We start from the raw sequence: 286,981 nt of genomic DNA on the forward strand, positions 1-286,981 counted from the left end.
GTATTCTCAGAATTATACCTAAGTGATTTGTTTGAGGGCTTAGTCTTGATTTAATATCAATTCTATTCAAACCTCCATCTGCATGATTTTTTTTTTTTTTTTTTTTTTGCCATATCTACTTGGTCTCTTTTCAAATGTGAAAAGGAAAATGACCTGGGTAGAAGGAGACAGCCATATATTTCACATACTTTCACCCCATCCTCCTTAATGATAGGTTTACCAAGGTCAAATAGAAAATAAACCACAGTTGAGAGTTTGAAGCTAACAGGCATGTACGAGGCACATGTTCTCATTCATCGCTTTATTTTGGATTCAATATTAACTTCTCTTGGATGACAATGCTGCCTCCATTATTTCCCCATTAACACGGTGCACCCAAGGGGAACATCTGCCCAACACTAATGAGCTATTCACAGGAGCAACAAGAACAGAGTACGCTGGAGCCAAGGTAAAACAATTAGAGGGAAAGGAAGACTGTTGGCTCCTGACCTAAATTGAATTGCTTTTAAGAAACAGAAGCAGATTTTTAATTATGTAATCCCTTTGTTTCTCATTTCCTTTCAAACTTAAAGGTCAAATTCCCCTTTCAAATGCTCAGGGCCAGATCTGATATTATTGTGTCTGAGACGGGCTGCACTGAAGCCACAAGAGGTGCCCTGTTTAACCCAGATGGAGGCAAAGTGCTTTTGTTTTCTCTTTGCTATCGTCTGAACTACTCTTTGGAAGAATTAGTAACTGCTGTCTTTCTCCCTTTGCATTTCATTTTTCTCTCCAAAGAGTATTCTAAGAGAAATCGAACCTACCTTTACCAAGAAAAAGAACCGAAGACATGAAGATCTAGGATTAAGAGGAAGTCTAGTTAACTTCCACTTTTGCAAGACTTGACTTGACTTTGAAATTGCTTTAATCTATGCCTCCGTTGCTCACATCTGATTGTTTGCATTTCAAAAATGGAAGAGACTTTTCTTCTCTCACTCTTTCCCTGGGCCCTTCTTACTCTCCCTTCGCCAGGGCCTCTCCTCCTCCATCCTCCTAAGCCCAGGTAGGTCCATCACATCCACATCTTCCAGTTGCATCAACTATCTCTAATCTTGCTGTTCTCCAACTTCCTGCATCTTACTGTCTGTCCACCACCCTGGCCTACATCAGCTTGTCTTTCACTGGCAAGAAATCTAATAAGTGGGTAGCACTGGTTCCTGTGAAAGGAAAAAGAAGGAATTGAGGGCCAGCTGTGTCCAGAGGTTCAGTGTCATCAGGATCTCTGCATCTCTCCATCTCTTGGGCTCTGCTGTCCCTCTGTGCAGTTTCTTTCCCTGGCAAAAAAAAAAAAATTGTTTAAAGATAAAAAGGAAATTTGGCGATTTTAACATTTTCACTTGAAGATTGACTTTTTAAGAGGTATAACCAGTTGAGGTTACAATGTTATGGTACTTGAGTGTACTAAAGTCTTTCAAATCTGTTCTCTCTGGGGTGCCTGGGTGGCTCATTGGGTTAAGCATCTGACTCTTGGTGTCAGCTCAGGTCATGATCTCAGGGTTGTGGGATCAAGCCCCACCTTGGGCTCTGCACTCAGTGCAGAGTCTGCTTCAGATTCTCTCTCCCTCTGTGTCCCACTCATTCTCTTTGTCTCCCTCCCTTTCTTTATTTATTTATAAATAAATAAAATCTTTTTTTAAAAATCTGTTCTCTCAATTTGAGGGCTTACAAAAACCGTTTAACGATGTTTACTGGAGCTTTCTATAATTGTAGCCATGGAGGCTCCATACCAGCAAACAACCTTCTACAGATTTAAAAGCCATGTCTCTAAGCATACTGTCAAGTTACTAATGAACATATGGTTAATTTAGCTAACAGTCACATTACCATGTATTCAGCCTCAAATTGATAAATATGCAGTTAACCCAGGGGGGCTTTTCTAAATCATGTATTAATTCAGTCAACGTTTGAGTATTTACTATGTTCAACTTTGGATAACAATAACAATGAATATTTTACTTATTCCACAAAGGAATTAAAGTAGCTTAAAAAAATTATATGATATTCTAAAATGCTTATTTTGTTTTAAGAATGGTCATTTTTGTGTCATTAGGTCATTTAATTCTCCCAACTTGGTGAGTTAGTTAGGAAAATTTTTATTATTGTGGAAACTTCACTACAAGGAAACAGAGAGGTTTGAAGAATCAGAACTTAAATCTAAATCCTTTGGCTCTAATTGCTTGTTTTCTTTCCAGGACACTTACTCAAAGACAGAGTACCAGATATCTAATGATATGCCTGACATTTTTAAACACATACGAAGACAATTATAGAATAGTGAGACTATCGATAGCTTGGCAAGAACAGAATTTTAACCTGAAAATCCTATCTGGTGAGGATTTTAAGAAGAGAAGATGACCTTAGTTGCTATGCCTTTGGCAAACACCAATAACAGAAATGCAGGCATCAGCCCTGCAGAAGATACAAATGCATGTACCCTAAAGGCAGACCAGTCCTAAGGTAACACATTGTCTTATCTCTGCTCTGTTTGCCTAGCTTTGTCCTCTTTGCTCTTGCTGTACATGTCCATGTTTCTTTTCCTCCTGAGCCTAACAAACCATAAAGTATCTGAGGAATGGTGGTATCCTAGAAAGATTCTAAAGTGAAGTACTCATTCAGAAAGGACATCAAATATCCTAGGTGTGGAGTATGAGCCATCACAGAGTTTAATGACTGTTGAAACACACAGCCCACCATGTTGCTTCTAGGGAAACTTTTACCCATCTCTCAAGAATCCACCTCATTCACCATGCATCCATAACTTTGCCTCAGCACTCTATCCCCACATAGAATTCTCTTAGCACAGATTTAACAATTATATAAGGACCTAATATCTGTAATTCAGTGTTATTTATCAGTAATTGTATATTAACCCTATCTCCAACTAGAATGTAACCACCTTTTTTAAGATTTATTATTGAGGCAAGGAGGGATAAAGGGAGAGAGTCTTCAAGCTCACTCCCCATTGAGTGCAGACTCCTATGCCAGGCTTCATTTCATGACCCATGAGATCATGACCTGAGCTGAAACCAACAGTAAGATGCTTAACCAAGTGAGCCACCTGGGTGTCCTAGAATGTAACATTTTGACATCATTTGCTTCCTTGAAACCTGGCCCCTTTGTCAATATCTACCACAGCAATAGTCATAGTGACAGTCTATTACATCAGTGGTTTACAGTGAACCACAACATCCAATATTCAGACATTTGTGTGCTTCCCTCCCCACTTAGGGTATACTATGTGACTGATTTTAATCATAGAATCAGAAGACTGTCAATCCGCAGTCTAAGCCTTGACAAGATCTGAAACTTCTGCTTTTGAACCTGTGGGAGTTCTAAGTTACTGTATAAGAAGTTGGGGGATCCCTGGGTGGCGCAGTGGTTTGGCGCCTGCCTTTGGCCCGGGGCGCGATCCTGAAGACCCGGGATCGAATCCCACGTCAGGCTCCCTGCATGGAGCCAGCTTCTCCCTCTGCCTGTGTCTCTGCCTCTCTGTCTCTCTCTCTGTGTGACTATCATGAATAAATAAATAAAATCTTAAAAAAAAAAAAAAAAAAAGAAGTTGGGCTGCTCTGCTGAAGGGAAGAAGGCCCTGTCATTCCAGTGTCCCAATTTAGTTCAGCTCCCAGCTGCTCCAAAGGTTGAATGAGCCACAGGAGTGACTATCAGCAAAATCAACAGAACTTTACAGCTGAGCCCACAACACAGAACTATAAGAAAATTAAGGTGATTTTTTTAAGCCACTATGTTTTGGGATTTATTATGCTATAATGGATAACTAACACAGGAATTTGTAAAATATTTGTTGAATGAATGAATTGAACTCATTATTTTTTATTGCTTTTGCTAAAAAGCTGCCATAGCAACAAATGTGACATTAAAAACTCATAAAGAAACAAAATAAATGAAAAAAAAATACTCATGGATACAGAGAACAGATTGGTGGTTGCCAGAGAGGAGGGGGGGTTAAGGGTAAAATGGGTGAAGAAGGTCAAGAGGCACATACATTTGTTACAAAATAAAGAAGTCACAGTAATGTAATGTACACCATTGTGACTATAGTTAACAATATTGTATTTCATATTTGAAAGTTGCCAAGAGAGTAAATCTTAGAAATTCTCATCACAACAAAAACATTTAAATTTAAATTTTATAAATTTTATGGGGACTGATGGTAACAAATTATTGTGGTGATCATTTCACAGCATGTACAAATACTGAGTCATTATGTTGTGCACTTGAAACTAATGTTATATGTCAATTATACCTCAATTAAAAATTTTTTTAAATACTATTCAGTCCATCTGAAAAAAGTTTTAAAAACAATAATGAGTGGATTGAAAAGAAGAATGCATGGAGAAAGAGAAAAAAACAACATTTCTTAAGAACATTCTATGTCCCAGGCCCTGTACCAAGGCATTTTCACATTCACATGTCATTTTCTCAACAACAAACCAATGAGGTAGATATTATTTTCCTGTGTTTTCTACTGATGAGAAAACTGAAGCTTTGACAAGTAGATCAACTTGGTCAAACACTTATAAAGTATAAAAACTTGGATTCAAATACTAAACTTTGTGCTGACAATGACCTTGTTGTTCCCACTCCATCATACTGCCCTCTTAGACACTGGTAGCCAGGGAGGTGTAATCATCAGCCCCAGTTTCAACAGCAGTTTTCCACGGCATCTTGAGCTGCTTTCATGACCCCATACACTCAAATTTCAGCTCCCTATGCATGATACCCTGAACTGACACTGCCTCCTCTTTCCTAAAATCCATCCCAACTCCCAGAATCATTACAAAGTTTCAACAACTCCTTAAAAGACAGCTGATTTCCCTTCAGGACACTCTGGATCACACTTGGGACCAGGAGACCAGACCCAATGATCTCTCTGGGCCAGATGTAGCTGTAAGGACAATATCTCCAAATCTTAGAAAAACAAGAAGAGAAACTATATGCCCCAGTTCAATGCATTAAAATGTATATCATTTCCTGGCACACCCATGGATACACAGGCTCGGTTAAGTCTGGGTGTGACAGTGAATAAGCATGCATTTTTTACAAGCTCTCCAAATAACTTTGGTACACAATCATATTTGAAAATCACTGTCCTGATCCATTTAAAAATATAACTAATTCAGGAAAAACTGGTAGTTTTTACTCTTCAAGACACATGTCATATAATAGTATGTGATAAATGATACATTTTTAATTATGTGGACTGTCTATCTTGACATCTTTAATTCACTAGATGTCATCAACTATCTTCTTTAATGTTGAGGCATAAAACCAGTTTAATATCCCAAAAGGTGAGTTTTAATAATCTCAGTAGTCATCCTAAAAATGGTACTGTTACCCCATAAAATGACAAGGTAGGCTTAGATTTGATTCTTTGAACACGTATTATTGCATCCTCACTATGTTTCCAGCTGATACAGTTAAGTAGGTTTAAGAATTTACATCTTGCCCTCATATTTCTCTAGTTTGCTAATTAAATGTAATGTTATGGCTTCCAGGTCAAAGTGGAATCTAGTTAACATTTTCCCATAAAGCTGCTCCTATGTTTGCACTGAAATAGCCATGAAAATATAAGACAAAACCTACCACACATATAACTTAGTGATCAATAACCTCATGGCTGGATCTTAGTGGGATCAAACAAAGCCCAAGGCATGTGAAAATGCACAAATAGAAAAATCTATTTGTTGTTCATCACGCCACATACTCTTTGCATCATAAGAAAGAAGCTGCTTGAGGAGAAAAACAATACAGATTTTTTACTGAAACAAACAAGACTTTTTATTGACTTATAATATAATACAAAAAATCTCATGATCATAAGTGATACATCGGATTTTCACAAACTAAACTCATCTGTGTAACTAGCAGCCAGATCAACAGATTACTGGATGCCCAAAGGGTCCCTCAGGCTCTTTCCCATTACTACCCCAAACCCCCAACACCAGCATTTGAGCTTCACCTAAAAATCAAAAAAGATATTTCTATTCCCACCACCTTCAGTTCACTGACTCAGAGTCCACAAGAATGTAATAACCACTTTCCCATCTTCCCTTCTTGCTCTTGCTGTGAGTGTCTCCCCTGGAAGTGCCGGCTGCTTCCTTCCCTATGCCCACCACCATCCTTCCACTCCCCCCCCATCTCCCCTCCCCCCACCCCTGTAGCCACGCCTTGCAAAATTGAAGAAATCAAGGACTCTCTGCTCACAGCCAGGCAAAAGGATGCCGAATACATCAAGATCAAGAAAAATAGGGATAATGTGAAGTTTAAAGTTCAATGCAGCAGATACCTTTATACCATAGTCATCATATACAAGGAGAAGGCAGAGAAACTGAAACAGTCCTTGTCCCCAAGTGAAGGAGCTGAAATGAACCTGGCACAATAATTTGAACTGTATTAAAAATTTTTTAATTCTTTTTTTAAAAAATGTAACAACCAGAGAAAAATGCAGCTGCCCTTTATGCTCCCTTGGGAACTTCTCTATGTGCCAAACACATTATCACACAAGACTCCCCTTCCAGTCCCCCAAAGCTCTGTACCCAGGCAGAGACTACAAATGCCCGAAAGAGGTGGGTGATAAGTATGTGTACAGAGCTGCAAGAAGATGCAGTGAGGAACTGGTGACAGCTGGTGGCTTCTGCTGTAGAACCTTGACTGCTGGGGACTGTAGTTTTTTGTATTATGATGCTTCATACATCACAGAATCAAGCATTAGAGATAGATGGCGTGTCAGTTAAACAAAAGCCTACTTAGAAATGGGAAGTTAGGTTGAAGGCTCAGTGCATTAACCCACCCTTCTCTGAAAAGAGACCATAAAAAACATTAATCGCCTCTGAAAAGAGACCATATCAAAACACCTTTGGACCATATCAATACATCAGTACATTTTTGTGGAACATGTGCATGAGACAGAAATAACAAAAGGCTTCCTCACCTTTCCTCATGACAAATACATAGTCTGGATTCATCTCCCCTTGTTCAAGGAAAAGAAGGAAAACCAACATGAGTCTATGGGAAGAAAGTAGGATAAGGAAGAGAACAGTCTGGGAGAAACCAGGAACAAAAGACCTAACCTCTGAAAATAAACATTTTTATACTCCAGAAGAAAATTTCCAAACTCTAGCCTTTTAAGGACAATATAAAAAGACACAGGATTTAACAAAGAAAAGTGGGACAAGGAAGGAGCAGGTTGAAATGAGATGGCAAATGGTGAAATGATTTCAAGGTGATTGAAAGAAAGCACTCTAGCACACAGAGGTGTTTTGGTGAACAGTTTAATAATATCTACTAGGCTGATTATATGCATGCCCTATTACCCAACAAACCATCTCACTGATATAATATTTACCCAGGGAAATGTCACAGAGGTTCCAGGATACACATTTCAAGTTAATAGTACTGTATTGAATACTGGACAATTGCTAAGAGAGTAGATTTTAGCTGCTATAATCATATATAAAAAATGGTAAGTCTGTGAGAAGAAGATATATTAATTATGGGTACCTGGGTGGCTCAGTCAGTTGGGCATCCAACTCAGATTAGGATCGTGGGGTCATGGATCAAGCTCATGGGGGCTCTGTGCTCAGCGGGGAGTCTGCTGCTTTCTCCTCCCTTGGTCCCTCTTCCCACTCATTCTCTCTCTCTCTCCTTCAAATAAGTAAATAAATCTTTTTTAAAAAAAGATATGTTAATTAGCTTGACTATAGTAATCGTTTCACTACGTATATGTATAGCCAATCACCATGTTGTACAACTTAAATATATACAGCTTTATTTTTAAAAAGCTTTCAAAGAATGTTTATAGCAGCATTGCTTGTAGTAGCAAAACCAGACAACCCAACTGTCCAACTGTAGATAGGATAACATGGTAGTATTCACAAACAATAGAATACTCTTCAGAAATAAAAATGAGTAACCTAAAATTATTCACAACATACATGTATGTCACAAATATCATGCCTTGTGGAAGAAGTCAGACAAAACATTCATATTGATTGATTTCATATAAAGTTCAAAAGCTAAACTACAATATTTAGGAATGCATACATAGGTAGTCAAACTATTTTTAAAAAATGAAAAAAAAAGAAAATAAAAGAAAATGAAGAAGTAAGGCAGTGTTTACCATCAAAGTCAGAAATGCATGACCTCTGAGAGGAGCACAGCTTTCATGCTTGGAATGAGGCATGTGAGGAGCCCCTGGCATGCTGCAGTGTACCTGAGCTGGTACACAGTTTGTTTTCTTTTATAATTTCTCAAGCTGTACATTCAGAATCTAGACACTTTTCTGTATGTGTCTCATATTCCACAACTTTAACAAGTATTAGAAACATATTAGCAGAGTTAAATCTAGTTGAGGAAAAAGGTAGGCTTGATAAAAGAAAGAAATGAAGACACACTTGTATACTTATAAAATACAGAGGTAGAGACCAAAGATGAAGGCAATGAGAGGGGAGATGATGACCATGGAGATAAAAGAAAGGGGAGGTTGAAGTTTAGACAACTGATATCCCTAGGGAAAAAAGTCCAAAATAAAACAGAAGGGGAAATCCAATAAATGATAACTGAGTAACACAACAGGTACTAGGCCAAGTACTTTATGAGTTAACCCACTGAATCCTTTTAATAATTCTAGCAGGTAAAATATCAACATCAGTTTCCTTCTTTACTCTGGTGAGAAAACCAAGACCTAAATTACCCAAAATTTTATGATTGTTAGGCAATAGGAAGGTAAGTAGTATGTAGAAGCCTAGAATCCCCATCTGTGAGGTACTAGTCAGTCTTCTGAACCATTACACCATGCTACCACTTATTTTTCCCTGCTCTGGATTAAAACACAATGTACAGTAACATTCAAGGCCCAAGTTCTGTGGAGAAAATCTTCTAAAGATTTAAGGAGAAACTTGTCTTGATCCAAGAATTTTATTTACTTTTTAAGAAAGAGCATGTGCATGTTTGTACAAGTAGGGGAAGGGATGGGGGGACAGAGGAAGAGAATCTCAAACAGACTCTTTGCTGAGCACGGAGCCCATGGGGCTTCCTCTGAGGATGGGAGATCATGACTTGAGTCAAAATCAAGAGTCACATTCTTAACAGACTGAGCCACCCAGGTGGCTCAAGAATTTTATATGCAACCAGGTTCTCTCACACTTGCGAAAGTAATAAGACAAAATTAGATATTTCAGAAAATACTCCCACTCATATATAATTCTTTTTAAAAAATATATGTTTGAAGACAAATTTCAATTGACAAGAGAAGAGGCCTAGAAGGAGGTAAAAATGAGGGAATCATAAAACAGAAGACTTTTTCCAGAGATCTAAAAATAACTGAAACAAACAAATTTAAGCTTCGCAGAAATAGATTTAAAAAGAAAAACTAATGTCACACATATTTTGGGGGCACCTGAGTGGCTCAGTCGGCCTCTGCCTTCAGCTTTGCAGAGGGGATCAAGCCCTGTTTTGGACTCCCTGCTCAGCAGGCAGTCTGCTTCTCCCTCTCCTTCTGCTACTCCTCTTGCATGTGCTCTTGCACTCAGTATCTCTCCCTGTCAAATACACAAATAAAATCTTTTAAAAAAAAAAACATATTTTTAAAATGTTTACAATAATCTATATTTAAAAACCCAGATTCCATTAACAAAGACTGTGTGGGTGAGGGACAATAAGCAATGATAAGGTGGAAAGTACGTGAATCTGCCCTGCCATGATCAAAGCTGTGGTCTTACTCTCTTATGGTAGAGAAATGTAAGTTAAAGAACGCTTTTGAAAGACTTGGAAAACTAAGTACCACGAGCAGAATTTAAATATGTGTGTGTCTCCAAAGGAAGATAAAAGTAAAGAAAATGAGATCCATGGTTCAAAGCAATGAAAATAAAGGGGGAAAAAGGGAAAATAAAACACGAAACAAGATGAAAAGTAAAACCAAATGTCTTATAGTCAATTGGGTTGCAGATTGTGTTTAAGAGCCCCATCTAATATAAAGTGACATAAAGGGATAAAAGTTAGAGGGAAGGAAAATGTATGAAAGACAAAGGCAAGTATAAAAGAAGGAGCAATGAAAATACTAATATCAAGTTAAGAGAGGAAGTTAAGACCAAAAGCCTTACATAGGGTTTAATAGGATTATTTTGTATCAATAAGTGATATGGTCCTTAGTACCCTTATAGCAGTCAAATGTTTATATGCTGCCTAGGATTGTATTGAAACACATACAGAAAATGTGTTCAGAAATAGAAGACATTTTCAGCAACTCAATAGTAGCAGGAGACTTTGATACAATCTCCAGCTTGACAAATCAAGAAGGTAAAAAATAAACAAGGATGATATTTCATGAAATACATAATTAGATCAAGTGAAGGGATACGTCTATCAAATTACATATCCCACCAACCAAACACCACCTCCTAAAAATCCAGAAAAAAAATTGGCAGTATAATTAGAATCAACTTTTAGATAACCAAAATGAGAACAGTACATATAAAAGGATATGATATCACCAATGAGACACTCAGATGAAAATATTAATAAACACTTTAAATAGTAAGCAATAAAAAAATAAATAAATAAATAGTAAGCAAGAAAGCATTAAAATAAATGAGCTGCACACTTATAAGAAAGCAATAAAGCAAGTCAAGGATAAACACAAAGAAGTAATTAATAGAAGAAAGTAATGAATAAGAAAATGGAATTGATAAATAACCCCAAAGATGGTTCTTTTTTTTTTTTTTTAAGATGTATTTACTTATTTGAGACGGAAAGGGTGTGAGTGGGAGAAGGGCAGAGGAAGAGAGTCTTGAGCAGACTCCCCACTGAGCAAGGAGTCCTATGCAGGGCTTGATCTCACACCCCTGAGATCAGGACCTGAACCAAAACAAAGAGTCAGACCTTTAACCTACTGAGCCACCCAGGTATCCCCCAAAGACAGTTCTTTGAAAAAAAGAAATGGACATAAAATGAAAAAAATAAATGTCCATAAAATGGACAAAATTCTGTTGTCTCTAATCAGCAAGCAAAGACAGAAAGTAGTTACAAAGGATCAGGAATTGAGATACGAGAACGTCTTTAAAATACAAGGTTAAAAGTTTTGAAAATCTGAATCAAACAATAAAACACAGTTTCATACTAGTTAGTTTGGCTAAAATCATAAAAATCAAGGTGCCTGGGTGGCTCAGTCAGTTAAGCATCTGCCTTGGGCTCAATGATCTCAGGGTCCTGGGATGGAGCCCCACAGGGGGCTCTCTGGTCAGCGGGGAGCCTGCTTCTCCCTCTGCCTATGTCTCTGCCTTTGTCTCTGTGTCTCTCACGGATAAATAAAATCTTAAAAAAAATAAATAAATAAAAGTCTAATAGCCAATGCTGCTCATGTGATGTGTGGTGGATGCACCAGGCTGGACTACTGACAGCTGCTTTCATTTTGAGGTTAAACAAAACTGAAGACTTCAGGTAGTTTAAGTTACTTTTCTTTTGGTCTAGTCCTGTCAGGGCAAAAGCATACAGGGTATCTATCTAAGATACAGGTGGCTAGATGCAGCTCCACATTACATCCCTTGCTTCTCATGGTGGCACACTAGAATTTTAGCTACCAGGTCAGAGAAGCATAGAATGGAAGGCTCCCTGATTTGTTAATATCCCAGATACATTAAAATCCAGAAACAGCTTTTGCTACTCAGGAAGCCAAGTTGCCTGTCCCTAATGGTTAGGTTCCATTCCTTGGCATTCTTGTTGTGCCAGCTCTAGAGCAAACCCTGTCTGCACTGCAGGATCCAGGGGTTTTTCATTTATGTGTTTCGGGGAATTTGTGTGCCAAGTGTAGGCCATAGTCTTTTACAATGTAATACCTACTACCCTGACAAATCTATTCATTTGTTCATGCATTCATTCAACAAATATTTGATAACCATGTTTGAGCCAAGCAATCTAATAAGCTCTGGGAATACAGAAACTGGGCAAAAATAACTGCTTTCAATAGGGACAGTGTGTTCTAGTGGGAAAGACAGAGTAAAAAAAAAAAAAAGTATAGTATCAACGGTGTACTGGTACAAGCCATGGGAAGTCAGGGAAGACTTCACTGGGAAAGTATCTTTAAGTATAAGTATGCAGGAGCGTCCGGGTGGCTCAGTGGTTGAGCATCTGCCTTTGGCTCAGGGTGTGATTCCAGAGTCCTGAGATCAAGTCCCATGTTGGGCTCCCTACAGGGAGCCTGCTTCTCCCTCTGTTTATGTCTCTGCCTCTCTCTCTGTATCTCTCATGAATAAATAAAATATTTTTTAAAAAAAGAATAAGTATGCAGTATCTGTCTTTCTGGCTCTAGCTTATTTCACTTAAAGAAATATCTTCTAGGTTCATCTATGTTGTTGAAAATGGCAGGATTTCCTTGTTTTTTAAGGCTGAATAATAGTTCATTTTGTGTGTGTGTGTGCATATAATATATATAACATTGAACTATTATTCATCCTTAAAAAAGAAGGAAATTGCAACAATACTGCATTGCATACATGAAATTCACCAAGATGGTAGATCTCAATTTAAATCTTTTACCACACGGGGATCCCTGGGTGGCTCAGTGGTTTGGCACCTGCCTTTGGCCCAGGGCGCGATCCTGAAGTCCCGGGATCGAGTCCCGCATCGGGCTCCCTGCATGGAGCCTGCTTCTCCCTCTGCCTGTGTCTCTGCCTCTCTCTCTCTCTCTCTCTCTCTGTCTATCATAAGTAAATAAATAAATCTTTTAAAAAAAATAAATCTTTTACCACACACGCAGATACAAAATGGTAACTATCTAGAGATGGTGGATAAATTACTTAGCTAGATGGTGATGATCTTTTCACAATGTATACAGATATCAAAACATGTTGCACACCTCAAAAACATTCAATTTTTATATATCAAACACACTCAATAAAGTTCTTAAAAAATAAAGAATGCGAATTTCCTAGCTACAGTAAGATACCTCTGAGCACAGGCCACTTGTCTCCTGTCCCTCCCACAAGCAATCTCCAGGTAGTCCCACCACTTCCACTACCCTCCTCCAAGCATCAGTCGTCTTGCCTGAATGAGCACAAGTCCTTCCCATCTATCCTTCCCCATTGATTACATCCAGCCTTACCACCCTTCAGACTTTTCTGCTCAGATCAAAACGTGCCCTTCAAAATCTGACCCATCCATCTTACTAGCTTTATCTACTGTATTTTCCCAGTGTATTAATTGGAAGAAGAAATTACCCAATTGAAATGACCCCCCCCCTACACTCTTGCCAGAGAATTTCTCATAAGAGTTTCTTGCAGGTCCCAATGTTCTCTTTGCTACACATGTCTGACATAGTACCAGAGCCTGGGAATGTGATGTACACTCTCAGTGGTCATGACAGTGCTGATGGCAACAATAGTGGGGGAAATGGACTATATCTCCATTAAAAAATAAGGAAATCAGGAGCCTGGGAAGAGAGGAAAGTAGGGGATGGGTAGTAGTAAAAGAGGGAGATTTAGGACATGAGTGTGAGGCCTTGTGTCTCAACCCAGCATCATCAAAGTGCTTAGTGAGGGGATAAGTCATAGAGATCCAAGTAAGTGTAAATGCCCAGCCAAAAGAGGCTTGTTTGGGGGCGCCTGGGTGGCTCAGTCAGTTAAGCATCTGACTCAGCTCAGGTCATGATCTCAGGGTCCTGGGATTGAGCCCCATGTCTGGCTCTGTACTCAGCAGGGAATCCACTCATCTCTCTCCCTCTGTCTCCCTCACCCATTCTCTTTCTCTCTCTCAAATAAAAACTTTTTTTAAACCCTCAAAAAAATAAAATAAATAAAAAACAAAAGAGGCTTGATGGAGTCTTTGTTCCTGCCTGGAGTTCTGTTCTACAGATGACTACAGTAAAGTAGATAGTGGTGTGGAGAAGGCCTGAGAGAACAGAGCCTCACCCCAGCTCAGGTGTACCTGGATACAGGGAGGGAGCTGGAAAGAGTCACAAGAGGTTTCAAACTCCTTAAAGGTGCAGAAGGTACTTGAAAATTGGCACACTGAGCAAGAGGTCATCTCAGTTTAGAGAGGTCATGGCCCAAAGCCAGTGGTCAGTGGGGACAAGCTGACTTTGGGAAGGTCAGGAGGACCAGGGTGAGCACATGTGGGAGCCTGATCAGCAAGGGATCATAGCTGGGCTCTCCCGGAGCATCACCAAGAGAAACAGCCCAGAAGTTACAGAAGTGATGCACAGTGAGGAGAGACCAAGTGGGATTGCCTTCCAGCCAGAAGTCAGTGATGACCAAATGACCCTTTGCGGATTTTTTTTGTATATTTTTTTATTGGAGTTCAATTTGCCAACATATAGCATAACACCCGGTGCTCATCCCATCCAGTGCCCCCCTCAGTGCCCATCACCCAGTCACCCCAACCCCCCACCCACCTCCCTTTCCACCACCCCTTGTTCGTTTCCCAGAGTTAGGAGTCTCTCATGTTCTGTCTCCCTCACTGATATTTCCCATTCATTTTCCTCCTTTCCCCTTTAATCCCTTTCACTATTTTTTACATTCCCCGAATGAATGAAACCATATAATGTTTGTCCTTCTCCGATTGACTTACTTCACTCAGCATAATACCCTCCAGTTCTATCCACGTTGAAGCAAATGGTGGGTATTTGTCGTTTCTAATGGCTGAGTAATATTCCATTGTATACATAAACCACATCTTCTTTATCCATTCATCTTTCGATGGACACCAAGGCTCCCTCCACAGTTCGGCTATTGTGGACATTGCTGCTATAAACATTGGGGTGCAGGTGTCCTGGCATTTCACTGCATCTGTAGCTTTGAAAGAAATCCCAGCAGTGCAATTCCTGGGTCATAGGGTAGCTCTATTTTTAACTCTTTGAGGAACCTCCACATAGTTTCCCAGAGTGGCTGCACCAGTTCACATTCCCATCAACAGTGCAAGAGGGTTCCCCTTTCTCCACATTTGTTGTTTCCTGTCTTGTTAATTTTCCCCATTCTCACTGGTGTAAGGTGATACCTCATTGTAAGCTGGCTCCCATACATAGAGGGTGAGGAGAGACTGAAAACTGAGGCAGACCACTCCAGATTGGGAGGTGGCCATTATAATAAGCAAGGGAACTTACAAAGCTTGTCTTGGGTGGCCACAGGTGGATGAGAGCTCTGCACCCACTCACCAGAATCTTAAAAGTGGGAGAAGATATTTGCAAATGACCTATTAGACAAAGGGCTAGTGTCCAAGATCTATAAAGTACGTATCAAACTCAACACCCAAGAAACAAAAAATCCAATCATGAAATGGGCAGAAGACATGAACAGAAATCTCACCAAAGAAGACATACACATGGCCAACAAGCACATGAGAAAAAGCTCCGCATCACTTGCCATCAGGGAAATACAAATCAAAACCACAAAGAGATACCACCTCACACCAGTGAGAATGGGGAAAATTAACAAGGCAGGAAACAAATGTGGAGAAAGGGGAACCCTCTCAAGCTGTTGGTGGGAATGCGAACTGGTACAGCCACCCTGGAAAACAGTGTGGAGGTTCCTCAAGAAGTTAATTGAGCTACCTGATGACCCAGGAATTGCACTGCTAGGGATTTACCCCAAAGACACAGATGCAGTGAAACACCGGGACTCCTACACCCCGATGTTCATAGCAGCAATGTCCACAATAGCCAAACTGTGGAAGGAACCATGATGTCCTTCGACAGATGAATGGGTAAAGATGTGGTCTATGTATACAATGGAATATTACTCAGCCATCAGAAAGGATGAATACCCACCATTTGCTTCAAAGTGGATGGAACTAGAGGGTATTATGCTGAGTGAAGTAAGTCAATTGGAGAAGGACAAGGATCATATGGTTTCACTCATATGGGGAGTATAAGAAATAATGAGAGGAATTACAAGGGAAAGGAGGGGAACTGAGTGGGAAAAATTAGGGAAGGAAATAAACCATGAGAGACTCCTAACTCTGGGAAACAAACAAAGGGTAGCGGAAGGGGAGGTGGGCAGGGGGATGGGGTGACTGGGTGATGGGTACTGAGGGGGGCACTTGATGGGATGAGCACTGGGTGTTACACTATATGCTAGCAAATTGAACTTTAAGACAAATGTAAAAAATAAAAGTTTCTGCACGGCCTTAACTGGGTTCAGTTAGCACCTACTGCCACTGTGTTACAGAAACAGGTCCTCAAGAGGAAATGATGGGTGAAATCTACATAGAAAGACAAGGAGGGGTGAGGAGCCTCCAACTGCTTGGGGCCCTCTCACGGGTCAACTGGAGGTCACGTCCTCTCAGTGACCTCCACCAGCTCACTTCCCTGATCTGGACCACTAAAAGCTCCACAGGAATTTTAATCACCCTCAGGGAAAGGAGCACAAAGAAAGCAGGGATTCTGGAAGCAAACCACCTGGACTTAACATCTCTTGTCTAGCACTAAGTAGCTGTGTGATCTTGAGTAGGTTGTTTAACCACCTGTGCCTTAGTTTCCTCATTGGCAAACTGGGAATGATAATAGTGCCTCTCTTAGAGGTTATTCTTAGCACTTAGAGCGCTGCCTGGGGGGCTTAGTCCGTTAAGTGCTGGACTTCCTTTGGGTCTGGTCATGATCTCAGGGTCCTGGGATGGAGACCCACAGAGCTCTGAGCTTAGTGGGAAGTCTGTTTCTTCCTCTGCTTTTGTCCCTCCCCAGGCTCATGTTATCACACATGCAGTTTCTCTCTCTCTCTCTCTCTCATAAATAAATAAATAAATAAATAAATAAATAAATAAATAAATAAAATCTTTCAAAAAAAATGCCTGGCACTTATTAAATGTCCTGCAAGTGTTGGCTGTCATGCTTGTCATGGAAGGCCTGACCCTGCATATTAGAAGCACTCAATCATTTCATACCCATATAACCCTAGAGGTGGTTATTATGATTGTTTCCATCTTACAATTGAGGAAGCAGGCCCAGAGAGGTTGAACAATGTGCCCAAAGTGTTTCAGCTAGAGAATGACAAAACTGGGACTTAAACCCATGCAGTGTCCATGCCCCCTAAATACCTTATTCTGACACCCTTGCTGTCTACATTTGTGCTTAAAGTCAACATCAGTGGGGGAAAAAATGTCATCAGTGGATTTTTTTTCCTTAAAAGATATGAACTACATCTGTTTTCTTCTCCTTGCTAGATGAAAATCTATTTGACTACTATTTCTAAAAAATAATACAAGAAAAAAATCTCTGAATCTAAATTCTCTGGGATTACCCCACCTGGATATAATAGCAAATACTCAAACCTAGATACTTTAAAATAGCTGAACCACCCACTATTTGTAACATTTACCAAAGCTGTTTCTCCTCATGAAAGATGATCACCACTCACATGATGAGTAATTCATAATTCACTCAAGTGCAGAAATGAACAAGAGTGAGAGAGTTCTTAACTTTTTAGGATCTTCTACTAAATTTAACTTTCTGTTACCAATTCCCCTGATTATGGTTGTTGTGCTTTTGCTGAAGAAAAGGTATCATCATACTTAAATCCATATTCAGGTTGTGACCAAGATGGAAATACAGACAAAATATTAAGTATTCTACAAGAAATTATAGATCAAAAATATGGTCATATCTAGGAGTACCTGGGTGGCATAGTTGGTTAAGTGCCCAACTCTTGGTTTCAGCTTAGGTCATGATCTTAGGATTGTGAGACTGAGTCCTGCACTGGGCTCTGCACTCAGTATGGAGTCTGCTTAAGACTCTCTCTTCCTCTCCCTCTGCCCCTCCCCAGGCTCCCCTCTGAGTGCTTTCTCTCTCTAAAATAAATCTTTTCCAAAAAACGTGGTCACATCTGGAGATGCTAGGATGATATGTGACCTCAAAATCCCAATCCACCTCTCTTATTGTGCCACAATTGCTGCTTTTAAAAGAATTGATTTACAGAACAAATAAAAATTTTCATGTATTTATAATTTTCTTCTGGGAATTCAGATTTTGAAAGCTTGTCATGCATGATGTGGAACTAAACTCATACTCTCCAATTTTGTACCCTTTCAACAACTACTTTTTACTTTTGGGGTCCAATTATTTCAGATAGGTATAGGGATTAGTTTTCAAAAAACAAACACTAAAATATGAGTTTTGATAGAAAAAAATCACATAAAAAATTAGAGAAGTTCAGAATTTAAATTGGAGGAGAAAGATCTTAAAACATCATTTGAAGTTTCCAGTTTTGTAGTAGCTACTGCCCCCCTGAGGTGAAAAAGTGTTAGGGCCTTCGGGCTGTAGTCCCCTGGATTGAAATTTATCCTACACATTTTCTAATCTGTTTCTCTGAAATGCTCTCCTTGCAATTTTTATTATATTATTTATTTCTTCCTTTAGTGATTCTCTCCCTCGTTCACTGAAGGCTTAGCATAAAAACTCAGAGTGAATTCAAATGTTCACTCAATTCAAGAGCTAGTTCAGCAATTCCATAAATAAGTAGAAAGTGAAAATAATAGTGAAATGTAATGACACATTCCTCAACAGAAAAAAAAAAGAGGGGATACCTGGGTGGCTCAGTGGTTGAGCATCTGCCTTCAGCTCAGGTTGTGATCCCAGGGGGTCCTGGGATCGAGTCCCACATCAGGCTCTGACCGGGAACCTGCTTCTCCCTCTGCCTATGTCTCTGCCTCTCTCTGTCTCTCATGAATAAACAAATAAAATCTTTAAAAAATATTATAGGATAATTGTCTCTTGACAAGTTTTTTTAAAGAATTTATTTATTTATTTATTTATTTATTTATTTATTTATTTATTTATTATAGAGATAGATGGAGAAAGAGATAGTACAAACAGGGGAAGGAGCAGAGGGAGAGAGAGACTCTCACAAGTAGACTTCCCACTGAGGGCAGAGCCCAACACAGGGCTCGATCTGAGAACCCCAAGATCATGACCTGAGCCAAAACCAAGAGGTGGACACTAAACCAACTGAGCCACCCAGGTGGCCCATCTCTTCACAAGTTTTGTTTCACATCCTTCTAAAATGTAGTAATAAAGAATTGGATAGAAATAGAAGTTTATTAATTTTGTGAAATCATGAGATTCAGAAATAATGAGAAATACACGCAGTTGTGTGAGTCATCTAACACACAGCAAATCTTTCAGATAGGATAAATGATTAAATATGCCTCCTTCCCTGCAGATATGTGACTGGTAGGTGAGTTCTATTTCTAACTTTCTAGAATCATCAGCAACCGATATTTTTAGCACAAAGCACTGCTCTATAAATCATTTTTATCTCTAGTGTCTGAAAACTTAGGTAACCTACATACTATTGCATAAAAGTGATTGAATAGTAATATCGCTGAGCTATTTTTTTAGCTACAACTACAAAGAAACACTTACTGGTACTACACAAGGTGTCATCGAGTTGTGAAAAGGAGTGTCCATGTTTAGCCCTGACTCCAGGCAGGAAAGGTCTCTCATCACCAAACACACTTCCCATGCCTATAGCCCACAGAGAATGCCCACCGAGCAGAACTGACCCAGCAGCAGAGAAGAACATAACCACACAACGTTCTGCAGAAAGCTGCTGCATCGTGTCACCACCATTCTCATTAATAAGAAAAGCAGACAAATGGCCTTGTCCAGTGTTTTAGAGGCAAGCATAGCTTTTTATTAGAATTGATTGATGAAGATTCAGTTCTTAAGGTTTACTTCAAACAGTTTACAAGAAAATCTTGTAAACAAGGAATAAAGGTCCTACAATATGAACTATACATCACAAACAGACTGTGGAGAAGGATTTGAGTGGGTGGGACCCCAGAGAAAGTCTGAGCAAAGAAAAAGAACAGCACTTTTCCCAAGATATGCTGATTAAGAAGTATCTGTGAGAGAACTGGAGACTAACAATGGGATTGTCTGTGTGTATACCATTCATACTCTTCCTATGGATAAGTGTGCAACAAGTGGCTTGGACTAAGATGTCAAGATAACATAGATAGCAGGTTCCAAAGTGAGCTCTAAGCTAGGCCATCAGGCAGAAATATAAATGAGGTGGTGCATATTTCCCACCTAGCACAGTGGGGCTATGTCCGTGATTTGGAGTGATCTTCAAATCGATTTGGTTAAGAGTCACCCAAAAATGATCAGCCTGCTACCGTCTCCATCAAGTGGCTGAGGGGTGGGAAAGTACACACATGGAACAAGTTTCAAGGGACAGAGACAAAATACAATAGCTTTCATAATTATGGCTCACAATCCTACTCATTCAATATACGATTTACAAAGATGTGGAGTGAATCATAAGTAACTGCCATTAAGACTTTTGTTGTCTTCAGAAAGCTGTAAGTTAGTAATCCTGATGGATACTGTTAGAAAGACACCTAAACCAGATGGACAGATAAAATACTGCATCTTCTGGGACTAGGTCCCAATGTGCCATGCTTTTGCTTCATCTGATTAGTTTTGTGAGTACTGAATCCCTATTCTTTGCAATATCAGGTCAAAAGGTAAATCATCATGGTCACTGTGATCTTTGTTTCACCAATAAGTTTAATTCTTCTTGAGAGGTGTTGTAAGGGCACATTTGGGAATCAGAGTGAAAGGATTCCAGAAATAGCTGTTTTACAAAATTCAAGGCAATATGGGAACCATTTCCCTGCCAGAGTTCATGAATCTTCGCCCTAATGTTCCACCAATAGGCCTCTTCCACTTCTTGTTTCTTCTCTGTCATTTTTCGACTGTTTACAGAATGGCTGCTGCTCTCTGGATTATCCTATTCAACTTTTAAAGGACGAGAGGATAATTGGTCTTGTTAGTTACCATTATCCTTACAAGGGTAAGTTTTTCATGCCAACTTATTTTGTAGCTCACCAGCCAGTCTGTGGATTAGGTGCCTTTAGAAAATGTGACCCCAATCTCTTTGCTTAGGAAAGAGACTGGGCTGGCTGCTTAGCTCAGCAGAGGGTGGCGAGCAGGAGGAATGTAGCAGGTGCAATGATTGACAGGTCTCATATACTACGGTAAGAATTTGGTTTTCTTCCTCTGTAGTGGTAATGTTAGGTTTTATTTATAAATGAGTTTTACCTATGACAAAAACAGAGCCTTATATGACACATATCACAGCTACATCATTGTTAAACACATTTTGTGATTATATCCGTAATAAAAGTATTCTTTGGGCATGTTTAAATGTATCTGTTGGAAAATCATAGCTTCATAATCTACTTAATCATAAGAAATCCCCACATCATTCCACAGAACTATTATTTTGTGGCAGGTCCTGCAGAAAGGTGGAGATTTTTTTCAACCCAGTTAGTCCTCCTTCTTTAGATACAGCCAGATTCTTCAGTTTTACAGACAGCTAATGATAGCGACTTCAAACTGCAAGGTGCAGATGGAGAAGCAGATGTAGCTGTCACAGGTATAGGCTGAGTAAGCACAGTGGGCGCCATGAATGTTCCTGCCAGAGAATCTGCAATAATAAAACATTAGTTCCCTGAAAACATGCTGGACTTTAGACTCCAAATGGAAGGTAATCATTAGAGTCATTTATAACATGCCATGTCAAAAGTGTATATGAAACTCAATAAGTAAACAATTGAAAAGTTTCACTGTAAATATATGAGCAGATGAGAAGGCACAACACACACAAATCAGAAGTCTGTTGGTCTAAAGTCTGCTCAGACTGTCAAATTTATTTTTCTAACCCCAGGAAGATCCATGTCTACCCCAGTCCATAATGCTTACCTAAGCAGCTAATAAACATACCTAATTAAGAACATTTAACAACATGCCTTGGCAGGCAGCCCCGATAGGCCAGCGGTTTGATGCCACCTTCAGCCCGGAGTGTGATCCTGGAGACCAGGGATCAAGTCCCACATCAGGCTCCCTGCATGGAGCCTGCTTCTCCCTCTGCTTGTGTCTCTGCCTCCTCTCTCTCTCTCTCTTTCTCTCTCTCTCTCTCCTCTCATGAATAAATAAAATCTTTAAAAAAAAAAACATGCCTTGGAAACATATTTCATGGTCTTAAGAAAATGGGACATGTCTTCTTAAAATAATTAAAGGCAGTTGTTAATTAAGCCATTTCATAGTTTATTAGTTAGGATCTTATTTTTTTAAAACCCCTATTAAAATACAAAACCTAATTCTGAGTATTATGAAAACCCAAGATTCAATGAAAACATTCTCTTTTGTCACATGATATTGTACTACTATTAATATTTCAATAACTTGATAGCCTTTTTAATAGAAATACTTCCTTGCTGAAAAAGATATATTTGATAAATCAGTTGGCTTAACGTTCTCATTAAAAATAGAAGTTTAGAATTAAACACAAGAAACCATACATGATGGCCTAATCTGTGCTCAACAGAGGAAGACCGTCTGTGCTTCCTACATGTCTTGTTAGCACTTAGTAAATAATTAATAAAAGCAACTTCATCTAATCTCATAGATTTAGCTATCAATTCTAGGCTTATTGTTCCCAAACCTGAGACTCCTGATTCCAGATTGCACATTTCCAACTGGCTGTTGGACTTCTTTGTGTGGAAGTCCCAACACATAGTGAAAATGTTGCTTTTAGCAGAATTTGCTATTAAAATTGTGGTCCAGAAAGCAGCACTGGTATCACCTGGGGAACTTGTTAGAAATGCAAAATATCAGACTCAGTTTCAGACCTACTTCAACACCTGCATTTAATGATTATCTGTAGGTGATTCCTATGCATGTTCAAGTTTGAGAAGTACTGCTCTATGATTCATCTCTGTTGAATTTTACTTCTTCACCAGTGTTTTCAAACATGCAAAATATTTGACCTATCAGCATCTCACAAGGATTTTATGAAGATTAATTTTTAAACCTTTGCAGATTAAGTTATTTTTAAATTGCCTTGAAGACAGGAACTATCTGCTCTAACACATTAGATAAAGTGAGATGTGATCCTTCAGTTTTGGAGGCTCTTTAATCAGTATACTTATCACTTCAAAATGATATCCTTACTGTAACTCTAAAGTAATCTCCAGATTTGTTTCTCTTAGAGAAATCTCTAACCCCTACAAAAATTGTTGATTTTATGGATCTCCCTACTTTGCCAAAACAAATAGTGCAGTCCCCAGAACAGGTTAAACACATACCTACAGATCATTCTGTGGCTGCTTCACCCTGTTAGAGCAGCTGAGCAAGATCTTGACACAGATCAGAAAACAGCATTTTCTCCAGCAGAGCAAGCCACATTTCTCATAGGAAATAGATTCACACCACTTGGCTCTGCGATGCACTTTACTCTACATAAATACTCTGGTTATTGCAGTTGGAAAATACACAGTGCTCTGTTAGAAAAGTGGGTGCATGATGTCCTGCTTAGAAACGTTTTTCTAAATTGGCAAACACCTGCATTATGGGCTGCCCTGCTCTCTTTTAATGACAATATCCGAGTGCCAGATGGCTTTGTAGGGCAATGATTATCGTCCCTCAGAAAGTGTTGTGTAAAACAGATTTAAATTTTCTCCATAAAATTCTGGTCAAGACTTATTTTGGTATGTGGCATTGTAATTCCTTCCCAATTCACTATCTTTTCTCTAGAAGTGTCGTCATCTGTCGCATTCAGTAATTTACAGTTATCTTGTCTCTGAAAGTGCTCTGTATACAGAAGTCAGATGACCAACATCTGAGATACTGACAAGGAATTCCTGAATTGGACAGATAGGGCTTGACCTCAATGGACTCTTTGAACTTCAAAACTACACAAATTCTGAAGTTTGAAACTACTTCTACACTCTTCAGTGGTAAATGTATAACATCTAATCTTCTCTGAAATTCATTGGAGGAAAAATTTTAGATGGTTGATCATTAAACAATTATGCTTCTTAATTGACCTGAACAAAAATTTTAAATTACTCATTTAAGACTTCCATTTGAAAAAACACCATTTTACTATTCAGAAGATGAGCTGATACTCAATTTCCTTCTTAGCTTTAAAAATGGCTTTAAGACTTTCAAGTTCTTTTTTGTTTTATGGAACATCTCCATTGATTCTTATTTTGTTTTCTCATTAAAAATCTGATTTTAGGGATGCCTGCGTGGGTAAGTGGTTGGGCGTCTGCCTTTGGCTCAGGGCATGATCCCAGGGTCCCAGGATTATGTCCCAGGGTCCCAGGATCATGTCTCACAACATGCTCCCTGCATGGAGCCTGCTTCTCCCTCTGCCTGTGTCTCTGCCTCTCTCTGTGTGTCTCTCATGAATAAATAAAATCTTTTTTCAAAAATCTGATTTTATTATTATTATTTCCTTTCTTTAGATTTTTTTTTTCTTGACTTGAATGCAAAGTTTATTTCTAATCCTTTTTCTCCGGCTGCATTTAAAATAACACATATCCCTCTAGTAACCCTTTTTCCCATACCACAACTTTTGATACATAGCACTTTCTCTGTTCAGTACTAAATATTTTATAATCTTCACTGAAATTTATTTAATTCATGAGTAAATCAAACCTTACAGTTTAGTTTCCAAACAATGGTGTAACAAAGAGCAGTTTTATCACTCTATGCCAGCAATTACAAATAATGTCAGTGACAAAATACTTCAAACTGAAAAACAAGACTTTCATTGGTCTAACCCCTAAAAACATGAAAGAAAAAAAAATAATAATCTATACAATAGCTATGGCTACTAAGTTTTAATATGTTTAGTACATTTTTATTACTTATCCTTTAATAAACATTCCATTCTGTATAGAACTTAATTCAGAGAACTCCCAGTTAGAGTCCAGTCCCAACATACAGAGACACCTTTCAATTTGGAGGGTAAGTTAGTAACACATTTTGAATCATTTCAGCTCCCTTGGTGGAGTGGGGAGAGCTTGTTTCTTCAATATCCCTGGTACTAAATATCCTGCTCTTTAAACAGTAGGTTCAAGTAAATCACACTAGGCTAGTAATCACAAAGATGAAGAAACAATTCTCTCAATCTAAACTTGGGAGTTTTTGTTGGTGGATAATGTTAAAACAGCAAAACAGAGTGTGAACTTTTAAGTGTAATTTTCCCAAGTGCACATTTTAGTGCCTAAATGGAACCTTTCACTGAATTTGAATATCTTTATGAATAAAATTTGTCTTTAACTGCTGTTTGTTTTAAAACTAAAAGACTCACCAAGAAAATAAATCATTACATCAGTGGCAAAATTTCAGGGGTTTTTTTTGGTGTAAAGTTTTAGATGAGGTTAATCAAAACTCAAAGTAGCTGTAGTCTAAATCAGGCTTGAACAATGTACATTATTAAGACAGTAAGCTTTAGATCAGCACACAGAAACTGCAGAGAAGGCAATTAAATATGCAATAACAAAATCTAAGAAAATAGAATTTACACTGAAGAATCAAATTTCAAAGAACACCCATAATGTAACAGATGTTCTACTTACATGGCCAGAAAAAATTAAAACACCAATATCCAAACACCTTGATCTGTAACTGGACATTTGTTTGAAACCAATGGATCAAATAATGTCAGTGTGCACCATCATTCAGCCATTTGTGCTCATTTTTACAAAAGAACTTTGGAGGGTTTTATCAAATGTAATAGGAATTTATCTTGAATTTTCTAGTTTATGTATTACAGTGGAAATCTTTATACCAAGAAGCTTTTTGAAAGCCGTTAGCATCAATCCTGAAGAAACAGTTTTAAGAATTTAGGAATTTATGAAATTTGTAAAATGGATTTTTTTATTAATCTCTATCAAACTTACCTTTGAGTTTTCCTATTTGTGTCTCTTTTGCTTCAAATAAAAAAAACACTTTTGAAATTAATGTCTCTTCACAATCAACTATGAAAAAGATTGATGAGTCTGACTATACTCAGTAAAGCATGGATACATGAAAAGATTTTTATGAAGTCTTAAGACAAATTTACAGAAGGTTCAAAATACTACATATGATTTTGTTCATTACAACAGAAGCCCATTAAGTATTTTTAATTTTCATAAAATACATGAAAAAGTACTGATCGTTATTTTTTCTTTTGTCTCTTATTTACCATACTTTCCCCCTTTGCTGCCTTTTTCATCTTTGTTGCCTTCCCTTTCATCAGATTGCTTTTATTGCTTCTTTTCCTCCACTGGTTTGGAAGTTACATATTCTGGTTTGAAATTTTTATATCCTGGTTTGAACTTTGTTATCCTTAACTTTTAAAAATACATAGCGAAGTCTATGTTTATTTAACAAACCCTAAAATTAGCATTTCTATCTGCCAAATGTTTAGACATTTTACTGTTTTGGGTTTTTTTAAATGTTTCTTTAGGGGGAAAAATCCCCAATTTCCCAGTTATCACATCCTCAACCCAAATAATTGGGCTTTATGTCAGTACAATCCATAGATGGGGAAGAAAAAAAAATCTGAATTTATTTAGTAATGCAACTTCATTATTCCATATCTAGTATTGCATACAATACTAGATTATTATTATTACATTGACCAGATAATAATACACTAAACCTAGACCAGTATTTGTTTCTCTATTTTTTTTCAAGATTTTATTTATTTATTTGAGAGAGAGGGAGAAAGCACCCAAACGGGGAGGGGGAGGAGCAGACTACCAGCTGAGCAGGGAGCCCAACACTGGGCTCAATCCCAGAACCCTGGGCAGATGCTTAACCGACTGAGCCACCCAGGCACCTGTTTCTCTATTAAAGAAAGGAAGAATGAACATAAGGAAAATGTTTTAATTTCATAAGGTAAACTATTAAAAAGCAAACAAGAGGGGATCCCTGGGTGGCACAGCGGTTTAGCGCCTGCCTTTGGCCCAGGGCTCGACCCTGGAGACCCGGGATCGAATCCCACGTCGGGCTTCCAGTGCATGGAGTCTGCCTCTCGCTCTCTCTCTTTCTGTGTGTCTATCATAAATAAATAAAAATTAAAAAAGAAAAAAAATAAAATAAAAAAATAAAAAGCAAACAAGAGAAACATCTGATACTTGACAAAATGCTCAAGATGAATATAAATCAAACACATAAAAGCACAAAAAGTATGCATGCATGGATATTGGAAAAATGGAAAATGAAAAAAATGTAAATTATAGGCATTAGAAAGCAAATAATCCTAATTTGTTGGTAGTGTTTGGAAAATAACTGATTATTTTCATTTGAAATAAAACCAAATGCAGTAAGCCACTTACTTTGTAACAGCCAGTGAAGAATGCATCTGCTTTGTCACTATATAAGTCCCAAATAGCACATCTAAGACTGATGCTTAGGTAGAACTAGGGACCTCTCTCCAATAGTACACCTTTCCAACTGTGTTCTTTGTGCTATTTTTCAAAGGAGATCTAAGATCTGATTGTTGTGCAATATCCAATGTTACCAGGTCAAAGTGTTTGGATTATATTATGAGGGCAAAGAGAATGACATAATCAGATTTGTATTTTAGTGAATTGAAGAATGGAGGAGACTGGGGAAAGCAGACAGGTTAGGAGGCTGCTGCACCAACCACATGAGACATGATGAAGGCAGAACAACAGTAAAATGGAAAACAGTAAAGAGACTAGGGAGATATTAGAAAGGCAGAAATGGTAGAAATGGTTACTAAATGGTTCTACTAAATGGTAGAAGTGGTTACTAATGTTGTGGAGAGTAAGAATCAAAAAATGCTTCTTCACTGGTTTCTGGCCTGGATTGGACAACAAGCACATTCATCACATGCAGGCCACGGGCTAGGAAATATAGAGGTAAGTTTATCAAGTGGGGAACTGGATGGAGAAAATGTCAGCTCACTTTTCGAATCAGCCCATAAAAGAATAAATGTATCTTCTTACAACAAAATAAAAATGCACAGAAATGAGGTCTAAAGCTGTTTTTAGAGATAAAGGCACTAGGGGTAGTGGATTCTACAGTAAATTTCAAATAGTTCTGGACATATCAAAGCTTCTCAATGCTGCTAACAATTTAGCAGATACACTATCTGCTCTGAATTTTATTAAAAGGGTTAAACATTTCTTTCTTCAACAATCTATTTAAATATCTAGCAATTGAGTAACAGCTAAATTAGACACAAACAGATCCCAGGTGCTTTCTTTCAAATGGTAAGTTAAAAAAGTATGATGATATATTTGTTCCTCCGTATGCCTTACTTTAGCACCTTCAGCTGTAATTGATTTAGAAAAGTAAAGGACAGTTGGGGGTAAGTACTGACTTACCACTCAAGAACAACAATGCACTCTTAAAGAGTGTAAGTTAAGGGCCCATGCAAATTAAATATGTATCATCACAGGGGCTTAACTCAATTCAAAATATGTTAATCCAAAACTCAATTTCCTTATGGCAAAAACGACTACTTTGGGGAGGATGTAAGTGCTCTAAAATTGATTGTGGTGATGATTACACAACTCTGAATATTCTAAAAACCACTGAGCTGTACACTTTAAATGGGTGAACTGTGTGGTATGTGAATTATATCCAATAAAGCTGCCATTTAAAAAAATGAACACTTTTTAATCTACTCATAGCAGATTTTATAATTGCTCAAATTTTATATGAGGCTTCTCAGGCTTTATCAGACTTCGAAACAAGCAGGAAAACACAGAAAAAGTATATTTTATTGGTATTTAGGCCTAGCACAGTTCAATTCAAATAAAATGGAACAGAGCAATTTATTTAATTGAATATAACATATAAACAATTTTTTTAAGTTTGTTTTATCATATGATTGTGTTCATGCAAGTACAATCATCAAACTGTCCTTCTAAGCATTTATCATAGCACCACCTTTTTATTTGCAGTACTCGATATAAATTTCATTGTCAAACATCTGGCTTTAGCAATGTAAACATTTGCTACAAGTAAACTTTAAAAGGTGAATGATACTAATGAATAAATCAAAATAAAACTGAGCATCACCACATGATATCATTCAACAAAATATTATATAATACTGTTTGAATAAGAACTTAATACATTTCATAAAATGGAAGCAAAAATAAAAAGCAATATGTAAACTCCCAAAATAGTGTTAAAATACTGAAGGACATAAAGTAAAATTTACCTCTGAAAAATAAGGGGAAAAAACATAACCATGCAGTAAAAAACAATTTTGGTTTAGTAGTGATGACAGTTACTTTACTGCAGACTTCCTAAAATGCACTATAACAAAATGGCTTATTTTCTATCACTCTTTTAAAAAAAAAATTATCCTGTTTAATCATGTAAGTTGGGTACTTTATGGGAATTTCACATTTTTTTGTCAGTTGTGGAACTGTTACCCCAAAAACTTTTCATCTCTAAACTATTTTTCCAAATGACCAAAACCATTAAGTTATCTTTGTGAAAATTACCTTATATAAAGCCAACTAATTCCTAAACAAATCATCATAAAAATAAATCTTCCTTAACAGAATAAGTACAGAAAAAGTATATGCATAAGTGCTTGAAAATCACAGATATATTTTAATGAACAGGCAAAAATGTTCACATTTATCATTACTGTTGACGATTTTGTTTACTTTCTGGCTAAAATCAAGTTTTCAAAAAGTCAGCAAGGACATATTCAGTGCCACTTTAGATTTTTCTACAATATACAAATGAGTTATATCTCTGTAGTACAAGGCCAACTCTATTTTTTACTCTTTAACATAATTAAGTTATAAAGGCCTCAGGTTTCTAAAACCAGTCATAATACTGTGGGAAGCAAAATAAATTTGTTCTTATTGCTCTCATATTCCAGCTTAATCTACAAATGTGAACATTTTTCGACATGTTATCTCAAACCATACTAATACAAAGCCTAGAGAGATACTTCTGTTGATTTCCACAGATAAAATGAAAAAAATGAAATTGAAATATTATTTCCTCTTAAGTGTCCTTAATATGTTTAGCTCTTCAAGCAGCACTTGACACAGCAAGTTTCTTCAAGTGATCCATAAACACTTGTAAACTAACATCATCTGTGAGAATAGGTGCTCCAGACTCCTAGAAGAAAGATGTTTGCTATGATTAAAACAGAGTAATACCTTAAAATGTATAAGCAAATGTTTAAAACAGACAAGGAATCATTGTAAGCAGAATAACACCGATATTCCTGTTGTAGAATAAAGAATCTGACTGGCCCTTGTCCCAGGTTCCTCAGAGGGAGACTCTATACCCTTGAAATTTCCTAATAGTAATGTCTTTGTTATTCATAAGCCCCTCCACTTACAACTGAATTCATGAGCTCAACTGAGATGAGATGACTCAGGATGGGGGCCAGTCATCAGAAAGATCAACATGTGATTAGAGGGCTGGATATTTCAGACAACCTGACCTCTAGGGAAGGGAAGTGAGGAAAAGGGAGGGAAAAAGGGGAGCTGGAGATTCAATAAATCAGGCCTGGTAGTAAAGAAACAAATCTTGATACCAAAGCTCAGTGGAGCTTCCTGTCTAAAAAATTTATCAATATGCTAGGAGGTAACACATCCTGATTCTATGGGGAAAGAGCACAGTCTGGAACCCTCCCAAACCTCACTCTGAGGGGGTCTCTTCGCTGGTCCTTATTTGTATTCTTTATAATAAAACTGTAATCATAAATATAGTGCTTTTCTGAGTTGTGTGTGTTCTTCTAGAGTAATCAAACTGAGAGGGGGAAGCACCACCACCACCAACTCCCCTAGCCTCTCACCCCTACAGATTGGAAGTACAGGAATCCCACTAGCAGCTGGCACCTGAAGTTGGGGGCAGGCCTGCTGTGAACTACGTCATTTAACTTGCCGAGTCTGCACTGCCCCCAAGTGGTCGGCATCAGATTTGCACTGCAGAATCCGGGCAACTACATACCCAACCTAATCTCTACAGTAGTAAAGTGTTCATTTGTCTTTTATGTATTGGTGCTTTATCACTACCAATCACAGTGATAGCATCAAGAGTACTGATCACAGTAAAGCATCAAGAGAACTAATTAATATACCCTGCTAATAATTAGTCATATTCAACTGAATTCTCATTATTTTTAGTTCTCAGTTTAGCCCTTAGAGAGAAGTTATATGTACCTATCCATATCTCCCTCTATGGATAGACATATATAACTTATGAAGAGATAAGTTACATTTATCTCCGTATCTCCACATAGATGTAGAGATAGATGTGGAGGAGGGCTAAGAATCTAGCCCTGAATCTATTGTACATTCAGTTAACAGGAATAAATCTGCCTTGGTAATATTACTGCTGCCTGTCTACTAAATAAAATTGAAATTGCACATATTTTGGGGCACCTGGGTGGCTTAGTTGATTGAGCATTTGACTCCTGGTTTCTACTCAGGTCATGGTCTTGGGGTCCTGGCATTAAGCCCCATGTTGGGGTCTGTGTTCAGTGAGAAATCTGCTTTAGAGATTCTTTCTCCCCCTCTCCCCCAATGCACCTCCTACTGCTCGTGCTCTCCTCTCTCTCAAATAAACACATAAAATCTGGGGGGTGGGGGGGAAGAATGAAAGAAATTGTACATATTTTAACAGACACGCCAGCTGGAAGGAGGTATATTTACAATTTTTTTAAAGATTTTATTTATTTATTTATTCATGAGAAACATAGAGAGAGAGGCAGAGACATAGGCAGAGGGAGAAGCAGGCTCCCCACGGAGAGCCTGATATGGGACTGGATGCAAGGACCCCAGGTTCACAACCTGAGCCAAAGGCAAACACTCAATCACTGAGCCACCCAGGTGTCCCTACAATATTTTTAAAATAAACCATGCTTATCATTTTCATTCAAGTCATTTTAATTGATCTCTGTGGGTCCTAAGTAATTATCAAGAGTTAAGGAAAATCCCTAACTTCAATTTTAATAAAAACTGTGTTGACAGAATGACTTTGGTAATCCAAACCACTAACAGTGAAATTCTATTGTAGCAAGAAAAAGGTTTCCTGAAAGATTTTATATCTTGATTTTTACATTTTTCACCTGATACTCAAGTTCTCATTTATAAGTAAATATAAAAAATCTAAACCAAGTAATTTTCAGAGATCAGCAAGTGAATAACAAATAGGAGATGGGCATTTTTAGCTCTTGCAAATTCCAGTCTGGCATAGCCACAGACATGCCATGACCTCTCCTCAATAAAGGACAATCAATTTTACTATGTGTTTTCATACATTAATCATAAAAACTTGATAATGGAGACAATAGCACTGAGAATAAGAGTTTGGAGTCTGAAGCCAGACAGCATGGACTCGATTCCTCCTCAGCCACTTGCCTGCATGACTTTGAGGAAGAGAAATTACTTAACCTCTCTGTGTCTTAGTTTCCTCATCTGTAAAATAAAGGTAACAAAAGGACCTATTTCATATGGTTGTTATGATTAAATGAGTTCAACTGTGTAAAGAAACAGAACAATACCTGACACACACAGCAGGAATACAACATGTCTGAGCTATTATTAGCTCTTTTGAAAAATCTACTCTTATAACACCAAAAATATTTTTCCTTATTGTACATTCAGTTAACAGAGAAGCAAAGGTCTCAAAACTATGACTTAGACTAATAATAATCTGGTAGCTCTTGCTTTTTTTGTTTTCTGTGAATATTCCTGATTTACACATTTTCCACTTCAATTCACCCAATCCCAGATGTATTTCACCCGGTCAAGACAAAAATATACATCAATTTTCTAATTTATATATGTAAAGATTTTATTTGAAATTATAAATACTAATGCTCAATGCAAACATCAAAAATTTGCAGCTGATTGACCTTAATTTTTCAACTGTGCCTGTTTTCTCCTTAAAATATATCCAGGATTAGGCAGAAAGATCCAAGCTATTACTTAGTATATGAAACTACAGCAGTGGGGAAGCAGTGTTGCAGTGGTGCCCTCTTCAGGCCATCTGTGGATAAAACTTATCACTGGTACTTGATTTCTGACAAAAAGAAAACTAAATTGTAAGATTGTATAATTTTTAGTAAAGTACTTGGCTACCAAGTTAACTCTCTAAACTGCAATCATTGATTTAGCTTAATGATTAAACATTTGGATTCTCCAGTCAGAGTAGCACAGGGTCAAATCCAGACCCTAACACAAGTTAGCTATGTGATCTTAGATAGGTTACTTAAGCTATTTAAGCCTAATTTCCTCTTCTGCAAAATAGAGTTAATAGTAAGTACCTCATAAGAATGTTTTAATAATTAAGTATTAGTGCATAAGAAGCTTAGCACAGGAACTAAAACAGTATAGATTCAGCTTATTAGTTATTATTATGATTATTATCTATAAAAATATTAACAATTTTTCTTACAAAAAAGCACAGGTCAAGAAAGACCTTAGGGCTCTCGTTTATGCCTCTACTTCCAGGTCATAATAAACTTCAAAGTTTATTTATTTATAAGATTTTATCTATTTATTCATGAGAGACACAAAGACAAAGACAGAGACATAGGCAGAGGGAAAAGCAGGCTTCCTCTGGGAAGCCTGATGCAGGACTCGATCTCAGGACCCCAGGATCACACCCTGAGTCAAAAGCAGATGCTCAACCACTGAGCCACCCAGGCATCCCTAAACTTCAAAGTTTAAAACAGATTTTCTTTCCTATTTAAAGTATCTTTGGGGCACGTGGGTGGCTCAGTCAGTTAGGCATCTGACTTTTGATTTCAGCTCAGGTTGTGACCTCAGTGGTCATGGAATCAAGCCCTGTATCAGGCTCCACACTCAGTGGGGAGTCTGCTTGAGATTCATTTTCCTTCTACCCCTCCCCCTGCTCAGGAACAGGCATGCTCTTTCTCTCTCTCTCAAATAAATAAATAAATCTTTAAAAATAAAATAAAATAGGGGAACCTGGGTAGCTCAGCCAGTTAAGCATTTGCCTTCAGCTCAGGTCATCATCCCAGGGTCGTAAGATCAAGCACTGTAGTGGGCACCCTGCTCAGTGAGGAGTCTGTTTCTCCTTCTCCCCCCTGCCCCTCTACCAGCTTATACACTCTCTCTCAAATAAATAAAATCTTTTATAAATAAATAAATAAATCATTAACGAGACTTATTATTTCCCCACTGAGAACAAGGAAGACTAATGACTAATATTTACTGAGTCTTACTGTGCATATCAAGTACATATTCTTAAACTTTGTTAACAAAGTCAAAGATAAGTAACACAGTTTTCAACTACCAGCCCAGAATGATGCCTTTCCATGCTTAACAGCTCAACACGTTCTTTATAAGCCTACTACTAACTACATCTCCATGTTGTAACTTATTATTTTTTTTAAGTAGATTTCACGCACAATGTGGGGCTTGAATTCACAACCCTGAGATCAAGAGTCTCATGCTCTACTGACTGAGCCAACCAGGTGCCCCCATATTGTAATTTAAATCCAGAAAAGCAAGAAGCAAGTTATTATTTCCATGAACTAAACCATACTTTTTTTTTTTAAGGTTTTTTATTTATTCATGAGACACAGAGAGAGAGAGAGAGAGAGAGTGAACATGAGCAGAGACATAGGCAGAGGGAGAAGCAGGCTCCATGCAGGGAACTTGATGTGGGACTCGATCCCGGGACTCCAGGATCATGCCCAGGGCCGAAGGCAGGGGGCTAAACCACTGAGCCACCCAGGGACCCCCAACCATACTTTTTAATGTGGAAATTCAGCCACGAAGATTTATTTTATTTAGTCTGCATTAATGTAGGCTCACAACATTTTGTTAAATAAATTATATAAATGGCAACAATCAGCTAGAGGGGAAGAACAGCTACCCTCTTTAGAAAAGGACTTCTGTATTCTTCCCACAAACCCTAGTTCACCAGAGCCCCTTGCCCACAGGTATTGCCCCTTCACTCAGAGAGTATCAGATTTTCTCGTAAGAGCTTCATTCATTTGTTACTTACCTGCCCCTAAGGGCATTTGCTAGGGGACCCCTGACAAATACTATTTTAAGGTATCCATTAACCTCTCCTTCTCCATGAGTAATCACCATTTCCATGAACTTTATTAATTGGTACTACTTTCTTATCCTCTTGCAATTTTCTTAAGTTTCTCTGAAGTTGTGAGATCCAGACTAGATCCAATACTCAGATGACTCAAGCATAATGGAAAGGCTGATTTATGGTACATTCTGTATTCCAAACTTCCACGTCATAGTAGTATACTTAGCTTTTTGTTCCACAGCAAGTGAAATGGTGAGGGTGATATTGATAATCATATGTATATGCATTATACAGGCATAAATTTTTTTCTTTCATGTGCTATATACCCCTTCCACACTTTCCAAGAGTAAGCTCCTTTCCTTGCTCTAAAAAATCTTACCTTTCAGAACTTTTAGACCATGGATTCAATTTATTTATCTATATCATAAAGTCTCTAACTCTTAAATACCTCCACAAAGCTCTCATACTCTAATCTCTGTTCTTCTGCCCAAATCTATTATACTCAATACATGCTATGTTTAAGGTACTGTGGACAGTCAAAAATTAAAATAACATAGTTATTATTCTCAAGTAATTTATAACCTAACACGAGAGATAAGAGCCATCAGAAATGGATGAAAAAAAGGAATGAAGGGGGAAAAACATATTAAACAAGTCATGCAATCATAGAAAAATTTTCATGGAGTCCATAAACTTCGAACTCAGCCTTGAGGGATGGCTTCATGTGTACAAGTGGTAATAGGGACAAGTTACAAAGATGGTAACATGCTTAATGTAGTCAAAGTAGAATAAGAAATCCAGTTGGCTAAAAAAACAGTAGCTGAAAGTGGGAAAACTTTGGATTATGCAATAAAGGACCCTCAAAAGCAATATAAAGAGTTTATTTATAATTCTATAGGGCATTATTAAAGATTTTTTTAAAAACTTATTTATTTGAGAGAGAGAGCATGTGGGCTAGGGGAGGGAAGAGGAAGAGAGCAAATCTCCAGCAGACTTTGCACAGAGCCCAATGCAGGGCTTAATCTCATGACCTGAGCCGAAACCAAGAGTCCCTTAACTGACTGAGCCACCCAGGTACCCCAAAGATTAAAGATTTCTAGCAGTGCTCTTAACTTAAAACTGCTTCAGGGAGACCACTCTGGCCACTGTCAAAATGGAAGAAAAAGGTCTGAAGCACTGACACTCTATATGAATAGTAACAAGGGCCTGACCTCAGTTAGTGACGTGGAAAGGAGGGAATGGATAGGGGAAAGTGATCAAACCATTTATGAATAATTAGGGGCAGAACGGAAAAATAAAATGCAAATGACTAAAGTTCCAAGCCTTGGGAACTGAGAAAATGGTGGGGTCCTCTGTAAAAATAGGAGAGTCAAACAGAACAAGATAGTAAAAAAGAGGTAATTTCAAGTTGGGACATGTTGCTTATGCAATGTCTACAGGAAGCTCCTCCAGTGACGTATATATAACAGGCAGTTATGGAAATTCCAGTCTACAGCTCAATGTGAAGTCAAACTAAAGGTAGAGACTTGCCAGTTAGCCTCAGATGAAAGCTGAAGCCTTATGGGTGCATGCAATCACCCGTATGCAAAAAATAAACAGTGTATGCCGGGAAATCAGGGAAAAATTTTGAGGTACCTCTAAATTTAAAGAGAAGAGGCTTTAATCCTAATACTACTTCTTCTACCCAGCCTGGACCTCACATAGAAATTACTGTACTCCCTTTAATGTGTCCATCTTTCTTATTTCCAGTGCTAATATCACCCCCAAAATCTGTCATCTTTGATGTAATGCCTGAACTACAAAGCATGGTTAAAAAACATAATGGAAGCAAGCTCTAGAAATTGTTAGTAAATAAAATGAGCGTTCCAATATGAGCGTTCTGTCCTCAACATCTTTCTCTCTCATTATCCTTCCTACCAATTTGCTTTTGCAGAAGGAAATGTCCTGCCTCCTTAGCAATGCATCAGCTGCATATCGTGCTTGTGATCACACTTTCTGCTTTTGAGGATCTTAAACATCTGTAAGCTTTTTTCAGCATCTTACAGTTGATCTACAAATAAGTTCTATGCCCTTACCCTAATAAGTATCATCCTTTTATCCTACTATTCAAAATCAGATTAAATTTGCAGAAAAACCATTTACACTTAACAATCTCCACTTCTTTACCACCCTAGTACTAACTCCTTACAATCTATCTTGTATTCAATCAATATTTAAAACTGCTTACCAAGGCCACAAATGACCTACCTCCTAGTCTTCAAATTCCACCTTTTTGTAGTCTTTACCCCCCTTCAAATGTCTACAGCATCTCATATTTTGAGATGCTCAGAACCCCCTTCCTTCTTTCTATAAAGCCCTCCTTCACCTATTATAACATGGTACAATATTCTTTTCATTTTCCTCTCACCTCTCTATTTGTAAACTACTCCTACCAATTGTACTTCCTCAAGAGTTTATCTCATCCTTCTTTTGCTTCTCTACTCTCTCCTTGGACAAGTATCCACTGTGATGACTTTAAATATCACTTGTCCATGATCAACTTTCACATCATTGCCCTGATCATCAACCCAAATTTCTAAAAGCCTGCTAGATGTTATCTGGCCATCTAGATGTTATCTCAAATTCAGTGTGCCTAAAATCAAACGTTTTCTCTCTGCCTCCCACTTGCTGGTACATGTTCTCCTAGTTATACTAGCTGAAAACCCTCCTTACCTTGTTTTCCCTCAGCTATTTATTTTTTAAAAACTCAAACCTATAGAAAAGTTGAGAAAAAAGTACAATGAACACCCACATACTCTATACGTAAATTCATTAACATTTTGCCACATTTGCTTTATGTTTCTTTATGTTTCCTTTTTTCCTTTTCTTTCTTTTGTGAATCACTTCTGTAAATTGAAGATATCATGATGTTTTACCCCCAAATGCTTTAGGACGTATCTCCCAGGGTCACGGACAATATCCTATATAACCACAACAGTAGTATCACCATCAAGAAATTTAGTAATATTATACTAGTAGCTGATAAATAGTACATATTCAAATTTCGCAAATATCCGAATTATGTTCTTTATACTTCTTTCCTCTGTAAAATCCAGAGTTCAATCAGAATTCAGATTTTGCATTTAGCTGTCTTGCCCTAGAATAACTTTTACTTTTCTGGAACATCTAATCAAATCTCATGGGTTCCACTTTTAAAATATCACTAAAATCTATTCCTTTTCACCATCTTGCCTTCATTCTCCCTCACTTGGATTACTTCAAAACATAGTTTCAACCTGCAGAATGTTCTCAATTTTAAGATTCAACTTTACTTTCTAAGACCCAAATTTACCCTGTTCAAAAACCTTCAGTAACATTTTATTACTTACTAAATAAAGACTCAGCTCCTCAGAACTCAACCTGGCATTTAAGATCCTCCACAATTTAGTCACACAATACACTTCCAATTTTTTGTTCTATTCATCCTATGTGTGCTCTGTACCTTACTTAGTCCATACTGTCCTCTACTTGGAAGTCCTTTCCGCATACAATTTCTACTTCTTAAAAACTGTGACCATTCTAAAAGGAAATGTTCCGTTTTGTGAGCTCTTTTCTATTCACACAGTCTCCTACTGCTATCATGTGCTGTTTCCCCCCTTCCTCTTCTAACCCCTATAATATTTTATACTTTTCTAAAAGAACATATCTCATACTGACTTATATTTTAATTAGATATGTATTGTATCTCCAGTACTAGATTACAAGCTCTTTAAAAGCAGGGACGATCAAAGTGATGAATCACTAAATCCTATTCCTGAAAATATTATACTATATGTTAACAAACTAGAATTTAAATAAAAACTTGAAACATTAAAAAAAAAAAAGCAAGGATGATCACTATGTATCCTAAAGTGCCAATACAAAGTCCTATACATTGGATACTTGATAAATGTTGTACCAATAGGTAGGACTTCTTACAAATCAAAATATATTAACAATGATTTCCAGGCTCCTGCCTATCTTGTTCAACTACAATCCCTGATCTCTTTCAACTTATTATGTGTGGCCTTTTGTAGTTCATGTCCTAGCATTAAGCTTAAATCATCACTTCCTATCTTATATTATACACTATATTGCTTTTTTGTCTCAAGGGTGTAGTATTAACCTTGGAATATGAAGGAATTCTACCTATTTGATACGATCACTTTTTATTTTCTATGGTGCCACCAAATGCGAATTCTATTTTCTACTCATTTTTTCATTAATTTTACAACAGAAATCACTAGCAAATACACAGGAAAAAATGTAGTTCTCACTAAAATAACAAACTATAAATACACTAAAGAAATAATTCCAAGTTCCACTATTTACACTTACCTGTCCCCAGGCATACATATTGTTATGAGTCTGGGAAGGGTTGACTTTTGAAAGCAGGAAACGAGCCTTACAAGGGGAGAAGAAATAACATTATCCATTAAAAACAGATTTAGTCAATATGAGCTGAACAAACACAGTATGTAACTTAAAATCAACTTTATTTAATATGTTTTAATAAAACTAATTTTATTAAAAAGCAACTTTTAAAAAATAAACTAATTTTGGAAATATGTGGGCCACAGCATGTTACAAATAAATGTACCCTCTTCTCTCCAAGCTAAACACTCATAACAAATAATAAACTGCTGAATCCAAAATTCAGCATATAAAATTTATGTGTGCAACAAGTATAAGAGTTGTGTGAAATTTACTAAACACTTGGTCTGAAACCTCAGAGATTAGAAGTACCAAAAAGTGACCTATATATTCTTTTACTTTAAACAATGACTCTCAGGGATCCCTGGGTGGCGCAGCGATTTGGCGCCTGCCTTTGGCCCAGGGCGCGATCCTGAAGACCTGGGATTGAATCCCACATGGTGCTCCCGGTGCATGGAGCCTGCTTCTACCTCTGCCTATGTCTCTGCCTCTCTCTCTCTCTCTCTCTCTCTCTCTCTGTGACTATCATAAATAAATAAAAATTTAAAAAAATAAAATAAAAATAAACAATGACTCTCAAAAAAAAATAAATAAATAAATAAAAAATAAACGATGACTCTCAAACTTTCTTAAACTGTAGGTTTTTCCATAAGACAATTTACTCAACACTTTAACCATCTATCCACTAAATCTAATCAACAGAAAAACCAGAATAAAAGGAAAATAGCACTACACATGACAACACATCAATGAGAAAACTAGGCATAAATTATCATGTCATATAGGCAGTCAATCTTTTGAAATTTAGTACCACACAAAATCTTTTTCTACTCTATGAGTAAGCATTTTAATACAAGAGCACTGGCTCTAGAGTCAGAACACCCAGATCTGAATCTCAGTTTCTCCCCTACTGTGTTTCCTTGGCCACAATAACCTAAGTTTCACTTTTATTATCTGTAAAATGGAGATAACAATATGACTGTTTTGAGGATCAAATGAGATAAGGTGTGTAAAGTACTATCAGCTTTACAAATTCTCCATACATGGTAGCTCTTATTACAAATATAATAAAACCCGAAAAATAACCGCTATCATTTCTGAGTAACAGTTGCTGATATTTATCACATAATTTATAACACTGTGCTAGGCACTAGAGATATAATAATGAATGAAGCAAGGTCCCTGCCTTTAGCAAGTGAAACAAACTTGTAATAACCTATAGTTAATTTATTATAACTCTAACAAAATTACAAGGGAGAAGTAAGAAGTATTTTAAGAGTATATGTTAAGGGATCTTAAACCCAGCTTTCTGAAAGGTCCTGAAGAGCCATGTATATTTGTAACGTAGTTAATCCTTATAATTCTAAAAACCACAAAGCCTTTTGTAATACAATGCTTTGTAATACATGACATTTTCTAAAAACTGAACTGACAGAATGAGGAAAACAGAAAAAATTATGTTACCACAAACTTCATATTCATTGACTTTTTCATTAAATAAGCAGATTTAAAACAATTATGCCAAAAAAGGTACACTAAATTATTTTCCAAATTGTTCTTCTTGCTCAACTAAAGCTGACATAGCACCATAACATCATTCTGGCTCTGTTACTAAATCTGGGTTGGTGGCAGAAGGTGGGAGAAACTGCTAGCTTTAGGCAACTGGCCCATAATCACTACTTTGCTCTCAGTGCTGAGGCAAAAACAAGCATATTTTCCCTTGTAAACTTTCTTTCTACCTATCTCCTTTCTCTTTTACTTGCCTTATGAAGTAGTCTTTTCATATTAAAGTCAGAAGCAAGTGAGAACAACTCATTACAAGACTAACAACAAACAAATTAACTGTACTTACCTGGCTACCTCCATGTTCAGTGTCAATGTACCTTGGCATTGGAAATCTGGAATGAAGAATCTCTTGTGCATCATCCACTGGGGCTTGTAGAAGATGGCGGAAATTTTCATATTCTGGCATGTCCTGGTATCCTGACTTGCGCCACTGTGCGATGGTCTAATTTTAAAACAATGAAAGGAATTATTACTTTCAATTTCTTGCCTTTCCAAAAACTTTAAGAGGTTTTTTTTTTTTTTTTCAAAAGAATTGATCCTCAGAAAATAAGAAAATTATAAATTATTATTTCATTTATCAGTTTTTAAATCAAGACATTTGGGATGCCTGGGTGGCTCAGCAGTTGAGGATCTGCCTTTGGCTCAGGGCATGATCCCAGAGTCCCAGGATGAGGCCCACATTGGGCTCCTTGCATGGAACCTGTTTCTCCTGTCTATGCCTCTCTCTCTGTGTCTCTCATGAATAAATAAATAAAATCTTTAAAAAAAAATAAAAATAAATCAAGACATTGATTTTGGTATTCTTGTGTACATAGATGCAAAAGTAGAATATTTCTTCTCCTTTAAAAGTAAAAAGAAATAATAAACCAGAAATAATTTTAAACACTATGTTTATATTATTAGCTGAAAGCTATCTACTTAAGTTTATGATAAACAAGGGGGATTTTTGTCAACAGAAGATTTCCCAGAGACTTGAAAATTAACTGCCTACTATATAAAATCTTTATCAATGGAGTAACATTCTGGCAAGATATATAACATATAAACTTGAGGAATGATAGCAGTAACATTATAAAGATAATATATGTGTAGAAGAGCATCTGAATCAATTCTTTTATTAAAGGAAATGGCTCCAAAAGCCATGTAATTAAATCATCCAAAAATTTAAACTTGGCTTGGTTTCTAACTTAATTGCATCAGTCAAAATATATACTCTATATAGCTTTATATTCTGTATTTAACAGAGAAACAGTCATGTGCATTTCCAATTTCTCTGTTAAGTACATTAACAAGCTATTTTTTTTTAATTACAAAAAAAAGCAGCAAACTACCTTACTGTCATTAGGATAGAATAGACATTATTCTTAAAAATTAAAGGACATTAGTATTGGTAGCAATTAAAAATAATAATCAATATATCTTTTAAAAGGCCTAGATAATGTTACTTAAAAGGATATTTTGAGTAACACCTCTACTATTATAGTGCAAATCTTTTTTTTTATAGTGCAAATCTAAAATCATTTACAATTAAAACAATTTGAAAAATAAATCTGCATGTTACTAGACTAACTAGAATATAAATTTGAGTGTGGGTCTGTGAAAAAAGAAACTCAGTATTTCTCAAGGCATCCAGAATATAATGCTTTCTTATACAGAGGAAGCATTTAATTATTGGCTAAATGAATAAATGCAGGAATGGAGAAAGTTCTGCTAAATACCTGGATTAAAGCTTAATGGCGGGGCACCTGGGTGGCTCAGTGGTTGAGCGTCTGCCTTTGGCTCAGGTCATGATCCCAGAGTTTGGGGATCGAATCCCATATCAGGATCCCCATAAGGAGCCTGCTTCTCCCTCTGCCTATATCTCTGCCACTGTCTCCGTGTTTCTCATGAATAAATAAAAATCTTTAAGTAAGTAAGTAAATAAATAAATAAATAAATAAATAAATCTTAATAGCTACTCAAATATTCTGCTCTTTTCAAGTATGTACCATTCCAATCAAATAAAGGTATAAGTTTTAACTCACTTATGCTTTAAATAAGTTTTCAGCTCATGTGGAATATTTTTTTAAATACTTTAAATACATTAAATGGAATACTTTTTAAATGACTAACATGAAACAATGAGAGAACCTGCCTACTAACAAAGGCTTTTCTCTTCTCAATATCTCAGGTAAAACCCCAAAGTATGGTACACCTATGTATACATCAATGCTCTTACTTTCACAACACTATGCTTTATGTAAAATGCATTTATCCAATAGTACGTGGACAAATGGACAAAATAATCACAGGTAGATCAACTCCAAGTGCCATCTAAAAACCTGTGGTAGAAAGAATTGTATTTTATACCTATTTTATAAAAATAGAAATAAAAGTTTATCCTGAAGGAAGCACTAGCTATATAGTAAGGAGGGGAAAGCTTCCATGAATAAAAACTTTATGACACATATATGCATAGCTTTAAATGCTATGGAATCTTACCTCACCATGATAGATCAAAATCTGGAAGAACGTGTCCATGAGAAGAATGCGATCTGCAAGAATGCTGCTGCTATCAAGAAGAACCGGCTAACAGCAGAAAACAGAGAGAGAAGAAGAAGATGGAAAAATAAATTACTTAAAGTTACAAAATCGATCTTTCCAGAATATTTTAAAAATTTTAAGTTTATATCTTATAACTTAAAAACATCTTGCTATCATGAATTCTTGCAGTATATTTTTTCTGAGAAATCACAAAAAATGGAGGTAACAATGGAAAAAGTAGAGCCAAGAGGAAATCAGTGTTAACTCCTAAGGCTGATGATGGCTCCATTTAGTGAGAGTGGAAAGGCTTGGGAAAGAGCAAATTTGGAGACGGAATAGTTCTGAATAGGAAATGTAATGAGCTAATATACATTAATAGGAAATATAATGAAGCCCGAGCTAATGACATAAATTTGGGTATCACACACATTAAGATGGTATATGCATCACAGTATATGTCTACACTACAGAGAGAGAGGACAGAGCAAAAGCCAGAGATGGAGCCCTGGAACCTGCCAACACTTAGGAGATCTGAAAGGGAGAAGTCAGCAAAAGGAGACTGAAAAGGAACAAGTGGTGATTAGGTGGAAAACCAGTAGGTACTGCAGGTGTAAGAGAAATTAAAAAAAAAAAAAAAAAGGTTTTCAAGGAGAATCCTCATTAGGTAAATGCTACTGAGAGTTCTGGCAAGATGTAGGACATTGGTGGCCTGGTAAGAGTTGTTTCAATGTAATGTCAAGGACAAGAATCTGAATAATGTTGGTTGAGGAGAAAATGTGAGGTGAGATCATCATACAGACAAGTAACTTTCTGAGTTTAGCTACAACTGAGACCAGAGAAATGGGTGCTAATTAGAGAAAATGTGAAGTCAAGGGTGGTTTTGTCTGTTGGTTTTTAATGTAAATATTACTCAGGTTTCTGTGTTAATGAAAATGATCCAGAAGAAGAATAAGTCATGATTGAGGAAAGAGGACTCCAAAAGCAAATTAAGTAAATGAAGCTAATGGGATTCATGAATGAAATGGAAAGACTGGAATTTAAAAGAGGCAGACAGGAGGGATTGTGGGATTCCAAACTTCTTCTAAACACTAATCTACATTTTCCAGACACCTACAATTTACATGTATTACTCTGAAATCAGAAAAATCTCTAAAACTTTCTTTCCTGATTCAAAGAAAGAAAGACCAAAACTATACGACCAAAATACATAGCTAGATCATCACATTAACAATATATATTTTCTAGAAAAGCAGACACTATGACAAACTACTAAAAACAATTATAGTAACAAAATGTTTTATACACTATTTTTTACAAAACAATAAATAAAGGCATCATGAGAGATCATTCATCAAGAGATATTATATTCTCTTTATGCTGACCATCCTTAAATATTATTTTCAAATATAGTCACTAATACTTTTAAGTGGCCAGACAATTTGAAGCACAAAATAGAAAAACTGTTTGACAACTGGTTAAAGTGGGACAGTTTGCTAAGAAATCTAAATGGATGACATTAGATTTCTAACCTTTCTAACTATACATCTTTATAATCAACTGTATCCTATGTTCAAAAGGGTTATAAGAGAATGAGATTATATTTAAGCAAGAAGCTTTGTTTAGACAGAATGTCCTAATTATCAGACAATATACTCTGAATAAGTTACAGGTTCTAGATTCATCATTACATCTGGACCCTGTTAAAGACATAATAATTACAAGCCCTAGAGGATTTGATCAACCAAATAACTAGATGATTTGATCTTAAGTCTCTTCCACCTCACTTTTTATGTTTTTTAAACGATTTTCTAGTGCAACCTGGCATATAGTAAGCACTCATAAATTTTTTAAGTGAATATATAACAACTTCTTGAACTAAATTCTTATATTTAGTAACCATCTTCCAAGAAAAATTTGTTTTCACTTTTTAATGACACACATCACAGCAACAAAACAAATTGTTGTCTTCTGTCTCTCTTACCTCTGGGGGTCCACTAAAAGAATATGCATACAGAATGGGCTGAATCATGATTAAGGACTGGGTCAAATCTTGACGCATAAAATGGTGACGATAATATGAACTCTCATCGGGACTATTGTTAAAAACTTGTAAGAAAGGAGATCTTCTTAAATGAAACATAAACTACAAGAAAAAAATGTGAGATAGCTTTTACTTATTTTATTGCAAAAAAAGTTTACTATTATAAAAGCATTTGATTAGAACTATTAAGATAATAAAAACAAGTTATAAGGACATTCTAAATTGTATTCTTAAGAATCTCATTAATGGTCTTTATCAGTTACTTAAAAATATAATTCAACAACAATTACAAAAATGAAAGTAAAAGAGATGACTCAAAAGGAAAACAAGACTAGGAACAAAAAACTCCTTGCTTGGAACTAAGTTATTCAGATGCTGATGCTACATGGTACATTATCAGCATTCTTTGTTTTTATTCCTCATCTCTCTGGCCACTATCTCTGAATCTTTTTTATTACTATTCCTTACCACCATCAAAAGAGTCTAAAAGAACGTAAAAATAGATTAATAGATTTTCTATTTTATGAGAGTTCCCAAAAAATGCATGGGGAAGGGTCTGCATTGATTTAAAAAAAAGAAAAAAAAAAGCACCTACATACATTCACTTGTTTCTCAATATTTAAGTTCTTTCTCATTCCTAAGAAACATTCTTTAGACTTTGTTTCATTACTTCTTTCTCTTTTCAATTTCCTTCTATCCACTCCTCAATATGAAAGAGATCAAAAAGGGGAAGAGTTTGGCCTAAACAAAGGACAGCTACATTGTGCTTTGATACAATCAAAGGGTCTCAGATACAATCAATAGAATCAGCTTTCCAAAGAACTCTCATTTGTCTTTCAGTTACTTTTCTACACTTCCCTCAGCACTCAGGGCTCAAGTGCTTACATGATGCTCCTGTCTGGGACTCATCCACAGGTCTCTCCCAGCACATGTCACTCAATGACATTATCATTCCTTTTCTTTCTTCTGTGATCAGAATTCATGGAGAGGCTGTCTCATCCCTTACCACTTTAGCTATTCCTGTTTATTCACAGCAATATGTAATTGGTAAATTTGGGGGTAAATATTTTAGAAATAAAAACCTTCCTTAAATTTAGTCTATGTTACCTTTTATAAGAGTGTTTAGAAACCACAAAGAAAAAAAATTTTTGTGGGTCCTCTGCTATTTCCAATAGAGGGGGAAAGATGAAAAGCCCCAATCTCTTGGGAGATCTATTAACTATTAAAAGCCTAAAAAGAAGGCATAGAGTTGGAAGAGAAAAGAAAGAAAGGAAAGTGTTCAGCATTCAGTCAAATACTAAGGCTAATGCCCTCAATCTCTTTCCTTTAAGTTTCTGCTACTAATATGAGTCCTAAGAAACGTTTTTGCTTGACTTAAGGCAAATAGACTTTGCTCTTTCCTACTTCTCCAAAATTGTAACCAGAGATTTAGGGACATCTCCCTGTATAAACATGAAGTTTCTACAATACAGATCACTGAAAGATTTTCAAAAAAAATAATAGTAGTCCTGAAAAGAGAGTTAAAGCCTTAAGCAAAGTGTTCACGGGCAAAAATTTGAATTTCCATGTCTCAATATAATCCTCCTTCCAGACTAAGCTAAAATGCCCTCTTCTAAAAAGATGTATCACACCACTTACTTGGAAGGATTCCTGTAAGTTTGCCTTAAATTTTGTGTATATTTTACAGCATTTCTCCCCTTCTGTTCTGTTAGGTATATTTCAGTTCTCACCCTTCAGACTGAAAGCTCCTTGAAAATGAGATCCGTGCCAGTCATCTTTATTCTCTTAAAGTTCCCTGCATATATACCTCAGCTGAATAAATGTTCTGTTAGTCATCACATAAATAACCTAAGCTTTTAAAAATATCAACTAAAATAAGACAGGTAGATTCCACTGCCCAAGAGGCAAAAGTTCTCTAAGATAAATCAAATTAGCTTCTTTTCTATTTATTTGGTATATCCCCATAAAATTGTTCTCAGGTAATGGTACCATGCTGTAAAAATAGCTGGTTGGTCAAGTTACTTCCTTTCAGTACTACTGTAATTAGATTCCTTATATCAAATGGAAAGCTAATCGGCCTCACACCTACTTCTACCCCAGAGTAGGGTTCCAATGTAAATTTCTTTCACCAGAAATAAATGATTCTTTTGAAGGCAATCATAAAAATACTATACACCTTTCAATGACTACTCAAGCACAGTATCAATTTCTTAGCTATCCCAAAACTTAAAACATTACCAAAAAAATAACCTAATATAACAGGTCCTATATTCTTATACAACAGGAAAAGTGAGACTCAATACTATTGTCAACACTAAGAAAAGAACATGGACCTTTTACCTACTCACCTGTGGATAAAGGGAGAAAGTTTCTGAAAATCTGAAGGAACTTGGATCATCTTTGTGATACTCTCCAAATTTCTGACACTAAATAAAATAAAATGTGTTAGTAATATATTCCCTGGCATACTACTAACCCTCCTACCTATACATATTCTATTTTTTAAAAGTTATTATTCTTGGGGTGCCTGGGTGGCTCAGATGGTTAAAGCATCTGCCTTCAGCTCTGCTCATGATCCCAGAGTCCTGGGATTCTCCCTCTCCCTCTGCCCCCTTCACACTCATGCACATGTGCTCCCTCTCTGTCTCTCTCTCTCTCAAATAAATTTTTTAAAAATGTTTTAAGATTTTATTTATTTATTAATGAGAGACACACAGAGAGACTCAGAGAGAGAAGCAGGCTCCATGCAGGGAGCCTGACGCGGGACTCGGTCCCGGGTCTCCAGGATCATGCCCTTGGCTGAAGGCGGCACTAAACCGCTGGGCCACTGGGGCTGCCCATCTCAAATAAATAAAAAATATTTTTTAAAAAAGTTATTACTCTTTAGAAAGTAGATACTTGATATGGGATAAAACTGGAATTTATTTATATACTTATCGAGAAGAATTACACCCAACAAAATACACTTGAATTTAGAAACAAACAATACATTGGCTCCAATGCAGTAATAACTCATTTTCAAATATTTGGATTTTTTAAAACTGTCTCTGATAGCAAACAGAGTTCTTAGATAATGGCCAGAGAGTTCAACATGTGCCCTTTAAGACTCTGCCTGAAAAGGACAACAGCCTACTAACTGGAAGATGCAACTATCAAACTACCATAGTGGTTACAAAAGCAAGCTGATGGTATAAAACTCTACAACAGAAACAATGCAAAGAAAAAAAAAAAAAAAAAGCTGAGGAAAAGAAAGTATGAGACCAACAGGTAAACTGGTAAACAAAGAATAAACACCACGGCAGAAATTAGAAGGATATTAAGGTAAATGGAGGCACATACACTGGTGAACGAGAAATAAGCCCTCCACAATAATGTGACAAAATGCAACTAAATAACTGAGATAAAACTTAGGAGAAAGTGCTTAGCACAATGACTAACAGTAAGCATTCAACAAACATTAGCTTTCTCACCTTGTTCTTGAGCAGAGTCTCGAATATGAAAAAATTTTTATAGTACTTATGCAATTGGTCTATATCCTGGCAATGTTCAGCTTAGTACTCACATATGGTCAAGGGTACAAAAAACAAGTTAAAAATAGCAAAGGATTCACTGCTATACTTAGTGCAGTTGCATTTGCTTCCTAAAATGTTTAACTATATGATTTATGTAATTATCTGTGCTGTATAGAGCACATAAAAAGGCATAATTGGCTTGATCACGTTTTTGGCTTCCAAGAAAAATCGTATCAGAACCACTGTCATGCAAAGAATAGCAAAGCTATTGTTGTAGAGCTAATCCTCAGAAAACAGATCTTGGTATTTGGAAATAAGAGTATTGTTGTCCTTAATGCCCTCTAATAATACTTCACTGATGAACTTTGATTAAGAGAGTAATCTTGGGCAGCCTGGGTGGCTCCGCGGTTTAGCACCGCCTTCAGTCCAGGGAGTGACCCGGAGACCCAGGATCAGGTCCCACATCCGGCTCCCTGCATGGAGCCTGCTTCTTCCTCCGCCTGTGTCTCTGCCTCTCTCTCTCTCCCTCTGTCTCTCATGAGTAAATAAATAAAATCTTTAAAAAAAAAATAAGAGAGTAATCTTCATTGGACAATATAACCACTAGCTTTATGTGGCAATTTAAATAAATTGAAATTAAATAGAAATCCAGTTCCTCAATTGCACTAGCCGTATTTCAAGTGCTCAACAGCTATATATGAGTAGTAAGTACTTCCATAACAGTGCAGATTATACAACATTTCCATCATTGCAGAAAATTCTCCTGAATTGTTGATCTGAATAGCAAATACACCTGAAATCTAAAATGTCAAATACACTGAAAAGACTCTGTGAGCAAAACCAGTAGTCATACATTATTCAGAACTATTGATCACATAACATTAAATATACACATTTTAAATTGTGCCTGGAATTCTGTTAAAATAAAGCATTAGGAAAATCTTACGTTATGGTTAATGAGGGTAATGAAAACATTGTTCACTTTTATGCTTGGCTAACCAGGGATGTCCAAAAGGCTAATAATTTTTAGAGTGAGATGTATTCAAACTTATGTCCAAAACTTTTGCTTGTATAATGAACATTTATTTTCATATCACTATCTAATCCCTCATTATTAGCATTTATCCTGTTATAACCTTAGATTAAATTCTTAGAGAGAGAATTTCTAGGTAAAAGGCAGTTTTTAAGCTTCTGATATATATCATCAACTGCCTTCTCAATATAAGGTAATATAGATGTTTATAGAACTTGTACAGTTCATACTCCAAACCTTCAAGCTATAAAGCTGTCCATTTCCCTGAATACTAACCAACTCTTAAGCATTATTATGTTTTTCTAATTCTTACCCATTTGATAAATAAAAATTATCTTGCTCTATTTTCTAACTTTGATTATAAATAAGATTGTTAATTTTTTCATATGTTTACTGGTTTCTTGGATTCCTTCTTTGGCTAATACCTTGTTCAAGACATTTGCTCATTTTTCCCCAAATCTTACTCATTTGTGAAAGCACATATATATAAAAATTTCCATATTCCATTATATGTATAAAAATATACATATATTAGTCATACATACAAGTTGACATTAAATTTTTGTAATGGTACTTTTGCCAAATAGATCTTTTTCATTTTAATGTAATAAAATCTTTCTAAGTTTTTAAAGATTTATTTTAGAGACAGAAAGAGAGAGAGAGAGCAGAGGTAGAGGGAAAAGTAAAGAATCTGAAGCAGACTCCCCACCAAGCGCAGAACCCAACATGTGACTAGATTTCACAACCCCGAGATCATAACCTGAGCCAAAATCAAGAGTCAGATGCTTAACTAACTGAGCCACCTGGCTGCCCCCATAATAAAATCGTTGAATATTTTTATTTAATGGCTCCTGCTTTTTATTTCGTGTTAAAAATCCTTCTGTATCCAGGGGTGCCTGGGTGGCTCAGTCAGTTAGGCATCAGCTCAGGTCATGATCTCAGGGTTGTGAGATCGAGCCCTGTATCAGGCTCCACACGGGGTGTGGAGCTTAAGATTTTCTCTCTCCCTCTGCGCCTCCCACCATCCCTCCTAAAAAATAATAATAATCAATTAAAAAAATAAAACATTCTTTTATATCCAGAAGTTAAATGTGTATAACTTGTTTTTTGAAAATACAGCCAAACTTTACCACAGTTAACAATACAAAATTTGCATAATATGTACATACATATATTTCTAATCTTTGAATTACTTAAAAATTTTGAACACTTATCAAGTGCCCTAGCACTGATTACTGGAATCTTGAGAAATAGTCCTTATTTACAATCTAACCAAAACACTAATACAGATGGGAAGAAAAAGTCTGAAGTATAAAGGAGGTGTCTCAAAGATCCATGGTTGGAGTTATTCAGAAGGAGTAAGATTGGGCAGATAAAGCAACAATAATACAATTTTCTTGATGAAAATATCAACACAAAAAATCTAGTCCTGTCTTTAATTCAGTAACTATATACACATAAAGGCAGATACATATATGAGTCCTAAAGGTCAAAGCACAATCTCTATAAGAAAATGGTAATGGCAAATATGATCATCGTTATAAACAGTACAACAGGAGAGCCTGGTTGGCTCAGTCAGGATCTCAGGGTTGTAAGATCTAGCCCCCCATCAGGCTCTGTCCTAGGCATGGAGCCAGCTTAAGATTCTCTCTCTGTTCCCCTACTCCCACGCTCTCTCTGTCTTTCTCTAAGAAAACACAGAAAACAAGAAACAGCACAACTTAAGTGCCTGGTTTCACTGGTATAATAAGGAAAAACCTAGCTGGGGTAGGATTTGCTGGAAAGTTCCAAAGGTTTTAAACAAAAGAGATTTCCTGGACCAGATAAACTGTTTATCCACTGTAGCTAGCAGTACAGCTAAAAGGAAAACACAATTTGTGGTTAGTGGGTAAACCAAAGGTCAAAGATGAAAAAACAAAATCCAATATCAAGTTTAAGTTGTGAAAAAGGTGTCATTCAATAGAAAAAGTCAAGAGTCAAAAAAGTAAAGAACAAAAATGAAAAAAGGTAAGGAATAGGTCCATGAAGATGAAGGTGGGCACAAGATGGACCCAAACAAGAGACTCTGGATGAGGGGACAAAGCATATGTTGAAACCAATAGCTTAAATGATTATGACCAAGGGGAGCGAGGGCTTACATTAAAAGTGTCAGAAGCAAATGTGGCACAGCACCAATCTGGCCGTACATTGCCCATTACCTACAAAAGAGTTTTTAAAAAGATGTTTGGATTTTTTTTAAAAGATGTCGTTATTTTAGAGAGAGACAGAGACAGAGCATGAATGGGAAGGGCAGAGGAAGAGGGAGAGAGAATCTTAAGTAGACTCCACGCTGAGCACAGAGGCCAATGCAGGTGACTCCGAGGGTGATTTCTACTCACTTCTTACCACCATGACCTTGGACAGAACCTTTTAACCTCTAGACGCCCTGGTCTCCCTCTGGACTGTTGGGGTGCGTAAGATCTCCTTTACAGAGCTTTTAAATGACAGGCACACCTACAAAACCATTAATGCCATATCTGGCTGCAAAGTAAAAAAATAAAGTGTAGCTCTTGATATTACTTGTGTAGACATATTTCATTGCCTTTATTTGCCTATCTTCAGAAGAGCACAACATGTCACAATGCGGGCTTGCTGATCACTGGAATCAAACAATGGTTCATTTGGTGACCCAAAGGTCCTTTAGGAGGAAACAAAACGACCCACAGGTGCTGTACTGAGGATCTGTGATCCATGCAACACCGTGTTAGGTTTCGGCTGGAGGATGCAATGGGAATATAAAAACAGCCTACAAGTGTGACTGAGCTTTTGTGTATGCAAGCTTTATTCCTGATAATAAAAAAACATTAAATATATATATATATTAAAAAAAAAAAAAAACGAGTCCCACATCGTTGGGACTTTCATGATTCTGAAATCATGATCTGAGCTGAAACCATGGTCAGACACTTAACTGACTGCACCACCCAGGTGCCCCAAAAAGAGGTTTATTTTTAATGAAAATAAGCCTGAGTCATCAAGAAAAAAGAAAATAATTACATTCACTATACCAAATTGAGGAAAGAAGTTTGTTAGTATAATTTCATAGATTTTTTTCCATTGGGAAAAAACTATAAATAGTACCTACAAGGTACTATTAATCCCTTCTCTATTTGTGTTATCACTGTTACAGCTGAAATTTTAGCAGTGCACAATCAGTACAAAAAATGAGTCTTAGAACAGCTTTTATAACTAAGGTTCATTGGTCATCACCTAGAGTTTCACTTCAACTGTATGTTAATGTGATTCCATCAATTAGAAAAATGTAAAGATTGCATTCTCACCACTTTTACTATATATGAGGGTTTCTTAGTCACTAGGAGTTCTTTAAAATCTATAAAAATGTGTTTTTTGAACTTTGCATACCATATGATGTCAGCCACAGTGATAGATGGTTTCCAAGTTACCTGTTAGCAATTTCTTTTATTTTTATTTATTTTTTAATTTTTTAAAAGATTTTATTTCTTTATTCATGAGAAACACACAGAGAGAGGCAGAAACATAGCAGAGGGAGAAGTAGGCTCCCTATGGGGAGCCCAATGTGGGACCGGATCCTAGGACTCCAGGATCAAAGATGCTCAACCACCAAGCCACCCACGTGCCCCAGCAATTTCTTTTGGCCATTTTTCATTCCCATGTGGCAGTATGCAGTAGTACTATGCTCATTTGGAAAACTCCAATCTCAGTTTTTGACATATGACAAGGGAAGCCACCAATAACTGGTGTAAACAAACTATTTTGCACAGAAAGCAGAACAATAGTCTGACGATATCAGCCCCTCCCTCAAATTACCTCCACCAACTTCCTCTTACCCACATTTGCCAAGTGACTTATAGGAACAGACAAACTATATTGGTGTGGCAGAAAATAATAGTAAAATTTTCATCGTGCTATGACTCTTCTATTCTCTATTCGCAAAACCCTTGCACTGCTGTTTAATACTACAAAATTGCAGAATGTGTAGAAGTGAATTATAGTGTATGTTTTTGTAATTTTGTACTTTTTGTAACTCATTTAGTTCTTTACAAGGCCATTCTGTTTTATACGTTAATAGTGTTTGTGTTTTACAAGCATGTCAAACAATATGGCAAATTTTGAAGTTCAAGTGTGAGACAGAATATTCTAGACATTACCCCACAGAGAATTCTGAAGAATTACAATCTTCTGAGTCATTTCACCACATTTAAGCAACAAGGGACACAGAAAAGATCAATCTTTACAATGAAAGCTACTAATCAGTGGGGTTTTTTTTTTAAGATTTTATTTATTTATTCATGAGAGACAAAGAGAGAGAGAGAGAGAGAGAGAGAGAGGCAGAGACACAGACAAAGGGAGAAGCAGGCTCCATGCAGGGAGACCGACGCGGGACTCAGTCCTGGGACTCCAGAATCACGCCCTGGGCCAAAGTCAGGCACTTAACCACTGAGCCACCCAGGGATCCCCATCAGTGGGTTTTTATGTGAGCTGATAACCCAAGTTGTACTTTGTTTTGTGTCACATGAGATAACCTACAAATGTAGTAGTAGTTCTCACAAAATGGCAAAAGCACTCTACTACAAATCACAGTCATTTGGCAAATAAAGGTGCTGATCACTTCAAACACTTTCTTCTCGAAAGAACAAGGCATTTAGTAAAACAAAGTCACATCCATTGAAAAGGCTCAGGAAGCAAACTATGTCAGATTACTAACTTATTACCCTGAAAGGAAAAGTCAGGGCACCTGAGTGGCTCAGTTCATTCAGCAACTTTGGCTCAGGTAATGATTCTGGGGTCCTAGGATGGAGCCCTATGTGGGACTCCTTGCTCAGCTTCTTCCTCTCCCTCTGCCTCTGCCCTTCTCCCAACTCGTTCACACGCTCTCTCAAAATAAATAAAATCTTAAAAAAAAAGAGAGAAAAAGTCACAGAACTATAATAGAACCTAATAATACCAACATGTAAAATTAAAGTAAGTAAAATGCTAGGATAAGATGCAGTCTGAGGGGTGTCTGGGTGGCTCAGTTGGTTAAACTTCTGACTCTTGGTTTTGGCTCAGGTCATGATCTCATGGCTTGTGAGATGGAGCTCCATGTCAGGCTCCACGCTTAGTGGGGAGTCTGCTTAAGATTCTCTCTCTCTGCCCCTCCCCCAACTCATGTACTGGCATACTCTCTATAAAATAAATACTTAAAAAAAAAGATGCAGTCTGATAAACTGAAAATGTTCCATTTTAAAGTAATACAATAAATGAATGCATTGATAACATATCATATGATGCTGAAGAAGTTTATGCAATCAGCTAAAAAATAACAGCTTCTCTATTTAGGTTGACGAGCCAACAGATTTCACTAATGTCATGTCAAACTGCTAAATGATAGTGCAATTCAAGAATATATTTCCACAGTCCTAAACTAGCAAAGTCAAAATATATTTAATACTTTATATTCCTATCTAGAAACAATGGTTCATCTTGGAAGAACTGGGTTGGCATTTGTACTTATGGTGTTCAAGCAGTGGTTGATTTGATGAGAAGTTTTATGACTCTTCTTGTAAAAAGACATGCTGATGTTAAAACACTCCTTTCACCACAGACAGGTGTTAGTATAAAAACACCCGTGAAAGTAAAGTAAAAGAAAAAAGTCCTGGATGATGCTACAAAAATGAGTAATTTTATTAAACAAAGATTAGTTCATTGAAGAATACTTTTAAAACTACATGAAAATCTAAACAAAGAATGCAAATCTTCCTGCTACAAACAGAAATCTGATAGATTAGCAGAGAGTTCTTAACAGTTCTCTTTAGCCTATTTGACTAAAATAATAGGCAAGAGTTTGCTGAGTAAAAAATGGAACATTAAGAATAGAACTTAATTAAGCATTCTAGGTTAAAACGTTAAGTAGTGGGTTCCTGCCATACTAAAAACCCAAGTAAATCAGCATTATCAATAATTTTACTAACACACATTTTGCTAATCGAGATCCAGATAATCAAGGCCCACCTATATTTTTGTATGTTAACGTGCATAATTTTTAAATCACAGTTAACTTCTCAATAAAATTAGAAAACTAAAACAATAGCAATGAAGAAAAATATGCAAAAAAAAAAGCAATAAAAAAATTTACAATAATTTAGGATTAAATTTGAAACTAATGTGGTAACAGCCCCAAAACAAGAAAGAAAGAAAAAAAGTTACTTAAGTGTCACTCTTTTAAGGAAAAAAGGTATTTTAGTTTACTGGAAGAGAGAAATGTACCATTCATTACTATGCCTTTCTCAGCAACTTGAATCAAAATTCCTCATACAGTCTTTCAGTTAAACTGCTAAGTATGTTGAAAGAAATCATAAGCAACAAATATGACAAACGAAAGTATATATATTGAGAAAAGTACATTGTTTACTTCTTACCAGTCGAATGAGCTGTCTGTCTAGCCATCTAAGTACATCTGGTCCTTCCTCTGTTTCTGCTCTATAGATTGCCAGCCGGGCCATAAGAATGGCAGCTGCTTCCTGGTCAAAAGACGCAGCAATGTTTTGGATTTGAGTTTGGGCATCTGCCCAGCTAAAGGCAAGAAGAAAGCAGAGAGATGCTGCTGAATTATTAAAGTCACAATACCACAGTTGGCTACTACACAGACGTAAATTAAAATGATGCAGAAAATTATTTCATATTTGAAAATTCCAACATTATCTAAAAAGTCAGCATTATTTAAAATCACTAATAGTTTCAGTATAGCATTATTTTTCAGAAAAATATATCCAAACCTAATAAAGTCTTCTAAAGTAATTGCAAAGATAGATCTCCAAACACATTCCTTAAGACATTAAGATTTTTACAAGTATAAAAAGAGCACACATATATGTATAGGTTTACATGTGCACAGAAATACACAAGTCTATGTCAGACTTTTCAATCTTATTGCTCCAATTTTCTAAAGGCAGAAACATGGAAATACAACAAAATAAGAGTTTTCCTCCAGCCTAAATAATTCTCATTTACTAAGCTGGAAAATGAACAAAATTATCAAAAAATGTTTTCTCATTTTGTCTTTAATTCAATTATTAATGATAAAATGATATAATTAAAGTTTCTATATATTCTTTTTCCCTCCATGCCCATCACCAATTTTAGCCCATTACCCATCCACCTCTCTTCCAGTAACCCTGTTTGTACTCTTTAGTTAAGAGTCTGTTTTAGGACTAAGAACTTTTTCATTGAAAAGTAATGCTATTAATTATTGTGCTATATTATGATGTATGTATATATATGTACATATTGTTAATGCCTATGAAAGGATAATGTTTATTAGTTTTGCTCCTCCTCTCAGAAGAATATGGTAAATAAAAGAATATTTCAAAGAATGTGTCTTAGGAGTCATTTTTTAAATGGCTATACATTTCCTAACAATGAACATCCAATAAGCTGGATTAAAAAGAAATAAAATGCAGAACGCCTGGGTGGCTCAGTGGTTGAGCGTCTGCCTTTGGCTCAGGGCGTGATCCTGGAATCCCGGGATCAAGTCCCACATCGGGCTCTCTGCATGGAGCCTACTTCTCCTCCCTCTGCCTATGTCTCTGCCTCTCTCTGTGTGTCTCTCATGAATAAATAAATAAATCTTAAAAAAAAAAAAAAAAGAAATAAAATTCTATTATTATAAATGTTCATTTCCTAGTTACAGATGTTTCTCAAAACAGAAACCCAGTTTGGAAACATGACTCAGAATACTTTTGATATGATAATTTAATCTCTAATTAATACAACCTACTTCCTAGCGATGGTGGTCACTCGGATGCGTCTCTGCCCACTTGAATGCTGATACTGAGTCACAAACTGGATTGCACCACGCCCTCCTTGAGGAATTGGAGCATTATGCTATGTAAAAATAAAAGTAAAAAATAAGCAAAATCTATTACAGTGTTTTTATAGTTACCCTATTTAATGAAATTCATTCTAAAATCAATAGAAGGATGATTGTTTCCAGTGCAGACCAAAGAGTTGTGTTTTGCCACATAAAAGAGAAATGGATCTGGGAAAGGGGAAAAATGATGAAGCATAAGAGAAGTGAGTCCAGCTAGAATATCAATTTCAAGTAATAGATAATTCAGAAGGATGTGAAAGGACGAAATAAAGGGAGAAGTATAAAGAAATTAACAGATACACAAATGCATAAGTAAGGCAATTTTGCAAAATAGTAGCTGGATAAAGAGAAATTGAACCAAGTCCTTCACCTTTCAGTATACGAGATGAAAACAGAACTTTTAGGAAGATAAATCATATGATGAACAGATGACCAATAGAAAACTATTAATGAGAAGACCCCAATAGTAACATATAATAATGATCCTCAGAAATAGCAAGTGGTCAATAAGAGAAACTTTCCTTATGATCTTTGACAAGAAGCATTCTTGATTTACTTATTTTTTTGGTCAATAAAAGCTACTACTTTTCACAAATTTGGATGGTTAAACAAAAAAATTCCTGTACCTATCTTATGAAGGTTGATCATCAATACTTTGTGATTCATTTTATGCCTCATAACTATTGGTATGAAAGTCAGTAAGTTATACATTATATCGTCTTTAATATAACTTCCTCTTATACCAGAAAAAAAACTTTTCAAATATAGGAATCTTTACCTTACAATCTTTTTCTATGAATTTTGATATATTAAACATTCTTGTAGGGGTTTCATATATCATTATAATACACCTTGTGACAACTAGGAGGAGCCTGATGCCTAATTACAAAAATGCATATCTAGAACAGAATTTTTATTTATGCTTCAATTTTATATTAAAATAGAAAAAAAGGAAAACTGAGAATAAAAGTTGGGTTGCCCAATATTGTGCATTTGCAGGTTTCCTTAACATCTGTTTCGGTTACAGTTTATCCTCTCACCAAGTAGTTTAGCTTGAGAAAAAGAATATGACAAACAAAAATTCCAAACATAATAAGCTTCGGGTCTAATTACTATTGGAAAAAAATATGAAATATCTATGGCCTAAATTGAGTATTTCAAATATAAAAGTCATACCTGATTGACAACCTCAAAATATATAGCTAAGGTTGTAGTGGGGCTGAGCCCACATATCTTCCATTGACATGTGCCACCCGTTCCTATCTCCTGTAAAAATAAAATATAGTATGTTTGAAAAATAGAGAATACAATTTTTTTTAAAGATTTTACTTTCAGTAACCTCTACAACCAATGTGGGGCTCAAACTCACAACCCCAAGATCAACAGTCGCATGCTCCACCAATTAAGCCAGTTAGACACCCCCAATTTATTACTATAATATATATTAAGGTAAAAAGGGAAGGAAAAAACTGCAATAAGAAAATTGCTTCACATTTCTAACTAATTTAATGACTGTTAAAAGCTTAAGATTTTTAAGTCATAGAAATATGTCATGAAATAATATTAAGCAATTCTTACAAAATAAAATTATAAGATAATTCAAATTCTTGCTAAGTATTTTTTTTAAGATTTTATTCATTTATTCATGAGAGACATAGAGAGAGAGGCAGAGACAGAGGCAGAGGGAGAAACAGGCTCCCCACAGAGAACCCAATGTGGGACTCAATCCCAGGACCCCGGGGATCACAATCTGAGCCGAAAGCAGATGCACAACCACTGAGCCACACAGGTGCCCCCAAATTCTTGCTAAATATTGATACAAGTTCTTCAATATTAAAGATTTTAAAAGTATATACCATTTAATGAAGTAATTACAATTAACGCTATCTTTCTATCCAACTATTTGACCTGTGTAAAGAGGTACCGATTTAACACATAATATGGGCACATATGATAAAGGTTCTCAGAACAGAATTCCATAATTTAAGCAGTCTGATTCCCCAAAACACTATTCTTAGATATTAATTTTTACCATGCAATCTGCTTAAAATTAATTTTTAAACACTGTAATTTTAGAGATGATTACCATCACCCTCTCTATAGCTACACAATTCTACCACTTTAAAGTACATTATTTGACCACTAGATGGGATAACAAAAAAAAGAAAGGAATTAAAATGAAAATCTGGCTCATTTGCTTACTTTGTTGGAAATCCTAACAAACAAAAAAATTCAGATTTCACTTTTGGAAGTCTCCAAATTTCCAAATCACAATTGTTGGGGTTTTTTAGGCATACTGGGGCAAGTAATAACTTAGGCATAAAAAATACAGAAGACTGGTAACAATACAAAGGTTTAAATTTGCGGGTAGATGGTAAAAAGGACATGCAAAAAAAAAAAAAAAAAAGAAACCACAAATAGATTATACCAGTGAAAACTGAACCACATTCTACTGAAAACTTAGCCCACACAAACAATTTTGAAAGAAATGCTATAGGCTGCCACTCCAAGTCTCTTGTTGGCCTGCCCTTTAAATTAACTGTATTTTCTTTTTAGACTAAAGGTCTCTTACATTTTCAGATACACAAGGTCCTTTAGAATTGAGAGACACACACGGTCCAATAGCTCCTGAAATCTTTATTTCCCTTGAGGTCTGCAATGTAAGAATACAGAGAAAACTTCAGTATACCCAAAGATAAGCTCAAACATATACTCAAGTATATAAAAATAAAGACATTTTTCCATATTTAAAACTCAAGTCAATGAAAACATACTAATTTAGAAATAATGAATCATTGGGCACTTCTAGATTGATAACTCCCAAATATAAAATCTAGCCCTGACCTAACTTTAATACTCTATTTCTACCTGCTCATAAGAAATCTCCATTTTGAAACCTCACTCTGAATTCAAAATAATATCATATCCCAAAATCATTATCTTCTATTTTTCTTTTTTTTTTTTAAAGATTTCATTTATTTATTCATGATAGTCACAGAGAGAGAGAGAGAGAGAGAGACAGAGAGAGAAGCAGAGCGAGAAGCAGGCTCCATGCACCGGGAGCCCGACGTGGGATTCGATCCCGGGTCTCCAGGATCGCGCCCTGGGCCAAAGGCAGGCGCCAAACCGCTGCGCCACCCAGGGATCCCTATTTTTCTTCCCTTAGAAAATGTGTCACCAAGACTGGTTTCTTTCCAATCTCTACTGACACCAAAATTTAAGCTATTGTTTCTATCAAAAGATTTTAAAAGCCTAATTCACTTTTCCTGATATTCTTTTTCCTGACAAAGTGATTAACATTGTCAGATGAATTTTACCCGAAACATTGTTCATTAATTTACAATGGCTTCTTCTGCCTGGACATGCATCGCCAAACTACATCCAACCACACAATTAAAACTATTTCCCTTACATTGCAATAAAAGCCATCCACTCTCACTGGGAAGTTTCCCCAAATATATCATGCTGGTTCTCACTTTTTTACCTCTCCTCATATGGGATCCTAACTAAAATGTGTTGTCCTCAACCAATTTAAATTCGTCCCTCTTTCAAAACCACTGTAAGACACTAAAAAACCATTTATTGTCAAGAATAAATTGTGTCCTGCAAACATTCAGGTTTCTTCCCTAAACCTTTCTATGACTTCTATAATCTACTGTTATTTCACTCTATCACAAGTGTTAATCTTATCTTTCTATCAAAACTAAGTTTCAGGGCACCAGGATGGCTCAGTAGTTTTTGTTTTTTAAGTAGGCTTCACGCCCAAGGTGGGGCTTGAACTCATGACCCTGAGATCAAGAGTCACACACTCTACTGAGTCAACGTGGTGCCCCAAGTTTCTTTTTAAGGCAATCTGTGCCTTGTATATCCCTTGAGATCTCTATAATTTCCTTGGTTAATGCTGGAGATAGAGCAAGCATTCAATAAAATAAAAAGATTAACAAGATTTTATTTAATGGAAATTCAAAATCAATGTGTTTATAATATACTAGTAGCTAACACTAATCCTTTGGGTTTTCTTTTTTGTTTAAAGATTCATTTATGTTTTTTTTTTTTTTAAGATTTTACTTATATATTCATGAGAGACCCAGAGAGAGAGGCAGAGACACAGGCAGAGGGAGAAGCAGGCTCCCTGTGGTGAGCCCGATGCAAGACTCGAGCCTAGGACCCCAGGATCACAACCTAAACCAGAGGTAGATGCTCAACAACTGAGCCACCCATGTGCCCCTATTTATCTATTTTAGAGAGAGAGTGTGGAGAGGGGAGGGACAGTGGGAGAGAAAAATCTCAAGTAGACTCCCCTCTGAGTACTGAGGCCAACACAGGGCTCAATCCCACGACCTAAGCTGAAACCAAGCGTCAGATGCCCAATTGACTGCACCACCAAGGTGCCCCAAGCCTTTGGATTTTCTAAATCCAAATTTGAAATGAATGACAGAAGTGAGTAATATCAATAACCTACCAACCATTAAACAATTACTAATTATCCAAATGGAATAGAACGGGTTTCTCTTAAATTAGATACTAATTCCTACAATTAAAAAAAAATCTAGTACTAACGTAAGCAAATTAAAAAGATAAAGCACACTTTAAAAGTTTAACCCTATATAAAGGGAAAAAAGTAGTTAAATGAAATTTTACCTATCCAGTATCTTCTTCTCTAACAATCACTTGGAAATGCTCAAGTAAACATTTCAGGTACATTTAACAATAATACATTTTCTGGTAAAATCTCTAATTCTGGTTTTCAATATAAAACCACCACAACTTTTAAAGCACATATTGAATTTGATTAATGATATTTTAAAATTGTGGTGAAGCCTACAAACTTCTCTTGATAACATACCATACATGTCAAGTTTTGGCTCTTACCTTTATTTCTAATGTGCCACCAAAGCCCATTTTAAACTGTCCATGCATATCTTTGGTAAAGACTCTTTGAAAAGTCTGCTTGAATAAGGAAGTGTTGAAAGAGTCACCCATTACCATGTATCCTCTGCATGTAAAGAACAAAAAATAATGTATGTGACACAAGTATTGGGTCCATGTGTTAAAACCAGAAAAGTATTTTACTTCTCAATACTACGAACAGATTTTATTTTATTATTTTTTTGTTAAAGATTCTATCTATTCATTCATGAGAGACACAGAGAGAGAAAGGCAAAGAGAGAAGCAGGCTCCATGGAGGGAGCCCAACATGGGACTCAATCCCAGAACTCCAGCATCACACACTGAGCCGAAGGCAGACGCTTAACCACTGAGCCACCCAGGCATCCCACTACCAACAGATTTTAGAGATACTTTCCAAAATGTGCTAGATTACCATTATTTTTAAAAACTCAAATATATGAAAATATCTTCATTCCACACTCCACAAATAATCTCAATCCTGAGGGTATCTGAGTTCTCCTAACACTTTCATTTATCATCAGTAGTTCTTTTACAGATAGATAATACATCCACACAATACAAAATTCAAAAGGTACAAAGTGGTACACAATAGCAAGTATGCCTCTTCCTTCCCAGCCACCCAGTTCTCCTGGTGAAGATGTGTGACAATTACAGCACATGTTCTCATTCTTAAAAACAAATACATACTTGTGTATGTATATATTTGCATATACTGTCTATGTATCATATCAAACTTAACAGGATCAAAACCAGTGAATGAAAATAAGAGGAGCCTGAGGAATCATTTTCATTTTAAGCACTTATGTACTGCTTGATTCTTTCCAGTAAGCATATACCTATTTTAATTTTTTTTTAAGTTTTAAAAAAATTAACTATCAAATAAAAACAATTCTGAGATACCATTTTGCTCTAATAGATCAGCAAAAATCACAATTTGACAACATACTCTGTTGATGAGACTGTGGAAACTCAGATGGGAATGCAAAATGATGCAACCTGAATGCACAGGAATTTGACAATATCTATCAAAATTATCCATGTGTTTTCTCTTTAATCTAGTCAAGCCACTATTGGGAATCTGTCCCAAAAATATTCTGGAAAACAAAAACAAAAAGCAGAATATATGCACAGGGGTATTCACCACTGCTAGTAATAAAATAGAATGGAAATAATCCAGATGATCATCTGTTAGAGACTAGTTGAATAAAATATGGTATATACACAAAATGAGGTAATATACTGCTAAAGACCACTTTCCAGGGTATGAGTGAAAATGCAAAGTAGAGAAAGGTATGTATAATTTTCTGCTGCTCATAACCCATATACTCACATGCATACAAATATTTACATATATTTGCTCAGATTTTTAAAATACTTTTAGTAGATTCTAAACAATAAAATACAATAAAAAATTAAAATAGGGGGGATCCCTGGGTGGCTCAGCAGTTTGGCGCCTGCCTTTGGCCCAGGGCGCGATCCTGGAGTCCCGGGATGAGTCCCACGTCGGGCTCCTGGTATGGAGCCTGCTTCTCCCTCCTCCTGTGTCTCTGCCTCGCTCTCTCTCTGTGTTCTATCATGAATAATAAATAAATCTTTTAAAAAAAATTAAAATAGGCAAAAGAATAAAATTTATATGGCATAATTAATTAATGGTAATTTTATTTTTGATATTGTGAAACTCCTGAGTTTATCTTGGATGTTATTATTTTTTTTATTTTGTTTTCTCTATGTTTGTCACCAGTATACAAAAATACAGTTGAATTCTGTATGCTGACCTTGATCTAGAAGTCTTGACAACTTAACATACTAATTCCGACAGTAGTATATAAAATCTTTCAGACTTTCTACTTTTACAAACATGTCATCCATGATGATCTGTCATCACTAAACCTGACAATGTATCCTACTTCAAGACAATTTACACCACCCTAATTACCTGTTCCCTTTTTACAGCAAACCTCTTTGTAAGAGCTGTCTATACCCTTACTACTCAGTGGTCCAGCAACATTAGCAACACCAAGGATCCTGTTTGAAAAACAGAATTCCAAGTCCCATCCTATGCACAGTAAATCCAGAATCTGTACTTTAACAAGATACCCAGCTGATCTGCATATGGGAAAGTTTGAAAAGTTGTAATCTTTACCAGCTGTTTCCAATCCCCTCTTCCTATTCTTCTTCTAGTTCACTCTAAGTCAACTTTCACTGCTCTCAGGAAGGTCCTGGCAGTGTTCAACTGCAAAATCTTACAATCTCATCCATTTTTATTGCTATTTAAAAAAACGTCAATGTTCTTTCAGCTCCCACATTTTTTTTTTCAGCTCCCACATTTTTATCTCCAGCCCGGACCTATCTCTGCTCTATGTTGTAATACCCAACTGCCTACTCCAAACCTCCTCATGAATGTCAAATGGCATCTTAAACCAAACGTTCAGAACTGAACTCCCAATTTCTCCACTAATACTCTTCTTTCCACAGTCTTACCCATTTCAATAAAGGGCAGGCTTCCAGTAGATGCCCTTTCGTTTTCCCAAACCCCAGTTCCAAACTATCAGCAAATCTTCCACCTTGTAAATATACCCCAAATCTAAACATTTCTCAGCCACCACTTGGAATTCCTGTATCCTTATATAGACTACTGTAGACAATAAAGTCAGATGGTCTCTTTAAAACATTACAACAGATCATATCACTCCTTTACTGAAAACTCTCCTCCAATGACTTTCCATTTCACTCAAAGTAAACTTATCTGAAACCCTTACTATAGTCAAAAGACTCTCACAATCTGTTCCTCTCACTTACCTCCACTCCAGCTACTTTGGCCTTGTTGCAACTTCTCAAACACCCCAGGTATGTTCTCAACTTTCCAGTCACTTTTCTCTCTGCTTGAAACACTCTTCCTTCATATATATAGATGTCTCACTCCCTCTCTTTCTTAGGTCTTTGTTAAACCTCATCTTCAATGAGGCTTTCCCTTCTTGCCCTATTTAGTACTGCAAACCCCTGTCCTCATTTCCTGAATTATTCTCCCTAACATTTACTATCTTCTGACATGCTATTTACTTTACTTGTCTCATCTCTCACTAGAACTGTGCATCCAACATGTGGCTATTTAAATTTAAATGGAACTCAATTTAAAATTACAATTTTAAATTTTAAATGTGAGTCACACTCATATTTCAGTGGGACAACACCAAACATTTTCAATAGAAAATTACACTGAACATTCCTGCACTAAAAGAAGCCCCATGAGGGCAGATTTTTATATTTGGTTCACTGCCTTATATCCAGTACCTTGAACAGTTTGATATACAGTAGGTGCTCATTAATAGCCATTAGATGAATAAAATAAAATAAACTTGAGAAAAGAGTTGACCTACTTGAGTTTATTAAAGCCTAATTAAATTATCCCCAAAATAATTAGACTGCCAATGAAAGAGGAACACTTTGCAATTCATTCTGAGTCCAGTATTATCCTGATATCAATTCCAAAGATATCACAAGGAGAAAAAAAAAAAAACTACAAAGTCCCTTATGACGATGGATGCAAAAATTCTCAACAAAATATTAACAAATCAAATCCAGCAATATCTAAAAAGGATCATTCACAAATGATATTCATCCCAGGAATGCAAGGGTGGTTTAATACACAAAAATCACTATAACACACCACATTAATAATGAATAAAAATCATGTGATCATCTCGGTAGATGTAAAAAATACATTTGACCAAATCCAATACCCTTTAATGAAAAAATCTTCACTAAGGAGAGAAAATTCTTCAACCTGATAAAGGCATCTACAAAAACCCATACCTAACATCATACTTAATGATGAAAGATGAAATGGTTTCCCCCTAAGATCAAGAACAGGCAAATCTATAGACAGAAAGGAGATTAGTGATCTACACTGAAAGAGCGGGAGAGGGAGAAGAAGGAAGCAGGTAAGGGGAATGACTGCTTTCTGGGGTAATGTAAATGTTCTAAAACTAAATTTGGTGATGGTTGCTCCACCTGTGAATATACCAAAAACAAACCATTAATTGTGGTAAGCTTTAAAAGGGAAATTTTATGGTGGGAATTATATATCAAAAGCTACTACAATAATAAAACAACAACTGCAAAATATCAAGACAGGCTTTTCAAACAGAACTTGTGCCTTTGTAACTCAATTTTAGAAAAAAACTTAAAGTAAACTTTACTGAAAGGAGTATCAAAAACTGTTAACAGTTGTCCTGGATGATAAGATGATGACCATTTTTCCTAAGTTATTATTATTGGTTTATATAAACTGTAATTATCAGTCTATAATTGCAAAAACTATAAATACATACCCAGTAAGGTTGGGACAGCACTTCATCTCCAAGAGACCTGTCTGATCTAATGCACATGCATAGATATCAATAACATGACCAGTCGTAGCAGCTCGATTAGCCAATGCTTCAAAATGCTACAAAAGATTTTTTAAAATCAAATCAAACTAATGCACAAACTTAACCATCCTATAAATCATTTTTCCCATAGAGATCAAAATAACCTAAAAAATACTAAAAGAATAATGCATAATAATTTAAATGCGATATGTTCTAATTTAATTTTCTATAATAAAAAATTTCTCATAAGGTGATACAATAACTTCTATAAGCCTGACACTTTCACATATTTAAGATGTTCTTTCTAAATTAACTCCTAAATTAAGCTAGCTTGGAGGAAAGGCATATCATACGTTTTGCTCTTCATACATGAACATAGTGGAGGAATAAGAACTGTTTTTCCTAGCTAAATCCACATCCAAGTAACAAAAATATCAAATATAAAAAGACAGTAATAAAAGCTATTCTATTAACAAACCAAAAAATATTTTTTGAAGCTCTAACTAGAAAAATTCCAAGCTCAAAAGGGAAATTAGGTAGCAGGAAAAAAAGCATCCAGTAATAGTAACAAAAACTGTTATTAATTACACTTTTAAAAATACTATAAATAATGACTACCAAAAAAAAAAAAATAGAGCTAATACAACAACACAACTAAACTAAAATTGTGAACTCCAGAGAATATATTTAAAAAAGAGAGAGAGAGAGAGAGACAATAACAGCAAAACCAACTCAAGGGAGTCAATAGTCAAAAGTGAAAATGTACTGGTACAAACCCAAATAAAATTGAAGTTACATGAACAGAAAACAACTCACCAGAAAATGATGGGCTATTCATACTATGAAAAATATACCTATCTAAAGGCAGCCTCTTGGAAATGAAAAATTAGAAAATGCAAGAAATTTCTCCTGAGGCAGGAAAGATACTTTTTCTTTTTTACTTATTTGAGAGTAAACAAGAAAGCATGGGCAGAGGAAGAGCAGAGGGAGAAGTAGGCTCTCCATGGAGCAGGGAGTCAGATGTGAAGCTCAATCCCAGAACCCTGAGATCATGACCTGAGCCAAAGACGGATGCTTAACCAGACTGAGCTACCAATGTGCCCCGAAAAAAAGACATTCTTTAAAATGATTATCTAAAAAGCCACACAGAGTTTCTCTCAGGAATTATCTTTTAAAGAGATACATATTAGTGCTATTATACTTTTAAATATTTAAAACCAGAAAAATTATCAAGAAAAAAAAGACTATTTCTCCAATTCTGAATAGCAGTTACAACATCAGATTCTTACCATAAAGTACTTGTATTCCCTCTGTCATCAAGTGAATTTTTCTACTAAAACAACAAGGCTTAAAAGCCAAAATTACCTTAGTTCCCTTTTTAACATATTTAGCGTTGTCTTTTTCAATGTCGTGCCATGATCTTATAGGCGTCTTCAGTTCATCTCCAACCACCATTCCAGGTCCCTGAGTTGCTGGACCGCCAATGAACATCATGATACGAGCACCAGTGTTGGGAAAAGTACACTATAAGAAAAAAGTAACTTGTCAAAAGAGTTTAAAGGAAAATACAAGTTATACATTTCTAGAAGTGAATTTTGATATACATTTTCCAGAAAACACAAAAGTATACATTTCCCAAGAAATAATCAAATGTTTAAAATGAATTTAAAGACAAGGTATTTGTTTAAATACCTTTCTTTTGAAATCCTATTAATAGTGCCCTCCTAACTTTAAAATACTCTATAAACTTGATTCCTATAAACAAGGATGCTTCTCCTGCTTAACTAATCCTAGACTGGAAGGAGTAAAGAAAGAGTGAAAAGAGTGCATCTTCTGTTTTGTTGTTGTTTTATTTTTGTTTTTTATGTTTAAAACAAGCATAGCTTATATTTCAAATTCAAGATGATAGACTGAGTGCTCCAATCTACCTCTCCTTCCTCCTAAGGTACCAGTGACTTGAGAAAAAATGGTATTATTTTGAAAATAAATAAGTAAATAAATAAAAAATAAGAGTGCTATAAGTAGAACAGAAATTTTGAGGAATCCAAATACACTGGATTACAAAAGTTATACCATCTATTCTTTTCTGAAGCTATAACATAACATAAAAAAAGTGCTATGTTTTTTGTCCAGTAACTAAGAAAATTGCAAATAAAAGCATTTCTTCTTTTTTTTTTAAAGATTTTATTTATTTATTCATGAAAGACACAGAGAAACAGAGGCATAGGCAGAGAGAGAAGCAGACTCCCCCAAAAAGCATTTCTAATATGATTATATAAATTTTTCTAATTATGGGGATGCCTGGGTGGCTCAGTGGTTGAGCGTCTGCCTTCGGCTCAGGGTGTGATTCCGGAGTCCCAGGATCGAGTTCCACATCGGGCTCCCTAGAGGGAGCCTGCTTCTCCCTCTGCCTACGTCTGTCTCTCTTTCTGTGTCTCTCATGAATAAATAAATAAAATCTTAAAAAAAAAAAGTTTCTAATTATGGAACAAAGTAGAGTAACTATACACATAGAAAAGATGTAAACTCTATAATGATATTAATAAATAAATTTAAATTTTGATGAGGAAGGGGATATTTGTATGATTTCAAAGACCCTCACCATCTAATGCTTTTCAATTACAAAAGGAGGGAAAATAAAAGTATGTTTACAGTGGAGAAATCTACAGATACAATCTTAAGAAGTGATCACGGTGGGATGCCTGGGTGGCTCAGCAGTTGAGCATCTTCCTTTGGCTCAGGGCATGATCCCGGTTCTGGGATCGAGTCCCACATCAGGCTCCATGCAGGAGCCTGCCTCTCCCTCCCTCTGTGTCTCTGCCTCTCTCTGTCTCTCATGAATAAATAAATAAAATCTTAAAAAAAAAAAAAAAAAAAAGAAGTGATCATGGTGACTGTATCATCTTGAATGGCAAATGAAAATCACAGGCCATGTGATAGGGTGTAATGAGAACACAGAATTATTTCTACAATATTCTTACCAATGATGTAAGACCTGAATCTAACTGTGTGGATACATCAAAACAAACCTACTTTGAGAGAGCCTATAAAATAACTGGCCTGAATCTTCCAAGCATCAGGTTCATGAAAGCAGAAGTTGAGGAACTGTACCTGACTGCAGGAAACTAAAAAAAACATGCTGCTAAATACATGTCTCTGAATTAAATCTTTTTAGTAAAAGAAATTGAAATAACCAGCAAAAGTTGAATGAGTTCTGAAAATTAGGTGGTAGTAACATGTCAGTGTTAATACTCTGATTGTAATAATTGTATTGTGGTTTTATAGAAAATATCCTGATTTATAGGAAATACAACTCAAGTTTTCAAGGGGTTGGAAAGGTGTCAACAATGTAAATAGTTCAAAGGGAAAAAAGTTCTTTACAACTTCTCTGTAAATTTGATAGCATCTCACATTTTTAAAAAGCATTTTTTTTAAACTCTCTTTTCTAATTATAAAGCTTAAGATCTGTGTAGTGTAAAATTTTCAAACTCTACTTAAAAGCAAAATTCCCCTTATCCTACCACTGCTAACAGCTGGACGAACACCCTTCCAGGTGCCTCTCTATACACAAAAGGATATACCATAGGTCAAACTTTAAATGTAATTAGATACTTGTCTTAATGACCTGGTTTTCTCACTCAACAACATTACCTTGTACATATCATTGATACACACATACACATTTACATTTCCAAAACAAAGCTATCGTCACTACCTCAAGTAGTCCTACAGCTATGGAAAGTGCCACTCCAGAGGAACGCAAAGGTCTCTTCCCCTGTGGTACAGGCCAAGGGTCTCGCTGCAGTTCTCCCAGAAGATCTGTGAGATTCATGTCTATTTTCTGTACTGGCTGCAAGAATCTGCAAAGCAAAGTTAAATAAAAAGTCATTTATAAATGTTTGTAAGAGTTCAAGAAACAAACTGTTCACTTTTTTAGAAAGAAAGAAAAGTATGGGACACTTGGGTGGCTCAGTAGGTTAAGCATCTCCCTTAAGTTCATCATGATCCCAGGGTCCTGGGATTGAGCCTCCCTCTCCCTCATGTGCTCACTCACTCTAATAAATAAAATCCTAAAAAAAAAAAATTAAAAATAGAGAAAAGTAACTTCAATACATGGCAGACCAATGGCTCTCTAACTTTTGTGTACATCAGAACTAGTAGAAGAACTTATTTTAACAGATTGCTGATTGCAGAGTTTCGTTTCAGTAGGTCTGGGGTAGGGCCCAAGAACTGCATTTCAAACAAGTTCCCAGGTGATGTTATCTACTGGTCCAGAACCAGTCTTAGCACAACAACTATAAGTAAAACACTCACACCAAGTATTACTTCAGGACTGCGCCTTTTATTTACCGGCCTGGTAAGTTTTAAGGCTACTGAAGTAATTATGAGAAGATACATCAACTCAATTTTAGTAATACCACCTCTAATTAGTAAGTTTAGGAGGAAAAAACTACCTGTAAGGCTAAGAAGGCAAAATGAAAAGCTTTTGCAGAACCTAGTTTTGTTTGGCTGCCTTCAACCACAAAAGTTTTTATGAACTTAAAAATAGATCAGGAACATATCAAAACTTAAGTAACTCAACATTGTAATGATGAGAAACCAACCATTTTGGTGATATGATTCTGCCTCAAATCTTTAGAAGGTATACTAATGCAATATATTCACATTCTTAAAAATATTTAACAACATAGTATCACTGAATGTCTATGTTCAAGTTAAGGGTACAGGATGCTTAAAAGAGCTTCACAAATTGTAAAAATTATCTTTGCCATATTTCATTATTACCTATTGGAAGGAGGTGGCTGCTGTACCTGAGGACCACGTGTTGCTTGAGTAACAGGTACTTTAGAGAGTCCCAGCATTTCCTGTAAAGAGATTTTTTCTGTGATATCCGTTCAATTACTCCAAAGATGTATCAACTACTTACCATGCGCCAGATACTGTGCTAGGTATTAGGAACCCAAAAATAAAGAGCATAAAGTCTTTTTCTCAGAAAGCAAAAAGTTCAGTTGTGGAGACAGTCAGATAAATAGTAACAAGACAATGAAATAATCACCATGAGAGAGCAAAATACAAGGTACTATAGAAGCAAAGAGGAATATTAGCTCAAAAATACTTTATTTCTAATTAATAGTCAAGTTACTACATAACTTGAATGTATTTCTTAAATTATATTCATCCATCCCTTTGAGCAACTTCACTTGAGAAGTACCTGCTATGTGTCAGGCATCTAATGGTAAATATATATATATATATATATATATATAGTCCTTGACCTTATGAAATTAAAATCTGATGAAACAAATAGCAGTTAATAAAATTGTTAGCTAAAAAAGTATAAAATTGCAATTGTAATAAATGTTATAAAGGAGAGGTACATGGAATCATATAAGAGTTATAATGTACACACACCTTTATGCCTATACTTCTTAATTTTTTAGTTACTACCTAACCAAATCACCAGTTTTGTTTTGAATTTTAAATGTGTAAAAAATTCCTCTCTAAACACATCACTATTTTACTAAATAGTTTTACTAAATATTATATTTACTAAAGTTTTCTTGAATTTAGAAATTTTTTACTAAAGTTTTACTTTAGTAAATATTATTTTACTAAATATTATTTTACTAAAGTTTTCTTGAATTTAGAAATTCTACTTAGTCGTGTAGTAATCAACTAAAAGTATATAACAGAAAATCAGAAAATCTAAAAATTTGCAAAGAAAAAAATACCAAGCTAATCCTATAGTATTTTCTATACTCCCAGCAGGAAAAGAAAGTTTTTACTAAGACTTACTATATGTTAGATTCTGTGCTACACTCTTTATATATACTATTTTTTTTTAAGATTTTATTTATTTATTCATGAGAAACACAGAGAGGAGAGAGAGAAAGGCAGAGACACAGGCAGAGGGAGAAGCAGGCTCCATACAGGGAGCCTGACGCGGGACTCAATCCCAGGTCTCCAGGATCACGCCCTGGACTGAAGGTGGCGCTAAACCGCTGAGCCACCGGGGCTGCCCATATATGCTATTTCTTCACAAAACAAAATGAAATAAATTTCTTAATCCCTACTTTATAAATGAAAACTGACACTCAGAAAGTCTACGTTAACTTGCCAAAGGTTATACAACTAGTAAGTGGCAAAGTAAGATATTAACCCAGGTTTTGCCACAAAGCCTTGTAAGAGATTCCACTGTCCCAAGAGTATTCTCACATTATTTCAGGCAGTACTAATAATAGTCTTATAAAATAGGTAATATCCCTTTCTACGGAGGCTAAAACAACAAGCAAAGAGATCAACCCAAGATGGCACAACTGGAAGAATTTAAGAATTAATAATTCAGGACTATTTGGGGAGCAAATATCAAGTTCTTTTTGACCAGAGACAGAAAGTAAAAACATTTTAATGGAGAAAAAAATTTAGTCCATAGCCATTTATTGCCTGCTACAAAAAAAAAAAAAAAAAGTATTTTATGTGATACATATCTATTACATAATATAAATAAAATGTATTCTACCATCAGAGGTAACATTAAACAAATTTTTAGTTTAAAAATAACAACTGCAAACACTTAACAGGCACAATCCATTTAATGTTCATGACAACACTGTAAGGTAAATATTATTATTACTTCTCTTCTACAAATGAAAAAAACTAAGGCACAGAAAGACTAAAATGTGCCTAATTTCTCTCCTGTCTCATAGAAACAGATGCTCTTCTTCTCCAAGGCACTCTGGCTTCCTGTGCCCCTGAAAGAATCCCTATCATGTCTTCTGAAACCTCACCTCACTCCTGATTTCATTCACCCTCTTTAGTTTCTCTCTCTTTCCTGTGTATAAACACATTCAAGTGTCCTTCCTAAAGTAAACCTGTTAACTCAGTTCTCTCTCTCAAATTCCCACACTATTGCCTTCCATACCTTCAACAAACCTCTTGTAAGAATGCTGACTCTAATTTTCCTCACTTCCTCAAATCTAATGATCTTATTCATTGTTCATTATCCTCCCCACCCAAATCTGCAAACTCCTCCACTATTTTCTGTCTCAATTAACTGTAGCACCACTATCTCAGTCTGCCAGCCTCAAATTAGAATCATTTAAAACCATTCTCAAAATCTTTTCTTTTTCATTTTGGGCTACCTGGATGCTCCGAAGTCTGACTTCATGTCTGTCTACTTTAACAAGGCTTACCTATCCTCTTCTAGGGTAACTATTCTTAGCTCGGGGTCGTGTCAGATCACAAAGTTTTTCACAATTCTTACATGAACAATCTTACCCTCTCAACAACCTTCCAATACAAGCACATGTTCACTCACTCTCTCATGGTCTAGCGAAATCGCTAAGTAAAAAAAAATATATATATATATATATATATATATTGAAAAAATATCCCCAGATGAACCTAATAAGCCACAAATAACTCCCTGTCTTGGAAGATAAAGCTTCAATTTTGCCCCAAAATAAAAATTTGGTCCTGATGTATGAAAAAATATATTCTCGTGGTTCATACATGAATAACTCTCAAGCCTTAAAACACCTCCCTTGCCAAACATAATAAAAGTGTTTCAATCCAAATGAGGTATCAAGAAACAAGAGCTACTATTCTGTGGTTGCTTTCCCTCAGTCTTCAGTATGACTTCTATAAGCTCTTCAAATCTCTAGCAAAATACCTTCAGTTTTACCATTCAAAGTGAGGGGTCTTTGGGACGTCTGGGTGGCTCAGTGGTTGAGCATCTGCCTTTGACTCAGGTCATGATCCCGAGGTCTTGGGATCGAGTCCCACATCAGGCTCCCCACAGGGAAGCCTGCTTCTCCCTCTGCCTATGTATTCTGCCTCTCTCTGTGTCTCTCTCTCATGAATAAATTTTTTTTTTTTTTTTTAAAGTGAGAGGTTTTGGGCAGCCCCAGTGGCCCAGCAGTTTAGTGCTGCCTTTGACCCGGGGTGTGATCCTAGAGACCCGGGATCGAGTCCCGCACTGGGCTCCCTGCGTGGAGCCTGCTTCTCCCTCTGCCTGTATCTCTGCCTCTCTCTCTCTCTCTGTGTCTCTCATTAATAAATAAATAAATAAAATATTTTTTTAAGTCTTCATTCTGTATAATAACAATTTAAGGCAAATGCAAAAAATTGGTATCAACCCTAAATTTAAAGCCTTTATTATAATTAGCCATTCATCATAAAAATATTTTCTATAAACTTATATCCAGAATGCATTTATAGATAAATTTTGGAGTATGCTCGCAGATAAAATTGAAACCACCACTCTTGTTGTTACCTGCAGTTGTTTAGCAGACAGATCTTTTGTTCCTCTGAACACGTAGCTTTTTGAAATGCCCTCACATCCAAGTTCATGAACCTGTACCATTCTCCCAAAAGTAATAAGTCCAACCAAAGCTGTCGGTGGTAAAAGACTTAATGACATCTGCATAGATTCTTTCAGGGCTTGTAAATCTTCATCTTCCATGCAAGTATCAACCACATAGAGGAATATCAAAGGCATCTGAGGACCACGCTTTTAAAATTAAAAATGAGGGAATAATAAGAAAATGTTAATGTATTAACACTCAGCACAATACAAGGATAATTAGTAGAGAACTAATTAAATAATTTATAGTACATTCATACAATGAAATCTTAAATCATTTCATAATATTAAACATATTATGCATAGAAAGAGATATCTAAGGCATTTTAAGATAAAAATTAAATTTAAAACCATTATTTATAGTTTCAAAAGCTTTTGATTTTGTTTAGCTGCATAAGGCTTCATTTCCTGTAACAAGCATTTATTTCTCTTAAAACAAGAAAACACTAGCTGTAACGCTTTAAAACAAAATAAGATCATTTTTATAAAATAATTATGTAAACCTGAATCAGACTGCAAGAGAACTAAAAACTAGGTAGGCTGGACATATTACTTACTGGCTCAAGTTAACCATATTCTGCTTTCTTTACAACATTCATAAAGGATATTATTACCTTAACACTTAAATATGTAAACAATTATGTAAAGCCATTCAAAAAGGGAAGAAAAATTACTTTCTTAACAGGACTATTGCAAGAGTAACTTTATTAATTAGACTTGGGGATATACCATCAGGTTCTAGCATCATATTGATTTAAGTATTTCTGAACTGACCTTCCAACTACACAACAATATTGACACTATACTGCTCACTGACCTACTTAGTATGGCAAATCAAGACACCACCCAATATCCTGGCCACTCATTAAATAACTACAACAGAAAAATTACCTTGTTCAAACTGACCAGGACAGTTCTTACCTCTTAAATGCTCCATCAATTCAATGCGAGAATCAAGAATGATGCTCTTTAAGTTATCTCAAATTAACAATTATTTTGGTATAAAGTAAATTACTGGATAGTTAAAACTTTCTTCAGGATTTACTCTTATGTTCTTACCAGAACTACATATTCAATGCTAGAAAACTGAGGTAAAAGTTCAGCAGGTTGATTCAGTTCAGATATACCAGCATAAGTAGGTGGAAACTATGGAGAAAAAAAAAAATTTTTAACAAATTATTTTCCAGAAAGAGTAATGAAATTCTAAACTGCAAATAATTTTATCATTTAGTTACTAAAAAGTATTTATTGTATGAAAAATTATTTCACCTTTATTTTAATGTGCATTTTTTTATATATTTACACTAGTATCAAAGCATTAACATATGCATTAGGGGTTTTCTTACCTGATTCCTTTGATAACAAAAGTTGCAAGCCCAGAGTTTTGCTCGATAATCCACCTGACTGTTTTAAGAAAAGATACAAAAGAGCTCATGTTTCAGTTCAAGTGTACAATGATCCTAATTTCAATAAAATTAATTTCTTTATGAAATATGAACACATTCAAACTAATACTTAAAGTGACCTTTAAAAGCCATTACCTTTAGATGTTGTCAACATCTAATTCATGCTTTTAACATAACAAGTTACTTAAATGAACACGACTTCTAATATATAGTAAATACTAATAAAATTAAGACAATACTTTTTTCTTCAAATGATTTAGTAATTCTACACTCAAATCTAGAAAACATTTAATTCTGGAGATCCCTGGGTGGCTCAGCGGTTGAGCGCCTGCCTTCATGCCCAGGGCATGATCCTGGAGTCCTGGGATCAAGTCCCACATCAGGCTCTTGCATGGAGCCTGCTTCTCCCTCTGCCTGTGTCTCTGCCTCTGTGTGTGTGTGTGTGTGTGTGTGTGTGTGTGTGTGTCAAGAATGAATAAATAAAACGTTTAAGAAAAAGAAAACATTTAATTCAAAAAACATATTTACTGAATGCTTAGTATGTACAAGCCATTATTCCAGGTACTGGTGATACAGCAATAAACAAGAAATCAAAGATCCCTGTTACTATGAAGTTTATATTATAGAACAGAAAGACATACAATACGAAAGTAGATGCACAAACACAGAAAATACTTTCAGATAGTGATACTAAGAGATTAAAGATAACAAAGCAGGGTGTGAGAATGTGTTTGTTTGGGAGGGCTACTTTAAAAGAAAGCCTTCTTAAATAAACAACTGAAATGTGATCTAAATTAAAAGGAACTAGTCAATCCAGGCAGAGTAATCCAGGCAGAATATATAGCTATTGCACAAGTTTCAATGTAGGAATAAATTTGGTATGTTCAAGGATCAGAAAGAGGGTAAGATATAATGTAGTTATTAACAATAAAGAAAATGGGTAATTTAAGATGAAAGCAGAAACATTACAAAGGCTGAGTGAAGTAAGTCAGTCGGAGAAGGACAAACATTATATGTTCTCATTCATTTGGGGAATATAAATAATAGTGAAAGGGAATATAAGGGAAGGGAGAAGAAATGTGTGGGAAATATCAGAAAGGGAGACAGAACGTAAAGACTGCTAACTCTGGGAAACGAACTAGGGTGGTAGAAGGGGAGGAGGGCGGGGGGTGGGAGTGAATGGGTGATGGGCACTGGGGGTTATTCTGTATGTTAGTAAATTGAACACCAATAAAAAATAAATTAAAAAAAAAAGAAACATTACAAAGGCTAGATGATGTATGGTTTAGGAGTCTTGACAAGAAGTTTGGATTTTTCATTCCAAGTATAATAAAACACTGTTGAAATGTTTTAATAATCTGATATCCATTTGTAACACTCTAGCTTCTGGATAAACTGCTGAAAGACAAGAATGGAAACAGGGTGACCATATAAGAGGATAATTAAATTGTCCAGAAAAAAATATGGTATATCTTAAAGTAGAGTGTACTAGTAGAGAAGAGACTAAATATAAGAGAATCAGTAACATTCTAGAGGCAGAATCAGAGTTGTTAGTGGATTGGTTGGGGAGAAAGTGTAGAAAGAGGAATAAAAGAGGATTCTTGAAATTCTGGTTTATGCATTAAGAAATCATAACATTCTCAAACACCATACCACTCAATTATGACTTTTCTAAGGACACAACATGGGTCTAATGACACACAGCCAGCACCAGTATCTAGAGATATTAGTGATAGGATTAACAGTTAATAAAGTGACAACTTTACCTTTGGTCTCTTATCAACTCACTACAAATAGAATATCCTTCAATTTTACAGCTTTTTGGATTTGACTATATCCTACTTTGAAAAAATAACTATAACAAAAACAAAGAAATTTTTATATAAATAAGAAACTATATTTTTAAATCATATTGCCACGTTACTTTTTAAATGTATTTTAATTACCATAAAGGATTCAAAACTGCACGGCAAGTGGTCCTACTACACAGAACAGGTTCATATTGAATAGGTGGTAAATCAGGTCTCTCCTTCAGTGGTGTAAATAGGGCTGCTACTGGAACAACCATTCTTGTAGCTTCCAGTCGACTTGATGGCCAAACATTCCAACTAAATCGGACTCCATCTCGTTCTTCATTTTGTTGAATGAATTCCAAATAGGTCGTCATTGTAGAGTCTGATGATTATTTCTGCAACAAAATTAAAGATGTTTAAAAATCCTCTTAAGGAAAACTAAACTAAGCATGTTTTTCCCACTTTCAGCAATATTAATCCATGAAAAATCATAACCAAAAAAAAGTATTTATCTCAGAAAAAAAATTAGCAAGCAACAATAACCTGACTCACAACAAAATAATGACTCTACTGAACCCAGTGCTCATTATGCCTTATAAGAGGTATTTTATCCTTTTTTTATTAAAAACTCTTGAAAAAAAGACTACAGGAAAAAAAAAGGCAAAATAAGTGTCCTATTTATGTAAGGGTGCATAGGAAAGAAACTCAAAGATGGGGGAAAATTTAGATCCTGTGTTTTCCCTACCAGCCCTGTAAATTACATTATTCTAATAAACAGATTACCAAAAACAAATTCTAAAGCTCATTTGGTTTTCTATCCAGAAGATGACAAATTTCCACTAACCTTGCTAGAAGAGAATACTTAATAGTGCATAACAAAAACATTTTTCTGAAACCAGGTACTTCTATTTTAGACAGGTAATTTTTTTATTGTGCAAATATAAGACCATTTGTGGCATCCATAAATAAAATGCCTGACAAGTGGTAATCCCTATGCCATTTGACTTTTGCAGAAACTTAATTCAGAATATTTTTATCATTCCAACTTAGGAGAGCATTTTAAACTCTAATTTGAAACATATGATTTCAATATAATCATTTAAATTTATTAGGGGGAGGAGGATGCAGCTCTGGTTAGGGCCCAATATCAACAGACATCTCCATCTTGTTTCTCTCCTACTGCCTTTCTAGAATGCCAGCTCTCCTGCCTAGGCAACAGTTCTATCCAACATTCTCAAACTAAAACTACAACAGTGATTAGTGAAGAAAAGAAATTGTAAAATTTAATGTTTTGAGGGGATCCCTGGGTGGCGCAGTGGTTTGGCGCCTGCCTTTGGCCCAGGGCGCGATCCTGGAGACCCGGGATCGAATCCCACGTCGGGCTCCCGGTGCATGGGGCCTGCTTCTCCCTCTGCCTGTGTCTCTGCCTCTCTCTCTCTCTCTCTGTGACTATCATAAATAAATAAAAATTAAAAAAAAACAAATAAACAAATAAAATTTAATGTTTTGAGAGGATAGAATTTGAAGTACTTTTGTGGCTGGCCAAAAGATTTGTAGGAGAAATAAAAGATATCAAGAACTAAAGAATTACAGGGCAGCCCAGGTGGCTCAGCAGTTTAGCGCCACCTTCAGCCCAGGGCCTGATCCTGGAGACCTGGGATCGAGTCCCGCGTCAGGCTCCCTGTGTTGAGCCTGCTTCTCCTTCTGCCTGTGTCCTTGTCCCCCCACCCTCCATGTCTCTCATGAATAAATAAAAATCTTAAAAAAAAAAAAAAAAAAGAAAAAAAGAACTGAAGAATTATGAAGGTAGGGTGCCAAAAGAGCCAACATAGACCCTGAAGTAACGAAGAATGACAATAGGATTAAATAAATAAAATCTTTTAAAAGAGGGGGAGGGGCGCCCCCCTCAGTTGGTTAAGTGCAACTGCCTTCAGCTCAGGTCATGATCTCAGGGTCCTGTGATCAAGCCCCACTACAGGCTCTCTGCTCAGTGGGGAGCCTGTCTCTCCCTCTCCTCTGCTGCCACTCCCCCTTTTGTGTGCACACTCTCTCTCTGTCAAATAAATAAAATCTTAAAAAAAAAAAAAAAAGAATGAATGACAATATAGGATGAGGAACTGATTCTAAAATGTAACTGAAGAGGCCAGCCCCGGTGGCCCAGTGGTTTGGCACCACCTTCAGCCCAGGGCGTGATCCTGGAAACCTGGGATGGAGTCCCATGTCGGGCTCCCTGCGTGGAGCCTGCTTCTCCCTCTGCCTGTGTCTCTGCCTCTCCCTATCTCTCTCTCTCTCTCTCTCTCTCTCTCTGTGCCTCTCATGAATAAATAAATAAAATCTTTAAAAAAAAAAAAGTAACTGAAGAAAGGGTATTATTTGAAAAAAAAAGCATTTGAATATAATCATTTTAATTTTAGAAACATTTTCAAGGGATCCCTGGGTGGCGCAGCGGTTTAGTGCCTGCCTTTGGCCCAGGGCACGATCCTGGAGACCCAGGATCGAGTCCCACGTCGGGCTCCCGGTGCATGGAGCCTGCTTCTCCCTCTGCCTGTGTCTCTGCCTCTCTCTCTCTCTCTCTCTCTGTTTGACTATCATAAAAAAAAAAAAAATTTTTCAAATAGACTTTGATAATAAAAATTACAGAAAGCGAAGCTTAACATATCTATGTATTTCTCTTCTTTAGCAGCTAAGAATTTTCTTTTCTTTAAAAGAAGTAAGAATGTTGGGACGCCTGGGTGGCTCAGCAGTTGAGCTGCTGCCTTCGGCTCAAGGGGCTCAAAGTGTGATCTCGGGGTGTTAGGATCGAGTTCCCACATTGGACTCCCCATGGTGAACCTGCTTCTCCTTCTTCCTATGTCTCTGCCTCCCTCTTTGTGTCTCTCGTGAATAAATAAATAAAATCTTTAAGAAAAAGAGAAAGAAAAATTAAGTATATCTGTTAAAAATAATAAAAGAAAAATTAAACACTGTATTTCCTATCAGAATCTCAGAGACAACAAGAGAATTGTATGCTAATCAAAAGCGAACACATATTTTTCAAAGGTTGATGAGAGAAAAAAGAGGAACCCTAAGATAACTAAACTTGTTTAGAAAAGATGATCTTCAGGATGCCTGGGTGGCTCAGTGGTTGAGAGTCTGCCTTCGGCTCAGGGCATGATCCTGGTCCCAGGATCCAGTCCCGCCATCAGGCTCCCCTCAAGGAGCCTGCTTCTCCCTGTCTGTGTCTCTGCCTCTTTCTCTCTGTCTCTCATGAATAAATAAATAAAATCTTTAAAAAAAAAAAGAACAGATGATCTTCAAGACAAATTATAGAAGCCAGATTTGAAAAGGATAGTACGAGTTTTCAAAAAAAAAGTGTGTGCTGAAACATAATGATAAAACAAAGGTCTGGAATAGTCAGAGGGCAGTTAGATGCCAACCTCAGTTTTAAAGGAGAAACAACCTTTCTGGGAGAAAAATCCAGTTTTTAGCCAACAGCTTCCATGCTACAGATGTGAATACAAACTCCAGGACTATGCAATCCCTCCTATTATTTCTACAGAACAAAAAAACAGGGGCAGCCCGGGTGGCTCAGCGGTTTAGCGCCACCTTCAGCCCAGGGCCTGATCCTAGAGACCCTGGATCCAGTCCCAGGTCAGGCTCCCTGCATGGAGCCTACTTCTCCTTCTGTTGTGTCTCTATCTCTGCCTCTCTCTCTCTCTCTCCGTCTTTCATGAATAAATAAAATCTTTTTTAAAAAATGAAGTTTTCCCATTTTTGCATGTATAATCTAACCTATATAACCTAAAATGCATCACCAAAAAAAAAACTTTTTTGAAAGATTTTATTTATTTATTCATGAGACATACAGAGGCAGACACACAGGCAGAGGGAGAAGCAGGCTCCTCGCGACGAGCCTGCGACGAGCTCGATGTGGGACTCAATCCCAGGACCCCAGGATCACGACCGAGCCAAAGGCAGATGTTCAACCACTGAGCCACCCAGGTGCCCCCCCAAAAAAATTTTTAATTAAAAGTTTAAAAAATATGCATCACCAAAAAGCATTAAAATATTAGACCAATCAAGGTTTTTCATCTAAACCACAAAAACACAAAAAATGTTTTGACTCTTTTCTCAATTCTTCAAAAATGGTACATAACTAGTACTTAAGTATGTGGCATACATTTCCTCTGTAATCAATGAAGTGAACCTGTTACCTGGAAAATAACTGACAGTAGTTAACAACAAAGATAAAATCCCAGCTTCCAAGAAAATATCAAAATTTTTGAAAACCTGTATCCATGACTATGAGCTTCACACCTTGCTAATATTTAAAGATTTTTCTGGTAAGATCGGTGGTGATATTAATGTGAGTTTTCTACTGTATAATGAAACATGTCAACATTTGGAAAATATACTTTGTTCAGAGAAGCAAAGTTTCCCAAATGATCAATTCATGATGTTACCAAATCATGCATGGATAAAGATCCACTCACAGTGCAAGACAGAAAAATGGGAATTTTAATGCAACAGAGTACAAAAAGTTCATTCCTAAGATTTCAGATTTCACATAGCTATTAACCCTTGGCTTCTGAATCAACTAACAGGTTGTAATGTAATATGAAAGAAGAATATGCACAATTATCTGAAAAAGCGATTAGAATATTCCTCCTTTTTCCAACTACATATCTATATGAGGCCAGATTTCTTTCATACAATTCAAGCAGAATAATGTATCACAAAACACTGAATGCAGAAGTAAATATGAAAATCCATCTGTCCTTTGAGCATCTGCCTTTGGCTCAGGTCGTGGCCCAGGGTCCTAGGATCAAGTCCCACATCAGGCTCTCCATAGGGAGCCTGCTTCTCTTTCTACCTAAGTCTCTGTCTCTCTCTGTGTCTCTTATGAATAAATAAGATTAGAAAAGAAAAGAAAAGAAAAGAAAAGAAAAGAAAAGAAAAGAAAGGAAAGGAAAGGAAAGGAAAGGAAAGGAAAGGAAAGGAAAGGAAAGGAAAGGAAAGAAAAGAAAGAAAAGAAAAAAGAAGAAAAGAAAAGAAAAGAAAAGAAAAGAAAAGAAAAGAAAAGAAAAGAAAAGAAAAGAAAAGAAAAGAAAATCCACCGGTCTTCTATTAAGGCAGGCATGGGATTTGGGGAGGAGGAGGGGGAGTTTGGAGCGGATCCTCAATAATATTTAAGAGTCTAAAAGGATTCTAAGAACCAAGGTCATAGAACAGTAGGTCTTAATTCAGAAAGCCTAGTAAAGAAAGGCTCTATGAGACAAAGCATAAAGACATCTACACACAATAGCCAGGTTTCAGTTTCTACAAGTAACAAGGCTGGGTTGTAACATCCTTACTTTTTATAGTACAAAACACAAAATATATCATGACATATTAAATATAACCTGTGTATTTTGAACACAATTACCATCCTTTTCCACTTTCTTTTCAACCTCTCTGCTCTAAGATTGTATTTGTTCACTAAATCACATCTATTTTATTTTGCATATTCTCACTTTCCAGGAGTATTTTGAAAAAGTCCCACCTATTTAATTTTAAATAGTCCAATTACATGTCCATCCACAATACCTCCCCCACCTCTCCAAGGTAGGAATTGCTCAATTTCAAAATTACTAATTCTAGTATGAAACTTTCCATGTAGGGCCCCATATCCAATAATGGTATATCTGAAATAAATTCCTTTTACAAATAGCTTTTTATAAAATGTCATTATTTGATCAGCTGTCTGTCCTCTAATCTTATGTTAAAACCGAATAAATATGATTCAGACACTATAGGATGGAGACTTAAAATACTAGTCGTAATATATTTTTTAAGTGGTACAAAACACAAAAGACTATACTAAAGAAATCTTATTTCCCCACAGTTTATAACCAGTGAGACTTACTTTAAATAATTTCTCATGGTAGAACTAAAAGCAAAGAAGCAAAGTATTATGTCTCTTTAATCTAGCATATCAAATACATGCCCACAGTATTTTTAAAGCTTTTCCTAATCAATAATAATTGTAAGTTTTCCATATTTCAATTTTAGCACTTTTATAGATCCTAAGTGAAAAATATCCTAAATTACAAGTAGAATTTGAGTTTCTTCCAAATCAGATGTATTTAACAATTAACTGTGCCTCTCTACTTTTCAGTTGTAAAGACTTCTGAAACGATGTTAATTAGACTACTGGAAAAGAGAGAGAAGACTTAACATTTGTATTTAAATCCATATTTAAATCTAAAACTTTTTAAACCAAATTAATTTGGCTAGTTATACACGGCTTTGCGGGGTGGAGGTTGAGGAAATTCACGTGAATTCAACATACACTAAAGATGACACGTACGTAGATCGACTAATGCTTTTCCTTTCCCACCAAAACGGGAAAACGGCACAACAGAAAAGACTGGTCCCATCTGAAAACTGCACCCTGCTAGTAATCGAGGCCTAAGGCGTTAGCTTTACTTACCTAGCACTTAATTCTCCTTATCCCCTTTGACTCCCAAGGCCGAACTACCGGTGACGAAGTCACCTGGGTTCAAAGTCTAGGGCACTTCAGATCAGGCAAGGTATGAACCAAGAAGCCCGAGTGTCCAGGAGCGGTGAGGCTGGGGCGAGGAAGGCGGATCGCCCCGCAGGCGAGGGTGGGTGCTGGGCGGGATACTGAACTGCCGTTTTCCACTCGACTCCTGTCTTTCCTACCTTATCCAGGGTAGCGTGGGGAGGGCTCGAGGGCTCGAGGGCTCCCGGGCCCCCAGGCCCCCAGGCCCCGAAACAACGAAGCACAGAGGTGAGTAAGAGGTGGAAGGGGTCAGGATTCATAGGTCGCTGCCGCCGGCGCGCCCGCCTGCTCCGGAGCACCAAGGGGGCAGAGCGGGCACGACCCCAGGGCCCCCGGCCCACCCCCGCCCGCCCGCGGCCGCACAGCTTCCCCTCCCCCGCTTTCCGCTGAAGGCCCGCGGCGCCCCCAGGGAGCTGGGGGGAGGCAGCCCGAAGTCAGTCCTTACCAACTGCCCCCGACGAGACCCGCGCCAGCCGCGGCCACCGCCTTGCAAAATCGGTCCTTTCTGCCGACCTGGAGCAACCGTGTTACTGCAATCAGGGCCGGCGCCGCCCCGCCCCCGACCGCCGCGCAGAACTCCGCTGGGCCAACATGGCTGGGGCCGCCTCTGCCACGTCAAGGGGAAGGGGGGCGGGGCGACCGCGCCAGGGAACTGAAGGGGAGCCCGCGGGACCCGCCGGGGCGGAGCCGGGAGAGGGCCCCGGGACGAGGGAGGGGCGGGGAGGGGGCGGGGACAGGGCTGGGGGCGGGGCTACCGGATGAGGGGACTAAAGGGAAGGGTGGGCAGCGGGACGGAGCCGAGGGAGTGGGGACGAGGAGGGAGGGGAAGGGGCGGGGAGGGGGCGGGGCCAGAGCTGGGGGCGGGGCTACCGGATGAGGGGACTAAAGGGAAGGGTGGGCAGCGGGGCGGAGCCGAGGGAGAGGAGACGAGGAGGAGGGAGGGGCGGGGAGGGGGCGGGGCCAGCGCTGGGGGCGGGGCTACCGGATGAGGGGACTAAAGGGAAGGGTGGGCAGCGGGGCGGAGCCGAGGGAGAGGGGACGAGGAGGAGGGAGGGGCGGGGAGGGGGCGGGGACAGCGCTGGGGGCGGGGCTACCGGATGAGGGGACTAAAGGGAAGGGTGGGCAGCGGGGCGGAGCCGAGGGAGAGGAGACGAGGAGGAGGGAGGGGCGGGGAGGGGGCGGGGCCAGCGCTGGGGGCGGGGCTACCGGATGAGGGGACTAAAGGGAAGGGTGGGCAGCGGGGCGGAGCCGAGGGAGAGGGGACGAGGAGGAGGGAGGGGCGGGGAGGGGGCGGGGACAGCGCTGGGGGCGGGGCTACCGGATGAGGGGACTAAAGGGAAGGGTGGGCAGCGGGGCGGAGCCGAGGGAGAGGGGACGAGGACGAGGGAGGGAGGGGAAGGGGCGGGGACAGAGCTGGGGGCGGGGCTACCGGATGAGGGGACTAAAGGGAAGGGTGGGCAGCGGGGCGGAGCCGAGGGAGAGGGGACGAGGAGGAGGGAGGGGCGGGGAAGGGGCGTGCACCGACCTGGGGCGGGGCTAACCTAGGTGGGGACCGCTCGGAGGGAAAAGGACCCCTGGGGAATTGGAGCGCCTTAACCCGTTCCCCGGAGCCACGTCGGATCCCAATCCCTAAGGGCTGCAGGCCAGGGTGGGAACTTCTGTTCCCTTTCAGACTCAACTCTCAGAGAGAAGCGCGTCGGGTAAGAGGACGTTCTCTCCTGTAGGGCCCCAATTGACTCCTAGAACCACAAAATCACATCTCCCCTAAAAAAAAAAAAAAAAAAAAAAAAAATGTTAAAAGTTCATTTTTTCACATAGTACAACAACTATTTACAGAACACGCCCATGTGCCAGGTACAGTAGCAATGCTGGTGATATGACATAGGCAAAGCCGGCCAAAATCCCTAGCCTGTACGTTGGATTTTTGTATTCCTAGACAGTCCACCTCTTTTCTCCTACACTGCATGTGCCATCCCTCCTCCTCACCACTACAATCTCTTGCTGATTAATCTTTTTTTTTTTAATTTTGGGTTCAAGTTTTAGTTTTTATTTTTTCAAATTTTTATTTATTTATGATAGTCACAGAGAGAGAGAGAGGAGGCAGAGACACAGGCTCCATGCACCGGGAATCCAACATGGGATTCGATCCGGGTATCCGGGATCGCGCCCTGGGCCAAAGGCAGGCGCCAAACCGCTGCGCCACCCAGGGATCCCTCTCGCTGATTAATCTTAACGCCTTTTCTGCTTCTCTTGCAAAGAAAACAGCTGAGCAAACTGGGAGAACTAGAAACAGGTTGGAGCTGAGTGAAGTAAGTCAGTCGGAGAAGGACAAACATTATATGTTCTCATTCATTTGGGGAATATAAATAATAGTGAAAGGGAATATAAGGGAAGGGAGAAGAAATGTGTGGGAAATATCAGAAAGGGAGACAGACGTAAAGACTCCAAACTCTGGGAAACAAACTAGGGGTGGTAGAAGGGGAGGAGGGCGGGGGGTGGGAGTGAATGGGTGACGGGCACTGGGGGTTATTCTGTATGTTAGTAAATTGAACACCAATAATAAATTTAAAAAAATAATACATGATTAATAAACATGAAATTAATGCCCAGCCTAATAATCAGAATTGCCAAATAAAGTAATTATGAGAGAAAAATCCTACATAATTAAACAGTTTTGTTTTTTTTTAAATATAACATCTAGCACTAATTACAGTGTAGTAGAGAGCACATATCCCTACAGGTGGGAGTGTGAATCTGTATAATGTTTAGTAGAGCAATTTGGCAATTTAAATTTCAAAATTCAGAAGGACTCAACACCTTAGAGATGGTGATTTCTTTGGGAATCTGGAAATAAACATTTTTAAAAATTTGAAAAAAAATAGAAACAGGTTGGAAAGACATTAGAGCTTGGCGGTCTCAGGCACCCCATCCTTAAGTGAGGGGTTGCTCATGGAATTAACTCCAGATATGACAACACCAAAACTCTTGTCAAGTTTAGCTTTATAAGCATTTTAAGGAGTAGGAAAAAAGATCAAATCCTTGTTCTCCATTATAGTTGAGAAATAAGATGTGCACAAAATATATATTCTCTACCTATAATATGTATGCTAAGGCTGTTTGTAAGGTAGAAGAGGATGCTTTCTGCTTGTCAAATTTGAATACAATCCTGAAGAGGAAATGGGAATCAAACATCAAAATTCAGTGTAGGCCTGCAAATAAAGTGAGTTCAGGATGCTACCTTAATGAGGATTCTTGACTGAAAGCGCAGCAAGTAAACAGCTGTGGGCAATGGTAAAAAGGTAAAATAAGGACATTCACAAAAAGAAGCAAGATCCAAGAATGAGTAGGGTCAATAGACATAGGTGAGAGGACCCACACGGTACCTGGAATTCAGTAAAGAATAAACCAAAGTATAGCACCTTTGATAATTGCATTCATTTTATGGTCCCCCCAGAAATGCATCTTTGCCTTGCAGCTCAATGAAGCCTAAGAAGTCCTAAATCCCTTGTTCCTAACTGAAGAAAGCCTTCCTTCCCTATAACAATGAAATAGATGTTAAGATGGGCAATATATTTATTTATGTCTGTCTATGAACTTTAAGATGAACGAGTTTGAGATTAACCCTCAGATATAGATAGCATCAAGATCTATTGGACCCAACTTTAGTTTTCTAGAGTTTTCTCTTTTTGGAGTTCTATATGTAAGAATCCATATTTCATGACCATGACTTTTATTCTTTCTTAGAGTTCTTCCAAAGAATAGAGAAATCATTTTTTAAAATAGAATGAAACTTATTTTTTTTGCAATTGCCTTATGGGTCCATTGGACTCTTGTAATTTTAGAATATATGATGGGACCTTAGTAATATTATTTTTCTCTATCTTGAAACATTCTGGGACACCTGGGGGGCTCAGTGGTTGAGCATCTGCCTTTGGCTCAGGGCGTGATCCTAGTTGGGGGATCAAATCCTACATGGGGCTCCCTATGGGGAGCCTGCTTCTCCCTCTCCCTCTGCCTATGTCTCTGCCTCTCTCTCTCTCTCTCTCTGTCTCTCATGAATAAATAAACAAAATCTTAAAAAAAACATTCTGCTAATTCTTCATCCATGGAATTTTTTACTCATAAATTACTCAAGCTCTTCTTTAAAAAAACTAAAATAATAAGAAATTTGAAGAACAATAGAATTATCAAAGAGGACTCAATAGTGAAATAGGTCATTACTATTGCATTTTCTTCTTGCAATGCCCAAAATACTACAGCATCTTTCAAGTTCTCTGTACTATGTTTTTAGTTTTCAATAAATATAGGTAAGAATTCAGAATTTGGAAGATGAATGCAGAGATACAGAGAACAGCAGTCTAGACCCTGATAATGATAGTGAAATCTTAAACTGTGAATCTTTAGATTACTATGTCCTAGAAGAATTTCTCAAACTCAAGTATCAATGAGTTAATATTATTTCTTTTTTGATAGTTTTTTAGATTTTTTATTTAAATTTTAGTTAATTAACATAGAGTGCAGTAAATTCACTGATTTTATGTGAAAATATGAATAAAATTCAGTGATTTATCACTTATATACAATACCCAGTGCTTTTCACAGTGCCCTCTTTAATACCCATCACCCATGTAGCCCACCCCCACCCACCTCCCTCTGTCAACATTCTGTTCTGTATTGTTAAAAGTCTCTTATGGGGGCAGCCCTGGTGGCTCAGCGGTTTAGCGCCGCCTTCAGCCCAGGCTGTGATCCCTGGAGACCTGGAATCGAGTCCCACATTGGGCTCCCTGCATGGGGCCTGCTTCTCCCTCTGCCTGTGTCTCTGCCTCTTTCTCTCTCTGTCTCTGTCATGAACAAATAAAATAAAATCTTAAAAACAAAAGTCTCTTATGGTTTGTATCCCTCCTTTTTTTAAAAGCTAATATTATTTCTAAGGACACAAAAGAAACATGTTATTGTCATCCAGTTATTCATTCAAAAGGAACAACTTGATTACACAATATTTTGCAAAAATAATCTGGATAATCTCATTTTCTTATGAGCACATATAACAGTATTCTTTTATCTTTTATGATGTTTATATGGATAAATTGATATGACACCTATGTGGACAAATTCTAATAATGGCAGTCATGTATACAAAGATGATAGGAAGAATATAGATAACCTAGAAATTAAAAATTCTTTGGGTTGGGGTGCCTGGGTGGCTCAGTCGATTGAGTATGTGACTTTTTATTTCAGCTCAGGTTGTGACTGCAGGGTCATGGGATCAAGCCCTGTCAGGATCTGCACTCAGTGGGGCATCTACATGAGGATTCTCTCGCTCCCTCTATCCCTCCCATTTTGCATGCTCTCTCCCTCTCTCTAAAATAAATAAATAAAATATTTCTTAAAATGTTTTTTTTAAATTCTTTGGGTTGCTTGCTTATTTATAAAACTAAAAATACAAAAGTTATGCATTTAGGGAGCAAAGAAGATGGTTATCCTCTCCAACAAAATTATGAGCCTTTAAAGTTCTCAAAAAACTCTTCAAGTTCTGTGTTTTGATGATACAAATGCATGAAGAACCAGAAATAACAATTAGCTAGGATATAGTAGTGATGTATTTGAAATCTGCAATCATTATTCGTAAGATAGGTATGTTCCAGACTCATGCATCACAGTTGCATTCAGAGGACATCACCCATTTTGGGTATGTCTTCAAAACCAGGAAATGTGGAATAAAAATTGGGATTTGATATATTTAGATACTTATTTAAATTTCTAATAAAATTGTTTTCCATTATGTCTTTACTCATTTCATAACAGCTTTATTGAATATCCCTTTAATCTGTATAAATCACTCATGAAATTATATAAAGTTATAAAAATTTAAGAGGCCATTGGACTCAAATTATAAATGGTGAAGACTATTTTTCTTGGGATACTGGAAATTAGGAGGTTTTGATTTGAGGAAGAGAAGAGACAGAATGGAAAACATCTTGAATGCCTGGGAAAGGAGAGTTAGACTAGGAATTGGAGAAAGGGAAGATTCTCCTAAAGCAAACTTCTCTGGCTTTCTAACTTAATTTATACACATCCTTGGCCCAAGGCATTTGATATTAGTATGTGAATCTTAAGGCTATTTATTAAACATTTACCAACATGCAACTGATTATAATTGTTTGCTTTAATTACTCCACCTTGAATAGATCCTGACATAAAATAATTGTTCCTTAAATGTTCTTGAATGAGCATGAAAACCTAAACAATCATTTATTATTATTATTATTATTATTATTATTATCATTATTATTATTAGGAGCACCTGGGTGGCACAGTCGGTTAAGCATCTGACTTGATTTCAGCTCAGGTTATGATCTCAGGATGGTGAGATCAAGCCCCACATTATTGTTGGGCTATGCACTCAGCAGCAGAGTCTGCTTGAGACTCTTCCTCCCTCTCCTTCTACCCCTTCCACGATTCTCAAATAAACAAATAAATCTTTTTAAAAAACTATTATCATTACCCCATACAGCCAGAGGAATGTTGAAAAAGAAAACCAAAGCTGATGGCATCACAATGCCAGGCTTAAACTATATTATAAAGCTATAATCATCCAGACAGTATGGTATTATCACACAAAACAGACACATAAATCAAAGGAACAAAATAGAGAACTCAGAAATGGATTCTCATACAGTCAACTGTATGGTCAACTAATCTTCAACAAAGCAGGAAAGAATATCCAATGGAAAAGGAACAATGCCTTCAATAAATGGTGCTGGAAAATCGGACAGCGACATGTAGAATGAAACTGAACCATTTTCTTATACCATACACAAAGATAAACTCAAAATGGATGAAAAGACCTAAATGTGAGACAGGAATCCATAGAAATCTTAGAGGAAAACATGGTCAGCTACCTCTTCGACCTTGGTCGCAGCAACTTCTTGCTAGACACATTTCCAAAGGAAAGGGAAACAAGCAAAAAGGAATTTTGGGGACTTTATCAAGATAAAAAGCTTCTGCATAGCAAAGGGAGCAGTCAATACAACTTAAAGGCAACCTACGAACTGGAGAAGATATTTGCAAATGACATATCAGATAAACGGCTAGTATTCAAGATCTATAAAAAACTTCTCAAACTCAACACCAAAAAAACAAACAATCCAGTCAAGAAATGGACAGAAGTCATGAACATATCACCAAAGAAGACATACAAATGGCCGACAGACACATGAAAAAATGCTCCACATCACTTGGCATCAGGAAAATACAAATCAAAACCACAATGAGATACCACCTTACATCAATCAGAATGGTTAAAATTAACAAGTTAGGAAACAACAAATGTTGGCGAGAATGTGGAGAAAGAGGAACCCTCTTACACTGCTGGTGGGAAAGCAAGCTGGCGCAGCCACTCTAGAAAACAGTTTTTTCTTTAACAGTTCCTCAAGTTAAAGAAGTTAAAAATAGACCTTTCTAGGACCCAGCAACTATACTACTAGGAATTTACCCCCAAAGACATAAATATAGTGATCCAAAGGCACACCTGCACCCCAATGTTTACAGCAGCAATGTCCACAATAGCCAAACTGTGGAAAGAGCCGAGATGTCCATTGACAGATGAATGGATAAAGATGATGTGGTAATTTATACAATGGAATATTTTTCAGCCATCAGAAAGGATAAATACTTACCATTTACATTGCCAAGGATAGATGGTATTACACGGAGCAATATAAGTCAATCAGAGAAAAACAATTATCATATAGTTTTATTTGCCTGGAATATAAGAAACCATGTGAAGGATTATAGAGGAAGGGAGGGAAACTAAATGGGAAGTCATCAGAGAGGGAGAAAAACCATGAGAGACTCTTAATTATAGGAAACAAACTGAGGGTTGCTGAAGGGGTGGTGGGTGGGAAGATGGGGTAACTGGGTGATGGGCATTAAGGAGGGCACGTGATGTGATGAACACTGGGTATTATACACAACTGACAAATTCTTCAACACTACATTTGAAACTAATGATCTATATGTTGGCTAATTGATTTAAATAAGTAATAAATAAATATTTAATCATTTTTCTGTTTTGACATTAACTATAAAAATATAAAATCTGACATAAGTTCCCCCCCAAAATTCTTTATAATTCTCATTATTTAAAAATTTTTTAATTCAAGTATAGTTAACATACAGGATCATATTAGTTTCAGGTGTACAATTTAGTGATTCAACAATTCCATACGATACTTGGTGCTCATCAGAATAAGTGTACTCTTAATACCTTTTACCATTTCACCCATCCCCTCAACTACTACCCTTCTGATAACCCTGTTTGTTTTCTGTAGTTAAGAGTCTAGTTTTTGGTTTGTCTCTTTTTTTCTTTGTTTTGTTTCTTGATTTCATATGAATATGAGTAAAATCATATGAGTGAAATATGAATAAAATGAGTGAAATAGTATGGTATTTGTTTTTCTCTGACTTATTTCACTTAACATTATACTCTCTAGATCCATCCATTTTGTTTCAAATGGCAAGATTTTGTTCCTTTTTATGGCCATGTAATATTCCATTGTATATACATACACACACACACACACACATATGTCATCTTCTTTACCCATTCATCTATCAATGGACACTTGGGCTTCTTTCACAATTTGGCTATTGCAGATAATGCTATAATAAACAAAATTCTTTTTTAAAAAGCCAATACTCTAAGGTCATTACTTTCTCAAATTGGCATTTCTCAAAATGCCAGAGAATATTAAATAGAGAGACAGGCAGACAGCCTCTTCTCTGCTGTCCTACCCACCGCTCCTTGCAGTGTATTAAATAAACTTCTATCTCCTTTTAAAAAAAAGAGGGGGATGGGGTGGGGTGCCTGGATGGCACAGTTGGTTAAGCATTCAACTCTTGATTTTAGCTCAGGTCTTGACCTCAGGGTCATAAGATCCAGTCCTGCATTCGGTTCCACAATCAGTGGGGAGTCTGCTTGAGATTCTCTCTCCCTCTCTCTTTGTCTCTCCTTACCCCCACAAAATAAATAAATGAATCTTTAAAAAGAGAGACAGCAAGAGAGAAGGAAAGGTTCTATAATCAAAGTCTGGAAATACCAGTTAAATTGTATAAAATAGGTCTCTTGACTTGTCAGAGGTTTTAATGTGCTAATCTTCACTGTGGATCTTTAAGTGCAGGATTTAAATACATTTCCCAAAGATATTTGACCTTGGAACTTTTTTCCGGGGATTATCTGGGATCAAGTATTCTAAATACCCTATGACTTTGTTTCCAGTCATTAATTACCTTAAATACTAGTTAATGTGTAACAACCAATATTTTCCTGCCTGCTTCTGAACCCACAAATGTCTCTAAACTGAAGATTCCAGAACTTTGAAGATAGTCAAGGAAAATATAGTAATGTAAATTTCTTGGAATTTTATACAGCCACCACCAGATGGAGCTTTCCCCAGTACTTTTTCTTTTTGGTTTAACCTATTTTCTAGTATAAATAAAGTGCTTGTAGGTTTTTTTCTAACATGGATTCTCTTTCATTTGTTCAGATGGTGACATTGTATGTCACCACCTGTCTTTGTAGTACTCACTAGAAAAAGCAATAATCCAGATTGTTCTAACTTTAAATTTTCAACATCAGTAGTGTGTCAAGTCCATTTATATAGGATATTATGTGTCAGATGCTGTAGTCTGCACACACAATTACTATAATCTCATTAGACAGAGTAATAACAAATAAGACTAACTTATAAATTACACATGAGAGTTACAGAATCCAAATTTAAACAGACCTTAGTGATAATTGGTCTAATCCTTGTATATGACAATGAATGTAAAGATAAGAGAGGTTAAATAGTATATCCAAGGACAAAGCGCTGATGCCCATTTAAAACCTACAACACTGAGTTTTCATTTCATGCTTGTCTTTTCCCCTTTAAATGCTGAGAAGACTTGCTTTTAAACTTTCTAACTCTTGTTCAAACAGCAAGCATTTCTATTCCATAGAGCACCCCATCAGTATTATTCTCCAACATCACTTCATCCTGCCACTCTGCCCAATGCCAGAATGATTGCTAAGAGTTTATTTAATCAAACTAAACAAATGAAATATTTTGATCTACTCTTAAACCATTTATAGTGACCCAAAGAAACAAATCATAGTTATCTACCGACAGATTTTTTTCCTTTTTATACACACAGGGTTTTTATTTTATTTTTTAAGTAGGTTCCATGCTCAACATGGGGTTCGAACTCATAACCCTGAGATCAAGAGTCACATGCTCTATCAACTGAAACAGAGAGGTGCCCCTTCTTTTTATTTAATATTTCATTTGATTTGTAAAGAACATAAGAATTATTAAAACTCATGTAGGAGAGAAGGGAACTTCTACCTTAAAAGGAAGGAACTGGGCAGCAGGGTGGCTCAGTGGTTTAGCGCTGCCTTCAGCCTGGAGCCTGATCCTGGAGACCCGGGATCGGGTTCGAGTCCCACGTCAGGCTCCCTGTGTGGAACCTGCTTCTCCCTCTGCCTGTCTCTTCCGCCTGCTCTCTCTCTCTCTCTCTCTCTGTCTCTCTGCCTCTCATTAATAGATAAATGAAGTCTTAAAAAAGGAAAGAAGTATAAAAAAATAAAAAATAAAAAAAGAAGTAATCAAAAGGAGGAACTAGATTTGTGTTTTTGCTTTAAAAGAGGGATAAAGTTTTAGTTTTGTTTCGTGTCCTATAATTAAACTAGCCCTCATCTTGATTTACTGGTATCAAGTCAGCTTTGTAGTCTTCTTTGTGGATCTGGACCCCAAAGTTGGAGGAAAGCAGTCTCAGATAAAGAGATGGAGACATAGAGACACAGAGATTAAAGAGACTGCTCCTGCCCACAGGGTGTGTACTAAGACTAGAATCTCTGGGCACCTGGGTGGCTCAGTCAGTTAAGCATCTGCCTTCAGCTCATGTCATAATCTTAGGATCCTGGGATTAAACCCTGCACAGGGTTCCCTGCTCAGAGGGAGTCTGCTTCTCCCTCTCCCTCTACCACTCTCTGCCCCATGTGCTCACTTTCTTAAATAAATAAATAAAATCTAAAAAAAAAAGACTACATTCTCCTTGTATCTATCTTTTTATTGCCTCTCTCTACCCTGTGACCAATAGGTCATAAAGGCTCTATTTAGCTACTTATTTTTATTGAGCTGTACCTTGTGAAACAGTGATTTACAACAATGGCTCATTAAGTCTGACCACCCAGGACAGAATCTCAACCCCATCCACTTCCTAGTTGTGTGAGCTAGGCATGTCCCGTTACATTTTCTGAGCCACAGTTTTGTCATCTGAAAGTGAAGATATTGTAAGCCTACCACTTGGGGTAACAATACATTGTAAGGATTAAATGAAATAATCTAGATAAAATGTTTAGCCCTGAGAAAGAAAAGCAGATTCTAAGAGCCTGAAATGGGCCTCACTCTATCAACTGTGCCTAGCTGTTGTCAGGAGCTGTCCTGGCTGGCATTTACAGCAAGGCCCGCCATTCTCCTATTGAATATAAACCATTTCACAGCACACCAACATCATACAAGGCCACTTAGTGTCCCTGAAGTATCAAGATGAAAACAAGACAACTCTGTATTAGTGTCTGAACTCAGACAAATCAAGAAAATTGTCCAAGACACAAAATGACCAAATATCTTCCTGACCTATTTTGAGTACTGCTTCTTCTTTACCAATTATACCATTAGTTTCCCTTTTACCTCCTATATAAGAAGTATTAAGATATATAATCACAGAATTTGTATGCTCAAATGAGCTAGAGAAATAATTGAGCAGCTAAATGTCAAAACAGGCAATTAAAGCAACAATAAGCCAAAACAGAATTAACAGTGAAGCCTCTAATCACTCCCACTGTTTGAGGGTCAGGTGGATCAGTGCAAACTTGGGGATCATCTCACTTTTGAGGAAGTCCCTAACCAGTGTTTTCTGCAGATTTATGGAACTAAGGCTGTTGTGATGGGTTGGGAGGAAAGGGTGGTAATAGTAGTAAAGTATTGGGTACTGGGAGAGTGGGTAAATTTCCCAATAAGGAGATCTCCAAATGAAGACATCTGGCTAGGAATGCAACTATGCATAAGAGCATGGCCAGCCAGGAGGGACTGAATCTAATTGCAACTCCCTTCAGAGACTGCAATGCACGGGGTGTGCACCAAGTCTGTATGAGGAGGGCAGTTTCCCCCTGTGAAGCCTTCCCAGGGAAAGCCTTTTTAACTGCTATGGTCAAGCATGAAAAATCACCCATAGGTTTTTAACCAGCAGTCAGACTCGGAATTATACCCAATTCCTGACAGTAAAGCTCCACCATCCGCAAATCACCAAGGCCCAAATCCTATGATAAGTTATAGTATCCTTCTTCTGAGACATACCCTAGTGTCAATAATCATGTGACTCTAGGAGTGTTCTGGTAGTCTTTGGTTGGAGGGCATTGACAGCCCCCAGCACACAGTAAGAAGGTTCTCTAGACATAACTATATACAGCTACATTTCTCACAACCCTGTCCAGCACCATTCACTCCTTATACTTTTTATGCATCAGCCATATTGACCTCCTTCCAATTTTTCCAGCATGACCTATTTATTCTAGTAATAACTCCCTGAATAAACTCTTTCCTCTACCTGCTGAGATTGAATATACAATGGACAATGGCATATATATATATGGCATATATATATATAGTCATATATATGTATGTGTATATATATGTATATATATATGACCTAAAATAAAATCTTTTTTTAAAAAGAAAGAAAGAAAGACTAAAGAAAATTTGCATGCTTTTCTTCTATTAAGGAGTCTTATGTCAGTTTAATTATTAGGCCTAGCCAGAAACCCTAAGAGTGTGGAGGAGAAATTATGCCTCTCCTACAATATCTAACCTACAGCTTTCCCATGCCACAGCCTCCAAATAGGGCATATCTGAAGCCTTCCCTTTTTGTCTCCCAGTACAAAGCTTTCTTACTCCACTACACTAGCAGAAAGCAACCCTTAACAAAAAAAAAAAAATTAGGATTTAATTTATTTATTCATGAGAGAACAGAAAGGCAGAGACACAGGCAGAGGGAGAAGCAGGCTCCATGCAGGGAGCCCGATGTGGGACTTGATCCCAGGACCCCAGGATCGCGACATGAGCCAAAGGCAAATGTTCAACCACTGAGCCACCTAAGTGCCCCAATCCTTACAAATTTTTACCTTACTTTCCTCTTTCCTGAATGAATTTGTTCCTGTGTATTCAAAATTTTAGAACCATTTCAAATCATTCATGTACTTTATTACTCTCCTCTTCTTTTGGAAAATAATTATTTCCAAGGACAACCTTTGTTCCATCCCACTGTTCTCCTTTTTTTTTCTTCATCTATGTGTAATTCTGCCACCTACTTATACATGAAATCCAGTATTAAGCATTGTTCCTTTGGTAGGTAGTCTTCTAGGTCTTTTATCCAAAAAATAGGTGGAAATTGCTAACAAATTAGTTTCCCCTCCTCCACAAAAATTGTAAGAAAATCCAGAAATGAAGTCATCACTTACGTTTTCTAATCTTTTCTTTATTATTACCAAAATGTTTGGGGGCAAGAGTTTCCATATTTCTCTTTAACTTTGTTTCTTCCAAAATCAGTTAAACACACACACACACACACACACACACACAAACTTTTAATGCTCACCTCCATAGGTGTAGTTTCCACCTCTGTCACCATACAAAGTTATTACTAAATCAGTAACATTTTTGGGATCCCTGGGTGGCGCAGCGGTTTAGCGCCTGCCTTTGGCCCAGGGCGCGATCCTGGAGACCCGGGATCGAATCTCACGTCGGGCTCCCGGTGCATGGAGCCTGCTTCTCCCTCTGCCTGTGTCTGCCTCTCTCTCTCTCTCTCTCTGTGACTATCATAAATAAATAAAATTAAAAAAAATCAGTAACATTTTTAACCAAATAACCTTCTAGTTTGCAGTCAAGTAGTGTGTTTCTGAATCTCCCAATTGTTTACTTACAGTTCATAAGCACAAATTCCTTTAGGTCTGAACCCAGGAACTGTCCTCACTTTATCTTCAAATGAGAAAGTTACATTCTGGTTTTGAAATCAATTACTTGCAAGCTAAAGGCAGTGCTTTAAAAAAAAAAAAAAAGCTTTAAAAATAAACATAATCTTAGGAAATAAGTCAATTATATTTACTCAGAGCTTCTTTAGAAAGAATCAGATATAACCTTCATTGTTCCTTGGAATGTCGCCCAGCACAAATTACTTAATCCATTTCTGACATGTTTCCGCACCTGTAAAATGGAGATAATAGTACCTACCTCACAAGATTGGCCCTAAGATTAATCATGGTAACTTTTGGGTATTGGCATTAGCTTTATCCTTTCACTACTCATTTAAACAAAGAGATCTCTCAAGAAAAAGGAGGAGGAGGAGGAGGAAGAAGAGGAAGAAGAGGAAGAAGAAGAAGAAGAAGAAAAGCAGAGAAGAAAGAAGAAGAAGAAGAAGAAGAAGAAGAAGAAGAAGAAGAAGAAGAAGAAGAAGAAGAAGAAGAAAGCAGCGATGTCTACTCAAGGACTAATATTCATTTCCAGCAAATACAAAGTGATCTTTCAAGTAGCCAAGCGCAAGAAATTTCTCTGGAAAATTAATTTTTCATTCATTTGGCATCAAATAAATCTGGGTTGGAAATGGCTCTTCTACCCTCTGTCTCACTGTGGGAGTGAAAGTCACAGTTGTAGTACTTAACCCTTCTTTATATCGATTTGCTCCCCTACAGAACCAGGATAATACCACTTACTTCAAAGAGTTGGTGTAAAAACTAAACGAGGAAACATACGTGATATGTCTACCAGGGGTTTAAGAGCTCAACTAAATGAAGTGGATTTCTTGTAGACAATTAAAAATATATAGAGAGAGAGCTCAATAAATGGTAATTACAATAACACTGTTCATTAATTCAAAAGATATCCAAGGATCCCTTACTACTGCAGATGCATAAAGCTTAATAATCCTCAGTGTTTACCCTGGCCTTAGGAGAGAGAACAGAGGGAAACACGCAGAAACACTTCAGGACCACTTCTGCAAGGAACTAAACTTCACCGTCTCCTTACACCACCCGAGCCTTAAGTCTGGGACAACCGGCCGGCTTCCTCAAGCGCAATTACACTGCCTAAGCTCCGCCCCCTTAGACTCGGCACTTAAGGTCTGCGCCTGCGCCGTGACCTGCACTTGGCGCATGCGCCAAAGGGGGACTGGCGGGATTAAAAACCATGGCGTGGATGCCAGCAGAATCCGCAGTGGAAGAGTTGATGCCCAGGCTGTTGCCAGTGGAACCGTGCGACTTGACAGAGAGTTTTGATCCCTCCGTCCCACCGAGGACGCCTCAGGAATACCTGAGGCGGGTCCAGTGAGTGATTTGGCCCCGTGCGGGTGGGCTGGTCGTCCGCTCTGCCCCCGGGCACAGCTCGACCCCTACCTACGTGTGATAAAGCCCCGCCTCAGTGGCCGTTCCCTCTTTCACGCGAGGTAGGGTCGAATCAAGATCACTTGATGACATCTTTACCTGGGCGAGTTTTTATGAATGTAATTCTGTTTACCTGTGTCAAGATGTGTGCTTTTGGATTTCCTTGCTTTCCAGTTAGTTTCGGAAATAACCTTGTGTAGTACGTGCATTGCGCTTCCTTTTTTTTTTTTTTTTTTTTTTTTTTTTTCTGATTTCGTGAAGAACTGTAGAATGGATCGCTCGTTTTACTGCACAGGAACAAAGCACAGCCGTAATCACATTTCTTGCATTTATTACTTATTTGTAGGATCGAAGCAGCTCAATGTCCAGATGTTGTGGTAGCTCAGATTGACCCAAAGAAGTTGAAAAGGAAGCAAAGTGTGAATGTTTCTGTGAGTTTTATTACCCAGCAGGGGATTCTCCCCTTCCTCCCCCTCTCCCCTCGACCAAATGGAAAGCTCAGTGGCCTTCCTGTGGTATCCTGTAGTATCTTTATGATTTATGTAAGATTGGACTACTTCCTGAGACATTGAACATTAGCTTGGACTTTTAACCCTCAAAAGGACAGTTGGCATTTACTGCCCCCAGAGCAGTTTCCAGTAACCCTGGCATTCGTGGAGACTCCTCATACTTCAGGGCTGTGATCCAATTCTAAAGGACTCTAAATAGGTTACTTACGTTATTCTTTATTTTTAAGGAACCTTTTTCCAGTCTTGTTCATAATTATTCTTGGATTGGTGTTTAATGCTATTTAGTGCAATATTGCATGTTCTGAATTTGGGCTTTGTTTTTTTAAGAATAGAAACTCAGGTGTCTTACATTTTTCTAGTTACTTGCACACACACCTTGAATATTTTTGTGAAGTGACTAGGTTGTGCCAGGCCCTGGGATTACAATAGAAAATGAGGCACAAAAATCCCTACCCTGGCAGAGTTTACATTCTCCTGAGGAATACAGAGTAAACAAGCAAACAAAGTAATTATATATTATGACTTTTTTTTTTTGAGATTTTCTTCATTTATTCATGAGAGACACAGAGAAGAGAGGTAGAGACGCAGGCAGAGGGAGAAGCTGGCTCCTTACAGGGAGCCAGATGTAGGACTTGATCCCAGGACCCCAGGATCAAGACCTGAATGAAAGGCAGACACTCAACCACTGAGCCACCTAAGCACACCTATATTGACTTGATATGAAGAAAATTAACCTGTATATGACCAATAAGTAACAAGGTTACTTGTTTACAATTGTACTGTTGACAATTAAAATTGTCACAGAAAGTCTCTCTAAGGACATATTATTTAACCTAGGGTCAAAGGAGAGCAGCAGTTTTTAAATTGTGATAGGTCCTTTTCCTCTTATGAAATTTTAATTCAGATGCTATAATGTTTCACATATTTTCAGAAATTTTTAGTTGATGGATGAGAATATCTTATCTACCTAGCTTTTAAAAAACACACTATTATTTCAAGGCAATATGTATTTCAAGGCAGTATTTTGACCTATTGTGCTGTCTTAGGAAGCTGAAGTAGCCTTTGTAAAGTCAAATGTCTTAGATTATTTGAGTACATTCTGCCAATACCAAATTCTTTATGTGGGTTATGTCTCCTCATTTCAAATAATTGTCTTCTTATAGAAAGGTAGGACTAAATTATGTCTTCAGGGCTCATATAATTTAGATTTCTTAGTTTAGAAACTCCAAATATGAACCATTCCAGATTGCTCTTATTGAAGTGACCCCACAAGGATCTTTTCCTAATGTTCAAACTTGGACATAAATAGTAAAGTGAAAGGCCTACTTTTTGGCATCTGCAGAGTACAGTATCTTTCTTAGATAGCCTTAATCATTTACTTTATTACTCTTCATCTTGGTTGTGCTTTTACTTTGCAGAGGAATGACGTTCTAGTTATAACACTAACATCGATTCTAATATTTATGAACTGATCTCTAGCTTTCAGGATGCCAACCTGCTCCTGAAGGATATTCTCCCACACTTCAGTGGCAACAACAACAAGTGGCACAGTTTTCATCTGTTCGACAGGTGAGCGTACTTTAATCATTTTATCAAATTAAACCCCTTCCATTAGAAAGACAGTTCTAATTTTACTCATATGGAATATAAGAAACAGTGCAGAGGATCATAGGGGAAGGGAGGGAAAACTGATTGGGAAGTAATCAGAAAGGGAAACAAGCCATGAGAGATTCTTAACTATAGGAAACAAACGGAGGGTTGCTGAAGGGGAGGGGGAGGATGAGGTAATAGGGTGGTGGGCTTTAAACAGGGCCTATGATGTGATGAGCACTGGGTATTGTATGCAGCTAATGAATTCCTGAACTCTACATCTGAAACTAATGATGTAATATATGTTGACTAATTGAATTTTAAATAAAAATTAAACCCCTCTCTCCCTCAAGAATTATTTCTGTTCTTAGACTGTAGTTGGAAAAATAAGATTCATTATACTTTTTTTTAGATTTATTTATTTGAGAGAGCGAAAGTGCATGCAAGCAGGCAGGCATATGAGTGGGGGGAGGTACAGAGGGAGAGAATCCTTAGGCAGATTTCCTGCTGAGTGCTGAGCTGCAGTCTGGAGGAGCCCCGCCTTGGGACTCAGGGCTCCATCCCATGACCCAAGAGATCATGACCTGAGTCAAAACCTAAAATCAGTCGCTTAACCAACTGAGCCACCTAGGCTCCCTAAGATTCCTTATTCTGAAGGATAAAGTTAAAATATCTATGAATCAGTTAACCAAATTATAATCATGAGACATAATATAGTTGGAAACATGTTTTCCAAGGTTTTTTTTTTTTTTTTTTTTTTAAGATTTTATTTATTTATTCATGAAAGATACAGAGAGAGAGGCAGAGACACAGGCAGAGGGAGAAGCAGGCTCCATGCAGGGAGCCTGACATGGGACTCGATCCCTGGTCTCCAGGATCAGGCCCTGGGCGGAAGGTGGCGCTAAAACGCTGAGCCACCCGGGCTGCCCCCCAAGTTTCAAGATTACTAGGATATTGCACAATTTATTTCTTTTCAGTTATCCATTCTCTGAAGATCACTTGCCTAACTTTTCTTCCTTTAGAGTGTGATCAGACATAGAAGTCACTGGAAATCACAACAGTTAGACAGTAACGTGACCATGGTATGTAAGTTTCTTTGTTTAAGTTGTACAGAGTGTACCCATTTGAAATAGTCCATATTTACTACCAGTCTTTAAAGATTCACTTAGTCTATGTTGTTTTTGTTCTTTTTCATTGACCTAAATTAATAAAAACAATTCCATCATGTAAACCTTTAAAGTATAGAATCAATAATGCAAGTTTTTTTTTTTTTAAAGATTTTATTTATTTATTCATGAGAGAGAGAGAAGCAGAGATACAGGCAGAGAGAGAAGCAGGCTCCATGCAGGGAGCCTGACGTGGGACTCCATCCTGGGTCTCCAGGATCACACCCTGGACTGAAGGCGGCGCTAAACCGCTGAGCCACCAGGGCTGCCCTGCAAGTTATTTTTATGGCAGTTTTAATTCATAGCATCTTGAGAGACTTTGGATAGGTAATTGTTACATCTCTATAAACTTTTAAGGGTTCTAGACATTGCTTTTTTTATAAAATAAATGCATTTTCAGTACTTACAAAAAGCTCAAATAAAGGCTTATTGGGTTTTCCTCGTGAGGTAATGGTGCCAAAACCAGTGACATCCTAGTAAAGTTTGTCATGCATACTTAAAAGTAGTATTTTCTGTGCCTTATCAGCTTAAATATATTTTCAACTTAAGGAAATATGTTATATCTGGACTACTGAATTAAAAAAGGGAGTTGGAGAGGAGATGTATACATTTTTCCAGAACAATACTTTTAACTTTTTGGGGAGTCTCATAATCTTCCTGAAAATCAAATAAAAGCTATTTATCTTCAAAGGAAAAAATTGTGTGCAACAGGGCACACAGTTTTGTTCATACTTTCAGGTAGTTCATAGATTTCAGATTTTAGAAGCTTCCTCTAAAAAAAAAAAAAATAGAAGCTTCCTCTAGGCAGTGCTTCCTAATATCTTTTACATGGTGACACATTAGGATAAATGGAGGAGGCTGCTTGCATAGCCCTAGACTACAAGTTGAAAGCTGTGAGATTCAGTATATGGACTCTACTTGCTTCTCCATACCATTTGAAAACTCTGCTCTAGGGAGAGTGTGAAACGAACTAACATCACTTGCCCAGGATCATTTAACTCATATAAGGTATAGTTAAGATTCAAACCAAAGTTTGGTTGTAAAGCTTTTCATTGTGCTGTGAGGCCTCCTGGGAAAAGGGGGCAGAGGGAAGGAGGGTAGGTAAGTAGATACATTTTTTTCTTGCTCAGTATAAGGACTTTTGGGGAAATGCTTACTAATTCAAAAAGAAGCTGGATCAATAACATTATAACAATATAATTTTGTCAAAAATGTAAATGACCTAATGATTGAATAAATTATGATCCATCAAAACAGTGGAGTATTAAAAGCAATAGCATGTTCATCATGGCAAAAGTTAACATTATGTAAATAATAAAATGAAAAAAAATGTTTTTAAAGATTTTTATTTATTCATGAGAGACACACAGAGAGAGAGAGGCATAGGCAGAGAGAAGCAGGCTCCCTGTGGGGAGCCCGATGAGGGACTCAATCCCAAGACCCTGGGATCACGACCTGAGCCAAAGGCAGACGCTCAACCACTGAGCCACCCAGGCATCCCTAAAATGAAAAATTTTTAAAGTACTCTGACATTTTATTTAAAGCAACCATGTAAATATAAACACTTATTTATTCAATCAATTTATTATGAATAAATCATTAAGCACCTGCTATATTTAATAATCAGGGTATTCAGTGTTACCTAAAATAGAAATAGTCTCTGACCTAATAGAGTAAAGGAAAAGGGCATATACAGTGCTCTAGTACATAGGTTTTACACTTTCAGAGGTCTCATGTTTGTCCTGAGAATCTAATGAAAGCTATTTTTCCTCAGAGGGAAAAACTACATCTATACAAAGTAATGTGCGAGGTGTTGTGTACAAATAAAAATTGTTTTGTTAATGCTTCTCCCCACTGGTCCTGAATTTAGAAGTATAGAATAAATCTTTTCTTTCTTTGACTGGACTGCCTTTCCAAGTATGTGAAGGATGTAATCCCATCTCCTTCCCTGGTATAAACGTCCTTCATTTTTGTAAGCATTTTTAGTGCATTTTTTTCCCTACCAGTTTCCATCTTTATCACCCTCTTGAACAAACCCTTGTTTGTCAGTGTCCATTAAAGGGTGATCCAAACTAAACACGTCCCACAAAATGTGTAACACTTGAGCACTGTATCAGTTTGCTAGGGCTGCCAGAACAAAACAGACTGGGTGTTTTAGCAAAGAGTAATTTATTTTCTCTCAGTTCTATAGGCTAGGAGTCTAAGATCAAGGTATTAGTTGGTTTGTAGGTTTGGTTCCTCTTGAGGCCTCTTTGACTTGCAGGTAGCCATCTTCTTGCTGTGTCCTCACATGGTCTTTCATCTATGTGCACAAGCATCTCTACTGCCTCTTGTTATATCTAAATTTCCTCTTTAAAAAAAAAAATTATTTATTTTAGAGAGAGACAGTGTGCCCATGCTAAGGGGTGGGGCGGGGAGGGGCAGAAGCCCAACTTGGGGCCTGAAGTCACCACCACCGGAGCCTAAACCAAAGAGTCAGACGTTTAACTGACCACCCTGGTGCCCCTAAGTTTCCTTTTCTCATAATGACATCGGTCAGATTGGAAGAAAACCCACCCTAAAAGCCTGATTTTAACATCTATTATAAAGGCCCTATTCAAATATAGTCACATTCTAAGATACTGGAGGTTAGGACTTTAACATAAGAGTTTTGAGGGGACAAAATTCAGCCCATAGCAGGTACTATATTTCTGTTGAAGTGGTGGGAATATGGAGGACTTTACTTCTTTTTCATGATTCAATAAAGTGTAAAAAAAGAAAGGACACGCATGGGTGGCTCAGCGGTTTGGCACCTTTGGCCCAGGGCGTGATCCTGGGGTCCCTGGATCAAGTCTCACATTGGGCTCCCAGTGTGGCTGCTTCTCCCTCTGCCTGTGTCTCCAACTCTCTCTCTCTGTCTCTCATGAATAAATAAATAAAATATTTTAAAAAGAAAGAAGTAAATTCTTTTTTTTTTTTTTTCTTTTAGCCAAAATCCGAAGATGAAGAAGGCTGGAAAAAATTTTGTTTGGGTGAAAGGTTATGCGCTGAAGGGGCTGTTGGACCAGCTACAAGTGAAGGTCCTGGAATCGATTATGTGCAGGTATATGATAATATGGATAAACAAAACAAAAAGGGTTCTACTTTTAGTGTATGATTTAATACAAAGATTCTGCAAACTACAGCCTAGGCCAAATCTAGACTGCAGCCTATTTTTGTATAGAGCTAAGAGTGTTTTTTAAAACAATACTAGGTGAGTAAGGCAATGTATGGCCTGCAGAGCCAAAAATACTGTCTGGTTCTTTACAGAAAATGTTTGCCAACCTATGACCTAGCTAATTGGCTCTTTAACTTAAAAATTTGCAGCCTGGTTTCTGAAACAATGCACTGTGACTTCTTAGGTGGGCTTCATATCTTTTAGATTTTAGTTATGTGATAATTTTTTGAGTTAGATAGAATTCAGGGTTTTGTTTTATGGTTTTTTTTTTTTTTTAATGATTAAGCATGGGTTATGACTTTTGAGTAGTCAGGAAAACATGACAATTAGATGCTTAAAAATGCTTAGTAGAATTCGTATTCTGGGGATGAAGTGTTGAAGATATATATTTAAATTTCCCATGGCTTTATTCTAATCATAAATTATGTGGCCAGCGGCTTTTTATCCTCACCATGTGTGTTTTTCTCATTTAAAAGTAATTCATCCAAAAAATGTAAAAGCTCTAAAAATCAGGACACGTAGGTGGCTCAGTAGGTTGAACATCCAGCTCTTGTTTTTGGCTCAGGTCTTGATCTCAGGGTCATGAGTTCAAGCCACACATTGGGCATGGACCCTACTTAAAAAAACAAAAAACGATTCCAAAAGTCACTAAAAGACCAAGACCCTAATTAAAACAGAAAAGGCAAAGAATGTAAATAGCTCACAGAAAGAAAAATATGAATTCTTGTTATATCAGAAGATGCCCAAGTTAAGTCATAACTCCATTGAGCTGTTACATTTCAGATAACATTGGCAAAAGAGATTTGATACACTTTGTTAACAAGGTCTGGGAAAATAGGCGCTCTTACACATGGTGGTGTGGTATAAATAGATTCAGATCTATAAGTGAACTAATTTGGCCCCATTTCTTTTAAAATCTGTTGTTTTTTTGGGTAATACCCTTAATGGATGTTACATTTCAAAATGTGTTTTAATTTGACAAAGAATCAAAACTTATTTAGCTTGTTATTACAAAATATATAGACGTCAAATACATCATGTGGAAGAACAATTTAAGGAGGCAGAGTTAATGCATGTCCTCTTAATTTTCTCTGCGTCAGTGCTATTTTCATAATGAGTGCTCCCAGCACTGAACTTTAAAGTACTTTTTTAATTGAATCAGATTAGGCTTGAAAAAAAAAATCACTGTTAAGTACCCTTAATTCCTGAAAATACTAGCTTTAGCTGAAGATTTTGAAAAAGTGTATACAACATGTTAATGTCATAATATCAATGGTATCATAGTGTCAGTTTAAGAAATTTCATACTTTAACATTTTTATTACTAAAGTCTTTTTTTTAAAGATTTTATTTATTTATTTGACAGAGAGCACAAGCAGGGGGAGCAGCAGGCAGAGGGAAAGGGAGAAGCAGGCTCCTTGCAGAGCAGGGAGCCCAACGCGGAGCTGTATCCCAGGACCCTGGGATCATTACTTGAGCCGAAGGCAGACGCTTAACCATCTGAGTCACCCAGGCACCCCCCGTCATTATTTTTAAATTTATATATTCAAATTGCAAAATACTTTTTGATATAACATATTTTTGATATAATAATCAACATAATAGTTGATGGAATGTTTTTATTATAATGGGTAATGAAGGAATTTCCTATTATTCATTTTTTTGTTTTTAAATAACGGTGTGGTAAGAAATTCACCGGTTTGAAAACAATGAAGCACCCTTTATAATACCATTTAGTAAATTTCAGTCTCATTTTTCTTTCAGATTGGTTTTCCTCCCTTGCTTAGTATCGTTAGCAGAATGAATCAGGTAAAATCCATCTAATAATAAGGGTCTATGTATACTTTTGTTTTCAATGTGCATGAGAGTTTATGAATACATTTATTGAATACTTCAGTATGTAAGACCCTGTCCTAACCTCTTTAACAGTTATTATTTAATACCCAGTACCACCGTATATGGAGAATTATTATTAACATCCAATTTTTATAGATTAGGAAACAAAATTGAAGGTTAAGTGACTTACAGGTGGTTTTTCAGCAAGTTCTAACAGCAACACTGGGCTTTAATCCCAATTTGATGTAATTCCAGAGCTCATACTAAATTATGTTGCTAAACTATTCAGTTGTATACATTTCAGTTTTAAGTCTTACATTCTGGAGTTTGAAGTAAAACTAAAGTTAGATTGCTATTTCTAGTGCCAGATGTCCTGTACATCCCATTAAGAATTTCTTGGATCAAAAGCTTCTTTACTCCTTTAGGATGAAGAATTGTGTTATCCATTTATTATTATTTTTTAAAGATTTTATTTATTTATTCATGAGAAACACGGAGAGGAGAGAGGCAGAGACACAGGCAGAGGGAGAAGCAGGCTCCTTGCAGGGAGCCTGATGTGGGACTGGATCCCGGGTCTCCAGGATCACGCCTGGGCTGAAGGTAGCACTAAACTGCTGAGCCACCCGGGCTGCCCTTCTGTTACCCATTTAAAGAGCAAATGAAAAATTTGATTGTTTTGCCTTCACATAGCATTGGGTGCTCTTGGAAGATAAATTTTTTAAGGGTCATACTCTGTTGTAAATCATATATTGGCTAATAGTTTCACTTACTTGATTATTTGCATTAAAAATACTATAGTAGGCATACTAAATTCAGTGAGTGATTTTTCTAAGTGTCCAACTATACTTGAAGAAGTGAGAGAATATTTTTAACAGTTTAATAAATTCTATCTATATAGTTTTAAAACGGATCTTTCTCCAGCTAACTTGCTTTTTAGAGTTTTTACCTTGACTCAATGAAAATAATTTAAAGGTATTTATGCAAAGACATTTTTAAGAGCATGTGGAATTTTTCAGGCATTTATAAACTAAATTAGTAGTACAGACTAAATCCTTGGATTTAAACCAGTATATTGATACTTGAAAGTACATAAAAATATTTGTCCTAAAAGCCTTTTCTCACTGAGTGAGCCACCTAACCAAATTACTAAATACAGTCACAGTTTTCTCTGGAAGTCTAAAGAATGGGACCATCTTAAATATTAGAGTTGCTTTCTAACTAAACAATGAAACCTATGTTGAACTTGTCTTTGTTTTATTATTAATACATTTCTTCCACCTCCCTTTCCCCTTTTTCTTTAGGCAACAGTAACTAGTGTCTTGGAATATTTGAGTAATTGGTTTGGAGAAAGAGACTTTACTCCAGAATTGGTAGTATTGCATCTTTTTATTTTCATAATGTAAACAAAATTATATGTACTTATTTTATATATGAAGTATACCTCTAAGGTAATTATATATGTATATTATATCTGTTATATCTGTATGCATAACTATGTGTACAATGCAAACTATGCTTGTTTGCAGTGAAATAAAGAATTGACAGTAGAATGCATATCAACTTACTACTTCCTTCATTGAGAAAGATTTTCCTTGGAAAAAAGTCAACTAAAGATTTATATTCTGGCAGATGCAACTTATCTCATTGTAGTCCACTAACAAATAGGTCACCAACTGATATCTGGTCTGGAGATCCCATTTTGAGTAGTACTGGCTTAAAGAAATTTGAAATGCATTTTCTGTGTGTGTGTGTGTGTTGTGTTTGTTTGTTTTTTAAGTAGGCTCCATGCCCAGCATGGAGCCCAACATGTGGCTTGAACTCCTGACCCTGAGATCAGTCAAGGCCTGAGCTAAATCAAGAGTTGTATGCTCAACCTACTGAACCACCCAGGTGCCCCAGAAACAGTGATTTTAAACATTCATTTTTTCCACTTAAATATATATGTTATATAGTAGAGATTTAAAAGAATAAAATATAAAACCAAGAAATGAAAATTTAGTGATAATATGAACATTATACTTATGAAGAGACTTTTCTAAGCCTCTTGGCTGAGTGGCAGGCAGGCTTAAAAACTTGTGCATTATATTGCAGTGTTGGTGTATTTATTTTTCCCAGCAGACTCTTAAGTTTCTGGAGGGCAAAGATTATATCTTAGGCTTTCACAGGGAGCTTTGGAGAATCAGGTACACTCTTGGAAATATCCTTAACTGTAAAAAATACATGTTTCTAAAAATTAAATCTAACTTCAAAGAATAATAAAATTTCTTACTAGGGGACTAAGCAGATACTTCATTTATGTAATGCCCACCAAACTGACCCATTGTTGAAGGAGAAAAATGAGCTGTGAATATAAAACTATAGAGGGGCAGTATAGCTGGATTGCTGGGGTGAAAATCTCAGTTCCACCAGTTAGGATTATGTGTCCCCCTTCAGCAAGTACTGAATCTTTATGTGCTCCAGTTTCCTTATCTGTAAAATGCAAATAACAGCTCGTAGGTTATTGGAGGATTCAAAGAGTTACTATATACAAAATCCTTAGAGTAATGCCTGGCACACAGTGCTTGCTGTTACTGGTATTTGATAATCTTTTGTGAATTGGATTTCAAAGCCATGGTTAAGCATCCAGCCATTGAGCTCAGCTCAGTTCTTGATCTCAGGGTTGTAAGTTCAAGCTCTGAATGATGGCTTAAATTCACAAGTTGGGTGTGGAGCCTACCTAAAAAGTAAATAAATAAAAATAAATAAATAGGTAGATAAAGTCAGTGTTTCTGATTCAGTTGATCAAACATGTCTTTAAATAGTATAACTCATTCTGGGTTTTTTTAGCTCACATTTCATATATATATATATATTTCTATATGATAATGTAATTCATTCACATAATTTCCATTGTCTTAATGTCTCATAGTTTACTTAATTATTTTCTCAGGATATTATTAGAATAGAATTACTGGATCAAGATTTTGTAAACTTTTATTACATTCTGCTAGATTGCTTTCCAAAAGGAATGAACCAGTTAATAATGCCATTGGCAAAGGATTTTTACTTTTCCCTGCAACTCCACTTTAAGTTAAACCATGTGCATTTGCCATTTTTGTAGGTTAAAAACATTTGATCATCAGTCTTCCATATGGTTCAATCTAACATTTATAATTTCTGTTTGTTTTCAGATTTAGTGATTTTATAGTAGTACTCCAAAGTAAACGTACTTTGTATTTCCTTGAATATCAGTAAAACTGAATATTTTTCCCACTGTTGGTATATTCGTGATACCTCCAATAGATAACTTTGTTCATATTCATATTACTTATTCATTGGCATCTGGATATTGAACTTTAAATTCTATATTCGTTCGTTCTCTCTGATAATGATCTTTTAGCAATATTACCTAACCTGTTCTACTTCTCTTCCTTTAATTTTTATCTTTTTAGCTCTTTGTGTTATAAGATTTTTTTGAATTTATTTTTTTAATCATCTGAGGATTACCCATTGAAGACGGTGATGATTGGGCTTTCCTGTTAATTAGAGAGAGTTTATTACCAAAAAGTGTCTATATTTGCCAGAGGAACCATTGAAGTGTTTCTGAACCAATGACAACTGATTCACTAAATTTTAACCTAGTTAATTTTTTGAGTCTAACATTGAATCAACAGTGTTCATTTCCTCTATCCAATTAACCATACTACCAGAACTCTACTATTGAGAATATCAGTGTATAAAGTAAAAACCTGTATCACAAAGTTTGCCTGTCATAAACTGGCAAAAGGAAAATGGATCTCTTTTTTTAAATGTCTTTACTTGGGATTACTTAATTTTTGTTTTTGAGAAATAAAAGCATATTTTTCATCCAGATGTGAAGGTATTAAGTAATACCTTCAGCTATTTTGAGTTTTTTTTACATATTAGTATTGCCTCATTGTGCTCACTGACTTTGAGAAAAGGAGCCTCTCAGTATAAATACATCTTAGTCAGTAGAGGTTTAAGCACCATTTGAATACCTGTATGCCAGCTATATATAGTAAATGTAGCCTCAAAAATTTGAGCCAAGTTTAAATGTAAAATAGCTTTTTTGATGTAGAAGAGAATTCCACTTACTATTTATAAAAGAAACCTAGATGTGAATCTTTTGTTTAAGGAAAAGTCTTACTGATTTGAGGTAGCTTGAGGAGCTAATTTAGTTTGTTGCGTGAATTGCTATGTAAACATTGTTTTAATATTCTTTAGGTTTCTCCAAAGTGATGTGTTGCTCAGAATAAACTCAGTCATCTACACTGCTGGTGGAAATACAATTTGATACAACTTTTCTGGGGTACAATTTACTGATTATATCTCAGAAATATTATGTGTGCATATACATACATACCTTTTGATACCACCATTTTATTTCTAAGAATTTAGCCCAAGAAATCAGAGATGCTCTAAAACTTACATTCAAGGATATTTATCATACTACTTTTTATATAACAGCAATAAATTAAACATAAGTGCTCAACAATAGGAAATTGGTTAAATAAATTATGGTGCATCGAAAATGGAACATTCATTCCACAAATATTTTAATTAAGCTCCTATTGAGTTCCAACTCTAGACTGGGTCCTGGGGGTTTATCTATAATTATACTCTCACAGAGTTTCAGGAAAGAAAGAATAAACCAGCAGTGACAGGGTCGTGAGTTCAAGCTCTGCATTGGGCTCTACATTGGGCATGGAGCCTACTAAAAAAAAAAAAAAAAGAGGATAGGGTTAGATTTAGTTTGCCATGGTACTTACAGAAGTATCAAAACATGTTTTCATAATTTTTTAAAGATTTTTTTTTAACGTAATCTCTCCACCCAGCATGGGGCTTGAACTCACAACCCTGAGATCAAGAGTCCCATGCTCCACTGACTGGGCCATCCAAGTGCCCCTCAGAACATTATTTCATCTAGAGTATAGTTCCTTTGTATAAACACAGGGACAAAGTATAGCATTATAAAATTACTTGTGTATTGCCTAAAGGACAAAGGAAAAAAATGTATCTTAATTTTTGTAAGGATTTATTCACATCCTAATGTAGTTTTCTACCTATGAGTTAGGACTTCAGTTATGGTAAGAATCTCTGAAATGAACTCTTTGGGACTAAAGGTATTGTGAAGTGTCCAATGATCTGTGTCTGTAGTAAAAAGAAAACACATCAGCTGGCTATCTAAATGATCCAAACATAATACAGTTAATGTTACATGAATTTGTTTATAGCAAATAAGCAGAGCAACTTTGGACATTTTAAAAAATAAGTTAAACTTATGGTACAGTATTTGCTACTTACTACTTTTTAAAATCCTATTTAGGGAAGGTGGCTTTATGCTTTATTGGCTTGTCTTGAAAAACCTTTATTACCTGAGGCTCATTCACTGATTCGGCAGCTTGCAAGAAGGTGCTCTGAAGTAAGGCTCCTAGTGGTAAGTTACAACTTACTATTTCACATTGAAAGCGCTCATCAATTTATGTGGTGATAAAAAAGGATTCCATTGAAATAGGAAAATGTGGAATATTTTATTAGTCAAGATTAGATTTGATTTGGCCACATAATTTCAAAAAATTTTTTAAAAAATTTTAAAAGCCCAAAATAACAGTAGCTTAAATAAAACGGAAATGTTTTTCTTAGATAAAGGAAGTCTGTAGGTGGACAGAACAAACCAAGATGGCAGTAACCCAGGCCTTTGAGTTCTGTCTTACGTGGCTTCTGTTGTCAAGCTCATGTCATGGTCCATGGGGGCTGCTGGAGTTTCAGCCATTATATTTGAGAACTAGAAAGAAGAGAAAGTTATCCTCTAACAGAGCTTCCCAGAGTTTCTGCAAGCACATCTGGCTATATCTATAGCTCATTTAGCCAGAATTTAGTCACAGGGCCATAAGGAACTATGAGAAATGTTTGCTTTTAGCTGGGTGGCAGTGTGCCTAGGTAAAAGTGAGCTTCCTTTGCTAAAGAGTAAGGGAAAACAAGAAGCTAGACTGGTCAACTAAGTCTCTGGCATGATGACTGTTTTGAATTTCTCCAGACGCTTCACTAACTCATGCTTGCAGCATCACAATACAAATTTTATGCCAGATTAAGTCCACTTGGGATTCTTTTTTTCTTTCATCACTCCTATCCCATCCACAGAATGTATACTCGTTCTCAATTGACTACTCAAAAATGTCTTTGTTAAACAGCCCTGATATAGACCAAACTAGCTTCTAAGGCCTGCACTCCAAGCAAAATGTACTTGCTACTCAGTAAATATTTCCCATGTTCTGTTCCTAGACTTTATTTCGTCTATAGAAGTGCCTCTTCATTCTGCCACTCTGCATCTAAATACCATTTACTTTTCATAATCTGGCTCATATCCCATCACTTTCTATGATATCCCCCAATCCTGACAATTAACAAGAATTTCTGCATCCTCTGTTTTTCTTTGTTTATGAGCACTTAAAACATTTTCCGGGATCCCTGGGTGGCGCAGCGGTTTGGCGCCTGCCTTTGGCCCAGGGCGCGATCCTGGAGACCCGGGATCGAATCCCACATCGGGCTCCCGGTGCATGGAGCCTGCTTCTCCCTCTGCCTGTGTCTCTGCCTCTCTCTCTCTCTCTGTGACTATCATAAAATAAAAAATAAATTAAAAAAAAAAAAACATTTTCCCTTTCATTAAAGTTAATACAGATATTTCATCTTCTCTGCTATTAGCAGGTAATATGTTTTATTCAGCTTTGCTCCATATAGTGTTTGACACAGAGTTGAGTACACTAATGTCATAGAAGTGTGTCCCAGGTTTGAATTAATATGTGACATCTGTGTCATAACATTACTCAGTAGTTTATTGTGGCTATACCTTGAGATGTATAAAAATAAATTTCAAAACATAAAAAACAAAAAATAAATTTCATACTCTGTAAGACCATTTATAAAATGTATAGTTCAGCCACTACCTCCATCATAATTGAGAACCCTGATCTGCTGGAGTATTTTCTGATATGTCTTATGCTAGAAGCCAGGATTTTACTCATCAATTGTTAAGTTCTTTAAAATATTTTTATAGGGCAGCCCCCATGGCTCAGTGGTTTGGCGCTGCCGCCTTCAGTCCAGGGCCTGGAGACCTGGGAAACTATAAATAAATGAAATCTTAAAATAAAATAAAAAATATTTTTATATAGTTTTCATTACTATGCAGTTAGGACATAGGGATTTTTTCTTGCTCCCTGCTTGGAGCCAGGAAAAACCTCTCCCCCACGTTATTCTCTTTGAACCTTCAACTCTTTCTTTCTTTTCCTTGTTGAGGACCTTTCTTTAAAAGATCATGTCAGATGTTTCTCAAGTGTTGTTAATTTTATAGTTTTCTACTTTTTCTTAAGGTTTTCTACTTCCATGTGATTATTATTATCTAATAAAATTTTCGTGGTTTTTTTTTTTTTTAAAGATTTTATTTATTTATTCATGAGAGACACAGAGAGAGGCAGAGACACAGGCAGAGGGAGAAGCAGACTCCCTGCAGGGAGCCTGATGTGGGACTCATTCCGGAATCCCGGGATCACGCCCTGAGCTGAAGGCAGACACTCAACCACGTCCCAAATTTTCATGTTTTACATCTTAAAAGGAAATTTGTTTCAAAAATATTAAGGAGGACACTGTACATTTTTCTTTTCTTTTTTTTTCCTTTAGGACAGCAAAGATGATGAGCGTGTTCCTGCTTTGAATTTATTAATTTGCTTGGTTAGCAGGTAAGTAGTCCTTGGCTCCTTGCTTTATAATAGTGTTATTAATGGAAAGTACTGTTTTTATTTTCAAGCAGAGGAAATTGAGTTGTAAGAAAACAATATTATATGTGTTACAATTCCATATATTTCTAGTTTTTCTCTATAAGTAATGCTGCAGTATAGATTCTTATAAATTACAGCTCTATTATTTCCTAGGGCAAACTCCTAGAAATAAGTTGAAGGGCATGCATGTACATTTATTTATTTATTTATTTATTTATTTATTTATTTATTTATTTATTAAAATTTCATTTATTTATTCATGAGAGATACAGAGAGAGAGAGAGGCAGAGACACAGACAGAGGGAGAAGCAGGCTCCATGCAGGGAACCCAACGTGGGACTCAATCTTGGGTCTCTAGGACCACGACCTGGGCCAAAGCCGGCGCTAAACCGGCTAAGCCACTCGGGCTGCCCCATGCATGTACTTTTATTTTTTTTTTTATTTTTTTCATGCATGTACTTTTAAAACTGAAATATTTATTAACAGTTTGCCTTCCAGAAATACCTACTTTTCTGTATTCATGAAAGTGTCAGTGAGACAGCCCACCTCCCATTCAACACTGGGTATTTTCAGTTGATATAAATATTTCCAATCTAATAATAAAAATTACAAATTATTTTTATTTGCATTTGTTTAATTACCCATGAGGGTAGAGAACATTTCATTTTGTTTAAATTTTTTTTTTAATTGTCTGTGTTCTTTACTCATTTTCAGTTAGGACATTATTTTCATTTAGTATGTATTTGATTTCCTTTGATTTCATTTCTTACATTGAAATTCCACCTGAACTTATCTGAAAATGTTCTCATATTCTGAATTCATATGTATGTATTATACTTACACATATACATGCACATATGTTTATTTTAGGTCTCTTTCTGGACTTGATATTTTTTGTACAGTGTTTTTATTCTAATGCCAATATCTTTCTAAAGCTTTATAATATATTTAAATATTGAGAAGGTAAATAATCTATGTCCATTGTCCTTCCTCAAACAAGATACTTTTTCAGGGGCAGCCCCAGTGGCGCAGCAGTTTAGCACTGCCTGCAGCCCAGGGCGTGATCCTGGAGACCAGGGATCGAGTCCCACGTCAGGCTCCTTGCATGGAGCCTGCTTCCCACTGCCTGTGTCTTTGCCTCTCTCTCTCTAGCTGTGTCTTTATGAATAAATAAATAAAATCTTTAAAAAAAAAAAAAAAAAACAAGATACTTTTTCAGAGTACACACGTGTTCAACATACAGTTTCTCAATCTACAATAATTATGCTACTGGTGATAATTAATGCCTTAACTAGGCATTTTGTGTCAATCATTTTTCTTAGTGCTTCATAATAGAAACTCATTTAATTCTTAGGAGATAGGTACTATTATCAATTACAGATGAGGAAACTATGACAGGAAGAGATAAAATAATTTTCCTGCCATCACAAAGCTAGTAAATTGTAGGGTTAGGTTCCAAAACCAGGCAGCATTGCTCCAGAGCTGAGCTATGGACTATGCTGATACCAAACTATCAGATCTCTTGGTAATAAGGATTAAATGAGAACCCTAAGTGCTATGTTTACTGGGTCTTTATCCTTGCAACTCCCAAGTTTTTTCTTTTACTTTCACAGATGAAAACACAGGTTCAGAAACATGAAGTAATTAAGGTTCAGTAAACTAGTACTGAGTGGAACCAGAGACTTTTATCATCTGACTGATATTTTATAATGTGCAATGGTGAGAAAAAAATATCTAAATGTATTGGTCATGGTTCTTTTTTTTCCTCAAAACATTACATAAAAATGGAAGAAAAGTTCTAGGCTAGAAAATTTTCTTAGACTATAGACTTCACTTAAGAAAATTTGCAGAAGAGGGGCACCTGAGTGGCTCAGTTGGTTAAGCATGTGACTCTTGATTTTGGCTCAGGTCATGATCCCAGGGCCATGAGATGGAGCCCTGGGTCAGGCTCCACACCAGGCATGGAGCCTGCTTAAGATTCTCTCTCCCTCTCCCTCTTCCACCCCCCACTGCCCCTGCTCATGCAGCATGCACTCTCATAAAGAAAGAGAGAGAGAGAGAGAGAGAGAGAAAGAGAAAGAAAGGAAGGAAGGAAGGAAGGAAAGAAAAAAGAAAGAAGAAAGAAAAAGAAAGAAAAGACTTGCAGAAGATTCCAGCAAGTTTGAAAAAAGATAACATAGGCTTTGACTCTTTGCAGTAGTCATTTTTTTTTTTTTTTTTATTTATGATAGTCACACAGAGAGAGAGAGGCAGAGACACAGGCAGAGGGAGAAGCAGGCTCCATGCACCAGGAGCCCGATGTGGGATTCGATCCCGGGTCTCCAGGATTGCGCCCTGGGCCAAAGGCAGGCGCCAAACCGCTGCGCCACCCAGGGATCCCCTGCAGTAGTCATTTTAATATAAGTATCAGATATTATTATAAGTCTCTTGTATTTTTGGTTATTGGTATTGTTTTGATAGCTTAAAAGCAAAAACTACTAATTGATAGAAATACCTACTCAAATGATTAGAATTCCATGCAATGGGATCTAATAGCCATTATCTATCTAATAGCTTAATTATTTTACCAATGAAAAATGTTTTAAGCTTCTTATGGAGATTTTCAAGTACTTATGAATGTAGTAGAATAACATTTCCCCCTCTCCTGCCCCAAGCAATCCATTACCCAAGTTTGACATTTATTAACTTTACCAGAATGTTTCATTTGTCTCATCTTTTTTATGTATTTTAAACAAATCTCAGACATGTCATTTCTCCTGTTTGAGTATATCTAAATGACAAGGACCTTTTAAAAACGTGACTCTGATAGTGGTATCACACCTAATAAATTTAATAACAACTCCACAATATTATCTGATACCCAGTTCACGTTTCATATTCCTCTATTGTCCCCAACATGTCTTTTTACATTTAAATTGTTCAAATTGGGGTCCAACCCTTTCCCTTTCCACACTACCCAAGGAAGGGGTCCATCCATATGCTGTGGTTCTGCATTTCCATAGTAACTTAGAGAAACTTTCACAATGTCCAGAGCCCTTGATGTCCTGCAAATGGAGGAGGAGGATGTCCTCAAATTCCTTACAGCAGGAACCCACTAAGGTGTCACCAACTGTGACCTCCAAATGGAACAGTACATCTACAAAGAGAAAAGTGATAGGATCTACATCATAAACCAGAAGCAGGGCACCTAGGTAGCTTAGTCGGTTAAGTGTCCAACTCTTGATCTCAGCTTAGCTCTTGGTCTCAGGGTCGGAAGTTCACACCCCATGTTGGGCTCCACACTGGGTATGGAGCCTACTTTAAAAAAAAAAAAATTGGAAGAGAAGCTGGGAGAAGCTTCGGCTGGCAGCTCATGTCATTGTTGCCAGTGAAAACTCAGCTGATGTCAGTGTCAAATCAGACAGAAATACTAGCAAGTGAGTTGTGCTGAAGTTTGCTGCTGCTACTGGAGCCACTCCTTACTGCTGGCCCTTTCACCCCTGGAACCTTCACTGACCAGATCCAGACAGCCTTCCTGGAGCCAAGACTTCTGGTGGTTACTGATCCTAGGGCTGACCACAGCCTCTCACAGAACTGTCTTATGTTAACCTCTGTGTAACACACTCACCTCTGCACTAATATGGACAGTGCCATCCCTTGCAACAGCAAGGGAGCTCACTCACTTGGTCTGATGTGGCGGATACTGGCCTGGGAAGTTCTGTGCATGTGTGGCACCATTTCCCGGGAACACCCATGCGAAGTCATGCCTGATCTCTACTTCTACAGAGAACCTGAAACATTGAAAAGGAATAGCAGGCTACTGCTAAAAAGGCTGTGACCAAGAAGAACTTGCAGGGTGAATGGACTGCTCCAGCTCCTGAGTTCGCTGCTACTCAACCTGAAGTCACAGACTGGTCACAGGACAGTGCTCAGCCTGTCCCTGAAGACTGGTCTGCGGCTCCCACTGCTCAGGCCACTGAATGCATAAGAACAACCACTGAGCATTCTTAAGCTGCTCTTTCACAAAGGCAAAGTGGAAGTAAAGTTGACGGAAAATAAAGTTGCTGAAAAAAAAAACAAAAACCAAAAAAAACCCAAAAACAAAACAAAAAAAATGAAATTGAGATCCAAATAAAATACATTCATTACTTTAGTTTGATATGTCTCCTGAATGTCCCCTTCAATTTCCTGGGTTTATCTCTTTGCCATTTATTTGTTGAAACAGTCCTTTGACTTGTGAAATTTCCCACATTTTGGTTTTGACAGCTATATCTTATCTTCATGCTGGTGTTTGATATGTTCATCTATCCCCCATATTTTCTGTAAGCTGGTAGGTTGGTCTGAAGGCTTGATTATTATATATAGTGTCTTTTTGTTTGACAAGACTATGGGTGCTGTTACGCACATCAGGAGGCACGTAATGCTAGGTGTCCCACTTTTATTGTGATGTTGATCACTGCATTCATTTAAAAGGATATTGCAGTCATTATTCCTTTTTTTTTTTTTTTTAAGATTTTATTTATTCATGATAGTCACAGAGAGAGAGAGAGAGGCAGAGACACAGGCAGAGGGAGAAGCAGGCTCCATGCACCGGGAGCCCGACATGGGATTCGATCCCGGGTCTCCAGGATCGCGCCCTGGGCCAAAGGCAGGCGCCAAACCGCTGCGCCACCCAGGGATCCCAGTCATTATTCCTTTTGATGCTCAGATTGTTCATCTTTGACTAGTAGGAACCCATCAGGTTAGTTCCTATGCTTTTTGTTTTATATAACCCTGGTGGTCTTTTATAGCTTTCTTACTTTCAGATATGTTGGGATCGTAGACATTTCTGGCCCCAGATCTGGAATCAGTCTTTTTTCCAGGAGTGCTGATTCCTCTTTTAAAGTAGGAAATGGGGATCCCTGGGTGGCGCAGCGGTTTAGCGCCTGTCTTTGGCCCAGGGCGTGATCCTGGAGACCCAGGATCGAATCCCACATCGGGCTCCCAGTGCATGGAGCCTGTTTCTCCCTCTGCCTGTGTCTCTGCCTCTCTCTCTCTCTTTCTCTCTCTCTGTGTGACTATCATAAATAAATAAAAATTAAAAAAAAAATAAAGTAGGAAATGGTATTTAGAGCCCACAGTTTGGACATTGAGGAAGCTAGCTATTATTAAGTTGGTTATTGCCTTTAGGCCTTTTCAATAATCAGAGCTAGGAAGTATGTATTTTTTTTAGAATGAGAAAAATGAAATCATGAGTTCAAATCGATATTTCAGTCCTAATTTAAGATTACACCATTTTTCTTTAATGTTATGTTTCTTTCCTCCTCTGCTGAAAATTTTGGTTTCTAACATTAACAATTACTGGCTTTATCCTACAGTATGTACATAATTATTTCAGAATAAATACACTAACACTATTTCTTATAGTAAAACATCAGTTTAAGAATTCTTTGCAGTTCTTTTTGTCTCTCGTATATCTCACTAGGAACATATACCAGAACATCACATTTAAGATCACTTAAATGGTTATGCCAGCAACTTGACATATGAGAAGATTCATTTGGTCAGGTTTGGTGATTTTCTTTTTTTTTTTAATCTTCTTTTGTAATTATGTAAAATACATTGTTCCAAAGTTAAAATTTTAATTCAGGGTACATTTAAAATATTTTAGAACCTATCTTTATCCTCTCTAGCCTTTTTCCCTTCTGTAGTTTTCCATTTTATTATTAATTTTTGGTTTATCCTTCTAGTCACTGTTTCTTTCTAAAAGGATAAGCAAGTATATATAAATATATCTGCATTTCCACACATCTTTACAAAAGGTAGCATACTAAAATACGGTTCTGTACCTTTTTTTTTTTCACTTAATAAATCCAGAAGTCACACTATAGCAGTGTATTTTCCTCATTCCTTTTTATTAAAAAAATGCTTTTATAAAAAGCTTCAGTCTTCCACTGGATAGATGTACCATAGTTTATTCAACCAGTGTTCTTATTGATGGGTGTTTGGGTTATTTGTGGTGTTTTGCTATGATAAGTAGAATTGCTATTAATATTTTTAAGCATATACTAAATTCTTTTTTTGCTAGGTATTTTGACCAACGTGATTTAGCCGATGAACCATCTTGAAGTAGCTGGTCTCTCAGGGGTAGAAGATACTTGTGATGAAGTATCAGCCAGAGTCTGAAGATGCACAGTGACAACAAAGTGAGAATTGCATCACATCTTCAACTTATTTGAAGGTTCTTCATCTTAACCTGTGCATCTCAAGTTGACATTCAGAAGATAAATTGTAATGATTTGAGTATCTGAAGTATCTTTGGAAAATCCCAACCAGCCAGTTTTTAATGAAGAGTTTAAACCGTTTTCTGTAATCACATGCTTTTAAGACAAATTGAGTGCCATTTATTGGTGAAACATCCTGTACAGAAACTGTATGATGAAATTTTACTTAGATCCTTGGTGCTGTTTCATTGTTAATAATAAACTCTTATTGAGAATGTGTTTTGGTTATTAAAATCTTGTTTGACTCTTGAACAAAACAAAAGACAGTGCATAAATGTCCTTAGTATTTAGACAATAATCTTGATTAAACAACAAATGTTTTCATAGCAACAAAATTAATCCAGTGGTTTTTTTTTTAAGATTTATTTATTTATTCACGAGAGACACAGGTTGAGAGAGAGGCAGAGACATAGGCAGGGGGAGAAGCAGGCTCCTCACAGGGAGCCTGATGCGGGACTCGATCCTGGATCCCAGGATCCCATCCGAAGGCAGGCGCGCAACTGCTGAGCCACCCAGGCATCCAATCCAGTGTTTTCCACTTAAGCTCAGTACGTTTCTTTTTAAATGCTTTATTACACAAAACTTTTTCTTAAATCATTTTCTTTTTTTTTTTAAGATTTTATTTATTTATTTGAGAGAGAGAACATGAGTGGGGTAAGGGGCAGAGGGAGAAGCAGACTCCCCACTGAGCAGGAAGCCCTATGTGGAACTCTATCCCTAGACTCTGGAATCATGAGCCAAGCCAAAGGCAGATGTTAAACCAACTGAGCCACCCCAGCATCCCCTAACTGAAGTTTTAAAAATTAGGGATTTATTTTTGTTTCTCATAAAAATTGTGATTTAAGTAGTTCAGGACTTGGTGCAGCAGCTCTACAATATCTTAAATGCCCTGGGCTACATCCAGATTTTCAATTTTAGTATGTAGCTTTCATCTTTTTAGTCATGATATGGTTGTTCTATCTCTTGCCTCATTCCAGAAGGGATAACTCCTTTTTGTTGTCTATATCAGGGGAGCAAAATATTACAAGAAATCCCCAATGTATATATCATTTGCCAGTGTTATATAACACTAATTGTAAAGAGAGCTAGAAAGTATAATTTTTTTAGCTGAGTACCTTGCCACTGCTGCCAAAAATGGGGTTCTGTTAGAAAAGGGGAAAGTGGATATTGACTAAGCAGCCAGCATTGTCTTAGATTTCCAGCCTGTACCCCAACTAGCTGTGTCAAAACCTCACATTTTTTGCTGATTTGATGCTTGGGGGTTAAGAAGTTGGGGGCTGATTTAATAAAGTTGAAATGTCATTTATTGTTTTAATTTACATTTCTTTTGTAACCAGTGGCTGAACATGTAGTTACACACACTACTCACACAAGAAAAGAATTCCTATGGACGAAATAACATAAAAAAAAAGAAGGCAATTTTGCATGTGCAGAAGACAAGTGGTATAAATTACTATAAGATAGTTACTCCTCTTTTCCAGCAAGCCATAGGATCTCTAATAGTTAATTGAGAAATTCATGTTTATAATGACTCATCTGGCATAGGCTATTTTTCAGGATTGTAGAGACAAATGAAAGACATTTTAAGCCACTGAGGATATAGTATGCAGACTACCAATATTTAGGGTTTATCAAGCCTTTCACAAAAGTATCTTCTGATTTTAATGAGCAACTGAAGGGAAAATTTCTCCAATTCTTAACAGGTAGAAAGCCTTAAGTTCATTGAGAAATTACATATTTTGCTTTAAAGATTTTATTGATTCATGAGAGCTACACAAAGAGGTAGAGACACAGGCAGAGAGAGAAGCAGGCTCCCTGCAGGGAGACCAATGTGGGAATAGATCCCAGGACCCTAGGATCAGGCCCTGAGCCAACTCAACCACTGAGCCACCCAGCTGCCCCAAGAAACTACACATTGTATTTTTATTTTTTTTAAAGATTGTATTTATTTATTCATGAGAGACACAGAGAGAGAGAGAGGCAGAGACACAGGCAGAGGGAGAAGCAGGCTCCATGCAGGGAGCCCGATGTGGGACTCGATCCTAGGTCTCCAGGATCACACCCCAGGCTGCAGGCGGCGCTAAACCGCTGCGCCACCAGGGCTGCCCAAAACTACACATTTTAAATGTAAAATTTGGAGGTAGTTATTTTTGTTCTTTTTAAGATTTTATTTTTTATTTATTCATGAGAGATACAGAGAGAGAGAGACATGGGCAGAGGGAGAAGCAGGCTCCATCCTGGGACTCCAGGATCATGCCCTGAGCCAAAGGCAGATGCTCACCTGCTGAGCCACCCAGGCGTCCCTGGAGGTAATTATTTTGAAAATAACTGCTACCAAATGGTAGTGTAATCATGTCAGTGGGAGCAGTGAGAAAATAGATGTGCACCTGTATTTTTTTCAACATAAAAAATCAATTCTTTTGTTTAGGGGGACATTATATATTTACAAAGTTGGGATGTTTTTAAGTTTATATTTCTATGAATTTTTAAAAATAAGATTATTTCATCAGGTATCTTAGCAAAATAAGCCTAGTTACAGGCTGAATTAGATTAAAAGTGGTTCAGTTTATCAGTTCTAGCATCTGAGAACAAAGAGAAAAAATGTTTTAGAAATTATGGAGAAAGTTCAAGTTGACCTGTGTTTATGCCAAGATTATTTTTTGCTATACATATTACCAAATTTCAAAAAAAAAAAAAAGTTTCCCAGAGGTACCCTAGATTATTGATTATGTGTGCTGTATTTCTGGGGAAAAAAGAATCTTGTGATCAAATTCTAGGTTAAGGGCAGCCCAGGTGGCTCAGCACACCCAGGATAGAGTCCCATGTCAGGCTCCCTGAGTGGAGCCTGCTTCTCCCTCTGCCTGTGTCTCTGCCCCTGCCCCCCCGTATGTGTCTCATTAATAAATAAATCTTTAAAAAAATACTAGGTTAAACAAAATTAGGCTGATCTGATCGTTGTTTTTTTTTTTTCAGAACCTGTAACATGCCCTTAATGTGCATTAAAAATCTATAAAAGTGGGGGACCTGTGTGGCTCAGTCAGGTTAAGTGTCTGCCTTTGGCTCAGGTCATGATCTTAGGGTCCTAAGATCAAGCCCTTCTCTTTCCCCTTCTCACTTGTGCATGCACTCTTTCTTTTCTCCCTCTAAAATAAATCTTTAAAAACAAATCTACAAAAAAGGATGGATTTCCAAAATATATTTGATCACAATATTCATTTTTCAAAGAGTACTTTGAAGGGCACCTGGGTGGCTCAGTTGGTTAAGCATCCGACTCTTGGTTGTAGCTCGGATCATGATCTCTGGGACCTGAGATCGAGCCCCGAGTTGGGCTCCACACTGAGCCTTGGATCCTACTTAAGATTCTCTCTCTCTCTCTCTCTGTCCCCCTCTCCCTCATGCCACCCCCCACCCAACGCAGGTGTGCCTGAGCATGCTCACTCTCTCTTCCCTCTGATTAGAAAAGCTTTTATAGATTCTGCTTGGTTTCTTTAACTCTGATGACCCCCAAAATTGTGCCAATCCCAGTTTCTGCAATTAGTTTGAGGGCCTGAGTGAACTCCCATTCTACAGCCATATTCTTGTGGGACTTTGAAACAATTCACCAGGGAAACTTGGATCTAGGATTTTGTTTCCTTTCATCATTGCAGTTGGATCCTGCTGTGGACTATTTATGTCCCCACAAAATGCATATATTCAAGTCATAACCCCCAAGGTGATAGTATTAGGAGGCAGGGTCTTTGGGAAATGATTATTAGATCATAAGAGCTCGGTCCTCATGAATTAGTGCCCTTATAAAGGAGACCCCAGTTAGCTAGTCCCCTTCTGCCAAGTGAGGACACAATCAAAAACTGAACCAGAAAGCAAGCACTCACCAGACTGAATCTTCTCATAGTTTGTCATTCATATAGGTTTTTGGGGGTTATTTTTTTTGGGGGGGTGCAGGGCAGAGGAATAGAGAGAATCTTAAGCAGGTTCCACCCAGCATGGCTCACTCTCACAACTCTGAAATCACGACCTGAACCGAAATCAAGTCGGACGCCTAACCGACTGAGCTACTCAGGCACCCCTATATGGTAGTTCTCTACTTTTGAAACATATATATGCTTTTAAAACAGGTATGCAGGGCACCTGGGTTGAGTGCCTGTGGTGCAGGTCGTGATTCTGGGGTCCTGGGATAGAGTCCCACAAGGGGCTCCTGGCCAGAGCCTGCCTCTCTCTCTGTCTCATGAATAAATAAAATCTTTTGAAATAATAAATAAATAAATAAAACAGGTGTGCTATTCAGTAAGGGCCCTTTATGACTATAATTAATGAAATAATGCAAAAGGATACTGAACTCTAAACTACCTTCCAATTGCAAAAGGCTTATAAGCCAGAATATCCTATGTGGTATTTTTCTCCTTTATTTCCATATATACACACAACAGACACTGTGTTTATAGATTATCTCAATATTTACATCAATTTTATAATTTTATCCCTTTTAATAGGTTTTTAACCTGGAGTCCATGAACTTGTTTGGGAAAAAAAATTACATCTCTATTTTTACTATCTTCTGTTACTTAGCATTTCCTTCAGTTATAAATATAGGCAACAGGGGCACCTGGGTGGCCCAGTGGTTGAGCATCTGCCTTTGGCTCAGGTCGTGATCCCGGAGTTCCAGGATCAAGTCCTGCATGAGGCTCCCTGCAGGGAGCCTGCTTCTCCCTCTGCCTGTGTCTCCACCTGTCTCTGTGTGTCTCTCATGAATAAATAAATAAAATCTGGACAGCCCGGGCACATTGTGCAGAGTTCATAACATCAATACACTGCCAATAGTAGTCCATGGCCCCCAAAAGATTAAAACAAACACACAAACCCTATACCATGAGGAAATGAGCCTTCATCACTGTCCTGTTGCATCCCAGGTATGAGTCCTGAGCATTTTCTCCAACATTCCTCCCAAGAACTCCTGCTTCAAAGAAGGGGTTATTATCCAAAGGGTGTAGTTCGGTGAGGCTCGATACAACTTTGTGTGATAAGGGAGAAGCATTCCTTCTGCTAGGAGATCTATAGCTGATGACCCACAGATTTCCCCTTTTGGACGAAAAAACAATGGCTCACACGGTTCCTCAGCACAAGTGGCTTAAATACTTGATGATCTGCATCACTGGCTTGTCTTTCACATATTAAACAATCTCTTCTCTGTGCACTGCGCATCTTGATGTACACTAAATCCTCTCTCCAGATGGCACTCTCTATAATGCCTTTCTTCCTAACCCAAGGCCTCTGCTAGGTGACCCTCCTAACTTCTGCTAGCTTTAGGCCTATGCCCTGCCCCGACCCAACTCTCAGTCAAGGTCACTCTGTGAACCCTAGGACTCAAAAAAAAAAAAAAAAAAAAAAGCTTAAAAATCACTGGTTTATCATGATTTCTCACCTCAAATAGAAAAAGAAATATCCTTATTGTGGGGATGATTATTTAAAAACCCAAATGATATAAAGCTAAAAGTAAAAAATGTCCATCTACTACTGTACAATTTACTTGCAACTTTTCAGTCTTGAGATTCACAATCATGTATATTTATACACTGTATGTGCAGTAAGTATCCTATAACAAATTTTTTCTCTTAACACCAATTAATATCATTCCATGTACATAAAAACATGGAAAAACATGTAGATTTCATCCTTTTCACCAGCTGTACAGTATTTCCTTATGCCAGTACCATAATTTAATCAAGCACTATCAATGAACACTTAACTAGTGAAAATCCTTATACATACAAGTTTGTATACTCATTTTTCCCAGTTTGAGATATACTTGATATATAACACAGTTTTCTAAGGTGTACACCATGATGAACTGATACACATTTCTATTGTTAAAATGATTACAGCAGTGAATGCATCCATCACCTCAGTTATATTTTGTGTGCTGAGAACTTTTAAGATCCACTCTCTTAGCAACTTTCAAATATACAATACTGTCAACTATAAGTCACTATGTTGTACATTACATGCCTGGAACTTACTCATCTTATAAGAAGGTTGTACCCTTTGACCACCTTCATCCTCATTTATTTTCTTAGGTTAAATTTATAGAAATGGAGTTGCTGAATTAAAGGATATGTGTGCTTCAAATTGATAAGTGCTCTTTTAAAGTGCAGATATTCACTTATGGAGAATATGGTATGCATTACAAATATTTTTCTCTATTTTAACATTTTCATAGTATTCTCTACCATGCAAATGGTTTTAAAATTTTTTGTCAAGTTTTGTGTATATATGGCAAAAAAAAAAACATGTAACATGAAATCTACTTTCTTACATTTGTATACAGTATTGTTAACTATATGTACATTGTCATACTATCATAAGATCATAAAACTTATCTATATTCTTTAGTACTCTATAGTTTTATCATTTCACATGCAAACCTTTAAGTTCTTCTCTTCCCTCCTCTTCCTCCTCCTGAGAAAAAAAGTTCAATTCTCCCATACTATTTCTTATATAACCTAACTCTCCCCTTGTCTCAACTACAAGAGATTTCTTTTTGGCTATAAGTAACAAAATACAGAACCAAAAGTATATTGAACAAGTTAAGGAATTTATTTTCTCATGTAACAAAAAGTCCAAAGGAAAAGCAGTTCCAGGATTGGTTAATTCGGAATCACAATTAAGGTGCTTTCTATCTGTGCACCCTGCTATCCTCAGTATGATGGCTTTCATCTTTATGCTTGTTCTCTCTCAGTTATCATCAGATGGAAGAGGAGATGACAAATGTACTATATGAGCACTGACCCCAACCCACTGAGAAGATATGGTCTAATGAAAGTTGGTGTGCCTAATCCAATTACCCACCCCTCTGCTCTTGGGAAATAGTAATTAGGGAAAAAAGATAAGGAACCTTCAACCAGCTCTTCTACACATGGGGAGAGAAGCTGAAAGTCAAGACTGTAACAGAAGTATAAAATTCCTTCCTCAAATACCTAATATTCTTTGGCCTTGGAGTCACTGAATTCACATTTAAATTAATCTATATTTCACTTTTATTACATCGATGGAGCTCTCAAGGACTGAATTCTAATAAAATTAAGGACTAAGTTCTGTTAAAGTAAAATGAACTTTTTAAGCAATTTAGGCAGATAGGATGTATATATCACACACACATAATATACAATGTATATAATAAAATCCTTATAGGCATAAAAATTCTTAATAGAAATAAATTATAATAAAATAAAAATTGTTTTAGTGTATTGTTTGCTTTTCTTAAATAACTAAAATTCATAAAGCAAAACCAAAATTTGTTCATTCTTACAAATGAATCATACAAAAATGATTCTGATTGGTGCATACTTTTCTTAATGCTAATTTATCAAACCCTGAGTTTTGCTTCTCTGTCTGTGGTTATATACACACCACTATAAGCAAATAAGAATGTTTAAAATAAGGGTCCTACATCTTAGGGTTTAGATATTTGAAATCAGGTTTTTCATTCTGAATAGTTTCAGTAAAATCTGTTATTTAGACTGTGTATCTGCTTTAAGTAGGTTTGTGTTAAATTAATAAAATACAACCTTACTCCTGCTTAAGAGTGCATCTTTCATTACATAAGTTAGCAAATAGCTTATATCAATACAAATGTCCAATATTGTAATTAAATCATTGCTACTTGATATACTTTATACATGAATAATTTATCTCTTTACACTGTTGAAGCTTTGCCTTGCATTTCAGTATGTTTTATAGCTTCTGGATCATCACCTGAAATTTACCTAAAAAAAGAAAAATGAAAATCATTCTTTGATTTTAGGTGCAAGGAAAACAAGCCTAAACATCAATTTTTCTGTCCTATTAGAAAGTGATTTCAATGAAGAAACTTGCTATGTCAAACAACTTTTCACACTTTTCACAATGCTCAACAAAGTCCATTTCATTTTTGAGATGATTATCTGTTTTGTGAATAGGTGTCTTTGCTTCTCTTTGTGATTCCTACCTGTGTAGTTAACCGCTGACTATCAGTGTAAACAGAAAGGTAATATAGCGATGCTCAAGTCAATTTTATTTTTGGTTGGTAGCTTTGGTAAAAAGATCTTTGGAAAGGACTTTAGCGATAAAAGATTAGTTGGTTTTATCTAGCTTTATTCTAGAAAATTGTTTTTAAAAAGACATTTCAATGGTATAGGAAAATTTGCTATCTTAAAGAGTAATGCAGAAATATTTCCTTTAAAAGTTAAGAATCACCAGGGTGCCTGGGTGGGGCAGTCAGTTGAGTATCTGAGTCTTGGTTTTGGTTCAGGTCGTGATCTCAGGGTTGTGGGATGAGCCCTATTTTGGGCTCTGCACTGAGCACCACTGAGCACAGAGTCAACCTGGGACTCTCTCTCTCTCTCTCTGCCCTTCCCCCACCTCTTAGAAATAAATCTTTAAAACTAAATACCTACATAAAAGAATCACTAAATTGTCTTATACATTTGGATTATGTTAGCACACTTTCTTAAATCATTGTCCATTATGAATTTAAAAGTCTGAATATGAATATAAGCATACTACATATTATATTAAATGTTAAAATTGATAAAAGTTAAAACAAAATGGCTTTAGCTTTCTAAATTTTCCCTATGTTAATAAAAACAAACACCAGACTTGAAAAATAATCACTAAAAACATTTTTTTTTTTAAGATTTTATCCATTTATTCATGAGAGACACAGAGAGAAAGAGGCAGAGGCACAGACAGAGGGAGAAGCAGGCTCCATGCAAGGAGTCTGATGTGGGACTCGATCCCGGGACTCTAGGATCACACCCTGGGCTTAAGGCAGGCACTAAACTGCTGAGCCACCCAGGGATCCCCCGTTAAAAACATTTTTAAGAAATGTGAATTCAACTTACAAGCAGGCATTGAAGATACTTCAGCTGTGACAATACTTTTTATTCCCAAGTTTGATAAGCCACCTCTGATTAAGCCACATGTAAATGCTAAATACTGAAAGGAACAAAAATGTAAAGAATATTAAGGATCTACTAAGATAGCAATGCTATTGAAAAATATGACATTTAGTTAAACCTTGGTATTAATAAGTCATTGCTGCTTAAAAAGGGACTGTGGAAGAATTTCTCAAAGTACTGAAAATTCTGATTGTTAAAACAATTTCCCAGCTTAATGACAACTAAAACATGGACACATGACTTAAGGTGCTCCAGCCCTGGACTCTGAATCTAGAAAGAGTGAAAAAACAAACTAGAAACAGATTAGAATTAGTTGTAGAGGCAGCAAAGGTGGCTGTCATCAGTGCTATGCAAAGAATTCTAACCCTCCCTCCCTAAGGGTCTATTTCTATAGTTCTTGCCTGCTTTCTGAGGCTTCCCATCAATTCTGTAAGTTTATCTCCCTAAACAGAGTTGGTTTCTGTTTTCTACAATCAAGAATAATGATTTCTTCAGACTTATAGCCAATCTGCTACAACAAAGAATCATCCAGTTCAGAATATCAACAGTGCAAGTGTTGAGAAACCCTATCAAATGGAAACCAGGAAAGAGAATGGGACTAAACTACAGCAAAGAAAGCCAGCCAAGAACAGGAATCAAAAATTAAGTAATCCAAGGAATTTTTGATTATGTACATTTTTGTATTAGATGATATTCAATATGATAAATCTATGAAAAACAAATTATCCGTTTATAATTAATTTACATAAATGAGTACTGATCAGTAAGTAGATCTGGAGTCATGAAATTTTGACCTGGAAGAGACTTTAGTGATTACTTATAATATAGGTGCTATGATAACCAATCTTATTAAGGTCTAGAGGGGATTATGTAACTTATCCAATGTCAAACAAACCTGTAAATTGTGTAGTTTAAAATATAGATTTATTTGGTTTGAAGCCCATGCTCTTCCCACTATACTTATAATGCTTTTGTTAGATAATTTAGGTATGGATAAATTTTTACAGATAACTAATAGGTTATACTGACCCAGATATTTTAATCACCTCAAAGAAACCCTTGCATTAAAACCTCAGCTTTCTTTAATACATCTGATCTACTTATGGATTCCTACCTGAAAATAAAAACAAAAACCACACAATATCCAGAAGCACAAAACATGTGTTATACTTAAAACATGTATTAGAAAAAAAATGTTGATGATATTAAAAAATTGTTTTTTAATTAACTAAAGGAGATTGTAAATATACTGTGAGGTGAATATTTTCACACAACGCCAGTTTTGTAAGCTTAACTATCTTTTCTGATATATCTATGCTGTATATTCAAGAATCTAACATTAATTTACATTTCAGTGGCATTTGGTTGTAGTATCATAAACCTACTCAGCTATAGGTTAATACAGTTTATTTTAATATGATGAACACATGAACACCCGTCTCCTATTTCATAAAAAAGTACTTAAACAAAAGAGAACAACTTTAAAACCTATTCCAAATTCAAAAGTCTGTTGTTGTTGGCATTGTACTTTCCCTAAGAAAACTCCAATCTTCTATTCCATTAAATACCTTAGATGCATGTTCTAAATACTGTTTTCCTGCAGACATCTGAGTAAGCAGACGAAATTTGTTGTCCTGAAGTACATAGATGCCCTATTTGAAAAATAGAAAACATATCCAAAGTCAGTGTAGTCTGTAGTCTTTAAAAATGATCTCTTCCCTTCAAAACAATTCAATTTTTTTTTAAGTTATTAAAACTCTCTGATGGTCAAATTTCTTTAAATGAAGGAATTTCACAATTTTCAAGCTGAAAAATTGTTCAGAACTTTATAACACTAATATTTATTGAATGCTTCAAGATACTAAAGATATAAAGATGCCTAAGATAGTTCCTACCCTTAGAGAACCCACAGACTAGTGGCAAAGGAATCAGAAATACACGTCCAGGTGGAATTAGCAGTTATATATTATTAGCTCATATCTACAAAGCTAATAATCAGTCACTTCCATTAGCATTTCAATACTTACAAAGACTGATATTGTTATGTTAAAAGATGAAACTACTGGTAGCTACTAATACATCTTTTTCATTTTCTAATACTTAATCAAAATGCCAAATCCATTCTAAATATTTCCTTGAGTTTTATAAAACAAATTAAATTTATTTAAATGCACAATTTTCCATGTAATCTATTAAATCTTGTATCAACAAATTATTTTAAGAGAAAAATGACAGCAACTAAATAATGCAAAAGTTGCTTAAAAGTTAAATATACTTTATAAACTTTAGAAATTACTCTAAAAACAAATGTGACATACTTGTATTTCTGCGAAAAGAACCATTAATAACTAAGGAACCAAATCCTAGACGTTTATCATTCTACATTTGCTCCTTTTTTTTTTAAGATTTTATTTCTTTATTCATGAGACACACCCAGAGAGAGACAGAGAGAGGCAGAGACACAGGCAGAGAGAGAAGCAGGCTCTATGCAGGGAGCCTGACGTGGGACTCAATCCCAGATCTCCAGGATCATGCCCTGGGCTGATGGCAGCGCTAAACCACTGAGCCACCCAGGCTACCCAACTTTTTAAAACTTAAGATAGTTATTTAATTGGGAGAAAGAAACAGCTATCATTACTGATAAATGTCTCTTAGTTCTTATTCACTATATCCTATTACAGAAAAAAGGTAATGATGTATTAACACATAAAAGAAACATTTCAAAGGTGACTAAAAATTTTTAGTTAAATATAATAAATGACTAAAATAGAACATTTATATTAAGTTAAAGGACCTAAAAAATAAGCCTTAATTTGTTTAAGTACCTGATGATTTGTCCTTAGATTGTCGATCTGTTTCTTGAATACTGTAGTCCAAAAATCTTTGCAAATGAACTTCATGATATCTAACTCATCCTTGAACCTTGCAGTATCTTTTGTAAACCTACAAAGACCAACTAAAAGTAATCAGTATTCTTCCTCCAAAGAAAGCAGGAGGGTCACATTATTCACTAATTTTGAAATGCCATTACAGCACTGAACATTAACTGATAGTCATAAAGTAATCAGAACAAAGCAAAAAGATCCCATTTCAATTCACATTGTTATGTAATTATGGTGCTAAAATTAATCTAACAATAAGCTGCAATTTTAGGTACCATACAAGTCATTCTAGCATGTCAAAAAAAAAAAAAAAAAAGGCTGAGCATAATCATGGTATTGTTATATAAAACATAACCAGATTCAGCTATTCAAATAATGAGAAATGAATACTTTATGAATTCGTCTATAAATTAGAAGATTACTACATGCATAAATCTAGACTCTAAAGCATTTCCATTCCTTGCATTTAAACAAAAATCCATTTAGGTTAAAGAACCTACTAGACCTCAAATAGAAAATGTAACTAAATTTTAGATGTTGCCTCAGTACACCAAAGTTTTTAGGAAAAAAGTCTAAAATATAAAATATACATATACATTTTCTTCAAATATTAAAACATGAAAGTTAGGTAACTGAGTTAAAATAGCATCAGACCTAAAAAGAAATTTTAATGTGAATTAAAGAATAGAGAATAAATAAAATTTAGGAATTAAAATTAAAGTATTTCAAATTTTATATAATCTTTTGAAATGGATCACCTTTGTTTATAACCTACCTGGAAGAAAATTTTCAAATCCATACTGCTCACCTTTCTATCAATCCTTGTCCCACTCGAAACCCCATGTTTTCCAGCTTAGTAATACAGCGTCCATTTTCCTATTTTAAAAAATAATAGTTTTGAATATTTTTAGAATGCCAGACAATATTTAAAAATTGTTTTAAGATGCTGACTAAAAATATTAATGTAAGTGGTTGCACTTTTTTCACTAAAATATTCTTTTTTATTTTCTTTTTTTAATTTTACTTATTTGAGAGAGAGCAGGAGCAGAGGGAGGGGCAGAGGGAGAGGCAGAAGTGGACTCCCCTGCCGAGCAAGAAGCCTAATGGAGGGCTAGACCCCAGAAACCTGGGATAATGATGTGACCCGAAGGCATAAACTTAACAGACTGAGCCACCCAGGCACCCTCACTAAAACATTCTAAGAAATAGTGAATTACAAGTTATATTTGAGTTTTCTTAGTACTAATCATTTCATAAAGCACTTTTCTTCTCAGTTATAAAAAACGATGTCAAAGTTTCACCTTTCCATCAGTCATTCCCTTTGGGAGGTTATTAAACTCTGTTGTTGCTTGCTTCAGAGTCATGTAAGCTTTCCAGTTCTGTGTCTTAGTTGATGACCCTATCTTCCTATGCCAGGAATTATGCAGTTGGTTTGCTCTTTCTTTGACAATCTCATCCAGTCTTTAGACTTTAAATACTACCCATATGATGAAGACTCTCAAACTCCTCTGGATCAGGGATCCCTGGGTGGCGCAGCGGTTTGGCGCCTGCCTTTGGCCCAGGGCGCGATCCTGGAGACCCGGGATCGAATCCCCACATCGGGCTCCCGGTGCATGGAGCCTGCTTCTCCCTCTGCCTGTGTCTCTGCCTGTCTCTCTCTCTCTCTGTGACTATCATTAAAAAAAAAAAAAAAACTCCTCTGGATCAAGCTATATAAAATTTTCAGAGTTCTTCTCTCAGGCCTCAATCTCCTACTGTTCTTCACTCACATCGGCTCTAGCAACACTGGTCTTGCTGTCGTTAAACATGCCAGGCATGTTCCAATCTCAGGGCTCCTGTACAGGCAGCTCTTCCTCCAGATATCCACATGACCAACTCCCTCACTTCAAGTCTTCACTCACATGTCACTATCTCAGTGAAGCCCATCTTTTTTCTTTCTTTTTTTTTTTTTCAGGTGTACAATAAAATCATTCAACAATTCTATAGATTATTCAGTGCTCATCATAGTAAGTATATTCTTAATCACCTTAATCTATTTCACCCATCACCCCACCCCCCCATATCAGTGGGTCTCATTTTAACTATCATCTTTAAAACTGCAACATTATTCCCCTTCAGAAATTCTCTATTCTGGTCATTTTCAAAGTGTGCTCCAAGACCAGTAACATTAGCATCACCAATTCCGAAACCCAATTTACTGAATCAGAACTGTAGGTGTGGGTCAGTAATCTATGTTTTAGAAGCTCTCTAAAAATAGCAGGTCTGGCTGGCTCAGTGGGTAGAGCATGCAACTCAATCTCTGGGTTCTAGGCTAAAACCCCATGTTGAGTATAGAGATTACTTAAAAATAAAGTTAAAAAAAAAAAAAAAGCCCCCTAACAGTCATTCTGATGCCCCATCCCATTTCCCTGCTTAATTAGTCTCCAAAGAATTTCTTTCACCATTTAGCATACTATATACATTTTACTAATTTCACATGATCCATGTCTCTCCATCCTGACCCTCTGCTAGACTACAGCTCCAAGATAGGAAGGATATTTATATATTCTAAAGTTTGTTAGTCTCCACTAAATACACCATAGGCCTCATTATTTGCTGAACTTTCTTCTAAGGAACCATGTATTCTAATGAGGTTGTGACTACTAAATCTGTGCTTTTATAGTAGAAACTTTATTGGACATAGCTATAAAGAGGTCCCATTGCCCCCTCAAATTAGGCATAATCAAAATGATATTCGGGGTACCTGGCTGGCTCAGTCAGTAGAGCATGCAACTCGATTTCAGGGTTGTAAATCCAAGCCCCACACTGGGTATAGAGATTACTTAACAATAGAATCTTTTAGAGGCACCTGGGTGGCTCAGTGGTTGAGCATCTGCCTTTGGCTCAGATCGTGATCCTGGGGTCCTGGGATCGAGTTCCACATCAGGTTCCCCACAGGGAGCCCGCTTCTCCCTCTGTCTCCCTGTGTCTCTCATGAATAAAATTTTTAAAATATTAAAATCTTTAAAAAAAATTAGATGAGAACCTGAATGGCTTAGTCAATTAAGCGACCAACTCTTAGTTTCAGCTCAGATTGTGGTCTTAGGGTTGTGGGATCAATCCTTGCATTGGGCTCACTGCTTAGCAGGGAGTCTACTTGAGATTCTCTCCCTCTACCCTCCCCCCACTTCCACAATCTCTCTCTCTCTCAAATAAATAAATTAATAAATGAAATCTTTTTAAAAAATGATATTATCTTAATTTCCTTCACCTGTGAGGCCTCTAAAATTCCCTAACTTTAATGGCAATCCCAACCAGAAAACTTCCATTTTCTTTCCCCCTTTCTTCCCAACCTTCCACACACACTGCAGTCCTGTGGAGCCTACCATCTATATGCTTTCAAAATCTGTCTTCTCTCTTCATCCCTTCTCATCTCTCTCCTGGTTTTCAGTTAGAGCCTTCCAAATGATCTCCTTGTCTCTAGTTTCTTCTTCCCTTGATTTCTATCTTCTGTATTTCTGGTAGAGACTTTCTAAAAACCAAATCATGTTATTTCTCTACTGAACCTTTCAGCATCCTCTCCCCTTTCTTCAAAATAAAGTTCAAACCCCTTAGTATGGCATGTGCCTTTCCTTAAATGATCCTGGCTAGTTAACCAGAATCACTAATGGCCACATATCCATAAACATCTCTCCTTCTACCACTCTGAAATTTCTGCAAAAACTCTAGAGTTCCATGCTTTCTACAGCCCCTATGCCTTAGCACATGCTGTTCCATAGGCCATATATCCCCTTTTTTTAAAAAAAAAAAAGATTTTTTTTTTTTATTTATTTGAGAGAGAGAGAGAGAGAGTGAACAAGCAGGGGGAGGGACAGAGGGAGAAGCAGACTCCCCACTGAGCAGGAAGTCTGATGCAGGGTGTGATTCCAGGATCATGACCTGACCCACCCAGGTGCCACTTTATACATTTTTTAAAAAGATTTATTTGAGAAAGAGAGCAGCAGGGAAAGGGAGAGGAACAGAAAGAATCTCAAGCTGACTCCCCACTAAGCTGGGAGCCTGACGTGGGACTCTATCTCAGGACCCTGAGATCCTGACCTGAGCTGAAACTAACAGTAGGATACCCAACCAATGGTGCCATCCAGGCGCCCCATAGACCGTACATCCTTTAAATTCAGCAAAAAGTATCATATCCCCCCAAAAGCCTTCCTTGACACTCCTTTGGGCCCTATGCTGTCATAACACTCTGCACATAGATCTATTATTGTACTTATCACAATAATTCATTTTTCTGTTATTCTCCAGCTCACTTCAAAACATACTTAGAAAAAAAAAAAAAACATACTTAGGTGGGGAAAAAAGTGCTCAGGTGGAATAAGTAACCTGTCAGCCTTTGTGGAACAATCCGGTCTTTGTACAATCACCCAGGAGTATGTTGACCAGCAGGAAATATGATTATATATAAACATTCTGATATCCTAACTATTGATCACACCAGCCCAATGTTGCTACTTGTTCATTCACTTTAGTATCTGTGAATACTCACTAGTGGCTACCATTTTTTTAAGAAAAATTAAACTTGAGAATATTTTATCTTTTCACCTTTTTAAGGAATCTATTCTCCATAAATTGGTAAATGCCCAGTTATTCAGTTTTTAAAGATTTAATTCCTCTTCAAGCATAGTTTAAAAATCATTGATTTGCAGAGTGAGAATACTGGTTCTTTACTTCACTTTAAAACTCATGACTTCAAGGACACCTGGGTGGCTCAGAGATTGGGCTTCTGCCTTCAGCTCAGGGCGTGATCCCAGGGTGGCAGGATCGAGTCCCACATTGGGCTCCCTGCATGGAGCCTGCTTCTCCCTTGGCCTCTCTCCCTCTGTGTCTCTCATGAATAAATAAATAAAACCTTTAAATAAATAAATAAATAAATAAATAATAAAACTTAGGACTTCATCTCTGGAAAGAAATATAAAAACCATATAAAAACCACTGCTTGGGCAGCCTGGGTGGCTCAGCGGTTTAGCACCGCCTTCAGCCCAGGGCCTGATCCTGGAGACCTGGGATCGAATCCCACGTCAGGCTCCCTGCATGGAGCCAGCCCTCTCCGTCTGCCGCTCTTGCTCTCTCTCTGTACCTCTCATTAATAGATAAATAAAATCTTAAAAAAATAAAATAAAAACCATTGCTTAATTTCAGGATTATGTCTTTCTTTTACATCTTTTTATTACAAAAAACCTGAAGTACACCTAAGTAGAGACATTAATACAATGAACTCTTGTACACCTAGATTCCAAAATGGATTCTAATCAACACTCCCATATTAATTTTTTTAAAGATTTTATTTATTTATTTGAGAGAGAGAGAGAGAAAGTAAGTGCACAAGCAGGGGGGAGAGAGGGAGAAGCAGGTTCCCCGCTGATCAGGGAGCCAGATGTGGGGCTTGATCCCAGGACCCTGGGATCATGACCTGAGCCAAAGGCAGATGCTTAACCAGTTGAGCTACCCAGGTGCCCCCATATTAACCTTTTAAAATCTTTTTTGCTTATATACACTTTCAATTCCCCATTGTAAACAAAGTACAATAGGAAAAACTATATTTTTAGTTTATTTAAATAGTTTTAAAGATTTATTTTTAAATGCCACCCAGTGTGGAGCTCAAACTTAAACCCCAAGATCAAGAGTGGCATGCTCAGTCGGGGCGCTTGGGCGGTGCAGTGAGTTAAGTGTCTGACTCTTGGTTTCAGCTCATGTCATGATCTTAGGGTTGTGGGATCACGCTCAGCATGGAATCTGCTTGAGTGTCTCTCTCCTTCTCCCTTTGCATCCCTCCTACCCCCACTCTTATGCATGCTCTTATAGTCTTTACATAAATCTTTAAAGAAATTTAAAAAAGAGAGTTGCACACTCTACCAACTGAGCCAGCCAGGCTTCCCAAAAGTTATATTTAGATAAAATGATTCAAAACTTACAGATTTCCTTTTCCTTAATATGACTAGCACATCTCTTAATATTGTCAGTTATGATTATGATAGGTATTTTGGTTAATCCACTGGAAAAGAGAAGGATTAAAAAAAAAGATTTTCCAGGCTAAAAGTTGAAAGAGGCAAAGTAGAGAGACGGGAACAAAGAGGACTGATTGTACACATCATAGTGGGGGAGCAGGGGTTTAATGATAAAAGAGTAAAAGAGGTGTGTTGGTCATTATTCTCTGGGGAAAGAGTAAAAGGCAGGCTAACTTTGCATGAAGAGCAAATGCCTGCTACTCATCACTTAGCATAGATACTAAACACTAAAAACTATTGGTTATTGATGATAATGAAGTCAAAAGTGTGGAACTTGGAAAAAATCTCTATTACAGATGAATAAGAATATATTTGCTTCATTTCCAGTACTCTTCCTAGAATCTTTCTAATATCTCCAAATGCATTATGCCTTTCTGCCATACTGAATGTGCCCACTCAACTCAAAAATTATTTTGAAATCCTAACCCCCAATGTGATAGTATTATGAAATAGGGACCTTGGTAGGTGTTTCTGTCATGATGATGGAGCCCTTAAGAAAAAGATTAATGAAGGGGGACTGCTGGGTGGCTCAGTAGTTGAGTGTCTGCCTTTGGCTCAGGGCATGATTCTGGAGTCCTGGGATCAAGTCCTGCATTGGGCTTCCTGCATGGAGCCTGCTTCTCCCTCTGCCTATGTCTCTGCCTCTCTCTTTGTCTCTCATAAAAAAAATAAAATCTTTATTTAAAAAAAAAAAAGAGTAAGATTAATGGGGGCACTTGGGTGGCTCAGTTGGTTAAGCACCTGCCTTTGGCTCAGGTCATGATCCCAGGATTCTGGGATCAAGCTCCACATCAGTCTCCCTGCTCAGCAGAGAGCCTGCCTCTCCCTTCTGCCTCTGCCCCTGCTCATGTTCTCTCTCTCACTCACTCTTTCAAATAAATAAAATCTTTATTTAAAAAAAAAGGATTAAAAATAATAATAATAAAATAAAAAAAGGATTAATGCCACTATAAAAGAGACCCCAGAGAGCTAGCTAGCCCCCTTCCACTATGTGAACACACAGCCAAAAGACATCCATCTATGAGCCAGAAGTAGGCCTTCATTAGACATGGAATTTTCTGGTGCCTTGATCTTGGACTCTTCACCCTTCGCAATTGTTAGAAATAAATTTCTATTATTTATAAGTTACCCACTTTATGATGTTTGGTTATAGGAGCCTGCATAGGCTAATACACTCTCTTTCTTGTGGTTTACACCATTCCCAGATTCCTACAGACACCTCAAAAATTCAACATGTTCAAAATAAATTCATGCTTTATCTTTTTCTCCCCCTTTTTCCTCTCCGTCCAACACAACTGCTCAAGGTAAACACCTGAGAATTTTCAACTCTCACAACTATACCTGGGTCCCAGAGTTTCCACCTAACTTTAAAAAAATTCTCTACTTTTCTGTCACAATTCAGGTCTTCATCATCTTCTGCCGACTTCTGAAATAATGAATCTTCTCACTACAAGGGTCTTCTCTCTCTAACCTAAATACTGGATTATCTTTCTAAAATGCAAATGGACCACATCATTCTCCTCTTTAAAAATTATCCACGGGGGTGCCTGGGTGGCTCAGATGATTAAGAGTAAGTTCGGGTCAAGATCTCAGGGTCGGGGATCCCTGGGTGGCTCAGGGGTTGAGCGCCTGCCTTCGGCCCAGGACGTGGTCCTGGAGTCCCGGGAACGAGTCCCACGTCCGGCTGCCTGCATGGAGCCTGCTTCTCTCTCCGCCTCTGTCTCTGCCATTGTCTCTCTCTGTGTGTTTCTCATGAATAAAAAAAAAAAAAAAAAGATCTCAGGGTCGTGAGATTGAGCCGCCCCTAGGGCTCTGCGCTGAGTCTGGAGCCCGCTTAGATTCTCTCTCTTCCTGGGACACCTGGGTGGCCCAGCGGTTGAGCATCTGCCTTCAGCCTGGGGCGTGATCCCGGAAACCGGTATCGAGTCCCACATCGGGCTCCCTGCATGGAGCCTGCTTCTCCCTCTGCCGGTGTCTCTGCCTCTCTCTCTGTGTGCCTCTCACAAATAAAATCCTTAAAAAAAAAAAATTCTCTCTCTCTCCGTCTGCCCTTCTCTCTCCAGCTCTCGCTCTCTCTCTCTAAAACAAAACAAAAAACTCCACTGCGAATGTCAAATTCTTTAATCATACAGCATACAGGGCTCTTTCCAGCTTCAGTTCCCAACACCTCTCACTCTCCGCCCATTCAATCGAGTGACAGTGAAATGCTTAAGCCTATTTAAATGCATTACACTCTTTCATACCCCTATGCCTTTACCTTTGCCTAAGATGCTTTCCCTACCCCCACTTTCCACCCCTCTTTCTCAACAGCATTTAAAAGAGCTTCTGACCTGAGCATGACTTTGGAATACCTCGTTTATAATATTCGTTACACCTCCGTAATTCTGTGCCAAATTACTACCCAATACATTATTCGCCGAACCCCTATTCCCCAATGACTGAAGTGGGGGGTTGACTTATGTCAGGCTCACGACACACAATTAATACATATTTTCTGAATGAATCAACGAATGAGTGAAAATTCCCACGTATTAGAAGTAACTCCCAGGAGAATGGAGTCACTGTTTCATTACTATCCCCCCAGCAACACAAAACTACCTCCGTCATAGGCACTAAATAACTATTTTTTGAATTAGATTGGTTTCCTAATTATAATAACGCCTACGATCTTTCTTCCCTTTAAGCCCACACCGCAAGAGCCTTCTATACTCAGGCGCGTGCAGTAATCCTGAGGGTTACGGTGGGGGAGGGGGGGACTCGCAGGCCTGTCCGGCGGATGGCTCCCAGCGCTGGAAGTGACAGGATTAAGTAGGGGCGCCAAAATCAGCTGTGCAGCTAACACCGCCATAAATCATGGGAGCGACAACGCTTAAACAAAGTATCAGACAGAAGATGCGAAAGAGAAAAGGCTGACTGACTGCAGACAGCTGCAGGCTCTAGGCTCGGGATGCTTGGACGTGGACCAGTTTGTCTACACTTCACAAGGGCTTGGGTGGCGACACAGGAGTTGAAGCAAAGAGCGGAGGAAACAGTGTCACCGCAAAAGGACCTTAAGGGCTAGTGGCAGCACTCACCACCTCCCCCTGCTCCGCGGACTTGTACACTCCAGACACCATCTCGTTATGGAGAAGCAAAAACAACGCCTCGTCCGCCATTTCCTGCTTATTCTTCCAAACGCCGGGTTTCGGCTCCCGTTTGGGCCGGGCTCAAAGGTTCCGGCTGGCGCTTGCTTGAGCGATTCTTAGACGGCAGCGCCGCGACTCCTTCAGTCCACAGCCCGTTCCTGGTTGCTAGGAGACCCGGGAATTCGCTTCGCTTTCCCCAAAGCTGGGAAAAGACGGAGCCCGGTACCGGGGCGAGCCCACCCCAGGGCTACCAAGCCCTCAGGCCACACGACACAGTCTTGACAGCAGCCGGAACCAAACAGAGCCAGCGGAGATCCTATCCGGACCCTGGGCGTGGGGGGCGAAAAAAACAACTTCCGGTTCCGTCTACTCCGGCATTCCGCCAGCTCCAGGATCACAGAGTTACTTCCCGCTAGGGGTGAACCGCTCCCGCCCAGATCGGGAGAAGCGTCCTCTTACGAGTGACGTCACAGGCGGGGCGGGGCGAGGCGGGGCGGGGCGGGGGGCGGGAAGCGTGAGCCGGGTAAAATAAGACAAAGGAGCGCCCGCTGCCCTCTGGGTGTTAACTACCTGTGTTAGGACTGGCGAGGTTAGCTTCGTCAAAAGCTTGCATTTCTGCCATATGTTCTTCAATATGAAGAGTAAAGACAGTGAATAAATCATTTTTTTCAGGCTATAAAGTTTAGATATGTTGAGAAATCATCCCAATGCATCGTGGATTAAACCTGGGTATGCAAAAAGATTTAATTATTTTGGCCACCAAGAAGTTTGCAGTGAGTGGGGACATAAGGGTTAAGGGGGATGAAGTAAGCAAAGAACAAGGTACACTTGAAACAAAATACAGAACCAGATGATCAGGTCCGTGAAAAAGTGCCAAAGATCAGAAAAGCAGCTTCACCGTGGTAAGTAGCTCATAGGAATGTATGGCAGGTTGGGATTTAACTCCTACAAGGATGCAAACACATATGTATGTACCTCTTAAATTTGGCAAATTCTAGCTTAAACATGTTGCTTAGCCTGTGATTAATTCTTTTCTTAGTAATTTACAAGGAAGGTTTTTTTCCCAATTAATTTGATGCTTCCCCCAAGTTAACATATTGATTTTTTCTCTTTTGTTCACAATAACCTTTCAACTCTCCATATTCTTTCACAGAAATTTAAAATCATCTTCCACAATTAGAATTATGGCAGCTTTTTTTCTTTTCTCTTTTACATGTCCCTTCTGATGTTTACATCAGTGTTTTGGATCATCACACAGATGTTCCACCTAAGCCTTTGAAAACGCTGTTAAAAAAGAAAACCACAAGCCAAAAGTGGAGTCATTTTTGCTAGGCCATGTCACCGAACTGGAGCTTAATACTTTTTTTTTTTTTTTTTGATGATAGTCACAGAGAGAAAGAGAGGCAGAGACACAGGCAGAGGGAGAAGCAGGCTCCATGCGCCGGGAGCCCGACACGGGATTCGATCCCGGGTCTCTAGGATCATGCCCTGGGCCAAAGGCAGGCGCCAAACCGCTGCGCCACCCAGGGATCCCTGGAGCTTAATACTTAATCGCAGTTCCAACCTCCACTAGAAATGTAGTCTTAGCTGATAAGTCACAAATTTTTCTGATCAGTAGAAATAAGGTAATCTGTCCCAGAGGCCTTCTCCAACCCCTAAAGGTAGATGAGGTAGTGATACGCTTAATAAGATCCTTTTATCCCCAAAGGAAAGTGACCTCACCTGAAATAATCCTTTTTTTTTTTTTTAAGATTTTATTTATTTTTTTCATGAGAAACACACAGAGAGAGGCAGAGACATAGGCAGAGGGACAAGCAGGCTCCTCTCAGGAAGCCCAATGTGGTACTTGATCCCTGGACCTGGCATCACAACCTGAGCCAAAGGCAGATGCTCAATCACTGAACCACCCAGGTGTCCTAAAATAATTTCTTTTTCTATTTATGACTTCCTCGTCCTACCTATGAAAATCTTTCCATTTCTGTAGCCTTTTGGAGCTCCCCTCTGCTTGCTAGATGAGATGCTGCCTAATTCATGAATCAATTAATAAAGCTAATTATATCTTTAAATTTTACTGTTGAATTTGTTTTATTTTTTTTTTGAATTTTTGTTATTTAACAACACTAGTGTAACTTCAAAGATTATTTTGTAACTATAATCTTAATTTTTCAAGCACCCAAAATTTCCCATCTGTGAAATCATGTCCCTTTTGTCCTGACTGCATTTTCCCTTCATCATCACCATCAAAGAAAAGGAGTCCAAGCCTGCCATTGAGGTTAAAGAATAACCAAATGACCAACTTACTGAGGTTGATTTCTCAAACAATAACATGGCGTCCTTAGAATATTTTGGAATTTATGGGAAAATAATATTTATTGAGCATCTACAAAATGTTGAACACAACAGCCCACACTAATCATCCCTCATAAAGCTATGTTAAATTGCCTAGGATCCTAGTAATAGGTTCAATGGAAGTAGAAAAAGATCCTCTATTTTTGGTTGCCTCTAAAAGCATTTTTCCTTGGAAACTGTTATACATTTGGTGGTTAGGATCTACTATTACCACATTCTCACGCATCTGTTGAGTCTATTACATAGTGTTATACTAAAGATCAGTGAGACTAGGAATGCTTATAATCAGTAATAATTTATTATTTATCAACCCTTATTCCTTTTACACAGTTTTACTTTTTTCCCCCCATAGCACTTCTCCATTTCTAACATGCCCTGTAATTTACTTTTATTTATCATCTGTCTCCATACTTTTCCTGCCCCCAAACTCCTTGAAGGCAGAGATCTTTATTGCACACTGACCATCCAAGTACCTAGAAAAGTGCCTGGCACGTAGTAAGCGCTCAGCAAATACTGCTGAGTGAGTGAGTGAATGAGTACATGAATGATTTTTGCTCCCCAGGAGCCTACAAACCCCACAAAAGCAGGAACCACAGCGCTCTTGTTCTAGTTTTTATCCTCAGAGCCTAGATTACTGCGGATAAACAAAGGAACTTTTAAAGATAGAGAAATTGGGATCCCTGGGTGGCGCAGCGGTTTGGCGCCTGCCTTTGGCCCAGGGCGCGAACCTGGAGACCCGGGATCGAATCCCACGTCGGGCTCCCGGTGCATGGAGCCTGCTTGTGTCTCTGCCTCTCTCTCTCTCTGTGACTATCATAAATAAATAAAAATTAAAAAATAAAATAAAGATAGAGAAATTAAGATGGTAAGTCGGGTTAGATACCGTTGTCCCACGAATGCTTGATACAAGGTTGACCCCCAGCTAACAGATGATAACCAAGATTATTCCTAACATCGTTTTCTGTGGGGAAATGCTTTGTGAGCTGTAATCTGCTAATGTATTTCCGGAACAAAACTGTTCACATGTTGGCTGTGTACACAGAGCAGAGTAACAAGCTAGAGGACACTCTCTTATACACACAAGTCACAATAGGGCCGCTACTCTAGATCCCCCCCTTAAACTAACCAGCTGTATAGGCCAGTGTAGACGAAAATGCCTGTCTCACTGGTCTCGTCGTCGCTTTTTTCACCTAGTACACACTTGCACAGCGTCAGATCAGTGATTCTCAGCTCGGGTGACCTAGGGAGTCACAGTTTATCTCCAGATTCAATTTCCTTACCAGTAATAAGTATTCTATTCAAGCTTTGACTTGAGAGACAAGGCATATAAAACGTTTCATACAGAACCGAAAAAAAATAAGTGTTGGCTATTACGACTAATGCCTTTTCACGTTGTTCATTTTTTAAGTCCCTCTGTTCATTATGGTTTAACCCAATGGAGGGACGCCTGCGCCCCCCCACCCCCTCTCTGGGCATGCGCACCAACAGCACGGCCGCACCCTTTGCTAATCTAATCATTTCCCGGGGAGTGATCGGGTAAATGATCCCACTCTGATGGGATTAGGTGGTTAAAAAGACACAAGGCACGTCACACCCCAAGTTAAAAGGGCTGGAAAGCTGCGCGCTCCGCGCCACGAGGGCAGGCCCGGGAGCCGGCGCCGGAGCACCAGCGACTCGCAAAGGCGCCGAGGCTCTGCGCTAGAAGCGGAGCCCGGGCACCGCAGCTGGCTGGGGGAGGGAGGCAACCGCCCAGAAGACTTTCCATTGGCCCAGAGTCACAGGGGCCGCCGCTTCTCCCCCTTCCGGACGCCGAGTGGTTGAGGCCGCCAAACAACGCCTACTGCCATTGGCTGGGCCCTGCTGTCAGTCTTCTCGCGTCTCGCGGCGCGACGGAGCCAGGCGCGGCCTGTAGAGCAGTCTCGAAGCCTGCTGCAGAGAGAAGATGGCGGTCGCGGTGAGAACTTTGCAGGAGCAGCTAGAAAAGGCCAAAGAGAGCCTAAAGAACGTGGATGAGAATATTCGCAAGCTCACCGGACGGGATCCGAATGACGTAAGGTGAGAGAGAGGCGGGTGAGAAAGGCCGGCTCCCAGAGACAGCTCTGATGCCGGGGTGGATTGGGGGCGGGAAGGGCGGCAAGCCCTGCGAAGGCTAGAACATCGGGGCCTGCGCCCCGGGCGGCGGTAGAACCCCGTCCTGGATGAGGTGGGGAGGCTCCCACGCCCTCGGCGTAGGTCTCGCAGCTCAGGCGCGCGAGGGAGGAGCGTGGCTCCTGGCGGTGCCGGAGTGTCCTCCTGGCCTGCGGGAAGGCCCGGGCTGCCCGTTCCCGCCCTCGGCCCTGCAGGCCCGGAGCCGCAGCACAAAGCCCCCTTCCCCATCCGCCCGGTACCCGGCCCGGTGCTGGCCCAGAGACCCTCCCGGGACGCGGTCCGCCGCCTCTCCCCCAGGCTTCGGCCCCCTTGCCCACGTGCAGCTTCCTCGGAGTGGGCGAAATGAGAGCCTGGTCCGAGCCTGCTAGTGTGTAGTGGCAACGAAGTAAACGTGATTTCAGTGATCTTGGTCTTGAAAAAACGAGGAAGTCAAAATAGTACTTCCTGTCGTGTTTCAAGCACGTGGATTTGGATTCGTATTTTTAGAACTTTTCTGGTTATTTTTTCTCTCTGTGATGTACCGCATCCGTGAAAGTATTTGGGGACATTGAGTCCACACATGATTTTCATACTGACTTGTAAATATCTTTTAGGCCCATCCAAGCCAGATTGCTGGCCCTTTCTGGTCCTGGTGGAGGTAGAGGACGTGGTAGTTTATTGCTGAGGTAAGATTTTCTTAGAACGTAATTTATATGCTAAGATCCTAGAAATTTTTACAAAGTAAGTATTGTTTTAAACAAAATTTGCAGTAGAGTCCATGTGTTTGTGTTTGTTTTGTTTAAAACTGAACAACCATAGTTTTCTGTATAGTTATCTCGGAACTTCATTTATATGCAGAACTAGAGACTGAAGAATGTATTAAGTACTTGTTTGGTCTACTCTTTATTTTTGTAGTTTTTAAATAAGTGCTAAAAAAAAAGCATCTTGGAGTGGATGCCCATTTAAGGTTGTTATAATTAGAAGGGTTTTCTAAAAATTCAGGTAAATTATCTTGTTAAAGGTAAATGTCATTTATTTTTTAAATGCCAGTTGCTTTATATTGCACATTTTAATTGCAGGCGTGGATTCTCAGATAGTGGAGGAGGACCCCCAGCCAAACAGAGAGACCTTGAAGGGGCAGTCAGTAGGTATGTTGGAGGAAAAGCTTCTGAAGATAGACTTCTAAGCTCTGTTTTCTAAGGTAGCCACAAATACAAGTATTAAATAAATATTGTTGAGTTCAGAATTGAACTGAGTTAGAATTGAGTAGTATACTACTTCACTTGTCTATTTCCTTGGTACTTGACTGAAATAAGCCTGTAATCCTTCAGAACTCAGTTCCTCACGAACAGTAACAAATTTTACTAAAATATCATGAGAAGAATAAGATTGAAACAATAGTTTGTACTACTTCTCTGTGTTGTACGGTAGAAACTTAACCTCTTGAGGAAAATAGGAGATCGGGATTTGTTCATTGGTGACAGATTTTATCCTTTTCCTACCAGAGGAAAGAGAAATATGGGATAGAGAGTGATAAAGTGAGACTTCTGGAAATAAGTCCTAGTAAGAGTAAACATTTGTCCTTGGTAGGCACTTAAGTCAGATTTTACGTGGTCTTTTAAATTCTTTTTCTATGTCAGGCTGGGCGGGGAGCGTCGGACAAGGAGAGAATCACGCCAAGAAAGCGACCCAGAGGATGATGATGTTAAAAAGGTAATTGAGATGAAAATAACTACTTACAGGATGAATCCAGTATTTCCATCTTCCTACATTTAGGAGTGCTACCTTTCATATGCCTGTTAAATTACTAAGATCTGTTTTCTCTTGCAGCCAGCTTTGCAGTCTTCAGTTGTAGCTACCTCCAAAGAGCGCACACGTAGAGACCTTATCCAGGATCAAAATATGGATGAAAAGGGAAAGCAAAGGTATCTTTAGTTTTTTATTGGGGGAAAAAATTTTCTGTCAAATAATGCAATTTTAGGAAAATTTATATGTAAGACTTGTCCAAGTGCCATTAGTATGTTCCTTTTTTTATTTTTTATTTTTTATTTTTTTTCATTTTTTAAATTTTGTAGTATGTTTCTTTTAGGAAGTGGTGAGCTTAGAGGAAGTGGAACCTACTCCAGTAATTTTCTCTTTCTGTTCTTTAGGAACCGACGAATATTTGGCTTATTGATGGGCACTCTTCAGAAATTTAAACAAGAATCCACTGTTGCTACTGAAAGGGTATTTTATAGTTTCCTTTGCTTCCTTTAAGTATTCAAAGTAGTTTATTACATGTCTTTGAAAAGAATTGAAAAGCTCTCAAGGGCACCCCTGGTGGCGCAGCAGGTTTAGCGCCGCCTGCAGCCTGGGGTCTGATTCAGGAGACCCAGGATCAAGTTCTGCGTCGGGCTCCGCTTCTCCCTCTGCCTGTGTCTCTGCCTCTCAGTCTCTCTCTCTCTGAATAAATAAATTAAAAAAAAAATACTTATTAAAAAAAAAAAAAGAAAAGCTCTCAAAACTGAGTTGTGGGATGCCTGGCTGGCTCAGTGGTTAAGTGTCTGCCTTCAGCTCAGGTCATGATCCCGGGGTCAAGTCCCACATCAGGCTCTCCACAGGGAGCCTGCTTCTCCCTCTGCCTGTGTCTCTCTCAAATAAATAAATTAAAAATCTTAAAAAACAGAAACAAAACTGAGTTGCAGGCCTAAATAATGAAGCCAAGAAAAAAGAAAATTTCCTGAACTTGTTCAATTTTTAGCTGGTGTGTTTTTGAGGTCCTGTGAAGTAACTGGATGAACTTCTCTTTCAGTGCAAAAAGCCTGGTCAGGGGACCCTGGGTTCCTATTTGAGCTCTACAACAATCTAATTTTGTGGTTTTGGGCAAGACTCTTCATTTCTTTAGGCTTTAGAGTGCTTTCTTTCAAACAAAGGAGTTGAACTCAGAATTGTAACTAGTTCAGTGATTATACCTTTTAAGATATTTATACACGCAGACAATAATTGTCACTCTGGAAGCAAAAATCTAAACATTTCCCTGCTTTCCACAGTTTATTTAACTGCAATCTTTCTAAAGGTTTTTTATTAAAGCCACAAAATTGTGTCCTTTGTGTTGAACATCAAGTTACTGCTTCTCAAAGGAGAACTGTGGTGGAAAGAGAATTATAGATTAATAAAGTTTTATTACATCTTTTATGTTAACTTTCCTAGGGAATGTAAAAGGCTTCAAAGCATAGTGTTTGAAGATTAGATGTTAATTGTCAGAATCTTTGATTTAAAAGAAACAATAACTGTGAAGATAACAAAGACAGTGCTCTTCTTTTTTTAGGTTTTATGAAAGAAACTTGCCTAAAACTTATATTAATATGGGTAATGTCCTTGCTATTTAGATTTTTACATGGAAAAGTGTTTTCCCTGTTTCTTAAAAGAAAAGTTGCAATTAGCCTCAAATGCTAAGTACTAAGTTTGAATTAGTACTTAGTTTGAATTAGCTGGTATCCTGAATTGCAAATATGCAATCTATAAAGGTAACATAGTAAAATTGTAATGTTTCACATGCAATCAGGATTATAATAAGTTTTTAAAGATAATTGTTTATCTTCAGCAAAAGAGGCGCCAGGAAATTGAACAAAAACTTGAAGTGCAGGCGGAAGAAGAAAGAAAGCAGGTTGAAAATGAGAGGAGAGAACTGTTTGAAGAGAGGCGTGCTAAACAGACAGAACTGCGGCTTTTAGAACAGAAGGTTGAGCTTGCGCAGCTGGTGAGTAGTAGTTTGGAATTGGAATTCTAAGATTGGTAATCCTTCATGTTTACAAAATCCTGACCTTTTATCTCTTCTTTAGCAAGAAGAATGGAATGAACATAATGCCAAGATAATTAAATACATAAGAACTAAGACAAAGCCCCATTTGTTCTATATTCCCGGAAGAATGTGTCCAGCTACCCAAAAATTAATAGAAGAGTCACAGAGAAAAATGAATGGTAAGTGGACATGAAGAGATCCAGTGAAATTGGGTAAGGTAAAATACACATACGTGTTTGTTTACTGTAATTGTGTTTCAGCAGTTGATTTTTTAAAAAGACATTCTAAGGTGCTAATGAGTTAGGAGTATAAGGGCATTTGGTTGATGGTAGAATTTAACTTGAAATTTAACCATGATGTAGTTAGTGCTTAATGCATATGTATTTCCTGTTTAAATAAGATGACTTCTTTTTAGCCAGACATAAATGCTAATGAAGCAAAAAAAAGTGAACATTGATATAAATCGATAGAATGAGTACACTTGAAAGAGTAGACACTGCTGAGATGGTGATTAGATGATTAGTCTTAGATCAGAAAAATTAATGCATGGCATGATAACATAAGAATGATTTTATTTCAAAAGTTTTATTCTTTCTCATCCAGTATGAAGTAAAATGGCAAAAAAAAAGTCCTGTTTTTCCATCAGTTAATGTGGTACAGTTGCCTGCTACTAATATCTTAGAATATAGGTTTGGGGGGGGGGGCGGATCTTTGTTTCTGTCATTTTATTTCAATTTGTAATTATTTGCCATAATCAGTATTGTGTCATCATCTGTTTACAAAAATACACTTAGATAAAGTTTGATGACAATTTGTGACTGTCAAATCCTGAGTTTAAGTGTTACTTACGTATGTAACTTTTTATCCTTTAGCTTTATTTGAAGGTAGACGCATCGAATTTGCAGAACAAATAAATAAAATGGAGGCTAGGCCTAGAAGACAATCAATGAAGGAAAAAGAGCATCAGGTGGTGCGTAATGAAGAACAGAAGGCGGAACAAGAAGAGGGTAAGGTGGCTCAGCGAGAGGAAGAGTTGGAGGAGACAGGTAATCAGCACAATGATGTAGAAATAGAGGAAGCAGGAGAGGAAGAGGAAAAGGAAATAGGTATAGTTCATAGTGATGCAGAGAAAGAGCAGGAGGAGGAGGAACAAAAACAGGAAATGGAGGTCAAGATGGAGGAGGAAACTGAGGTAAGGGAAAGTGAGAAGCAGCAGGATAGTCAACCGGAAGAAGTTATGGATGTGCTAGAGATGGTTGAGAGTGTCAAAAATGTAATTGCTGAGCAGGAGGTAATGGAAACCAATCAAGTTGAAAGTGTAGAACCTTCAGAAAATGAAACTAGCAAAGAACTGGAGCCAGAGATGGAATTTGAAGTTGAGCCAGATAAAGAATGTAAATCTCTTTCTCCTGTGAGAGAGAATGCCAGTGCTCTAGAAATGGAAAATGAGCCTGAGGAAAAAGAAGAGAGAGAATCTGAGCCCCAGCCTGAGCCTGTGGCTCACCTCCAGCCCTTGCCTCAGCCTGAGCCTGAGCCTGAGCTACAGCCTGAGCCACAGCCTCAGCTACAACCTGAGCCACAGTTACAGCCCCAGCTCCAGCTCCAGCCCCAGCCCCAATCCCAGTCCCAGCCACAACCTCAGCTTCAGCTTCCGCTTCCGCTTCCGCTTCAGCCCCAGCCCCAGGTGCAGGCCCAGTCCCAGCCCCAAGCAGTACTCCAACCCCAGCCTGTCTCTCAACCTGAGACTTTGCCATTAGCTGTTCTACAGGCACCAGTTCAGGTTATTCAAGAGCAAGGGCATTTACTACCTGAGAGGAAGGAATTTCCTGTGGAATCTGTAAAACTCACTGAGGTGACAGTAGAGCCAGTCTTGATAGTACATTCAGATAGCAAAACCAAAACCAAAACCAGGAGCAGAAGTAGAGGTCGAGCTAGAAATAAAACCAGCAAGAGTCGAAGTCGCAGCAGTAGCAGTAGTAGTTCTAGTAGCAGCTCAACCAGTAGCAGCAGTGGAAGCAGTTCCAGCAGTGGCAGCAGTAGTAGTCGAAGTAGTTCCAGTAGCAGCTCCAGCACAAGTGGCAGCAGCAGCAGAGATAGTAGCAGCAGCACTACTAGTAGCAGCGAGAGTAGAAGTCGGAGTAGGGGCCGGGGACATAACAGAGATAGAAAGCACAGAAGGAGCGTGGATCGGAAACGAAGGGATACATCAGGATTAGAAAGAAGTCACAAATCTTCAAAAGGTGGTAGTAGTAGAGATACAAAAGGATCAAAGGATAAGAATTCCCGGTCCGACAGAAAGAGGTCTATATCAGAGAGTAGTCGATCAGGCAAAAGATCTTCAAGAAGTGAAAGAGACCGAAAATCAGACAGGAAAGACAAAAGGCGTTAATGGAAGAAGCCAGGCTTTCTTAGCCTATTCTTTGCAGCAGAAGATTTCTTGATGAGTAAAAGGATTACCTTTCCTTGTAAGGAGGATGCTGCCTTAAGAATTGCATGTTGTAAAAAATCTTTTTTGGAAAATACAGACTGTTTGTTTACCAGACATTCTTGTACTTTTTGCATAATTTTGTAAGAGTTATTTATCAAAATTATGTGAGGTTCCAAAATATGTAAAAATTATAATAATAAAAAAAGATTAACATCCCTTGTCATCTTTTTTAAATATCCTATACACTTCAGTAAGAATCTGTATATTTTAATAGGTAAATCTTTAAGTCTGTTCCCTTCAAATTCTGTATCATACATTGCTTTTGTAGAAATAAATGTGCATTTCTTTCATTTGGAATGTCCTCGTTGACACTTGTATAATAAATTACCCTCTTGATATCATTTTCAGCTTTTATCACTAGATACTGAACGTGATTAGAATGTCTTTGAAGGTTTCCTCACTTTTATTTGCCTTAGGCAATTATTTGGAGTTGTCATAGTCAGATCTTTGCAGCTTTTGGGGAACATAGTTTGTTCTCAGAATCATTTACTATTTTTTTCTAATCTCCCTTGTTTTAATCTAAGCATTTCCCCCTGTTTCTCATATATAAGTCATATTTGGTAGATAAAACAGTATGATTTGGTTGGCATTTTCTTCATGATTATAGGAGCATCATTCATTTGTCTCCAGGGCTACTTGTGTGATATAGCATATACATCTATTGAAGAAAATAATCACTCTCTAGGGGAGGGAGGTAGAAAAGTATATTCTAAACTTGGGTTTTTGAGTTTGTGGTCTTGTCTTAACTTTTGTGTTGGCTCTAACTGAAACATGCCAATATGTGTTCTCAAGAGTTTTTGTTAAGTATTGTATGAAAGTTTACAGAATGAAGGAAGTTCATCTACACTTGAATCTGTAAGCAAGATAACACACAAGTGTACCAAGTGATTATTAACTTTGTTGTTTTATAAATTTGTATGAATTTGGAGTATCTGTTGCCATTACTATATATGTGCAAATAAATGTGGCTTAGACTTGTGTGACTGCTTAAGACTAGTACTTGTATTAACTTTCTGATGCTTTTATACGAGAGCACTTTAATTGCAAATGGCCTTTGAGTTCATAACTTGACATTGACTAGCTTTAGGCTTGACTGAATGTTTACTGTTTCCTCCCTTGACAAATAACATGGTGATGGTGAAAGCGTCAGTAAGCATTTCCAGCACTGTAGAAATATAAGAGAACATGTTAAAGTACTCTTTTAACAGTAAATGAGTAGAACTTTTCAAACTACAGAGCTAGCTACCTGCACTTCTGGTCCCATTTCCACCAAGAGTCACTTCTTTCAGGGGTTTAATAATCTCCAACATGTAATATAAATTTTATACTGTGTAACATGGAAAAATTGGTAAAAACTTAAAAGGGATGACCATAAGTGTAACCTGGTTCCTAGAATCTTTATTAAATCTAAAATAATTATATTAAGATCCTTTGGACGAATTAAGTTCACTCATTTTTACCTGAAAAAGTTGAAAGATTGGCCTGGTACATATGGAAAAGGAATTAATTTGGCTTTCAGCTCAGTTGTTAAGAGTGGTAATGATGGGGCTATAAAAGCATGGGAGGAAAAAAGGTGTTTGGAATATGAAGAGGAATTTTAAATTCTATATAGAGTTCTATTTCAAATTTTCTAACTAGTATGCACTTTCTCAGGAAGGCTTCATCTTTAAAGCAAGGTTGGCTTGTTTTTTTTGTTTCCAACTAGTGCTTTGTCCTCAGATGTGAAATTATATGGAATTTGTTTTCAGAGAACCATGTATTGGTTCCTTATAAAGATACAAGCAATGTTACAATGTAGAAGTAATGACAGTTTCCTGGGGGGGGGGGGGAGGTACAGGGTTTTCCTATTAGGTGTTACAGGTAGTGTTTATGGAAAATGTAGAAGCTGAAGATGGATAGGGCTAGAGACTGAAATTAATTCGGAGACAGCTAAGGAGCTATTTAGGAAACCTTGCTTTTTCTAAAATCTCAAGGTTGGCACAACCACAGAAGTTGGAAGTTAGTTTGATCTTCAGTGAGCTGTACCTCCAATCTAGGGCTTATTTGTGCACCGTCTAGAACTCTGGTGACTGTACACATGTATACTCTAGTAATTAGGCTAAGCAAAACGCACCAAAGTAATAAATTTGAGTTTAATATGAGCCGATGCTGTCCGAACAAGTCATTAAATGTTTCAGGGTTCAATTATTTAACACATTAACAACAAAACTTGAAATTCTTGAGTAAAATTTTCACCCAGTTTCCCTTCTTGAGGTAATGCCATTAAAGCACTTAGCCCAGAAAACATGTTCGCTATTTACATGGTTGGATCTTCCTGCTACTAAGTCAATTGGGAAGATTGCAATGTGATAAAAATTAGCCTGAGAAATCTGAAAATTTCTTATACTTTTATGTCCCTTAGCATGATCTTTTCCCAAAAGTGAGACTCAAATGCCTACAACTGCTTCCTATGGTCATTTGAGTACTGTATTTGATTTTGTAATAACCACCACTTGCCCTCACTGTCCACTTTATTTTCATGACATACATGATACTGTATAGTTACTATACTTTGACTTACTACTTTGCTCTTGAATGCAAGCTCCTTGAGAGCAAGATTTTTAAGATTATTTTTAACCCATTGCTTTATTTCAAATACCTAGGATAGGGCCTTATGCATTATAAGCAGTGTTATGAGTAAACGATGACAGGTTCTTAGCATGGCTTTTGTGATATTAACAGAATTACTCTGGCTACTGTGCTGAGAAAAATGGGGCCAACAGCAGGAGCATAAATGAGAAGCTATCTGCAATAAGGCAAAGTACAGTGACTTAAAGCCAAGATGGTTAAGTAGTAGAAGTGGTGATCAGGTTTTGGATATAGTTTGAAGATGGCTCCCAGGGGAAATGCTAATGGATTCTGTGGTGTGAGAAGTCAGAATGAGTAAAGATTTCACCTGAACAACTAGAAATGAATTGCCATTAGCTGAGATGAAAAGGAACAGATTTGTGGATAGTGGAGGAGTGACCCCATACTATGAACATGAATATCTCCATTTTTCAAATTTAATGCCTTTCCCATAAAATCTTATACTTAAGTGGATTCCTAGGTAACTGACTCATACATGGATAGATCGCTCATTCATTGTGAATAACACACAAGTACACAAAACACCATATACAACTCCATGAACTGGCAATTTGCTAATACCTAATGTAATCATCCAGGTGAAGAACTAGAACATTGCCAGGATCCAAGAACCCCTTCCAATCATTTCTTCGTCTCTTTTCTGCCCTCAGAGGTAAGGTAACTATTTTTAAATAAAACAAGGAAGGTCTAATTGGTGGCAGCCTACTTGAGCAAACCAAAACCGTTTAGGAAGTTGAAAAACCCGTGGACAACCAATCATACACTGCCAACTTGGCTTTCACAGATAAAGCAATTGCTTCACCTATAGCCAAGCAAAATAATTTCCTTGCTTTGCTTCCTGTCTGCTCTGTAAGAGCCTTTCCCCTAGCTCCTGTCAGGAGTTTAGTGCTGCCCAGATCCAAATCAATATTTGCTCAAATTTCAAAATTTTAGTATATTTATCTTTTAAACAACACTATCCTGACTTTATGGTAGTCACTTACTTGATTCCCTTCATGGTTTTGAAACTGATTCATGCATCCTAAATGCCATGGTTTATTTTTTCATCTCCTATTTTTAACTCTTTACATAAGTGAAATGTATTTTATGAGTTCCTACACGTTTACACGTTTCTATAACCTGTTTTTGTATGTCACTGTAGATACCTATCACCAGTATATGGGTATTGAGATTGTTTTCAATTTTAGGGTCATACAAATAATTCTGTTATAGAACATTCATGTCTTTTGGTGAGCATATGCATGGATATACAGTATATTTAAGAGTAATCAGTAGGTCATGAGATATATTTTTGTATGTGCATTTTCTAGATGACTAATGGGGTTATGTTTTCCATTAAAAAAAAAAAACTTTAGATGTCCTCGAGACTGTCTCTTCTGGATTTTAAGTGTTCTGTATTCTGGAAATGAGTCTGTTGAATATATGCACTGTGAATATCTTTTACTTTATAGTTTGGTTTCTCACTTTTTAAACGGTATTTTTTGATTAAGAAGATTTCTTGGTTATAATGTTCAGTTTATACATATTTTATGGTTAAGACATTATGCATTTTATTTAAAATGCCTCTCTCCATTTCAAAGTCAAGAGGGTAGCCTCCTATTTTATCTTTGAGATTTATTATTTTACTTTTCACAAGGAACTTGATTATTTTCCTAGAATTGGCTCTTGTGTTATAGTGTGATTTGGGGGTTCAGTCTCATTTTTTTTTTCTAAGTGAATGTCAGAGTGCCCAACTTCAATTATTGACAAGTTTGTGCCTTCCACATTTTTCTGCAGTACCAGCTTTCTCTTATATCTAGTATCCATATATTCGTGGTTCTCTTTCTAGGCTCTCCATTCTGTTCCACTGGTCTGTCCTAATCTTAAGTTGATACCACTGCCTTAATACCTTGGCTTCATATTAAGTCTTAATATGGAGTAGAACAGATTCTCCCACCTTGCTTTACTTGATTCTCCTGGCTATTCTTACCTAACTTCATTTTTTCATATAAATTTCAAAGTCAGCCTTTGAATATCCACAAAAAAAATTGTTGATATTTTTATTTGAATTGCTTTGAATCTACAGATTAATTTGGGAATTGACCCCACTGAGTCTTCCAATCTATGAATATGGCATTTTGTTAGCAATCAGGATAATTGTTACTGCCCATTTTGTGTTTTATATAAATGAGTTATTTTTTTTTAAATGAGTTCTTTTATATTTGTTCAATATTGGGTTTGTGAGGGTTAATTTCGCGGTTTGTAACTACTTTTTTTGCTATGTATTACTCCCACGTGTGCATATTCCACAATCTATGTATACATTCTGTTGTTGATGGACATTTGTGTGGTTTCCACGCAGTTGGAAGCCCATATGAACAGAGCTACTATCAATATACTTGTTCACATGTTTTGATGAACATATCTATACATTTCTTGCGTTATATATAATCTACCTGATTTTAAGTTAAAATGTAAAGTGCTGTACCTGGGCTTCTTCCTCTTCTGATCCAACAATTCACACTCTCAACTTTATCATGCACAAAATGCTTACTTCTCCTGTGGGATTATTTTCTGGATCTCATTTATTCTTCTTTTGTTCATTTCTCAGATATATCTGAGTTCTTTAGTATTTGTCCCTGGAAAAATTACTTCATCTCCTGCCTCTCATTTGACAATAGTTTCCTTGTGCTCTCATAAATACTTTAAATATTTTCTTTTTACATTTCACTCAGGCATATTTTGAATGTTTTCAGTGGGATGGTTAGCCTAGGTGACTATCTTTCTATATTACTGGCAATAAAAACCAATATAATTCAACAAATATTTAATAACCATTTACTATGTACCAGGCTATCTCCTAGGTTTAGAGATGCAATATTTAAAAAAAAGGAAATCTCTGCCCTGATGGAGTTACATTCTCTACCAATATCTCTTAAAATACATTTATCTGATTCTGTCTTTTCTCCTTGTTTTCAGCTTAAACATATGTCAGATATATCAATCTTTCCTCAGTATCTTTGAATCTAACTTTTGTATCTCAATTCTGGATAATTTCTTCAGATAAATATAATATTTTATTAACTCATGTCATGGAATCATGTCCTCCTCCTCAGTGAAACAACTTAGTGTTGCAGGTCTTCAAGGCAGGTGTTGAAATTACTGTTATTTTATTTTGTGTATATACATATACAGACGCATATATATGGGTACACATGTGCAAACACACATAATCTGTCATTTAAAAATCCAATTAGAGGCACCTGGGTTGCTCAGTCTGAGTGCCCGAGCTTGGTTTTGGCTCAGATTATGATCTTAAGGTCATAGGATTGAGCCCATGTTGGGCTCCTCGTTGAGCAGGAAGTCTACTAAAGATTCTTCCTCTCCCTCTGCCCCTCCCCTGTTCATGTGCAAGTGCACACTCTCAAATCTCAAAAATACTTTTGTAAAAACTAAAAAGTTAAGTCCAAATAAAAATACTTAAATAATATATGTGTATACTTATGGTGAGAGGTATTCCTGGAGAATTTCATACAAGCTGGATATACTTGTGTAACAAAATGCACAACACCCTCATTTATAGCTACTACTGAAATTTTGATTGTAGTAGGTTTGGCTACAACTATACATTTTTTTCTGTTTGACCTCGAAGTCACAAACATTTCATATGTATTGTAAAAATGTCTTCAATTTAAAAATAATGTGTCTTCTCATATTATCTATATAAACATGGCAAATGAATAAGTGATTGAATAAATCAGTACAGTGTGTAATTTTATCCAAACAATTCACTTAATCACTGTCTCTCATCCAGTTAAAATATTTTTTACTTTATAATGATGTTGCTGATATTTAAAAAAATAGCCAAAGGGCATCTGGCTGGCTTAGATACAACTCTTGACCTTGAGGTCATGAGATGGAGCCCGATGTTGGGGATAGAGTTTACCTTAAAAAATAAATAATTTTGGGGGCAGCCTGGGTGGCTTAGCAGTTTAGTGCTGTCTTCAGCCCAGGGCGTGATCCTGGAGACCCAGGATTGAGTCCCCCGGCAGGCTCCCTGCGAGGAGCTTGCTTCTCCCTCTGCCTGTGTCTCTGCTTCTCTCTGTCTTTCGTGAATAAATAAATAAAATCTTTAAAATATATATATATATATAAACCTTTTTAAATATTTTTTTAAAAATAGGCAAAATTGGGATCCCTAGGTGGCGCAGCGGTTTGGCGCCTGCCTTCGGCCTAGGGCGCGATCCTGGAGACCCGGGATCGAGTCCCACATCGGGCTCCCTGCATGGAGCCTGCTTCTCCCTCTGCCTGTGTCTCTGCCTCTCTCTCTCTCTGTGGCTATCATAAATAAATAAAAATTAAAAAAAATATATATATATATAAAAAAAAAATTAGGCAAAATTGGGGATCCCTGCGTGGCGTAGCGGTTTAGCGCCTGCCTTTGGCCCAGGGCGCGATCCTGGAGACCCGGGATCGAATCCCACGTCGGGCTCCCGGTGCATGGAGCCTGCTCTCCCTCTGCCTATGTCTCTGCCTCTCTCTGTGTGTGACTATCATAAATAAATAAAAATTTTAAATAAATAAATAAATAAAAATAGGCAAAATTATAGCAAATGCCTGTGACCTTATCACACAATTTAAGAAATAAAATGTAGGGATCCCTGGGTGGCTCAGCGGTTTGGCGCCTGCCTTTGGTCCAGGGTGTGATCAGGATCGAGTCCCACATCGGGCTCCTATCATGGAGCCTGCTTCTCCGTCTGCCTGTGTCTCTGCTTCTCTCTCTCTCTGTCATGAATAAATAAATAAAATATTAAAAAAAAAGAAATAAAATGTGAAAAATACAATGAAAGCCCTGTATGTTCCTCATTCCCTTTCCCTCTACATCAACTTTTAAGTTTTCTCGTGTCTTTGAAGCATAAGTTCCATCATTTTATAATATCTTTTAACAAGGATACTTTTCTCAGCTTGCCTATCATTTTTGATAAAAATTCATCTTAAAGCTTAACCAAATTTTCTCCAAAGTTAATGTGAGCTTCACGTTTATTCTGAGGCACTTTTGAAACTGTTCTTAATTAATTTCATTTACATAAAATTGATGGGTCAATGAGACATTTGAAGCATCTTGGAAAATTATACAACTTTACACTTCTACCAACTATAGTTAAGATTGCTTTTCTCTCCACATCCTTACCAACGCTGAGTTTTGTGGATTGCATTTTTTTATCTTAAACTAAAATTTTGAAATATATTTCTTTAATAAAGAAACATACATTCTAGTATTTATAATTCAGAGCATTTTTTTACATTCATTTTATCTTGAGTTAAAAGAGGTAGGAATCAACTTTTTTTTTAAAGAGTCTATTAAAAATGAATTATTGTGACTTCACCAAGTCACAAAAGCTTTTTATCTTCACCAAGATAAAAAGCTTTTGCATAGCAAAGGAAACAGCAAAGCTAAAAGGCACCCTATGGAATGGAAGAAACTTGTAAATGACATATCAGATAAAGGGCTAGTATCCAAAACCTATAAAGAGCTTATCAAATTCAACTCTCACGAAAAAAATCCAGGCAAGAGATGGGTGGGCAGAAGACATGAACAGACATTTCTCCAAAGAAGATGTACAAATGGCCAACAGACGAAAAAATGTTCAACATCACTTGGCATCAGGAAAATACAGATCAAGACCACAATGAGATACCACCTCACACCAGTCAGTATGGCTAAATTAACAACACAGGAAACAACAGATGCTGGTGAGAATATGGAAAAAAGGGAACCCTCTTACACTGGGAATGCAAGCTTGGTGCAGCCACTCTGGAAAACCGGGACGTTCCTCAAAAAGTTAAAAATATAGCTACCCTCTGATCCAGCAATTGCACTACTAGGTATTTATCCAAAGGACACAGTGATTCAAAGAGGCATATGCACCCCAATGTTTATAGCAGCAATGTCCACAACAGCCAAAATAATGGAAAAAGTCCAGGTGTCTCCATCGATAGATGAATGGATAAAGAAGAGGTGGTATATATACACAATGGAATATTACTCAGCTATCAAAAAAGAATGAAATCTTGCCATTTGCAACAATGTGGTTGGAACTAGAGGATATTATGCTAGATGAGATAAGTCAGAGAAAGATAAACATATAATTTCACTCATAAGTGGAATTTAAGAAACAGATGAATAGAAGGGAAGGGAAGGGAAGGAAAATAAGATGAAAATAGGGAGGCAAACCATAAGAGATGCTGAGCTCTAGGAAACAAACAGGGTTGCTGGAGAAAAGGTGGATGGGAGGAGGGAAAATTGGGTGAAGGACATTAAGGAGGGCACTTGATGTAATGAGCATTGGGTGTTACATGCAACTGATGAATCACTAAATTGTACCCCTGAAACTTAAAAAATAAAATAAAAAGTTGCTAGTAGTAATTGCAATATAATTATTGAATAACTTTTGTTTTTCTCTATTTAAATGTAATCATATAGAAAATTGACATATTTTCTTGGGTCTATTTATGGACTCTTCAATTGAGTGCTGTATTGTATTAGTTAAGGTTGTGTTATAGTAGGATTTTCTTTTTCGAATTTTTCTTTAACTTCTAGTTAACACATAACATACCGTGCATGCAATACTGGCTTCAGGAGTAGAATTCAGTGGGAATTCATTCCCACCAATGATGTAAGAGGGCTCTCCTTTCCCCTGCATCCTTGCCAACATCTGCCGTATCCTATGTTAATTTTGGCCATTCTGACAGGTGTGAGGTGGTATCTCGTGGTTTCAGTGTGTATTTCCCTGATGATGAATGATGTTGAACTATAGTAGGTTTTAATATGTAGTGTGCTAAATGCTCCCTCAACTATGCGGTCTTATTTTTTAACGAGGCAAACATTAGTTAACAAAGGCTTCATTAGCCTTTGTTTAAAAATTCATTTCCAGGCTTCTTCAGCTTAGTTAGCTGCAAAGAATAAATTGTATATAAGCAAAAACTGAAAAGAGCTGCAGTGTCCAGGAGACTTGGGCTTAATATCAGATGTAGATTTTAACAGATCCATGAGCAAAAGTTTAAAAAACCTTTATAAAAAAAAAAAACCTTTATAATATAAAATAGCAACTCTCAATAACTTCTTCAACTTTTGTCCTCTTCAAAAGCTTATTCAGTTCACTTTGTTGCATTCTTGGAAGCTCCTGAAAATTATCCAAAAGATCTGGAACTTCATCATTAACAGTCTCTTCAGTAGCAAGTGGTGCTTTTCCACCCACAGATAGTTGAGGCAGAACTTCTGCAGTCTTAAACTAGTCAGACTGGGGACACCTGGGTGGTTCAGCGGTTGAGTGTCTGCCTTTGGCTCAGGTCATGATCCTGGGGTCCTGGGATCAAGTCCCACATCCAGCTCCCGGCATGAGGCCTGCTTCTCCCTCTGCCTCTGCCTCTCTCCCTCTGTGTCTCTCATGAATAAATAAATAAGATCTTAAAAAAAAAAAAAAAAAGTCAGTCGGACTGTCTGCACCAAGCTAGGTTAAGATGCCAGGTAGCCTTTCTGTCAAGCAGTTTTGTCTCAGCATGCCCTGTAATGGTCAAAGTATTGACTGCCAGAGATGCCTGAACTTTAGAGTTGTGAAATTCCACCACTGTTCCTTGGTTTGTAAACATAGTCACCTCTTCAATATGATACATTACCCCTTACATTCCTTAAGGAGAATTAAAGTTTCTTTTTTTTTAAGATTTTATTTATTTATTCATGAGAGACACAGAGGGGCAGACACATAGGCAGAGGGAGAAGTAGGCTCCCTGTGAGGAGCCTGTTGCAGAACTCCGATCCCAGGATCCCGGGATCACAACCTGAGCCAAAGGCAGATGCTCAACCACTGAGCCACCCAAGTGCCCTAAAGTCTGTTTTCTGTCATCTGCTGTAGCTGTTCTGTTAACCACCTTCTTTCTGCAAGCAATTCCCTTTCTACCAGTGCACACTTGTGCCTGCAGTATGGCAAGTTTCTCCTGGCCTATGACAGTTCCTGTCTTCTTGGGGTACAAATGGGGTTGTCTAGAGAGCTAGGGCTGTTGCTAACGGGGTCTTAGGCAGACCAGCTGGAATTACGGGCACATGTATAGGGAGGCCTCCAATTATACTTTTCCAGATTTCCCAAAATAACACGTATTTATTTTAATTAGAAATTTTAATGAAGAATCATTTTTCAAGTTACCAAAAAATTAATTTCAATTGTGATTAAATTGACTTTATAATTTAGGAGCAATCAGCATCTTTAGAATATTGACTCTAAGCAGAAACTAGTGTGTCTCCATTTATTCTATCATGTATGTTAGTAAAATTCTATAATTTTCTTCATACAGGTTCTGCACATTTTTATTAAGTTTAGGCACAGGATCTGTGTGGATAAGTGATTTCCTATTTTGAATAGGATTTTTTTTTCTAGCTTTATATTTTCAATTAGTAGTTTATATATAGGGAATTTGGAGATGTTTTTGCAGAAGATGTTTCTGCAGTTTTGCAGAAAACTCCTTTGTTTTCCTCATGTTTATAGTGGAGACTTCTGAAAACAAGCAAATTTCTTTTTCTTTTATTTTTTAATTTTTATTTATTATTTTTATTTTCTTTTAAAAGTTTTATTTATTTAAATAATCTCTACACTCAACATGAGGCTCTAACTCATGACCCTGAGATCAAGAATCTCTTGCTCTGACTGAGCCAGCCTGGTTCCCCAAGAAAATTTCTTTTTATTATATATTGGACCTATAACATGTTTAACTGATTTGAATAATAAGTCTTAATTCATTAATATCTAATTCTTCCCCCATGCCTGTTACCAACAATGCTCTGTTGAACTTCCCTCTGGTATCAGGCTTTCTTAACAATTTGGTCCAATTCTGTACCCTTAAAAAAAGCCTTTGTTGTGAAACTGAGGTACAAAAAAGGGTTGAAAAGACTTCTCTGCATTTGTTTTATAGTTTTTTTTAAATATTTTATTTATTCATTCATAGAGACATAGAGAGAGAATGAGAGGCAGAGACACAGGCAGAGGGAGAAGCAGGCTCCATGCAGAGAGCCTGATGTGGGACTCAATCCAGGGTCTCCAGGATCATGCCCCGGGCTGCAGGCGGCACTAAACTGCTGCGCCACCAGGGCTGCCCTGTTTTATAGTTTTGACTTTGGAACCACGTGAATGATTTATATAATAAAAAATTTAAGTCAAAAAGGAAAAAAATCCCTAAAAATCTGAAACAAATAGATACAAATGAATCTTGAAGTATATATCACACTGATGGTATAACTGCAGAAAAAATATTTCAAATGACTTTAAAACTTAATCAGTTGATGTACCTTCCTGGTGGCACATAGCCTAAGAAGTACAATGAAATATTCAGTTGTAATTGGTAGTTCTAATTGTTGGTAGTAATATTAGTATTGTTGCTTTGAAACTATTTTATGCAATATATATGTTTATATACTTGCATAAACAAGTAATAGTGTTAACACCATTAAAGATTTTCAGTGTAATAAAGAAATACAAAAATGTAAAATATAAATAAAAATATAAAATCAAAGATTTTTAAAATAAAGAATTTAAGGGAAAACTGTAATATTTCATTTGAATTGGAAAAAAACATATGAATTCATGATTTAGTTTTATTTCTAAAAGTCACATATTTCCTAGCTTTGTCTACTGAGAGGGCACAAAAATAATTACAGTCCAATAGTGGTGAGCATCCCGGTGCTAATTGCAGTCTCTGAATGCTATTTTCCAACAAAAAGAAGCAGGGCTCCTAGAAGAAATGGCTGATTCCAGGTCTGGGGCAGGAAATGTACAAGATGAGTTTGAGACACCATGTCAAAACAGAAAGCAGGGATGCTAAGAGGCACTTCTGAGAATTGATGGATTAAGGAAAAGAATTATTTATCCTGCCTTTTCTAGAGAGGAGGAGGGAGAGGGAACTATTATACACTCAAAAGGACTTAAGAGATAAATAAATATCAACTGAATGTGTGGATCTTTTTGAATCTTGTTAAACCAACTGTAAAAGGATTTTTTTCAACAACTGGGAAAAGCGTTAAATTTGTTAAATGTGATGATACTATTGTAGTTACATTTTTATCTGTTACTGTTACTGGAGTTATTTATAGGTGAGATTACATGACATTTGGGTTTTCTTTACTTTTTTATTTCTATTTTTTTAAAATTTATTTGTGAGAGATACAGAGAGAAAGAGGCAGAGACATAGGCAGAGGGAGAAAGGCAGGTTCCCTCTGGGGAGCCTGATACAGGACTGGATCCAGAACCCTGGGATCAGGCCCTGAGCCAAAGGCAGACGCACAACCGCTGAGCCACCCAGGTGTCCCCCTAGGATTTACTTTAACATCTATGTCTAGCCCTCCCAAAAACCGGTGTGAGTCGGGGAAAGAGGTAATACAAGATTGCAAAAGCTGGTCATGGTTGAAGCTAAACGATGAATACATGAAGCTATTATACAATTCTATCCATGAGTTCACATACTTTTGTGTATCACATTTTTTCATAATAAATTTTTTAAAAATTTTAAAAATTTTTAAAAAATAAAAAAGAAATCCTTGCTCAGCCAGATGATTGTCTTTCTGGACTGCCTTTTTTTTTTTTTGAGTATTTAAGGTGAGCAGATGCCAATAGGGGTGCTAAGAGGAGTCTCAGGGGACTTGATTCTCTTCATAAGTTCTCTAGGCATCCTAATAAACATATGATCTCAATAAAAAGTGTGCTTCCTCTACAAACATAATTTCAAGACAAATCTCCCATCTTCTTCCAACCAGAGTGCTGTTTCCTACATAAAATTTCTAGAGCTGCCCTTGTCAAAAATGTTCTGAAAGAATTTCTTGCCCTTCCTGTAGTCTGCTTATGCCTTCAGCACACATCCTTTCCAGCTGGAGGGATATTAATACAGTCTTTCTGAATTTCTTTCACTTGTTTTTTTTTTTTTTTTTAAGATTTTATTTATTTATTCCTGAGAGACAGAGAGAAAGAGAGAGAGAGGCAGAGACACAGGCAGAGGGAGAATCAGGCTCCACGCAGGGAGCCCTATGCGGGACTCGGTCCCAGGACCCCAGGATCATACCCTGGGCCAAAGGCAGGTGCTAAACCACTGAGCCACCCGGGGATCCCCTCTTTCACTTGTTATCTGAAATAGTTAACTGTGCCAATAAAATAGGGATCCACTGTTAACTCCTGACAGTCTTTTAAAAATTTGATGTAAAACATTTTTTATGGGTCTAATATTATCTAGAGCTTGTAATATGAGATATCTTTTTTTTTTTAAAGATTTTATTTATTTATTCATGAGAGACACAGAGAGAGAGGCAGAGACACAGGCAGAGGGAGAAGCAGGCTCCATGCAGGGAGCCCGATGTGGGACTCGATCCCCGGTCTCCAGGATCACACCCTGGACTGAAGGCGGCGCTAAACCACCAGGCCACCGGGGGCTGCCCAATATGAGATATCTTTAAAAAAATATCAAAATAGATAGCATTTTCCTTTACTCATTTGAATGTGTTATCAAGAAAGAAGAATGCTTTACAAGAGTTCATTTATATGCTCTTTTTCCACTGAAAATTTGTTTTTAAGTGATGCAGCACAAATGGTTTTATAGGCTTTTTACTTATATTTGTCAAAGTTTTTGTTTTTTGTGGGGTTTTTGGATGACAAAAAACAGGGGTGATGAATGAAATTATTTTCATTTGCATAATAATAAAAATCTGGATATTAAATAAGTCAAGTTCATCCTCTGCTCTTTGGATTATGTGATGGTTAATTTTATGTGTCAACGTGAGTGAGCTACAAGTGCCCAAATACTTGGTCAAACACTGTTCTGGGTGTGTCTGTAAGGGTGTTTTTGGATTACATTCACATTTGAATTGGTGGACTGAGTAGAGCAGATTGCCCTCCCTAGGGTTGAGTGGCTCTCATCCAATCAGCTGATGGCCTGAATAGAACAGAAAGGCTGTCCTTTCTGCCTGAGGGTATAAAATAGGACATAGGATTTTTTTTTTTTTTTCAGCCTTTGGACTTCAACTGAGTCATTGTTTCTAGTCTGGGGACTGAAACTTACCCTATTGTTTCTCCTTGATCTCAGACCTACAAACTTGGACTGGAACTATACCATTGGCTCTCTTGGATCTACAGCCTGCTGGCTGCCTATCTTGGGACTTCTCATCCAATTCTTTATCATCTGTGTGTGTGTGTGTGTGTGTGTGTGTGTGTGTATCTCCATCCATCCAACTGGTTCTATTCCTCTGGAAAACCCTGACTAATGACAATTCACTACTCTGTTTGACCTCCCTTTGCTTGCTGGGCCAGGGAGCTTAAGGGAACACCACTATATCCATCACAAATTTCTTTATGATTTCAGGTTTTTTTCCTAAGTACTTTTCTTATTTCTGCAAATTTGAGTTTTAACTTCTGAGGGATATTTTCAATTGAAAATAAAAATTAAAAATTAGTACACATTTAACAAACAGCCAAATGAGAGTGGAGGCCAGGACAGTAAGAAATGCTCTCCTGAGAAGCATTTGGCTGTCTCAGTTGGGAGAGCATGTGACTCTTGGTGTTGGGATCGTGAGTTCGAGCCCCATAAACTTAAAAATAAAATCTTAAAAAAAAAAAATGTTCCCTTGAGAATGGTAAAGAAAACTTCATGAACCTATGTCACTCAGAGGTCCATGTCCCTGTTGGGGAACTTTGGTGTGTGAAAAGCTCCTTCTTTATGTCAGAGGTGATACTGTATAATCATTATTCCTGGGCATACAAGAAGATAACCGCCCCTCTCCTCTCAGTTGCAGTTAGGTGGAGCCATGTACTTCATTCTGGACAACAGAATGTAGGCAGGAGTAATATAAACCACTTTACATGTCGTATTTCAGATGGTGTAGCTATGGGCCAGCTGTGTCAAGGATAGGAAACAGTTATCAAAACTAAAAGGCAACCTACAGAATGGGAGAGGATACGTGCAAATGACCTATCAGGTAAATGGCTAGTATCCAAGATCTATAAATAACTTATCAAAGTCAACACCCAAAAACAAACAATTCAAGAAATGGGCAGATGACAATAGACATTTCTTCAAAGAAGACCTGCCAAAAAGCACATGAAAAAATGCTCCACATCACTTGCCATCAGGGAAATACAAATCAAAACCATAATGAGATACCACTTTATACTGGTGAGAATGGCTAAAATTAGCAGGACAGGAAACAACAAATGTTGACAAGGATGTGGAGGAAGGGGAACCCTCTTGCACTGTTGGTGGAAATGCAAACTGGTACAGCCACTCTGGAAAACAGTATGGAGGTTCCTCAAGAAGTTAAAAATAGAGCTACCCTATGACCCAGCAATTGCACTACTGGTATTTACTGCAAAGACACAGATGTAGTGTAACAAAGGGGCACCTGCACCGCAATGTTCATAGCAGAAAAGGTCTGAGGCTGGCTGGTGGGCAGTTCACTTCCACTATTTTGACTCCAAGGCAGACAGCACGTTTCAGGCTCAGCGGTGAGAATATCCACAATAGCCAAACTGTGGAAGGAGCCATGCTGTCCTTCAACAGATGAATGGATAAGGAAGATTATACACCACACACACACACACACACACACACACACACACACACACGCTAGAATATTACTCAGCCATGAAAAAGGATGAATACCTATGATTTGCATTGCCATGGATGGAACTGAAGGGTATTATCCTGAAATGACTTATGAAATAAGTCAGAGAAAGACAATTATATGGTTTCAGACATATGTGGAATATAAGAAATACTGAAAGGGACCATAAGGAAAAGGGGAAACTGAGTGGTGAAAAATTAGAAAGACAAACCATGAGAGACTCCTAACTCTGGGAAACCAACAAAGGGTTGCAGAAGGGGAGGTGGGTAGGGGGATGGGGTAACTGGGAAATGGGGATTAAGGAGGGCACATGATGAAATGAGCACTGGGTGTTTTACTATAAGTTGGCAAATTGAATTTAAATAAAATTTTAAAAAATTAAAAAAAGAATTACACTGTGATAAGTACACACTGTGGGGACAATGTTGTATGAACTCTCTTTATATAGACTCCATAAGTATCTATATTATTTGCCAATAAATGTGTTTTATATCCTATAACTCTCGGTGGAATTCCATAGATCACATCACCATCCCTCAGTGTTAGCTATTTAGTAAACAAAATATACAGCATGCTTACCACTAGTAGTTTATCAGATTTGTGGGGAACAGTGATTTCTTTTGTAATCAAAAGTAAAAAACCTTGGTTCATCAGGTGGCTAACTCCCTTTTCAAAAATCTCTGTGTGGACAACTGTGGAACTTATCTACTATAGTGCATCATCATTAGCAATGTGACATTTGGATAATGTGCGCACTCCGCTGTACTGCATTCTCCTCACTTTTATTTGAATGGAGCACTAACACCATTGGGTTTGCTCATATTACAAAAGTATCAACTTTTCCAAGTCATCATTGCAGATATAGTTTTTCTGCTCTTTGACATTTTAATATTCTATAGCATGGGATAGGAGGATTATGCTTATTTTGCTTATGAATAGTGGAATGAAAAATCCCCAAATTATAGAGTCAAATTTGAGAACAAGAGTTCTTAAAATAGAAAGGAAAATGTGACTATAGAAAAAAGACACAGAGGCAACACTAATTGGCTCTGAAGATAGAAGAAGGGGCCTCTAAAAAGGTGGAAAACACAAGGAAACTGATTCCATCCTCAAGCCTCCAGGAGAGAATAGAGTCCTGCCAAAACCTTGACTTTTGCCCAGTGAGGCCTGTATTGGATTTCTGACCTATAGAAAAATAGGTGTATTAATGAATTACTAAATAAATAAATTTATTTTTAAAGCTGTTGTCTAGTAATCTGATACAACAGCAAATAGGAAATTAATACAGTTATATAATTAAATAATGACATTACAGATATATTAGCCTAAATAAAAGATATTCAAATTTCACCTGGTTCGTTCTATCTATCTATCTATCTATCTATCTATCTATCTATCTATCTATCTATCTATCAGAGACACTGAGAGGCAGAGCCATAGGCAGAGGGAGAAATGAGCTCCTTGCAGGAGCCCGATGTGGGACTTGATCCCTAGACCAAGGATCAGGACCTGAGCCTTAGGCAGGCACTCAACCACTAAGCCACCCAGGCATCCCTCACCTGGTTCATTTTAATGTTGCCACTAGAACATTACATATGTGGCTCACTATTTCTATAGGACAATGCTGGTCTAGAACATTATGGCTGGATCATTCATTCTGCGTGTTAGACAAATGCAAAATTAATTTTTGAGAAGTCTTGGACTGTCCTCCAGCCCTCTTTTGGATCATTTTCAAAGTGGGGCGGGGCTGCAGGTGACTTTCTATTTAGTCATTAGACCTCTCGAGCCTTGATAAAATAATATCATCTCATCTTCACTCTGCTGAGTTAAAAGCAAATGATTCAGCATTAATAGACTACATAGAATAGTCACATTCTACATACTGTCAGGGAACATGACCTCATCCTCACGGTTGTTCAGTACTTACCTATTTAACAAGATCATGTGCCTAGTTCAGGATTAACAGTAAATGTTTGCATAAAGCCAGAGGACAGAGATTTTTATGGTAGAAACTGGCTAGTTAGATACTATCTAGACATCAAGTATTTCTTCCCCCTGGGTGTACATATCTTAGCTTTCCTTGGAGTTACCTTGTAACCATGTGATTAGGTACTATCTAGTGGTAGTGGGCAAGGAAGATATTTTTCCAGGCCTGGCAATAAAAGCCCATGCATTATCATTCACACATTCTCTATCCTTTCTGTATTAACCTCAGAGACCACATGTTCAAGATGGCAAAATCATAAAATGGAAGGATTCTGGCACTACCTGGAAGAAAGCCACCAAATGAAGTTGCATGTCTGACTTTGTAAAAAAGAAGGCATTGTTTTTTGAAGTGAAAGAGACCTGTGGTTTGTTACCACAGCATACCTTACATAAAAACCAACTTTACTCCTGAAGTTTTTGAAGTTTATATAGTATTTATACTTGTAATAAACCAATGAGACTGTTCTTTTAAAAATCCTTTATAATCACACAAAACCTTTTTTTTTAAAGATATATTTATTTGAAAGAGAGAGCACATATGCACAGGTGGGGAGGGGGTAGAAGGAGAGAATCTTCAAGAGGACTCCCAGTTGAGCTGGAAGACAGACCTGGAGCTCTATTCTAGGAATGATGAGATCATGACCTGAGCCAAAACCAAGAGTGGGATACTTAACTGACTGAGTCACCCAGGTGCCCCACAAAAACCCTTTTCTTTGTTTTTATCACCCAATTACAGGGGGAAATGACATTTGATTTAGAATCCTAGGTTGTGTCAAGGATAGCAGCACTTGACAAAGCCAAAATTATACTTTTTTGAAAGGGGAAATGGGAGGATAAGAGGAGGAAGAAGAGGCCATGAAGAATGATCAACAGAAGACATTTGTAGAGTGATTACTTTTCCAAGAGTTCAAAGGGATATCTCTGTACTTTGTCCTATCCAGCTGAGTCATAGAATCATATACCTCATAGCTATACTAGTGACAATGTCATGGTATCCCATAGTGGTGTTTCAATAATGCACATGCTTTAAAGTTCAAGAGGACTAGTCACAGGGATGTTAATGCTGAAAGATGCAAAATTTCTGCAGTGAAGTCTTTGGGAATGAGATATTTAAGATGGCATAGGTATGAGATCTTGATTGCCTTCTATGAAGCTATGATGGGCTCAAGTCATAGTTACTCCTGAGTTTGGATATATTTAGTAGTACAATTAGAGTGGATTTAGTGGATTAATTCTGGCTCATGGGCAAAGCCTTGGAAAACATCTTCTCAAATGATTTCTTAATGTCTTCATCATTAACAGTGCATTGTTAATAGTTTGCTGAATTAAAATGGTACCATATGCTTATTCCTGAGGTTAGTCAGACTGTACACTTTTGTTGTTTTTTAAACTAAATACTGGGGTTGAGTGTGGTGTGTCATTGAGTGTTATCCTGTAGATACAAGCTTAGGAGAATATATATGTGCTTGAACTAGGACAAGACTGCTGGATCCATTCTATCTCTAATCCCTTCTACTCTGTGAGGCTACCTATGGAGGAGAAACCAGTATTCATAGTCCAGAGCACCTCCCTCACATCATTCAGCCCTTATTAAGGCTGCAGAGACTGAGGTCTCTGATTTTTTCCCTTCCTAACCTTCCAATTACTTCTCTCTTTCCTCACTGCCATCTTCTGCCACTACTTCATTAGGACTCAAGCTTATTTGGAGGACAGTTATGTAAAAGCAGACAAAATTGCCTGGCAGTGTATGGGGACCAGAATGGGTCATAGAAGTTATTATTTGAGAAACAACATTTTGAAAACTAGTTATTATGTTTCTGAATGTTTTTAAATTAAATTCGATGAGTGTTATAATTGTTTTTTTTATTTTGTATTTCTTTTTGCACAGTGTCATATTTGTGTGATTTACTTAATCCTTGTGATTTATCTAATGAATAAAGTCACAGAAGATACGTTTAAGTACCTTCAACTTTGAATTGGTAGAAAGGCTCAAAGGTAATCTTTATTGGAATTTTGTCTTCCAACAATCAAAAGATATATTTATTTTGCTTTCAGTAATCTTATATATTAAGTATCTTTCTATTCTGCTAAAGAATAAACCTTCTGAAAAGAATTGGCAAAATTAAAAATTCTCCACATAATTCAGATAAAATAAGTTTTCGGTCTAAATGTTAACTTTATTTTTTTTTAATTTTTATTTATTTATGATAGTTACAGAGAGAAAGAGAGGGAGGCAGAGACACAGGCAGAGGGAGAAGCAGGCTCCATGCACCAGGAGCCTGATGTGGGATTCGATCTCGGGTCTCCGAGATCACGCCCTGGGCCAAAGGCAGGCGCCAAACCGCTGCACCACCCAGGGATCCCTAAATGTTAACTTTAAAAAGACTTTGAACTGTTCTGCTACAGTGGTAGTGAATACATGACTATGCATTTGCCAAAACCCATAGATCTCTATGCTACAAAGAGATAATTTTACTGTATGCAAAATTTAAAAAATCAACTTGAGGGCACCTGGGTGGCTCAGTCAGTTAAGCGCCTGCCTTCTGCTCAGCTCATGATCCCATGTGCCTAGGATTGAGTCCCACATTGGTCTCCCAGCTCAGTGGGGAGTGTGCTTCTCCGTCTGTCTCTGCCCCTCCCCCCCTATTTGTTCTCCCTCACTCTCTCTCCCTCTCAAATAAATAAAATATTTTTGAGAGAGAGAGAGAGAGAAAGACAGAGAGAGAGTGAGCACAAGCTAGGTGAGGAGCAGGGAGCCTAATGTGGGGCTCAATCCCGAAACTCCAGGATCATGACCTGAGCCGACATCTTAACGGACTGAGCTACAAAGATGCCCTTAAATAAATAAATTTTTTAAAAAATCAACTTGAATGGCAGAGGAACCCAAGATGGAATGTAGGCGATGGCAAATAAATCTAGCTGTATTACAAATGTATGAAATAACCACATTGAAGGGGATGGGGAGGAAAGGAGCTAATCTAAATAACTTTGTAAAAAAGTGTTTTGATTAGCTACTGTAAGGGCTGTAAGGTTAAAGGCAAAAAGAGTTATACATAAACATCTAAGTCTGATTGGTAAACTTGTTTATCACAGGGTATGGGTTATCATTTTAAAACTCTTTTACATGTGTGCTAGGCTTGAACAAATAAGTAAATACAGATAATGAGCCAGTTTTCTTACTGTTGGACAACTTACTGTTGAATTCTTTGATATTCCCTCCAGGAGATAGAGTTAGATTCTCTTCTCTAGAATGTGGACTGTACTTAGTATCTGCCAGCCAATGAACAGACTATGGCAGAGGAAAAACAATTACTTTACATTGGAGACACCTGGCTAATCTTAACTAAGTAACCAAGATTAATAGTACCAGTAATTAGACATATTGATATCATGTAGACCTGCTGATAGGCTGTGATGAGAAGGGTACACCACTCTGATATTCTTCCCACAAACTCCACATCTTCAGTCTAATTATGAGAAAGCATCAGATAAATTCAAATTGAGGAACATTCAAAAGTGTCAGTGTATGAAAAGCAAGGAAAGAATGAGACTGTCATAGAAGATTGTCCTAGAAGATTGAGGGGAAATAACAACTAAATGCAATGTAGTATCTTGGATTTAATCTTTGAATGGAAAAAGGACATTATTAGTTGGAGAACTAGGGAAATCATAATAATCATAGTTTAGTTAATGTATTGTACTGATATTAATTTATTATGTTTGATCATTGTACATGCTTATAACCTTATATAAAGTTATATGAGGTATTAACATTGGGGGATGCTAGGTAAAGGGTGTACAGGAACTCTATAAATACAACCTTTCTGAACATCTAAAATTATTTCCAAAAATAAAAAATAAATAAATAAATAAAAATAAAAATAAAATTATTTCAAGGGCAGCCCCGGTGGCTCAGCGGTTTAGCACCGCCTTCAGTCCAGGGCGTGATCCTGGAGACCCGGAATCGAGTCCCACGTCAGGCTCCCCAAATGAAGCCTGCTTCTCCCTCTGCCTGTGTCTCTGCCTCTCTCTCTCTGTTTCTCTCATGAATATATAAATAAAATCATTAAAAAATAAATAAAATTATTTCAAAATAAATAAGCCTTTTGAAAATAGGCTTATATGAATAATTTTTCAAAAACCATCAAATTTTAATTTTCTCAGGAAATAACTTGCATTGCTTTACTTAACATATCCTTTCTTTTTCTTTGAATTTTTATTTATGATAGTCACAGAGAGAGAGAGGCAGAGAGAGAGGCAGAGAGAGAAGCAGGCTCCATGCACCAGTAGCCTGACGTGGGATTCAATCTCAGGTCTCCAGGATCACGCCCTGCGCCAAAGGCAGGCGCTAAACCGCTGCGCCACCCAGGGATCCCTACTTAACATATCCTAAAACAAACTCGCGACCTTCTCTGCCTCTCTTCCAAACCTGCTCCTTTCTTGTGCTCCCGTTTCAGTAAATGGCTCCACCACATTCTCTTTCAATTGCCCAAGTAGGAAATAGTTATCCTTGACGTTTCCTTCTCCCTTGCTTCACAAATTAACCACCAATCCTTAATCATAGTCCTGAAAATCTCCTTCATATTCTGTTGTTTAATAGCTGTTTTTAAAAAAGATTTTATTTATTCATTCGCGAGAGAAAGAGCATGCAACAGCAAGTGTGAGTGGGTAGAGGAGCAGAGGAGAGGGAAGGAAAGAATCCCAAAAGCGAACTCTGTGCTGAGCGCAGAGCCCTATCCGGGACTTGATTCCAGAATACTGAGACCATGACCTGAGCTGAAACCAAGAGTCAGATGCTTAACCGACTGAGCCACACAGGCTCCCCCCTCTCCTTTATATTCTAGAATTGAGTTGTCTTGTTTGTCTTCTCCTATAGATTATAATCTCCATGGGGGCAAAGACATTGTCTTATTTCCCCATGTGTTTCACATGCCTCACACACAATCCGGTACAAGCAGGCACTCAAAAGCTACTGAGAATGCACATTTTATTGTATGTTACTATTTAATGATATTTGTTTAAAATATTTTATTTATTTGACCGAAAGAGAGAGACCACAAGCCGGGGAGCATCAGGCAGAGGGAGAGAGAAAACCAGGCTTCCTGCTGAGCAGAGCCAGATGTGAGACTCCATTCCAGGACTCTGGGATCATGACCACAGCCAAAGGCAGACTGAGGCACCCAGGTACCCCTACTTAATGGTGTTTTGACACCCCAGTCTCTTCTATCCAACACAGTGAGATGCATCCATATACCTCCTTCCTTCCTTCCTTCCTTCCTTCCTTCCTTCCTTCCTTCCTTCCTTCCTTCCTTCTTCCTTCCTTCCTTCATTTATTATCTGTGGTAATCAAGTTTTAGAAATCAAGTGTGGTCTCATTAACAGAAGTTTCACTAAGTCCAATTTGATGTTCTGATTGCAGTAGTCAGTGATATTTTAGAGAACCATTTAATATCTGAGCTGGAAGGACTTGTGGAGGAGCTCCTTTAGCACAAGTCTCTCATTCTAGGAGCAAAGACTTTGAAGTTCCTAGAGGTTAGCATTTGCCAGATCCTAGCACAAGTCCATTGACAGAGGGGCATTTTTTTCTATATCCCAAAGAACCTGGAAGGAAGAGGAGAGAAAAAAAAAAAAAAAAAAAACCTCAAGGACAATTATAGTAATAGATCCATTATCCTATACATCTTTTTGAAAGAAGTGAATAAAATAAACAATCAAAAAGAACTTATTAATTTCCATGCAGAAATTTTGTTCTGTAAACTCTTTTTAAAATTTAGTTATTTTGGGGAGGTATAAATGTTAAGTTACTGATATTTTTGTGAGTTAATTTTTTTCTTAAAGAAGGTTGGGGGCATGAGGTATTTAAGGACATGGACACCAAAAGAGGCAAGAAGGAAAGGTATATAAATGGGGACAAGATGGCAGCAGAGATTGAGGAGGATGATCTCTACAGGGATGACTTCCTTGACTATTTTATCTAAGTAGGCACTTTTCTCCATAATAACTCATCAGTACCTATAGTTATCTTGTTCATTTATTTGTTCGCTTGTTCTTGTCTGTCTTCCGTCTTCCTTCATTAGCTGCAAGGTCCATGAGAGCAAGGACTTTGTTCTGTTCCCTCCTCTATCTCCAATTCCCTAGAAGAGTGTCTGACACATTATGGAAGGGATGGCATAAGTGTATATAAAATTGACTCATTTTGGTTCGTAAAAGACATTAAGCTATTGATGACTAGAAATTAATAGGAATACTAAATATATCTGTTCTATTGCTTACTAACCTATTCATATAGCAGCCAGTCAAGCTTTACCTACAGTGTTTGGGAATCCAAAGGTTTTCCAAAACTTCTCTTGCTGGGTATTTCACTTTTACTGCTGCTACTATTATCAATGTAATAACAGAGATATATATGAGATCCAATTCTTTTTGTCAAGTTTTTAAAAGAAAATTTAATCAAAAAGATTACCTGACTTTGTTTTTGAAATGGGAGAAAGAACAATTGAGCAGCAGAGCTGAAGGTAGAATTTCATTTAGTCATGAGGCATAAAGAATCTTGCTCTTAAAAGGAAATCAATTAATTTATTTATTCATGCATGTATTCTTTCGTTCATTCAACAAAATTTATTGAGTTACCTATTAGTGATTTAACCTAAGATACTAGAAGAATAAGTAGAAGTTAGCAAAGCAAAAAAGTGAAGTTATATGATAAAATTACAAGTCATGTTATTCTCTTCCTTAAAACTTTCTGTGGCTTCCCATTGTACTTAGAATAAAACACTTATTTCCACAGCCAAAAGTCCCTGCATGACTGCACCTCTATGTCTCCTACCTCATGTCCTACCACTCTCCATTTGCCTTTTTTTTTTTAAAGATTTATTTATTTATTCATGAGAGAGAGAGAGAGAGAGAGGCAGAGACATAGGCAGAGGGAGAACAGGCTCCCTGTGGGGAGCCCTGAAGTGTCCCAGGACCCTAGGATCACGACCTGAGCTGAAGGCAGACGCTGAACCCTTGTGCCACCCACTTGCCTTTCTGTTTCTTGATTGCATATGCCAACTTATTTTCTACTTTAAAGCCTTGTTTCTTACATACTGGAAAGCATCCAATATGGCTCCTTCATTTTTTTCTTTAAACCTTTGGTAATCAAGGTTCAGATAATGAAGTATGACCTCCTCCTTAATTCTTCCCTCTGTACAGAATGTTCTGCTTTCCTATTCCCCTAAGTCAAATGTCACTCTCCAGAGATGGCTTTCCTGACAGCTTTATCTAAGTAGACACTTTTCTCCATAATAACTTATCACTACCTGCAGTTATCTTATTCATTATTTGTTCACTTGCTCTTGTCTGTCTTCCTTCATTAGCATGCAAGGTCCATGAAAGCAAGGACTTTGTCCTGTTCACTCCTATATCTCCAATCCCTAGAAGAATGTCTGACACATTATGGGCATTCAGTAAATAATATCTACCTTGAAGGATGAGATTTGTACATGAAATATTAAGCTCACTAGTACAAAGTTGGTGCTCAAGAAACATTAAATTCCTTTCCTATCCATAGATGAGACTAATCAATTCAATCCTTTGATCAGCAAATATTTTACATGTATCATCTTTTGTCGAGGATGTTGTATACTATTATATAAAAACACGTAGTAAAGGAATAATGACCATGTGTGTGGGATATTCTCTTTTTGCTCCTCCCAATACACTCTTCACTCTTGGCCACTGTGCTCTGTGTCCCTGGAACACAGACCTTTAAGACTGCTTCAAAGGGTTCTCTTATTCTCTGGCATTTGGCTGGGTTTGATCGATGGAAGTTACCATTGGGAGTTCAGGAGGTAGAAGAATGAGGTTTTCCTGACCGATTTCCTTTACTGAAGGCTTCAAGTTCCTGTTGGGCAGGTCGCTCTTATTGTTCTCTCCAGGTGGTGGTCATTGTTCCTTCATGCCCGGGGATGTTACATCCCTTGTTGGTTTCTTTGAACCCTGGCCACACTGTTGTAAATGGTCCTTCCTGAAACTTTCCTCAGTCATAGAGTAGTGCCATCCCTCAAGATGGAACACTCATCTGTTTCCGGTTAGAACACTAATATAGGCAGAATATGAAAAAGTGGACAGAATTAAAACATGGCTTTCAGCAACACAAAAGCAACAAAGGTAAAAGGAGCCATGGAGTGACAAGCAGAAATCGTGGCCCTGTTTTGTGTGTCTGGATCACTGAGTCTTCTAGAAGAAGATGAAGAGTTTGGGGTTCAAGGGATCATCACTTATGAAAGGAAGTGGGGGAAAGCAGGATTAGGCAAAGGGTAAAGTCTAACAACAGTGCAGGCTCTACAAAGCTTGGGGAGCTCTGGAGTGAGGAATGCCTGTCAATGCCCCACATTAGGCTGAAATGATCCCATCTTTGTACTCCTGTCATTTATCCACTTGATTTACTAGATCACGCAGCAAGGGGTATCTGCCAGAGGCTGCCTGCTACGTGTACTCCCTGCAGCTGAACAGAGGGTCCTTACCTTGTACTTCCTGCAGCTGAACAGAGGGTCCTTACCTTGTACTCCCTGCAGCTGAACAGAAGGTCCTTACCTTGAAGAGGGAATATGGGGGGCCATCTCTGTCTCCACAACAATCTGAATCTTAATCTTTCTTGGGCCTTATCTCTCATTGTCTACCATGGGAACTGTTTTCAAGGCTTTGTTCTAGTACCCTTTCCTAGTAAAAACCACTCCAGTTTAATTAGTTCAGCGTATCCCATGTACTTCTAATCAAATGTCTCTATCTTATAAATTTCCAGAGTAACAGGCAGCTGTTGAAAGAGATATATTCCCACTTTAGGAAATCTGATGCACCAAGAGACAAGATCAATGCTGTCTAGTACTAGAAATAACACCATTAAGCAGTAGAAGTGTAGCATTCATGATTATGTCTTCATATTGTCACGGAAAGGATTGCTCTATGATATTATCTCTAAGATACTGGACATGTGTGGCTTTGACAATTCATTTTTTAAAAAGATTTTACTTATTTATTTGAGAGAGAGTGAGCAAGAGCACAAGTTGGGTGAGGGGCAGAGGGAAAGACTCCCTGCTGAGCATGGAGCCTGATGCTGGGCTCAATCCCGGGACTCCAGGATCATGACCTGAGCTGAAGGCAGGCACTTAACCGACTGAGCCACCCAGGTTCCCTTGATGATTCATTCTTTAGCTTTATGCAATTAGTATTCTTATTTCCTGAATGGTTTCTGAAGAATGCCATAGTTCTTCTAAATCTGTATTCCTGACTGAATGTTACCATGAAATCTTCCTCAGCAGCAGCATATTTTAATATTGACACAACACTTGACCTGCAAGATGCATCAGCAATTAGATAATATCTAGCTAGCTTAATAGGACTTTCTTTATAGTGAAAATTGATGCTTTGGTTTCCTTAAACCAAGTGCTCTTATCCCTTTCATGTGCCACCTCTTCACCTGGGTCTATTAAAGACAGTTAATATTATGCTACCACTTAAAGTATATTTAAGTGACGATCTGAAAATAAAGTGAAATAATCTGAGTGCATTAAGTAACAAGAATTTGGGAACATTTCTAGGAGAAAATCTCCAGGCTGGTATCCTAGGCAAAAATTTTCCTACTGTTTTTGACTCAAATTTCCTTAAGGCCAGTCCATAGACAAATTTAAATTTAGCTGTGTTCTTAACTTAAAATAAAATTGGGGCACCTGTCTGGCTTAGTTGATAGAGCATTCAAGTCTTGATCTTGTTGTGAGTTCAAGCCCCACATTGGGTATAGAGATTGCTTAAAAAAAATCTTAAAAAGGGGCATCCTGGGTGGCTCAGCGATTTAGTGCCACCTTCGGCCCTGGGCCTGATCCTGGAGACCTGGGATCAAGTCCCGCATCCAGCTCCCTGCATGGAGCCTGCTTCTCCCTCTGCCTGTGTCTCTGCCTTTCTCTCTCTCTCTCTATGTCTATCACGAATAAATAGATAAAATCTTTAAAAAAAATTAAAATAATTAGTTCAGAATTTAACTCTAATGTCTTTAATATCGAATACAAAAAGGAAAAAGAATATTATTATTCCTGATTTGATATTATAAATTATGCAAATAAAAAAATAAATTATGCAAATAATTGTGTTCCAAATTTTGAAGATGAGGAATTAAATGTCTTTGACAACATAGTTTATAGACTTGTAAAAGTATTCAAGAAACTAACCTCAAGTGGTCATGTGTACAACTATACAGTGTTCTGATTGCAAGCCAAACGATCTTCAAATTCATGCTGTCAGATTATTTCTAAAGATGTAAAAATCTTTGATCTGAGAGAGGGAACTTCTTACTGACTATTGTTTTTGGAAAATAAACAAACAAACAAAAACCCAGTGTGTTTTGTTTTGGATCCTGAAAGCAAAAGTCCTTCATTTAGCTTGCTGGGGTGCTAGATATTTGTTTAGTTTATATCAGGCACTAGAGGGGAGTGTGGTGTCATACAACTGCTGTATTATGCAAACCAGGCACACTGGCATGGCCAAATACAGAGAAAAGATACAGCAAAGGAGTTAGAAAAATACTTTCTCAAGGTTGAAATAGGACAACTGTGGTTTCCCCAGATCTACTGAGATCTAGTGTCCCAATATAGGGCTTTGCTCCCTTTTAAGCAGCAATAACCTTTAAATAAAGTGACTTTGATAGCTTTATTGTTATTTTACAACAAGGTAGGCCCCAATTTTATTTTCTTGCTAATTTCTTTTTAATATGTCCCTGATTTTTTTTTAATATTTGCTTCTTTTTTTTTTATTTTTTTTTATTTATTTATGATAGTCACAGAGAGAGAGAGAGAGAGAGAGAGAGAGAGAGGCAGAGACACAAGCAGAGGGAGAAGCAGGCTCCATGCACCGGGAGCCCAACGTGGGATTCGATCCCGGGTCTCCAGGATCGCGCCCTGGGCCAAAGGCAGGCGCCAAACCGCTGCACCACCCAGGGATCCCTGTCCCTGATTTTTTAAAAAAGGGAAATAATATCAAAAAGTATAAAGAAGAAAGGGAACACACTTGGAAGAATACTATACACTCTCACAGTATGGGGAAGGATTCTTTCGATCTCTGTCTCTACTGACAAGAAAATGCATACACTTTTAAATACATGGAATAATGCTATACTTGCTATTTCTGGAATAGTTTTGTTGCAGATGGAGATAGACATCATTCTGTGGCAGATGACTTGATTCTCGGTGGTAAAGCATAGTGGTTATGAGTATGGGGAGTCACAGTGCCTAGGTTTAAATTTCTTCTCTACTCACTATGTGACTTTGGACATTTAATCCATTTAATCCATCTCTATGTACCTCAGTGTCCTCATATGCAAAATGGATGATAATATCACCTACTTTAGACAGCTGATGTGAGATCACATACTTAAATGTTTAAAACAACACCCAGAACATAAGAAATGCTTACCACATTTTTAACCAAGTACAGGTTTAAATTTCATAGTATCACTGAAGATTTTTAAAATATGAAAGTGGTATTAAAAGAAAACTTTCAAAAAAAAAATAAAAGAAAACTTTCATCATATTTCAAAGCCATGCTTTTAATATGTTATTACTCCTACACATAACTATATACTTTCTCCATTGATATTGGTATTTGCATGCAGCAAATACTCAGTTTGTATTGATTGACTGATCTGTCTAAAGACTTTAACATAAAGAGATGAACTACTTTTTTTGTGGAGGCCTAAGAACTGTCCTGTTGAATGCAAGTTTCCTTTAAGTGAGATGGTTTTCCATGGGTCACCTTTATAAGCCATGAGTCCAACTAAAAACCTCTGTTAATTATTAAACCCTTATGTATTATCTGGATACCTGACACTGCAGATTCTGAACAGAAAGCATTTGCCCCTCAAGTTAAGCCTAAACACCAATCGAAAAACGTAATTATCAAGGGATTTAAAAAAAACCAAAACTTTTTCTCTTGAATTTAGTAGAGAGCGCGGGGTAACTCTTGTTTTGGCTGGCGTATCTATGGCCTCAACAATTGGTTTAAACCTTGTTTGGGATTCCTGCTTGTTTTAGCATGGCGGAGCTTGGAGTTCACAGAACCCTCCTTTTGTTAATTTTTCTGACAAAATGTCTGGAGGGCACAAAACTGCTGGCAGACTTAAAAAAATGTGGTGACTTGGAATGTGAAAGTAAGTTTGCTTTTCTTTTTTTCCTTCTTTTCCTCTTAAGCTAAGGTTCTGAAATGACATGTTATTGTGGACCTGTGTGATAGAGATGAGCACTAATATCATTTAGAAATATTTGCAATTATAAAATATACTTCACTATAAAAAGAAAATGCTAGAAGGAAAGCATTTTATAATAGTTTTTTTTTATAATAGTTTTTAATGTAAGTGTATCAAGGGGCAAAGATCGGCCTGATACATAAATATATCAGAAATTATAAAGATATTAATTCAGGCTTTAAAAGCAAATCCGTGCTCTTACAATTTTTTAAGATAGCTAGAATTGATTTGTATTGATTTGTATTAAAAAGGTTTTAAGCCATTTGATAATTCTTCATTTATGAAGTGCTTATATTTTTTAGTTTCTATTTTGCAATGAGAGCTTTCTGATTCTTATGAGTTTTCTAAAAATGTCTTTACCTTGTATCACCATGATTTATTGTATACACTTTATCAAATATTAATCATTTCTGCGTTCATTTATTATGTAAAAATACTGAAATCAGTGTTAGAAGTAAATAATTTTATTTATATCCTTGAATATTAAATTTCTCTTTTACAAAGAAAAATTAATTTTCATTTTATTGTGTAAGAAGTTATTTTTCTGGGCCAGCCCAGGTGGCTCAGTGGTTTAGTGCTGCCTTCAGCCCAGGGCCTGATCCTGGAGACCTGGGATTGAGTCCCACGTCGGGCTCCCTGCTTCTCCCTCTGACTCTGTCCGTCTGCTTCTCCCTCTGTCTGTGTCTGCCTCTCTCTCTCTCTCTCTCTCTCTCTGTGTCTCTCATGAATAAATAAATAAAATCTTAAAAAAAAAGAAGTTATTTTCTGTTATTAGCATTATGGCGCAAGATGAATAGTATCATAATTGTTTTAAATATGTTCTAGCTCTTCGGTATGTGAGAATTGTTTCTGATTTGCAACATGTAAATTAAAATGCAAAATATTATTAGTAGAAATGTAAATAATTTATAAGTAGATTTTTTATAGTAAACATTTTTCTTAATCATTTGGATATATAACTTGATATATAAAGAAGATTTACTAGATGATGTTTTGTAATAGTAATAATCTTTCTCCCCCTTTTTTACAACTTCATTTTAGTTTCCTTAGGGCCGGACATGAAACATGGAAAGAGAACCTTCAAATTTATAGTAATTTATAATGCTATGTTAACTGTAATTGTATGGCTTAAACAAAAGCATAACATATGTCAATATAATTATAATAGGTAATATGGTATGTATATTGCTTTATGTATTGAAGGGCTAAGCCTAGTATATGTGGTTATGATCATAATTATTGAGGGCTTATTATGTGCTGGGTCTGGAAGGGTAGGATTATGTATCTAAGAGGAATAAAATGAAATGTCAGATAAGTTTCTTGACCTCCAGGAATTTTCATTCTAGTGAGTGGTGACAAGACATGTCAGCATGAAAGATAAATAGTGATACAATATAAGGATAATAGGTAATATTGAAGTTCAGAGAAGGGGCAGAATAGATTGGACCAACTTGAGATGTCTCATAGAAGAAGTAGGATTTGAGTTGACTACGGAGAGAGATTGAAGGGCTTCTAGACTTAGAAAAGAACAGAAAGAAAAAGCACAGAATATGGAAGGTAGATATTGCAGTGAAAATAATCTCAGTACAAATCTGACTCTACCATTTATCAGGTGTGTGACCTACTTTCTGACTTGGTTATAGGCTCATTTGTCAGACTGATAAAAGATTATTGACCTTAAATCTGTTTTGGGGATTTAATAAAATAAAGGTATGAAACAGCTATCATAATGCCTGGAATATACAGTAGTCCCCTTTATCCATGGGTCACTTTCCATGGTTCTAGTTAGCTGCCGTCAACCATGGTCTGGAAGCAGATGATTCTTCTGATGTACAGTAGTAGCACAACTATATGTCACAGTGCTTACTTCATGTTTCTCACTTCATCTCATTAGGTAGGCATTTTATCATCTCACATCACTGCAAGAAGAGTAAATACATTATAAAATACTTTGAGAAAAGGAGATTGGTCACATAACTTTTATAACAGTATATTGTTATAATTATCCAATTTTACTATTAGTTATTGTTGTTAATCTCTTACTGTGCCAAATTTATAAATTAAATTTTATTACATGTGTGTATATGTAGAAAAAAACATAGCATATATAAGGCTCAGTACTATCTGTGGTTTCAGACACCCACTTGGAACTAGGAGCCTTGGAACACATCCCCCACAGATAAGGGGGTTACTCTGGTAGGTGCCAGGAAGAAAATGAATTATCTTTACCTTTTCTTTTCTGAGAAGAATGATAATGACATATTCCAGGAACAACGGATAGATGAACTTGACAGTAAAGAAGTAAGAGGAAGTCATTTTAAATAAAGAAGAGGATCAGGTTATGTATAGCCTTGGATACCAAGCTAAAGAACTTAGAGTTGATTCTAGGTGCAGTGGGAAGTCTATGTAGGTTTTTGAGGTGTTATATGATATGAAGAAATTAGCATTTGGAAATACATAGGATAGTCTGGAGGAGGGCAAGATGCGAGGGGGAGAAATAACATTTTAATTTAAATTGTGTGTTTTCCTCATATGTTAACATAGCTTTAATAAGCAGAGTCTTAGCCATGAGAGATTACAGAGGACCTGACTGCCGATACCTGAATTTCACTAAAGGAGAAGAGATATCCGTTTATGTTAAACTTGCAGGAGACAGGGAAGATCTATGGGCAGGAAGTGTAAGTATCTAGTCTTAAAAATTAAATGTAGAATAAATGACTAGCTTGTACAGAATACCTGTTTTTCATCTCTAAAGGAACTTTAATAATTTTAAAGCACTTTACATATGTAGTATATATGTGATATATATTAAAAACCATTAACATATTTTTAAAATACTTATTTATTTGAGAGAGAGAAAGAGAGTGAGAGAGTGCATGCATCAGTTGGGGGAGGGACAGAGGGAAAGAACATCAAGCAGACTCCCCACTGAGTGCAGAGTGCCACGTGTGGGCTTAATCTCATGACGCTGAGATCATGTTCTGAGCCGAAATCAGGAGTCAGATGCTTAACTGACTGAGCCACCTAGGCACTCTATCCTTAACACATTTAAACAAACAAAAAATGGTCATATTCAGTCTTAGTTCCAGAATTTCTTTAAATGTAGTATTTGGGGAAGGCATCCTGGTTGAGACAGAGAACTAGGATTGTCTTGAATTTACTTTTACATAGCATGCATAGTTTTTGAAGTTAAGTTTTATATTTACTTGGAGAATAAAATTACTTTAGAGGAGCTGGTGGAGATTATGGGAGGTCTAGGCAACATCAGTGATACCATGGTGCTGCCAATGGCTAAGTTTAAGAGAGACTTAGAAGTTTCAGTTAATTAAAAGAAAAACATGTCTTTCTGAGCAAATAAAGGACAGCTTTTTTTAAAGATTATATTTATTTGAGAGAGAGCACACACAAGCAGGGGGCGGAGTGCAGAAACAGACTCTCTGTGGAGCAGGAAGCCCAATGTGGGGCTCAATCCCAAGACCCTGAGATCATGACTTGAGCTGAAAGCAGACAGACACTTAACTGAGTAAGCCACCCAGGCACCCCAAGGATGGAGTTCTTATTGAAGAGACCTCGGAGAGATGCGTAGCCTAGAGAAGCAAGGTATATGAATTTTTCATGAAAAACAACAATAACAACAACAACTGGGAGAATCTTTTATTTGACCCCCAAATCCTATTATACTGAAATTCCTAGAAGCCTGAATAATCTCTCTAGGAAAATTAATGATAAATGTTTTTAGTTGGCAACACACTTGTATCTTTGATTCTATCATTATGCTTTATAATGAAAAGATGCTATAAGCAATTTTACTCCCAAACTGAACGAGTATGACCAATCTGATGCATACATCATTTCCATATTGAACGCACAAAAGATTTTTCTGTTGGGTAACCTCCATGATCACTATTTGAAGGAGCAGATTCTGTTTGGACATATCCTGCTCTTTAGCATCAGGGTCTGTACAACTGAACCCCTGACTGTCAATGGCCAGAAATATTTGGCTTCTGTAGTTCCCAAGATTCTTTACTGCTTATGGTCTCTTAAATATGCTGGTGTATATCTTTGAACACATTAGAGGCAAACAATGCAGCTTTAAGAAAAATGACATGGTAGGAAAAGAAAGCATTCTTTTTTGTTTACCAAGTGTGAAAATGATAGTTCCATACAGAAGCAGCATATAATGTGTGGAACCAGCGTGACGTTTCAAGCATATTTAGTTTTGTACACTAGGTGTTTAGTCCAGGCAAGCAGCTGTTTAAGAAACCATACTGTAGAATTTACCCACAGACTATGAATTTCCAAATAGCTGCAGCAACTATAGAGCTAGAAGAATCATAGTTAAGGTGTAATGGCCCTGGATCAAAGGACTTTGCCAGGGATAGAAAATGGACTGAAATTTTCACTCTCAGGGACACCCTATTTGTACTTAAACTGGATTGAGAAGATCCCTATTACTGAGGTAGCCCCAGAAAAGTTGAATGGAGACAAATTCTCCCAGGAGGACTTACAGATCTTTGCTGTTTTGATGAAGCCATCTTGGCTCTTCAGAGTTTAAACCTCTTACTTGATTTTGATATCCTGAAAATGCTGAATATGTCACAGCTCTGTCTAGCTTGGCTACAGTCACCATTCCTTTGCCTTTTGCTATCCTAGGTTTACAGTGTAAATCTGTGGTCCACCTGGATAAGGAAGGTCCCTGGCAAACATAGAAAGGAAGAAAATCAGTATTGATATGGCTTTCCCTCAGAAGTTTGAAAAAGTGGCATTTTACAACTTGGCTCTTTGTTCCCTCAAAATAATGCTATTCTTTGGAATAAGGGGTACCTGGCCAGCTCAGTCTGTAGAGTGTAAGACTCTGGGTCTTTGGGGTTGTAAGTTTGAGCCCCATGTTGGGTGTAGAGATTTTTAAAAATAAAATCTTTTCTTTTTTTCAAAAAAAGAATGTGATTTCACTCACTTTCCTTTAGATGGCAAGTGAAAGCTAATTATATTTGTGATTTGTGATAGATGAAAGCCAAGGATATAGGGCAAAATTAGTGTTATTATGGCTTTGATCACTCTTCCTTGCTAATCTTTATTCTTCATATTGGTAGAAAGGAAAGGACTTTGGATACTTTCCCAGAGATGCAGTCCAGATTGAAGAGGTATTCATATCTGAGGAAGTTCAGATATCAACTAAAGTGAGTATTAATAACATTTCAGTTGTTAATTAAACTTAAATTTTCTTGGCTAAAATAGTTTTCTGTAGTATTATAAATGTCCATTGGTTAAGTATCTTGTATAGTGAAGACATTAATAATTGGTCTGAAAAAAAATTGGTCTGAGAACTCACTCACTCTAGGAGTAGTTTGAGTGTGTGAATAAAATTAGGTAAGACAAGGTTGATGACAGGCATATTGCTTTCTGAAAAATTTACAAAGTAGTAGAGTGTAGTGGTTATGAGCATCATGGATTCTGGACTGAGCTCAAAGTCTGACTGTGACCTTGTGTGCCTTAATTTTCTAATCTGTAAAATGAGGATGATGATTATAATACAGTGCTACTTCATAAATTTATTGGGAAAAGATGAACATATGTAAAGTATATAGAATAGCACTTAGTAAGTGCTATATAAGTATTAGATATTATTACTAAGGTTATTATCCTACTGGGACAAAATTTATTTCCCATCACTCTTTTCAGGTCTCATATCTGTACAACTTCTTTTTCTGTTGAATTTTAAGTAAGCTTGATAATATTGGGTTTGATAATGTTGGGCTTGATAATGAGAAAAGGAATCAGAAGATGACTTTTCAATATGTAAGTTTGATTAGCCCATTTAATTCAAATTCCAGGTCAAGGCAACTTACCTTAAAAAAAGGTCAATAAAAAGTGAATCAGCCTAGTCAAACAAACTATTATCTGGCTCTTTTCCAGCATAAATTCTGAGATTAACAGTTAATTTAATGTATAATTATTGATCCTGTAAGTTTATCTCCAAAATATAACTGGAATATATTGTCTTCACTCTCCCCATAGCCCAACCTCATAATCTTTTGATTAGAATACTGCAATACTGGTCTCCTGGCCCCTAGTTTTGTCCTCTTCCAATTTATTCTCCAAACAGCAATGGATCTCATAGGAACAAAACTAAAACAAACAAACAATTCAGTTGTCATTCCTTTGGCTTAAAGCCTGTTAATGGATTTCCAATGAACCTAGAATCAAGCCCTGATTCCTTACCCTGGCTCTACACGATCTGCGCTCCTGTCCCCAACCTCCATCTCAATGACCCTCTCTTATACTGCTCTCCCCTCACTCACTATGCTCCTGGCCAACACTCGCCTACTGACTGTTCTTAGAACATGCAAAACATTTTCCCAGCCCAGAAACCCAAACAGGCTTTGCCCTGTGGTTCAAATGCTTTCTCCACGTTCTTCACTTAGCTAGTCCCTTCTTATCCTTTACATCGCTCTTATCTTTTACATCGCCCATAAACATTGGTGCCACACAGAGGCCTTCCATGATGATTCTTGTGGAATTACTGCATCTTTTGATTAAGATGCAGTAATTAACAGATTAACAGATTCCTGTTTATTTCCTCCATTGCACTTATCACAATTCATCATTACCTTTTTCTTTTTGTTTACTATAGAATTTCAGCACCTAGCACAGTGCACAGCACATAGTAAGCACATACTTACCATGTAAAATGTAAGCCCTACATTTTTAGGTCAAGTTCCCTGGGAAACAGACTCTGAGGTGGACCTTTGCACCCAAGAGGTTTACTGGGGAGTACTCATAGGAATAACACCTGTGAGGGAGCAAAAGAAGAAGCAAAATTGGGCAGAGAAGTTGAACTGTGATGCAGTTGCAACAAAAGTCTCAGTTGATTCCATAAGGAACTCTGAATCTGGGATGGCCTTTCAGAGTTGCCTTGAATAGAGGCAAGGCATTAGTGGCTTACCTGGGGTAGTGTAACTTGGGGTAGGTTAGGCTAGTGGTAACAGAGAGTTACTATTAGTTACTAATAGTAACAGAGTTACTATTCTAAGCACATCATTCATTTAATCTTCACAACACAACACCCCTATAAGGTGGGTACTGTCATTATCCTTATTTTACAGATGAGACTGAGGCATAGAAAGGATATATAATTCAACCAAGTTCATAGAGCTAGTAAGTGGCAGGGTCAGGACTTAAACTTAGACAATTGGCTCCAGAGTCTGTTCTCAATTACCTACTATACTGCAGTCCCCAAAACATTGTAAAATTTCAATTTTGAAGTTTACTTTTTAAAAATTCTGAACTTTATTCTCATTTCATAATGATCATATCCAAAAAACAGCACAGATCACTGTTTCATACCTTCAGATTAAAAAATAACAACCTTGGGGCACCTGCCGGGCTCAGTTGGTAGAACATGCAACTCTTGATCTCCAGGACATAAGTTCAAGCCCCACATTGGGTATGAAGCCTACTTAAAATGAAATTTAAAAAAAATATTAACTTCACCATTTTTCTTCTTGAAGATCTGGTTGTTCTGAGATGAACAAGAGGATTCCCCACCACAGTTGACTCTATACAATAAAAGAAGTTTAAATGTTGTAGTGCAAATTTTAACAAGGCCTTCATGATTTAGAGTCTCTGGGCTGTCTGAGCTGTCTCCATGTGCTGTGAAATGCCCCTCTCTCAATTCACCAAACAGCTGCATGTGTCTGTTCAATGCACTCTTAAAAAAAGCAAGATTTTGTGGACATGTATGCCTTTTCTTTTTTTTTTTTTTTAATTTTTTTTTTTTAATTTATTTATGATAGTCACACAGAGAGAGAGAGAGAGAGGCAGAGACACAGGCAGAGGGAGAAGCAGGCTCCATGCACCAGGAGCCCGATATGGGATTCGATCCCGGGTCTCCAGGATCGCGCCCCGGGCCAAAGGCAGGCGCTAAACCACTGCACCACCCAGGGATCCCCATGTATGCCTTTTCATCAAGAGTTTATTTTCAGGATATACTCAAAGCTTGAATTTTCACTTAGATTAATATCATTGACCCTGAGTTCGTTGTGATATAAATATTGGAGATTAGGAGATCTGGTTTTAGTTTTTGTTGTGCTGTTAAGCTAGTTGTATGGTCTTGGGAAAATCAGTCATCTGTTTTAAATGATTTAGGGAGAAACAAGGAATTTTAGTATATTTAGTATATTTAGAATCAATTTTTTTCTTATAGGAATCTGATTTTCTTTGTCTTCTTGGAGTAAGTTATTCATTTGAAAATGAAGACAGTGAATTAAGCAATGATGATGGCAAAAATATACATCCATATGAAGAAGATAAGGACCAAAAATCTAGTGTATATGACAGTGATTTTCAGACAGAATCTGGATTTTATTCACCTTCTGAAAGTACTTGGTTTGAAGATCAATTTCCAGCATCAGAGGCTCCTGAAGATATCAGAAGTACTACTGAATCAAAAGAGTGGGAAGGAGTAGAAGCTGGAAGTATGGAAGAGGATTCTGTTCCAGAAGTGGATCATATCCTGCCATCCTCAACTGTGTCTGAAGTGAAAGGATGGTTTGGATTCGGAAGGGAACAAGCTGAAGGAAAGACTTTTGAATCAGTTATTGAACCTCTAGAAGAAAGTTCATTTCAAAGTAGAAAAATGGCAGGAGAAGATGGGAATGACCTGGAGGAATTAAATAATGATAAACACCAAACAGAACAAAAGCAAGAACCTGAACTGGAATTCTATTCATTGCCAAAGAAACAATCTGAAGTAGATTCTGAATCAGAGAACATTATCAGTCCTCAAGCCACTGGCTGGTTTGGGGGTAGTTTTAAAAGTTATTTAGGTTTTGGAGATGAGAATAGAGGGCTTGAATTATTGCCTAAAGAAAGCAATCCACCACTACAAGATGTTCTTGATTCTATATCATCTGAGGAAGAACCCACAGTTCCATGCACAGAAATATCAACAGAAAAAGAAGACATAATTGCCAATGATACCTCAATTCTCAGGCCAAGTTGGTTTGATTTTGGTTTTGGTATGCTAGGCTTTGTATACACCAATGAACATAAAATTGTATCAGATGATGGAAAAAGTGAAGAAGGAGGTGGAGGAGATAAACACGAACATCCTCCAACAAGTAAATTTGACCCTGATACGGAACAAGAAATAAAAACAATAAAAAGTATGGAAACTGAAGATCAAGTAGACACAGAAAGAGTCTTAGAGAACACGGATGATTTTGATACCTTACCATATTTTAAAAAGTTCCTATATAATTTTGACAACCCCTGGAACTTCCAGGACATTTCAAAGGAGACAGAATTGCCATTTTCTAAACAGATACAGGATGAAGAAAATGTAATTGAAAATGATGAAACAGAAGAATTTTCAGCTGAAAATTATCACACAGGTAATATGAAACTTATAATGTTGAAAGGCAGATACAGTCAGGTTGGTATAAAATATTTATAATATAATTTGTTTTTAAAATATAATTAATTCTTATAAGTACAAATTGGATGAAAAAGTCCAGAAATCCATGTTTCTCAAAATATTCAATAATCAACAACATTATCAATTATCCTTTTAATATTTTCTGGTTTACTGTGGGACTTAGATCTTAATATAATGAAATACCAAGGGAGAAAGAATGATTGGAGATACATATATGTTCCAAGAAGATCTTAAGGTATTTTACAATAAATTCTTATTTTTTTCCAAAATAGTATAGTAAATAGGTTTAAAAATATAAATAGTACTAAGGCTTTTTTTTTTTTCCTTTTTAAACAAAAGTAGTTTCTGTTCCCTCTGTCCATTTCTACTCTCACCTCTGTCCTAGGGACAGTAATTTCTTTCTTTTTTTTTTTTTAAGTAAATTTCTTTAGTATTTATGTCTATTTTCTAAATAAAACCTTTATATTGTCCTGCTTTGATTAATCTATATTAGATGATGTCCATTGACTTTCTTTTTTGGTAAATGAGGATTTCTTTCTGCTCATTTACATTAACTTTTTAGCTCATTAACACCTTCCCAATATAACTATATTTGAATAGTTTTCTCTCAATACTGGGAGCTTAACAGTAGGCAATGAAGAGGGCAGAGTATCAGAAGATATTACTAGATCTAGATGTCTAGGTGTCTAGCAATTCCTACGATTAAAAACAAGTGGATTTTATTTTATTTTTAAAAATATTTTATTTATTTATTCATGAAAGACACACAGAGAGAGAGAGAGAGGCAGAGACATAGGCAGAGAGAAGCAGGCTCCATGCAGGGAGCCTGACGTGGGACTCGATCCCAAGTCTCCAGGATCACACCCGGAGCCAAAGGCAGGCGCCCAACTGCTGAGCCACCCGGGGAATCCCCATGTGGATTTTATTTTAAGTAAAGAATTATATAACATGATTTTCCCACATCTCTATTCTGATGTCTCTCTGATGGACAGATTAGAAACTCTGCAAATACTGGCCAATAATACAGGAACAATTGAACCCTAGAATGACAGAGAGCCTTTTATTAGAAGAGATCAACAATGTTGCAAACTCAGATGCAACCACATTTATTTCCATCAGAAAAGGCTGATTTGCTTGAATTTCCAGAAGAACTATATACCATTTCTTAAGTCTCCAAAATGTGAGCTCTTTACTTAATTAATATCCTTAACCAGAATGTAGACTTAGATTCTCACCCTTTTCTAAAGGAGGAAGGTGTAGGTGTGATGCTTTTGAATGACTAAAAATATTAAAGTCCTAGATTATCAAAGGCTAAAGAGGAAATTATTTTGTCCTACATGTGTTAGATCCTAAAGGGATATTTGCAAAAAAGCAGATAAAAGGAGTAAATAACTGAGACTAAAATAAAGCAGAACAATAACAGATCCAGAAATAGAGAAGACTCAAAATATAGATATATGAAAATATTTTAGAGCGTATGTATAGAAACTCAAGGGCATCCTGAATATCACTTGATATTTATTATTAGTAGAATTTATTTAGTAGAATTTATTATTTCATAGAGTGATGCTAAGAGAATTTCTAAATATGAAAACTTGGAGAGGGGCCCCCTAAGTGGCTCAGTTAGTTGGGTGTCTGCCTTCAGTTCAGGTCATGATTTCAGGGTCCTGGGATAGAGTCCCACATCACATCCATCTCCCTGCTCAGTGGGGAGCCTGCTTCTCCTTCTCCCTCTGACAACCCCCTGTGTGTGTTCTCTGACTCTCTCTCTCTCTGTCAAATAAATAAATAAAATCTTTAAAAAAAAGAAAACTTGGAGAACAATCAAATGAGAATAAGGCATTTATGGAATTATAACTAGTTTTGAGGGACTTTCATGAAAACATTTGGAAATTCCTATAAGTTTCTAAAAAAAGATAATGCCATTCTATATACACAAAGTAGATTATTCCAAAATATTATGATATTAATTAAATGGAAAATAACCTGGGGTCATGTAAAATTTGTTTTTAAAAAGGAATACTAAGGAATTCATATAAAGCCACAGGCCCTATTTTTTGGTTATTGGAGAAATAGGTACAACAGCCAAAATTTTCAGATAATTTCAACAACTCTTTTAGGAAATACCAAATGAAAATTTGCCTTAATCAGAAAGAATGCATAAAAAAAGAATTACTGATCTTAAATCAATACTTATGAAAGGCTGAGACCTGAAATAACCAGATTTAAAGAAACAATAATATACTGACATAGGTCTTTACAAAACAGATAAATTAGGGAACAATTATTTATATTATAAATAATTTTTTTAAAATTTTTATTTATTTATGATAGTCACAGAGAGAGAGAGAGAGGCAGAGACACAGGCAGAGGGAGAAGCAGGCTCCATGCACCGGGAGCCCGACGTGGGATTCGATTCCGTGTCTCCAGGATGGAGCCCTGGGCCAAAGGCAAGCGCCAAACCGCTGCACCACCCAGGGATCCCTATTTATATTATAATATTAGTAACTATTTTACAAAATACTCCAATTGAACTTATTTAAATAATGAGTTTCCCAAGTACAGTTAAATATGAAAAGTTCTTCATTATTTTATTTGACTTAAAATTCTGTTTATTATAAACAATTATAAGAAAGGCATATCTGTATCTCATGTAAATCTTAAAGCTCAGGTTTAAGTCATGTGAAAATAATACCCTGAAATTAATTTAATTAGTTAATTAATTATAGAAATGCTATAGGAAGTATCTATTTTTCTTAACAAATGTATTTATTTTATTATTTATTTATTTAAAAAGAGTTTATTTATTTATTCATGAGAGACAGAGAGAGAGAGGTAGCGACATAGGCAGAGGGAGAAGCAGGCTCCATGCAGGAAGCCTGATGTGGGACTCAGTCCTGGGACTCTGGGATCATGCTTTTAGCCAAAGGCAGATAGATGCTCAACTGCTGAGCAACCCAGCATCCCCAGACGTATTTATTTTAAATGCAGTTAAAACACTATTTTATTTTATGTTTTGAAAGATTTTATTTATTTATTTGATACTGAGAGAGAGACAGAGCATGAGATGGGGGGATAGGACAAAGGGAGAGAAGGAGAAGCAGCACCCCTGCTGAGTGTGAAGCCTGACATGGGCTCTTTCCCAGGACCCTGGGATCATGACCTGAGCTGAAGGCAGATGGTTAACTGACTGATCCACCCAGGAACCCCCAGTTAAAACAATATTTTAAAAAGAGTTCAGCTACATAAATGTTTAAGTGTAATTAATAATATAATTAAATTTTTTCCCTAATGCCATTAAACAATGTTGTAGATCACTATTTGAGTCCTGTGTTTACAATAGTCTCATTGTATTTAGACTCCTGAGTTGATTGCTCCTTTTTTTTTTTAAGATTTTGTTTTTGAGATTTTATTTATTTATTTTAGAGAGAGAGAGAAAGAGTACGCATGAGTAGAGTGGGGACCAGAGAATGAGAGAGGAGATAATCTCCAGCAGACTGCACTGGGCACAGGGTCCACCTCCAGACTTGATCCCACAACTCTGAGATGAAGACCTGAGCTGAAACCAAGAATCAGATCCTTAGCCAACTGAGCCACCCAGGGACCCCTCATTTGCTCATTTTTAACTTTTATGTCCACAGGTGGCATTATTAAATTGCTGATATGTGTTTGCTTACTTGAGACTTTTACCTTTTGAACAATGCTAAATAAGTGACAGTATCAAAATGCTATGTTAAATTCATAATTGAAAGCGCAAAATTAGACACTAAATAATTCTCTTACTAATCTTTAATACTGCTTTTCAGAACTGCACTGATATTTTCCTATCATTGTCTTAAAAAGTAACTGAGAAGTAAATTCCACAGTTTACCTGAATTCTATACTTCAGGTGAGGACTGGTTAGAATCTTTTTTCTCCTTTAACTCTAATTAGTTAGTTCAATCAAATGATCAGTTTAAACTGTGTTTGAAAATTGAATTATCTGGGATGCCTGGGTGGCTCAGCGGTTGAGCATCTGCCTTCGGCTCAGGGCCTGATCCCAGGATCTGGAATTGAGTCCCACATTGGGCTCCCTGCGAGTAGCCTGCTTCTCCCTCTGCCTGTGTCTCTGTGCCTCTCTTTCTGTGTCCCTCATGAATAAGTAAATCTTAAAAAAAAAAAAAAAAAAAAAAAAGGAAAATTGAATTATCTTAAAATAAATGGCTATTTGATATGGTATGCACATGGATATATGTTCCAACAATATAAATGTGGGAAATTTTGACTTAGGTTTCAAGTTATAATTTTTTTCAATTAATTTTGGGGAAGGATAATCCTTTTAATTTAATTTAATTTTTTAGGATTTTATTTATTTGAGAGAGAGAGAGAACACAAGCAGGGGATAGGGGCAGAGGAAGAGGGAGGAGCAGACTCCACTCAGCAGGGAACCCAACTAAAGGATGGATCCTAGGATCCCAAGGTCATGACCTGAGCCAAAGTCAGATGCTTAATGGACTAAGCCCCCCAGGCATCCCAGATAATCCTTTTTAAATGAAGATTCTCAAAAGATATGCATATATATTTTCATTCTAATTTGAACTCAGGTATATTATCATTTAAAGGTATAAATCATTAAAAAATTTAATATGTAGCAAAAAATCAGAAAAATCAGGAATATTTTATTTAAATCTCTATCAGCCTTGTTACACTGAAATGCAAAATAAAACTTATATTTTCCCTAATGATCATATGATCATTTGGATAATATAAGATTTTTCTCTGCCCGTACAGATTTATGACTTCTGTAAAAAAAAGCAGTGATAAGATTTATAATTTCTTGAGTTCCTTCTCAGAAATTTATGGCACTTATTGAAGCGATATGTGAATCCATGAGATCACCAAATTAAAGGAAACGTGTAATTTTGCCTTTGCCAGACATCATAGCATAAGAATAAAATCCAAAATACAATTTTATTATTGATTTTAATCTGACTTCTCAGCACAACCTTATGTTGTTATTGGGTCTGAATGAGAAAATAAGCATATACTTGTGCATACTTATGGAGGCACATTTTTTACTAACAGTTGAATGAGGATATCTTGAAATTTTTTACTTTCATATTCTACTTAAAATATCTTTTCTATTGAGCCAACATAAACACAAAATGTTATTTTAATACTGTCAATCTTCACTTAATTGCTAAAATAACTTAAATATGTAAAGAATATAGTTTGAACTTATATTATCTATATTTGTTTTATACAACACACTCTAGTAAATTAGTAAAGAACACACTTAAAAATATAAAACATCCTATAATTACTAGCCAATGAGGATTCTTCTCAATCATTCAACATTTTTGCTTGATATAAAAGAGGTATCCGATTTTAGGATTTAAAAAGCTTCTACTTATTCATCATTTCTTCTAATTTATCCACTGGATAATATGATATATATAATAATACACTGGAGATGGGATGAAGGGGGAAACAATGATTGACTTTGAAATGAACAAAACTGCAAGAGGGTAGGAAAAGTACAATACCTCACATTTGATTGCTACCCTGTCATTTTCAAATTTGTTTCAAATATACTAAGACCATGGGTATCTTTCTTTGTGAATGGTTAATATAATTTCTTTGGTAGTGGATGGTTCTTCCTTTTTGGAGCAATCTCATTTCAAGTTTGAGAGAGAGGGCACCTGGGTGCCTAGGTCAGTTAAGCATCTGACCTCAGCTTGGGTCATGATCTAAGGGTCCTGGGATTGAGCCCCATGTCAGGCTTCACACTCAGCGAGGAATCTGCTTCTTTCTCCTCCCTCTCCCACTCCCCACTCCCATGTGTATGTGCTCTTTCTAATATAAATAGATAAAATATCTTTTAAAAAGTCTGAGTGATAATGAGTTTTATACTTAATAGTACATACTGGCAAATATGTGTTGTAGATATGCATGATCCAGTGGCCTACACTGCATAACGTGCAAATTAACTGCTGTAAGTTTTAATATCATCTTTCTTTTTTTTTATATTTTTTTCTTTATTTATTTATGATAGTCACACAGAGAGAGAGAGAGAGAGAGAGGCAGAGACACAGGCAGAGGGAGAAGCAGGCTCCATGCACCGGGAGCCCTATGTGGGATTCGATCCCGGGTATCCAGGATCGTGCCCTGGGCCAAAGGCAGGCGCCAAACGGCTGCGCCACCCAGGGATCCCTCATTGCTTTATTTTGTTAATTGCTATGCTTATGAATCAATTTGTGTTTTATGCCCCTCTAGAGCAAGTCTTGTGTTAAAAGCCCAGTGTGACAGTATCATGATGTAGTACTGTCTTACTGTTTTTTTTTAAATAAATCCTTCTGTACAGAAAAGGATTCATACTAAGATACTTTAAATAATATTGGTCATTTTGACTTTTCTGGTTCTCTAACAGATAAAGTAAGAAAAATCTATCTTACCAATTTTCTTGAATGGCAGGGATATATATTTTTGCAATTGCAGTTAAATATTATACTTTCTTAGGTAATAAATATATCTAAGAGGAATCCTATGGAGAACTATTTAATGTCTTACCCTTAGTTATAAGCTTATAACAACAACAAAAGAGACAACAATGGAGTTGTCTACGTTATATATTTTTTTTAAATAGGGTTTTTTTTTTTAAGATTTTATTTATTTATTAATGAGAGACAGAGAGAGAGAGAGAGGCAGAGACACAGGCAGAGAGAGAGGCAGGCTCCATGCAGGGAGCCTGACATAGGACTCGATCCCGGGTCTCTAGGATCACACCCTGGGCTGAAGGTGGCGCTAAACCGCTGAGCCACCAGGGCCGCCCCTAAAAAATAGTTTTTAGGACAAAAAAGCAATCTAGTTTTAAAAACTTTTCCTTGGTAAAAGAATAAAGAAAAGAGGGATCCCTGGGTGGCGCAGCGGTTTGGCGCCTGCCTTTGGCCCAGGGCGCGATCCTGGAGACCCGGGATCGAATCCCACGTCGGGCTCCCGGTGCATGGAGCCTGCTTCTCCCTCTGCCTGTGTCTCTGCCTCTCTCTCTCTCTCTGTGTGACTGTCATAAAAAAAAAAAAAAAAAAAAAAAAAAAAAAAAAAAAAAAGAATAAAGAAAAGACATTGTGGTAGGCTGAATAATGACCATTCAAAGATGTTCATGTCTTAATTCCCAGACTCTGTGACTATGTTACTTGACATGACAAAAATGACCTGGCATATGTGATTAAATTAATCATCCTGAGATGTAGAGATTGTCCTAGTGGGACCAATATTATCACAAGGTTTGTTAAAAGTGGAAGAAAGAGGGTCAGAGCAAGGGATAGGTTAGAAGATGCTGTAGTGCTATCTTTGAAAATGAAAGAAGGGGCCATGAGTTAAGGGATGCAGGTAGCCTCTGGAAGGTAGAAAAGGCAAGGAAATAGATTCTCCTCTAGAGCCTAAGGAAGAAACACAACCTTGTCAACACCTTGGTTTTAGGACTTTTGATCTCCAGAGCACTAAGAGAATATGTTTATATTGTTTAAGTCACTAAGTGTGTGGCAATTTATTATGTTAACAGTAGGAATGAATGCAGGTTGCAATTTATGTTTCAGTGAATTCTTTCCATAAAGAAGTGTCACAATGACCACAAAAATTCAAAGAATGGCCTGCCTAGAAAACAAAAGGGAAGCCCAGAACAAAGCAAGTATTAAAAGAACTCCAGGCACCTAGATGGCTCGGTTGAGTGTCCAACTCTTGATTTTGGCTCAGGTCATGATCTAATGGGCTGTGGGACTGAGCCCTGAATGGAGCCCCATGTGGAGCCCCATGTGGGGGATTCCCACTCAGTGAGGAATTTGCTTGAAGATTCTCTCCCTCTGCTCCTTCCCTAATGTGCATGCATGTTCTTTTTCTTTATCTCTTTAAAGTAAATAGAGAAATCTTAAAAACCCCCAAACATTTCTAATTTTATTTGCAGATATGGCTTCTAAAATAGAGTCACCCATGAGAATTCATAAAGAAGTACATTTCAAAACTCTATCTTCTAAAAATAATGGTGAAAAATCAAAAATATCACTGGATACTAAAGGATCTACTGAGGCAGAAATAGACAGATCTGTGGAAAATACCCTGCCAAATAGTCCAATGGTTTCACCCGATTACGTTTTGCCTTCTCAAAATTACATTGCTCAAAAAGGTAAGAAAAAATTATTTGTTCTCTAATGCAGCAATTAAGAAAGAAATTAGATTCAAAACTTATATCACATTAAGTGTTAACTTATTTTTATTGACAGAAGATGCTTCTGAGTGGCAGATTCTGAAATATTTATTTCAAATTGACATTTTTGATTTCATGAATTCTGCATTTTCATCAATTATAATCCTTACAAAAGGGGTAAGTTGAACTTTTAAATCTTTTGCAATAATTTTACCTATTTTTCTAAATATGTAGTTGAAAATGATGTTTGAGTGAATCCTCCCTATGCAAACATTACATAATATTTCTCTTTCCATAAAATCTTAACTGTAAGATTTCTCTTACATGAACATTTTGTTGCAAGGATATTGTTAAGGATTTTTTTTTTAGCCTTTAAGTTTTGTTGATCTTCAGCATTGTTTTATTTTTTCTATTTTATTCCCTTTTTTTTTTCAAATCAGGGAAAAATTATGCTAAATGGATTAACTTAGAAATAATATGAGCTAAATGGGTCTTAAGCAAATTATTAGTATCTGAATAATAGCTGTGATCTCACAGTAGTGTATTGAGAATCTTACAAAAGCAACTAATATCTCAAAATTTGACCAAGCCAAAATTCCAAAATCTGTCTACCTTTATTGTAAATCCTATTAAATCCTATCTCATTTATTGCAGATGAGATATTGCAAAGGACTTAGCTATAGTACTTTATGTAGAAGGCCTTTTACAATTTTTTTCCTTTTCTCATCTACTGTTAACATATAAATAATTGAAGAGGCACTTTTATCTTCTTATATTTTAAGATGAAATTTAACAGTAGCTGCTTTAAAGAGATTACTCTAGTTGAAGGACATAGGTAAAAAAAAAAAACAAAAAAAAACCAAAACAGTAATTAAAATACAGTGCTGTAGTAGCCATAGGATGCTATTAACAGACTGATCAGCCTACTGATGCCCTAGTAGACCAACTGGACGTGGTAGCTAGAGATGGTGGGGAAGTAGGGCCTGGGAAAGTGTCTCAGAGGAGATCATATTTGAGCTTACCTTGAAGGAGGAGGACTTAAACAAAGGAAGGGTCGGCATTCTAGGTTGAGGAGAGAACATTTTTAAAGGTAAAGAAGTAGGAGAGATCAAGGCATTTTTGGAGAACTATAAGCAATTCAGTCTGATTGAATATAGGATAATGAAGATTATACAGGGATTAAATCAAGAATAGCTTTGAATGTTATACTATCTTGTAGATAATGGGGCACTATTGAAGACTTTTAAGCAGGGAATAAAATGAAAAAGTTTCATTTATAAAGTGTATCTGCCAACATTATCAAATGAAGATTGAACAGGTAAAGACCAAAGGCAGGTTTGGTCAAGAAGTTAATTGCATTAGTTTAGGAAATAAATGGTGAAGGTCTAAATCAGGGTATATAAACTCAAATGAAATGAATGAAACATAGGTAAAGTTGAGAACTGTAACCAATGGAGTGTGTATGCTTTCTCCAAAGGATGTTAGCTACTATTTACCTTTAGCCTGGTTTTGCCAGATCTTTTGATATTTCAAGATAAGTTGGAAATCTGGATATTTTGTGTGAAATCTCTTAATTTTGAATGGTGGCAAACATTCAGGTTAAAAAGAAAGACAAAATGTTCTGTGGATCAAGTTTGGCCCACTAGCCACCCTATTTATTTATTTATTTATTTATTTATTTATTTATTTATTTAAATTTTTAAAAAGATTTTATTTATTTATTCATGAGAGACACACACAGAGAGAGAGGCAGAGACAGGCAGAGTGAGAAGCAGGCTCCATGCAGGGAGCCTGATGTGGGACTCAATTCCGGGTCTCCAGGATCACACACCCTGGGCTGAGGGCGGCGCTAAACCACTGAGCCATCCAGGCTACCCCTAGCCACCTAGCTGCCCCTTTATAACCTTGGTCTAATATCTGATGGTGGTTGTTAATGTATTTGGAAGGACAAACTAGATGGGTCTTTTGTAGATAGAATTCATTGGATTTAATGATTGAATGTAGCATGGAGAGGAAAATAGAAAAGTGAGGATAATTTACCAGATTTCTAGCTTGGGTGACCAGGTAGATGGTGGTGACTGTGACAAGAGTCTGTGAAAACTGGGCTTAATAACATATATCAGTTTGCTTTCAGAGGCTTCCTCTTCACTTTATTTCTTTTCAAAGGTTTCAGAGAGTTAGATATTAAATAACTAACTGGTAAATAAGCCCAGAGAAGTGATTAATTTACCCCGTATGATTTGGTCTTAAAGACGCTGATTAAAAACTTTACTTAGAAATCTGCTCCATCACAGGAGAAAAGAAACACTAGTAATAATTATAGAAAGTCATAATAAAACTTTCAACTACCCATGGAATTAGTTCTATACTGGTATGTCCTACTGACACATACCTCCCCTGTCAACCCTTCCCCTACAAATTGTACTTATGGAGTTACTAAATTAAAAAAATAATAATTTATTAATCAGTATGCCACATTCACCTCTCATATAAAGTGCTTATTTAATAAAGGCTATGAAGTATGTTTATTTTTGTGGACTCAGTAAATACAAACACATTTTACTTTAACCATTTTTTTTCTTTTTAAGATTTTACTTATTTATTCATGAGAGACACACAGAAAGAGAGGCAGAGATAGGCAGGCAGAGGGAGAAGCAGGCTCCATGTAGGGAGCCTGATGTGGGACTCGATCCTGGGACTCAGGGATCATGCCCTGAGCAGAAGGCAGATGCTCAACCCAAAGGCTGAGCCTCCCAGGTCCCTACTTTAACCATTTTGATTGATACCTTTTAGACATGGGAATATTGAATTTAAATTTATGGAAATTACCTTGTGACCCTGGAAAGTCACTTATTCTGTAGGGCAGTCTCAGGTTTAAAACTCTGCTATAAGAGGTTGAGATTAGATGACATGCTGCTGGTCAAAGCTGACTTGTACATTGTTTAAAAAATTAAGAACCAGTTACTAACATTTTAAAAAGTGAGTTCATACAAAAACCTGAATTTCTGGGTTTTTTTGAAAAAGTAGAAGACTGTAATATGTCGTCTCCCATTTCATACGGCAACAAGAAGCGCAAGGAATAGTGCTTGCATTGGATAGAAATGATTTCATCATTTCCCTACATTTATTTTACCTGCTTGGCCTTTATAGGGCTTTAAGTTCATAATGTTTGGACTAAATGTTCTGAAGAATTCCTGCCAGACCTAGAATTCTAATAATCTTAGTGTATCTACTAAGCTCCCATAATATAGGTTTGAATAGCTGCAGTAAATGGAAAATTTGAGCAATTTTCCTGTTAAATTTAGGTGAAAAATTTTCCTTTTCTTCTGCTTAAATGTTTCAGGTGATTGTTTCTATTTGCTAGTGATTTCAGCTAGATTTTGTACACAGCATAATTTTTAAAAATTATTTAAGTAATAGGAATTAATGCTACTTTCTATCTACTTTATAATTGAGGAAGCTCTTTGAGTTCTAACATTTATCTACTCTTAATTAGAATGCTTCATTTATATGTGGAACAAACAGAGGAAATTACCCAGCTCTTGTTCAACAGGTAATGCCTGATTCAGTTTGTTCTGAGAACAACTCTTACATCATTACTAGTACAGAGATGAAAGTGTGGCTCAGTATGTTTGGTTTTCTTCTAAAGGACTAGATCCTATGACCCATAACATTGCCTGTTTAATTAAATGGGTGTAACTAGTACTTACAGCTTTGCAACAGGGCCTTTCACAAGGGAAATCAGTATCTAAGTTGTGGACAAGGTTTACTGGTTAAAATGTTTCCAGTGTTCTTGGATGCTTCCTAGTAGCTGTCACTAACACACAGCATTTATTCTCCAGTTCCCTTAAAGCATGTCTACATAAGACCGCAAAATCCCATGCCTACTTGAGAACAATCTTTGGATATCTTTTTCATGGTAAAAGTCATGTATTCTATATGAATAGACTATAGAATAAAACATTCAATTTAATTTTTATCAGTTATCAAATTCAGGATATCTCTTTTCAATTGTAGATTTTTAAGAGGGTAGTAACGTGTATGATATTTTAGAAAAAAAAAAAAAAGCATTTAATCAGGAGTGACGGCCATGAAATTGGATCCTGTGTTGGTAGTCACAACTCCACCTTCAGCACCCCTTTACCACACAAGTGTCAAAACAGGATCACAGTCTATGTGGACCCGAAGAGTGCAGATGTATTAGAATCTGAAATCTTTCTCGAGGATATGAGGTGATTAGTAGAACTTTATTTACAAGTTAAGATATTTTAACATGAACTTTTTAAAAAATGGAATTGAAAGATCTAGAGGAAGAGGTAAGTTTCTATATGACTATTAAGTGTACAGAAGAGAAATTAGGTTTGACTTTGACACGGAGTTTAAGTGTTACCGTGTTTTTGCTACAGGGAAATCTTTTAGATTTTTAAACAATTTCATTTATTCTTTTGTCCCTAATTTATGTTTTTAGTATTTGGAATGGTGATTATTGAAAAATTGGAAAATGGCACAGACTGCCTTAGGGTGGGCAAAAGGATTTAAAAAATGTTTTAGGTTATAAATAAGTTCTGAGAGCTGAAAATGTTTCTAGAGTTTTCTGGAAATGTTCAGACATTAAGAATTTTTTTTTTTACCAATGCTCTAATTGATACGTACATTGTTCTAAGATTCTCTGAAATTTTAAACATAAAATTTTGGTTATGCTTCTGTTTTGACTTTGATAGGCTATTCACATAATTTAATTTCAAAACACTATCCAACGTATCAGAAGGTTGTGTAATACCTTAAAAATGGAGAATTATTAAGCAATTTCTGCTGCGTTCTGATACTGATAGTTCCTGAAACTCCTCAGGCTGATGTGGCAAATGAGAGCACTTTGAATTCCAAACAACTAGGCCCCATTTTGGTCCTGAAAATCACTTGCTGTGAACTTGGGCCTTTTTTTTTTTTTTTTTTTAAATTCTTTTTGGCCCAATTGTTCTGTTGCTGCCAGCTTACATCAGAGAAATTTCCTATGGACTTAAGATTTTGTTCAACTATTAAGTTCTTGGGTGATTTGTTTAGGAAGAAGCATCTGCTGCTTCTTTTCGTGTCGCTCTGCTAAGGGCTTGTAGGAGGCCGAGTTGGTGGAGGATTATTATTGCTGGCAAGGCCGACTTAGGGGTTAACCTTTACACCCCTGTCAGCTGAAGGTCTCCCACGCACAAATCCAGCCCTCCGTACTCTATTCAACAGACCTAAAAATAGGGTCCTAAGTTTAGACCGCAGGATGCTACTTTTAGCTCCCCTTCGCAGAGGAGAGCACCAGTCGCTCAGCCAGAATCCGGAGGGGCTTGCTCCATCGTTTGGGTAACTAGGAGCTCCTGGAATTAAGCCAGTGGTGCCTAGCAAGCGCCCAGGTAGTTCAGGTGTGAGTGAAGCCCTCGAAGCCCAGGGGACCGGATCGGTGTTCTCCTGCGTGGGAGAGGTTAACCATTGCCCAGACCACAGCGACCCGAGACGCCTTCCTGTCCAAAGTCCAAAGTCCGGACGCGGTTGGCAGGGCGCACGGGCACCGGCCCTGCAGGCCTTCTTTGGACGGGAATGAAGGCGGCGGCCAGTTTCCGCGGGCCGACAGCGTCCCCAGGGGTACGAGACGCAGATGCAGTCAGGGCCTGTGGGGGTGCAGACGGGGGCTCGGACAGGCTGCGAGACCGGAGCGCGGGGGGTGGGCGCTCGGCCCGGCGCCCGCCCTTGGGTCGAGAGGCCGCGCCAGGCTCCCCCGCGGGGCGGCTCGCCTGGCGGCCTCCAAGATAAGCCACGCCGCTACCTCGGCCACGGTCCGGTGCCAGGGCCCTTCTCCCCCGGGCTGTGTGGCCCACCCCGCAGCGCCCAGCGCCCAGCGCCCAGCGCCCAGCGCGAGGCACCATTCCAGCGTCTCGGGCTCAAGCCCCTCTACTTCCAAAGTGGTTGGCTTCGCCCAGGAGAGCGCCGGCCCCTTTAAGAACGCGAGGCAAGGACACGTCGCGCGCAGAGGGAGGGGAGACTTACCGCGTCCCCGCGTCCCCGCCTCCCCGCCGCGGCCCGGCCGCAACCAAATTGAGGGGTGACGGGCGGTGAGGAGAGGGCCGGTCGCGGGCTCGCGAGGGGCGGGACTGGGCCTTCGGATCTTCAGGACCTCGAGCATAGCGAGGGGAGGCTCCCTGGGGGGGCAGCACTGGCCCCTTGAGGGCTGTCGGCGCCGACCCTCCCGCGGCCCCCCCGCAGCCGGCTCCGCAGTGGTCTGCTCCGGTTGCCGGGTGCAGGTTTGGGTTCCGGACCGAACGCGGTGTGTTCCCTGCGGGTCGCTGGGGCTCCGCCAGGCCCCGGCCGCGGCCGCTTCGGTTGGGGCAGCCTTGGCGCCATGGAGGGGCCCAGGACTGCCCCTCAGTCGTACGTGGGGCTGGTGTTGGAGGAGCTACGCAGGGTGAGTTCAGGCGCGGTCAGGGTTCCTTGGCCCCGGGGTCGCAGGCGCCTCCTGGTGGGGCGGGGGGGGGGGGGCGGGGGGAGCCGCCGACTTGGGCTTCGCGGTGCGAGCTGTCGGGGGCACAGGTGCTGAAGCGAGTCCTCACCTGCCCGGGGGCTCCGGCCCGTGTCCCAGGCAGGAGCCAGGTTCCTGGGCTGCGTGGATGGTTTTTGGTGTGTGTGGTACAGGGGACCTGGAGATCCGGAAGGTGAAGAGAGAATTTGCCCCAGCGGGATTTTGCAAGTGTGTGTTCAGCGTTTTCGGACTCCTCCAGCGAGTTAGCCCTACGGTCCCGTGACCCAGTCGGCTACGGGGGTCGGTGGCACGTGGCTCTCCCAACTGTGGGAAACTTGAAAAGACTGATCCTCTGAAATGAATCCCTTTGAATGATGGAACTTCTCGTTTCGTCTAAGCGTGCACGGGGAGTTGGGATTGTAATTCTGCATTTTCTTCTACTCAAGAGTGCTCTTTTGAGATACTTTACCATAAGTGAGATTGTTCTTTGCTTCTTTCTCTAGGTGCAGGTAAAAGGTCGTGCTGATGTAAAATCTGGAGATACTGAGCTCCCAGTGCTCAAAGTGTTTTTAGTTGTTTTGTTTTTTTTTTTAAGGTCAGTTTATAACAGGTTGCATGGATTTTTCTCTCCTGAGTGTTTTTGGTGTCTTCGTTGACACGTGTAGGGTCATTTATATCTTGTGTTTTAGACTATTTGCATTAAAAATCTAAAAAGTCTTTTAAAATATTGGGGCAGTTATGATTTTTTGTTGTTGTTGTTACCTAAATTAAAAAGGACTGTTGTCATGGTATTCAGTTGTTCAACCAAGTGTGTCTAGTGATGGTGTGTGTGTGTGTGTGCGTGTGTATGACAATTCTCTGGAGAATCTAAATGAACTGAGTTTGGGCTCCTAGTATCATGCTGTCTGGTAAGGGAGAGAAGACAAAAAAAAAAAAAAAACAGTACAAAGTAGAAACATTATTTGCTTACCAGAGTATACGCAAAAAGTGCTGGGGAGATTGAGGAGTGGGAGAGATTACATTTTCTTGAGTATTTAGGAAAACAGAATAGCTTAAGCAGAGGGGACATAAAGAGCATTGTGTGTGCATGGAACTCGGAACTGTTTTTCTAGAATACAAAGTGGGCTCAGGGAATGATGTGCAGAGATGCTTGCTGGAGACGTAAGTAGATTCCAGTTGATGTAGGTGCTGGAGAGCATTCGAAGAATTTCAGTGTTACTAGATTTTTGGTTTAACTAACTAGCTTCCTGATAGTAGCGTGTAGGTTAGATGTAAGGAAAACAGAACTAGAAATGGTGTAGGGGAGAGATGACAGAGTAGTCAAGTAGCGGTAAAGAAGAGGGTACTGAATGAGAAAAAAATATTTAGTGGTTAACAGCAAAAATGGGTAGGATTTTGCTGATTGGATGTGAAGGATGAGAGAGAGAAGGAATCTAGAATGACTTCCAGGTTTCTGGCTATGGCAACTTATTCACTGAGATAAGGTGGAACAAGGGATGATTTCAGACTGTAACATATTTCCTGTTCATCACTAAAAGTAATAATCAAAACTTAGTTTTTTTTTAAAATTTTATTTATTTATGATAGAGAGAGAGAGAGAGAGGCAGAGACACAGGCAGAGGGAGAAGCAGGCTCCATGCACCAGGATCCCGATGTGGGATTCGATCCCGGGTCTCCAGGATCGCGCCCTGGGCCAAAGGCAGGCGCCAAACCGCTGCACCACCCAGGGATCCCCCTCAAAACTTAGTTTTTATATGACTGTGAATGGAGAGACACATGGAGAGGGGTGGCCTAGCCAGATTTTGCAGAATTTTTTCTGTAAATGTATCTTCATATGGATGGTTTCTTTGCTAAAAAACACTTGTGTTTACCACAGGGGCCTGGGGCCTAGAATGGCACAACACTGTTCTGCTTTAAATGTTTAAAAAAAATGTCTTTTTTTTTTAAAGATTATTTATTTATTCATTAGAGACACATAGAGGGAGAGACCTAGGCAGAGGGAGAAGCAGGTTGCCTGTGGGGACCCCAATGTGGGACTCGAGTCCAGGACCCCAGGATCATGACCTGAGCCAAAGGCAAACACTCAACCACTGACCTACCCGTGCATTCCAAGATTAATTTTTTTTTTATTAAACTATAATTCACATAACATGAGATTCATCCTTTTTTAGTGTCCAATTCGGTGATTTTTCTTTGGATAATCACCCTATAGTTTAGCCATCACAATTCCAGAACATTTCCATCACCCCAGAAAGAAACCCTGTACTTATTAGCAGTTATTCCCAATTTTCCCCTCTCCATCCCTTGACAATTACTAATTTACTTTCTGTCTCCATGAATTTGTCAGTTCTGTATATTTCATGTAAATGGAATCATGTAATATGTAGCTATTTGTCTATGGCTTCTTTTACTTAGCATGCTTTCAAGATTCATCTCAAGTAATAGTACTTCATTCCTTTTTATGACTGAAAAATATTCCATGGTATGGATATACCACATACCACATTTTGAGTATCCATTCATAGTTCATGGACATTTGCATTGTTTTCACTTTTTTGTCTATTACGATTAATACTGCCAAGGACATACATGTATAAATTTTTTGTGAATGTTTTCAGTTCGCTTGGGTATATTCCTAGGAGTAGAATTACTGGTTCATATTTATCATATGTTTAACTTTTTGAGGAGCTGCCAAATTGTTTTTCACAGAGGCTGCAGCATTTTACATTCCCACTGGCAATTTTAAGAAGGTTCTTATTTTTCAAATCCTCTCCAACACTTTTTTTTTTTTTTAAGATTTTATGTATTTATTTGACGGAGAAAGCATAAGACAGAGAGGGTAAGGTAGAAGTAGGCTCCCTGCTGAGCAAGGAGCCTGATGTGCAGCTTGATCTCTTTGAAGTATGAAGATCTTAAATTTTGATGAAAACTAATTTTTTTTTTGGTTGTTTGTGCTTTTGGTGTCATATCTAAGAAACCATTGCTTAAAATAAGGCCATAAAGTTTTCGTACAGCTGTGATTCCTTTTAAGAGTTTAGCTCTTACATTAGAGTCTGTGATTCATTTTGAGTTAATTTTAATTTTTTTAAAGATTTTATTTATTCATGAGAGAGACAGAGAGAGAGGCTAAGACATAGGCAGAAGGAGAAGCAGGCTCTCTGCGGGGAGCCTGATGTGGTACTTGAACCCAGGACCCTGGGATCATGCCCTGAGCTGAAGGCAGACACTGAACCACTGAGCCACTTAGGTGCCCCTTTAATTAATTTTTATATATGATATGAGTATGGCTCCAGATTCATTCATTCCTTTGCATGTAGATATCTGCTTGTCCCAGTAACATTTGTTGAAAAAACTGTTCTTTGTTCATTTGTTTTGGTATTGCTGTTCAAAATCAATTGACCATAAATTTATTTCTAGATAATTATTTTTATTCTATTGATATGCCTATTCTTAAGCCATTACTAAACTATCTTAATTGTGATAGCTTTGTAGTAAACTTTGAGATTGGGAAGTATGAGTGGTCCGTCCAACCAACATCCCTTCCCCTTCCCCTCCCCTTCCCCTTCCCCTTCCCCTCTTCATGGCCATACAACTATAGAGAAGAAAATGCTATACCTTGCATTTTTCCATGAATTTTAGGAGCTGCCTGTCCATTTTTGTAAAAGAGACAGTTGGAATATTGATAGGGATTGCATTGATTCTATAGATCACTTTGGGGGAATATTGCCATCTTGACAATATTAAGTCTTACAATCTATCAACCTATCAACTTGGGACATCTTTCCATTTGTTTAGAACTTAAATTTCTTTCAACAGTGTTTTGTAGTTTTCAGAGTGTACGGTTTGCAAACTTACTTTGTTAAACTTATTCCTAAGTCTTTTATTATTTTTATGCTATTGTAAATGGAATTCTTTCTTTCTTTCTTTCTTTTTCTTTCTTTCTTTCTTTCTTTCTTTCTTTCTTTCTTTCTTTCTTTCTTTCTTTCTTCTTTCTTTCTTTCTTTCTTTCTTTCTTCAGAGAGAACGCAAGTTGGATTGGCAGAGGGAGAGAGAGAATCTTAAGCAGGTGCCATGCCCAGTGTGGAGCCTGATGTGGGGCTCGATCTCATGACCCTGAGATCAAGACCCTGAGATAAAGACCTGAGCCCAGATCAAGAGTCGGGTGCTTAACTGACTGAGCCATCCAGGCACCTCAGTGGAAATGTTTTTTTAATTTCATTTTCATATTAGTCATTGCTATTGTATAGAAATAGGACTCATTTTTTTCTGCATCGATTATATTCTGCAACTTTGCTGAGCTTGTTTATTAGTTCTAATAGTTTCTTATTTAGAATTCTTATTTTAGAATTTTAGGCTTACTTAAGCTTTTCTCTTTATAAGATTTTGTCACCTTCAAATGGAGATAGTTTTGTTTTTTCCTTTCCAATTTAGGTGCCTTTTATTTTTTTCTTACCTAATTGCCCTGGCCAGAACCTCAAGTACAAGTTGAATGAATATGGAGAGAATGGATATCCTTATCTTGTTCCTGATTTTAAGTGAAAGCTTTCAGTCTTTCATCAATAAGTAAAATGTTAACTATTGGTTTTTCAGAGATGCCCCTTATCAGGTTGAGAAAGTTTCCTTCTGTCTTAGTTTATTGAATGTTTATCATAAAGGATGTTTGGTTTTGTTAAGTATAATTCTTTTTATATGCTGCTAGATTTGGTTTGCCGGTATTTGGTTGAGGATTTTTGCATTTATATCATATATTGATGTTTGGTTTTCTTTTCTTGTAATATTTGTTTGGCTGTCATATCAGGGTAATACTGGCCTCATAGAATGAATTAGGAAGAGTTCCCTCTTCTTTTATTTTTTTTTGGCAGTTTGAGAATGATTGGCATTAATTCTTCTGTAAACCTTCAGTAGAATTTACTGTGAATCCATCTGGTCCTGGGCTTTTCGGTGTTGAAAGTTTTTTTAAAATACAGATTTCTTATGAATTGGTAACTGGGGTAATGTAGGGAGAGGCAGAAATCAGAATAGAGGGGTATTTTTTTTAAGAAGAGGTATAATAAAAGAGGTATAATCAGGTTTATTTAATACAGGTTAATGATCTACAGATAGCAATTTGGAAGGTGTACTTATATGGATCATTGTTATAAAACAGACTTTGGAGAGGAGAATAGACATTAAAGGGTGTTTTTCTAGGTAGAAAGGGCCTAAAAAGAGATTTGTCATACGGGTTTTGGGTTGAACCCTAGAAAGAATCAAACCTGATTAGACTTCAGATTTTTCTTAAAAGTGCATTTTTCTTTTTTTCCCCTACCGTTCTCCTGTGACTGAGTAATCTTGGACCAGGTAACAAAAGAATAACCCCATTGAGTGAGGATGAATAATAAACTGACCCAGGGAAAGATGAAATATAGGAGCAACTATAAAAGCCTTAAGCGTTTTTGTGCCAAAGACTTGCTAGGGAGAGAAGTAGTATAGAAGGGCCATGGTTACAGGATCATGGCTTTTAAAGGAGGATTAATAGAAATAGTTACCTTTACTGAGTACCTGCCCTGCATCTTCAAACAGCATTATTCCCAAGACAGATAAGAAAAGGGAACCATAGAAGTAGGAGAGAGGTATTCAGATTACAAAATGCTTCATCAGTGGTTTTCAGACTCTTTTTTTTTTTTTTTTTAACGCTTCTACGCTGCAGATCTCCCCCACTGTGGAGAAATCTTAAATGGAACCCATATACTCTACACACAAAACCTAAACTGGTTGATATCAGTCTTAGAGCACCTGAACTCAGATTCTTTCTTTGGCCTTCTCTCCTCTTACTGTCAGAAGTTGAGGCATATTTGTAGAACTATAGTTTGGAAATCACTGCATTTTATCATAGTGCTATTTTTCATCACTTGGTAAATGAAAATGGCCAGAAAAATAGACTGTAACACCTTCTGTTTGGTAGCTGGCAGCCCATTTCATGAAAGGGTGTTAATAGTGTTTACATAATAACCTTGTACTTATGCTTGTGTCTTAGTTTGTGGGGGCTGCTATAATACAAACATTACAGACTGGGTGTCTTAAACAAGTAACATTGTTCTCAGTTCTGGAGCCTGAGGCCAAGATCGAGGCACTGCAGATCCTGTGTCTGGTGAGGACCCCTTCCTGGTTCATTCATCTCACTATAACCTCACATGGTGGAAAGGTCCAGGGAACTTTGTGTGGCCTCTTTTATTTTTTTTTTTTTTTTTTTTTTTTTTTTTTTTTTTTTAAAGATTTTATTTATTTATTCATGATAGACACAGAGAGAGAGGCAGAGACACAGGCAGAGAGAGAAGCAGGCTCCATGCACCGGGAGCCCGACGTGGGACTCGATCCCGGGTCTCCAGGATCGTGCCCTGGGTCAAAGGCAGGCGCCAAACCGCTGCGCCACCCAGGGATCCCTGTGTGGCCTCTTTTAAAAGGGCGCTTATCCCATTCCTGAAGGCTCTACCCTCATGATCACCTCCCTAAAGTCCCACTTCCAGATACCATCACACTGGGTATTAGGTTGCAACATGTGTATAGCAGTTTGTAATCAATACTTTCTATCAAACATACATTTTTGAGAAGTTAATTTTCTATCAAACATACATTTTTGAGAAGTTAATTTTCTTTGTCTTGAAGGTTGTTGCAGTGTTGCCTGAAGATATGAGACCAGATACCAGTCCCTATGGTTTCCCATGGGAACTGGTGATATGTGCAGGTGTTGTTGGATTTTTTGCTGTTCTCTTGTTTTTGTGGAGAAGTTTTCAGTCGGTAAGTAACTAAGAATATTCATCTGTCTACAAGGTGTACCTTTTAAGCTATTCATGTTGATTACATGTATTGCCATATCCCAGTGTAAAACATCTCTTCATCTTCCTTAAGATGTTTTCTGATGAACAGAAATTCTTGGAAAATTTTGCTTTCAATATTTTAGTTCTTGATCCATCTTGAATACATTTTTTTTTCTGGCATGGAGTAAGGATTCAGTGTAATTTTAACCCCAAGATATAACTGTTTTCCTACGCATCTGCCATGCATATTAGAGTTCCATATTAGAGTTCCACATATATGTAGATATTTTCTTTATTCTGTTCCATTGTTTATTGTTGAAAGCAGATACATGTATATCATTCTGTATCCATTAATTAGGTCAGGTTTGCTAATGACTGATTTTTGTTCATGTATTCTATTGTTGCCCCCCTTTTTTGTTTTTTCATCTATTCAGGAGGATTTGCCTGAATTTCACTCTCATGATAAATTTATCAGTTTCTTTTTGTAGTTCTGTCAATTCTTGCTTTACATATTTTGAGCTTATTAGGTAGATACCTGTTTAGAATTGCTACTCTTCTTGGTGGATTGAACCTTGTATCAATATCTGGTAACCCTCTTTAAGTTTGTGATGCTTTTGACTTATAGTTTCTTTTCTCTCTTGTTATAGCCATATCAACTTTCTTTTGGGTGGTATTTGATAGGTCTTTTTCCATCTTCTATTTTTTAGCCTTTCTATGGTCTTCTACTTAATGTGTATCCTATGGAAATTTCTTTAATATTTAATCTGAAAATCTCTTTTTTTTCACTACTGAGTAGTTTGTAGTTGTCTACATATATTATGATTATTGATGTATTTGGACCAATTTCTTTCAGCTTAGTTTATCTTTTTATTTTTATTTAAAGATTTTATTTATTTATTTATTTATTTATTTATTTATTTATTTATTTATTTACAAGAGACCCATAAGAGAGGCGGAGACATAGGCAAAGAGAGAAACAGGCTTAATGCAGGGAGCCTAATGTGGCACTCAATCCCAGGACCCTGGATCACGCCCTGAGCCGAAGGCAAACACTCAACCGCTCAACCACCCAGGCATCCCTAATTTGATATTCTTGTATAATATGTCTAGGTTTGAACATTTTTTTCTTCTTTTTTAGAATTATCTGGAATCTTTTAATGAGGTGTTTTATATTTTTTTTATTTCTAGGAGATATCTTCTGCATTTTCTGTTTTTTCTTTTTCTTTTTGGGACTATGTTTTTAGATGCTATCCCTTCTACTTCTGCCTTCCATATCTCTTAACTTGTTTTTCAGTTTTTTTGGTTTCCTGTTACCTTTTGAGCTAGTTCCTCAATGTGATGATTCAATTCACTTAATCCTCCTCAATACTGATTCTACTATACCTTGACTTTAAAACTTTTTAAAAACTATAAAAATATTTATCCCTGTTCATCTTCTATAGATGATATAAGTCCCCATTTTAGTCTCCTAAGCCTACTCTCCTTTACAAATGGAATTTTTCCTTAATTTTTTGAGAGAGAGAGAGATGAAAGAAGAAAAAAAGATTTTGTGGTCAGTTTAGATCCATGGACCAGTGGTAACATTTCTCAAACTTAATTTTGGATGTTATCGCTGGGAGAGATGATAATAAGGACTTCTTGAAATAGTTTGTTTTAGGGTCAAATATATTTGGAGTACAATGGGATAAGCGAAATAGAACAGATGTCTTTAAGAGTTATTTCAGGGTCTTTAATGTGATAATATAACACATAGTGTGGCTCCTCAATAGAGAGACTTTACTATGTAGCATTTTTCCCATTGTACAAACAACACTTTCAGTTAATGTATATTCATACTAAGGCAATAAGAAACCAGTTATTTTTCACTTGGTAGTAGAAGTTAAATACATTAGATTTACTTGAATATATATTTGTTTTAATGTAAATTTTGTTAAAAATTTGTTTCAGGTTAGAAGCCGGCTTTATGTAGGTAAGCTCTTTTTTCTATTCTAGATCTCATCATTATTGTTTATAATTTTGAAGCCTAAAGCTATTTATACATGATAATGTGAACTTTCTTTTCAGGAAGAGAGAACAAGCTTGCTGTAGAACTTTCTAGACAAATTGATGAAAAATGTAAACTACTTGAAAAATTTAGCCTTGTTCAAAAAGAGGTAAGATATTTTTAAAAATATTAGTATTCATGTTAAGAGTCAGAGGACTTTATACTTTTCAATGCCAATATTTCAGTGTAAGTTTATTAATGCTTTGTTTGCAAAGTGTGAGAGTTCAGTTGCTGTTCATATTACTAACCTTATTAATTTTAACCATTATGGTAGGTGTATAATGGTATCTCATTGTGGTTTCATTCTGTATTTCCCTGATTAATGAGGTTAAACACTCTTTTATGTATTTATTGGTCATTTGGATATCATTTTTGTGAAGCTGCCTGCTCGAGGTTTTTTTTTAATATTTGAAAAGGTGTGGTTTTTTTCCTTTTTGATAGTAGAATATTTTCTATATTTGAACATGAGCCCTTTGTCAGCAATATGTAGTGCAAATATTTTCCCCCACTGTGTGATTTGCCTTTTTATTTCAGATGGTAAGCCGAAGTTCTTAATTTTAACTTAGTTTAATTCATCAGTCTTATCTTTATGACTGCTTTTTGTTTCTTAAGAATTTTTGTCTACTCAAGGATACGAAGATATTCTTCTGTGCTACTTTGAGAAACTTTGTTTTACCTTTCTCATTTAGTCTTTGTAAAAAGTTTTCTAGGACTGCCATAACAAAATACCACAGACCAGCTGGCTTACCCAACAGAAATTAGTTTTTTCACAGTTCTGGAGGCTAGAAGTCTAAGATCAAAGTGTTGGCAAGTTTGGTTTCTTATGAGGCTCCTCTCCTTAGCCTGCATGTGGCTGCCTTCTTGCTGTTACATGGTGTTACCTCTGTGCAGGTGTCTTTCTCTGTGTCTATCTTTTCCTTTCATATAGGGACACCAGTCAGATTAGATTAGGGGTATCTTAAAGATCTCATTTTAACTTAATCACCTCTTTAAAGGGCCTGTCTCCAGATACAGTCACATTGTGAGGTATTGGGGCTTCAACATATATATTTTGGGGAATACAGATTAACGCAAATGTAATTTCTTTCATTCGTCTGGAATTGAATCTCTGGTGGTGTGATTTGGAAGTCAAGATTCAATGTTTTTTCATACAGATATTGAATTAGCCTGTACAGTTTATTAAAAGACCATGTTTTCCTTTGTTTTGTAGTCCTCTTATATCAAGTGGCCATATATATCTTAGTCTGATTCTATAATCTGTTCTAGTGGTCTTTTTTTTTTTTTTTTTTTTTTTTTTTATTCTTGTGCCAGTATCATGCTGTTTTAGTCTACTGTATTTTTATAACATTTCTTGATAGCTGCAGCATAAACCTCCATGTTTGTTCTTAAAGATTGTCTTGGTGATCTTGGCACTTTGCTATTCCATATATATTTTAAATCAATCATCAGTTTACACATGTAGCATGTTAGAGATTTGATTCGGATTGCATTGCATATATAGGTCAATTTGGAGAGAACTTACAGTTTTACAATGTTGTGTTTTTATCCATGGACTCTAGTATATCCCTCAATTTATGTCTTTATAAAATTCTCTCACTATTGTATACATTTTTCTGTTGAGGTCTTTAACATCTTTTCTTAGATTTATTCTCTGGTATCTGATGGTTATTGAAACTATTCTAAATAGTAAGGTTCATCCATGTTATGTATAGATTTGCCTATTCTGGACATTTCACTTACGTGGAATCATATAATATGTGGTTGTGACTGGCTTTTTTCACTTACATTATGTTTTCAAGGTTTATCCATGTTGTAGCATGTATCAGTACTTTGTTTTTTGCCAAATAATGTTCTGTGCCACAATTTAAATATCTCTTTGTCAGTTTGGTTATCCTCTTTTTTGGGTGCTATCAATGATGCTGCTATGGACATTCAAGTACAAGTTTTGTGTGAGTGTATGTTTTTAATTTTGGGGGGTATATATCTATAAATGCAGTTGCTGGATCTATATTTAACTTTTTGAGGAACTGCCAAATTGTTTTCCATAGTGGCTATACCCATGGACATTCCTACCAGATGTTTGTGAATGTTCTAGTTTCTCCACATCCTTGCTGTCCTCATGAGTGTGAAGAGGTATCTCACTGTAGTTTTAATTTGCATTTCTCTGATGGTTAATTGTGTTGAGCATTTATCTTTTCATGTGCCCATTGGGCATTTATTTATCTTCTCTTGAGAAATGTCTTCTCCGTTCCTTTGCCTATTTTTAAATTGGGTTATTCATCTTTTTATTGAGTTGTAACTTTATATATTATAGATATAGATATGAGCTTCTTATCACATGTGTGAATTGTAAGTATTTTCTCTCATTTCTGTGCATTGTCTCCTTACTTTCTTGGTAGTGTCTTTGAAGCATAAAAGTTTTTAATTTTAAAAAATATTTTATATATTTATTTGAGAGAGAGCTTGAGTAGTGTGGACGGGCAGAGGGAGAGAGAGAAGCAGATTGCCTGCTTAGCCGGGAGGCTGATATGGGCCTTGATATGGGGCTTGATCCCAGGGCCCTGAGATCATGACTTGAGCCGAAGGCAGACACTTAGCTGCTGAACCACCCAGGCGCCCCTAAAAGTTAATTTTGAAAATGCTTGGTTTATTTATCTACTTTTTCTTTTGTTGGTTATACTTTTGGTTTCATATCCAAGAAACCATTGCTTAAAACAAGCTCACAAAGGTTTACACCTGTATTTCTTTCTAAAAGTTTTATGGGATTAGATCTTATGATTAGGTCTTTGATCTGTTTTGAATTAGTTTTTTTGTGAATTGTGTGAGGTAGGAATGGGTCCAACCTCATTCTCTGGGATGTAGATATCCAGTTTTTGCTAGCACCATTTGCTGAAAGGACTTTTCCTTCCCCATTGAGCTGTCATGGCACTGTTGTCAAAAATCAGTTGACTGTAATTGTGAAGGTTCATTTGTGGATTCTCAACTCTGTTTCATTGATCTGTTATGTCTGTCTTTATGCCAGTTCCAAACTGTCTTGATCACTGTAGCTTTGTAATAAGGTTTGAAATTATAAATCTGTGAATAGATGAGCTGGAATTTTTTTTAAGAGATTGTATTTTTTGGGCTCCTATGTGATATAGCTGGTTGAGTGTCTGATTCCATTTTGGCTCAGGTTGTGATCTCAGGGCCATAGGATCAAGCCCTGCATTGGGTTCCATGTTGAGCTTGGAGTCTGCTCGGACTCTCTCTCCCTCCGCCCCCAAAATAAAGAAGTAAATCTTTAAAAAAAGATATTTAAGTAATCTCTACATCCAACATGGGGTTTGAACCAATACCACGAAATCAAGAGTCCTATGCCCCACTGACTAAGCCTGCCAGGCACCCCAGATTAGCTGCAATTTTGATAGGGTTTATGTTGAATCTGTAGATCAATTTAGGGAGTAGTGCTATCTTAACATTAAGTCTCTGATCTGTGAACATGAGATGTCTTTCCATTTACTTGGGTCTTCTCTATTTCAATAATGTTTTGTAGTTTTCAGAGAGTAAGGTTTGGGGCACTTGGCTTGGTCATTTGGTAATGCGTGCTAGCTACCCTTGATGTCAGAGTTGTAAGTTCGAGCCCCAGGCTGAATGTAGACATTACGTAGAAATAAAACTTAAACAAAAGAAACAGAATATAATGCTTGCACTTTTTCTGTGTTAACTTTACTCCTACATATTTTATTCTTTTTGTTGCTATTGCAAATGAATTTCATTTTTTATTTGCTCATTGCTGAACTAGTGTTTATTCTCTTGTATTTTTCTAAACATTGTGGAACCTTTAGTGAGGTATCTATCCTTTTATTCCTGATACTGGTTGGTTGTCCATTTCTCTTTATCCTTTATCAGCCTTGGCAGTGGTTTATCAATTTTTTTAATGCCTTCAAAGAACAATCTTTTGGCTTGGTTGATTCTTTTTACTTTGTTTTCTATTTACTTTATTCTTTTTTTTTCCACTTTTTTTAACTTTTTTTTGGTCACTTTCTGGGGTAGGTACTCAAATCATTGAACTTTAACCCTTCTTTTGTAATTTGTGCATTTCAAGCTATAATTTGCTCTGGCTTTCATTAAAACATCTACCCACTATGGTTATGTCATGCTTTCCTGATCATTCAGTATAAAATATTTAAAAATTTTTATTGTGATGTCTTATTTTTATTTTATTTTATTTTTTAAAAAAGATTTTATTTATTTATTCATGACAGACAGAGAGAAAGAGATAGAGAGGCAGAGACACAGGCAGAGGGAGAAGCAGGCTCCCTGTAGGGAGTCTGATGTGGGACTCCATTCCGGGTCTCCAGGATCACACCCTGGGCTGAAGGCAGCACTAAACTGCTGGGCCACCCGGGCTGCCCGATGTCTTCTTTAAACACTAGTTATTTGGTAGGGTACTTACTCATTTCCTAATAAATAGAGATTTCCTAATAATTTATTTTTATTTATTTTTAGTTTAATTTGGCCTAATTCTGTTTATTTATTTATATATTTTTAAAGATTTTTATTTATTAATTCATTAAAATTTATTAATTTATTTATTAATTCACACAGAGAGAAAGAGGCAGAGACACAGGCAGAGGGAGAAGCAGGCTCCATGCAGGGAGCCCGATGCGGGACTCAATCCCCGGTCTCCAGGATCACACCCTGGGCCAAAAGCGGTGCTAAACTGCTGAGCCCCTTGGGCTGCCCATAATTCTGTTTAATTCACAGTATGCTCTCTGTGATTTCAGTCCCTTGTTGTTTGTTGAGACTTAATTTATGGCTTGGCATAGGATTGGTATTGGTAACTGTTTCATGTTTAACAGAAATACATACATTCTTTACCCTTATGTCAGTATAATGCTATTTTACTTACTCTAGTTTTTTGGTATATAAATATAAAAATTAAGTCATTTCTTACTTTTTAAATTCATGGTATCTATTGGTTGTTGAGAGAAGTATGTTTCCCATTTTGATTGTGCATTTGCTTTTCTCTTAATTTTGCCAATTTTATGTATACTGAGGCTATGTTAGATGAATACACATTTAGAATTGTTTTATCTTCCTGGTTAGGTGGAGCTTTTTATCATTATGAAATACCCCTGTTTATCTTTAGGAATTTTTGATTTTCATTTGTTAAGCATTTGCATGATAGATCTTTTCCCATTATTTTACTTTTGTTTATATAGTTTTGTGTTGTCTCTTTTAAAAATAGTATAGAGTTTTGCTTTTTTAAATCAGTCTAAAAAAATCTTTGTATTTAATGGACTATTATTTCATTTGGAGTCAATGTAATTTCTCATTATTAGGGCTTAAATCTACCATCTTAAGTGTTTCTATTTGACACCTAATCTGTGTTCTTTTTTCTCTTCCCTCTTGTTTTCCTTTTTATTAAAATAGTTTATTTTTCCTTACTTCAGTATTTTCTATATCAGTGGGTTTGTTACTTAGGGATTATTTTATATTCTTTCAATGGTTACCTTAGAGATTCCAATATATATCCTTAATTTATTAATATCTAATATAAGTTAGTGCTGTTACTACTTATTGGATGATATAAAGACCTTAGAATACTTTAATTCCACTTGCCCCTTTTTTGTCCATGTCCTATGATACATATTTGGATTTTTTATATTTCTTTAAACCTCCAAATCATTTTATTACTATTTGAAATAGTGACCATTTATTTGGATTTGTCCACATGTTTATTATTTCCGTTGCTTTTTATTCTTTCCTTCATTTCAGCTGCCATTTGGGATGATTTTTCTTACTTCTGAATACCCTAATCTTTTTCCTTTTTAAAAAAATATTTTATTTTATTTAAAAGTATTTATTTGAGAGAGAGAGAGAGCATGCACAAGCAGGGGCAGAGAGAGAGGGAGAAGCAGACTCCCTGCCAAGCAGGTACCCGACACAGGGCTTGATCCCAGACCTGGGGATCATGACCTGAGCTGAGGGAGGACACTTAACCCACTGAGCCACCCAGGTGCCCTACCCTAATCTTTCCTTTTGTGAAGTACACTGGTGATAAATCCTCCCAGTTTTTATTTGTCTGATAGTGTATAATATACATTTTGTATAATTCTGTTTCTAGAATTCTAAGTTGGCAATTATTTTCTTTGAACACTTTGAACATTTCATTCTACTTCTTTTTTTCCTGCTATATTGTTTGTCAGAGTCAGCTATAAGTTTTATTTAATTTTGGTATCAATTGATGGTATTATATGTTTTAGGTTTTTTTTTCTCTTCCATTTTAAAAATTGAGGTGTAATTTTTGTATAGTTAAATGGACATTTTAAGTGTATTTTGGCAAATGTATTCATATTCACCCGTGTATTTACCATTCCCATTAAGATGGACCATTCCCATCAACATTTTTATCATGCCTTTTTTTTTTTTAAGATTTTAGTTACTTATTCATGAGAGACAGAGAGAGGCAGAGACATGGGCAGAGGGAGAAGCAGGCTTCCTGTGGGAACCCAACGTAGGAGTTGATCCCAGGACCCCAGGATGATGACCCGAGCCGAAGGCAGATGCTCAACCACTGAGCCACCCAGGTGTCCCTCGTGCTCATTTTCAGTCAGTCTCCTACCCTTATTAACAATCACTGTTTTTATTCTAGCACCATAAATTAGTTTTTTCTGTTGCAGAGTTTGTATAAATGAAATCATAGTCCTTTGTGTTTCCTTTATCCAAATAATATTATATTTGAAATTAACTATGTTGTTGGATATATTAGTAGTTCTTTTTTTAAAGCTAAGTTAATTTGTATTGTATCAATATATCACAATATGTTTATCCATGGTCCTTTTAATATGTTATTTCCAGCTTTTAGCTTTTGTGAATAAAGTTGTTATCTTTCTACCAGGTGTGTGTGTGTATGTGTATGTATTTGTGGGCATGTGTTTTTATTTCTCTTTAGTAAATACCTAGAATTGGTGGGTTATAGGGTAGGTACAGTTTAGTTTTATAAGAAAACTTTACTCTCTAGCTACTTTATGATTTTTCTCCTTGTCTTTGCTATTCAGCAGTATTATTAGTTGTCTAGGTACAATTTCTTCTGTTTATTGTTCACGGAATTCATGATACTTCTAAAAATGTGGTTTAATAACTTTCATTTGTTTTGGAACACTCTTGACTATTACTTTGTTTCAATTATATTTTGCCTCTTTTTTTCTTCTTCTGGGACTCTAAATACTTGTATTTCAACTTTTTACTATATCTTATGTATCTCTTATGTGTTTTTTTTTATTATTTTGCTCACACTTCATGTGGATATTTTCTTCTGAGGTAGTTTTCATTTTACTAATTGTCTTCATCTGTGTGTAATGTTTTACACTATCTATTGAGATATTAATTTCATTTATTACCTTTTTCAGTTCTATGGTTTCATTGCGGCCCTTTTCATAGTTGTTTTTCTCTGGCTTAATAGTTCACCTTTTAGTTCCTTTTACATATTGACCTTATTTTAATGTCTGAAAATTCTTTTTTTTTTAAGATTTATTTATTTGAGGAGGAGAAAGAGACACAGTGGGGAGGGGCAGAGGCAAAAGAAGAGAGAGAATCTTGAGCAGACTCAGTGCTGAGTGCAGAGCCCTGTGCGGGGCTCAGTCTTAGGACTTTGAGATCCGGACCTGAGCTGAATCCAAGAGTCGGGCTTAATGGGCTGTGCCACCCAGGTGCCTCCTAACAGGAAACTTTGTTGTTTGCATCCTTCAAGAGTCTGTTTCTTTTGCTCAGTTTTTCTTCTGGTGGTGCTTAGTCAATTCTTGTTTTCATCATTGCCAGGTTGTATAAGAGAAAAATTTGAAGTTGTGGATGATGTTAGCTTTCTTTAGTGAGGACTTACTGTTAATTCTCATAGTCAGCTAGTCTGAGACATCAGAAATCATAGATTACTTTAATTAAAAGTTAAAATATTTGGAAATTTGACCTTATTTCAAGGGATTGGTCTGTTTCTGGTTTAGACTTTCTTATAAGGTAGCGAGTGTAGATTGGTATTAGTTTCTCAGTTTCTTGGCCTATCCTTCTCTGCTTTTGGACGGGGAGAAGGAAACGTCAAACGCTGAACTTGCTTCTCTGAGGGTTCCTTCTTCTATCACAGATTCTCACTATATGGATAGCTCTCTGAATCCTTCACACATACCTATTTTTTGAAGTGTTTTTGTCCATCTCTTCTTGTTCTAGTGAGAAGGATGGTCTGAATAGCTTAATCTTCCATATAATCACTTTTTTTTTTAAAAGCACTGATGAGATAAATGCAGTTTGCCAAATCTTACAGCATTGTATGTTTCATTTTCCTTATTTTGCATGTTTAAAGATCTTATATTGCCTACTTGCTTTCTTTTTTGTATGATTTGAATTACAAATGAAAATTTCTGATGGCCTGTTTGTGTTTGATTTCTCTTTAATGAATGGGCAGAGTTGAGATAGTTCTCTTAGTCTTAAGGGTGAAGTGCCACCATTTTGTTGCCCATGTTAGGAGGCTGTGGTATGTAAGCTGCCCTGGCTCTATTCTAGTGCTCATATTTGAAGAACTTGAATCTCAGCAAATTGAAGTAAATCAGACATACATGTGGAAGTGGATTTTGTCAGCTTCTTCATATAAATTTAGAATAAAATTTGTAGAGTTTTTCCTTACAGTGTTGCTTTCTTTCAGTATGAAGACTTAGAATCATCTTTAAAGGATGCCAGTTTTGAGAAGGAGTCAACAGAAGCACAGAGTTTGGAGGTAAAAACAAGTAATACATATAATTATAAAAGCTAGGGGAAAGATTCTTGCTAAATAACATAAACTTTAAGAACAGTGTTCTCCTCAAAACTATTTTACAGGAAATGTCAAAGAGCATTTCTAGATGTTAAAGGTTAAAGAAAAATTAATTATAAGAAATGGAACATTAGGTAGCATAAAATATTTAAAAAATGTGAGCTCTCCTTCCTAACTTGTTTCAAGTGAGGCATATTTAGTTGACTGGAATCTAGGGCCATATAGAAGCTCTTGATTTTTCATTCTTGGGAATGAAATATATTAAGGTAACCATTCCTTTTTTCCATTCAGTTTGCTCTAGAAAGGAAAAATAGGATTCATTTTCATAAATTTAGGAATAGATGGCAGCAATAAATTATGTAAATTGTGGCAGTACTTGCCTTTACTTCATCCCCATTGTATCAGGAGCTGACTAGAATTAGACCAAAGATTTACATTGTAAGCAGTGATGTGCTGGTAAATATTTAATAGCTGGCTCTCTAGAGAGTAGGAGTCCTTATTTGTAGCTTGCTTGGTTCTGTTGTGTAAATACTCCCAATTTTAAGTTACCAACATGATGTCACTGAGTGTAGGCTTTGGAAGAGATATATAGTCTGCTGTCCTGAGCCAGGTATGATTTAGCTAGGAGTAAGAAGGAAAATAATAAAAATTTGTCATTTAGCAAAGCTACAACAGATTAGGGTAAATGATAAGCATGCCCTGTTACTGTTTAGAGATAGAAATGTTGTCAGTAGCATACTAATATTAATGTAGAAGACAGTGGACTTTGTTCTTTTGGTGTACTGTTCAGACAATACAGCTTGATTGTTATTAGTCACTGATATCTGTAACCATCAGAAAGTCTATGTATAGAACACTGGATGATAACTACCTGGAGTTAAAATGAAAACTTAAAAAAATCTATAGATTATGTTTCAGAATTTCTTAGTAGAATCCGAAGGAAGTTATAAATTGAATTCCAAATGAAGCAAATTTCTTAAACTTTCTTCATTTGTTACCTACTAAAATCCTTAAGAACTTGGTGAAATTGTTTTATTTACTGACCTTCTGTTTTATCTCCTGTTCCAGTAGTAACTTATTAGTTTGATTAAAAAAGAAAGAATTGTGGAAGGCATTTAGTGTAATGGAAGAGTAAAAACTGGACAGTGAAGACATTTATTCAAGTTTGGTAGTATTGTGGATAAAATAAAACCAGTTTATTCTTAAGGCATTGAATTTATAGGATCTAGCAATAAAGTCTAAGTGAACATTTTGGAAATTTTTCTCTGGTTTTTATAATTAAAAAACATGTAATGTTTATTTTTGAGATTGGTAAACCTATTAACTATATATGATATAGTTAAAAAATTTGATGGTTGAATCAGTAGATAAAATCAAAACAGTAGAATAATTTTGATTCAAGTCAGGGAATTCATGTAATCAAATAGCCAAAGTTGGAGAAATACTTATAAATAAGTTTTTTTTTTTTTTTTAAATTTTGGTCTCCATTAAATTCTGTGAATCTTTTGGTTTTTTTTTTTAACAAGTTTGTTGAAGGATCACAAATATCAGAGGTATGTTTATTACAGTATTTAAAATCCATTTGGAATAATTCAGTGACTAATCATTAAAATTTAAAGAATCCCAGAAAATAATTCAATGCAGAACATTATTGTGAAGTGATCTTGGTTATTTTTTGAGTTTATTTTTCATTATATCTTTAATTATATTAAATCAGACTTATTTCTCATTTTTTACTTTATAATGCTCTAGAGCAGAGGTTGGCAAACTATAATCTGGGTTCTCTCTCTCTTTTTTAAAATTTTTAAAATTTGAGTATAGTTGACATAAATGTTACATTAGTTTCAGGTATACAACATAGTGATTCAACATCTCTATACTTTTTGCTGTGCTCACCACAAGTAGCTACCATCTGTCACTATACAATGTTATTACAGTCTCATTGACTATATTTCTTATGCTTATTCCCATGATTCATTCATTCCATGATTGGAAGCTTGATATCCCACTCTCCTGCACCCATTTTGCCCATCCCCTCACCATCTTTCATCTGGTAACTATCAGTTTATTCTCTGAATTTATAGGTCTGATTCTGCTTTTTGTCTATTTTGTCTTTTAGATTCCACATATGAGTAAAACCATTTGGCATTTGTCAGTCTGACTTATTTCACTTAGGTCCCTCTAGGTCCATCCATGTTGTCACAAATGGCAAGATCTCATCATTTCTTATGGCTATGTAATATTCCATTGTGTGTGTATATACCACATCTTTATTCATTTAGCTATTGTAAATAATGCTGCAATAAACATAGGGGTGTATTTATCTTTTTGAATTAGTGTTTTTTTTTTGTTTTTTTTTTTAATAAATACTAAGTAGTGGAATTATTGGATCATATAGTATTTCTACTGTTTTCCACAGTGGCTGTACCAATTTACGTTCCCAGCAACAATGCCCAACGGTTCCTTTTTCTCCACATCCTTGCCAACATTTGTTATTTCTTGTCCTTTTGATTTTAGCCATTTTGACAGATGTGAGACAATACCTCATTGTGATTTTGATTTGCATTTCTCTGATGATTGATGAGTGATGTTAAAGATCTTTTCATGTGTCTGTTGGCTATCTATATGTCTTCTTTGGAAAAATGTCTGTTCAGGTCCTCTGCCCAGTTTTAATCAGATTGTTTGGTTTTCCACCTGTTTTTGTAAATAAAATTTTACTGGGACACAGCCACGCTCATTCATTTACACGTCTTTGCATTCTTACTGCATAGGCATAGTTGGGACAGGGACTACATGGCCTGTAAGCCTAAAATATTTACTTTATGGTTTTTTTATAGAAAAGTTTGCTGACCCCTGCTAGCATTACTTTTATTTAATGTTATAACAGTGAACAAATATGTAAACAAAATTTTATTGATTTACAATATATGTGTTTGATTATATTTGATTTATCATAACCAAAAAAGTCTTATGTCTATCTTATAAAGTTGGCTTCCTCTTTTTTAGGCAGTCTATGAAAAGCTGAACAAGTCTAAATCTGATCTTGAGGATGAAATACTTTTTTTGGAAAACCAGTTAAAAGAAGAGAAATCTAAGCACTCTGAACAAGATGAATTGGTAAGGTTTTTGTGTTTGAGGAGACTATAGGAAAAGGAAAGTTACTAGATTTTAAAAAATTAATATGTGGAGGTCAGGGCACCTGGGTGGCTCTGTTGGTTACATGTTTGACTCTTGATCTCAGCTCAGATCTTGATCTCAGGGTTGAGTTTAAGCCCTCTGTTGGGCTCCGTGCTGGGCATGGAGCCTACTTAAAAAAAAAAAAAAAGGATCAGTTAAAGTATTATATGCACTGTAAAAAATACAGAAGGCTGTTAAGTACAGAGTAAAATTTTCGAGATCCACTAGCTTTTTTATTTGTTAGAGGTTACCGTGTTAAGTTTCTTGCTTATCTTGTAGAGATTTTCTACATGCACTATTAAGTAGCTCACGTAAGTAGAGTTGAATAACCACATACATAGTGGTTTTTTTTATTACTTAAAAATTATTTTGAAAACATTTTAGCTTTGTCATTTATTTTAAAATCTGTAAGGAAGATATTGATGTATGGAATTATTTAGTAAGATACGATATCAGTGAACTTATCTTGAGCCTATATAATTTAAGTGTTATATTAAAGATGAGATGAATACTATTGTTGTCCAACTTTCATATAAAATCCCTTTAAGCATATGGCTGAGAGGTTTTCTTAATTTGAGTCCTCATTTTTTTTGAGTAGATACATTAGGTTAACACTGTATCTGTGTTACATTAGGTTAACACTGTGGCATCTTAGGAACTGGGAAAATTTAGTAAAGAAATACTTGTTTTTGATTGATGCTGTCTTTTCAGATGGTGGATATTTCAAAAAGGATACAGTCCCTAGAAGATGAATCAAAATCTCTTAAATCACAAGTAGCTGAAGTAAGTTGAATTAGTTTAGGTCTGTTGCGTTGGAAAATCATTTTAATTTTACTGTTTTATGATTAAAGAAGAAGGTATAATATTACAATTTGAGGTATTGGGGTCTTAAATATAGTTCTTTTGTAGAAGGTACTTCAGGAAAGTTCATTTTTTTATTGGACAGGTATTTATTGAACTCTTGGTGTATAATGGTCGCTGTTGAAGGTACTTGGCATTGTAGACAAAATAGACTGGAAAGCTCTCATCTAATTTAAATTCTAGAGAGGCCTGATAATAAAAAGTTCACAAAATTTGCTACACAGTACATAAAAGATTAGAAGTGGTTAAATCCTTGGTCCAAGGCCACATGACAAGTTGTGGCAGATTTATGACTGGACCCTGATGCTAGACTAGCCTTTTTTCTGCTACCCCACACTGCCTTTTCTATTAATGTTGGCGTATTTTTGTCTTTAATTCCATGTTTTAGGGACTATTTGTAAAAAGCTGTTGTATTAAATTAATTCTTATAAGCTTGATATGTTGTTTTACTTAGGCCAAAATGACCTTCAAAATATTTCAAATGAATGAAGAACGACTTAAGATAGCTATAAAAGATGCTTTGAATGAAAATTCCCAACTTCAGGAAAGCCGGAAACAGGTTTGTACTCTAGAGAGAGGACTTTTATTAAATTAAATCAAATTTAATTAATTAAAAAAAGATTTTAAAAATTTATTTGAGAGAGAAAAAGTGGGCATGAGTAGGGAGGGTGGAGAGGCAGAGGGAGAGGCAGAAGCAGACTCCCTGCTGAGCAGGGAGCCTGACTTGGGACTCCATCTAGGACCCTGGGACCATAACCTGAGCTGAAGGCAGAAGCTTAATGGACTGAGCCTCCCAGGCACCCCTATAGGGACTTTTAAACTGTAAATATATAATTATAAATGTTCTAGACACACTCATGACTGACCCATGCTAGGAGCAAGATTAGATTCTTTCTGGAAAGCAGGAGAGTAGGGCAATCTGCTGTGTCTCTTTTGTATAGAGTATAAAAGTATATACTCCTGGCATCTTTTTCCTCCAGTAGTGAAAGTAATCCAGGGCAAATTTTTATTCATTTTATTTTATTCATTTTATTCATTTTTATTTATTCATTCATTATTTATTTATTCATTCATTATTATTTATTTTTATTCATTCATTCTTATTTATTTATTTATTTATTTATTTATTTATTTATTAAATTTATTTTTTATTGGTGTTCAATTTACCAACATACAGAATAACACCCAGTGCTCATCACGTCAAGTGCCCCCCTCAGTGCCCGTCACCCATTCACCCCCACCCCCTGCCCTCCTCCCCTTCCACCAGCCCTAGTTCCCAGAGTTAGGAGTCTTTATGTTCTGTCTCCCTTTCTGATATTTCCCACACATTTCTTCTCCCTTCCCTTATATTCCCTTTCACTATTATTTATATTCCCCAAATGAATGAGAACATACAATGTTTGTCCTTCTCCGATTGACTTACTTCACTCAGCATAATACCCTCCAGTTCCATCCACGTTGAAGTGAATGGTGGGTATTTGTCGTTTCTAATGAAAACTGAGTAATATTCCATTGTATACATTGACCACATCTTCTTTATCCATTCATCTTTCGATGGACACCGAGGCTTCTTCCACAGTTTGGCTATTGTGGACATTGCTGCTATAAACATTGGGGTGCAGGTGTCCCGGCGTTTCATTGCATCTGAATCTTTGGGGTAAATCCCCAGCAGTGCAATTGCTGGGTCGTAGGGCAGATCTATTTTTAACTCTTTGAGGAACCTCCACACAGTTTTCCAGAGTGGCTGCACCATTTCACATTCCCACCAACAGTGTAAGAGGGTTTGTGGTTTCCTGCCTTGTTAATGTTCCCCATTCTCCCTGGTGTGAGGTGGTATCTCATTGTGGTTTTGATTTGTATTTCCCTGATGGCAAGTGATGCAGACCATTTTCTCAAGTGCATGTTGGCCATGTCTATGTCTTCCTCTGAGATTTCTCTTCATGTCTTTTGCAGGGCAAATTTTAATAATCAAAGCAAGTAGCATTTAGTACCAGCTCCTTACACCCAGGCTGAAAGAGGGCAGAGAATACAGAATTATTGAAGCTCTGGGTCTGGGGCCTAAAGCTAGAACTATTTCTGGTGGTAGATCAAATGAGGATTTAGCTTTTACCCTCTTCCTTCTTCATATATATAGACACTCTCCTCACACATCTAAATATATTTCCTGGCCCACAATGCTCCCAATACAGTTAAAATTTTTCCATGGGAAAATTTTTCATTGATTACATTATTTACAGTTTTTTAGTTTTTAAATTTTTTTTTTAATTTTTAAAAAATTTTAAAAGATTTTATTTATTTATTTGACAGAGAGAGAGCGCCAAAGAGCATAAGTTGGGGGAAATGGCAGAGGCAGAGGGAGAGGGAGAAGCAGGCTCCCCGCTGAGCGGGGACTCCCCCCCATCCCCCCATTGTGCAGCTCCATCCCATGGCCCTGAGATCATGACCTGAGCCGAAGGCAGACACTTAACCAACTGTGCCACCCGGCTATCCCTAGATTTTCTTACTCTTTGGGGTTGTTTTCATCTAACTCCTTTTGAATCACTAAGGTTTCATCTAACTCCTTTTGAATCACTAAGGTTCTTGAAATAAAATATTCTATATTCACTAATGCCATGTTCTAATACTTCTTATGACTGCATGCTGGGTATCCAATTTCTTTTTTTTTTTTTTTTCATTTTAAAGATTTTATTTATTCATGAGAGACATAGAGAGGCAGAGACATAGGCAGAGGGAGAAGCAGGCCCCCTGTGGGGAGCCCAGTGTGGGACTGGATCCCAGGATCCTGGGATCATGCCCTGAGCCAAGGCAGATGCTCAACCACTGAGCCACCCAGGCATCCCTGGGAGTGCAATTTCTTTAGTAACTCACTAATCCCCTAATCCCCAAATTCAAAATTTTTTCTTCAGTCTTCATTTGGTTTTAATCTGTTGGTGTCCTCTTAGTTCTCCTATACGTTCGTAGAAAAAATTTAGTTTTCTTGTGCTAGGAAATATGCTAATGAAGCCTTAGTTTTACAGAGAAATCCAGTAATTAGTATTTGACAGAACTGAGTTTTCAAGATTTAATAAATTTGGACTTTTCTTTCATATTTCTATGGGCCATTTCTTTGTGACTTGCTTGCTCATTCTTTTTATTTCCCCCTGTTTTTCTTATTGACTTGTAAGAGCTTTTTGCATGTTAAAGTTATTAATCTTTTGTTGTGTATAAGAGTTCCTTTCTAGTTATTTGTTTTTAGATTTTGTGTCATTTTTTGATTTGTGAAGCTTTTAAGTTATGTAGTCAAGCCTGTGTTTTTATAACAACTGTTACCTTTTGTTCATGTCCAAAAAATCTTTCCTATAAAAGTATATATAGTAAAAGATTGCTTATGTAGAATATTCCAAGGAAGTTCAGTTATCTTAACTATAAAACAGCACATGATTAAAAAATTTTTTTTAGTACAAGTAAGGTATGGCATGTTATATAGGACTTAAGGGATGGTAAGTAAGACCTTCCCTTCTTCCCTCCTTACATCCCTCCCTACTTCCTTCCCAGCAATACATTGTGTTCTATAATATCTATTAATGATACATCTAAATAGATAAATAAATTCAACTACATGTAAGTATGAAAAAGAATGATTTGCCTTTTTTTGGTGGGGTTTGAATTTTAGCTTTTACAAGAAGCTGAAGAATGGAAAGAACAAGTGAATCAACTTAATAAACAGAAAATAACATTTGAAGACTCCAAAGTATATGCAGAACAAGTTCTGTATGATAAAGAAAATCAGATCAAGGTAAGTGGCTCTGCTGATTTTAGTGACTGAGTCTGCTAGAATTTTGTACTAATTCTGATATTTGACAATTTTTTCTTTAGCAGCTTTTATTTTTATAATTTATTTGGTCAAATTTGAGCATGTGTACTTTTTTGGCATTCATTTTAATTTGTACCAGGATTGTCATTCTTGCTCCTAAATGCTCCTTAAAGATTTAAAGATTTGTCACATATATTGTATAATAATATATATTAATTATATATCATATAACTTATATTGTGTTATATTAATTATATCATATATTAATATGAATATCATTAATACTGATATTAAGACTACTAACATTTATTAATATCAGTATCAATGCTATAGAAGTAATATTAATCATATAAATATACAAGTATATATAATATATAAGTATAAATATGAATAATTAACATTAACACTAATAATGCTGATATTAATATTTATTAATATTACTAATATTAATGCTATGTATTAGTATATATATCAATATTCTATGTGTCTTTTTTCTCTTTTGCTCTGTATTTTAGCCTAGGTATTTAATGAAGAAAGAAAAAGAATAGCAGATTTTATATTTGTCTTTAGACTGCCATCTTTATCTATTGATAAATTAGCAAGAATTTTAGAAATTGGTCAAATGAATTTATATGTATCAGCTGGATATCTGTAATACCCAGATTAGCTGTTGTATGTACTTTCACGGAGATGAATACTTTTCAGAAAATAAGTCTAATTGAAACTTGACTCTGATAGGAATATAATAATTGGTATTATTGTTAGAATTTGTTCACTTTTTCTTCTCCTTGTTTGCCCCTTTCTAGCCCCTGCTCTTTTAAATCTTATCCTTTCAAGCTGCAATTTGATACTCAGGTGTAAATACCAAGTAATAAGATGTAAAACTAACATTCTGTAATTATGTAGTAAAGTGGAGGTTGCCATCTTGAAACCTATATATTTATGTTCTTTACGTTGTTACTAAATATGTTTTGAAGATTCCAGCTTTAGGAGTTGTATTTGTAATTTGAGATATTGTTTTATTTTTTTCCCCTAAACTTACTCTACTAAAGAACTTGGGATTCTTCCTAAACAGAACAAGAATGAGATGGTAATCTCAAGCTCAGTCAAAGTTGTTATCTATGTAGATTGATTTTTAAACTGTAACTACACATTCGGAAGTTGTAAATCAGCAAAAGGCATTACCTCTCTCTTTTTTCCCTTTTCTATTAAATGTCAAGTCTCTGACTGAACGCTTGATAAAGATGAAAGATTGGGCTGCTGTGCTGGGAGAAGACCTGACAAATGATGATAACTTGGAATTGGAAATGAGTGAATCAGAAAATGGTATGAAGTAGGGTATTAAGTCATGATTCATCTTCTTTTGCTAAAAATGATGAATAGCTCTTGTATTTTTTTAGTTCCTTTATGCACCATGTTCTTTTTTTATCAAGTTTTCTTTTTTAAATTTAAATGCAATTGATTAACATATAATGTATTATTATTTCAGAGGTATTAGTGATTTATCAGTCTTCTATAATAATGCCTAGTGCTCCTTATATCACATGCCTTCATTAATGTCCATCACCCAATTACCCTACCCCCTGGCCCTCCAGCAACCCTCAGTTTGTTTCCTATGATTAAGAGTCTCTTAAGATTTGTCTCTCTCTCATTTCATCCTGTTTTATTTTTCCCTCTCTTCCCCTATGATCCTCTGTTTTATTTCTTAAATTCCACATATGAGTGAGATCATATGATAATTGTCTTCCTCTAATTGACTTATTTTGCTTAGTATACTACCCTCTGTTCTATCCATGTTGTTGCAAATAGCAAGATTTCATTCTTTTTGATGGTTAACTAGTATTCCATTGTATATATACATGTCTTCTTTATCCATTCTTCTCTTGATGGAGATCTGGGCTCTTTCCATAGTTTGGCTCTTATGGACATTGTTGCTGTAAACATTGGGGTGCAGATGCCCCTTTGGATCAGTACATTTGTATCTTTGGGATAACTACCTAGTAGTGCAATTCCTAGGTCATAGAGTAGCTCTATTTTCAGCTTTTTGTGGAACCTCTGTTTTCCACAGTGGCTCCATTAGCTTGCATTCCCACCAGCAGCATAAGAGGGTTCCCCGTTCTCTGCATCCTCTTCAACATCTGTCGTTTTCTGACTTGTTAATTTTAGGCATTTTGACTGGTGTGAAGTGGTATCTTCTTGTGGTTTTGATTTGTGTTTCCCTGACGCCCAGTAATGTCGAGCTTTTTTTCGTGTGTCTGTTGGGCATTTGTAGGTCTTCTTTGGAGAAATGTCTGTTCGTGTCTTCTGCCTATTTCTTGATCGGATTATTTGTTTTTTGTGTGCACCATGTTTATACAATTTTGCTTTGGCACATTTTATCTGTCTCTAATACTCTGTCTCTCTCTCTTGCCATCCCTTATTGTTAAGCTTCAATTGTAATACTGCCTTTTCAGTAAATTTTTCTCCCTACTCCTCAGACAGACTTACAGCTTCTTTGTTCCATGTTCTTTTATATATTGTACATCTTTGTTACAGCAGTTTTCATATTGCATCATAATCATTTCAATGCATGGTTTTCCCTGTCATGTCAACTAATCAGATGGATGAGTGGGTAGTTTAAACAATGAGTGTTATATAGATGAATACCTTAGGATACTGTTTTTTGTTTGTTTTAGTTGGATGACTCAGTACTTTAGTCTTGGCCATTCCAAATTGTTATTACCACTGCTGGTTCCAGTCTGGAAACTCAAGCAAGAGTTAGGTTCACTATAGCTTCTCACTGTGTTTTCAAACCAGTTCCTGTGACTTGAAAAAATAATTTTTTGTTGACATAATTACAGATCCATTGGAAATTCCAAAAAGAGTACAGACATGTTTTGTGTATCTTTTACTAGTTTCCCACGGTGGTAACTCTTCTGACTTTTTGTCCTCTTTTTTCTCCCTCTACTCCCTGCCTAATTAACAAATTTATTAAGGAGCAGAAGGTATGATTTTTTTAAAAAATTTCTTTGATGATAGTATTAATGCATTGGAAGAAAACTGTATTCCTAAAGTGAACACATTTGTTCTGTTTGTACTTTTTCACTTTTGCTTTATCTTGCAAGAAGCAATTCCTTTTGTAATGAGAAAATACATGCTTGGTTTTTAAAAAAAATAAAAAAAAAATAAATAAAAAAATTTTTTTTCATTTTATTTTAATTTGTAGTATAATTCCACTTATATTTTGTATGCTGAAAAATCCAATAGTTAACACTGGACTATATTTAGGTGAATACCAAATTCTTGTTACAAATTTGTTCTTGGAGTGAGTCGTGAAGAACCTAATTATGGTTCTTCCAATGCTTTATTGTTTAGCTTTTTGGGAGCATGTCCAAGCCATCCTGTCTCATATCAAATTCTTTATTGTAGCAGGAAAAGGGATAAGGCTCTAGTTGTGTGAACTACTAAAATCATTTGGATGTCTGTTGTGATGTGGCACTGTTTTCTCAATTTATTGTGTTTGTTTTTTTTTAAACTATAGATAATCAACCAAAAGGAGCTTTGAAGAAACTGGTTCATGCTGCTAAGGTTTGCATTACTATATAAATATAAAGAATATAGAGAAAGAAACAGGACTTGGATTAAACCTGTATGTCCTTAGTAATTATTTTAAAAGTCCATTTTATAGTTAACACCATAGAAGTGATCTGAATTTTCAGAAGTGATCAGAATTTATTAGTTGATTTTTTTATAATAACTTTGGAAATTCATGTTGTTAAGTTTTAAAATTTATAATAAAAAATTTAGGATAATGCACTTTTGTTTTTGGATAAGGAATATTTTAAAACTAGTGTATTTTCTTTCATATTTTTGTCTTTGAGCGTTCTTCCTCTGGTCTCAGTATTTTTCTTTTTCTATTACCCCTTATCCTAATTTGAAAAGTGAATGCTAGGTTTATTTTCTTCCTGTTTATATCTTTTCTTTTCCATTGTAGTAGTGGTATCTTGATCCTTACAGAACTATATGAAGTCTTGGTAATGTAGTTTGAAGGTTGCTTTAATTAAAACTTCTGTGTTGAAAGTAAATAGAATGAAAATAGCTACTTTTTAAGGATCAATCATTGATCTTCTCTGTCTCTGTTCTGACATTTACAACAACTGACGAATGTTAACTTTTCAAGATGGAAGCTGCATTGTTGGTTAATGCATTCTAGTTGATAATTTCATCAAAGTGATAAAAGAACTTAAAAAGGTTGGGATGGTTGAGAATTTTTTGTTTTTCCTTTTTTTTGGTATAACTGATTAATGTTGCTTTTTTTCCTTTTTCCATTCTCTGAAGTTAAATGCTTCTTTAAAAACCCTAGAAGGAGAAAGAAACCAAATTTACATTCATTTATCTGAAGTAGATAAGACAAAGGAGGAGCTTACAGGTAGGATATCTACATCTCTTTATATAGAATGGTCCTGTTAATTGAATCACGTATGTAAAGATCCAATTTGATTTTTTAACTGTTATTTTTGTTTCTGATTTGTGAAAAATTAGCACTGAGGTTTTTGTTGTTGCTGGTAAAGCGGGATTATCAGTTTCCTCCATGTTCATATGAAATAAAAATAGTGCAGTTTTAAAAAAACATGTAAAACCATACTTACCTTTTAATTTCAGTGTTACATGTCTGATACAGTTTTAGATGTTAAAAGGTAGCAAATTAAAACTGTTAACTTTTAAAAGATCATCCCTATAATTCAGTTTTGCCAGAGATGATATCCAATGTTAATGTCTTAAATGACTGTTCTTGGCAATGGCTTATTGCCTTGGTCAACAGATTACTTCTGATTTAGATTTAAAAATTTCTGTGGAAAGACAGGTATGCACATTGAAATTATTTAATGTTAGCATATTTCCTTTATTTTTTATTTATTTTTTAAAAAGATTTTATTTATTTATTCATAGGGATGCAGAGAGAGAGAGAGAGAGTAGCAGAGACACAGGCAGAGGGAGAAGCAGGCTCCATGCAGAGAGCCTGACGTGGGACTCAATCCAGGGTCTCCAGGATCATGCCCTGGGCTGCAGGTGGCGCTAAACCGCTGCGCCACCGGGGCTGCCCAGCATATTTCCTTTAAACTTTCCTTTTGATATATATGATTGATTAATTATATACCTTTAGAATAATTAGTATGCCATTACATATAATTACTTAAATTTTAATGCTTGTTAGTATGACTTTGTGAATTTGAAACTGCCTTCTTTACACAAAGTAAGTTTTGGTTTGTTATAAGATTTGTAATGTGGGCATCTGCCTGGCTTAGTCAGGTAGATCATGTGGCTCTTAATCTCAGGGTCTTGAGTGCAAACCCCACATTGGATGTGGAGATTACTTAAAAGATCTGTGGTGGGGCAGCCCCGTTGGCTCAGCGGTTTAGCACCACCTTCAGCCCAGGGCCTGATTCTGGAGACCCCGGATTGAGTCCCGCGTCGGGCTTGCTGCATGGAGCCTGCTTCTCCCTCTGCCTGTGTCTCTGCCTCCCTCTCTCTCTCTCTCTGTATCTCTCATTAATAAATAAATTAAAAAAAAAAAAGAAAAAAAAAGATCTGTGGTGATGATTCATACCCATGTTTTGAGAGATGGCACTTCAATCTTAGAGGAGTTCAGAGGTGGAGTTATGATGTTGGAGGGGAAATGAGGTTTTTAAAAACAATTGATGCACTAATTAGTACTCATAATTACTTAGAATCGTTAATTATTATTTTATAGATAATTATTTTTGGTGTGTTAGCATTTGAAACCAGCTAAAACTGGTGTTTTTCTCTACAGTCTTGGTCTGGATTAAGCTAGGAAGATTATGTAGCATTTCTTATCAGAAGATCCAAATTTCTGGCCTGACTTATAACATTATCTAAATTTTGCTTAAAAGGAGGGCTGGCTAGGGACACCTGGGTGGCTCAGTGGTTGAGTGTCTGCCTTTGGATCAGGGCATGATCCTGGGCTTCTGGGATTGAGTTCTGCCCAATTTTCTCCCTCTGCCCAAGTCTCTGACCCTCTGTGTCTCTCATGAATAAATAAATAAAATAAAAAAAAAAAAAGGGTTGGCTAGAAGTTAAGTATTAACCGTTAATTTTTTACTAGATAAAAATAGACATTGTTCATCATGTGGAAGCAGTTTCACAGGAAATGTTAAGCTAGAATATTTCTCTTCAGAACTCTCATCTCCATAACCTTGAGAATTTTATTGTTTTTTCACTTCCTAACTGAAAATTAAATTTTTTTTTTCAATTTTTATTTATTTATGATAGTCACAGAGAGAGAGAGAGGCAGAGACACAGGCAGAGGGAGAAGCAGGCTCCATGCACCGGGAGCCCGATGTGGGATTCGATCCCGGGTCTCCAGGATCGTGCCCTGGGCCAAAGGCAGGCGCCAAACCGCTGCGCCACCCAGGGATCCCCTAACTGAAAATTAGATGCTGGAATTAGAATATTGAAGGTTTGGGAAATCTTGAGGTAATAAAAAAAATTATAACAATTTTTCTAGTTCTTTAAAATACTAAAAAGCATTTAGGTGAAAAAAATCATAAATTTTCTGTTGTCAGAAAGAATTTCATTTATTAATAATCTATTATTTTTAGTAATTTTTATCTTTAATGTGCATCTCAAAATGTTACTCCTTTAATTGTGATTTTTAAAAATTTTCTATAGAATGTATTAAAAATCTCCAGACTGAACAAGCATCTTTGCAGTCAGAAAATACACAATTTGAAAGCGAGACTCAAAAGCTTCAGCAGAAACTTAAAGTAATGACTGAATTGTATCAAGAAAATGAAATGACACTTCACAGGTAATAAAAATTATATTGTTAACTTCACTGTACGGCAAGTAAAATAGCTTAAAAATAGTGCATATTCAGCATATGTGATATGCAAAGTGCTCAACTTAGGATTGGGTAATATTTCTTCAGTTCATTTTTAAGGAAGTTATTTAATCTTGAAACACTTTTTTTTTTCCTGAATCTGACCATTTTTCACTACTTCCCCTACAGTGACTCGCATCTAAACAAACAAACCATCATCAGTTTGTGTCTGGTTTATTGCAGTAGTCTCATTCATGTGTAGTCTCTTTCCATTCAACTTCCTGCACAGTTGGTTCCAGTGGTGTGATCCTTCTAAAACCTAAATTTTGGGTCTTGTCTTTGTCTTGTTTGCAAACTCAAGTGCCTTCATATAGTACTTAGAATTTAATCCAAAGCTTTTATATGACCTAAAGACTCTGTAAGATCTGACCTTCAACTGCCTTTTTTTTTTTTTTCTCCCTGATTATGCTTTTAATTTTAGCTTATTTTTCTTTTTCCTTTATTATCCTCCAGTGCACTGGCATTCTTGATGAGATTTTTAGCATACTAAGCACATCTGTACCTCAGGGCCTTCTGCATTTGCTCTTTCTGCCTTGGATTTGTAGTTCCCTGTATAAGGTTAAATCCTTCATTTCATTTGAGTCTGTGTTCAGATGTTGCTTCAAAGAATCCTTCCCTGGATACCCTAACTAATATAATATATTACCTGCAATTCCCTCTTCCCTTATCTTGCTTTATTTTTCTTATAGCCCTTATAGTCTTCTGATGAATGATTGTCTTTTTTTTTTTTTTTTAATCTTCTCAACATTTAATGTAAACTCCCTGAATTACTTTGTTCTCTTTTCTTCTATATTTCTGGTGCCTAATGCTATGTCTGGCACATGGTACTTATTCAGTAAATATTTGCAGAATCTATAAATAAATATGTTTAGTACCTTTATATAATAGAGTGAAAGATTCTGTGCGTGTGTATATTGATGCCTAAATGCACAGATACACAGAAGGCTGTTAAGATACCTATCTGGAGACTCTAGATATTAAAATACCAGTATAGGACATACTTTTCATCATAAAAGGAAATAAAATATAACTTAATTAATATAATTTCAAGCCCCTTTAATGAAAGTTATTACAATTGATATTCATCATTCATAGATTCTGTACTTACAAATTCACCTACTGGGATCCCTGGGTGGCGCAGTGGTTTGGCGCCTGCCTTTGGCCCGGGGCGCGATCCTGGAGACCCGGGATCGAATCCCACATCGGGCTCCCGGTGCATGGAGCCTGCTTCTCCCTCTGCCTGTGTCTCTGCCTCTCTCTCTCTCTCTCTCTCTCTCTCTCTCTGTGTGGCTATCATAAATAAATAAAAATTAAAAAAAAAAAAAAAACAAAAAAAACAAATTCACCTACTTCTGGAAACTTAACTTTTAACCCCAAACCAGTACTTACAGAGCTGTAGTGGTTATCTTAGGCACAGAATGGGAAAAAATGTGAATTGCCCAATGTGCGTGTTCCTGTTCTGCCTTCCTTTTTTTTTTAATATTTTATTTATTTACTTATGAGAGAGAGAGAGAGAGGGGCAGAGACCCAGGCAGAGGGAGAAGCAGGCTCCATGCAGGGAGCCCGATGTGGGACCCGATCCCAGGACCCTGGGATCACACCCTGGCCCAAAGGCAGACACTCAACCGCTGAGCCACCCAGGCGTCCCCTGGTCTGCCTTCTTATTTCATTTCTCATTTTGTAAACAAGCATCCTTTTTGCAGTATATGTGGTGCCACATTTTTGGGCTTTTTGTTGGTGATTTAGCTGTTTAAGATGGTCCCCAGCTATTGTGCTGAAATAGTGTGTAGTGTTCTTAAGTGCAAGAAGGCTGTGGAGTGTCTTATAGAGAAAGTATACGTGTCAGATAAGCTTTCTTCAGACATGAGTTATGATGCTGTTGGCTGTGAGTTCATTATTAATAAACCAACAATATATGTTAAATAAGGTGTCTTTAAACCAAAACACATAAAACAGGGTTATGTATTGATTGGTGGATGAAAATACTGTGACCAGAGCATGCAGAAACCTAACTCTATTTCCTTGAGAGCAATGGTTCAGTATTTGCTAATTAGGATTTGTGGTGACTTTTAGAACATAACTGTTGGGAATGAGATGCTGTTTTATGTATTTGGAAACTGGTAGAAAATACCAACATTACATTGCCTTCGGGATGCTGGTGGATTTGTTAAGCTCTGTCATTGCAAGCTGTATACTGCAATCATTCTTTGGAGTCTATTCAAAAATTAAAAACTTGCTGTTCATAATCAGTCTTTGGGCCACTGCTCAGGATATGAAAGAGAAGTAAACTTGATTAAATGGAAGAGCTACAGAATGGATACCTCATGGTTTTCCATCAGTAATTTTAGGAATGGATGACCCTTCATTTTAATTTAGGATGAAAGATATTGTGAGTAAAAATTGGACATGAAGAATTATTTTAGGTGAAAGGAATATTTTTGAGTGTATCTTTTTGAACTTGACTGGTTGATTATAGAATTTTGATGAGGAATGTTTAAAATTTTTTTTCTTTGTAAGATTTTATTTATTTTGACAGAGAGAGAGAAAGAGAAAGAGCACAAGCAGGATGGGCAGCAGAGGGAGAGGGAGAAGCAGGCTCTCTGCTGAGCCCCAGTGTGGGCCTGGATCCCAGGACCCTGAAATCATGACCTGGGCTGAAAATAAAATTTAGATTCAGTAATTTTGATATTTTTCAGGATTAATGTATTATATATTACTAGCACTTTTCCAGATTTAATATTGGAGAGAAGTGAAATAGCATAACATAGAAGCTTGATATATTGCTGTATTATTTAAAAAAAATTTATTTTCATTCTTTTTGGAGAGGGGGAGGGGCAGAAAGGGAAAAAGAGAATCTTTTTTTTTTTTTAAGATTTTTATTTTACTTATTTTTAGAGAGAGAGTGCGAGCAAGCGTGAGTGTGTTTATGGGGGTATAAAGGGAGAGGGAGAGAATCTTAAGCAGGTTCCATGCCCAGGGTGGAGCACAGTACAGGGCTCAGTCTTACAACCCTGAGATCATGACCTGAGCCATAATTGATATGTAACTGAGTGAACCACCCAGATGCCTCAATATGTTGTTTTAAATGTGTGACGTGAGATGTGATTGTTTTTTAGTTAAATCATCAGACTACCTTTATAGTGCAATTTCCATCATTAATGAGCCTAGCCAAATTCAAGGGAAAGGTTCATAGACTTTACTTCTCAGCAGCAGAGGTGTCAAAGAATTTCTGGTCATTTTTAATCTAGATTCTGTAAAAATACACCTCCTTCCATATCCAAGCCCATTATATTTTCATGCTTTTTCTGAAGAGATGACTTATTTTCTTCTAACACCTATGAAATGATTGACCTGGCAAATCCTTTCTTAGCAATTGGTAATGTAGTTTGTGGAATATAAAACATTTAATCCTGCCCTGTAGAATTTCTTCAATAGTTTGTCATGATCCTCCCCAAAGTTCATGAAGAAGGAGAGACTGAATCACATTTAGGACTCCAAATGTGTTTCCTTGTGGTGTTTAATAAGTATTTCTTGAAGGACCAGTGTTGTTACTGATGGTATCATGTGAAACAACATGGGTAATACGGTATAATGGAGTCACTACTTGCTAGCTCTATGCCTAGCTTCACTTACTTAGTTTCTCTGTGCTTCCTTTCTCTTTGTGTAGAGCTGTTGTGATAATTAAATAGGGTTATAATACATGTAAAAGTCTTAAGAACAATTTCTGATTCATACTAATGGCTCGCTAAATTAGCTATTATTATTAAAAGAACTAGAAGTAGTAAGTAGGACTACTACTACTACTGCTTTTATTTACTTTGGGTTCTTTTTTTTTTAAAAAAAAAAGATTTTATTTATTTATTCATCACACAGAGAGAGAGAGAGATAGAGAGAGAGAGAGAGGCAGAGACACAGGCAGAGGGAGAAGCAGGCTCCATGCAGGAAGCCTGATGTGGGACTTGATCCCGGTTCTCCAGGATCACACCCTGGGCTGAAGGCAGGCACTAAACCACTGAGCCACCCAGGGATCCCCTACTTTGGGTTCTTTATAAGTTGTTTTTATTTTTGTTTGTTTTGTTTTTTGTTTTGTATATGTGTATGAACCGTCCTGGAAGCCTGTTTACTATGTTAATGACTTAACCAATTTAAAAATTATTGAAATACAGTTCGTTAGTTGGTGCCTTCTTGTCTAATAAGTGTAATGCTGCTTTACTTAAGAAGTCTTGATAAATAAAACATAGTAGGATAGTTTTTACTAATATTTACCTTTGGTCTTATTTTTATGATAATGTCTTACAGAAAACTCTTACGGTACTTGATGGGATGAGCACTGGGTGTTTATACTGTATGTTGGCAAATTGAATTTAAATAATTAAAAGAAAACTCTTAAAACTTTTCTAATATAGTGGTACTATATTAGACAAGGTGGTTTATAATTTCAGTTTATAATTTTAAGTTCCATACCATAAATATTTATGCATGTACTTTTTTTCTTGCATGTGATGTTTTTAGTGGTATTATGCAAATTGTTTCATGGGAACCACTAGAGATATAATTAAAAAATGTGATTGATTATCTTATGATACTGTAAAAACAACAACAACAAACTTTTTGTTTTAAGGAAATTAACAGTAGAGGAAAATTACCGATTAGAGAAAGAAGAGAAACTATCCAAAGCAGACGAGAAGATCAGTCATGCAGCTGAAGAGTTGGAGACCTATAGGTATTAAATGTATTTCTTTTTGAGGTTGGGGAGGGTATCCAAAAACCTAATACCAGAAAAAAATAATAAAGCAACCAAAAAAAAAATAAACCCAACATATTTTTTATTATTTTTCATTTGGATATCTTGCTCTTATGCAATTATACAGAAAATATAAAAAGGAAAAAATGTTTTCCTTTCAGTGTGTATGATTTTAAATCTCTCACATTAGTTGTATTTGAACATGGGAAATCCTGTTTTATGTTAATGAGAAGAAATTTTTGAATCGCCATTAATTTCAAGGTCTTTCCTCTCTGGTTCAATTGGGAAAGAATGTATATAATATTAAGGAATTCGAGAAGTAGGCCTCAAAAAGAAGAGTGAGCCACAGTCAAAGATCTGAAGAAGTGTTTATATATCTAGTTGTTTCCTTAGTTCACTTATTACTTCCATGGAAATAATAGAAAATATTGAGAAAATAAGGGGCAGGATTTAGCAATATCTCAAATAGTTGTGATATTTCATTTTATATTAGAAAGACTAAGCTTGGGTTTTATCCAAAAGAAGAAATTATCCTACTAGTCATGTAAAGGTAGTAAGTATCATTTTATTTTACACAAATGGTTAATTTCCTAGAATTCTTTTATGGTTACAGACATCTGAATAAATCTCCCAAGTTCATGCTTTTAAAAATAAAAACAAACCAATATACCATATAAATCCTTGCATGACCTTTGGTTTAGGTAAATCAGAGTAGTAGTACTCTTAAAGCACAGTTAATGTTAAATTATATCAGATAAAAGTATACTCCTTTAGAACCTCTTAAAGGTGCTTAAATGTGTGGAGTTCTAGAGTTATTTTTTACATAAAGCACTCCAGATGCTTTAATTAATATTTTCAGTAGACATAGTGTATTCTTTCATTTCTTAGTATATGTTAATCGTTGAATGATTATTCCTTATAGAAAGCGAGCCAAAGATCTTGAAGAAGAATTGGAGAGAACCATTCATTCTTATCAAGGGCAGGTATATGTGTGTGTGTGTGTGTGTGTGTGTGTGTGTTGTGTGTAAATTAAAACAATTATCGTTTGTTTGAATTGGTATCTCTATTTTTTTTTTAATTTTTATTTATTTATGATAGTCACACACACAGAGAGAGAGAGAGAGAGGCAGAGACATAGGCAGAGGGAAAAGCAGGCTCCATGCACCGGGAGCCCGACATGGGATTCGATCCTGGGTCTCCAGGATCGCGCCCTGGTCCAAAGGCAGGCGCTAAACCACTGCGCCACCCAGGGATCCCCTATTTTGATGCAGGAGTATAGTTACTTGATAGTTGTACACCTCTCTTGAGTTTTTGCACATGTCTGTGGGACATTTATAGGGAGCCAAAGTTCTGAAATAAGAGACTTTGTTTAAAATTACCATGTCTCCTGCTTCTTTAGGAATGTGGATTGAATAAATAAACATACATATACCCACACTGGGGTCTCATATTCACTCAGGCTAATTATCTCTTAGTTGGTAACCCATTGTAGTTGATTATTGAATAAAACAGAAATTTACTAGACAAAAATTCATTGAATTTTTAAGAATATACTAGAGTAGATCATGTGTATATGAAAATTTGCTTTAAAAATGTTACTCACTTTTCAGAGATGCTTGAGTTATTTTTGAGTTTATGAGTTGTGTACTAAGTTATATTGGTAGATGTGAAATTTTTTACTTAAGAAAATCAGTAGTATTTTAATGAATTTCTTTTTCAGATTATTTCCCATGAGAAAAAAGCACATGATAATTGGGTAAGTATTAACTTTTCTTTGTCAGATGGTTCTTTTTCCTTATTTATTTATAAAGATTTTATTTATTGATTAGAGAGAGAGCACAAGCAAGAGGAAGCAGGAGAGGGAGAGGCAGGTCTCCTGTGGAGCAGGGAGCCCAGTGTGGGGCTCAATCCTGGAACTCTCGGATTATGACCTGAGCCAAAGACAGATACTTAACCAACTGAGCCACCCAGGTGCCCCTTTCCTAATTTAAACGAGTAGTTTAAAAGATACTAAAAACACTAAAAATTAAGGATAGTATTAAATCAGTTTCTTTTAATTTTACTGGTAGTGAAATTTTGCTCTTTATGAAGTGAATACTTTGTTACAACACAGTTATTCACAAAAATCTGATTTTCCCTCTTTGCTTTTACTTTGCAAGGAGGTTATGCTCTCTCTGGGGGAGACGATGTAAGGTTCATGGATTAATTGTTTGAGGGCCCTGGATTGCCACTAATTATTTGTGGACAAATTACTTAAAATTACTGGGCTTGTTAACTCATCTGTGAAAACAACAGATTGAACTAAGTGATATTGAAAGCCTCTTCTAGTTGTAAAAGTTATACAATTTAGGTATCTGATTCTCAGTATTGAATTACTTGGTACACATCAGGAAAAAGTTCATCATGAAAAATGGCATGTGAGTGCTCCAGAGGGGAATTATATCAGGAAATGATAAGGATGCAGATTTCACTAATTGTAGGAAATACCCATCTGACATGTAGAACTGTTATAACAGCTGGCCTTTGTAGGACTTGTCCCTAGGAGTCTTCAAGGGGAGACAGTTTGCCTACTGGGTGAACACGTGGATTCTGGAATCAGCCTAATCAGCCTGTCATGATTGGTATTCTGGTTCCATCACCTGTAATGACAACAAATATTGTTTTCTTACCTGTAAGGAAAGATGGATACATCAGTAGTACCTATTTCATAGAGTAATTATGATGAGTAAGTGAGATAACTAAAGTAAGGTTGTTAGCCAGGTACCTGACACATAGTAAGCACTCCGTACATGCTGTTATTACACTGTTACACTGAAGCTTGGGAGGTACTTCTTAGATGTGGATGTTTCTGGAGTGGAGTTCCAGCATGGGTTGAGAATTAGACATGTTGAATATCTAGGCTCTTTCCATTTCTCAGATTTTGTGTTGAGGGCTCAAGTGAAGATTCGTTACTGAATTAAGCTGGGTTTGGAGATGAATTTAGTCTTTTTCGCCACTCCTCACCACTTTCTGAATACTAAGATGCAGATTACTTTTTAAAGATGAGAAAAACTTAAAAAAAAAAAGAGAAGAACTGATGTATGTTAATCTCTTGTGTTCTAGACAGTAGACTTAAAGGCATATTACTTACTCAATCCACAGAATTACTCTGTAAAATAGATATTATAATTCAAATTTTACAGATGAGAAAACAGCCCAAGATTACATGATCAAAGAGTGAAGAGTAGAGATTGAAATTCTGACCTTTTAGATTCTAAGTCCGATCTTTTTCTGTTATTGTACATGGCATTTCTTGTTTAGCAAATAAGACACTGACTTCATGTTAAAACATACAAAAAAAAATACCTTTTATGTCTCAAAATGACCTTTTAAAAAAGATTTTATTTGAGGGGCATCTGGGTGACTCAGTGGTTGAGTGTCTGCCTTTGGCTCGGGTTGTGATCCCAGGGTCCTGGCATTGAGTCCCGCATCAGGCTCCCCGCAGGGAGCCTTCTTCTCCCTTTCCCTATATCTCTGCCTCTCCCTGTGTGTCTTTCATGAATAAATAGATATAATTAAAAAAAAAAAAAAAGAGCTTTTGAGAGAGTGTGAGTGCATATATGAGCAGGGGGAGGGACAGAGGGAGAGGGAGAAGCAGACTCCCCACTGAGCAGGGAGCCAGATGCAGGGCTCAGTTGCAGGACCCTGGTATTATGATCTGGGCCAAAGCCATTCACTTAACTGATTGAGCCACCCAGGCGCCCCTCAAAATGAAGATTTTTTGGGGGGGTTTCATAAAGTATGCTTAATGAATAAAAAGTTCAGACTACATAGAAAAGATGTACAAAGAAGTAATCAGCAATATCACTTCTATACCTAAAAGAATATATTTAGACATAAATCACATGATTTAAAAAGTGTAAACATACTATATATTATTACTGTTTTATATTCTGCTTTCTTAATATATTACAGATTTTTTTCTATGAATATTTTATAATTTATATGAACTTTTCCCATTTGATAAATGCTTCCTTTGTTTCCACTTTTTTACTGTTACAAATAATTTCATAGTTTCAGATTTTACTTTTTCCCTTGACCATTTCTTTGCTCCATACCATTAGACTTAACCTTTTCTTCTTTTGAACTCACATAATACTTTGTTTCTATGTGTTCTGTGGCAAGTACTGTGGTCATTTATAATTGTCTTTACCACACATTTAAGCTTCTTAAGATAGGGACTGTTTCTTTCTCCTTAACACCTGTACTTAATAGAATGCTTTTTTGCATATAAGTATTTAATATCTGAATACAATGTGGTCATTCATTGAAATTACAGTTTTACTTAACCTTTGAAGTATAAGCTTTTCAAAAGTCTGTAATCATTTAGCATCAGTGCATAAAAACAAATATATATCTTTCAGTATCTTTCGTATTGATACCACGAGAATCAGTGAAATTTGCTTTTGACTTACTCACTTTGCATTGTTTTGTGCCTTATAATTAAGAGTAAATATGTTATACTGTGTAGAAAACATTTAGAAGTAGTTTTGGTTCTGCATTGTTCAATGTTAAATGAATTGGTATTTTATTAACTAAAATTGTTTTGGTGTAATATTCTGTTTTGTTACTATAAAACTGATTATATGGTTATATACTAGAAAATGATTTACACTTGGAATCTTTTTAATATTGCTAAAATATGGTTAAGCTGTGTTTGTGTGTGTAAATATTTAACATACTTTATTCTTAGGCCAGATAGTCTTAATGTGTAGTTCATAATTTTAAGTGAATACATTTGATAGTTCTTTTCATTTGTAAGAAGTTGTGGTTATAGATTGAGTCATTGTGATACATTCATTTGCCCAAGTGGATTGTATTAGTTTGGCCAGGTCTGATGTTCCATAGACTACTGCTTCATAACTGGAGAGTTCACAGAATGATGGGAAACACGCAGTATTCCATACACTTTTAACTTTTGCCCACAAACTATTTAGATTGAATATTGTATGTTGTTGGCATTTATTGTAAGTTTTTTTTTTTTGTAACATACGTATCTGATTTTCTAATCTTTTTTTAAATAAAAATTTCATTAAACGCATATAAAAAAGACTATAGAAATAATGATTTTTACAGTGCTGTGCACTTAATAGACCTGCTGCATGCTTTGAGCCTTTAAAAAAATGGCCTATACGGGGATGCTGTGAAACTGTTTTAGACCTTTATGGTTTCATAGAATTATAGTGATAACTCTCCAGAGATGGCTTTCTGGTATTTTAGCCAGCGTACCCAAGCCTAATGATTCTGAGTCTCCATTCCCATCAGCCTAAACTCGGGTCCTCCTACATTGCTTTTTTGTGGTATTTGGGTATTTACAGCACCAAATAGTGCTAATCCTTGACTTCACATCTAGATAACAGCATTCATTGGCAAGCACATAATCAAACTCCAGTCTTAGACTCATGTCATCTGGTTATAGGAAACTCATTCCCTTTTAAAAAATTCCCTAAATTAAAAATCTTTTTTTTTTTTTTTTTTTAAGATTTTATTTATTCATGAGAGACAGAGAGAGAGAGAGAGAGAGGCAGAGACACAGGCCGAGGGAGAAGCAGGCTCCATGCAGGGAGCCTGATGTGGGGCTTGATCCCGGGGCTGCAGGATCACGCCCTGGGCCAAAGGCAGACGCTCAACCGTTGAGCCACCCAGGTGTCCCATTTAAAAATCTTTTACATTGAGTTTCTGAAATGGATACTTAGGTGATTGTAATGTTTATGAATACTTATCTTTTCATTTATGTTTGTGTTATTTTAAAAATGTATTTTCAAAAAAAAACGTATTATTTTCTTTAAGTTGGCAGCTCGGACTGCTGAAAGAAATCTTAATGATTTAAGGAAAGAAAATGCTCACAATAGACAAAAGTAAGTATCTTTTTGGGGATACTTTAAGACTTTGTTACTTTATTTTTAGTTTTTATTTTATTATGTACTACTTTTATAGGGATAAACAACTGGCAGTGAATCTAGTGTACCTAGTTGTGAAATATTTATTAGCTTTACTATGAGTTACTAGATTTTTCATTTGGAACTCTTGTCTTAGAGAAGTTATTTATTTATTTATTTATTTTAAGACTTTATTTATTGAGAGAGAGAGAGAGAGAGAGAGAGGCAGAGACATAGGCAGAGGGAGAAGCAGGCTCCATCCATGCAGCGTGGGACTCAATCCTGGGTCTCTAGGATCACACCCCCGGCTGCAGGTGGCGCTATACCACTGTGCCACCGGGGCTGCCCTTACAGAAGTTATTTGAGTAAACTGTTCACATATTCTTCTGTAAAAAGCATAGCTTAATTTTTTTTTTTTTTCCTAAACCAGAGTAGGAAGAAGCTGATTATAAGGGATGGAAAGAGAAAAGACAAATTTCTGATGTAGCAATTCTCAGAGTACTAGCATCTTTTAGTAGATAAATGGGTAGAATAAATGTTTATTATTTCTCCCATTCTCTGGTTTTCTTGTATTGGGTGACATTGCCTTACAATAATAAAATGAAAGGAAGAATCAAAGTTTATAATGTATAATTGAAGGGAAGAGTAATTTTCTAGGAGGATTGTAATGATCTTCCCAGGTGTTAGAATTTCTTGCCAGAATGTACTATTAACATTATCTTCTATTAGTCTTTTTGCTTGTTTTCTACTCTGAAATTAAAACTATATGATTAAATGTTTTGTTTCAGATCCAATGATCAAAAACTAGAAATAAGAAATTGTTTTAAAAAGTCACATTTCTCAGATAAAAGGTTTAGGAGTAAAATAGTAGTATGAGTTCACTGGATTCCTATTTTATGTTATGATTAGAATCGTGGGTAACATTATAATGGAAAGCAGACATGACTCAGCTAAGAGCCCTGTATTTTAATCCTGGCACTTTCATTTTGAATAAATTATGTAAACTTTCAGTTCAATTTCCTTGGTTGTAAAATGATAGATTTGAGCTGGTTGACCTTGGAAGGCTCTGCTGTTTCTAAAATTTGGGTTCTGTGATAATAGTATTCACTGTAGTCTAGTTTTGAAAACGGAACAAAACAAAGCGATTTCAAACCTCAACGAAACTATCACTAGGCAGAAAAAAGCGTTACTCCAGAATAAGCAGTAGGGTGATGATGTTTTGGTCAGAATATTTATTTGTTTTGATTTCTTTTTAAAATTTTAATTCCAGTGTAGTTAGCACACAGTGTTATATTAGTTTCAGGTGTTCAATATAGTTATTCAACAATTTCATATCTTATCAGAATAATTTTAAAAGATCTATTTCTTCTATGTAGATATTGAGGTAGTAAAGAGTACCTTGCACTTGGTGGTGGCTTTTTTCTTGAAATGTGGGTTCTTTTCTTGGATGAGTAACTTAGAGATGTTTGTTCTTTATTTGCAGATTAACTGAAACAGAGTTTAAATTTGAACTTTTAGAAAAAGATCCTTATGCACTTGATGTTCCAAATACAGCATTTGGCAGAGGTAGTCTTTTTTTTTTTAAACACTCATTTAAAATACATATATATGTATATATTGCACATACCTTTTATATTAGTGTAAATTAATACTATTATATATTATAAATATTTCAGATTTTGGAGCCAGGAGTCTAATCTGAGTTCTATCACAGTCTCTAAAGTTTCTGAGTTTTGTTTCCAGCAATAGTGTAAATAATTGCTGCCTCCATTTCTTAGTGGGCATTTGTAACATGATGTACATTTAGTACATTGAACTCCTTGAAAAAGCAAAGTGCCTGGCACATAGTAAGGTACTCAATAATTATTTTTGGGGAGAACAAATAAGAAGTACTTAAATGGAATAACATTGTGACTGTTAACATATCCACTATTATTGGAATTTGAATTATAAAAACAAGAATTATAACAGTTGACCTTAAATATTTAAAAGTATCAATAAAGGTGGAAAAACATTAATAATCTGAGCTTTGATTGCTTTAATTACCTCCAGGAGAGGGCTAGTTCTTTGGAAGATATATTTAATATTTTCATCCACTCATTTGCGAGTTAGCATTTTTAATGATCTCATACTGTTCCAAATAGTTTAAATTTTTCAAAATAATTTTTGGTTGAATTGGAATTAAGCATCTAAGGCAGTGAAAGTAAACCTATCTTTATATAGGTGGAATCCCATTTTAATAACCATTTGAAGATGTAAAAATCACTTTTGAGAGTGTAATTTCATAAAAATTAAGGTCAATTTTTACATTGAAAAATAGATTATTATTAATTTCAATAGTAGCAAAGTTTGGATTGGGGGGAATTAATTATACAGAAGGAATTCTCTTCTGAACCTAATGTGGAAGTTTCAGAAAGATTAAATAATGCTTAGATCTTTTGTTGTAACTGAATTTGACATTATATAAGCTATATAATAAAATTTACATATTTTATAAGTATTATTTTGGTGGTATTTAAGTTTCTTGATGTTGATTTTTGATCTTTGGAAGCATCATTACTTGGGAGTGGTGAAGTTTGTAAAATGATCGGGCTCTCGGTTATATGGTTTATCAAATGATTTGATGAATAAGTGTATGTAAACTGAATTTTCAGTGTCATTGAATCAAAAGTAATTTCTGATGCTTCAGAGGATTTTGCATTTTTGCTTTTCAAAATCTGAGCTTTACTCAAATAATTCATAGCCCAACACAGTCTATCTGGTCCTAATTTAAGCTGAGCCCTTTGTATTACAACCGTCACCAGCTGAAATATCTGGAAGCATACTGCCATTAAAAGCAAAACCAAACAAACTTTATGGCCCCCAAATCCTCTTACACTGCTAAAATATCACCAGTATCCTTTGCTTAATATTAAGTATATTAGTTACCAAGAGGATAATATTTTTATTGACTACAGTATCCAATTGGTAGACAGAGTTGAAAAACGCAGTGTTCCATATTTAATTCTATCCTATATTAGCAAAACCCAAGGCATAATTAGTGTTCAGTGTGTGGATTAAACTTAAATTGGCAATAGGGTGACCTGATGGAAATTGTTGAAATGGGATTCTAATCTATAGTGTAGCTAATTGAAACTATGAATTTAAATATGCTGTTTTAATTATTCCAGAGCATTCCCCATATGGTCCCTCACCATTGGGTCGACCTTCATCTGAAACGAGAGCTTTTCTCTCCCCTCCAACTTTGTTGGAGGGTCCACTCAGACTCTCACCTTTGCTTCCAGGGGGAGGAGGAAGAGGTATATTGTTTAAACATCTTTTTTACTCTAGATTTCTTCCTTATTTATATTTTCATCTCAACTTATCTTTAAAATGATCTTTAAAATAAATCTTTGGAAAATACAGGCATTCCTTGCACTTATTGTGGAGTACTTTTGTTTGGAAAAGGAGCTCTCTGATACCTAATTTTAATATATTTTTCTCTTAGAAACAGGGTTATAATAGGTTACATTTTGGTCAAACACTAGATGCATATATCTTTAAATCATTTTGGCTTTTTAAGGACTGTATTTTATACTACATAATATAGCACTTTATAAAGAACACATAAAATATAATAATATAACCTAGCATAAGATTGTATTTTAAAGACATATCATTAAAATATAGAATTTCTACAATCTGTTTTTACTTCATTATCATGATATTTTTATTGTAGAAAATCAGAAAGTCAAAGAAAGAACCTTCCTTTTAGAGTAGAGTAATTCAGAAGTGCTCTCTTGTAGGCAGAGTTTTGATGAGAGCCATAAAGGAGACCTAAATGACTCAATACTTTGAGAAACTGGCCCAAGATTATTTGCTTTCTTACCCTGTGTGGAATTTGGAGAATTTCAGCAGCTACTCAAGCCTATGCAGTAGCTCTTGGTCTTTTTTCATTTACTTCATCAGCACTCACCCTGGAGTCGTTTTCCTCTTTCAATCTTTTACCATACTTTGTTCACTTTGTCAAGTTGCTTTAAAGTTTTCCTTTGAATTATGGCAAAATGCAAAGATACAGAGCACTGTTTATTCCCAAATCAAAAGTCTTAGATTTTTAGCCTCAAGTATTTGTTGTATAAGAGCTGATAGCATTCTTCATCAGTGTTGTAACCGTACACCCCCCCCAACCATCAGTGATTTTAGCATATTGAATGTGGTAGGAAGAGAAAGTAATGAGACTAAATAAAAACACCAAACTAAACCTAACTTATCAAAGTTCATATATTGAAATAGATACTGCTTATCAAAATAGTCTCTCATGGAGGGTGTACTTCACCGTTGAAGCTGCCATTATTTTAAATATTTTTGGAGCTCTTTCATTGAGATTGCCTTCAAAGAATGAGAAAATGAATTTGCTACTTTATAGTTATGGGATATTCTCTCTTTGCCCATTTTCTATTTACATCTTCTTTCCTTATCTTCGGTTTGGTACACTTAGCACTGGTCCCTCCCACCTCCCAATCCCACTGCTGTTTGGGCCCACAGCCTGGAGACATTTCAGAGAGAACCTTTGCTTGTGTTGGCTTTGAACTGAAAACTCCTAGGGAAAGAGTGAGTTGCAGGCTGACACTTGGAGCTCTGGTAGAACTTTGCTTTGAACACTTTAGGAAGGGGACTAATTTTGAAATTCTCATATGTGCTATAAGTGCCCTGAAATTCGTTTTCCCCCTGATTTTTTACCTTGATCTAAACAATAAGAAATATATTTTATATCATGTGCTATTGTACACCAACATAAATATGATAGGAACCATTTACATGAAGTAGTACTGCCTTTACTATTTTTGAAACTTTCTGGTATTTTCTTCTCATTTCTATTTCATTTCATCAAAAAAAATTGCTAATTAAGAGTAGGTTAATTTCATGCACTACAATGGTTACAGCCAGCATCTGAAAAACTGCTATAAAAATAAGGGTATAATTGGCTCAACTGAAAATGTGAATCACTGGAAGTTGAATGATATAAGTCAAGGATTGCTTGTAGTCAATTGAATATTTGGAATAACAGTAAAAATTACCTTTGATTTCTCCTCTCCTATTTAAATTACTTTCCTCTCCTTTTTAATTACTTTCAAGAAATGATGTGTTTAGATTATTTGCAAGGGTTTTTTGCTGTTTGTTAGAAAAGCTACGGAAGTTTTAGGTAAGTTATCAGTAGGTCTTAAAAAGATGCTTTGAAGTAAAAGTTTTGTGACCCACCAAAGAAGGATAACTAGTGTACTTTTTCTTCCTTTTGCTTTTTAAATTTGAAAATTTGGATGAGATATATGTTTGAATAAGGTAGGATATAAGGAAAATAATTTCTTTTTTGAGTAAATTTCATGGAACTTTTGGTCTGAATGAAAAATTTAACATTAAAGCATTCTCAAATTCGTATTTTGCCTGGTAGTCCTGGTTGGCTGTACTTTGGTCCTCCGAAAGGAAGCAGTCAGGAGAAGATCTTTGTCTCCTTTAAAGATCTGTGTTTCACGCTAGATGAATTCAGCCTAACTGACTCTTGCACATTTTTTGCCAATTTAATTTTCTGCTTTCCCAGCCTTTTTCCTCTAATGAACTTATTAGAAGGATGAACAAGCTAGAAGGAAAGATTTGGGGAAATCAGTGGAATATACAACTATAAGGAAAAGAGTTGAACTTCTGAATATAAAAGTCAGTTTACCTCCTGACTACAAAAAAAAAAAAGAGTAGATAGAAAAAATTTTAAAAGATTATATATGTATAATCATATATATATATATATATATATATAAATCATATGGTATATGAAGGATTCTTATACTGATTTGTACAAGTTACCAAGAAAACATCAAATTGGCCTTAGTCTGTTCTCTTAAAGTAGTGTACTGAAATGTGGGAAAAATTTTAGGAAGATTTCTAGTAAAAAATGTTTTTGTTTCTTTGTTTTGTTTTATTTTTTATTATTATTTTTTATTTATTTATTTTTCTTTGTTTTGTTTTGAATAAAAGCTAGTCCTTGAAAGGAAAAAGCTTTTATTTTTTGGGCAATATAATTTTGAGAACATCTCCTTCCCCCCTCAGGGACAGATAAATTAAATAGTAACATATTTTGTTATTTAATGTTTAAAAAATTTGTATTTGTTTTTTTCCATTTTAATTAAACATTTTATTACTCTTCTTTTTGTGGTCCTAAGAAGGGAACTTTGTAATGATGATCTTTTATAAATGTAAGCATGCCGATTTCCTTATCCAAATGAGTGTTACCTTGTTCAAAGTATTTATTCGAAGAGTGCTGTTGTTTTTGAAACTCTTGTTTTAGACTTGCCTTCAGAGTTGTGAGTTCTTTTTGAAGGTGAATTTGATATTCAGAAATTGCTAAAAGCCCTTTAAAGCCAAATTTATCTGGTGGGTATAAAGTTCATTAAAATAATTTTTGGACAGAAGAGTCCTGTTTTAACATTGAGATACTGTTTCTTGAATGGCTCCTATGTTAATCCGAGTACATTTCTAAAAGAGTTTTTCTAAAAAAATACTGTGAGTAGTTGTATAATTATTGAAATAGCTATATAGTGTCTAAGATGACTGTTTTAAAAGAATCCTTTTGACTATTAGAATATTAGTGTAAGCAACAAAAACCTTATTTTATAATTATTTTATTCTACCTGGCATAGAAATCTTTACTTTGAAATTTACTTTATACTCTTGTTTTTCAGAGTAGTATTTGTAATTTACAACTTAGCCACAGGTTTTATATATAAATAATGATGGTGATAACATTTATAAATGACTCTTATAGGCAATTGTTTGTTTATACACATGGCAAAATTATTTTTCCCTCTTATCCTACACTTTGTCCTAGGCTTTGGAAGGATAGAATTATAGTCTTATGGTATTAGGAAAATTTTGTTCGAATCTGAGCTACCTGGATTTCATTTTGATTGTAGGTCTTATATTTTTTTAGATAAAACAGAATTTTATATTTTTTCTTCAATTAGGCTCAAGAGGCCCAGGGAATCCTCTGGACCATCAGAATACCAATGAACGAGGAGAATCAAGCTGTGATAGGTTACCTGATGCTCATAGGGCACCTTCTGATACTGGGTCCCTTTCTCCTCCATGGGAGCAGGATCGTAGAATGATGATCCCTCCATCAGGTATGGAAAGAGTAATTATTTATCTTTGGAAGGCAACCAATATGTGCAACATAGAGGAATGGAAGAAAAAAGAAGTGCATGTATGTCCTGTCTTAAGAAAAACCATGATATATGTTAGAAAACAACAATAACATAAATTTCCAAACATAATAAAAATAATTTCCAAACAAATCGGTTTTGCTCCCCTCTAGCCCTCCCATGGAATATCTTTATTGCTTTTGTTGTTCATAGAAGTAATACGTGTTTATTTTAGAAAATCCAGACAATTGTGGAGCACCTGGGTGGTGCAGTCAGTTAATTAAGCATCTTGGTTTGGGCTCAGGTCATGATCTCAGGGTTGTGGGACTGAGCCCTGAGTCCGGCTCTGTGCTCAGCTTAAGGTTCTCTCTCTCCCCCGAGCTTGTCCTGTTCACACTCTCGCTCATATAAATAAATCTCTAAAACAAAACAAAACAAAACAAAAACTAAACAATTGAGACATGTACAAGTAGGAAAGTGAAAAAATCTCTTATCATCTTAGCCTGCCTTTCCAAGAATTTTTTTTAATTATTTTTATTTTTTTATTTTTTTTTATCCATGAATTTAGTTTTATCTCTTTTAGAGAATGTTGTTTTCTTGTTTTTTTGGTATATGTTCATAAACATAAATATAAAAATTCCTTGATTACTTCTCTGCAATTATACTATTTACCTTCTCGTGATTGTCTTTTCTTATTGAACAAAATATCTTAGAGTAACTGCTAAAATAAGTATATTTATCAGAAGAGTCACAGCAGAGTATCTTGAAGGAAGGCAGTAACTGCACTTCTCCTAATAGCTGTTACTTTCCAAAGGAATGCATTTAACTTGGTTTGCTAAACTTTTATTTATGCTTAGTGTTTCAGGACATTGAAGTGAGCTATACCTGCTTTGTATAAATTAGTTACACTTAAGAAACATATCTGATTCCTTCCTGAGGAGTTGGAGAGGGTAAGAATATTATAGTAAAAGAACTTTACTTTCAAGAATCAGTCATTGTGCAGGAGTGTTTTGGTTCTAAGAAATGGTGGCTCCTTATACTATGGCTTTACTTTGTTTGGTATCACTAAATATCAGCTTTGTGAAGACAGAGATTTATGTCACTTTGTTCATTGCTGTAGCCCCAGCATCTAGCACAATGCTAGACACGTAATATTTGCTCAACAAATATTTGTTGAATAAATGAATACCCAAATAATTCTTAGAAAGCTTTTTTTTTAATATTTGGAAATTATTTGCTGTGACATACATACCTAAGAATCTTTTAGGGGGGTGGCATAGAACATTTTCTTTTTTTTTTTTTTTTTTTTTTGAACATTTTCTTTCAAAGATTTTGCCTTTAACATTCATTAAGAAGTTTTGCTGTGATAAAAATAAAGATAATAAGCTACAACCCCGGGATCCCTGGATGGCGCAGCGGTTTGGCGCCTGCCTTTGGCCCAGGGCGCGATCCTGGAGACCCGGGATCAAATCCCACATCGGGCTCCCGGTGCATGGAGCCTGCTTCTCCCTCTGCCTGTGTCTCTGCCTCTCTCTCTCTCTGTGACTATCATAAATAAATAAATAAATACCTTAAAAAAAATTAAAAAAAAAAAAGCTACAACACCTTTCTCAAAGGACTTTTTGCAAGATTTTGGTGGATATTGTATCTCTACATCTGTATAGAGGACTTTCCTTTTGGTAATTACAAGTGTTAGTACCAAGAGTCCCTGTCACAGGCACTGCATAACTAGCTCTTCAAGTAAAATCTAATAGCTCAAAGCTGGCTGATCTTCAGAAATAACCTAGGAAACTTCAAGGAAAATGCAGATACATCTGGGTCCCACCTCAGATCAGGCGTTCTGTGAATTTTGGAGGTAGTTTTTATTTCTAAAAAAACTACTGTGGAGGTTTTGAGGAGCAGCTACATTTAAAATCCACTAATCTAAAAAAAAACCCACCCCTCAAAACCCTACTAATTTAGTTATTGCCTTTATTATATGGGAGGAACACTGAGACCTCAAAGTTACTAGCTGACAGTCTTATGTTAAAACAGGTAGGCAAATCGTAGAGACTAGAACTCAGATAGTAATGGCTTCATTATTGTTCATTCATAAAATTAGCAGATATTTTCCATGTCCTTTAAAAATTGCCTGGAGTTTATAATTTTAGACCTTTTCAATATTATTTCATAGATCCCTGAGTCTTTTTATTTTGTTTAAAATTTTTTTTTCATTCTTTTGGTTGAATAATTTCTACTGATCTGTCGTCAAGCTTACTGACTCTTCCTCTTTCATCTCCATTCTGCTATTAATATTAAGCCCATTCAGTGAAAGTTTTATTTTTGATACTGTATTTTTCAGTTCTAGAATTTTCATTTTTTTATACTTTTGATTTCTCTGCTGAGTTTTGTTTTATTCATTATAAGCATTTCATTGAGTCTGTTTTTTTTTAAGATTTATCTGTTTTTAGAGAGTGAGAGAGAGCATGCATGAGTTGAGGAGGAGCAGAGGGAGAAGGAGAGAGAGAGAATCCCGAACAGACCTCACACTGGGTGGAGAGCCTGACTCAGGTCTTGATCCAAGGACCCTGAGATCATGGCTTAAGCTGAAACCAAGAGTCTGATGCCTAACTGACTGAGCCACCCATGTACCCCTGAGTATAGTTTTTTAATAGCTGCTTTAAAGACCTTTTATGATCATTTTTTAAAAAAGATTTATTTATTTATTTGAGAGAAAGAGAGCTTAAAAGCCCAGAGTGGGGTGAGGAACAGAGAAAGAGAGAAAGAGACAGAGAGAGAGAATCCCAAGCAGGCTCCCTACTGAGTGCAGGGCCCGACAGGGGGGCTCAACCTTGCAACCCTGAGATCATGACCTGAACCGAAATCGAGAGTCAGATGCTTAACTAACATCAGAGTAATCTTGAGGATCACCTCTAATGATTGTCTTTTCCCTTAAAATTGGGCCGCATTTTCCTGTTTTCTTGTTATACAGAGTAATGGGATTATATTCTAGACATTATGCAGATTCTGGATTTTACTGTATTTCTCTAAAGAGTGTCATTGGTTTTGTTTTATAAAATGTTAAATTGATCAAACTTAAAGTTAGGTTTTCCCTGTCTCGACAAAAGCTCTCCAGACAGCAGCTCTTGTAACAGTTCAGTTTTTAGTCTTAGCTGAAAATGCCTTAAGCTTGCTTGGTTCAGGGGTCAGCCATTGACTTAGGCAAAAATCTCAGAATAATAGGCTTACTTCTTTGGCACTCCTGGGCTCTGTCCTTTGATTTTTCAAGCCACAATTTCTATGAGCTTTGACTGCTCTGTGCTACAGCATGATTATGATCTGCCTTCAGGCTAAACTATAAAAAAATCGAAAACTCTTAGGGCACCTGGGTGGCTCAGTTGGTTAAGTGTCTGCCTTCAACTCAGGTCATGATCTCAGGGTCCTGGGATTGAGCCCTGTGTCAGGCTGTCTGCTCAGCAGGGATTCTGCTTCTCACTCTCCTCCCCGCTCCCTTCCCAGCTTGTGCTCTCTCTCAAAAAAAAAAAAGAAAAGAAAAGAAAAAGAAACGGCAAACTCACCCTGTAATGGTACCTTCTTCCAAGTTCCCACCCTTTAACCAAATCTGCCTATTTTTGTTCATGCTTCAAAGCCTTCACGTAGTTATTTTATTTTATTATTTTTAAATTTCTGATGTTTTTACAGTTTCATTGAGCTATAAATGATAAACATCATTGTATAAGTTTAAGGTGTTGCTTTATATATTGTGAAATGATTACCACAGTAAATTCAGTTAACATCCATTATCTCATATAGGTACCAAAAAATAAATCTATATTTTCCTTGGAATGAGAATTCTTAGGCTCTCTCTTAACAACTCTGCTGTGTGTCATAGAGCAGTGTTAGTTATAGTCATACATATATCCTTAGCACTTATTTATCTTATAACTGGAAATTTGTATCTTTTGATGATCTTCATTAAGTTCTCCTTACCCCTACCTCTGGTAACCATAAATCTGGTCTCCTTTTCTAAGAGTTTGTTTTTTGTTTCTGTAGATTCCATATATAAGTGAGATAATACAGTATTTGTCTTTCTCTGCCTAACTTATTTCACTTAGCATAATGTCATAAGGTCCATCCATGTTCTCACAAATGGCAGGATTTCCTCCTTTTTTAATGCCTGAATAACACTCCATAGCATGTAGTTAGCACATTTGCTTTACTTATTCATCCATTGATGGCTCTTAGGTTGTTTCCATATCTTGACTATTATAAATAACATTGTAGTTTACATAGAGGTGCAAACTCTTTGTGTTGTTTCCTTTGGCTAAATACCCATAAGTGGAATTGCTCCATCATATGATAGTTCTACTTTTAATTTTTTAGGAATCTCCATACTTTTTTCTATTGTAGCTATACTTCAGGTATTTTTTGGGGGGTAAATTGTTAGGAGTTGTATATGTGGGAGAATCAGTCTGTTAGAAGCTCACTCTGCCATACTGGAAATGGAACCTGGTATCTTTTATTTTCTAAGTCTAACTAAAAATTCAAAATTGTGAGCTATGGGCGCCTGGGTGGCTCAGTCAGTTATACGTCTGCCTTTGGCTCAGGTCATAATCCCAGGGTCCTGGGATTGAGCCTCATGTTGGGCTCCCTGCTTAGCAGGGAGCCTCCTTCTCCCTCTCTCCTCTACTCATGCTCTATTTCTCTCTCTCTTTCAAATAAATAGATAAAATCTTTAAAAAAATTACGAAATTGTGAGCTTCTAAATTAATGTCTTCATAGGTGAGATATGTATCCATTCTCTAGAAAGTATCTCCAAATAACATACCTAATCTATTTAGGATAATACAGGGGTTGCCTGTGTGAACTCTAACATTCTTTTATATACTTACAGCTTAGGTTACATACTGTAAATCAAGAATGATTTAGGTAAAAAAAGCATTTAGACTGGCAGTGAAGAAATCTGGTTTCTTTCTTTAAAAAAAAAAAAGGGGAGAGCACCTTGCTAGCTCAGTTGGTAGAGTGTGTGACTCTTAATCTCGGGGTCATGAGTTTGAGCTCCATGCTGGATGTAGAGATTACTTAAAAACAAAATCTTAGGAAAAAAAAAAGAAATCTGGTTTCCAGTCTTTACTTTTTAAAATCTTTTCGTGTTATTTTTGAAACTTATTATCTCTTTGGACATCTGTCCTTTTATACACTGAGAAGGACAAACTGAGTGATTTGTGTGATTTAAAATTTAGCTGAGTGATATAAAATTGTCGCCAGGTATTAATGTTTGAGATTTGCTCAATAATTTTCAGTCTTGTTGGTAGACCAAATAACGTATTACTATATGTAATGTTAGTAAAACAAAAGATATTTATAGCAATGTTTTCTATTTTTTTTTAAAGATTTAATTTATTTATTCATGAGAGACACAAGAGAGAGGCAGAGACACAGGCAGAGAGAGAAGCGGGCTCCATGCAGGGGCCTGATGTGGGACTCAATCCTGGGACTCTAGGATTATGCCCTGAGCCAAAGGCAGGTGCTTAGCCGCTAAGCCACCCAGGCGTCCTCCTATAGCAGTGTTTTCTGAACTTAATTGATGAACATACCTTTTTCAGTTTTTAAAAATCTGCTGGCGGGGCACCTGGGTCTCAGTCAGTTAAGCATCTGCCTTTAGCTCAGGTTATAATCCCAGGGTCTTGGGACGGAGCCCTGCATGAGGGTCCCTGCTCAGTGGGGAGTCTGCTTCTCCCTCTCCCTCTGACCCTTCTCTCTATTTGTGTTCTCTGTGTTTCAAATAAATAAATAAAATCTTAAAAATAAAAAAGAAAGGTAAATTGTTTAAAAAAAAACAACTTCTTACTGGGAGATGTCCTGTTCCAGGTCAACTACAATTTACTTGAATTGGTGAATCTTGGCAACAGTAAACTGTGATAAATTATGTAATACTTAGAGCAACTGCCAAAAAATCTGTTTAAAGAGATATATTAAAAAACACTATAGATCAGATAAAATGGAATTCTGAAAACTGTCCAAGTAACCCATAAGAAAGCAGGAAAAAGAAAAAAGGAAAATAAACGCAGGAAACAAATAGAAAACAAAAAAATGGCAGATATAAGCCCTAACATATTAATAATTACATTAAATATAAATTATCTAACATTAATAGTTAAAAACTGGTTTGGCAGAATGGATTACAGAACAAATCATGACTCAACTATTTGTAAAGAAGTCATTGACATATAATACTATAGTTAGATAGGTTGAAAGTAAAAGGATGGAAAAAATACACTATGTAAACATTGATCAAAAGAAAACAGGAATGTCTATTATTAATATCAGATACAGTAAACTTAAGAGAAAAGAAAATTACTAGATACAGAAAACATAACATAATGATAAAAAAGGATTAAGAAGACTTAGCAAACCTAAATGTGTGTACAGCAAGCGACAGAGCTACAAAATATATGAAGCAAAAAGTGATAGAACTGGAAGGAGTAACTTAAGCGCAGTTACAGTTGAAGACTTCAGCACCTCTCTGAACAATTGAAGAACAGCAGAGAGCTAGATAAATTTGAATGAGACCAGTCAATATTATATTTTAATATAGTTTATAAACATGAAAAGTTTAATTTATCTTATAGTTACTTTGGGGTGCCTAACATTGTGCCAGTTATTATGTTAAGTGCTTTTTATTAGTCATTCTAACACTTAGTGTTATTCCTGTTTTACAGAAAAAGAAACAACAAAGATAATATAGTAGAATCTTGTTTATTACAACTCAGAATTTACATGTTAATATTTACTTCAGGGGTGTGTGTGTGTGTGTGTGAGAGAGAGAGAGAGAGAGAGAGAAAGAGAGAGAGAATGTGTAAATAAAACATAAAAAGAAAAAATAGCACACTATATAAATTAGTTGAAGTTTATTCTGTTTCCTTTCTTGGGACCATTACCGTGCTTCTTCCCTAGAAGTGACTACTCATGAGTCCAGTGTGTATAAACTTAGATCCATATATTATTAAAAAATAAGTTATTTTTCTGTTTTATCAAGTTTTTTTATTTTTTAATTTATTTTTATTTTTTAAAAAGATTTTATTTATTCATGAGAAGCAGAGAGAGAGAGAGAGAGAGAGGGAGAGAGGTAGAGACACAGGTAGAGGGAGAAGCAGGCTCCATGCAGGGAGCCCAATGTGGGACTCGATTCCAGGTCTCCAGGTCTCCAGGATCAGGCCCTGGGCCTAAGGCAGCGCTAAACCACTGAGCCACCCAGGCTGCCCTATCGAGTTTTTTTAAAATCAGCATTATGTTCTTGAGTTCTTTCCATTTTAATATAAAGTTTACTACCTTGCTATTCAGTATTTCTGTATATAAATATACCACAATGTATTTATCCAGTGTCTGTTGATGAGCAGTTAGTGTCCAGTGTTTCACTATTAGTAACAGTGTTGTAGTTAACACCCCTTGCAAATGTCTTCTTTAAAGATGAATCCAAGAAATGAAATTGCTGAGTAATAGGATAAGCATATTTTTAGTTTAATAGATATTGCCTCATTGTCCTCAAGATTGGCTGTGCATGAAGTATCTGAGAGTAGTTATTTCTCTAGTACTTGATGTAAAACTTTTTTGACTGTTTCTAGCAATATGAATTAAAATTTTTATCTCATTTATATATTTAGTTCTTTAATTAGTGAGCTTAAGTATCTTTTCATGTTTGTCATTTGTATTATCTGTATTTATTTGCTCTAAGTTGCCTGACCCATTTTGTTTCTTCCTTAATAGAAATTCTTTTTAAGATTTTATTTATTTATTTATTTATTTATTTATTTATTTATTTATTTATTTATGAGAGAGAGAGAGAGAGAGAGAGAGAGAGAGAATGTGGCATAGGAGGCAGAGGGTGAGGGAGAGGGACAAGCAGACTCCTCATGGAGCATGGAGCCCAGTAAGGGGCTCTGAGATCACGACCTGAGCCAAAACCAAGAGTTAAATGCTCAACCGACTGTGCCACCCAGTGCCCCAAAGGGAGTTCTTAATATATTTTGTATACTAATCTTCTGTCTTTTGCAAATATTTTCTTGATTTGTTATTATACATGTTATTGTTATTTATGTTTCAAATTTTGTTATAGGTAAGTTAATCTATATGTTTTTTAAATATTATATTTGTCTTAAGACTTTTTCCTAGATCAAAATGATATTCTCTATTTTCTTCTAAAAACTTAAAAGTTTTAAGTTTTTGACCTGGATTTTATTTCAATTTTAGTGTTTAGTGTGAATAGTTTTTTTTGTCCCATTGAATAGACAGTTATTTTGATATTGTTTATTGGTTCTTCAGTTTGAAATACCACTTTATCTTGTCTATATTTGCATACATGTTTCTTAGACATTCTTCCTATACCATTGGTCTCTTTATTCCAGACTCATAACCTGTCTGTATCAATGCTGCTATCATTTACTTTCTGGAATTTTGCTTTTCATTCCATTTAAATTGCTTAATTATTAGAATAAATTATTTCATCATGTTGTGAATTAAGATTTTTATTAGACCTGAGAAAAATTCTAATTCTTTAACCATCTTTATAATTCTCTTTTGTTTCTGTTATTGGATAGAACCCAAAATTATTAAAATAGGTACTCAGGGAACTATTAACAGTCTAAGATTTGTTATGGAATGAAAAGAAATAAGCAACATTTTTGTTTAACCCAAACGTATTGAGTTTTATTTTTAGTTTATGAAACTGCCTCTTATTGCTGTGTACACATATTCACAGCCTTTATTCATTTTTCCCCTGATCCTTTACCTTCTCCTATTCTTTCTTTTTAATCATCTCTTCTAAGTAGAAAATAAAGGTATGAAATAAGCAAGCAAGGAACTGTCTTCATTTTCTGTATTTCAGTATCATTAGTCATATGTCTTCCACATAGCTTTATCTTACTACATTGTGTGTGTGTGTGTGTGTGTATGTATGTATGTATGTATGTATTTGAGTTTGGTCAGAATACCCTCGTTTGCTTGTTCAGCCTTCCTTTTCTCTCAGGGCAAGCTTTATGTCCTCTGTAACACCACCATTTGTGATTTGTCCAATCAGAATTCAGTAGGCCACCACTCATGCCACTCATAGAATTTGTATACCTCTTTATTAAGGCATTGGTCACATTGTATTTATTACTGTCATCATTAGACTTTAAAAGCATGCACTGTGTCAAAACCAACTTTGTATCACTAGTGCTATGTATATAATAGGCCCTGGTAGATTTAAGGAATAATTATTTTGGCCAGTGGAGGGCACCATGGGTATATGTATTTTAGAAGCAAAATTATGATATGGTATCTTGAGACTTGATTAAAAAGAGTTGGGAAGTTTTCAGGTTTCTCCATTTTATCCTCTTGTCCAACTCTGCCATTTAATTAATCCCATGTTTGAAATAGAAAGGGATAACTCAGTTTAGATCTCAGTGGTTCGTATTGGCCTTTCCTTTTATTGGGCTAATTCAGACCCACTGAGAGAATCTTTCAGAATCTGTTTGCTTAGATTCTGAAAGAGGGAGGAAATGAGCCCGACTATCCATTCAGATCTTTCTCTCCCGATTCACATTTTTTGGCTCTTGGGAACTCATTAAATATAATTATCTCCATCAACTCTGGTTGATGCTGAGTGGTTTCCTTGCCTTTGTGTGGGAGAGGTGTGTCAAATGAGGTCCCATGTGGCTGAGTCAGATGAGGAATGGCATATCCAATGTTGTGTGGAGTTCACGTTATGAACCACTGCTTAGGGCAGTCATGGAAGGCAATTTGCAGCTGTTTTTCCATATCTATATATGGATAAGAAGGGGTCACATAAATCCGTCCCCTCTGACTTTCCTCTTATTTCGAGTTGGGCGTATTCATACCTAATCTATCAAAATCTGCCATTACCTGGCAGATCTCATAAAAGATGAGATCGACTACCTGTATTTTTTCAAGAATGATGAGTTCTACAAGAACCCAGGAATGACACTTTTGTGACCCCTGGGGACAATGGAGGGTGACTGTGGGAGCACCTGAATCAGAGTCTGTGCCTAGATTTGTGTCTGTCCAGGTGTCTTCAATCTGAGCATTGTGAACCTTCTGTTCGTCTGTTGAGTGAGGGATCTTTCCCTTTAGTTTTGGAGGGGTGCTAAATTCCAAAGTATAGAAGTTACTCAAATTTGATCATTGATAACCTCTGAATATTATCTGCTTTGGTGACTCTTTTATCATTGTCTTTTCTGCCACATTTCTTGATATGCTTCCAACATATTTCTTTTTTTCTTTCTTTGCTAAGTGGCTGTCTTCTCAATATTGTTTTTGTTATGTTGATATATTTATTTCCTTCATTGAATTGAAACTTTGAAAATCCAGAGTATCATATCATACTTATGTGTACTACAAAGATAAAATTATTGCCTTTAGTAAATAAATAGTTTTCCTAAAATTATTTACTATTGTCTACCAAGAATATGGGTCAGTTTTTTAGGAAGCAAGAGAAATGTCTGTGTCCAATATATTAAACTTAAGGAAAATTGATTTATTTTTATACTAATGAAAATATTTTAAAAACTTGTTTTCTAGGCCAACCATATCCTGATCCAGCTCTTCCTCTTCAAAGGCAAGACAGATTTTATTCTAATTCTGGTAGACTATCTGGGCCAGCAGAACTCAGAAGTTTTAATATGCCATCTTTGGATAAAGTGGGTAAGAAATACTTTGAGTATGTATATGTATTTTTAATAATGGTGGCACACTAAAGAACTGGCAGCTGAAAAAAGGACTAATAACTGTTATCTCTGGTAGCTCTTAAGGCCAGACAGAGTCTTTCCTGAAAACTTTCTAGTTTTATGTTTCTTGTTACATTGTATGTATCTGTGGCATCTGCAGATGTGTTAATGGTTGATTTGGGCACTGTTGTAATGGGTTTACTACACTTATTTATGATGGCAGATTTTACTCTGTTCCATGACTAACTTTTTAATTTTTCCAGTCCACTTATATACATCCTATTTAGTAATTAGGGAAGTTAAGCTAGTGTGAATGGATATGTGAAAATCCACCAGAAAAATAATTTAGGTGCATGTTTTGTTGCTGGTTTAATCAAGTACTTTATTTAAACATTTCATATTCAGATAGATTTGACTAACATTTACTGAGCAACCTACTATTAGTCAAGCACTCTTTTCCTTAAAGTGCCTCACAGCAAAACTCACTGAAATTGGGAAATATATGTATCCAGTGTATCAGTGAGAAGTGTGTGACATTAAAAAAATTAAAAGAAAGTAGAAAATTAAAATAAATTTATTAGTAAAAGGTTTCCTCAGGACAAGGTATATATTATTTGCAAGGGGATGAGCATTATCATCTGGTTGAAATATTTATTATTTTAGAAAATCTTTTTTGAATAATAAGTGAAGAAGGAGATCTATGGCTTGGATTTCTGTTATTAGTTATAATTAAATTCTTTCTAACCTTTGGATTTTGAAATTGTTTTCTCCCATTAATTCACGCTTAATGGAATGAAACTATGTTATTGAATATCTATTTTTAAACTAATGCTATTTAAAACTTTTTACATGTCCTTTTTTGTTATTATTGAACAATATCCAATTATTTAGATAATTTTTAAGTGCTTACTGTTTAGAAGGTGCCCTACATGACATGGCAGAGAATATAATTATAATAGGGTATAGTTTCTGCCTGTCAGAAGATAATAATTAAATGTGGAGAAAGAAATATATATCTTTAATTAATAATGACCAGAGTAGTTGAGTTCCATTAGAAAATATACTCTGTTCACAGAGAGAACAATAACAACAACAACAACAACAACAACAAAACAGGAAAGAGAGAACTGTTATCTAGTTGAAGGATCAGGGAAAACTCCATGAAGGAGGCAGCATTTGAGCTGCTTTTGAGGGAATTTGAAAAATTGGTTGGTTGAGTGGTGGGGGTCTGTGCCAGTAATGATGAACAACATAAGTAAAAAGAAGAAAAGAAACAGCACAAATCATTGATGAATAATGGCTATAAAGCCAAGATGTTAACCATTTGACAAAGTCTTATGAAGGTTACATGAATTAATGTGTGTTGAAGTATTTTGTAAAAAGAAAAGTTCTGTATAAGTCTAAATGTAATACATTATTGGTTTGTCAGTATGCTACATGGAGGAGAATCATCAGAGATCTGATTGAAACACATTGACTAGCACTAGTGTTTGTAAATGTTTATTGAATGAAAGTGAATTATTAATCTTCACAGTCAACTTATGAAATGGACATTATTATCCTCATTTTATAGATGAAGAAATCAAGGCTTAAAAAGGTACTCAGTGTCTCAGGTAGCAAGTGTAGAGGCAGGACTTGAATCCATGTTTGTCTGATTCCAGAGCTGTGGTCTTGATCCCTATACATTATTAAAATGAGGTGGTAGAGGATCCATCCATTGATACACTAAATGTCTATAGAAAGCTTACCATATGACAGGCATTATGGTAGTTGCCGTAATTCAGTGGTGAATAGGAGCTCAGCATCCTTATAACTTGGAAGACATATGTGCAATTGCACTATATAGTGATAAAAGTGAGTATAAAATGTAATGGAACCATATGGGGCACTCATTAAGATGAGGTATTGGGGTTTTGAGTGTGGGATAGTCAGATTTTTTCCTGGAGCGTGTATAAGCTGAGAATTTAAAGATCTAGAATTAGTTGAACCAAAATGATGGCAGTAATGTTCTAGGGGAAGAGAATAGCATTTTTAATAGGAGGAAGGATCATAGGAATGTAAGTTTATTTATTTGTTTACAATTGTTTTACAATTGATTACAAAAAGTTAAAGTTCTTAAGTGACTGGTGTAGTAGGTTTGAAGAGAATGGAGATTTAAAATTGCTGAGGAGAAATGTGGTTTGGAAGATGCAGAAAGAAGGCTGGTCACTGTGCAACTGCAAGTAAGGCTGGAAGTCTGTCAGCTTGGAATGGTCCCGTCTACCCAAATCTGTGGTTTATTTTACCCGCAGACGTGCTAAGTGGCTCAGATATAGGTAGAGTGGAAATGGAGAGTTGGATTAATACAGGGCTAGGATGTGTTGTCAGGCACATGTGGAAATATGGCCAATTAGGTAAGGACATTGATGATTGGATGCAGTGATGGACTCTGAAGTCCAGTTTTAGGGAAGGAAATGAAGGGAGGAGGAAACTGAAGAAAATGAAGAGAGACCAGAGGACTGGAAGCTTCAGTGACAAGAACAGGTGTAGGGAGAATAACTAAATGAGAAGGCTAGGTGAAGGTAGGTAGTTGTGCTCAGAGAGAGGGTTGTTTGAATTTTTCTTCTCATGGAGTGAGCACTTGATGATAACAAAGCTCAGGAACATTTATTTTGAACAACAGCTAAATTCATATGCTATTCTGTGTTACCTGATGGAGGAATTAGGAAGGTGGGATGAAAAGAGGAAAAGAAGGAGGGAAGAAGGGAGAGAGGGAGAAAAGAAAGGAAGGAAAGAAAGAAAAGGGAGAGGGATGCTACCTTCCAGAAGTCTCTTATGATACTCTTGCAGCAGGGTTGCCTAGGAACAAGCAACAGAAATCACTGCCACATGGCCTTTGCAGAACTTTGAATGTGCCAACATTTCAAGTGAATTAAAGCTGTTCTTATGGCCGTCATGCAGGATCCTGGTTATCAGGCTGGTTTATGTGCCAACAGGGGGGATGGGGAAATATCAGCAATCCTTTGTGATCTGGAGATATTCTAACAATGGAGTGACTAGTCATGTATTTTTTATGGTTTAACTTTCATGTTTAGATGGGCCAATGTCTTCAGAAGTGGAAACCAGTAGAAATGATAGCAAAGACGACCTTGGTGTAAGTATTGAAAGTGGAATTTTATCAACATATTCAGGAGCTTTCTAGTCTCTTGCTTTACTAGAATAGAAATTTCACTAGCAATCTAGTTTTTGATATAAAGCTGCTTCTCTCATTTTGACCAGTATATGTACTTCTTGCATAGTATTATAGCTGTTTCTTTTCTGGATTGTACACTCTGGTGATAAAGTACAATTTATAGACTAGAGGCTTGAGTTAGTTTATTAAAGTTAAACAATTTGGGTTTTCCCTCTCGAATTTTTATTTGAATGTTTTAAAGGATATTTTTGTTACTATGTTTACAATTTTTGCTTTTGGTCACTTTATTTTGCATTGAAAATATAAACATAAACATCTTTTTTTTTCAGTGTATATTTGAGAAAAGAATGTATATTTTGGTACTCTTGGATTATTTTTGTGTTTTATCTTTAGCCAGAATATTACTTTGTTTTGGTTAAAGCTGTTTTCTTTTGGGTTAATATTTGTGATGAAAAAAAATCCATCTGACATAGAAAACAGAATCTTTCTGAGGAGACTATGAAGACTGTCACAGACTGCTTTCTGCCTAGGTGCTTTCTTCTAGACCTAAGATTTTCAGGAAGATTATTGCAAATTTTGCTGTTGTTTTAGTGACTACCATATGTCAATTTGTTATAGAATTTAAATGTGCCTGATTCATCTCTCCCTGCTGAAAGTGAAGCAACTGGCCCTGGCTTTGTTCCTCCATCTCTCGCTCCAATCAGGGGTCCATTGTTTCCGATGGATACAAGGGGCCCATTCATGAGAAGAGGTCCTCCTTTTCCTCCGCCTCCTCCAGGAAGCATGTATGGAGCTCCCCGAGATTATTTTCCACCAAGGGATTTCCCTGGCCCACCACATCCTCCATTTGCAAGTATGTTTTTCTTTTAAACTTAATATATGTTTTATAGAGTAAGTCAAAGATAGAATTCTATTTCTTATTCATATTGTACGTTTTTCTAGCTGTGAATATACCATTACTGTTACAAATTGGAAGGCAGCCAGCCATTAGTAGACCATAATATGGCTTCCACATTATTGATTCTAATGATATGGAATTACTTCTGTATTTCAGTAATCGGGAAAATCATTGGCTTTTTGCAGTAGTCTTCCATTAGGACCAAAATTATTTGTATCTTATTTGATTGGAAACTGGTTACTGTATCAGTTAATAAAAATAATTACAGCTTATATTTTAGCATTAAAACTACTGGCTGACGTATTTTTAAAATACTTTTTCATAAGTAGTTCCTATGTAATCCTACTTTTTTAAAACCTGAACTATGTTTATCATGTTTGGACTAATTGTTGAATTTATTGAAATTCTTTCATAGCCTCACATAAGAAAAAAAGAATGATTTTTTTGTTTTCTAGCTATATTTTGCCATTTAGAACTAGATGTTTCTGTAGAATAAATACATGGTTACCAAACACTAGGCAGAAAGCTATTATATGCCTGATGTGGTGTCTCTTCCTTCATTTCTCCTCTATTTTAAAGTTTAAGGTGAATTAAAATGAATTTGGGGGAATTTCAAGGTAGTCTTTGATAAACCTGTAAATGTCTTAGGATAATACCAAATTAGAATTGGGAATTACTGATCTGAATTTTAAGTCTGGTGAAAATTATACTACATGAAAAATTTAGAAAGTAAACCTCATATATTTTGGAATAATTCTCCTTTTTAAAAAGTGTTAAGATGTTAGGTTTTCATAGGATGAAAATTGTGTCTAAAATTAATGATATTCCCTTTAATCATAAGCAGTTGAAGAGAGTATGCTTTTTTTCTATGCTGTAAAAATTCATTTGTTTGATCAAGTAATTATACTGATGTCAGTTTTGGAATATAAAGATAGGTGTACTCTAAGTTATAAACTAATCGTTTGTTAGAACTGCAGTACAGGTACTTAAAGTTAAAAAATGTTTTTTACCAATCTCTTTGAACAGTGAGAAATGTCTATCCACCGAGAGGTTTTCCTCATTATCTTCCCCCAAGAGCTGGATTTTTTCCCCCACCCCCACATCCTGAAAGTAGAAGTGAGTTCCCATCAGGGTTGATACCACCTTCAAATGAACCTACTACTGAACATCCAGAACCACAACAAGAAACTTGACAATATTTTTGATCTCTCTTCGAAAGTAATTTTGACTTCTCTCTCATTTTCAGTTTAAGTAACTGCTGTTACTTAAGTAATTCTACTTTCGCTCAAATTGAAGCTTAATGGAATTATAATTCTCAGGATAGTATTTTGTAAATAAAGATGATTTAAATATGAATCTTACGAGTAAATTATTTCCATTTTATTTTATTGTAGATAGTATAATTATTTTAATTTGATTAACAAATCCACTATCACATAAATAACAATGGGAGTTTTATATATGTAATCTTGCAGTTGGGGATGTTTTAAACTCCGAAGGCTGTGTCTTTTTGCCAAGAGCTGTATCTACTATGGTTGTAGACAAATGTGAAAGTAACTTTATGCATAATTAAATAAATTTTAATTGACTTAAAGACTTGTTTGGTATTGATGATAATAATAAATCAGCTAGTTTTCTGTAAATATGTCTCCATTAGTTAGTTTTTTACTTTTCCCAATAGTTTTGAGGCTCAAAACTAAAGCTTTATCTGGGTTTTTCCCATTCGATTATCTTTCCAAGAGTGTGCCCTCTTTCTTGCAAGTGGAGATGAATGATCAAAAGCAACATTGATTTTATTTATTTATTTATTTATTTGCAACATTGATTTTAAAGAAAACCAGGATATTGTTTAAATGGTAATTTTTCAGTTTCGATCTTTTTTAGTTCATTCGCTAGCTTTTCTGGCTTGCTTTTCTCTTAATTTGCAAGACATTTACTGTTTTTTAGTGGGGACTGTTGAAATTTACTACAGGAATACTGGATTTGGCCTCAATATCTTTAGAATGTTTTCTTCAGCCTAAGCTGTTTCCTCAAGTTTGTATTCTATTATCATTAGTCTTCTTGCACATTAATATGATTATGAAAGGAAAGATAATTAAGTATAGCTAGTAAGTATTACAGTGCGTCTGTTGAGAAGTTGGTTGTTTTTAGCTGTTTACTTGGAATTTCTCTTCAGTGCCAACAGACAGAAGATTAAATATTCTTGAACAAAGCAATCATGCACTTGTAATTGGAACACTTCATGCCAGCATTTCATTTCCCCAGATGTTCTCTGGAACACTTCTTGGAGGTATTTCTGCTCCCTCTCCATTCTTACCTCTGCCTGAGGAAAAAATGCTATAAACAGAAAGGCTTCATGAAGTGAATTGCTTGGAGAGAGGATTATGTAGATTGAGGACTGTAAAATCATCATTACCAAAAGCCAGGTTTTAGGTGAAATAGCTTTTTTTAAAGTTGGAAATTTGGAATGTGAAAGGAAGAAAACAGAATAGTGATGCAGTACATTCCAGTCAAGTGAAACTTCAGTTTGCTCCAGGATGCAGGAGACCTGTTTTGACTCAAGACAGAAAAAAGAAGAAGGGAGAGGGCAAATCAAACATGACCGAGTGTTTGATACGTAAGGAAATAAGGAAGCAAAATCATAGGAAACAACAGTCCATGAGAGCACAGTGAAGGACAGAAAGACTTGATATAGGCTGAATAGTTTGAAATATTTTGGGATTCCAGAATAAATGAACATTTTTAGCTTTAAACTTTTTGCTTTTATAAAGAACTACACCAAATGGAAATAAATCAAATAATCATATTTTCTCTATTTCTTATTCCCGATTATATTTTCTAGTCAGTGTCTCTTCTCTTTTTCCCTATTAAATTCCAGAATTTTAGAATTTTAGAAGGTATACCTCTAATCCTTGATTTATCAACTTGATTTATTACATTTATCAATTTGTGTATTGACTCCTTGAGATGAAAAATTAGGACTTAACACATACTATTGCTATCCTCATTTTCCTTTCCTCTTGTGTTTGATACGTATCCAGCTTAAAGTTTGCTATTGTTACCTTTGTAATTTTTACATATTTAAACCTTTGTTATCACTTTTTTCCTTTATTCCTCTCCCCACGTGCCCTACTCTGGCCAAAATCCTGTTTTCTTTTAGCTATACGTTATATTTTCAAGGTTGCTAATAATATTATGCCTACAAGCATAACTATCTTCTATACTTGGTCCATAGTTGAACTAAAATTCAAAGTCAGTAGCATTTATATCATTATTATTATTTAAATATTGTTCACTATTTGGCCAAATTATATACTAAATTTACATTTCTGTCTCTATGAATCCCAGTATCATAATTTCTGGGTCACTCTCAAGAGAATATTCTTAAATACCAAGGTCACTGAGTGATTTTTTTCTTACTCTACTCTCTTTCCCTGTTTTCTAGTAATGACACATTTTATACTTCTGTCAGGTGTACAGTCCTCCCTCCCACTTATTTAATGTGACTTCTTTTTTTTCTCCCTCATATTATTTGCCATTATTGTGTCTTAATTAAAAGAGAATTTCTTCATGTTTTTTCTGTTGGACGTATTATTATTTATTTTTTTCTCTGAAACACTTTAGTCTTAGGGTCCTTTGTCCTCCTGTTGCAAACTGACTACTGGCTGGTTTGTTTAAAGTAGGCTCATGCCCAGCATGGAGCCCAACATGGGGCTTGAACTTGCAACCCTGAGATCAAGACCTGAGCTGAGATCCAAGAGTTGGATGCTTAGCCAACTGAGCCACCCAGGCCTCCCTACTCCCTTTTTGGTATTAGTTTATATGGATACAGAATTCTAGGTCAGAATTTTGAATATATATTGTTCTTTTAACATCAATAGCAATTAATGTCAATACATTTTTATTTTTACATCGATTGTTTCTAGAGAAATCTGAAGGGGATTCGATTCTGTTCTCTTTGTTGGACACCTAATTTTTTCCTATAAAAAGTTTTAAAGTTTTTTTTTCTTTATCTTTTGTATTCTAAAAATCATGTGAGTTTTCATTCCTTTCTGGTTAGTCCAGGTCCTCTGAAAAGCAAAACCCAAGGTGGAAGTAGATGTTGAAGAGATTTATTGAGGGAGAACACCTATGAAAGATGAAGGGGAGAGAGTTCAGAATTAGGTAGAGAGAATCTTCAGATTGTGATTCAGATTGACATCTGTGGAAAGGAGAGAGGGAAGGAAGGAAGAATGGGTAGGCAGAGCAGATTTACGGTACAGTGCAGTCCCGGAAGAGCCTGCACTGCAGCCACGGCAGTTCCCAGGACAAGGATTGTCTGTTAGAGGAGTCCCTCACTGGGTAGGAATAGCTCTGCTCTAGTACCCTTACATGTTCTGTCCTTGGCTGGGAGCACCCCCAGGGAGAACCTGGTCTTGGCGTGAATGCAGACGGTGCAGCAGCAAGAGACTGGGAGCTGGCTGTACTCAGCAGTTTCTCTCTTGAAGGTGGGATAGGATGGGGTACTCCTGGCTCCCACATTGTGGTAGGCACTTAAACTATGAAGATGTATGTCCTAAAACTGGGAAATTTTTTTCTTTGGTAAATTCCTTTTCTCCTTTTTCTCTCGTGATTTTCACCTTGCCCCCCCGCCCCGCCCCTTTTTCCCTGGAAAATTTTGTCAACTATATTTTGTTCACGTAAAGTTTTTTTTTTTTTTTAGCAATCATTAATCTTTGAGAGCACTTTTTATTATATTTTATTCTATTTTCATAGATCTTGTTCTTTTTTGTATAGTGCTGATAATCTTGAATTTCTCCATAGTAAATTGGAGGTTTCTAATAGTGTTTCTCTGAATGATCTGCTTTCTCTAGGTTTAATAATTCTGTTTGCTTCACTTGGGCTTATTCTTCTTACATGCTTGGTCAGCCTTGAGTTCATGTTTAATGAAGATGAACTGGTTAGCTGATTCTAGCTTATATCTTTTTCTATGTAACAAGGATAGTTTTCTTGTTTGATTTCTTCCTGGGAAATCTTTGTGTTTGGGAGGGGGTAGGTGGTGGGAGATGGAGGGTGGGGTGGAGACAGAATCTGTGACTTGCAGGCTTTGGTGTGATGACTCTTACGGAGCTGGCTGATTGAGTGTAGGCCCTTCAGATACCAGAATGAGAAGGCTTTCATCTAGGATATCACCATTCACACTAGAAGTTTTGTGTGTTCCAAACACTTGAAGGTCTTTAGGGAATTGTCTCTCTAGTCTTTTAGCTGGAGGCAAATCCCACTCACTGCCTTGTGCTTGGGGTTGTGGCAGGGGAATGGTGGCACCAACATTTAGTTCTGCTAGCAGACCTTCAATCCATCTCCCTATTTTCACACTCATCCCTCAGTTCTATACATTGTATAATAACTGGCTCTGAGCCCAGCTTCAGACTATCAGGCCTACTGACTTCCAGTTCCTGAAACAGATTCTAGGCCATAGCTTTCTTGACCTACTTTATCCTCCAATCTAATCCAGTCTGTTCCTCTGTCCTTCAAAAAATTTTGAAATTTCATTTCTTGGTGTCCTTTTTTGCTCTTTTTAGCATTACGGTGTTTATGTCTCTTGGCTCTTATGTCTATCACAGTGGGGCTTTGCGGGGCAGGTAAGTGCAAGTGCTTAGTCTGCCACTTATAAAGCTGAAGTTCTCTGTTGTTGCTGTTGTCACCATCTGGAAGGGTAATTAAAGGAGTAGGGCAAGGTTCAAGATCATGAACTAAGTATTATTTTGGACTGACAGGCAATAGGCTTGGACCTTTCAGGGAAGAATACTTCTTGGTCCTGGTTGGATAATTTTCCCCCCACTTTGATCTTCTGTTATTTTATTTTATTTTTATTTATTTTTAATATTGTATTTATTTATTCATGATAGAGAGAGAGGCAGAGACATAGGCAGAGGGAGAAGCAGGCTCCCTGTGAGGAGCCCAATGTGAGACTCAATCCCAGGACTCCAGGATCACGCCCTGAGCCAAAAGCAGATGCTCAACCACTGAGCCACCCAGGCGTCCCTCTCTTCTAATCTCTCAGCTCCACTTTTCTCTGTCAGTTTCATTCCCATATACATTACCTGTCCATGTAGTTGCAGAATCTCTAGATTAACATGGATGGTATATTTAGTGTTCAAAATCTCAGGAAGGAAGAAAGCCCTTATTTTGCAATTTCAAGCAAAATTCCTGGAGACAGCTTTTACTTTTCTGACTTGGAGTAAAGCCCCATTTACAAACCAGTCCCTGGTGTCTGGGGCATGGGATCAGGAGCCCTCACCTGTGGTTGGACAGGATAAATCCCATCTGAATTACATGGAATACATTTTCTACTAGGAGAAGGGTTCTGTATGGATGGCTGAGCAGGCATAAATATTAGGGTCTGTCTTACCCAGAGGAACAGTCTTACCCCTCTTTTCTTAGAAAGCTAGGTTTTGTTTTTTTAAGGTTTCCAACTTACGTTGTGTGAAAAATGTAAAAAAATGTGAAGCATTTTTAGATGTCAGAGATTGTTTTGGCCTTAGTTCCTGTGACCATTCTACTTTGTTTCTGTTTTCCACTTATTTCACTTAGCATGATGCCCTCCAGGTTCATCTAAGTTGTGGCAAATGGGAAGATTTCCTTCTTTTTTAGGGCTGCAAAATATTCCATTGTATTCGTTTCCATATTACAGTGTCTTGTAAATAATGTTGCAATGAACATTGGAGTGCAAGTATCTTTTTAAGCTACTGATTTTATCTCCTTTGTATATATACTTTGAAGTGGAGTTGCTGGGGGAGTTGCTGGATCATATACTAGTTCTGCTTTTAATTTTTTGAGAACTTTCATGTTATTTTTCCATAGCAGCTGTACTAGTTTACATTCCCATCAACAGTGTACAACTTTCCTATTATCTTTATCCTCACCAGCATTTGTTATCTTTTGAGGTAGATTAACAGGTATGAGGTGGTATCTCATTGTGGTTTTGATTTGCATTTCCTTGATGATTAGTGATGTTGGACTAATCTGTTAGCCACTTGTATGTCTTTGGAGAAATGTCTCTTCAGATCCTCTGCCCATTTTTTAATTGGGTTTTTTTTTGTTGTTGTTGTTGTTGTTGTTTTTGCTGTTGAGTTGTGTGAGTTCCTTGTATATTTTGTATATTAACCCCTTCTTAGGTAGGTGGTTTGCAAATATTTTCTCTCATCCTGTAAGTTGCCCTTTTATTTTGTTGATGGTTTCCTTTGCTGTGCATAAGCTTTTTAGTTTGATGTAGTTTTACTTATTTTTACTTTTGTTGCCTTTGCTTTGGTGTCAAATCTAAAATACTACAGGACCAGTATCAAGGAGCTTATCTCTACTGTGTTTTCTTCTAGAAGTTTTATGATTTCAGGTTTATGTACAAGTCTTTAGTCCATTTTGAGTTGATTTTTATGCATGGTAAAAGATAGAGGTCTAGTTTTACTCGTTTGCATGTGAATATCCAGTTTTCCCATCACCATTTATTGAAGAGAAGGTCCTTTCTCCACTATATATTCTTGGTGCCTTTGTGGAAAATTAATTAATTAATTGACTATATATGGATGTGTTTATTTATGGGTTTGCTACTCTATTCTATTGGAATATGTGTTATTTGTATGCCAGTGCCATACTCATTTGGTTATTATAGCTTGGTAATACAGTTTGATGTCAGAAAGTGTGATGCTTCCAGCTTTGTTCTTTCTCAGGATTCCTTCGGCCATTTGGAATCTTTTGTGGTTCCATAGAAGTTTTAGGATTTTTCCCCCCTATTTATATGGAAAATGCCATTGGAGTTTTGAATGGGAATTGCATTGAATCTATAGATCACTCTGGAAGTATGGAGATTTTAACAACATTAATCTGAAAAAAATTAGTCTGAAGATTTTAGATCTGTTAATTTGATGATCCTTGGATTGCAAGATGTCAAATATAATCTGTTGATTTTACTAATTTAGTAGAAAACATGATGGAATCAGTCAAATAATAATGTATTAACAGAAAACTTGATCAACCAGCCTTTAAAAAATTTCCTACATTTTTTGGGTCCACAACCATGGCTGAGATAATGTTTGTAAAGGGCCAAAATTATATATATATATATATATATATATATATAAATTCCCAGGTAAGGAGACTTCTTAGTTTCCAGAAATGATTACAATTACAAGGTATAGTGACTGCTTTTATAGTTATCCTGCCTGTCTCTTGCTAGTAGGTAGGCTAACCGTATACCAACTCCACAATTTTTCTTATTAAAAACAAGAGTGAAATAAAATTATACACATAGATTATATAGTGCATTTACATTTTCAGTGTCTTCTCTCTCTCTTTCTCTCACACACACACACGCACACACACTTTATATGTGCTAGACATAAATTCATATACCTCCTGCATGAATTATTCTGTTGCTTTGTGATTCAGTAGAATTGGTGATACACACACACACACACACACACACACACACACTTGCTGAAATATACCAAGGGCAGTTAACACAATTCAAGAAATTCAGCAAGAATACTGGTACATGGGAGTATGGAACCTTAAAACTTAATATCTATATATTTGAAAAACTAAGTTGAAAAACTGTGTTATTCACCAAATAATATTTATTATAGTTGTAGTACTGAAGAGTGATGGAATTAAAGTCATATAATATAGGGATCCTGTCACCTGGGTTCAAATATTGCTCTACCACTGACAAATTTTATGACCTTGGACAAGATTCTTAACCTTTCTGTGCCTCCATTTGTTCATACGTGAAATGGGAGTGAAAGGTATTACAGGGTTGCCATGGGATTAAATAGAGTACTTTCTAAGAGAAGTGGTTAATCATTAAGTACATGTCATAATATTTCCTAGCTAATTTATTTAGTGTTTTCTCAGATAATTTCAGTAAAGTAAGTATTTTTTATTAAAGCCTATTCTTATTTTGTTTTATTTGAGAGAGAGAAAGCATTCAGTGGGGAAGGGTAGAGGGACAGGGAGAGCGTGTTTCAAGGAGACTCTATGCTGAGATTGGAGCCCAAAGCAGGGCTCAGTTTCATGACCCTGAGATCATGACCTGAGCTGAAGCCAAGATTTGGATGCTCAACTGACTGTGCCACCCAGGCACCCCTAAAGTCCATTCTTTTAAACAGACTTTTAACTATCTTGTGTGAAAACCTTTCTAAAATGTATTAAATGTTCCATTAACTAATACAGATGTTCTGAAGATAACATTTTCCTATTGATTCAGGGTCATGACAAATATTTATCACTGCCACGTATTTCAAGCTTGTTTTAGGGCTATTTGACTGTTTCAAGTTCTCCACAAATGGCTTAATTTAATTATGTTCTTTTCAGATGTGTAATCTTCTATTTTTTCACAGTCACTCATTTCCTCCATGTCTAATCTATTGTGTTGAGAAACCAGATGAACAGGCTTATTAGAATTATGCTGAAAGTAAGAATAAGTGAGCTGAAAGGAAGCAGAAGTGGCTTTTCTGATGTGATGCCGTTAAGCATCAGTGCAGGGAATAAACTGTCCCCATAAGGGTTTTATACTTCTTTCTGGATCCTTGGCTACACTCCAAGTAGCTGAAGTGTTTTATACAATGCCTGTATTAGATAAGAATTACTCTGATGACAGTAGTACTTTAAATTGAAATATGATAGCGAAGATATTAAATAACTATTTAGAACTTTCCTACCTACAATTAACCTAGTCTTAAACTCTCAGTAGATATTTGAGCCTCTTTCTGCTTACTGTGATACAATCATCCATGAATGAATGACAGGCAATATTCTATCCTCCTCCCTCAGTCACATTTTAGACTCAAGCCAGGATCATGAAACAAGTCAGTCTGTAAACATGCATTTATTAGTAACTTGGATCATACTGACATTTTAAACTATATTTTTAAAATACAGGAAAGGATAATAGAATACTCTTACTTACTACCTAGATAGAGCAAACTTAACATTGACTATATTTTTTTTTCTGAGAAATAAAAAGATGTCACAGATGCATTTGCCCTCGTGTCCGTACCAGTTCTTGCCCTCATGCCCCAAAGTGAGCACTCTTGTGAAGAGGATGTGAACATTTTGTTTTCCCAGTTAAACGTATTTATGTACAATGTGATGGTTTATTTTTCCCGCCTTTAAAAAATGTACATCAATAGGATCATTACATACATCCTTTAGCTGTTGGCTTTTTTCACTCAGCATTATTTTGAGATCATCCATATTAATAAATGTAAGTCTAGTTCTTTTTGACTGCTGTGTACTATCCCACTATGTGGATATGAGCACTAAATGCATTCTGTTACTAATGGAACTTAGGTTGCTGCTGATTTTTCATTGTAAATAATGTGGAAATAAGCATCTTAGTATTTATTTCTTCGTCACATAAGCACTAGTTCTCTAGAGCTGTGGTTTTCAAAGTGGGGTACATCTCCCAGAGTATGTGAAGAATTTCCAAATGGTATGCTTTGGGAAACTTCCCAGAATTTTACCTTTGGTGTGTATTCTCTTCCAGAACCATTCTTCTTAAAGGTGAACTTATGAAGAAGATGCAGATTCTCTTTCCTACCCTCACTTTTGCAATTACTTCTCCCATGTTACAAAAGGAACACATACCTTTATTGTGGTCCTAATCTTACTATGATGCATCATACTAGGATATATAAACCTCTGGAACTCCAAAGAGACTATTTGAAATATTGGTCTCAGTGCTGAGAAAGTAAATAACTCTAATGATTTCTTTTAACTGAATGACTTATATATATATATTTTAAATAAAAACATTTTTTAGGTTTCTTTTTTTTTTTAAGTGAGCTCTAATCCAACATGGGTCTTGAACTCATGACCCTGAGATCAAGAGTCACATGCTCTATAGACTGAGCCAGCCACTCACCCCTAAAATAATTTTTGATGATACTCCACTGTGTTTTTTTGATCTTAGGAGTTCAAAGATTGAGTGCCATTGCTGTAACAAAAATCTTTGTCTTCCCATCTACTTATGGGAAAATGATGTTTCAACCTTGTGTTTATAAGAATGAAAAATAGGTAATAGAATTGATGTTGGACCTGACTCATTTCAGGAGCAAGTAATACCCATCCATGGAATATGCAATAACTGGGGAAAAAAGAGAAAAGACCCAGCTACATTCATTTCACTTAGAGATGTAGTTCTGGGGTGCCTGGCTGACTTAGTTGGCAGGACATACAATTCTTGATCTTTGGGTTGTGAGTTCAAGACCCACATTGGGCCTAGAGATTACTTAAGAAAAAAAAAAAAGGAATACATTTTATAATAAGTTTCTACTAATTTTAAGTTATATATTTTTGATCAATTATCACATTAAAAACTAAATGTAGGAGAAAAAATTTTAACACAGCTTTCTAAAATAAAAAAATTAGATATTTTCAATTGTCTATATGTTTGTTGCAGAAAATAATCAGTGAAAGACTTATTAACAAAGATATATTTGTATAAAAAGCACTGGGAATTTGTATAAAAAGCTCTGGGATAGTTGGAAAGATTACATAGCAGTCTGGGTCAAATCAGGGGACAGACCACACAGTACTTTAAACAGAAAATTTAATATAAAGAATTTTATGATAAAATAATTATAAGATACAAGGAAACTATATGGGCTCCTAGATCTGAGGGAGGGCCCTCATGGTAGGACAAGCTGGGAGGAGGCGGTTCAGCCCCTGGGATGGCAGAGACGTTGGCCGTCCATAGGTGCAAGTGGGAAGCAGGCAAACAGCAACCGGGGTGCAGTGGGAGTCAGGGCGATGGGGATGAAAGGCCTTCAGAGCCACTGTGTGGGCTGGGCAGTGGCAACCCCATGGTTGAGCCTTAGGATCATAGGGGCAGTATGCAGGTGCTCAGGGCAGGCAGTGGGAGCCCCGGTGTGAGTGCAGGCAGGAGACTTTCAAAGCATGTGGGCCATGCAGCAGCTCTAGTTTCCGTGTCAGGAGGGCTGAAGGAAGGTCAAGCCAAAGCCGCAAGGCCACAGAAGCACTGTGTCTGGGCCTGTGGTTGTGGTAGACCCCACTGCAAGTGTCTACCCTCAGGCTGCCTACGCTGGCCTGCCTGGGAACCCTTCCTATGGCCTTACTAAGAAAATGTAACAGCGTGCTGACTATAAAGGTGTTCTGTTAACGGAGAATATATAATGAGCAGTGTGTTCAGAGCTGAGGCAGTAAATTGATAACTGATACAATATAAGCAGTTTAAGGAGGAAAATGAATGATGTAAAAATTTTCAAATGGTTAAGAGCTTATTGTAGTTTTTAAATGGATGAGTGGAAGTAGGTACTGAATTACAGCACATAGATCCTGTTATATACATTTTTAAAAATGATGTTTGTAGTTCATTTTAATTGTTGTTTATATCCACTAAGATTATACCCAGCTCTGTATGTTTAAGTTTTTTCAGACGGTAGGGTGATTCAAGTGAAAATGTATTCATATGTACCGTCCATTTTCTTTTTACAACCAGCAGCTCAGGTTAGCTCGTATATTGTGGCAGAGTGATGCCTTTCGGGCTGAGTTCTGGGGTGGCTAGGAGCCCTGGCTGGTTGGAGCCAGGACTAGAGTGGAGCCAGGTAGGACAGTGTGCCCTGGATACGGTGTGGCCTCGGGCACTAACTACTTGC

At 36.7% G+C, this 286,981-nt stretch overlaps 5 protein-coding genes and 3 long non-coding RNA genes across 41 annotated transcripts; 4 read left to right on the plus strand and 4 right to left on the minus strand.

The window, feature by feature from the left end:
• Positions 1–286: 286 nt before the first annotated feature.
• Positions 287–85,884, minus strand: SEC23A (SEC23 homolog A, COPII coat complex component). 7 transcript variants are annotated; one of them, XR_012036505.1, is made up of 21 exons: positions 85,693–85,884; positions 78,857–79,098; positions 76,851–76,908; positions 76,564–76,650; positions 75,415–75,651; positions 71,925–72,004; positions 70,855–70,999; positions 68,505–68,663; positions 67,101–67,216; positions 62,731–62,854; positions 60,431–60,511; positions 59,035–59,124; positions 57,766–57,872; positions 56,408–56,561; positions 47,792–47,869; positions 45,384–45,545; positions 43,361–43,447; positions 41,197–41,321; positions 39,218–39,283; positions 7,561–7,704; positions 1,198–1,313 (listed from the first exon to the last, which is right to left on the minus strand). XR_012036505.1 is itself a non-coding variant. In XM_072838379.1 (20 exons), the coding sequence occupies exons 2-20, from the start codon at positions 79,075–79,077 to the stop codon at positions 1,253–1,255; spliced, it is 2,238 nt and encodes a 745-aa protein (XP_072694480.1). In that variant the 5' UTR covers positions 79,078–79,098; positions 85,693–85,884; the 3' UTR covers positions 287–1,252. The 7 variants fall into 7 exon arrangements, 6 of the variants coding, with proteins under 6 accessions (XP_072694480.1, XP_072694476.1, XP_072694477.1 ...); XM_072838379.1 differs by lacking the exon at positions 7,561–7,704 and having other exon boundaries at positions 287–1,313; XM_072838375.1 differs by lacking the exon at positions 7,561–7,704 and having other exon boundaries at positions 287–1,313; positions 41,166–41,321.
• Positions 85,885–86,754: 870 nt separating this feature from the next.
• LOC140639868 (uncharacterized) lies at positions 86,755–100,629 on the minus strand. The gene is made up of 3 exons (XR_012036512.1): positions 100,285–100,629; positions 99,274–99,389; positions 86,755–87,011 (listed from the first exon to the last, which is right to left on the minus strand). It is a non-coding gene; the product is annotated as an uncharacterized lncRNA (long non-coding RNA).
• Positions 86,778–90,607, plus strand: LOC140639867 (uncharacterized). Its single transcript, XR_012036511.1, has 3 exons — positions 86,778–86,947; positions 87,506–87,556; positions 90,486–90,607. It is a non-coding gene; the product is annotated as an uncharacterized lncRNA (long non-coding RNA).
• Positions 100,459–123,254, plus strand: GEMIN2 (gem nuclear organelle associated protein 2). 10 transcript variants are annotated; one of them, XR_012036509.1, is made up of 11 exons: positions 100,480–100,668; positions 101,072–101,156; positions 102,714–102,803; positions 103,847–103,906; positions 106,959–107,072; positions 108,950–108,994; positions 110,323–110,391; positions 114,348–114,458; positions 116,696–116,754; positions 118,407–118,512; positions 122,840–123,254. XR_012036509.1 is itself a non-coding variant. In XM_072838382.1 (11 exons), the coding sequence occupies exons 1-10, from the start codon at positions 100,532–100,534 to the stop codon at positions 121,493–121,495; spliced, it is 981 nt and encodes a 326-aa protein (XP_072694483.1). In that variant the 5' UTR covers positions 100,480–100,531; the 3' UTR covers positions 121,496–121,513; positions 122,840–123,254. The 10 variants fall into 10 exon arrangements, 9 of the variants coding, with proteins under 9 accessions (XP_072694488.1, XP_072694484.1, XP_072694485.1 ...); XM_072838382.1 differs by lacking the exon at positions 118,407–118,512 and adding an exon at positions 121,285–121,513; XM_072838388.1 differs by lacking the exon at positions 118,407–118,512 and adding an exon at positions 122,237–122,319.
• Positions 123,255–129,603: 6,349 nt separating this feature from the next.
• On the minus strand, positions 129,604–144,438 carry TRAPPC6B (trafficking protein particle complex subunit 6B). 2 transcript variants are annotated; one of them, XM_072838391.1, is made up of 6 exons: positions 143,969–144,438; positions 135,659–135,726; positions 134,794–134,911; positions 133,537–133,620; positions 131,912–132,005; positions 129,604–130,795 (listed from the first exon to the last, which is right to left on the minus strand). In XM_072838391.1, the coding sequence occupies exons 1-6, from the start codon at positions 144,047–144,049 to the stop codon at positions 130,764–130,766; spliced, it is 477 nt and encodes a 158-aa protein (XP_072694492.1). In that variant the 5' UTR covers positions 144,050–144,438; the 3' UTR covers positions 129,604–130,763. The 2 variants fall into 2 exon arrangements, with proteins under 2 accessions (XP_072694492.1, XP_072694493.1); XM_072838392.1 differs by lacking the exon at positions 143,969–144,438 and adding an exon at positions 138,216–139,325.
• A 3,446-nt stretch (positions 144,439–147,884) lies between these two features.
• PNN (pinin, desmosome associated protein) lies at positions 147,885–155,755 on the plus strand. Its single transcript, XM_072838381.1, has 9 exons — positions 147,885–148,423; positions 149,110–149,181; positions 149,575–149,643; positions 150,136–150,208; positions 150,326–150,420; positions 150,646–150,721; positions 152,079–152,234; positions 152,317–152,455; positions 153,149–155,755. The coding sequence occupies exons 1-9, from the start codon at positions 148,311–148,313 to the stop codon at positions 154,663–154,665; spliced, it is 2,310 nt and encodes a 769-aa protein (XP_072694482.1). The 5' UTR covers positions 147,885–148,310; the 3' UTR covers positions 154,666–155,755.
• A 29,086-nt stretch (positions 155,756–184,841) lies between these two features.
• Positions 184,842–275,922, plus strand: MIA2 (MIA SH3 domain ER export factor 2). 17 transcript variants are annotated; one of them, XM_072838393.1, is made up of 30 exons: positions 184,877–185,183; positions 187,824–187,957; positions 190,373–190,459; positions 193,486–194,674; positions 202,658–202,876; positions 202,974–203,074; positions 216,036–216,167; positions 218,135–218,156; positions 218,252–218,340; positions 226,906–226,977; positions 228,540–228,566; positions 230,020–230,130; positions 230,902–230,973; positions 231,506–231,610; positions 234,704–234,826; positions 236,065–236,170; positions 238,365–238,411; positions 239,162–239,252; positions 241,514–241,652; positions 246,346–246,447; positions 247,391–247,451; positions 248,189–248,224; positions 252,298–252,365; positions 253,870–253,952; positions 255,557–255,685; positions 259,379–259,537; positions 270,113–270,235; positions 273,333–273,391; positions 274,049–274,283; positions 275,355–275,922. In XM_072838393.1, exons 1-30 carry the CDS (start codon positions 185,069–185,071, stop codon positions 275,519–275,521), a joined length of 4,203 nt encoding a protein of 1,400 aa, XP_072694494.1. In that variant the 5' UTR covers positions 184,877–185,068; the 3' UTR covers positions 275,522–275,922. The 17 variants fall into 17 exon arrangements, with proteins under 17 accessions (XP_072694508.1, XP_072694496.1, XP_072694497.1 ...); XM_072838395.1 differs by lacking the exon at positions 255,557–255,685 and having other exon boundaries at positions 184,876–185,183; XM_072838394.1 differs by lacking the exon at positions 228,540–228,566.
• LOC140639871 (uncharacterized) lies at positions 186,962–192,839 on the minus strand. Of its 2 annotated transcripts, none has more exons than XR_012036517.1 (4): positions 192,774–192,839; positions 189,788–189,975; positions 188,800–188,866; positions 186,962–187,198 (listed from the first exon to the last, which is right to left on the minus strand). It is a non-coding gene; the product is annotated as an uncharacterized lncRNA (long non-coding RNA). The 2 variants fall into 2 exon arrangements; XR_012036516.1 differs by lacking the exon at positions 192,774–192,839 and adding an exon at positions 191,963–192,072.
• Positions 275,923–286,981: the final 11,059 nt, after the last annotated feature.

The sequence above is a fragment of the Canis lupus genome, chromosome 9 (assembly GCF_048164855.1).
Source record: "Canis lupus baileyi chromosome 9, mCanLup2.hap1, whole genome shotgun sequence".
NCBI lineage: Eukaryota > Metazoa > Chordata > Mammalia > Carnivora > Canidae > Canis > Canis lupus.

What these genes read in the sequence shown, in the direction of transcription:
- MIA2 (XM_072838393.1), top strand. Translation starts at nt 185,069, where the DNA reads ATGGCGGAGCTTGGAGTTCACAGAACCCTCCTTTTGTTAATTTTTCTG. An exon ending in AAATTACATTGCTCAAAAAG is followed by an intron (nt 202,877 to 202,973) that starts GTAAGAAAAAAT and finishes TTTTATTGACAG; the next exon opens with AAGATGCTTCTGAGTGGCAG. An exon ending in TTCAGGAAAGCCGGAAACAG is followed by an intron (nt 231,611 to 234,703) that starts GTTTGTACTCTA and finishes TTTGAATTTTAG; the next exon opens with CTTTTACAAGAAGCTGAAGA.
- SEC23A (XM_072838375.1), bottom strand. Translation starts at nt 79,077, where the DNA reads ATGACGACCTATTTGGAATTCATTCAACAAAATGAAGAACGAGATGGA. An exon ending in TAGCTGTAGGACTACTTGAG is followed by an intron (nt 68,664 to 70,854) that starts GTAGTGACGATA and finishes TTTTTCTTATAG; the next exon opens with TGTACTTTTCCCAACACTGG. An exon ending in GTGGCACATTAGAAATAAAG is followed by an intron (nt 60,512 to 62,730) that starts GTAAGAGCCAAA and finishes CTTACATTGCAG; the next exon opens with ACCTCAAGGGAAATAAAGAT.
- TRAPPC6B (XM_072838391.1), bottom strand. Translation starts at nt 144,049, where the DNA reads ATGGCGGACGAGGCGTTGTTTTTGCTTCTCCATAACGAGATGGTGTCT. An exon ending in ATCTAAGGACAAATCATCAG is followed by an intron (nt 133,621 to 134,793) that starts GTACTTAAACAA and finishes TTTTTCAAATAG; the next exon opens with GGCATCTATGTACTTCAGGA. An exon ending in ATTTAGAACATGCATCTAAG is followed by an intron (nt 132,006 to 133,536) that starts GTATTTAATGGA and finishes TGTTCCTTTCAG; the next exon opens with TATTTAGCATTTACATGTGG.
- GEMIN2 (XM_072838382.1), top strand. Translation starts at nt 100,532, where the DNA reads ATGGCGTGGATGCCAGCAGAATCCGCAGTGGAAGAGTTGATGCCCAGG. An exon ending in CTGGAATCGATTATGTGCAG is followed by an intron (nt 107,073 to 108,949) that starts GTATATGATAAT and finishes TTTTTCTTTCAG; the next exon opens with ATTGGTTTTCCTCCCTTGCT. An exon ending in TCGTTAGCAGAATGAATCAG is followed by an intron (nt 108,995 to 110,322) that starts GTAAAATCCATC and finishes CTTTTTCTTTAG; the next exon opens with GCAACAGTAACTAGTGTCTT.
- PNN (XM_072838381.1), top strand. Translation starts at nt 148,311, where the DNA reads ATGGCGGTCGCGGTGAGAACTTTGCAGGAGCAGCTAGAAAAGGCCAAA. An exon ending in CGTGGTAGTTTATTGCTGAG is followed by an intron (nt 149,182 to 149,574) that starts GTAAGATTTTCT and finishes TTTTAATTGCAG; the next exon opens with GCGTGGATTCTCAGATAGTG. An exon ending in GATGAAAAGGGAAAGCAAAG is followed by an intron (nt 150,421 to 150,645) that starts GTATCTTTAGTT and finishes TCTGTTCTTTAG; the next exon opens with GAACCGACGAATATTTGGCT.